The sequence below is a fragment of the Maylandia zebra genome, linkage group LG12 (genome assembly GCF_041146795.1).
Source record: "Maylandia zebra isolate NMK-2024a linkage group LG12, Mzebra_GT3a, whole genome shotgun sequence".
Taxonomy (NCBI): Eukaryota; Metazoa; Chordata; class Actinopteri; order Cichliformes; family Cichlidae; genus Maylandia; species Maylandia zebra.
This window is the reverse complement of record NC_135178.1, coordinates 20,551,683-20,833,306: the sequence shown is the minus strand read 5'-3', so window position 1 is coordinate 20,833,306 and position 281,624 is coordinate 20,551,683. Positions and strand designations below refer to the sequence as shown.

Sequence of the window (281,624 nt, the reverse complement as noted above, 5' to 3'; positions counted from 1 at the left end):
GTTTGTGAAGGCCGATGCAGGAAGGATTAAAATCAGCACGCAAAGCAGGCAGACAACCCCCCGCCCACTCACACACACAAACACACCACCACCACTGTTACTGATGTTATTACCAGCTATATCTGTTTTTATTATTATTTTTCATGCTTCCAGTTGCTCTGATGAGCAGCAGGGAGTTATATACACTGCACTGAATTTATGTTATTTTTATTCTATTAGAGTTTCAAAAAACAAACAAACAAGAAAACAAAAGTCTTGAGCTCTCATGTCAGAAGTTAACTTCCCCTCTGAAGTTAAAGGCTTCTGGTTGTGTGACTTTTTGAGGCTTTCCTGTATGAACTTCAAAGGTTTGACCACAGATTTTCAGTAAATGTTGGGTCGGTTGGGTAAACTGAACACAAGACAAAAACTTCAGTTTTTTCCTCTAGAAGAAACCGATTGTGAGTTTTTGACGTGTGCTTAGGACTATGATCCTGTTTTAAAAGCTGTCCTGTTTTCATATTCAGCTTATCATTATTATTATTTTTTTTCACATAGTGTGGCGTTTGCTTCTACATTTTTCTGGCATTAGTTGAATCAATTTTTATCCCATGCTGCTGGCTCCAAAACATGACCAACTTTCCTTGTGCTTAGCAGCTGACGCTGTGCTCTTTTCATTAAAATCTACATCCTACTCACAGCCAAAATTCAGTTTTATCTTCATCAGTTAACAGGATTTTTTCTTCTTCTTAAAATGCATAAGACTTTTTTTTTAGCCTGGATAACTCCTCCATAAAGGTCTTATTGTGCAGACGTGGCTGCACAGTTGCCTTACTTGCCACCCTGATTCCTTGGTGTTCATACCTCAACATAACCTCAAAGGTTCATGCTATTTCTTGAGCTGAGGAAACATCTACCTGAAATCGTTTGTGTTTTGTGAGCATTTTGAGCGTCTAACAAACTGCTCAGGCTGCTAGGCAACATGTTGGAAGTTTATCAAGCTTTGGAAAGTGTTTGCTTTCCAAAACTTTGCTTTTCCAAGTTATGAAAATGTGCAAAGCAAAACAAAACGAGGCCTTATAATTGCCTTTTGGAGAATCCTAAATAAGGATACCCAAACTTTTGGACGGTCGATCCATCGCAGAACATATAACCCACGCAGACCGCTTGCATGTGCAAACACTGCACCCCGTCCTGAATGAAAATCGCATTTTTTATCAGCTTATCCGCAGGGGAGCGCATCGTCGCCGCGCTGAGTGGTCACCTGTGTGGCCCGGAAAGCTTGAGCGTCGGGAGGAGTGCGGGGACTGCTGCGCCTCTGTGTGCTCTGCTGTGTCTCTTTAAGTACAGCAGGCAGTGCTGTTGGTCCGCGTGGGAGTGCAGGGCACACGGTGCGGCGGCACTGCCTCTTCGCCGCGTCACACAGCCCTCTTCTAATCGGACGGGCGACAGAAACGACAAGTCGACGCACCGCATGCGTTCGCTGTTTGACCCAAACAGATGACTGGAGCCACCGGGGCGAAGACCGGACTGTTTCAGAGGGGCTCGTCCATTGGTGAGGCCATTAACATTACTCCCTCCTTCTCCTCGGACTGAGAGCTGGAAGCGCGTAGCGGTTCATCTGCACTACAGCAGATTATTGAGCAGCACAGAGAGACTGTACGGGCTAATGGGATTGACAAACTAACATTAGCGCTACAGGGCTTTTCTGAGAGTATGGTGCTCTTCATTTTTGGCCGAGTTATCGTGGATATGAATCATGTCTGAGCCCGAGGGGTGACCATCCTGAGCTGAGTTGCGTCCTGTGAACTGCAACAACACCAAAGCTTGTGTTGAGAGCCTTATTCTGACTCATGTTCAAGGTAAGGACTACTCACACACACACACACACACACACACACACACACACACACACACACACACACACAGAGGACACATATATATGTTTTTTCCCCTTTTCACTGCAGCAGCTCGAAATATGTCCTGCAAAAGCAGCGCTTGCTTGCTTGCTTAGTGTTGGTGTTGCAGAAGTCCTGATGTTCTCGCAGTGCAGCTGCTCTGGAATAGTGATTCAGACCAAAAACCACAGCTCAGAAATGGTTTTTGCAGAATTTGACTGTCACTTGTTGAAAAGACTGGCCATATGTTTTGCTTATACTGAACCGCCGGTACTAAAAATATCCATTTGAACTAGATTTTCGAAGCTATTCTGCTCTTAACATAGTTGCAGACTAACCCAGTGCGGAAGTGAATGTTTTATATTTTTAATGCAACGTATTCTGCTGTCTCCTCAGAGCAGTGGTCGCTAAAAATGCGTCAGTCTAACCAGGTGCCCGTCTGGTGGCCACAGTCAGAACCCCTTCAGCATTTGTGTGAAGATCCTGGCGTTTCATTAAAGCCCACCTGCTATTTTTTTTTTGAAGAGCTGCAAACTGAGACTCTGAAAAGAGGCCTGTATTCATAGCCTTTTTTAAATTTGGTTTGGGAAACCATTTTAGTATTTTCAATGATGTTTGTCTCTGTACCTGAGGTTATGTGGTTCTCTTAAAGTGCTTCTCTCAAGTGTTTTGCAGTGTACTGAATATTTTTTAGGTTTACCTCGGCTTGAAAAGATTTCCACTGTCTTTTATAAAGTGTACAAGTGAGATTTTGCATCAAGAAACAATAAAATAATACAGTGTAAATGTGTAATTTATATTTAATCATTCATCCTCAGCATTACCAGAATATTATGCACATTGAGCGACCTCCAGTAACCCTTCTTGTTTCTGATGACCTTGGTGTTCACTGTATTGAGAAACTGCTCATTGTGGAGGTGGGAGAAGAAGAGCGTAGTGGCTGTTAAGATGGATCACAATGCTCAAAAATCAATTGATGAATGGGACTAATTGGTCATGCTGGTGTTTCAGCACTTGTCATGGCAATAAATAAAAAGCATAGAGCCTGATAGACCGCTTGTTATGGCACTCAGTTCATAGCTCCTGAATCTAGTCCAAGCTGAATTGATCAATAGTGTGAACATCACTGTAAAATATTACCTAACCGTTTTCGATTTCACTTTATTTGAGCGGAAACCACTGGAAATCTGCGTTTCTGCTGCATTTGAATATTGTTGTGGTTTCATTTGTGCCAGGCAGGAACCTGCTGATGCTCGTTTAAAAATAAAATCGCATAGATTTTATTGTTGCTAACATTAGCTGTGCTCTCCCACAAGCTCAGTCCTCCCTCAGGCAGAAGTGAACAGACGTCAGGGAAACATGCTGATGGCTGAAATTCATATTTGTACAGAAGTCAAATAGATTCTGCTGCCGATGCAGTGAATCATCAGGGTCAAAGTCACCGCATTTTGTATCTCCAGGATCCTCTTGGTGACCATGAAGATGAAATCCTGAAAGAAAAAATGTTTTCTTTTTAACTTGATGCTGAATGTGAATGATTTTCACACACAGGATTAACTGTGAGAAACCTGAATGTGCTTACATATGAAGTCCTTTGTGTAGTGACTGGGTGACTGGCGGCAGAGGGAGAAGGCTTTGAATTCCTCCAGCGCTTATTCCATGGATCGCATCCAGTGGACGCAAGCTTTGAAGATCGCCAGAGGAATCACAGTTTGCGTGGTTGTGAAAGCCATTACAGTGACGTGAGGGTGGTGCAGCACCACTAGACTGGATGGTGCGCTCCTTCCTGATATATTACCGTCAAGAAAGGATGTCAAGATCCTCATTACAGCGTCTACAAAAATAGCTTAGCATTAAATACTTGGCTGGTTTTCGACTGTTTATAGTGTCTGACGTTCAAACACACAGTAGTAGTTTCACAGTGAGTGGCATGGATGTGAATACCAAACACAACTAGCGCTGTCCCTTCATGTTTGTCAGTAACTGATTTTTTTCAGTTTCCTTGAAGAAAGAGTTGATTTTAGAAAGAGGATAATCTTTAAAACTGTGTTACGGCTGCACAGGCCGAAGGAGTGGGTCACCCTCGCCGTGTGCACATTTCAGCCAGATTTTCAGCTTATACCAGGATTATTCACAACGGCAGACTTCCTCTGTGAGACGTAGCCAGATAATGACAGCCTAGACAGGTGGTGAGGAAATACTGCGAGGCAGACATCAGACAAAGCTGGGAAACCCCGAAAGACTAATCTGTAAGTCAAGTGTGGGGGATTTTGTCCAAAGATATTAAATTTGCAGATGCACTTATCAGGCTCAAATAAACTGAGGAAGAAGAAGACAAGCAACCTCGATGTTAAAAAGGAAACATCTAGACGATATAGTCTACCACCTTCAAGTCGATCTGTTTTGTCTCTGTTCTGATGATCAGGTGAAAAAACCTTTCACAGTGCTCGCAGTCAGTTTGCAGTGAGTGAATATAATGTAAAAGCCAATTATATTTTTGAACTCAGAGACCTGCTGTTCAGGCTTTTCTCTCAGACAGACACAGGCACCCTACTGAGGACATGTTTAATCCAACCGAGGCTAATATGAGGCCTCTGTTTGTATCTGTCTGAGTCACAGTGCAAGGTTATGTGCTTGCATGTCGTCGATCTCCTTACATCCTGGCAGACCGAGTGTGTTTTTAAACAGAGGCAAAGACATTCAGTAGGTAATTATTGCATACTTTTTATATCTTAATCAAGTGCACGGTGCATAATTATTCGAGCACAGCTAAATATCAGTTGCTCTTTCAGTGTCATACAAACCTTTCTTTGGTTTCTGGAACACGAACCATATTTCATTTTTTTGCATGTTACTCTTAAGTTATTGTGGAAATTTAAAGTTCAAAGTTGAAATGCGACCGCCAACCTCTCGTGCAATCCAAAAGCAACACCTGCCGTCAAATTGCATTCACCCCGCGCTTAACCGTGCAATCAGGTCCTTTAGTTTTCTGAACACAGGGTGTATTTTCTCAGCAGATAATTGTAATTAAACAGATTTTTCTGTTGGCTACATAGATTGGTACTCACCCAATGTGGAAAACATGCTCTTCTCTTCTAAAGCTTTGTCCTTGAACTGGAACTATCAAAACATTTACTGTTGTGTCAGGGTCTCGAGCTCCTTGTTTGTTCTCTGTGCCATCAGGCTGCCTCGCAGTTCTCTGATTGCTAACGTCTAGTCAGACGGCGTGATGTTGTAGGTGTTTGAGAGGGAGGGTAAATAGAGTGTAAATTGGGTAAAATGGAAAAAGATAAGGAGCAGACGATAAGGAGAAAAAGGTGACTTTAAAAGACACATTTTCTGTGGTCTACAGCTGACCTTGAGACTCTGCCTGTCGGCGGGATTAGTACATCACTACTGTAATTGTTCACCTTGAGTAGCAGACCTCCTTGTTCTTTCTTCAACTCGATCCCTGCTTCACAAGAAGCCTTTTGTTGGTGTTAAACTGCTGGGCTCTGTGTTTTATACCTGCTGCCCCAACAGAAGTCCAATCTGGCAACAGGAGAGGCTTTAAATGGGGGAAAAAATGTAGTTTACTAACTCCGCTTTTAGGAACCGGAGACCAAGACTGTCTGACCGCATGCCTGCGTGCAAGTCTCTGGGTAATGTTCTTGACCTTAACCAAAAAGCTGCCTTTTATAGTCCTAAATGAGTTTTTCCACATAAAAGTTATTTATAGTCCGATTAAGGAAGCTGAGTAATGTGGGAGTTGCGATAACAAGACGTAATTTGTTTACAGTGTCGTTAAAGATATTGGCTACAAAGTATAATTTAATGACAGCAAAACACTGGGATTCTTTGATTAGTTTTATTAGGTCAATAAAGAAGATGTTCCTTCCATGTTCCAGCCCTGTGGTGCTCTCTCAGCATTGGGAACATAACTCCAAGCAGTGTTAGTCAGTCTGTAAAAACACATCCATCAACTTCCAGACTGCACCGTAAAGAATTAGACATGCTTTTGCTTTAAAGAGGATGTCAGAAGATTTTGATAAACCCTGTCCCAACAATACTGCAGCACAGCAGCAGGAGCCCCGGTGTGATAAAGAATCTGAAGGAGTGGAGCCCCCTCCAGGTCTGTCAACTTGTGCAGTCAGTGTCAGCGCTGGCTTCAGATCTCCTTTCAGCATGCTGCTCCCTAATTGGGCCGTCACACTTGCTAGAGAAATTTGTCAGGTTACTGTAAAATGAACTACTTGGGCAAATCAAAATGTGCATCATTTTGTTCCTCCCCAAACCACTCATCTGCCCGTGAAATAACAGGATACTCGGGTTTTTAAATGGATAAACTACTTTCACTCATTTCCTGTTGGGAGTGTGTCATTAAAGGGTAAATACTTGCACTTTTTTTTACCACAGTTGTTTGCTCAGTAATTGCATTTCCTGGGATTTCATCTGAAAGATGTGCATCGGTAACCAAGCTGCGCCTATTTATACACGGCACGCCTAAAGTAGGGGCTTATTATTCTTACACTCAGCCTTACATGTTGTTCCATTAATTTCCAGCAGCAAGCAGGATAAGCGGCTAAGTCTATCCCCTTATCGGCTACTTTTCTGAATCTGGCAGTGAGCAGAGCGCGCACACATGAACTCCTCCTCTGTGCTAATGTTCTCCATCTGTCAGTAATGCTGCTCAGGTTGGATGAGATGTTGGGAGCTATCACACGCAGTGACTGCACCACGCCTGGTCAAGCACGAGCCCATCGCCACGCCATGTCAACCCTCATCACCTCCCCTCTCTCGGTGATGGTGCAGATGTTTCCCAGGTTGCTCGGGGGTGGTAGGATGACTCAGCTCGAGTTTTCACTCGGTGCCTCACCGACTCCCAGTTCAGCCCCTCTCCTCAGTCAACTGGCAACTTAAACGCGATCTGGCTGCACTCAGACTCGGCTCAAAACACATTATTTTCAGTGTCAGGCTCTCGACTCTAGTGGTTCCCGGCCTCTTGAAGAAATTACTTTATGCAGTTATTCTGTGTTATTTCGTTAAGAAAACACTTGCCCTCGTGAATCCACACAAAACATCCTGGAATTGTTCAAGAAGCTCTCCTTTCATACTGTGACACTTCAGCTATTTATCCACAACTTTCAGCTGTTTATTTAGACTTCTCTGCTTGCATGCTAAGTAGTTTGCAGCATATGGGAATTCTGTTGTGTCATCTGAACAATTACTACTTAAATATGCTACAGATCAGGCTCTAATCAGTTCCTGCAGTCTCTTGTTTATTTGTTTTTGACCTAACACAGTATGAATGCATTATCACGTCTATTCTTTTAGAGATATCATCTCCACAACATTTCCCACATGCAGAGCAGTAAATGCAGAAACCATGAGAAGTAACCCAGCCTGGAAATGACTGCTCGAATGTTCAGCACTCTCCTGGATTAACTACAGGGCCTTTTAGAGGGGCTAATCGCTCTCTGTTTATTCCAGACCTTAAAGAATTCATAATCCAAAGTACTCCATGATAAATCTTCGCCTCTGTGCTTTTTGTGTTTGTTTTGTTTTTGCTGTGTTCACAGCTTAGTCCGCAGACTTCAGTGGGTTTATTTCTTCTAATGCACAGTCCCTTAGGGAGGTGGAGATAAAAACCAAAGCTCTTTGCACCACAAGAAGAAGAAGGAAGTGAGTAAATGTGTATTTGGGGCCCAGGTGAACGGAGAATTTAAATAAATGCAACTGCATGTTTGAAATGTGAGAATTTCCTTGGGAAAATTACTGAGCACCTCACTGTCGTCACACAGTTGCTTCATAGACTTCCGTTTCTGTATCTCACATACTCAGTTGTAAACACAGGCAGCTCTCTTCTCTCTTCCTTTACTTTAGAGATGTTGTTCCATGTTGCATCAGAGCAACAGTGAAGCACTACTCTATGTGCACATCATATTTTATTCATACAGGCTGCAGCACTGAGGCACGCTCCTTTCTGCGAGCCCAAAGCAAGCAGCTGTCAGAAATCCCCAGATACTGTAGCCATTTCTACGTCTACCGTAGCATAAGCCATTGGGAAAAACAAGAATCTCTAAGATATACTGGTCAGAGTGAAATTCATGAGACAGCGGGAGAAGATGGGTCTGACGAGCCCCTACCAACCTCATTTTAAATGAACCTGCTTCTGTTTCAACCCTCGAAGCAGAAGGGCTGTGTGCATGGGAGATACCAGCTTCTATCTTTTTTATTAGTCTCAAACAACACTTACATAACAATGCAATAGGAAACCACTGCCCTGAAATGCTCTGTCACTTTCAATAATACACAGTGCATCTTGTTATCAGAACAATACAACCCTGCACCACTGCGTCAGCATTTCTCAAACTTCCAAAGGTGCCATACAAGCGTCCTTTTATTTTTTCCTCTGTTTGTCCAGTATTATCATGCATAACTTGCTTACTTTGAATCTATTTATTTGAAACACATACATCTTTTATCATTATATTTTGGTTTTTTATAAACATTTTTTTCCATATTTTTGTTTGAGGGATATGTGAAGATTCATAATTACAGTATCCACAGGAAGTGGTCTTCTTTTTATTTCCCAGGCCACTCCTTTCCGGCCAAACAGTGTTTGGCATTTTGTCAGTATGCAGCAAAACCAAGATATCTGCAGATTTAAGTCAGATGGATTCTTTTTCAGCTTTACTTAGTTTGGTTTCCATTGTGTTAGTTTCTGTTTCTGTTATTTAGAAACCAGGAGACCTGATTTTGACTTGGTTTGTTTTCAATTTTGCACTTTGTACTTATTTATTTTCTTCATGGTTTTCTAAAGACAAATCCCGTTATTGCATTACATATATTCTTTGGGTTAATGCTGAAGTAAGATGTGAAAACTCAAAGTGGGACAAAGCATCAACAACGCTTTTTCTTGCCAAAAATCAGTTTTGCAAGCATGCAAAACAAATTCCTGCATAATTTATTTTTGGTTCCTTGGAGTTATTTCTCGTGGCTTATACCAGATATGCACCGTAGAAGAATCACCGTATTTTGATTATCGTGAGCAGATTATTGTGAAAGCATTGTTTTGTGACTTACATTAACATTCTTAGCTGAAGCAAAGATTTATAATTGGAAATATAAAAATATGCGTGTTGGGGAGACAGCAGACTCTTAAATCCCTGCTGCCAATTTAGCAAAACGAATAAACCTCAACTCCTGTGAACCTGACCTCAACCTAAATCTTCACATAATTACCAAGTTGTCACCTTAAAATTAAAATAATTTATGTTATGGTAATTTTGTTGCACATCACAATAGTGTGGCACAACACTGCATTACCACACACAGACACAGACATGCACACACAAAGTTTAAGCTTTCTCTTTCTCTTCCTTTTCTTCAAAGGATTTGATTTTCAAAACAAAGCAGAATTTAGAGAAGGCAGATAGTCCTTGTCCTAAATTCTGTTCGATATTCTGCCAAATTACATTAAAGAAAAAGAAACTAATGAAAAGTTCTTAAGTAAAGGAAGTGCATATCTTAACATACTCCTACACAAAACCCACTTAGTTCCCCCCAGTCTTAAAATACGTGTGAATTTGACATGCACATTATCGCTGTGGTTATTATCAGTGTTCAGTCATGGGAATATTGAACTGACGGGACCAACAGCGAGGACATCAGAACATCAGCAACTTATCAACAACACCATCATTTGAATAAAAATAGAACGTAAAAGCAGCGAGGCCTCTAACAATCTTCATATCTAATTGGAAAAGATATGTTGACAGTAGGCCTCTGGTGCTGCTCGACCTTTTGCACGGAGATTTGCGCGATGCTGATGAGGCGCGCGGTTCACTACACATTTTGCGAGGCGTGCTTACAGAGCATCCTATTATATGTACGCGCTTCATGTTCCTCCAATGAATGCATCCAGACCACTGCCCTGCGTAATTGTTCACACCGAACAGCTCATCAAAAACTGCTAAACAGCTTGTGTACAACAGCGCTCCACGACAGATGAGCAGACTGTTGTCATGCTATCCTTTCATTATCTTTTTTGTAAAGTAAAATAAAGTCAGTCGGTACGAGGCTGCTGTTATGTTCAGTGCAGATAAGTTGCTGTTTTGACACTCCACCAGTATGGGTGTCAGTTACTTGAGATTCTGCTGTGGGTTGTTTGTGTAGGTGGTAAATGCAATATAGACTTCTGCAATACTAGCGGCAGGAGAACATTTCTCCAGTGAAGTGAGAAAATAATTTTCAGTCATGATTCAAAACATATGCTTTGGCTGCATAAGCTTCTGCTCTGCTGGGGCGGCGGTCTGTGCAAACACTGTAAATTGAAAACATTGATGTTTTTTTCGTGGTTTATTTCAACATATATAACTACTCAACTGTCACTGCAATCTCATAAGGAACTTAGCTCAAGATGTTTGCTGTTTAACTTTTTAGAATTGCAAAACGGATCATTTCATCCGCTTTCTGGGAAAACGTATGCTTTTATGTAGTGGACTCCAGCTGAGTGCTTACAAAAGATTTTGAGGTACGTTTTGCATTTATTTGCTTCTCCTCCGCCATATATTTCCCAGAAAATGTCACACTTTTTACTTTACTAACTGGCACCTATTTAGGTTCAGATGTCATAGATAAAGTATATTATTAACAAATGCAATATAATGTATTTCTGCAGACACTGCAGATTAGCTTCTACATTAATCAGATGGAAGGGTGAAATGTAGCAAATAACAATGCAATAATATCACATTCATCATATATAATTTGTGTAATGATACTTGGAGAAATAGGAATGAGGGACGTTTTACATGCATTGAAATGTTAGGCAACAGACATGCTGGTGTAGTTTTTGCTCGCGCCGAAGAGAATGAGAATTTTCTTTAAATCTAAAAAGCACATAAAGTGACAGAATGAAGTGGAAAAATACCACATACCCGAGTCTTTTACAGAATCCTGTTGTTTGTTGAGCTTCATGCTGAGACAGCAGCTTGTAGTTTCAAGATTTTATATCTGCTGAAGTCATCCCAGCATGTGGTGCCATGGACAGGATCACCTTTTATAGTCCACACAGCTTGCTGAGTAACCTCTTTAATCATGTTGGGAGTGTTCCAGACATATGTAGTACTCAAACGTCAAAGTCTTAATTTATTTAAAAAAAAAAATCTAATCAATAAATTTGAAATGATTTCTTTAGGTGACAACAGTTTCAGCTGCGTAGGGTTTAGACCACTGTGATTCCTCACAGGAACCAGAAAAGACTTCAGAATACAGGAAGTGAGATTTTGTTAATACCTATGGCGTAAAAACAAAAGTGTCTTCAGAGCGTTTGAAACCCACGTTAATGATTGTTTCGTTTAACGAGTATTTCCTGTCTGCTCTATTGTTCATTGTATTTGCGTAACAATAACAACAGTGTTCCTTTCATTTTCCCCTTGCTGTGGGAGGTGAGAGTGAAGAGCTGCAGAACAACAGTGCTGGAGGATCCAGCTCTTTGCTTAAAGACACTTCAGCAGAGTGGCTGCTCGTTGACATGGGAGCTTGAATGCGTGTCATACAGTGGAGGGTCTGTCTCCCCTCCTGCTGCACCACCAAGCACTCGACTGTTTTTCTGTTCTTACTCTGCCCAGCGGTCCAGAAGGAGCTGTGTGATACACAAGGACAGTTGTGTCAACATCTTCCTCAGGGAATAAGTTAAGCCGTACTCCATGAGTACGAGAGGATGCAGTTCGGATCATTACAAACGAAAGATGCTTCCTTTTGGTGTTTTTAGCACGAAAAGCGGTCAAACCTCTGATCTGCAGTAGTGATTCTGCTAAAAAAAAAAAAATAGAATTATGCATATTTGCACTTGTAAAGGGATAATTCAGCTTTTTTTCCTCATCTGTCAAATCTCTTTCATTTTTTTGTGGTCACTCGTGGGCAATAACATGTAAAAACATCTCCTGGCCAACCCAAGCCGGCACGGAAAACACGATGGCGAGCATATGCTTAGATGCACACGAGCTTAGATAACCACAAGCTTGCGTTGGCAGTTGTTTTATTCTGTCCGCTTGGTGAATGCAAATCCAATAGTCACTGTTCTTCCAGCTCTGTTTTTGGTAGTCCATTTATATGCTATAACTAATTGCTGCCAAAAACATGTGGGACTGAGGATCCAGAGCTCTCATCTCTTCTGAAACCCCGCATTTTATACACCCTCCACTCTTTCTGACCTCCTCCCAATGACTTATGTAGAGGTCTTTTTTTGCGAGGTACAACTAAACTGCTAAGCCGATTCTAAGTAAGTCCCCTTTGTTGTTTCTACATTAAGTGGTCTTTAAATCAGAGATGAGCTCTAGCACTGCCGTTTCACTCAGCAAGAGGGAATAGCAGAAAACCGAATTGTGTTTGATCAACTGTCTTGGCAAAGACGGTGGATTATGTGCATCATGGACGAGTGCAGTGCTAACACTAACACAACATTTTATTTTGATAAATAAGTAACGAAGGCCTCTAAACCTTTTATGTTAGAACTCAGTGGACCACATAAACCCCACTTTGACCTTAAGTGGGCCGAACCAGTAAAACCCACATTTCTGTCAGTGTGTCACATGTTTAATTACATATTTAATCCCATTTAATATAAGACAAAGAAGAATAAAAAATAAAATAAAAAATGGTTATGTAGTAAATGCAGCACAAATAAATAAATTTGTAAAATTACAGAAAAAGTTCTGGCAGCTCATTGCCCAGAAAATCTCCTTTTTTCCCCTTTGTGGGCCCACTTTATTTCTATAATTTCTATGGTAGATAGTGAAAATAACAGGAACTTTCATGCTTTTTAATTGTAATTGTTTAGCAGGAAATGATGCCCTTCATCACATTTTCCAAAGGTTACCAGTGGGCCGGATTGGGGTCTTTGCCAGGCTTATTCTGGTCCCCTGGCCTTGTTTTTCACACTCCTGAGTGATGCTAGTGTTGTTGTCTGGCACTAAGCAGAGAATACAATTTAGCAGATTATTTATGCTCATTTCCCCTCAAAGTATAATTTTCCCAAACAAAAAAGAATTAAAGCTTTGAGCAGAGATGACGTGGTCCTCACTCTTTTATCCATATCGATGGCGCATTTCATGCTTTCAAGTGGAAGTCGGAATCTTGATTAAGGACATCAACAGTATAGCCATGTGTCCTGGAATCTAACTGGCTGTTGCGTAAACTTGTTACTTATCACTAGAGATGGACCGATCCGATATTACGTATCGGTATCGGTCCGATACTGACCTAAATTACTGGATCGGATATCGGAGAAAAATAAAAAATGTAATCCGATCCATTAAATATCACGAAAGCAGCTCACAAAACTTGCAACACACCGTAACTCACCTCAGAACGTTAGCACGTCGGAGCAGTATGCATCACGTGATAGAGCGGCTGTAGCATGCGGGACCTGTCGGTGGTCTGGATAGCATTTGGAGCTTCGCTAGCAACCCGGCATTTCATCTCCGACAAAGTTATCCCGAGAGAAGTAAAGCAAGTGTGTAAGTCCATCTCTGAATGTTTGTAAAGCATTCCTGCGTTAAGCTTACCAAACGATATATGGAGCGACTGCCTCTTCTGGCTGCTACTTCAATCATGAAACTGCTTAATGATCAGCTGATCGGCTTTTCTGTCGCGAGTCCGTGTCTCTAGTTTGCTTTTGGCCCACTTTGCACCAGAAAGAGGAAACCAGCGGCTGAACAACAGCAGCACGTTTAAGCTTGATCAGCTGTTGTTAGAATTTATTTATTATTACTTTCTACTCGAGGATCTTTTTCTATGTAGCTGACGGCTGGTAACTGTGCAGGGGCGGATCTAGCAAAGTTTAGCCAGGGGGGCCGATAGGGCATTAACTGGGAAAAGGGGGCACAAAGACATACTTTTCTTTCTTATTCTCATTTAAAATGTCGAGCTTTTAATAAATAATTATCTTACACCCAAAGTTTTAATTTGATGTAAAATGAATAGAAGTCAATTACTGTATATAGTGACTATTAAGTCTAATATATATACCCTAGTAAGCTATAGTACTTTTTCCTTTGGGAAGGTACCATCTGTGCAGTCTGCAATTTTGTTGAAGAAAGATGTTGAATCTATTTAATATTTCTTGAAAAATAATTGATTTCTGTGCTTTTTTTTTTTTTCACACTGCATCAAATTAAGGTTGATTACGTCGATTAAGCATCATGAGGTGGAGCGTGAGGGGTGGTTCCCTATTTTTTATTTATTTATTTTTGTTGTTGCTGGGAGTTGGAACCCTATTAGTTAGGTTGCTTAATATTTACGCTAAGTACTCTTTAAAATACCAGAATAGGGAGGATGGTGTAGGTCTAAGTTTATTAGATTGATCAGTATTGCTGAACTATGAAATTTTTTTTTTTTTGCATACAGGTATAACAGAATAGCTTTAGTGTAGTTGTTGTTTTAAACTTGAGTATGAACTTATACAAAATGCAGCAAGATATTTAAAAAAAAAACCAGTTTTGTTGATTAAAAAACACTATATCGGATTCATATCGGTATCGGCAGATATCCAAATTTATGATATCGGTATCGGTATCGGACATAAAAAAGTGGTATCGTGCCATCTCTACTTATCACTTCCTGTGCCCACTAGGCGGCATTACTGAGCATTCAGTAGTTACACTGTATGTCTTGCTGTATGTCATGTGTTGATCCCACAGTGGAAATCTAATGTGCAACAAATTTCATTCATGTAGGCCAGAGTATGTGCCGAGGGTGCTGAGATCCTTAAAATATTGAATCCTTATTTGTGATGCGCGTGCAAAACCCGTGAGTTTTCAAACATGTTTAGGCCCTCAAAAAAGTGATTTATTGTCATAAATAATAACAATAAATGGAGCAGATCCAATAAGTGGAGCAGAGCTTCAGCCATGCTAATATGTTTCCCACAAACAATGATGGTAACAGTGGGCACTAAATGAAGAGTACTCAAAAATCCAGCTCACAAATAGTAAACAGCTTCCCATAAATATTAATATGTTTGATAATGAGTGATACCAAATACAGATCAGGCAAATGCACGTTCATGAGTGCTGCAGCACTGCACTTTTCTAAAGTCTAAGCTCTTGCCTTGTTCTCTCTTAATAAATGACTACATTTTCTCTAGTGAATGAGTCTTGTGCTTTTAGATTAATTGTTGACTGTTGAAACTTTCCATTTTTCCACACGACTTTTCCCCTCCTTACCTCCAACACTCCTCCTCCTCCTCCTCTTCTTCCTCCTCACCAACTAAACATTTACTGAAAACCCTCCGCAATCCCCTCCTTAAGCGTATTGAAGCAGAGAGCGCTGAGATTCACAGCAGAGCTGAGCTTTGAGAATTCACTTTTAATTAAAGCAGAGATCCTGTGTGCTTAGAGAAGGTGCGAGAAGAGAAGTGGGGCAAAAAAAACAAAAAACCAAGCTCTTTTCCTTTTTTGAGAAAAAGCTGCAGATACCCTGTAAGGTCCTGAATGAGGAGCTTTGTTAAGGTTGGATAGTGGAAGACATCATTTGATCTCCCATTGACAGCGCCTTCCCGCTGCAGAATAATTACTTCTTTTATGAAGCCATTAAAGAGAACCAATTCAAGTGATTGTTTCTCAAATGCCCGTCTATGTGGCCAACTGGGATCTGGGTGCTGCAGCTAGCGAGGGTGAGTCAGAAAGTCACACAGCAGGCATCTGGGATGTTTATCTCTGTTAGGAGCTTGCTGACACATTAATACCAGAACTGTCATTCGGTTGGCATCAAAAACATTTCCAGCTGTTCTCTCCCGAAATAGAGTCAAACAACTTTTTCTTATTTCATTATTTTCTCCATTCTTTTAAATATACAGAAAATTTTGTGCTAATCCGGATTTTGGCTTTTTGCTCGTTCCTAATTGAACTCTGCTGCTTCGTGTCCGCAGTCACAATAGAGCTATTATTCTATCACTTCCACTTTGCTTTCACTGTATAAGTTGCTTATCACTCTGCTCTGGTGGAAATGTTCATGATCATCAGTGACTCTATTAAAGCTCTGCAGCTTAATGCTACTGTGGGCTAGTCAAAGGAGAGGATTACATTATTTTTAGACCCTTTAATTTACCTCTTCTTTTTCTGAGTAAAAGTCACCACTGAGCTTAATGGACCTGGAGTTTTATCAGGATTACAATGATGCCTTTTCCCTGCCATCCTGGGCTTAATTTTTAAGCTTTTGGGGGGGTTGTTCTTAAAATGTTTTCCTCTCATTGGTGCATTCAGCTCTCTCCAATAACAAATGTAATGCTGTTCATAATTACCACTGGCTTTTGGGGGAGGTTAACTAACCGGGCCAGGTAACAACACGAAGGAATACAGCGACTGCTTGTTTCAACATTGGCAAAGAAAAAGAAATGTCACGTACATGTTGAAATATCAAGCAGACGCTCTTTTCCTGAATTGAATAATTAACTTCTCAGTGTTGTTTTGGGGAAGATGAATAATTGTTGTCGTAGTGTCTCTCCGTAAACTTATGCTGATAAACTAATAATTAAGCAGTTAGATGATTCATAGTGATGCAGTGGTCGGGACTGAGTTTTCTCCAGGGCAGGATGTGATTTGACAAAGGTCGTATTTTACAATTATTATCTCTGATGAGAAAAAAAAGATGTGAGTGTGTGTGTGTCGTGTTTGTTAGCAGGCTTACCGTTTCCTTTCTTTTCTTCAGTGCTAAGATTAGTGCCCCAAATGTTTACGTGCTTGCAGTTGTGGGTTTAAGATGTAGTGATATATATTCTGTACATTCAGGTGGCTAACTCTGATCCAAATCCACAATTTGGTTGGATTATGAATGGAAAAATGGTCAGGAGTTTCACTTTAAAAACTGCTGAAAATGGCACATTTTCACCAATTCTTTTAATACTAGTTAATACTAATGCATCGATTTTTTGCTGGGAATGTGCAGGACAATGTGCAGAAAATGCCTTCATACTTTTATATGTGTCAGAACACCAACAATACCTGTTGAATCAATAAAATTAATTTCACTATAGGACGTAAGCTTTAATGTTTCAGCGTTAGAATAAATATATTAACTCAAAATAAACTTATTTTACGCTTTCTGCAGCATTCCTGTCCTGCCTTCCTTCAACATGGTTGCTGTTATATTTTTTGTAGTCTTCGTAGATTCTTTTTACCATTTAGTAGGCGGCACTCATTTTGTGTGGAAGATGAGTCATATGAGGTGTGAAATACCCCTTTTTAAGCGAGCACACAGAAACAGTTGATAACCACAGATGTGACACTGGTTATTGCCAACTGGATTTTTTTTTAAGCCAGCTAACCCTGAGAAAGCATGGCAGTGTTGAACTTCCGTCGTAATGTACCTCTCTGAATAAACAACATGCAGAAGCACAAGAGAAAGCACAAACCTCCCCCAAGGCAGCTCTCTGTCTGGGCAATATTTACATTTAAAGGACTTGCATTGTATTTTACATGTGTTCATTTTTTTATTTGTTCTCATTGAACTTACTTTAAGAGGTTTGTGGTGCAGTAAAAACAAGTGCACAGTGCAGGATTTTGTTAATTTGTCCTGTTCAAACCCATTTTCATGTACTTGAGATACTGAGTATAATTATTTTTTGTTTATGTGGCTATAGATATACATGTGTAGCCTTCATGTTTGGTAAAGGTTTTTGGTCACGTTTATCTTGTTTTCCAAAGATATTATACTTATTCAGGAACTTTGTACATGTATTCATATATATTATAACAAAATCACAAGAAAGTAACATGATATTTAACATCCTCATGTATGATTCCCTACATGCCTGTGTATTGTCAATACAAACAGTGGCAGTAAGAAACAAAGGCTATCTAAAAAGCTCTGCAGAGCATTATCATCAGTTTGATGTTTTAAATCCATCCATCCATCCTCTTCCGCTTTATCCGGGGCCGAGTCGTGGGCCCTGAAGTTGGAACACACCCTCCGGTCCCCCTTATTAAAAATGGGGACCACCACCCTGGTCTGCCAGTCCACGTGTACTGCTCCTGATCTCCACGCAACATTGTAGAGGCGTGTCAGCCAGGACAGCCCTACAACGTCCAGAGCCTTCAGGAACTTGGGGCGGACCTCATCCACACCAGGGGCTCTCTGGTGCCTCTGTTTAACTGCCTCAGTGACCTCGCCCCCGGAAATTTGCTGGTCATCCCTCTCATTCCCAGCCTCTGCTTCCTCCTCGGAAGACGTGTCAGTGGGATTAAGGAAGTCCTCGAAGTATTCCTTCCACTGCTCGACAGTTTTCTCAGTCGAAGTGAGCAGCGCTCCGCCAGCACTATACACAGTGCAGGTAGAGCACCGCTTTCCTCTCCTGAGACGCCTGACGGTTTGCCAGAATCTCTTCGAGGCAGTCCAAAAGTCTTTTTCCATGGCCTGTCCGAACTCCTACCACACCCGAGTTTTTGCTTCTGCCCGAGCCGCATTCCACTTGGCCTGTCAGTACCTGTCAGCTCTTTCCGAAGTCCCACAGGCTAACCAAGCCCGATAAGCCCCCCTCACCTCTGGTGTCCACCATTTGGTTCGGGGTTACCACCACAACAGGCACCAACCATCTTGCAGCCGCAGCTCAATACAGCAGCGTCACACACCATTACTACGCGTTTAGGTGCACCGGGTCTGTCCAGCATCCTCCCCCGCCACCTGATCCAACTCACAACCAGGTGGTGATCAGTTGACAGCTCAGCCCCTCTCTTTACCCGAGTGTCCAGAACATATGGTCGCACATCTGGTGATATGATTACAAAATCGATCATCGACCTGCGGCCTAGAGCGTCCTGGTGCCACGTGCACTTATGGACACTCTTATGTTCGAACAAGGTGTTTGTTATGGCCAAACTGTGATTTGCACAGAAGTCCAATAACAAAACACCGCTCAGGTTCAGATCAGGGAGGCCGTTCCTCCTAATTACGCCCCTCCAGGTCTTGCTGTCGTTACCCACGTGAGCATTGAAGTCTCCCAGCAGGACAACAGAGTCTCCAGGTGGAGCACCTTCCAGCACCCCACCCAGGGACTCTAAGAAGGCTGGGTACTCTGAACTGCCACTCGGCGCATAAGCGCAGGTGACAGTTCAGAGTACCCACCAGAGAGGTGACATTCCATGTCACAATTGCCAGTCTTGGTAGCCGGGAATCAGTCCGCCAGGGCCTCCACTCCTGGCCGCCGCCCGGCACACAATGCACCCGAACCCCTACGGCACCTCCTGCGGGTGGTGGGCCTGCGGGAGGATGGGCCCATGTCCCCTTTTCTGGCTGTGCCCGGCCGGGCCCCATGGACCAAGGCCCAAGACGCTCGCCCTCGGGCCTTGGGCCCAAGACGCTCGCCCTCGGGCCTTGGGCCTGGCTCCAGGGCGGGGCATAAGGGTCTTCTGAATCACTGTTTGTCTGGTCCCTCACCCAGGACCTATTTGCCATGGGAGACCCTACCAAGGGGCAAAAGCCCCCAGACAACATAGCCCCTGGGATCCCTGGGACACACAAACCCCTCCACCACGATAAGGTAGCGCTTCACGGAGTTTTAAATCCTATATGGTGCTATTCCATATGTTGACAATATTTGTAAATATTTGACAAATAAATCATTGAGTTGACCTTGAACTTTGGTGGATGAAAGCCAAATATTTGTGGATTATTAATCTGCTATCATCATTTATTTACACACATGCTGATTATGTCAGCCTGAAATATGCTCTCAATAATAAAAATGGTAGTGCTGGTCCTCTTGTAAACTTTGTATCCTCTTAAAACTTGGCTAACATATGCGTCGTGTCATCATTATTTCTGTCACGTAAACCTCTGCTGAACCTTACGGTCTGTGTTTACATTCATACACTGATCGGCTGCACATCATGGAACTTCTATAACTCAGAGCTTCAGAGCTTTTATCACAATGTTTAAGTTACATGTTACAGCGTGTCCGAAGGTTTGTTGCTCAAACCTAAAATGAAGTTAAACAGATAATTCTGAAAAAGTCTAAACACACGAAATCTAACAGCTTACATTATTCGCTTTTAAGCACGCCATCATCCCAAGTCAGTTTTAACACACTTTTAATCACACGTACTCAAATTCTGTCATACTTTTATCAGATAGTTCACATTTTTAAAAATATCCAGACATACAGAGGTTCTAGACAGACGAGCCAATAATAAACAGCATGCATTACAAGGCAGCGCTGATAGTGGAGCATTATATTTAGAAACTTTATCACAGGATATGTTAAGTGATACTTTGAGGTGTCAGGAGCCTGCTGGATGTGATGGTTCCTAGTTATGTTGTTGGATTTGGGAGAAAGTTTAAAATTGAACCATTCGTAATAAAATGTTTGTGAGCAGAGTGCTTTACTTCATGGGATTTGTCGCCGTGCGGTGATTCTTGCATCTTTGCTGATGAGTTTCCTTGTGAGTGGCCACCACTAATGAAGTGTATTGGGCATTAAGCCAATCACTAATGTGAACACACAGTGAGATAAACACAGTTTTAATTAAAATGGCTTACAACAAGATGGGAAGCCAAAACTGTAGCACATACCACAGCAGCTTTTGCCAAACGCTAAAGGAAGAAAACTGCTTTGGCAGTATAATCCTGTTGTTACTCGACACAGTCATGTTCACACTCCAGTTTTCAGGGGTCATGCGCTCCTAAGAGTTGCCATCTGTGCTGAGCGAGCCACTTGAATCTCTTCTGCAGATCAGCAAAACTTTGGCAGTGGTTTATTTGAGCTTTCTCAGTTTTTACATGAGATGGATCTTTTTCTAGACTGCAGATGTCTTCCATAAAGTTTTCATTGAAAAACACCTAAAACCAATGTTGAAATAAACACATTTACACACTTTATGCTAAAGAGGAGCTCTCAATAACTCCTCTGCTTTGACATTTCATTCAGACCTGCAATAAGGCAACTTTGCAGCCGGATGAATGAGGAATCTGCGTGTAAAAACAAACATGCTTAGTAATGTCACCGGGGGAGGAATGCGATCTTTAGTTTGATGTGATTTGACAGTCATAGCTAATGTGCACTGGCAGGCCAAACACACCAGGAGAGCGGAAGGACGGGCCCCAGGGTGAGGGGAGGGTCAGGGCTGCTGCCGCTATCATTGTTAACCCCCTCTGCTGCTAAAGGAAAGAAGACGTCCCACAGAACGGCTCTTTTACAGGATGGGACTCGAAGTTGTACAAACAGGGACAAAGAGGGCATTAGAAGAAACCTCAAATGATTTCCCCTCCCAGTAATGCTGGCACCAGAGTCCTGATAACCTTTTCTTCCTGCCACTGTTGATATTGCTAGTTTCCATCACAGCAGTGTGTGTTTCCCTCGTGTGCAAACGCATTGTTAATGACTGTCCTTGCTTTTTATTTCCCCCCACTGCGGACTAAACACAACCTCGCTTTACCAAACACTTGTTTTCCGGTATTTTTCCCATTTAAAAACTGTGGGAGGATATCATAGCTGATTCCGTACAGCTGATTTGCACTTCACGAACTGGTGAAAAGAACGAAAGCAAAGAAAATTGGCGACCTGGAAAGGATCTGCAGAGTCATGTAACATAACTGGATGTTTTTTCTGCCTCTGTCATGACTAAGTATAACACGTCTAAAAACCAAATCTACTAAAGATCACATCTTGTTGGGTGTGAAATAACTTTTCTCTTCCTGTCCTGAATCAGAACCGTTATGCAAAATCAAGTATTGCATAACCACTCTAATAGAGCCTTTTTCCTGCTGGTGTCATCTCTGTCGCAGCATGGTTGTTTTTACGAGTCTTTAACTGCATAAAGTATTCTAACAATGTGGAGAGGCGGTTGCTCAGCTTATGGTCAGTTTAGCATGTGGGCGGTGTTTTGTTTATAGCTGTGAATGTGCATTTATTCAGTACATTTTACAGCAATAAAGTGTTTATGGACAATATTTGAATCTTTCATTGGGAACATGAAAATTGATGCTGAGCTGAGAGGATGAAAAGACTCTCAAACCCGATCTGTGCACTTCAGGTGATCAGCATCAACATTTAACAACCTGCAAACAAAGGCAGAGTAGAGCACAGATATTTTATTGCTGATTTCTTCCCATCGCTCCTTGTTTGAAGCCACCACTTGTCCGTGCTAGTTGACAGTTGTCTGTTTCTTGACTGTAGAGGTGAAACACTCATTCCTCTCCTTGCCCAACGAGTCCCATAGGAAGAATATTTATGGATTGACTTGTGGCGGCGTTTGCCTGCACCAAAAGCAAAGCTGGCCGTCCGCCTGCTTGCCAAAGATTAACTTTGACGTTTCCGTCCTGAAATCCTCTCTGATTAAATATTTGCTGGCTCATTTAATATGAATGTGAATTAATGGTCAGTCAGTGAGTTTGTGCCCACTCCACTGGAGTAATATCGGTGATCTGGCAAAAAAAAAAGACCTCCACAGCTCCTCCTGTCTCTTTTCTGTCTGCATTTCCTTTTTCTTCGTGTGTCTGTTTTATTCAATTCTGTTCTCCTATTTTCTCCCAGAAGAAAGGATGCGATTAACCAGAGGTGTGGACTCGAGTCACATGACTTGGACTCGAGTCAGACTCGAGTCATTAATTTTATGACTTTAGACTTGACTTGAAAAAATGTTCTAAGACTTGTGACTTGACTTGGACTTTTACACCAATGACTTGGGACTTGAATTGGACTTGAACCGGTTTACTTGAAAAGACTTGATATTTTACCCCAAATATAAAATTTAGCATGCATATTATATAGAGATTGAAAATGTGACGTCATTCACGGGTAGAACCGCAAAGGATTCTGGGAACTCGTGGCAAGCGGTACTAGCGCACGCAGGCTTTCAATTAAAATCAGTTATACAGCGATAAAAAGAAACACAAAAATGTCAAGAAGCTGTTGTATTATTAACTGCAATAGCCGGTCGCATGACAGCCACGGGAAGCCGACGGGTAAAGAGATCGGTTGTTATCGGATTACGTCGTTGAAGAGAAATTGTTCATGTTTCCGAAGTAACAAAGAGGCGACTGGATTGCAGCCATTCAAAGATCAAATATAACGTCCCAGAACACTCCAGCTCACATGTTAGTCTGCTCCAAGCATTTACACGAAGGTCAGTGTTTTGTAGTAGTTAATACGTCATTTTCATAACATAATTGGTGATATAGGTTACAAGCAAGTCTGGCGCTGAACAGAAATTGTCGCGCTATGCTCCTTTATTTATTGTGCATAAATAGTGAATTGTCCTGACACAATATTGCGTTTCGCTTCTGTTATTATGGTACATTGACAAAAATATATACTTTTATTCACAGGATAAAACAGGTTTTTTGTATCACTAATTGCCCAGTACGATTACAGCATCCAATATTATTGTCACTGCTACATTTCTGTGATGGGTACCAGAAATTATTTCCACTACTAATTAATTACCGTTGAGCTCAAAGGTCCTATTAATAAACGGTTAAGGAATGTATATTTATGACGACAATTTGTGAGACTGGTAAACTTATGATACGTACGATGGTCTTTCGTTCTACACGGTGCATTTCAAGGTCCTGTACCCATCCGTCGGTAAACTGTACCTGGGCTTGTTGCAGTGACCTGAAGTTACTAAACTTCATGAGTGTGTGCACTCACTCCAAGAACCGTATGATTATAAATATGCATATAAATATGCTACAATGAGATAGCTGACTTCATCTAACTAGCAAATGTTGTCCAGGCTACGTTGGTGATACAGTTTTTTTTAATGTGTATGATATTTTTGTCATGCGATTTTAAAGCTGGTCCTACAACCACATCCAAGAATAACATGCAGCTTATCTCAGAACTGTCGGTGAAAATTATTCTTGGAGCTAGGTTTAATTGAGCTGCATTTTAAAGAGGTGCAATTTCACAATTTGTGTATATTTTCTAAGTTCACTATTTTGTCATGTGTTGAGAAAAACACAGATTTAAAAATTACATGGTCTAATATTTACATTTAGCATATAACTGCAACATTATTTTTTCGTTGTTTTTTTTTTTTAAAGACTCGAAAGGACTTGAAATTCAAAGTTTCAGACTTGTGACTTGACTCGGACTTTTACACCAGTGACTTGAGACTCGACTCTGACTTGCCTGACATTACTTGAGACTTGACTTGAGACTTGAGGATAAAGACTTGAGACTTACTTGAGACTTGCAAAACAATGACTTGGTCCCACCTCTGCGATTAACTAAGCTGCAAAGTACGGTGGGATCATACTTGGGGTCAGGGAGGTTAGCCAGTGTTATTTGGTCAGTCAGACCTTCACTTTTGTCTGAAATATCTCAGCAAATATTTATAATCTGACTCATTTTGTAAAGATTTTGCATCTAAATAGTGATCCTCTGACTTTTCCTGTGAAAAATTGAATATTTTACCATAAAAAAATCCACACAGACATATATTATATTAACATTAACTTGTGCTGGAACTGGCAGAGTTAGAGGCACAGTAAAGTGTGTACTTGCCTGTTTTTTAAACATGGGACTCATGTACCTGCAGCATGCAACCACACTTTTGTTACTGCAAATTAACCACAAGTAGAGCTCAGTTTCACTTTGGTAACTGGGGAGGGGGGACCATGAATTATTAACAGCAGTAATTATCCTTTGTGTGTGGTCCTGTCGTGTTCATGAGAGGGAGAGTGATTAGATGTCACACGTGTCCGTTTGATCTCATAAATCCATTTATTATACGATTCAGTAGAGAACGCTGATTTTAAGCTGTGGCAAATGTAACAGCCCCACTCAAAACCCCCGTGGCCTTCAAGCAGCCTGATCTCAGGAAGGACCGGTGCAAATTATTAGACTTGTGTTTTTGTCTTCGGTGAGGTAGGGGTCGTAAGCATGATGTAATACGCAGTTTGATTTTCAACCGCATAACCCTGGCTTCGACATGATTCAGCGTCTCCTGGGCAAACAGTTTTCGGTTTGAAACAAACACCAGCTTGTTTAGCAGTCGCTGAGTCGTCCAGGAATATCTTTTCTCCATCGACCGGGAGCGAAACACTGACGCAGGAATGATAAATTATTGTGGCTACAATGTGGAGTTGGAGTGCAGGAGTCACTTTTCAACAGTGTTTATACAGCTGTTGAGGAATTATCTTACTGTGTAACTGCGTTATTGTGGAAAAGAGGTTGTTTCATGGGAATGAAAGGATGACATTTCAGGCACGTTTAAAGGAAGAGTTTATTATCGTACTTGTTTTCTTAGGGGATGGAAAAATTAACAGGCAGAAGCAGGCGTTTTTGTTTGTGTACAGATCAAACAATAAAGATGTTAATTAGGTTACAGACAAAGGAAATTAATGCATTTCCCCCAAATGTCAAACAGTTACTTAAATCTCTTGTGAATTTGTTTGTTCATACTCAGCGACTTGGCGCCATCAGAGATTTACTTCTAAGATGTTATTTTTCGGACATTTTTTGAAGCTCCATTGTTTGTTTTTGTGTCCTCGTAAAGCTGACGTGAACATGGCTGCAACATCTCAGAACGTCTCGTGTTTTTATCTGTGGAAGAGAGATCTGATCCTAAAAATGAACAAAATACACAATAATCAAGATGCGGAGAGACATCGGTAATGGAAGCCATCCTTACATCCAGGCAAAGTTTTGAGAGACGTCAAACAGGATGAGGGCCGTCTTTGTGTCAGGCTGAAGCACATGAATGTAATCTTTTTCTCCTTGAGGGTCCCAGAGTCTTCATAGACTACCGAGGGGAAAAGAAGAAGGGGAAGTGGGGGGGACTGCGGTGCCATTTAGGTTTCAGGTGACAAGTCTTCTGCAGATTTGTCCTGAGGCAGACAGACAGAAAAGTCACATGGGTGAGTGTCCCCTCAAATGTTCTGGAAAATTCCCTGACCTTGAGGAGTGTTGCGTTACACCATCCGACTGTAGCCTCTGGGGCTCGTCCCAGAACAGAGACTCCTTTGAGAGAATCTGCAGAGAGTTTGGAAAGTCGGGATACAGTCATCCCGAAACACACACAACCAAAATGGAGCAATCAGTAAATCTTGAACAGAATCATGAAAGCATGTGTTTTATGGATGACCACCCTTAATCTTCCAGATTTTTAACCTCTGCATTCTTTAAAAGATGCTTTTTGCTCTTTTTCTGTCATCTACACAAATGTCTTTAATTCCCACAAACTCCCACAGACAATAGATCTTAAAGAAAATGCTGCGGGGTAGAGCTTTGTTTTATTTTTTCCTGTCCTTTCTGCTTAGCTTAATTTATTAAAGATAATAAAGCACTCTGAGGCTTGTAGAGTTAATTTTTTATGACTGTTTGGCGCAACGGTTAAAAACAGAGTCGTTTCCAAGATACTTAATTGCTTTGAATCCTGTTATTTAATTTTCTGTGCTTGTCTTTGTTCCATCTGGTATTTCTGTTTGCTGTGAGTTTGACAGAAGAATGAAGATCGCTTGCATTGCATAACAAAGTTGAACTGCATGGACCAACAGTATTGTAAAGGAAATGCTTCAGTGTTCGGCTTCTGTGTCTTTTCTCGGATTGATTTGTAGCTTTTCAAGACGTTTTAGATCTGCCTTCTTTATCCTTTTGTAACCTGCACATGTTTTTTCTTCCACTCCACATGTGATGAAACTGACTCAGGTGTATGTTTATTCTCCCTGTGTGTGTGTGTGTGTGTGTGTGTGTGTGTCTTCACTGCAGATGGTGAGGCACGCCCTTTCTCTCCTGGATCATCTCAGTGAATAGCTGGCCGCACAGAGCTGAAAGGATCTCAGCTCAGCTGATAAATAAAACCCTCTTCCCTCCGCACAGTGTGGGAGAAAGTGCCACTGCGGTGCTGGTGTGGCATCTTTGTAGGCTGATAACTGAAGTGAAAGCAGCGTTTGAGCGATCATCTTTCACCTGGAGCCACTCACCTTTCAGGACGTGGCCCCAGAGCCGGCTGTCAGGGCAGGTCTGTCAGTGGGAGCAGAAAGAGATTCTCACAACCGGCAGAGCAGCACAGATGCAAGCAGCCTTCCTTACAAGACTGGAGATTTATCCACAAGGGAAAAGACATGTTATTTTTTGGGTGACCTTCATGCAGGTCTAAGACTTTTTCATTGACTTTTATCTTTGCTTTAGCTGGTGCCCAGTGGGGCTGTGTGTGGTGTTGACTCTTCATCTTTATGATTTTTCATCACTGGGCGAGTGTGTCTGAGTGGCTGGGAGAGCCAGCATGGCCAAGCCTCTGCTGAAGATACAGCGCTACTTCCGCAGGAAACCTGTGCGATTCTTCTCCCTCATCCTCCTCTACCTGACCGCCGGGAGCCTCGTTTTTTTGCACGCTGGCTTCGTCGGGGACAACGGTCCCGGAGCCCGAGGAGGCCGAGACTCTCTTATAGCTTCGGAGATGGGCAGCTGGGCTTCATCGGACACTCGGGGACTTGGCCTCATGAGTAGGGTGTTTAAGGAAAAACGGAGAAGTGGACGGAGGTTCGGTCCCCCTTGGATGAAGAAAACTAGACAGGAGGGCCTTGGGATGGTGGGCAGGGGGCGAGACTACACCAGCAACTGGAACCGCGCGCTGAAAGGACGCAATGCCAAAGACCTGGATGATGGAAGAGGTGGGTGAAAACCGCTGTTGCAGTTGTGCACTTTTTTTTAGCTGGGGAGTTTTCCAAATAAACCATCTGAGCCACAACCTTTAGTTTCTTTTACATCTCAAAGCAAGTTAGCAAATGTCTCTTTTAAGCAGTTTTAAACAATATGGTTCAGTGGTTAGTCCTGTCCAGGGTGAACGCCGAGTCATGCATTATGTCAGCTGGGAGAGGCTCCATTTGTCATATATGGTACGCTGTTATCGCACTTTTCATTTAACTGCTTCATTTTTAACTCTTTTCAATATGTTGCATGAGAAAAATGCTAAATTGGCAACATAGCAGCAGCAGTGGTGCAAATGCTGAACTTTTTATTGCAGGCCCATTCATAATGGAAGCTCACTGGCATACTCACAAGCTGCTTTTGTCCCACTTTGTGCTAAAATGAAAGAGATCCCAAAAATTACAAACTGCTGCATCTTAATGACTCGACGCTACTAGCTGTAATTGGTCATGTGGGAGATCTCCTCAGAGTGGAGTGAGATGATAATTATAATTATGTCTTTTCTCCGGAATAAATCCTTTAAGGATCTCCCCGTCTCTGTGCTTCAGCTGTAGCTCCTTCACATGTTCTGCACATGCTCACATTTTGACTGATATGACAACAACCAGACGATTAGACGATTGTGGGATTAACCCCTTTATCTGGCTCATGTGCACAATCCCGTCTTAAAAGGTTTACATGTAAACTCAGTGCCAGCTTATTAAATCATAATGTGTTATGGAAACACTGGTGTAAGGCTGGGATGTGTCTACCTGCAGCTGACATCTCTGAGCTTGAACAGGACAAAGATCTTTTAAAATGAAACATGGACAAATTTGCTCCTGGCTCTGTTTTCTCTTCCTCCTCTCTGATTTTCGTATCGTGTCTATCACTTTCTTTGCTCTCGGATGAAGCACAAACATTTGAAAACGAAGTCAACAGTTCACATTTCTGCCATATGCATTTATTAAGTAAAAAACGACCCCTGTGTTGCTCCTATCTTCATGGCGAAACACAAGAGAAAACTATAAACTAGTTAAGTCCTTAAGAAAAAAGTAGTAACACCATTTTTTCCCCTCTTATGTTAACATGTAACATTTTACCCACAGTCGTTAGATAAGTGCAAGAAACTCAAAGAGCAACAGCGCCACGGAGGAAGAATACAAAACAGCATGAGTTCGAAACACTCGGGTGCCACTACTGAAAGCTAGAAACATTTTGCTCATCAATGGGAGTCCAGACACAGAAATATCACAATTTCACTGGTGAAATGTGAAGAGGCTTTACTCTCTCTGTGGCATGTTTTCAGCATCCGTGCCTCAATTACACTTCACAGCTCATCTCGTGTTACTACACTTTTGAACTCTTATTTAAATAAAAGGAATCTATATGGCAGTGAGAAGGTTTGTTAATGGGGAAAAAAGCACCTTTATGATGGAAATGCACGGTAGACTTGGAAATTAGAAGGTTAAGTCTCCTCAGAGTCGAGTGGAATTAAAGTTCAACTACCTGCTGTACAGGTAGGAACTTTTTTTACCTTTTATTTTGTATTTCAAAATATTATTCCTTTCGTGTTAAACCTGTAAAGCAGATTAATTGTCAGGTGACTTTTTGAGTGGTGCTTAAAAAAGAAATAATATTCCCGTATCGTTCAGCCAGCGAGAAATCCTCAGTCTGGCTGTGATAATCATCTGCTTCACGCACTGGCAGGGAGATAACTTCACTGGGAATGAGCACATGCTATCTGGCTGTTTCTATTTAATCATCTATAAAATCCTAAAATAGACACTTGAAAAAAAGCGTAAATAAACAGACAGATTTTGTTTAAACTACCTTTTAGTGATGTTGGTTCCTGTTTTTTTTTTCTCCAGAGAAGCTTTACAGCCAGGTGGGAGAGCTAAACTGCCATAAAGATGAAACATAAGTGTGAGGGACTGCTGCTCCATCTGTGCTATGTGTGCTATGACAACAGCAGAGTTCCCTCCTGATTTTTAACTCTGGGAAAGACTCCCAACATCTGTAAGCGTGAAGCGGGTCATAATCCCTGAGTCACAGCACAGTAACCTGCTGTGAATTCAAATTTAGACTATAAAACAATGCACAAGCGGTAATAACCTTTTTTTTTTTAGCTCCCTCTGCATTCAGAGGGAGCAAAGCAAACATGTTTACAATGTACACTCAGCCACCCCACGCCTCCACCCCCACGCCGCCCTTTTCTGAAACTCTAACCTCACGGGATTGCAGCCGAACGTGATGATAGAGTAATTAATAACCTCAAAGCTATCTTTTGCGCTCGTGCATCCAGCGCCACTCATTAATATGTAGTGTTTAAGAGCCTTTTGTCTTCCAAAGGTGGCTGTGTTTGGGTTAAGAGTTTTTCTCCCCTTCTCTTTTTACTCCAAATGTACTAATTCACCTTGGCTCTAAATTTAATTTGAAGGGAATATTGCGATAAGATGCAGACCACGGCGCATAAGCACATTTTTGCTGTGTGGGCCAATTGCACAGATGTATGCTGCACAAATAGACAACAGGAGTAGGCTGGAGAAAGGATATACTCGGAGCACTATGGAAAATGTGATTCACCAGCTGCAATGAGGTCATTTCGGAAGATGCTAAAATGATTGAAAACAATAATTGTATCAGTTGCATCTGCCATTTCATCCTTTACCTTCGTGTAATGCGAAGCAGAAGTGTGCTATTCAAAACAAGAGATGCTGTTTCATCAAATCTGCATTTGCCTCCATCAAAAAGCAGATTATTTTCCAGCTCAACAATAGGTAGATTACCATCCACTGCAGTGCACAACATGCTGCTCAAATGCAGGCCTGTAGACCAGCACAATTAAGATAATGCAGGGGACTCTATGCTTTTCCCCCATTTAGTTATTAACAGAGGTTTAAAGGGGTGATAGCAGAGCACAGATGGTGAGAGGTTTGCTGGTAGGGTCTGTGTAGCCCGGTTAAACACGAGAACGTTGTTCTAATGAGAGGCAAGAAGCTGTTAGAGGGTCATTGTATGCCTCTGCAGAGGTTCACTAGAGCCCAGCCCCCACACACTTCTGAAAAATGCAGAGAGATGACTGCCACTACAGTTACAGGCCACTAGAAGGGGATATCTGTCTTTATAAATAAATAAAGCTTCTGCCCCAGTTTGGACTCCCATGTGCGATGTCACCACAGCGTGACGCTGTGTGTGAGGACTCTAATGTGGATAAAATTCACCTCTGACACTTCTGACAAAGGGTTTTGATTGCTCTGTATGAGCTGTTACGTTAGAAATGTAATCTTATGTACATATAAGTTATGTTTTCTCTGCACACACGACCAACTGTGTTTTCTTTCCTTTTTCAGCAAAGTACATCGGCTGCTACATTGATGACACTCAGAAAAGAGCTCTGAGAGGAGTTTCCTTTTTTGACTACAAAAAAATGACTGTATTTCGTTGCCAGGACAACTGTGCAGAAAGGTATGACAGTAGCAAACAACAAAAAAATCATCCATTAGGCAAGTTAACCTTCTTTTTTTTGCTGTCTTTTGATTCCTACTGAGAAATTTAAAAAAAACCCTCCACTACAAAAGAGCTGAAGGGGAGATAAAAAAACCTGCAGGAGATCAAAAGGTACTTTCCCATCGTAACTGAGCTAAAAAAGCAAAAAATAAATAAATGAAAGAGAGAGAAAAGCTCACGAGGAAAGATGCACAGCAGACCAAGCAAGATGACCTCCAGGCCCATTTGTGGCTGCACACAGGCTCCCAATCGTATCACATTTTTATATCACATATAACAAATCCTTCACAGTTTTTGAGTTCCAGAGTTCATTCTTGACTCAACGTGACAGAATACATTTGCTTATGGTGTGAAAATGTTTGAAAATGCTCTTGGAATAGGCTAAAGTATGAGCCAGTGCTCCACCACAGACCACATGATATTTTAGGCATCCAAGTCCTCCCAACTTTGGATCTGCAGTTTCAAAAATACCCTTTTTCTATTTAATTGTGGTCATGGCACACAAACAACTTGCTGGAAGAACTTAACTGGGCTGCCCCTTCCTCGGCCTCCGTTCAGCTATGGCCACATTTATCTGTTACTGCGGCCCAGGGCAAAATGAGCTAACCGGACCATTAACCTCCCTGTTTGTGTACGTGAATAGTTTTCCTGTGCTTGAGTAGAACATTGAACACAACGTACAAAACGAAATGACACAAGCGACGTGATAAAGACTTTAAAACTAGATTTTGACCCGGCCTCTTCAGGCCTCTAAGATTATGCAGTGCTCAGCTTTTACTGTGTTTTAGTTCTGCATATTATAAAGAAATGTGATTGTTTTGTTGAAACACTGAACTGCGGTTTTGAGTCATGCTGGCGTTGGTTTATAATTAAAGCCCATTCATTAAAAAACAAACAAAACAAAAAGCCTCAGGCCGTTTACTAAATTACATTTGCATTTATATCATGTTTTATAAGGTAAAAAAACATCAGTCGGTTTGTTATAATGCAAGTATTCTTTCACTGATTGCCAAAAAAATTCTGTTTTGTTTTAAGGTTTTTTTGCACTGCCACAGTTTTCATGTAGTAAAAATACGCGCTCCAGTTTTCAAGCCATTCATCTCCCCCACTTCTCCTCCATTTGTTTCCCATTATCCTCTCATCCCGTCTCACTCTCCGCGATACCTCACCATCCTTCTCTCACCTCTTTTTTTTTCCCTCCTCCCTCCCTGTGGAGTACCAGGGACGGCTCTATCGAATGCACTGAATTACACCCATGACTGATTCACAGAGCAGAGAATAGGAGCAGAGAGAGATGCCTGTTTTCAGCTCCTTCTCCTATTAGTTCTTGCCTCTTGCAGCCACGTTTGCTAGAGTAGCGGGTTAATAAAAGCAGACAAACAAATGTGGGGCAACACATCGTAGGGGGGGAAAGGGGTTTGGGTTTGATTGACAGCCTGGGGATTTCTCCTGTGTGAGGTATGCATATTCGATGTCTAATTGCACCTGAAAAGCCTTCTGGGAGTCAGATCCTTCATCAGGCAACAGTACGGAGAGGAGAAGCCCTGTGTGATAAATTCTAGTATACTGCACACATTTATAATTGGCTTTGCTTAAGACGCCTGCAAAGCACATAAGTTTTCTCGTTTTCACAGTGATGCATTATTCTTGAATAATATTTTCATGCACAAACCACATCAGTGGTTTGTTTCCATTGATTACAGCTCTCCCAGCTGCTCCAGAGGATGAACTGTTTTTGCCTGTGGAGGATTAAGGAACATAATGAAGGCTCAAAACGATCACTTAAACCCCTCTGTCTCCCTACGCTAACAATGCTAATCCTTTTTTTCCTCTTCCATCCAGGGGATATATGTTTGCAGGCCTGGAGTTTGGCGCAGAGTGCTATTGTGGTCATAAGATCCAGGCGCCCAATGCTTCAGACAGCGAATGCAACATGGAGTGCAAAGGAGAGAAGAGCAACGTGTGCGGAGGGCCCAACAGACTGTCCATCTATAGGCTGGAGCTGAGTCAGGAGTCTGCGCGCCGCTGTAAGTCTGGCATCAGCATATCCAATAACACAACACGTCAAGTGTTTACTACTGCTGATATAAATACTCTATATCAACACTGACAGGTTCACAGTCTAAAATAAATGTGAAATGAATCCTTTAAATGGAACCTTCAAAAAGTTTAATTTCATTATAGATTTGCCATAAAAATTGAATTTGATATTTGAAAATAAAATATTAAACTTGGGTCCCTTTTCTAAGATGGATCTGATTAGATATGAGTGTGCTGAGAGTCTGTACTTAGGCACAAAGATGTAATTTTGATTCAGGAGTGTAACACCCGCGGCTACTTTGAGGGAAAAGATTTGTTTTATTGCCACAGTCGGGAGCAGGCTGCTCTGTTGTGTTTACCTCTTTCCCCGGGGAGCTGCTCTACCTACACAGCCCAGCCGCCTGTGGTCTTCATCCTAAACACCGACTGCCTGCCAGTGGAAAACTTCAGTCTTGGGAGAAAGAGCTGATTATCAGGAGTTGTAATGATCTTATAGTACAGAATATGCTTAATTTTTTTGATTCCCTGCTGGATCACTTACAAACTAATGAACAGTCTTTATTTCGTATGCTAGCTGAATTTTAATTGAGAGAGACAGAATATGAACCAAACATCCAGAAAAATCTTTCCTTTGTAACAAATTCAGCAGGGTGTCTAAAAATTATTTCTCCTGCTATACCTGTTATAAAACTGTGGCTTGCTTTGTTGCTTTGTTGTGGGAACTTTTTTCTTTATAATCTAAAAAAGTCCCGAACACATGGTGGGGTGACTCTACCCACCCTTTCCTTTTTGCATTCACTCTTCCTTTTTCTCTTTCTTGGCTCCTGCTTCTTGGAAATACTGTGAGATCAGAGAGAGTTACCATGCAGATATGTGGTGAATATTTTCATAGCTCAACTGCTCTCTCCAGAGGTGTGCACTACAAAGCAAGATTATTGGGTTAGGGTGGTATTTCAAGCTTAAAGTCAAGGTTCTCATTGTGACGAAGGTGGCTGTACCTTGGTACATTCAGCTTTATGCTGAACAGATAACCTGGTGCACAGCAGGTTATAATCACAACATGCTCCAAGTCCTGAAGGAAAACATTTTATAGATGCAACCTAATAAAAATGTTGGCACAGCTGAAGGAACCTGCTAAAAGACTGCAGTACAAAAATCACCATATATGGTCACAGTTCAGTAGATCATGCATAAAATGAATACTTTTATACTCGATCCTAGACCTGATTTTACTCTGCTGAAACCATGGCTGCTAAACAAAGATTAGGACTTTGACCAGTCTGTGATAAATCAGTTGAAATAATTGGACACACTCTAATGTAATTTCCACATTCCTGTTTTGGGGTATGGGCCACTGTAAAACCTGAATGCCCCCAGGCCTTCCTTTTGCTGTTTCATTGTTACAGCCCGTTCTTTTTCAATCTCTATCACCTGCTCTCCTCATAATGTCTCTGACTGAAGCAGGCGGCACTCAAATGATCAATTCTGAGCGGACGAAAAGTCTAATAATGCGTCCGAATCCTTCTTTTATGTGAGAAGCGGGAAGCCTGGATTAACAGAGACAGTTGATAGCAACCGTAGCGATATCCGTTATCTCTGACTGGGGGTTTGAGAAATTGTTGAGCCAGCTGACACAAAGAAAGTTTGGCTATGCTGAACCTGCTTCACAGTGCACCCCTCTGTTCCTCTGCTGTTTGTTTGTTATTATTCTCATTTCTGCTTTTAATCCTTCTATCTAACTGCTGCGCAAGCATTTCAGGTCGGCATTTTCACCTCTAACCCCGATCTCATGTCATGTGAGGGCTGCTCAGAACATCAAAGAGGAAATGGAGGAAATGTGATGTGTTAGCTGTTTTGCAAGCTTTGCCGAGTAAATCCCAGCTCTTAAAAGCTATAATAACTGAGCACAGATGCATCGTTGATGCACTCTTTGTTATTGAGACCTCCTTTTCTGTGATAGCTGGATGGATTTATAGCTGCAGCATGTTAAAACACAGAAAGGTAACACAAACAGGATCCGTGGAGAGAACGTGGCATTAAAAATGCAACTTTAAGTCAGAGAACAAGGTCGAAAATAAATAAAACATTTAACACACACACACACACACAGCACTAGAACTAATTTATAAAGGGGATATTCTCTTTTTTTTAATGTCTGACACCACTGATCACTAATACTTCCTGTAAAGGAAAGGAGAGAGTGCTCAATAGTCTTGTTTACTGGTAGTGACACTATAAACTTTGAGAGGAAGGAATACCAAAGAGACGAAGCACCATTTGCATATTTTACTTGGCTATGTCTGAGCAAGCAAGGTGTCTTCATCACACTGTCTGTCACAGTGAAAAGCAGCGCTTGTTTGGTTTCTCTCCTCTGTCATTAATTCTTAACAGTTTGTTGACAACAGAGACATTTTCGTAAGTACTCTATACTGGCGCTGCTGACAGGTTGACAGCCTGCAATAAATGTGAAATGGATGTTTAGATTTCCTTTAGCAGTGACTTAAATCTGGGTGTCACCCTTTAAAGTTGTGGTGCAGTGCGAGAAACATTTCCATCGTGAATAAAAACGAATTTATCTTTTCAGTTAGGTTCAGCAGGCTGGCAAAAAAAGGTCAATAACAAATTAAAATAAGGTTAAAAAAAAGACCTGCACATGAAGGAGAAGAGCAGCTTTTGTGATGTGTTGTCTTCACCAACATCAGACCACAGAGAGGATTGGAGGTTGCAAGTCATCCCAGGGACACGAGTGCTGCTGTTAGTTTAGGGTCTCTGTGTTCTTTCGTGTTGGTAAGTGACAGTCTGGCTTGTTTTGTCTGTTTCAGATGGCAGTGCCATTTTCAAAGGGTGTTTCCACCGGCCAGACAATGTCACACTGGCTCTCCCCTTCAGCGCGGTCATCCAGAACATGTCTGTGGATAAGTGCGTGGACATGTGCACAGAGAGGGTGAGTGGATGTTGGGGATTTGTACGCTGCACGAGTGTGTCTTCAGTGTATAATGGCTGTTGTGTTCCAGGAGAAATCGCTGGCTGTGCTCGCTGGAGATCGATGCTACTGCGGATTCCCAACGCCCCTCTTCTCCCTGCATGAGCTGGAGGACGAGGGCATGTGTCTCAATCGGTGCCAAGGGGAAGAGTTTGAAAGCTGTGGAAACGACAAGTACTTTGTCGTCTACCAGACACAGGTTCAAGGTAAATTTAAGTGTTTCCTGGCAGCGGCTGAAAAGCCACACATGTGTTGAAGTTGGTCACATTCTGTTGGTGGGAAGTCCAAGTCAGACTGAGGTTTAGCACATTCAATTTAAAGTATGATAACACATGTGGTATTCAAGTGCAAAGTGTCAGCATGAGCCGGAACTTTGTCTAACTTACATGTCGTGCAAAGTTTGCAAAATGATTTTGGCACTGACTGTTCAACCCTGAGCTGTAGATGATTCCACGTATGAGATGCATGAATCTGTGGTGGATTAAAGATGTGATCATGCAGTGAAGAAGATCATTTCAAAAATCACAGAATTTAAAAATCAACAGTTCTTCTCCTGCAGCTTTGCCACATCTGTTCTTAGCCCCTTCAACCAGACATGCATCTTACACTCTAATATTAAGTTAGTGCTGTTTTGGGCCTAGCATGGAATTCAACTCAACTCATATTTATGTATTTACTGGCTCCACAGTTGCTTACTTTCTATGTTGACTGCATTGCTGATTATAGCAGTCTGTGATGTGAAATAAAAAAAAGTTGTGGTTGTCTTCCTTATTAACTCACACATCTGGACTACTCACTGGCCTTCTAGCTTCTACTACTTGCATGTGCCTCTCATTTAGATAAGATGCCAACTTCTGTGTTGAGCTGCCCAGAATTCACAATGGTGATCATCACTTGTGATGAGAATGGGATCTATAGATCAGATCCAGATCTGTCAATTGGACGCAGCAGAATCCCAGCAGTGATAGGGATTAGGGAAAAACCCCTCGGAATCTAGATGCTGGTGATGGAGATGAAGATGGAGGCTTGGATGGAGCCTGACATGGGAGAGGGAAGGAAGCTGGTTGCATGAAGGCATCTGGAAAGGAAAATGAAAAATCCGCAGTGATATTTAAAGTACATGGAGTAGCGGCTGATTGACCTGAAGAAGGCAGGCAGAAGGACAATTGGACTTGTGATCTTGCAATGAGCTTGACAGTGTGGGAAAGGGGAACTGATGCAAAGCTTAGATAAGTTACCAAACATCCGAGAAGCAGACAGATGTTTGAATACAGATCTTTCTTATTAAACGTGTGTGTAAGCTTCATTTAGACAAGTTCATGTTTTTAAATTTTGTAGGCAAAGTCCTGAAACTTCACTCTTGAAGCTGCTACTCGTCTAAAATGACGTCTGATTGGTCGAAGTGCATCTTGAAAACAGAGCCCAGAGGAGGTGCAGGAGTGTAGTTCCCTCTTAGACCACTTGAATTACAACGTGCCAAAAGGTTATCGTGGATTTTTGTCAACTGACATGAAAAATATATCACCTGCGCTAGTATCAATTAGTTTAATTCCTCTGCTAAGCTAATTCTGGGCTGCAGGTACATTTTGAGTACCTCCACACTATCCAAAAGCTATCAGCCCGGTTTTTAGGAAACTTCATGGAGTAGTTGGGCTAAAGGAAGAGATAATTGACTTCAGAACCACATAAAGAGAAATGGATAAAGAGGTGGGATTCATTTGTATAGATGTCAGCTTTGCACTCTCACATTCAGGTACAGACGAGACCACCAAGACTAATTTGGAGGAGGTGGCTTTAGTTGTACTTCCAAAGGAACTCCATAGTGGTTTGTTTATGGTGGGAGCATGATCCATCTCAGAGGCTAAGAGTTGTGTGCTGACAATAAACACGCCCATTGCCAAGCACACTTTGCATTCAGGGAGAATGCAGTGTGCACAGTTTTTAGCAAACTGAAGTGAGGGAAACAGATATATAAATACAAATGTTAGGAGTAAATGTGTTGTCTGTGCTTCTTCTCCAGACACATGTGCTCAGTAAGCAGACTGATTGTTCTGGTGTGGTTTGCAGTGACGCACTTTGGTCCGCTTGGAGAGTTCCCTGTTTGACCAGAAACCAAAAATTGGGGAAAAGCTGCAATTTATGCAAACTCATTGACTAAAGAGCAGTGAACTAATGTTACGAGTCCTAGGACTAGTTGTACCAAAGTAACAAGTGGTTGGTTGGTTATAAACATGACTGTTATAAATTTCCACATGTTCCTTTGTTCTAGTGTCCAGCGTTGGCTATACTTACTTTATGTCAACAACAGACGTAACTCGTGCTCAGTTTCAAACTGTATAAACCAAATCAACACTGAGATTCATTCAGGAGGCTTCACTTTCAACCAGTTAATATTTCAGGTATCTCACAGCATAAATCACAGCCTCAGAGTTACTTTTAAATAACTATGATTGTTCTCATTTGAGCTCACAACATCAAATGAATTACAAACTAAAAAAACCTCCAGCGTCACACTTTAAACCTTAACCCAGTCACAGCGTTAACACTATCGGCACTGTGCCATATGCCAAGGGTTCAGCGCCGCAGTATTGAAAATAAATACACGCAATCACACACACAGATTATCGGTACATTATGAAGCTTAAAAAAGCGTTGTTTGTAACATAGCTCCTGCCTTTTTTTTTCTTAAGATGCCATGGCAACAGACTAAACTAAGATAAACAGCCGTGTCCCTAAAAAGACTCATTACACTAGTGCTAAAAGGGTGTGTGTGTGTGTGTGTGTGTGTGTGTGTGTGTGTGTGTGTGTGTGTGTGTGTGTGTGTGGTTTCCTGGTATACCAACCTGGAAAACACACAGGACTGAAGACATGAACCACTTATTCATATGGAGTGGGCAGGGTCCCTACCTTAGGAAACCCAGATGCAATACACCAAAGCACTTTGGCTCCAATTTAATTAGTTTCTTTCTGAATTTCTGTCATGAAGGAAAAATAATAACCTTCTGTTTGCACAACAGGTATAATTATCCCACTGTGGCTCCTTTTTTCCTAATACTGAGATATTTTGCTTGTTATGAGCTGGAAAAACTAAAAATAAATACAAAGCTTAAAACCACAACATGTGAACAATTTCGGGAATAAACAGAAATAAAAAAAAGTCTCAGCATTTTGTGTGCGCACAAACAGGATGCAAGTGTGAAAACACCCGAGTGTGTCCACGCAGTTTAAGCAGGAGCAGAGGGCACTAAGAAAAAAAATGGCTGTGATATTATTGTCTGGAGTTTGCAGACATGCACACGAACAGCAAAGGGATGGGTCACATATGAGGAAGTCACACTTCTGAGTGCTTCTGCCTGACACCCCCCCCCCCCCACACACACACACACACATGCACTAAATTCTTATTTTCGTGCCATTATGCACACTCGATGTTGCAAATCATCCAAACACTATTTATTCATTTTTATTTGTTTTTTTCCTTTTTTGTAAATTTGCAAATTTTTAAATAGTATATGCTCTAAAACGTTTACTTAAAACAATATCATCATGAATGTTCTTGGATTTGACTGTAAAATCTTGGGTTCCAGACACATGCATGCTTATCGCTGTATTTCTTGTTATTCCAAATATTGTTATGAAACTCAAAAATCCAGAATAGGTCTGTCTTCAGTCCAGGCGTTGTTGTGGGCTGTGTTTCCTTAACGCAGTGGACAGATGTGGCTTGGATCAGCAGAGTCACATTGCAGTAAACAGAAATGGAGGTTGCTGTGAACAAACAAAACAAAAATCAGCTGCTGTGGGAAATGAACTTCATGTGATCATTCTTGGCAAGCTGAACCCAGAAAAGGGAACCTGTCAGAGGTCTGAATGTGTTAGCTTTAAATCTGGTTTCAGTTGGAAAAAACGATTGTTTACCACACCACATGGTTTTGGCCCAATGCTACACCCTACTAGGGAAGACAGTAGTGCTGTGAAGCTGAGATGTTGTTGTCTGGTTTGTGACCCCTTGCAGTCAGTTGCTTTGTTCACAGAGTGTCTGAGAGAGATTGCAGTTGGTCTGGATCATGAATATTTGGAGACAGGTTGCATCCTGTTGCAAGTTTTAAGGAGATTGTTTTTACACTTGCATGACTGAGACATAACTCAATAATTCAAACCCTAATTATTACAAATCAAACACAAATGTTGTATATCTAAAAGGTGTAATAGTTTGGATGGAAACAGACAGGTCAACTTGAGTTGTTGGGAGACTGTTTGAAGTTATTAGGTGATATTTTGTGGAGAAAAATATAATAAAACAAGCCCGCCTTGACATTTCTTCTTTCTATAATAATCATCCAAAGTTGAAACGTAATAATTCTGTGTCTGTTATTACAAAACTGTGTAAATACGCAGGAAGTGACTGATTTTCAGTATTAATTTTAAACTTTGAGGTTCATTTAATCGGCTGATCTTTGTCCACTGTCAGATAATCGGTGCATGGACCGGCACTTCCTTCCCACTCGTGCTAAGCAGCTGGTGGCCCTCGCCAGTTTCCCTGGAGCTGGTAACACCTGGGCTCGCCACCTTATAGAGCTCGCCACTGGCTTCTACACCGGCAGCTATTACTTTGATGGCTCCCTGTACAATAAAGGTATGCCTCGGCATGTTTTTGACACGATTCACAGGCGCTCAGCCATGAATGCACCACCGTGGATGCTATAAAGTCACTCTGGGCTGTTTCACAGGATTTAAAGGGGAGCGCGACCACTGGCGGAGTGGGAGGACAATGTGCATCAAGACACATGAGAGCGGCAGGAAAGAAATCGAAGCCTTCGACTCCAGCATCCTCATGATACGAAACCCCTACAAAGCCTTGATGGCAGAATTTAACCGGAAATATGGTGGACATATTGGATTTGCTTCCCAGGCCCACTGGAGAGGGAAAGGTAAGCTGCTGAAATCTCTGGATCAGTGAATATTATGTTGCACGGAAGTCTCTCCGTCATCGTACTATGAAGAAAATGAAAATAAAAGACTTCATTAAACTGAGGCACTGAGGGCATATTTCATTTTTTGTGCTGATAACATTGTGGTGAACAAAGTTTGAGTAAAGCTTCACAATAAGTAGAAACTGAAACACTGCAAAATGAGAGAAAAACAAAAGAACTGAGAAACTGTGATATAGAAGGGAAAAGGATTGAGGAAATGCAATCAAACTCCAGTGTGGCTGAACGCAACATTTTGTCTTTTGAAAATCATTTACACCATTTAGCCACAGCATCAGCAGTCAGATAAATTAGAAGTGTTTATGACAAGTCTGATTCAGATCTTCATTCTAGGTTTAAAGTGGGAAATATATGTACCGGTATACATGATCTGAACACTTAGCAGCTTACTTTGTTTCCTTCTTTATGCTGTTAGCTGCAGATGTTATCAGTCAGAAAACGAATGCACAGTTTAAAAAGCTGGTGAAATGTCTTCCATCCAGGAAGTCACAGTTTAGTCATGTTTAATTCCTCTTTTGTCCACTTGATGCTTAAAATTATGGATTAAGTTCATTTTTCATTAATAACTATGTGTAAAATATAGAGATGTCTTTATATTTCAGGCAAATTTTGCTCTTCCTATTGCATTCTTCATGTCTTAGTAACCGTGGCAACCGCTTTTGTCTCGTCCCCGTATCGTCTGTCTGACTTTATGCGAGGTTTCATCGATTTTTTTCCCCAGAGGCTGGAGAGTTGCCGACCCAGCAGTTGTCTCTCTTTGTGGAAACTTCAGCACATTTGGCCTGCCATTTCCAATGAGTGTTTATTCCCTCTGTTGTTTGGAAAATGATGCGGTGACATCACTAAAGAGAAAGGCTTTCTGACAGCTGCCACTTCGAATAGACGGAGAGCGGGTCAGCGTGACATTGTGCGCAGGGCCCCACATGTACGATTTGATGCATTCACCTCCACAGAGGGAGACTGTGGGGCACAGATGATGTCACAGACACTGATGCCTTCCAGCGTGGCCCCATAATGTCAGCTCTGGGGCAAGTGCAACTTATTTTGGAGGTCATGCCATTTTAGAAAGCACAGTGAGTTATTTTCCACTGTTATCTCGTAGATTTAGAAGCTATACAGATGCCTTTTTTGGGGTAATCTGTCAAAAAGATACTGTCTGTGTCTTCACTCTGAAATGAGCAGAACAGGATTTTGGAGAAAAAGTTAAAATACTTTGATGTTTTTTATTGTAACTTCTGTATTTGCAGCTTCTTGGCATTTCTGCACTGCTGGTTGTGTTTTTGGGGGAAATTTCTGATATTCTGTCCACTCTGGCACTAAAGTTGCCTAAAGTTGATTGGTTTCTGAGACATTGCAAACTCAGCAGACTTTAAACTTTACCGACACCCTCTCCCAGCAGTAAAGATTTGTCCTTATGCAGCACAGCTCCTGCCAGCTCCCACTTTTTATGGGCCACTAGATGAAGCTGAAAGAAAAGGTTTTCTTACAGCAGCTCTGCAGTTTGAATGACAACCAAAAATGTCCGGACATTTCAGAAATTACTTAATGTGTCCTCCCTGCCTCTGGAGTTGAATGACATCAGTGCTAACACAGCTAACACAGCTCTCACTTCCTCTTAACTCTATGCCCACGCTGACACTTTGACTTTTTTGTACCGAAGTTCATTTTACCGAGAACTTAAATTTTATTCGAACAGACAAAACGTACATGCACTTAGCAATATGAGCTCTTTGACAATTATGACTTAATAACCTTTGGTAACCGCTTCTTCGTCTAAGCTGAAATCTCAAAGTGCAAATTTTCTGGTGTTAATGGAGACGGCTCAGTTCTGTTATTTCTTTTTTATTATCTTTCTTTCACTTACACTTTTGGTTTACAGTTGTTTCATCATTGTCAAGCAAAAGTCTTGAGCCACCCTTTCTGGTGTTTTTTGAAGTGCTCTTGAGCACTTTGAAGTGGCTTTCTGAAGTTCTTTCAAGGTTTTGCTTTGGAAATCGGCTGCCCCGTCACTTCTTTTTAATTGCAGTCTGCTATAGCAGTGCTTTTTTGTAAGTTGACCTATGAGTCATTCAAGCATAAAGGCAACAACTCAAAGGATGAACCAGTGTGTGTCAACACATAACAGACAAACTTAGCAAAGAACCAATTTTAAATTGTATCTTTAGGCACTTTGTACTAGCATGCTGACACAAAAATTCATACGTTATTCCCATTTCTTTATTTGAATCTATGAAAAATGCCAAACATAACACAGTTAATTAGGATAAAATAGTATTTTTGCAAGAGCAAAGAGCTATTAGCCAAAACTGGGCATATCGCAGCATGGTGTGCCGTGTGTCTTTTAAAAACAGAAAAATTAGGAAATTGAAGAAGTGGAGGTCAAAAGAAGAAGTGTCAGGCCTGAAAAAACTACAGCAGATAAACAATATCTAAAAGTCATTTTCTTAAAATACAGGAAAAAATCCAACAAAGACCTGACACAAGACGCCAGAGGTGATCCATCTGCTGTTCACAGGGTGGCTGTAGATGTTCTTCCTGCTATATTTCAGTCTGTACTGTAGAATGCCCTTTAACTTGTGCATTGGTACCCAAAACCCTCATTTATTTATGTTCTGTGGCCTCTTTGTCCTGCAGAGTGGCCCGAGTTTGTCAAGAACTATGCCCCTTGGTGGGCGTCCCACACGCTGGACTGGCTGCATTATGGGAGGAACGTCCACGTGGTCCACTTTGAGGATCTGAAGAGGGACCTGTTCACCAAGCTCAAAGGAATGGTCGAGTTTCTGGGTTTGAAGGTTTCTGAGGATCGCCTGCTCTGCGTCGAGGGCCAGAAGGACGGGAACTTCAAGCGGTCGGGGCTACGTAAGCTCGAGTACGACCCGTATACTCCTGAAATGCGTTCAAACATCAATGAACTGATCAGAACAGTAGATGCTGCTTTGAAGAAAAGAAACATGTCTGGGGTTCCAGAGGAATACATGCCAAGATGATAAATGTGAAGACCTCTGTTTTCCTTTTTATTTTGTTAGTTTTCCTTTTTATTCCTGCACATCTTGTAGAATTTCATGAGATAAATAGATTTTTTATCGTGTTAGATGTCTGTTAAGTCATGTAGATGGACACCTATTTCATTTTTTCAGTCATCTGTTTCTTTTTTAAACGAAACTAAATCAGCTTCATGCATTCATGGAGTAGACGTGACAGTTTTAGCAGGCAAGGTTTGTGTTTCTCTCATTTGCTGAATGAAAAGCACTCCTTATCCTGCTCTATGCACATGTGCTGTGTAGGCATGTGCACATGCCTTAACACAAAGAAGCTACAGTAGCTGTGACTACAGAGGGGCTCATCTGACTGTGCTGACAAAAGATACGATACAACACTGCAAAGTGTGTTCAGTGAGCTTATTTTGTGCAAAAGAAAAGTCAAAACATTAATTTTCCTGCTGCTATTACAGTTACAGAACTATTTTATATAAGAAGCTCACTGAAAGCTGTATCTCTTTGTTAGGGGGGAAAATGCAATATGCAGGGTATAACTACCTGATGGTGATGATACTGTGTGTTTCCAAGATTTTGTAAGGTGTTTAATTCACTGTATGTACGAGAAATCAGAAGGTTATTCAAGAAGCTGAGTTATCCCTTTCGAAGAGACTGACTCGAGGAGAGAAGAGGATTAATGTCTGCGGCATTTATTTATCTCCCGTGAGCAGTGCACACGTTGATTCATTTGGCTGTGAATATGTTTTCTTAACACTGGACTCGATGCAGAAATCCAAAAAGCACTTCGGTGTGCAACACCTTCCCCAAAGATCACTGCGGAATTAGGCATTACACTCATGTAATAGACTGGAGTTTACCTTATAAGTAGTGACTGTTGTAGAGGTTTATTTATGAGAGCTAATCATACTGAATGTGAAAACTGTCTTTTTTCTTTTTTTTCACTGCTTTGTTGTAAGAAAAGCTTTGAAACCGTTAAAGCTCGTAATCATTTTCCTATTCCTTGTTGAAAAAACAAAAAAACTCCAGCAAACTTTTGTGCAGCACGTCTTAAAACGGCGCTCGATCTCCTCTGCCGCTTAAACACAAACAAATACACAGATTGATAAATCCAAGGATAAAAAAACAACAACAGCACCAGTGATTGAGAGCCAGACAGCATTAACTGACTTCCATTTTCAGTATAATAAAACTATATTTTTATAGTGTATGCTGACACGTTCAAAATATTTGTATTGCAACAGGCAAACGGGAGAGGTTGTTTCTATTTTTAACACATGCTTTAAACTTTATTGGCTCTTTGCATTTATTGACAAGCCGGCACTTATTGAACAGGTGTCACATTTGAATGTATTTTCTATGGAATGAATGTAATGTAATATGGCCCAATAAATGAGTGAATCCAAGGAGTGACTCATGTCTGAATTTTTAGAAATCTGCTACGATCTGCAGTAGTCTTAAACATTTTTATTAATATATCGCATACCATATCACAATAGCGATCTGCCTGTGACTACAGGTAAGAGAAAAAGTGTTTTCCTGCTGTGACCCTTAGGCGCTCTGTAGTTTTATGGTTCAGTGTGCACAACAAGGCTTTCCTGTAAACCTCTGAGAGCGCAGCCAAGAGAAAAACAAGACTAAGCACTGACAAGCGTTCTGCTTCGTTACCTAAAGCTATAAATACTAATGTCGTGTGCTGCTAACATGCACGTGCTAATTTCTTTTAGCAGGTTAAATATCAAAACAGGTATATGAAAGACAAACATTGGAGACAGATTTGCCTTCAGAAGAGCTCAACAAGGGGCTGGAAACATTCTTTAAAGATTTCGGTCCATATTAGCATCACACTGCACATCCATGATGTGAATTTCCGGCTCCACCTTATCTCTATTGGTTTGAGAGCTGGTGACTGTGGAGGCCAGCACAGTAAACTCACTGTGATGCTAAAGAAACCTGTTCAAGATGGCTTGGGTTTTGCGGTGTGGTGTGTTATCCTGCTGGAAGTAGGATAGAAGATAAGTACACTGTGGTCATAAAGGGGACATGCTCAGTGACAACATTCAGGAAGGCTGTGGTGATCAAACAATGCTCAGTTCGTCCAAAGTGTGCCAGGAAAGTATCCCCCACACCATTACACCACCAGCAGCCTCAACTATTGATAAAGGATGGGATGCCAGTTTCTAAGGAAGAGCAGCTGGTTTGCACAATGTCGACATGCATAAATGCGCATTAATGAGCAGTTGAACAGACCTACCTAATGATGTGGCCAGTGAGGACGCAATAACATTCAAACTGTTTATAAATTAAAATAGTACAAAATGAATATAAAACAAGTGAAAACTCATTTAGCCCATTTAGAATGTGAAACCAGAAACACAGCTGAAGAAAGTTTGAACAGAGACATCTTTTTCTCTCTTTTTAGCAACACGCTGTACATGTTAGAGAACTGAGAAAACAACCTGCTGCAACATAGAAAGCAAACAGTTTCCCAATTCTTGCTTGATCCAGGAATGCACCTTGCAAACCAACCTTCTCTCTTTCTTTTTTTCTAGCAGGAAAGAGGGTTATGTAAAAATGTAGGTTATTCTTAGGAGGCTAAACACTGTCTTATTTTAAACTTTGCTGTAGTAAAAGTGTGTTGTTATGTATGTTTCTCCTGCAGAGTTGTGTCTTTTCACTCTGTGAGGATTCATTCTCCACCATGAATGTAGTTTGTAGCACTTCCAGGGCTTCATTTTTCATCCCTTTAGAGGTTGCCATCTGTGTTTACCGTGTTCACCACCTTATAATAACATGACAGCACGTCTATTTCGGCCTCCTGTGATTCTGACCCTGTAATTTGGTGATTTAGTCCTTCTTCTGTTTAATGATCAGCTCCTGGGTCTTGTTGTGTTTCCTTTCTTTTAAAGATGATAGCAACCTAACCATCTCTTTCAGTTTAATTAGTAATAAAAACCTTTGATTTAACTATTTTTCATTTCTTTTTTTTCTCGAATGGTTTTTGTTACTTTTCCAGATCCCTTGGACCTTTTAGTGAAACTTAATTAGCAGTAATTATTGAGTCTGACTAGCAAAGTTTTGGACAAAATAAAAATCAAATAAAATGAAGAGTTTGAGTATTTTTAATTGAGTTTGAGAACTAACTCAATTATCTTTAAATATTTGTACAAAAAAAAAATTAATGGCAGCTTCTAGAGGTCCAAGATGAAAATTCTTTATCTTTTGGCTGTGCCCTTTCTCCATCTCATCCGATCCCTACACTGCTCTACATCACTACATCCATGAATTTTCTCCATGGTCTTGCCCTTTTACTCCGGCCTCACAGCTCCATATTCAACATCCTTTGTCCTACGTATATATCCACTATCCCCCCTCATTTACCCAGGCTTGGGACCAGCACTAGGAGTACCCTGGCCTGTTGCCCTCAGTGGTTGGGTTGTCCAAGAGGAAAAGTGAGCGTAATGAAAAAGTCATGAGAATTTACCTGAGGCTTGTGGATATCTGTGCTGAAATTATTGGCAGTTTATTAGAAAAAGCCAAAATGTTGACCTCCTACTGGCTGGAGGAAAATTGAAGGGATTACCAAAGATATCAGGATTCATCCTCTGTGACCTCTGCCAGACGGATGTAAGCGAGATATTTCTTGTCTTGTCTTTCTCTTCCCAACCAAAAACCAAACAGCATTTATACTACAGCTGTCTAGTTTTGGGTGAAAGGCATCACGAAACGCATTATATATTTCTGAAATGCTGTAATATAATAGATTACTGTACAGTTACAACTATCAGATAGTCAACTACAGCTAGTTATCTGGATGATCTGTGATTAGAGAGAAAGAAAATCATCCATTGTGCCTTTTTCCTGCAAGCAAGTTCCAATGAGCTAATGTCAGTTGTGCTGGGAAGAAATAGACCACTCTGCATCTTTCCATGAGTGGAGATGTGAACTATACTTTTATTTGTACTGCACCAAAGAGAAATAACATGATGGTAAAGATCAAACCGTATCCAGGACAGAAACATCTATCCAGTGCTGCTGAAATGACCCTTTGAAGCATCTGCACAGACAGCATGCTAACACAAAGCTCGAAGGCAAGAACCCAGAGTGATGTTAAAGCCGAGTGTAAGCCAACCGCAGCCCGGCAGCTTGAGCCTGATCTTCATCATGTAACCAAAGCAGGGATGACATGCAGGCTTGTGATGTTGTAGCCTCTGTTGCTATTCTTGCATGTTTCACTGTGTGTTTTAGGTAGTGGCTGCTGTGGGAACTGGTGCAGTGAAGCTGCGTCCTCAGCACTGAAGCTAAATAAGAGCTGTATAAAGTGTACATTGGTTGTCCCAGGGAGATAGCTGAGGTTCCTGGACGTAACTGTACCCACCACACTCAGACCAGACACTGTCCAGTTATCCAGAAAGTTGAAAGAAGTTAGTGTGTTATGCTGGAGCTGACAGTCCCGTGGGAAGACCAGTTTGCACAATGTCAACATGCATAAATGCGCATTAATGAGCAGTTGAACAGACCTACCTAATGATGTGGCCAGTGAGGACGCAATAACATTCAAACTGTTTATAAATTAAAATAGTACAAAATGAATATAAAACAAGTGAAAACTCATTTAGCCCATTTAGAATGTGAAACCAGAAACACAGCTGAAGAAAGTTTGAACAGAGACATCTTTTTCTCTCTTTTTAGCAACACGCTGTACATGTTAGAGAACTGAGAAAACAACCAGCTGCAACATAGAAAGCAAACAGTTTCCCAATTCTTGCTTGATCCAGGAATGCACCTTGCAAACCAACCTTCTCTCTTTCTTTTTTTCTAGCAGGAAAGAGGGTTATGTAAAAATGTAGGTTATTCTTAGGAGGCTAAACACTGTCTTATTTTAAACTTTGCTGTAGTAAAAGTGTGTTGTTATGTATGTTTCTCCTGCAGAGTTGTGTCTTTTCACTCTGTGAGGATTCATTCTCCACCATGAATGTAGTTTGTAGCACTTCCAGGGCTTCATTTTTCATCCCTTTAGAGGTTGCCGTCTGTGTTTACCGTGTTCACCACCTTATAATAACATGACAGCACGTCTATTTCGGCCTCCTGTGATTCTGACCCTGTAATTTGGTGATTTAGTCCTTCTTCTGTTTAATGATCAGCTCCTGGGTCTTGTTGTGTTTCCTTTCTTTTAAAGATGATAGCAACCTAACCATCTCTTTCAGTTTAATTAGTAATAAAAACCTTTGATTTAACTATTTTTCATTTCTTTTTTTTCTCGAATGGTTTTTGTTACTTTTCCAGATCCCTTGGACCTTTTAGTGAAACTTAATTAGCAGTAATTATTGAGTCTGACTAGCAAAGTTTTGGACAAAATAAAAATCAAATAAAATGAAGAGTTTGAGTATTTTTAATTGAGTTTGAGAACTAACTCAATTATCTTTAAATATTTGTACAAAAAAAAAATTAATGGCAGCTTCTAGAGGTCCAAGATGAAAATTCTTTATCTTTTGGCTGTGCCCTTTCTCCATCTCATCCAATCCCTACACTGCTCTACATCACTACATCCATGAATTTTCTCCATGGTCTTGCCCTTTTACTCCGGCCTCACAGCTCCATATTCAACATCCTTTGTCCTACGTATATATCCACTATCCCCCCTCATTTACCCAGGCTTGGGACCAGCACTAGGAGTACCCTGGCCTGTTGCCCTCAGTGGTTGGGTTGTCCAAGAGGAAAAGTGAGCGTAATGAAAAAGTCATGAGAATTTACCTGAGGCTTGTGGATATCTGTGCTGAAATTATTGGCAGTTTATTAGAAAAAGCCAAAATGTTGACCTCCTACTGGCTGGAGGAAAATTGAAGGGATTACCAAAGATATCAGGATTCATCCTCTGTGACCTCTGCCAGACGGATGTAAGCGAGATATTTCTTGTCTTGTCTTTCTCTTCCCAACCAAAAACCAAACAGCATTTATACTACAGCTGTCTAGTTTTGGGTGAAAGGCATCACGAAACGCATTATATATTTCTGAAATGCTGTAATATAATAGATTACTGTACAGTTACAACTATCAGATAGTCAACTACAGCTAGTTATCTGGATGATCTGTGATTAGAGAGAAAGAAAATCATCCATTGTGCCTTTTTCCTGCAAGCAAGTTCCAATGAGCTAATGTCAGTTGTGCTGGGAAGAAATAGACCACTCTGCATCTTTCCATGAGTGGAGATGTGAACTATACTTTTATTTGTACTGCACCAAAGAGAAATAACATGATGGTAAAGATCAAACCGTATCCAGGACAGAAACATCTATCCAGTGCTGCTGAAATGACCCTTTGAAGCATCTGCACAGACAGCATGCTAACACAAAGCTCGAAGGCAAGAACCCAGAGTGATGTTAAAGCCGAGTGTAAGCCAACCGCAGCCCGGCAGCTTGAGCCTGATCTTCATCATGTAACCAAAGCAGGGATGACATGCAGGCTTGTGATGTTGTAGCCTCTGTTGCTATTCTTGCATGTTTCACTGTGTGTTTTAGGTAGTGGCTGCTGTGGGAACTGGTGCAGTGAAGCTGCGTCCTCAGCACTGAAGCTAAATAAGAGCTGTATAAAGTGTACATTGGTTGTCCCAGGGAGATAGCTGAGGTTCCTGGACGTTACTGTAGCCACCACACTCAGACCAGACACTGTCCAGTTATCCAGAAAGTTGAAAGAAGTTAGTGTGTTATGCTGGAGCTGACAGTCCCGTGGGAAGACCAGTTAGAGTACAGTAAGCTCAGGAAAGAAAGACGTGGACCTAGTTGCCAGCTGTCAGAGGCAGAGGTGGAAGGTGTGAGGTGAGAGGGGTGAAAGTCTTTGCAGGCCAGTCTCTACACTGAGTCATACTGCTGTTGGGGATATGGAGACTCCAAATGAGTAAAACTGTCAAATAATCTTGGAAGCAGCATAGAAGCTGGCTTTGGCTGAAGAAGGGTGATACATATCAGAGGATCCCTGGATACAAGCCGGGGCCTGGCATACCCCGGCTGGGTCATCTAGGAAAGGCTGTCTGTAACAGCCGATAGGCCAGGGTAGATCACTGAAGATATGTCTAGCATGCAGCAAAAAGTGTATGCTTGAACAACAAAAATCAAATAAATAAATAAATGATGCAGAACTCCAAAAGCATAATCATAATCAAAAAAGCGTACAAGCTAGACGCCAGAGAAGAAAGACGAATTAAACATCAATGGTAAAACTGTATAGTGGCATATATTTTCTGTAAAAGTTGACACTAAAGACAACACTGCATCTGTGCCTCATTTTTTTTCACATCACCCACAAACATTTCCTGGAGAAACCAATGATGTTCCTACACCAAGCCACAGCTTGGTGTCAAGGTACATTTACACATACACTGTCTGACAGCGCCTTAGTCACTTTTATGAAAACCACATTTGCAAAATATCTTGATGATCAAAGCTTCATGAGATTTACAGGCAAAGCAAAGGCATCATATAGTCATTTAATAGTTAATAACAGGTTAATGACAGGCAGAGTGTGTGGTGGCTATCAATGATATACCGGTATCAAAAAAGTGTGTCCCTATTATGATTGGTTTGTAGCCTGAGGTTTGTATTAACTTGTAATTATGTTACCATGCATTTCAGGCCACAGTGTAACCAAAAAGTCACGTAATCAGCAGTAATTGCACATGACAAATTGCTTAGTTTTTGAGTAATGACCCTAATACTTACTTATGGTTTTTGTCAGGTTTGCCAGCATTTCCTCCAGCATGATCTAGATCACATTTAAAGTCATAGTAGAATACTTACCAGTAACTATGTGTGTTGGTTTTAAAACAGGACTGATTGTGGTGACTGTAAACAGAAACCATCCAGTGGCTTCTGACACAGTTTGTAGAACTCCTGACTTTAAGAAAACTCTTTCACATTTATACGTGGGCAGGTTACAAACACAGTTCAGCTTTAAAGGTTAAATCTCTGACCAACATTTCATTGTTACTCATTGACACGGTTTCAGGTAATCTGTGCTTTAAGGGTTTCCCCACAGCCCTACACTGTTTCAACATTTTAAAAAAATTACTAAAACTCAATTCCTCTCATGCTTCCTGTTAAGTTGTGAATCTTCTTGCAGCGTGGGAAATAATTATTTGATCCCCTTCTGAATCTTCAGTCTCAGATATTTCATCTGAAGTAGTTTCATTTTTGCAGTGAGTCATACATAAAAGTCATAAACTGATTTGTGTGTCACTGAGTGAATGATGTATTTGGACCCCACACTGACTCATTACTTGGTGGAGAAACCCTTGTCAACAACCACAGCAGTAAAACGCTTCTTGTAGTTGTTCACTAGATTCTCACACACTCGAAGCTTTCAGCTCCCACCACAGATTTTCAAAAACATTAATGTCTGAAGACTGGCTAGACCACTCCATCACCTTAATGTGCTTCTTCTTTAGCCATTCCTTTGTGGACTTGTTGGTATGCTTTGGGTTATTGTCCTGCTGAAGGACCCATCCATGACCCCTCTTCAGTGTGTCCTGTAGCTTGACTGTGGGAACATGCCTACAGGGGGATTGCGGATGCTGGAAGATTGGGGTGTAGTGTGTTACCAAAAGTGTTCTTGGTGACTGTGGTCCCAGCTGCTTTCAGGTCATTTTAAGCTCCTCCTGTGTAGTTTTGGGCTCCATCCTGAGGGCCACTGATTGTCATTTTATGTTTCTTCCATTTCAGAATAATGGTAACTTCTTGCCGAGCTTCTTCCTGGTGGTCTCGTAGAGCATTCCAGTCTGTGTGCAGGTCAACAATCTGGTCCCCGGTCTGCTTTGACAGCTCTTTGGTCTTGTCCACGGTGGTGGACAGATTCGAATGAAAGACTGAATCTGTATACAGGTGTGCTTTACACACATAACAAGTTGAGTCAGGAGTATCTGAAATTGATCGACTGTAATGTGGCACACAGCCCATCTATAGGAGCCAGAATTCTGATTGTATTGTAGGGGATAAAATACCGATTTCACTCAGTGACATGCAAATCAGTTTATAACTTCATGTTTCGTATTGTGTTGAAATTCTGTCTCTCTTGATTAAAATACAACTACCATAGAAATTAGAGACTGTTCCTTTCTGTTAAAGTGTGTATGCAAGTGTTTTGAGCGTATATCTTTTTAAGTATAACTTTCACCCCACCGTACTCAAACATAGCCTCAAACATGCTGTGAAATAGAGGCTTCTCTGTTCTTGTGCAGTGACCGGTATGATACCATTGCACCATATACAATATATGCAAGTAAAATATTGATGAAATAACTGGCATTTCACAGTAAACCACATATATTTCACATTTAACTCACAGTATAAAAGTTTTCCTGAAGCCTCAGTGGGCAGAACTCCAGAAAAACAATTGAACTTCAGATCAGAAATAGTTGAGAGTCTCTAACTCTCTAACCAACATTTCATTGTGACTCACTGCCAGTGTTTTGAGAAATCTACTTGTGTCTTGTCACAGCCCTACACTGCTTCAGCAGAATGTCAATGAGGTATAGGAACTCATCTGGCCCACGATTTACCAAAAATTCACTGGTTATTGTAATGTGTGAAGTACAAAAGGAAGGTGATAAGGTTTTCTCACTGCTTGGCTGTACAAACTAAGACAATTAAACTCCACTGAGAAGTCAGTGAGACTCACAAACAGCCATATCAAGGACGATTTAATCTACTTCACCACCAAATAAAAATGTTTTAGTTCCAGAGTATTTTTATTATTATTAATATTATTTCATGGCCAATAATAATTAAGGTGTGGAAAACAATGAGTATACAAAAGTGCACAGACATTTCTCGGAGAAGCCTATGATAATCTGACACGACAAAAGTCACCTTGACCTTCAGCCCAGTTTGGGTGAGACCTGTTAGGTGATCATTGTATGAGTTTGACTAAATTCTCGCTAATGGTGTAGGAGGAGTGATTCTTGTGAAGTTTGAACAAGTGGACGATGGATTCCTTGGCATGCATGAGCTCATCGGTCCTTCAGCCAGATGGTGAATAAAAATCCCCAGACTCTTAAATTCCTGTTGTGATATCTCTTAGGTTAAAAATGTTAAGAGTGTTTAGACTCAAAATTAGGCTCAAACACAGTGTGCAAATATGTCATGTGGTTCTACTGGTGTGCAGAGGCGGAGGTGATACCGTTGGATCAGATACAGGTGCAAATAAAATGTTAGTGACATAACTGGAATTGTCAGTGAAATGCGGATGCACAACAGACATTAAAATTCTTTTAGTTTATTAAAGCTGTGAAAAGAAAGGATTTTGGCCTCACATGTTACTCAAACCTCGCTCCCCCATGACAACATTTTCTGACAAAATTAACACATTTTACTAACGATGGCTTCGTTCCTTTCTTGCCCTTTTTTATTCTTGATATTTCTTGCTTCACATTTTCCCAAAAAATGAAAACTGGCATTGAGAGAGAAGTCTATCTTTTCCTTGGCAAACAGCTTGATGTACAATAAACTGGAAGGCTGCTACAGATTTTTCATCACCAGAAACGCATTGCTTAGCACAGTTTTAACTGATGTTAGTGTTGTCTGTGCATTTTTTTTTTTTACAGTTTCCCAAATGCATATCTCATTGCAGATAAGAAATGAGTACATTTTCAGTAAGTGATTGTTTGTTTGAAAAGCACAGCCTCCAAATACAAATTAAGCCTCAACTTTTGAGAAATTTGAGATTGAATCAGAGAACTAACTTTAATGGATCTTGTTTAATCTCAGAAACAAAGAAAAGCAGCAACAAAAGTCAAACTTTTACAACTACAACTACATTCATAGCACTCATACATGACATAACATAAATTATTGCACAGTATCTGTGAATACAGAGTGTGTGATTGGCTGAGCTTCACCCTGTCTTACTCTGTATTGTGGTCAGTTACACTTATTGAAGTGTTGCAGCATGAAACTATAATGCGTTGTTATATTATAATTAGAGTGAGTGCTCTTGACCATCCTTTATTTAACTTTTAATTAAGATATCAAGAAAGCAAGTCAAAACTTGTGTCTGTTCCAACAACAGACACAAGTTGTTTCCTTCTTGTTTTAGAGTTTTACCAGTCAAATCAGGCTTTCTATAACCATCCAACCATGCAGGAGTGCCGCAAGAATCAGAAAGTGATCTGCAAATGCATGCACCACTTTGTGTTCCTTGATGCATGAAAGTATATCATACGATTGTTTTTAATTTATTTTATTTTAGTAAACACTTAATATACAGGTAATGCTTTGAGTCTAATGTATAATACATGGTCATTTTTACAGCTGGAATATACATATTTCATTCACAGTAAAGACATATTTTACATTGATTGCACATTTTTAAACATTATTTTTGTTGTCCAGTGAACCAACTGACTGAAACAGTTTGGGGTGATTTTTGCACATCTAGATGTGTGTAGAGGCTCGTCCATCCATGGAGCTGGACCTGGACAGGTAACGGCTGGTGGTACGACCTTCATCTCCCATTGCATTCTCCATCTTTGAAAGCAGAGAGCTCTTAAACTTACGCCTGAAGTCGTTGCCCATGAAAACGTACAACACAGGATTGAGGAAGCTGTTTGCTGCTGCCAAAGCAGTGCCTGCTTTGAGTCCGATCTTCAAAATGGTGAGGTTGTGGTGGTGGGGGTTCAGCTCAAGCAGGATGAACACGTGGTACGGAAGCCAGCAGATGAAGAACCCAACAATCAGAGCAGTCATCACCTTGAATGGTTTGGTGTTTTTGGCCATCCTGTTGGTTCGAAGCTTGAGGATGATGATAGAGTAGCAGATGGTAATGATGATGAAAGGGATAACAAAGCCAGCGATGAAACGGCTCACTGCGACAAACTTGTGACCGTGTTGGTGTGTGTAACTGTTCAAGCAAATCATCCGACCTAGGTGTTCCTTAACATCCCGAAAAATCATAGAGGGAATGCTAACTGCGATGGCGAGCAACCACGCCATGACAACAGCAACTAATGCCTTTCTAACAGTGCGCTGGTTCTGAGCCCAAACTGGAAACATGACTGAAACACAGCGGTCGACACTGATGAGGACAAGGACGAAGATGCTGCTGAACATGTTGAGGAACATAACTGACGGGATAAACTTGCACAAAAAACTGCCAAAAATCCAATCCTCAGTCACCGTGTAGGCAATGGTGAATGGGATGAGGGAGCAGAACATAAAGTCAGAGAACGCAAGGCTCAGGTACCATATGGTGTTGACTGTTTTCTTCATCTTGAAGCCAGAAATCCAGATGACCAAAGCATTCCCACAGGTGCCCAGCAGGAAAATGATCACATTAATTATGACTAAAGTCACACAGGAGCCTTCACATTTTGGCTTGTGCTGAAAAACTGGCTCTTCATGTGTAGTGATATTGGAGGAATCATTATAAGTGTAGGACGTATTTTCAGAATAGTCATAGTCCCAATTTTCTACATAATCCATTTCTTCTAAGGGTGAAAATATGTTTGGAATTTCTGTGAAAACAAACAAACAAACATTTAATTTAAACAAATGTTTCCCATTTTAATTTTAATCTGAATAAACATCTTTGTGTATAACTGCATATAATTAAACAACAACAACAACATACCTGCAGCAACAACTGTTCTCTGCTGGTGATGATCGTGTCCAGTGCACAGTACCAACTGAGCTGAGATAATGCTTGCAGAGGTATAAGAAACAGCATGCAACCAAAGTCAGCTGACAGGGTGGTTTCTTAACACTTCCATCTCCTAATTTCACTACTGCATTTTGTGGTCTTGCACTTTAATAGCTCTGAGGCATTTGATTGTTTTTTGTGGATGTTTTTCTTCTTCTTTCCTTTTCTTTTCTTTTCTTTTCTTTTCTTTTTTCAACCTAAACAATTTTTTACTTTTTTATATATCAAATTACTGATGACTGATCGTAGTCCTAGAAACCGCAGCATTAGGCTGTTATTAGCTATTACTTATTATTATTACCCATATGATCAGTGGGCAAGGTTAAATATTAATATCCTACTTCAGCAAAGGTTATTATTCTCTTCTTCTGGCACGTAAATAACAAAAGTATTGAATTTGCCACACATGTGCTGCCCAGTGTGAGTTTTGTGACTTGGCTTTGATGGTTCTGTCTCTGACAGCTGCACGCTTTTGGCCAGATGTGGAAGGGAAGCAAGCCAGAGCACATTGTTTATTTAAGCTTTGGTCAACATGATTTTAATTTGATATTGCAACGCCAACCTCTGATGCAGATGATTCAACTAATGCGCACAAAGTGCAGCAGCTGTTGTAAACACACGTCTGTTATCATTTTAATGACTGAATTAGCTCTCAATGGTTGTCCTGCTGCATGGAGCCATAATCACGGAGGCAGACGCAGCCGTTCCTTAACGTTCTGGGTTTCTCCTGACCGCGAGGAAACAGCTGCAAGAAGAAGAAACACAGATGGCAAAGTTGCTCAGTGTAGAAATGCTGTGATGAGTGAGGAGGACGGCAGTGCGCTCAGGCGTGACTCCTTTTTGCATCTCAAACTTCCACTTTTCTACAAGATAATTCACTGATTGGGTCCATCAGGCAGAGAGGTGATCCAACGAGAAATGTGAAGGTGTTTTAAACTTTCTAACAAATTGAGGAAACCAATTTGTTTGTAGCTCACATTTTTTTTAACATGAGTTCTTATTTTGCATGACCAAAGCCAGACACTGAAACAAGCTTTTAGAGGTTACATATTTGGCTCATAGTGTTATGTAAGCTGTTATATTTATTGATTACTTGTTGTGAATTTAGCACTCACATTATGAAACACACTCATGGTTTATTTACAGTACTTTTATCTAAAAACAACACACAAACACAGGCCGCCCCTCTTACTTTGCCGTCATGAGATAATATGGTAGATAGCAACAAGTAACAAACTTAGTTTCGGAAATATTATGTGCGGATTGCTTAGCTGACCTCATGATGCATTTCAGCAAAACTACTTTAACTCAGAACGACTCTGCTGGATGGATGTGTTAGTGAAGGTAAGGTTAAAAATAACCACGCACGTATAAACAGTAAAACACACAGTAACCACATTTTTCTTTGCTGCACCGTGCATGTGAGAAAACACAACTTCCTGCCTCATGAAGAAGATGTGTTACGCTTTCATAAAGGACAGGAGATCATTGTTCATACTTTCACTAAGCATGCAGATATTTAACTGTTTGGATTTTAAAGGGTCACTTTGATAAGGGTGATAGCACTTAAAGCATTAAAGGAATATCATAAAAACATATGTTAAAAATTGTCAATAAAGATAATACTGCAGGTTCTGTAGAGTTTGGTACCGTTAGTTCTGCTTTACACAGAAAGGGGAGAGAGAGAGGTTGTTGTTGTTTTTCTCGAGGGTGTCAAAGCTAAAAATGATGCAGTGCACTGGGTTCAGAACTATGGCACAGTAAAAATGAGGAGGTTGTCCTTCACCAACCTATGCTCATAAAGCATCCTTAGCTGTAGCAAGGCACTGCGATATACATGGCCTTGGTTTGCAAGGTCTCCAGTGGAAGAGTTCGCAGATTAGAAATAAGCCATACACAGCAATAATCTACAAACCGGATTCCAAAAAAGTTGGGACACCAAACAAATTGTGAATAAAAACTGAATGCAATGATGTGGAGATGGCAAATGTCAATATTTTATTCAGAATAGACCATAGATGACAGATCAAAAGTTCAATCTGAGAAAATGTATCATTTGAAAGGAAAAATATCTTGATTCAAAATTTCAGTGTCAACAAATTTGAGTAAAAACTAAATTTGAGCATAACGAAGAGCTGGAAGACCAATTAACACTAATTAGGTTAATTGGCAACATGATTGGGAATAAAAAGAGCTTCTCAGAGTGGCAGTGTCTCTCAGAAGCCAAGATGGGTAGAGGATCACCAATTCCCACAATGTTGCTCAGAAAGATAGTGGAGCAATATCAGAAAGGTGTTACCCAGCGAAAAATTGCAAAGACTTCGCAGTTATCATCATCAACTGTGCATAACATCATCCGAAGATTCGGGAGAATGGAAGACTGTTCTGTGGTCAGACGAGTCATGATTCGAAGTTCTTGTGTGGGACGCCATGTCATCTGGACCAAAGAGGACAAGGACAACCCAAGTTGTTATCAACGCTCAGTTCAGAAGCCTGCATCTCTGATGGTATGGGGTTGCATGAGTGCGTGTGGCATGGGCAGCTTGCATGTCTGGAAAGGCACCATCAATGCAGAAAAATATATTCAGGTTCTAGAACAACATATGCTCCCATCCAGACGTCATCTCTTCCAGGGAAGACCCTGCATTTTTCAACAAGATTATGCCAGACCACATTCTGCATCAATCACAACATCATGGCTGCGTAGGAGAAGGATCCGGGTACTGAAATGGCCAGTCTGCAGTCCAGATCTTTCACCTATAGAGAACATTTGGCGCATCATAAAGAGGAAGGTGTGACAAAGAAGGCCTAAGACGATTGAACAGTTAGAGGCCTGTATTAGACAAGAATGGGAGAGCATTCCTATTTCTAAACTTGAGAAACTGGTCTCCTCGGTCCCCAGACGTCTGTTGAGTGTTGTAAGAAGAAGGGGGGATGCCACACAGTGGTGAAAATGGCCTTGTCCCAACTTTTTGGGGATTTGTTGACACCATGACATTTTGAATCCCCATATTTTTCCCTTAAAATGATAACTTTTCTCAGTTTAAACTTTTGTTCTGTGATTTATGTTCTATTCTGAATAAAATATTGACATTTGCCATCTCCACATCATTGCATTTAGTTTTTATTCACAATTTGTTTAGTGTCCCAACTTTTTTGGAATGCGGTTTGTATATTACTTTCATTATTAACGTCTCAGCTGCCTAAACGTAGTCTGGTGCAGGTTATGCCTTGGTATTTGGAATCAATTTTACAGCTGTAAAACTATAAATATGGATTTTTTTGTTCAATTTCAGTGTTTTTAATTTTTTTTTTTTAATATTAAATATTACTGAACTGTGTTTTAACACTGTTTCTCTCTTGTTTTTACTTTTCGAGCATTCTTTGTGAATCAAATATTCTAAAAAACATCTACAAAATAACATCTTTAATATTAATTCATATACTGTACAACATACTGTAACATTTTACTATCTCCCCACTGAGATGCTGTTGTTTTACACTGATGAGTTAAAATGGTAAAAAAAAAAGTGCCCTCATGCAATCATACATGTGTTGTTTTTTTTGTTACATTTTCTGCGAAAGGCACAGAGATTGTACCTTAGAGCTGATATTTTAAGAATAGGTTTCTATTGTGCAATCGTTGAGTTAACCCTGTGTCATTCTGAGAGGAAATGTACATGAGCAAACTGGTCATGTGTAACTCTGGCATTGAGCCACAAGTGGAATTTTTTATCCACAAAATGCGACTACAGCAGCACCGAAAATGGAGCAGCTCTTTGCCCAGACTTCTTTTGTGTTTGGCAGACTCCCTCGTTTTGTTGTGCAGCCTGATCGTTCTACTTCAGCTCCCCCTGAAAGCTTGCTGGAGAGTTAATTCAACAATAAAATGAGAACCAGCGAGGTTCAACATGTGGGTATGTGCTCCTCTAAAAATAAAAATTCCACTGCAATTTCCTAATTCGAGTGAGTCAAGTGATGAACTTGATCACAAATTTGAGGAAATGAAAGTTACTATTTCATATCTTCTGACATCAATACTTAAAAAAAACTTCCTTCCTTATATCTTGATTGCCATGGTAATACTGATACCAATGAAAATGATTAACTGTGTAGATTTCCACAGTGTGTACTCGGGCTGATTTTAAGCTTCAAACACACTTTTTCTTCTTCCAAACCCTTCTCCCCTCATAGCCGGAGGGTCCTCTGCTGTACAGTGTCAGCTTTCACTCGTGCTTGTGGGCCATCTGAATTGTATTTTGAAGTAACTTGAGTGTTATTACTGCTTTCCTCTCTACTGCTTGAAATCCATTTTACACATTAGAGTCTAGCAGAGATTCACCCGTCACTGGCATAAATCTGCTTACCTTAGATTAAAGTGGGATGCATTGTTGAGTCACAGTACTGCAAATAGATGCTGTGGTAAACTGATCTGTAGAACAAAGCGTGCCATTAACCTCAGGATGTGATTTTATCAGTTTATCACACAGCACATCCTCAGATACCTGTTAAGTCTTTTATTAGAACAGTCTATCAGGCAGGAACTCACCATCATAATGGACACATTTAGAGACTCAGCTTCGCCAAATAGTATAGCTGCTGAGAACAGCAAGGCACTGATACAACCTACAACCTGTATGCTGAATAAACATGCGATTGGACTTAGACGGGCCATTTCGTTCATGCAAACCGCCGATTTGTGTTCAGGTTTACTGAGGTTATTTGTCCTTGTTTATCTCAGATAGACTCAGACAATTGCCTCTCAAAGTGAAAAAAGGTATCTTGATATCACTGTGACAGAGACTTGGAAAAAGACACTTGGTTGTTTTGGAGTCCTTAAACATGCCAAATGAGTCAACAGAGATAATCAGAATCACAGGAAGCTTTCTGACATGATAAACCCCTTACCCACATTCCCGGTACACCGAGCAGAGATGAGCATATGTCAAAGATTTATTTGCATACGTATGTTGGCGCTCTCAGGTCTGACTGGCTGCCCCTGTGGCTCATTAGAGGCCATCATCAACGCAGCTGCAAGTTAAGTAGTCCAGTCAATCACCTGATTAGAGCTCACTCCTGACTGCAGAAGCACTGATTGACTCTTCCTGTAAAGAGGGAGCTTTTGTCTTCCCACTGTTGGGTTTTGGTCTGCGATATTGCACAGCATCTTTTCTTTCAGTGTAAACTACCACAAGTTTCAGTTGTTGGGAAATGGAACTATATAAACAAAAGCAACCAGAATCTATATCCAGTTACAATGCACTGACTGGGGTTTTTTTTGCTTTTTGTTTTATAGGAGCTCAGCGGACAAACCCGTCTGTGGTTATCATTAAAATATCTGCCTGGACTGTTGTGAAATTCAGGTTGCTAAGGTCCCAGTAGGCCTCATGTGTTTTGTTATGTGGTCGTGCGATATTGCTCTCGCCCTCTGACTCTGTGGCCTGCATGAGTCTTGTCTTCACTAACTATTGTATCCCTCCCTCCAACACTCCATGTTAAATTGCACTCTGTTACATTAAAACAGTGCAGAAATATGCAGGGCTCGCTCTAAATGTTTTAGGCTAAGATATCAGTCATGACTTCGGGACAGAGCCAAAGCTTTGGCAGCTACTCGGAACAACAATGTGTTGCTTAGGCCAACTTCACCCGCTGCACTGCAATTCAAATGAATTATGCTCCTGGCAGCAACTTTTCTCAACTTATCAAAATAAGACACGCTTTTTTCGGTTTGAAATAATGATGCAATTTGCAGTAAAATGCCTGCTGGAAACTTTAGTAAATCACAGCTGTATGAGTCATTTAAATAATTTGTGCTCTGAAAAGGAATCTTTGACAAATATACACCCAAAAAGGAAATTCCAAAAATACAGTCTTCAACCACCTCATGTATTTCTTTTTTATTTTATATATTTTACTCAGAATACAGGAAATAGGTACAGCAATGTATTAATACTCATGCAAACATAAATGGAAATACAGCATATAAGGAAAAAAAGAGTATTTGGTGTGAAATGTATTCTTTTTTGTAATTCTTTAAGTAGTTACTTCTTCAGGCCTCTTGAAGGACATTTAAAGCTCATTTTTATGCTGGCTGCTTTTTGTGGTGTAAAGCTGATCACACACTGCTTCATGTTGTGAAGCACAAAAGAGAATAACAGGTTAGTTGATCCATGTTGAAGTCCATAACTTCAACATGGATCAACTGAAGCGCCACATCAGGTCCTGTTTCTGGTCTTTTTCTCCCATTTCTTAAGGACATGACTTTCAGACACTATTCATCTGCTGGAGATCGTTTTGTAAGTCATACACATCTACTTTTGTCCTCATCTTGTCCAGTTTTCCTTTTAGTAAACCCAACAGCAGCGTTTTAATGCAGAGCAAATGTATTGCACTGTTACAGAGCATTAGTAAATCTGGACCTAGAATAAAACCCACTGGTTACCCGTCTGAAAAAATAATAGATTAGTTCTTCTTCCTTTGGACTAATGAAAAACCCATTAAGATAAATATTATTTTTTAAATATGACACTTGTTTGATCTTTTGTTCAAATGTACTTATTTTATTGTGTGCAGTTGGCTATGATTTTCAAATTGATGATGATTTAATGTTTCTGGAAGTATTTTGATTTTCATTACACCCTTCGAACTCTTCTATGGCTTTTTCTTCATCTTCCTCCTTTTGTCATTTATTTTATAAAGAGGTCTATAAATTAAAATCATACTGCGCACAGAGAAAAGAAGAAGTCATCAAAATCAATCGAGTTCAGCCGTAAACTTCCCGTGACAGTGCATGTAAACTTGTCTTTTTATTATTTAAACTGATGTAATTAGTCCAGACAAGCTAAATCTCATCATCATACTTTATTGATTTTGGTTTATATAGCTACACCAGTCATGAAAGTGGAAATGATCCAGAGCCCTTTAAAATAAACTGAGTTGACGTCAAAAGAAGCTCCACATGCGATTGTTTTTCTTTCCTCTGTGGTTTATGAAGATAAACATCTTCATACATGGAGATCGCCCTCAGGAGGATTACAGCTGGCAGCTTACCAACTGTAGTGTGCACAGACAGACCAACAAGACCCAGAGGTAAATCTTTCCATTAAAAGCCTCTTGTTCATTCAGACCAAAAGAAGAACTCACACAGCTGTCTGTCCTTAAGACAAGCGACCATAGAACCTTCAGCACAAACAGAGAAAAAAGCTCAAAATGCATGAAAAGAAAAGCCTGCTTCCACTTTACTGACCTGTTGCTTTGACCTCTTTGTTTTAAGAGAAAAATACACCTTTCAAGCCAAGCTGATGCCACTTGGCAGGTCAGTCTCTGTGTGACCAGAAGTGGACCATCAGACCCATAAACAGCTTCAGGAAAGTGTCATTTTGTATTTCATCCCCATATATTCGGTGACAACAGAACATGCTTATGGCGATATAGATGCTGTTTTTTGTTTGTTTTAATCTCTAAATGAAGGACTTTGGGTTATTTTCACTATGGGTCACACTGGAAAACGATCATAACATCAGTATACAGTTTACTTACATCCATAATTATGTCTAATGCACAATTTAGTCCAAAAAAATCCTCAACACTGCAATGCTGGGTGCCAGTTTAGTTCAGTGGAAGAGCAGGTGGCTATATGACGTACGGCCTGAGTTTAAGTCTGATCCGTGGCCCTGTCATGCATGTCTTCCCTTCTCTCTCCCCACTTTGCTGTCCAGCTACACTGTCTCTATCCAAAAACAAGGCTAAAAGCCTCCCTTCACACAAAAAAGTGGTGCCTCCTTCATCAACTTTCCTGTTATTTTGGGGGGATTTTTGTCACCAGTTGGCATTGGTCTGATAACCTCTGGTCTGAACAAATGCATATTTGCTGGGTGTCTGCTGGCAGTCAAATTAATCACAAACAGGTAAAATAGTAGCAGGTAACTGTGGTCACCAGCAGAGGCGGAGGCAGACATTTGATACACACGGGGCTTAGCCCTAAAGGGTAGTAGATTGAGATTGAGAAAGGTTTATATAATTATTTAGCCTTGTTGTGCAAACAAGCTGCAAAACTTAATAAATATAGAATTTGAAAAATAACAAACCTAAAAAGAAACACTAGGTACGAGATACATGAGGACCTGTGATACGCTGATACTTTTGGTAAACAACCATGTGACTAACATGTGTGTCTCACCTGCTCTTGTTCATCTCTGTTCTGTCCTCGTTCTCCATCTCCCTCTCTGTTCCCCCCTCTCTCTCTCTGTGCTGACAATCATCAAATATACAGTTGAAACCAGATATTTACAGACTCTTCGGATAAAAACACTTTTTTAATTGTAACATCAAATCAGACTAAATGTTTATTTTTTTAGATAAATATAAAAAACATATTTGTTAACTTTAAGAGTAAAGAGATAAACTGTCTGTATTTCTTAATTGCAAATGGCACCAAATTGTATTCAAACTTGAGCCACACTTATGGAGCTCCACAGTTCTTTTCCTGGTGTTTTGGTTGACATCTCTTGATGTTCCCATGTCAAAGAAACAGGCTCTGTGTTTTGCCTTATATGCATCCACAGCTGTGCCACCAATTTACTCACATGGACTCTACTAACCTATCAGAAGCTTCTTCAGCTCAGAATGGAATCTTCTGCAGTTTCTTATTAATTAACAATAAACTTAGAGCTTCTATTTTTATCACTTTCATCAAATTTAGGAGCACATATACACTGTCTCTCTGTATTCTGACATTTAACTAATTCAAAAGATATTTCAATATTTATTTATCCAAAACAAAACAAGTTTACTCTAAATTGATGTTGTGCAGTAAAAAAATGTTCTTGTGTTTTCCATAAAGTGTAAATATCTGGTTTCAGCTGTGAATATACTGCTGTGTATTGAAGTTCCTCTTGTTTTGCATAGAAATATACTGAACAACATACAAAGCATAATATATAAAATAACATCTACCTGAGTTTTTTCTTTGAAAGAAGCTCCTTATGTCCATTCTTGTATATCAGTACATTACTTAAACCGATTTATTTAGCCGTGGAGGGAAACAACTGAAAATATGAAATAAACACACGTGTAAGCTAAGACTCTCTAAAGAAACAGCATTGTTGTTGTTCGGCTTTTCATTTGTTGATTCACTTGAAGAGCAAGTAACGTAACATGGGTCAAGTGATCACTTTGATATCTTTCATGATTCACCGTCATATTTACATTATTTGTACAGTACGAATGATTTGCTTTGGTACCTGGTCGAACTTCAGTTCTCCTCTGTCTGCCTGGCTGCGTTTCTCCAACAGCGCACTCGCAGGCAGCAGCTGCCCCGCCCCCTCGCTCGGTCACTTAGTGCCTGAGCTCGGATCATACCAATATTAGGGGGGATTCATGCACAGTCGTAAATTCCCACAGTGTGCACTATGTGCTTCGAATATTGTGTGTAGTTTTTGTTTTATACAGTTGTCAGCCAGGCATCTAACTATGAAAAAATTACACTCCAAAAGGCTTCTGAAAAAACAACCCGGGCTTAAGCCCCATAAGCCACCCCCCCGCTCCGCCCCTGGTCACCAGTAAGTTCTAGGTCTATGTGACTGAAGCCTTAACCAGCTTGTTAGCTTACAGGGGCAAAGGTGCATCTTTTTGGGCATCACAGCTACAACTAAATTAACCAAAACTGATACGTGGAACAAACTAAAATTACTAGATTTGCCCCTCACCACCCCACTCTGTCAGAAATCTTTTGTTTAGCAGATTACAAAGAAATCTGTATGCTGCTCAGTTAGAAACTGTTTTCTTCCCAGTAATGATGCTTGTAATCTCTGTGTCACAACATTGTTCTACTCAAATTGCAAGAGTATATAAGTCACACTATTCTAATCGATATGTGACACAATATAAATTGTTTTCACTAAAGGTCGGCTAAGTAATCACTTGCAAGTTCTAATGCTAAACTTTCTTCAGTTTGCAGCTGGGTTCAAGTCTGTTTGTGCTACGAAGTGTGCAGAAAATGAAGCTCTGGCGCTCTGATTCCAAACTGCAGGACTTTAAAATGCGAAGCTGGCGGGAAATGGATGGAAAGGAAGATGCCGCTGGCTGTTTGTTTTTGTTTAATATGATGAAATCAGCCTCCAGATGGGATCCTAGAATGATTACCATATGGGCCCACAGTGATTTATGAGACTCGTTGGCGCTGAATGCCTCGGTTGCTCAGATTCCACCTGCCGTCAACACAGACTGATCACTCTGTCATATGAAGGAGGCAGTGATGTGTACATTTCTTTGAGATGTCAAAGAGTGTGTTAAAGTGAAATAAACCTATTTTATCTACATGGCAAATGACACATTTTCACAGATTCTGATGAGTCTAATAACCATGCAAGCAGACACAAGTTAATGAATTTTTGACAAAAGAAACGATGGATAAACTTAATAACGCTTAACAATAAAAGTCATCTGGTTTTATTTTCTGGGGTTCAGAAAAGAAAACAAATTACAGCCTTCTCTGCAGTGAGCCAACTATCCATATGTTGATTTATTTACTTTATTTCGTTTTCTGCAGAGCAAACAATACACAGACAAAATATTGGGCCGCACCTCTTAACCTTTGTGGTGCAGCCAGTCATACGGTTTGCTTTTACCAACATTTATGAAAGAATGGGTGATTTTAAAGAACTTACTAAACTTGAGAGAGATGCTGTAATAGGATGCTGCTGATGCAACAGGTCAGTTTGCGAAACGTCTTGCCTTCTAGATGTTCCACAATCATCTGTAACTGGTATTAATGCAACGTGGAAGTATTTTGAAACCAGAAATAAGTGTCAGAGTGGGAGTCAAGGACTGCTGAGGTGCATAGTGTGTAAAAGTTTGTTTGCTGGTTCTGTATAACTGTATACTGGGAGCTTCATGGGATAGTTTTCTATGGCTGAGCAGCTCCTCTTTTCTCCCTACACTGTATATTACACAAATCACCTCAGGGCATTATTTACAGTTGGATCAAACTCTGACTATACATGAAACACGGTGACAGATCTGATTACTGACTTGTTGGTGATACCAGGGGGCTTTCCTTGGGTGTTACTATTAATGGATTTCAAATGATACACCCACCCTTAAAAACAAAGCCATCCCTACTTGAGCTGTGTAAAGACCTCCACCAAGTGTGTGATTTAGTTTCCCTTGTCACAAAATCATCACCCTGCATTGGAAAATCCTTATAATATCTAGAAAAGCAGCTAAAGGCAGGCGCCTTCAGGCGAGCGCACAAAATCAAAGGTTGTCATCCAGTAGGATTGTCTTATATTTAATCAGGTTATAAGGTGCTCTAATTTTATTTTGTACCCATCTGTGTATTACCAAAGTAACCAAAACAAGTCACCTGCCAGTCATTTCTTGGTGGGTGAAGGAAATAATGAGCAGCTCACGGTTCCTGAGTCATCACTGTGTGCATTTGACAGAACTAGTGGCTCGCTCACCCACGCCTCTGAACAACACGGGCCAATGTGGAAGTGCAATAATAAGTGAAATAGCAAGAACTGCCTCAGGGAGGGCCATCGTAATAGCTGTCCCTCAACGGAGACCCAATTATTTTGGTCCCCTGTCTTTCTCGCCAGATCATTCACTCACCTATTGACTCTGCTCATTTCTTCAAGCTGGTGCAGGACCTGACATGCTGGTACATGAAGCTGGTACATAATGCATGACTGTTATCCAAGGGGATATGTTACTGACGAGCAAACAAATATGACAGTGTTTAACACAATCAAAGATACCAGCAAGACCATCAGTCAGATGCAAAGACAGAAGACAAATGGTACAGCATTTACACGGCAACATAGCACATTATCTATTTTGTCCAGACATTCATGGAGGGAGCATCTTTTTGAAATTCTTTGTGATTGGAAGAAACAGGACAGGCAGACGAGAATGCAAACTGAATAAATCATGAGCGCCGCTTTAGGCAAAATGTCACGAGGAAGATGCACACACACTCTTCACTATTGTATTTACACCTCAGTTATAAAATTAATCATCTACAATTCCCTGTACGGGTACCATGCAAGTTCACTCAGTTAACTCACAGTTTGTGGGGCAGCTTATTCAGAAAGATCATATCAGCAGCAGTATGATAGCAGGAAGTGTTTATAGTATTTGCAGCACAGTCAACAACCACACAGAAGAAAAGGGCTGGGTGGAGCAATAACACCTTAAAGAGGCAACCTTACTGTAAATTGTGCAAAATGGTTTTAATGCATGGGTATTGTCATGTATGAGTGTGGCTGAACTACGAAACCCGCTTCGCTGTATTAAGAAAAAAGCATCAGGGACAGAAAAAGAAATGCAAAGCCAGAAAACACTACCAATGCATGTAAAATTTTCTCATATATTGTATTTGGAATTGTTGAACGCTGAATATAATGATGACAGTGCAGCTGATTTCTGTACATTATGCAGTTTGCATGTAAATAAGTGAACAATATAAACAGGGAGTCGTTGTTGTTATAGTTTTAAAACTGTCATTATTTGTTTCTTGTCTCCTGTGTGAAACCTCTCCACTAAAACCTCAACAGAGACAAAGGCAAAATATTCGTATGAAGTCGAGGGGTCTGTAAAGCTCATTTTCTGCATATGTTTTAGTCTGATTTTCTTCATTTCGTGGAGGTGTTCGTGGACATGTTAAGGGCAGCCAAACACAGCTCTCTGTCCTCTATCTTGTCACCTGAGGGGAAAAACACACATCCTGACCTCCCAAATCGTCTTGCAGAAGCACTTGTCATTCTGCCACCGAGAGTCGATCCTGCAGTGACATGGGTATTTCGGATGCTGACATCTAAGGGCAGTTGTTGCTCTCAGTGTGGCTCTCCTGCACACTCTCATACATATTGAGACCCCCTCATCCCTGCCTGCTGAACCATCCATACTCCAGAGATTGCAAAGAGTGCCACCATCGCTCTCCCCCTCTGACTCCCTAACGAGATCCTCTATCTCTGACACCCAGCTCTGTCACCCAGAACAAAGCCTCGCCTCAGACAGAAAAGCAAGCAGACTGACTGCTCCACAGAGGCTGGATGGAGAAGAGCGAACCGTTAGGAGAAGAGGCACAATGCTTGTGCCAGAGGGATTTATTTCCTGCCCTGACAGGTTGCTTTTTTTCCAGGTGGGCAGATGGATTTTCTACCTCTAGAAGCACAGTTCTAGCCAGCAGCAGAAAGACAGCGTGTTATTTTAATAGTGTATGACAGGTCATCTCTGGAGTGTACTTTAAGTTAACATGTCAGCTGGTGTGAAGATCATGATAACGCACGTAGCAACCTGTGAATAAACAACATTTGTTTTATTCTGCACAGAGAATAATATGAAAGCTTGTAAAAAAAAAAATGCCGCATAGACATTAAACATTAATTAAAACATTGCTATAAGAGCTAAAAGCATATGACAGGAATGCATTAAAGATTAGAGATGCCTAACTAATCCCAAAGTAGCACAAGGCTTTTAAGGCAGTTAATAACAGAATTAGCACTCATCAATGATTTTAACTGCAGACTCGTGTGGTTTTTATCTGCTCTCACAGCTGAGAGGGTTAGCTCATGTCAGCATGTGCCAGATGGGCATAAAGCAAGTCCACAATATGACCTGGAGTGCATTCATCTCATGCCATCATTTATCCTTCATCAGTTACTCATTCTGCCATATTTGGCCTGACTTTTGAGCTAAAGGAGAGTCAAGAAAACCATTTTTGTGAACATTTCAGATGGAGAAAGGGCCAATATGTCCCCATTTTGATGCCTGTCTGTGTTGTCGCCAGCTGAACTGAATTCAAGAATGGAGGGAGGTACGCTGAAGTCGCTTTAGCCTCTACACATTCTCTTAAGTCTTGATTTAAGAAAAAAAAAAGATATAGTTGATTCTACTAGTTGCCCCAGCTTTGTGGGGGATCTTTGACTTTGAAGACTGTAAATAGCATCTTACATACTTCGATTTCCAGGAAGCATCAGCATTTCCTATCACTTAAAGTGTAAAAATAATGAGTGCTACACTCCTTTAATGCAACAGCGAGCACCTTTTCGTGATCATCCTGACTGCTCATGTCTGTCAAATGCTGTCAGTTTCTAACTGAGATTTTATGTTATTCATTTTTGGTCTCCATGACAAAGTTATTGATAACATCAGCTTTGCATCACTACAGATGTTTAGTTATCATCCAGAGTCAAAGATTACACATTGTTTTCTGAGCTTTTGCAGGAATCTGTGTATAGGTAAACTGTAACAAGTTAAATCGCTGGCCTGCTTCATGTTAACTTTGATTATTCGAGCCAATTTTGCACATCAGTGTACTGTCACACGAGGTGACAATTTATTGTCACACCTTGTGTCTTACTTGTGCTGCTGTCATACCAGAGATTCACTTCCACTGGTTGAGTCAATAACTGAAGGGAACTCAGAGAAGATTAGTCGCTGCATTCATCAGTAAGGTAAAGAAGTCAATCACCCATGCACTAAAACTGAAATAAATAAATATGGTAAATGGCCTGTATTTATATAGCGCTTTATTAGTCCCTAAGGACCCCAAAGCGCTTTACACATCCAGTCACCCACCCATTCACACACACATTCACACACACATTCACACACTGGTGATGGCAAGCTATTGTAGCCACAGCCACCCTAATAACTGAGGATCTCTGAATAACAACAAAAGGCAGACACAGACAGACCAACTTGTAGATGTGACAGTAAAGCAAGTGCCAAGAGTGGCTCCAGAGATAAATGAGAACAACCAGATACAGCTCATTTCACAAACCATTCGGAAACGAAGTGTGTTATCCAGTGGAATTATTCCAGAGCTAATGTCTTATTAATTTTAATCCACCGAGAGAAGCAGAGCTCTACTGTCATCACAGAATATATATATATATGAAAGCTGCAGGAAGTCTTCAGGTCTGGAAAGGGAAGGTAATTTCTTTGAATGGCCAATAGGAGGCGACTTATTTGATAATAGAAGAAATCTCTGGGAAAATGACCCATTTGTTTTTATTTATATCCTAAATGAATGCATTAGTTATGATCTTGTGACCTCACATGCTCGTTTATTGGTTTATTTAATAAACCAGTAATTTGTTCAATTTGTAAATTATTGTCAGATTTAGAATGATAACTGAAGACAAAGCAAGGCCAGATAAGGACGTAGCTACGATGACAGTGACAAGCTGCTATTACGATGTTTACATACGCTCGTCGTGGGCATGAATGTCATGATCATTTTGGAACTGTGTTTTTTCCTGTTTATATAAGACTGTACAGCAGACATCTTTAATAAGAACTGGGAGAACAAGTTTGAATTTATTTTGGACTTTTTCTAAAGCACACAGGGTCAAAACAGAAAGGCTCAAATATATGCAAACAGTCACTCATCTTAATAAGTGGTGCTGAAGGTTTGACAATATATCTTACTCTTTAGTGATTGTGATTGACTGAAATTCGTAGTTTCTGTTTGCATAAAAAGGATTTGCTTGACAGTGCTCGTTGGATTAACCAATATACAGTGGCTTGCAAAAGTATTCGGCCCCCTTGAACTTTCCCACATTTTGTCACATTACAGCCACAAACATGAAAAAGTCCTGTTGTGCTCTCAAGAGGACATCTTGCGCCTTCTTTTTCTATTGCTGCCACATTTATGTGAGTTGGGCTAACAGAGCACAGGGACTTTCTTTTCGAAATGATGAGGATTATTTTTTGCAGATATTATGGTTCTGTAGCTAAACAAAACTTTTATTCGGTTTCCTTTGTAGTGGACAGCAGGATTTACTACCTTACAGTTTCAATCCGTGTACATACTTGAGCAAGCACAGGGCACAATGAGATAGCAGGGATTTTACTCAAAATTGTGGAAGGAGGGTCGGTGGCTGTCAGATGTGGTGGAGGAAGAACAGACATTAGAGCAGGAAGATGAAAGCACAAAGGAGGATATACCAGCTTTTTAGGTGGCATGTTATAAGATTTTTCTTTTTTTAATGCAGGGCTCTGAAGATTTTAGGCAATACAATTTCTAGAAAGGGAAGAAGGAGCCTTTTCACTTGAATTCACACACACACACAAAAACACACTTCTTTAAAATGTAATTTCTTCTTTTATTCTGTTGATTTCTATAATTAATAATATATATGTTAAAAGTGCATTATCTGCTGTCTTTATCAATTACATTTAAATGAGGTTGGGGTTTTCTTTTTTGCATGAAACATGGAATCAGGACAACACTGGCAACAAACCACAGAGACAGCTGCTCCTCTGATTACATCAAACAGGAAATAAGCAACCAGGTTTAAGAAAACATCCTTGAGCACATCAGTGTTCGCGGCATGACTCAGATAACCTATGATCCAAATTTAGTAGTTCCAGGTTATAAGTCAGGACAGATTCTTTAAGATTAGGCAGTCCATCAAAGTAACAAATGCACTTGATGTCTTTGATAAGGTTGGAACAAGCCCTTCCGGATGGTGAGTCCTCTCATAAGCACAGTGCAACATGCCACATCATTCTGCTGACACCATGGACGGATGATTTCCTTCACAGGCTGCTGAGTAATCAAAATCCCAACACTTCATTACCCTGGTTTACACTATGCTGCTTACCCATAATGTACTTAGGTGACATCATTTTCTCCCAGCTTAGGCTTCTTAAAAGCTGGAAATGTCCTCCTCCAAGCTTCCTGCTCCACTGTCTGGCCCTCTAAGTATTACTCCACTTGCACCGTGCTGAGAAAAATCCTGTCTTCCACCCTCTGTCATACATCCATTACCTAGCAACCCAGGTTTAGTTGAGTGTTAGATGTGGAGAATGGAGAGTGTTCTCTTCATCTAAATGTTTTAATGTTCATAAAAATAAAATTAAAAAATGTCCAGAAATTCACAGAAAAAAGAAAAATATCCATAACATCACTTTATTCTGTAATAAAACAGGACCTGATGTCCATTACCAGGGACAGAAGATAAAAAAAATAGATAACTATTCTATTTGTTTTTCAATTGACGCTGTAGCATGTTTCTTTAAAAGGCAATATTTAAATAATCTAACAATGAAATATAAAAACATTTTTTCTTCTGTGTTTCAGGAAGATATGAGGGTGCGGTGCCTTTTTCTCAGTGAGGCCCGCCCTTCGCTTGTAAGGTCTCATTCTTCAAAACCAAAAAGGCGATGGCCAAAACACCATCTGGGTCTCAAAAAAGGGAGTTGGCAAACCACAAGGTGTCACCAGTTACGTCGCTGTGCCGATGTCTGTTAAACCAATATGCAGTTCTGAAGTAAGTGAATAGGAAATAAGCAGCTGGTAACTGCAGCCACAGACAAAGTAGCTGAGCCCTCAGCAGCGTGGTGCTTCTGAGAAGCTCACTTTGAAGTCAGATAACTACAGAAGCTGCTTCACTTAACCCTCGCTGATTGCTGCCAAGGCTGATTGAGGCAGGCTGTGATTTTGGCTCTGGTGATGATTGTGCTTTAGTACCTTAGATTTTGGCCATGATGCACTATTTGACCATGAGTGAAAAGTGTTCGGAGGGACCTTGTGTGCTTCTCCACAGCCATACTTCACATATTATCGATGGCAGGTTCTTTTGAGCCAAATACCAAAAATACATTTGGTACAATTAAAGTTAAGTTTAAAAACAAAAAGGTGCCCCAGCAGGTGTATTTGCACCAATCACAGCTCATCACTGGGAGAATACTGATTAAATATTTTCCCAAGTTTTCTATCTTCCTTCCTCTCTTTTCTCCAGTCAGACTCTCAGAAAAGACATGGCGACATAAATACACCCTTTACCACTATACCCTCCTATTTGCATCGAGAAGTCTGCATGAATAACACAGGTAAAGAAATAATGCAAGTCAAGCAAGCGCCATTATCCTCCAAGGCGAAATTGCTGTGGGTCAGAACAACAAAGGCTCTGTGGTGGGAAATGATGTTAGTGTGCAGCTGCAGAAAAGGGTGCAGTGAATTCAAAACCTCAGATTTCAGACGGACCTTAGAATGGCTGCTAATTCATAACCTCCCCTGAGATACCTGTGGTGAGAGTGTGTTGCTGCAGAGTTACAGGCTGTGCGTGAATACCAGCTATTTAGAGCTGATAGCCCGCCATGGCCATCTGCTGAAGATATGCCTAATAGTGTTGGCATTGGCGCACAGCCAGAAATATATCCTCAGCACCTCAAGCTGTCCACAGCAGGTGGTAATCTCTATAAAAGCCATTTTACTATAAACAGAGGATGCACATTAAGCTTTAAAAGACATATATAAAGCCTAATAGAATGGCAGTGATGTGAAGGACAAAGAGATAAACAGATGAGAAGGATTACTAAAATGTCACTAGAGAAAGAAGCTGAGGATGAGGATGTTACTCTTGGTTTATACGAGCATGGGTTCCTTTTTTGTTATATTCAAAGACTTGATAGCAATGGCTTTGAATCCTGATCATAGTGATTTTGAGGCCAAGAGCGCTGCTGCAGTCTTTAGAGGATATGCTGGACAGAGACCGAGTTGTTTGCGTAAAAAGCAATGCTGCCCTCATCTGTTTGTTAGGGAGTTTACATTCTGCTGGCAGAAGAAGGGCAAATGGAGGTGAAGTGTGTCTTTTAAATATTGGTCTATTTATTTCCTAGAACCAGTTACTCCCAGTTTATGGTCACAGGTGGAGGAATTGAAAGTAGCTTCCTGTTATGACCAGAAGCAGTGCAAGAGCTGGCAGTCGGGTTTGGGATTGAAACGGGCAAATCCAGGTGCTAGACTAAAAAGAAACAGTGTAATTACCAGAGAACACTAGATTTACATCTCCTCATGGTGATTGCATTTTGCTTGATATGCCTGCTTATTACCTTAAGACCTGATGAAGTGGGTGCATTACAAATTTGGAGAGGAGAATTGTTTTATTTTGGGTTTAGAAGAGCTGCAGCTGTACAAACAGCTGTATCTAAGACGACTACTGCTGTGGGGACAAGTACACCCTTACTGGTTCCAAAGCAAAAGGGATAGGTAACAACCAGGTTCTGCTCATCAAATGCATTTGATTCATTTATCTTCAGCAAGTGTAAGCATAAATGCAGAATTTCTGGCAGTTTTATTGCTCTGGAGCATTTAGATGTGTGTTAACATGATGCTACGATCTTCCCAGGAACATCCAAGCAAATTCATCCCAAATGTCCTTTAGACAGACGAGACCAAAGAGGAGATGTTTCGCTATGTAGAGAGGTGATGATTTGGGTTTGTTTTGCAGCCACAGCACCTGGATACCTTGAAGCCAAAGTAAAATGTGAGGCCATCAGTCAAACAGCTAAAGCTTGGCTGATACTAAATCACGCAACAGGACAATGATCCCAGGCACAGCAGCAAATATACAAGAGAATGGCTGAAAAAAATAATAATCAAGATGTTGCAATGGCCCAGACTAGGTGGTTAAGAGAGCTGTGTATAAACGAATACCACAAACCTCAATGAACTGAAGCAGCACTGTGGAGAAGAATGAGACAAATTTCACCCACAACAAAGTGAGAGACTGATGAAGTCATACAGAAAGTGATTACATTGGTTGTTGCTGCTAACAGTGGTTCTACAACCCCATAGGGAGTATTTAGTGTTTCACAGGAATGCACCACGATGATGATGATGATGATGATGATGATGGTTACAGAGTGCTTTGACAACTTCCTTTTTCACAGGACTGTATGTTGTTTACCCTGACTTGTCAAATCAAAATGATCTTTTGTTGTGTTTATGTCTCAAACACTGCAAAATTGCATGAATGAATATAACCTGAAATTAAAAAAAGGTTTCATATTTGAACAGAATGAGCTATATTCAGAGTTTGACAGTGAAATACTTAAACTTACTTACTTTAAAAAAAAATTTATTTTTCTAAATGTGGAAAAATGCTGTGCCCGCCCAGATCCTGCAAACATGATCTGTGAAATTACTCTGTTTGCACCTGTAGGTAGATTTGGTCTGCATTAGGTGAGTCTTTCACTCTCATTGGCTTTTAAAATGTAAAAAATATTTACATATTAATAGATTCTGGATCTCCTGAAGAGAGGACGAGGCACCGATAAGGATGGAAGTGAGTTGTTGCTTTTTCTTTCTTCGATAACAGGTCAAAGCAAAGGAGATTGTATAAGATGAGCAAGAGGGCACTAAAATATTAAGGGAGAGATCCACAATGATGGTCGAAGTATATACCGCAGGGGGGCGTTTTAAACCCCTATTTTGCAGCAAAGAAATAAACTTTTGTGAATTTTTAAAAATCCAATTTGTGTGGAGATTCTAAACATGTAGCTTGAGATCTCACTGAACACAGAAATGAAAGCTAATTTATATAATGCTTTCAAATAACTACAAAATAAGTACCCAGTTGTGTTTCAAGATTTCTCTACAGCCTTGATCTTTGGCAATAGAGGGGCTTTAAATAGGATTTGTTTCTTCTTTTACATGTTTAAAATACCCAATAACTAAAAAATAAATTAGATTACATTAGATACCTACTGATTACATAATGTCGCTCTTGTCCCTGAAAGGTAAAACTCGGGGAAAAGGTTTCCATGACTCAGCCAATCAGGGACGGCTACGAAACGAGAGTTGTATTGCTGTATTTTCACCCAATCGGCTCTGCCCTTCAATACACTTCGGACCAATGATATTCGAGGATGTTCAAACGTTGAGCCTAAGGAAGTTGGAGATGTGTGTATTATGTGTACAGCTGTTCCGACTCTGACAAAAAGCCAGCCGCCGTTTGGTCGTTAAGTTAGCTTAAGGTTTAGAGCCTCCGTTTGTAGCTAAAGGTAGCTTGCTTCCTAACTTACGGGCGTTAAAAGTTGTCTCGTTTAGTTGATCTCTCGCGGCAGCTGCCATGCTGCTCGTTTTCCTCCTGTTCGCCACATTTCGGGTCTCCATGCTGGAGTGAAATTAGATGGGGGGCATTACACCAGAAGATGGAGGATTTAACCAGGGGTCCTCATGGCTGCTGTGAAGGTGTGGAGTTACTACAGCGCCCGTGTCCTAGGAGGATGGGGCCCGCTGCTTTGCATCGCCCTCGGCTCACTCGTGGCGCTCCTGATGCCCATGGTTGGGGTGGAGGATCAGTGCTGTGCCTCCCTGAGAGGCATCGCTCTGCTCCGCTGCCAGCTGTGGGGAAGTCCACAGCAGCATCCAGCTGTGCAGTCCACCAGCCTCACCGTCCCCTTCACTGCTCTTGATCTGCTGCCTCAGAGGCCCAAGCCGACCAAAGGTACACTCACGTTATTTACTGTGGAGGTCAGCTTAGTTCCATATGCAGAACAATATTAACCATATGTCGAGAAAGAAGGCCGGTGTGAACTCATGTAGGGCTTAATTTAACAAATTTATAGAGAAAACTGCGTTCCCTTTATCGCTTTCAAGCTCTGGTCGTATTGGTTTTTCCTGTATGTTGGGATTTCTGAATGATGACATTGTGAAGACGTCAGCTTGTAATTCTCCAAATCCTCTGCAAATTGTAGGTATTTTCACACTGTTTTCTAACTGTGAAGACCAGCGAACTGTTAAGGAAAAAGAGGAAGCACAACAACTAAATGTAAAAATAACAAATTTGCTGCTTCAGTGTTTTAAATTGAATATTAGTTCCCTGAATGATTTCTGAAGTTGTTGAAAATTCTAGTTCATCCAAGTGTAATAACGTTTTTTTTTAATTAATTAATGAATTTATTCATATTTTGTCATGACATGACCTGCTGTTTTACTGCATCTTCACTGCTCACCCTGTCAATCATGTCGTGATTGCAGAGATGGAGCTGGAGGCCAAAGCTGCACTGCAGTTGGCTCAGGAGATGAAGAAACTTGGGAAGAGGGAGAAGGCTCACAAGCTGCTGGTGCATGCACTTAGCATGAACCCAGACTTCGTGGATGCCCTGACGGAGCTGGGGACCATTTTAGAGGAGGAGAAGGATGTCGTCCAGGCAGATCACCTGTACACCAAGGCCCTGGCCATCTCACCGTGCAACGAGAGAGCTCTGGTTAGCCGAGACCGGACCCTTCCCCTGGTGGAAGAGATCGATCAGCGTTACTTCAGCATCATCGACAGTAAAGTGCGCCAGCTTATGTCCATTCCTAAAGGGAACTCTGCATTCCGCCGAGTGATGGAGGAGACCTACTACCACCACATCTACCACACCGTGGCGATCGAAGGCAGCACGCTCACGCTGTCAGAGATCCGTCATATCATTGAGACGCGTTACGCCGTCCCCGGAAAGAGCCTGCAGGAGCAGAACGAGGCGATCGGGGTGGATGCGGCCATGAAGTACATCAACACGACGCTGTTGTCCAGATCAGGAGCCATCACCGTCAACGACATCCTGGAGATCCACCGGCGGGTGCTCGGCTACGTAGACCCCGTGGAAGGAGGGAGGCTGCGCACCAATCAGGTGTTTGTGGGCCACCACATCCCTCCTCACCCTCGGGACCTGCAGAGACACATGCAGGAGCTCGTTCAGTGGCTCAACTCCGACGAGGCGCTGCAGCTTCACCCCGTGGAATATGCTGCACTCGCCCACTATAAACTGGTGTACATACACCCATTTGTTGACGGCAACGGACGTACGTCGCGGCTGCTCATGAACCTCGTGCTCATGCAAGCGAGATACCCACCAATTACTATCCGCAAGGAACAACGGGCTGAATACTACGCCGCTCTGGACACAGCCAACGAGGGTGATGTGCGGCCCTTCATCCGCTTCATAGCCAAATGTACAGAAATAACTTTGGACACGTTGTTGATTTCTACTACGGAGCACGCCGTGGGGCTGCCGGGAGCAGGCCAGGACCAGACCTGTTTCGACTGCAAGCAGACCATCCCATTCCACAACTGACCATAGGGTAGGGATACAGGAGCATGGCAACAATGGCATGCAAACATAGATGTCATTTCATTTTAGAGCTCATCATAAAATGCGAATTCCTTTGTCCACATCATACCCATCATTCCCTCGTCACAGTTTGGATTCTGTGCCTGCTGAATTCATCAGCCTGCTTCAGGAAGGTGAACTGAAATTTTCTTTTTGTCGTGTCAGGTTTGCTTTACCACACCCTAATTTTCCCACGCAAGGAAAAGTTGTGTTGTGGGAGAGTTTAGGTGTTTTAATTCTCTATCATAGGAAACAGGAAACAAAACAAGATTTCTGTCGGACTTGAATCTTCAGTTTCAACTGCAGATGTGCACGGTGAACATTTAGTTCTTTGACGTAAAGATGATGTCTCCAGACACTGTAATGCACTTTCCTGTATTTTCTTATTTATTTTAAAATAAAAGTGGTCTACAATGAGCAAAGTAGGGCATCATTTGTATGACTTTATTAAAACAAGTTTCAGACCAGAAAAGAAGGGAGGGAAAAGAAACATGACATGATTTCAAAGAATGAAAGTGAAAAAGCACAAAAATAAATACTGAGATTAAACGAACAAAAAATAGCCTTTTATTATTTACCTCTACTCCAAATGTAAAACACTGACTATAGAAATTATACAAACGGCAATGCACATAATACAACCTTTTTAGTATAGACAAAACAGAAGGTGACTTCTACAACTTCAACTTTTTTTTCTCCTTTTTTTAAATTAGGCCACTGCGGTGAGAGCAATACATACAGCTTGTATTACATGTTTTGAAAACTTAAGATTCATCACAAACTATGCTGACCTTTTTTTTTTTTTTTTTTTTTTTAAACGTGTTTACCGAGTATCATGTACACAAACAGAATTTTATTAATGTGTAAAACAAGACAAGTGGACAGCTGATCGACCCCCTGAAACATGGGATTACTGAAATGGGAACTGCATAGATTCTGACCATTCTCTTGTTTTTCCAGAGAGTGCCGTCGACTAAAGAAAACCAAACCGCACTTATAAAAACAGCTTGAGTTTATATTCACTTTTTTTTTTTTTTTACTTCTTTCAATATTAAATGTTAGAGTGCTGCAAGTGACTCTTTTTTTACTAAATAATCTGCTGTGGTAATTTTTGCTAAGAGTTAAGATCAAATAATCTGAAAGCCAATTAAAAATTTGCCAATGTAGACAAAACTAATGACTGAAAACTGTCTTGAAGGACAAAGCCTTTCTTCTTTCTGAGTGACTACAGGCTCACGAAGCCCACGTGAAGCCAGGTGTTTCCTGCCATCAAAGCACTTCAGAATCACCAGCTTCCTGCTTATGTGCACCCTCTTAAATTTCAGGCAGGTACCCTTCGTTCCTCTTTAAAGGTGACTGACGTTCTCCACCTGAACAGACGGGCCACGCATGGAAACATAAAAAATATACGCAGGGTTACTTAAAACAGATTTGTGAACACTAACTCAAGCATCAGCTGTGTGCTGCAGGACAGCAGCTTTCACACCGTCTTAAAAGGTCTTGTTTTTTTGTTGACGGTAGCTTTAGAGGTCTCTATAGCATAATAATACTGGACATTAGTACGGTAGTTGACGGAGACTCAGTGATGATGTTACATAAAAAATAATGAATCAGCTGTACTAGAAGGTCAGGAAATAAAACTATTTCGGCTCCTTAAAAACATCTGGAGAGTGTCTTTTCACCACTAGCACATCCAACATTATGTACACACACCGACTATATTACACCACGTCCAAACTTTTGCATATACCTATTTAAAACAACATTCACAAGTTTGGCTGTTTTGAATATTTAAAAAAATACTCTCCCATATGCTTCTGTTAAAATCCCTTACAGTGCACAACAACAACAACAACAAAAGAGAAAAACAAAAAAAGGAAACCTTGCAACAATTTTAGATACAGTATATTTACACACAAATATGATACACTTTTAATAAAACATCCTGGCTGCCATCTTCAAAACACACCCATCAAAAACAATCCGAAACGCTCTTTGAAAAGGGCTCGTGATGGGGATTTAAGGCAACCTCGCAGAACAAATGGTGAGAGCATGACCGGGATTAAAGGGACATCAGGTAACCGGTTACGAAAAAGAAAAAAAAATTAATCAAGGACATCCATTTGTAAGGACACAAGATGGCTTTCAGTGTGAAGGCGGTCGTCACGCTCTTGCCTGTCTTCTCACATGTTGAGGAGCATCTTGGCAAAGTCTGAATTTGACAACTGCTTCGGCTCTCCGGCTGCATTTCCTGCTGCGCTGGCTGGCTCTCCATCCGCAGCGCTCCCGTTCTCCACTTTCCCGGCGGGCACGGATTGTCGGTGGAGGGAACGAGGGAGCATGGAGAGCTGGGTGCGTCCTTTCCCTCTCCTGGGAAAAAAAGGAAAACAGTCAAATTTGTTTCCTGTCTTTATTACCAATATAGATCTGGGAATCAGGGAAGAGCAATTGCAAACATTTTGTGGGAGAAACATTTTGGGAAACTTACGCTCCGTACACCTGGCGAGGCATGGCGTCTCCCGTGGGCCTGCTCGACCCAGGCTTATCTATCGTGTTTCTGCGAGGAGGGTTGCTTATAGCAACAGAGATTTTGTTGCCCTCCACTTCTATGCCGTCCATTTTCAGCACTGCCTGAGAGGCCTGGGTTTCATCTGCGAACTCAACATATGCCAGACCCTGCAGAGCCACACAGCATAAGAGGGTTAACACACCAACAACTTCGCCCTGCGTGTGGGTCGAAGGCAGCGATCACTAGCTCCATCATCTCACCGCTGTGCTCTTTATTCCTCACCTTGGGTTTTCCTGAGCGATACGTGACCAAACGAACTTCTTTGACGGTGCCGTGATTTTTGCTGATTTCCGCCAGCTGCTCCTTAGTGCACGAGAACGGCAGTCCAGAGATGAAAATTTTGTGTTTCTCCATCATCGTGTTGTATTTAAACACCTACAAGGACATAAGCGTGAAGATATCACTTTGCACTGCATGCTCCAATCATGTTAGCCAAGCTGGATGAAAAACTAATTGAATTATGTGCTTCACAATATTTTAGCCCCTACAATAATAATCTTGGACTGGGTGAAGTGGCATTGATAGCTGTATTAAATGAATAAAAATGATGAGGCGTCTAAGTTCAACACAAATGCAGGAACTGAGCCACGCTTACCTTAAAGTCAGGATTTTTGTTTTTGTCGACACAGGGTGACACAAACACAGGCCTGCCCTCCACGTCCCGTCGGTCCAGCTTCAGGGCTTCAGGGACTGACACTGGGGATTCAAACTGTATATAACCGTAGCCTCTGAAGCTTCCTTTACCAGTAAAGATGGGGCGAATCTGCTTGATTGGACCACAGGTCTCAAACAGCGTCCTGAGTTTCGCCTCTGGCTCCTCCAGGGTGTACGCCAGATTGCTGACGAACACGCTGCTGTTGTCATTTCGAAGCTCCGGGTTGTCTTCGTTCTGCCTGTGGGCAGACGGAGCTGCTGCTGCTGCTCCTTGTGGGGCTTTTTTAGTAGCAGGCGGAGCAGGCTTATATCCAGGGGGCGTGGCCTTTCCAAAGAGTCCAGTCTCTGTCTCCATGTACTCATCTGTGGGTTGGTCAGCGTTTCCTCGGTGCCTTTTAGGACCTTGTTATGTCACAGAGAAACAAAAAGTTAGAATCACACTTAGTTTTGGTTAAAAAAAAAGAATTAGTCCATCAGCTAAGGAGTCTATTTCACCTGCGTCCTCATTCCATTCATCTTGATAATCGTCCTGTTCTGCTTTCCTCTTCTCCCCAGCTCGCGTTCCCTTCTGGACCTTCTTCTGAGCCTTCTTTTCTACCTTGGCTTTCCGCCGCTGCTCAGCTCTCTCGTCCTCTTGCCGAGCCAGGTTGGCTTCTTTCTCAGCTGCCTAACAGATGGTCAGAACATGGTAACATTAGCCAAAGGCAGCCAAACGATACACCTGGCCGGTGCAGTACTGCTCCTACCTTCGCTCGCTGTTCATTAATCCTGTTCAGCCGGGTCTCTGTCTTCTGCACGGCGAAGTCCCAGTCCTCCAGAGAACCTGTAGGTGGGAACGTGTAGTATAAAGCCATACTGTGTCAAATTCTCCCTTTTCTTAAAAATAATGATTTATAATGAATTTATAATCATTTTTAGTTTGAGGCTCACCTTCCACTCTCTCAAAGCTGAGCAGGACTTCACATACATGCTCCGGGTAGTCTGAGGTGCACTGAACTGCTCTGTGGAGAGCTTTTCGACAGTGAATCGAGTCCCCGTATGACCTGAAGATTAAAAAAAAAAGCAAAAACCATCAAGCACACCCATTTTTTTAGTTAGAAAGTTTTTCCCAGTCAGGCATGTCCCGTCTAACTCGCACACTGAAAATTCCAATTACACTGACATGTACTGCATGTGTGTACTGTGAGTGTGCAGTCAACATGTTGACTGTGAAACGATGTGCAGTCAAATACATTTGGACAAACTGCCGGTAAATAACAGATACTGTTCATCTGCTCTGCATAGTTTTTTTAAGCCCGACACTTTTTCTGTTGTCATCCACTTGACAAGTTTCATTGTTTTTTTAAGGGCACACATGTTGAGATATGCCAAGTTCTAGCTGGTTGGAAATCACCTTGTTTGTCTGTGCAAAATTCTTACCTTGTAACTTTCTAATTGTGTTATATTTGGTTCTTTTCATAGATTGAAATAACGCCTCAACAACAAAAAGACATTCTTCTGAATGTGGTCAGCTAAATAGTCTGGACTGAAAATGAGCGAGAAAGCAGCCAATGTCCAACAGTGATGGGATTTCTGGCTCTTTTTAGAGAACCGGCTCTTTCAGCTCCCAACCGGCTCTTCAGGTCGTTTTGTTGCTTTAATTAATTTATTATTAACAACAATATAAAATTACGCACAAAAGGAATTACTAGTGTAAAAAAAAAAACCTGTGGTTTTATTTAGATATATTTATATATAATTATATACGGTGGCCCCTAGAGACAAAGCACGTCCAAGCTCCAAAGCACATTTCTAGCATTACCTGAACTTCCAAAGCAGAGCTACTAGATCACTTAAATTACACAATTGAAAGCATATGTGTATTGTTTGTGTATTTATACACAGGCACTCATATATATTCAAATAATTAAAAAAATGTTCATTTACCTGTTACTACCACACACCAAATACGGTCGTTGGTACTTGCTGGCTTGTGTAGCCACAAGATAACAAAAGCTCAACACTGCGCCCAGCATCCTGGAGCACTTCTGTTGTGTTTTGTACGTGTTTTGGAGTTTGTACGTGCTTTGTCTCTAGGGGCCACCGTAAATATACTTTTATTTATTCACTCCACATAAAATGTAATAAAGTGAGAGAAGGAAAAAAACCCACGACTCCCAATAACGGCTTGCGTCGTTCACTTCAAAGACTCGGCTCTAAGAGCCGTTTCGTTCGCGACCGACACATCACTAATGTCCAAAGAGAGTCTTTGAAAGACCTTCAGGAACCCGGAGACTGCTTTACAAATGACTACAAGAAAGTCTGTCTCCTTGGTAGCAATATATAAAGAAATGAGTGGTGGGCTTGAGACCTTTGCACAACAATGTAGGGTGTGTATATATTGTATAATGCACTACTTAGAAGTAAATGAAGAAGAGACAAAGACAAAGTCACAGACCTTTCCAGGTTGTAGTACTCGAGCCACATGTTGGCATACTTGGCGTTTCCTTTTGTCATGATGCTGTCCCACAGTTCTCTGGCCTTCTGCATGTTCTTGCAGTGAAGTGCCTGACAAGGAAAAGGAAACATCTATATGACAAACACAATAACTCCTGTATCCAAGTTGTCAGTGAGAACGCCTTTACCCTCCATCTCATTACAAAGAGGCTAAAGGTGATTTTTACAAGTGATTCTACTGTGACTCAAACATGTCTGTAGGAAGCTGTGGAGCTATATTAACTCTTTAAGGCCTAATTTAAATAAAGAAGCTTACTTCTTTTGTTACGTGATTTGACCTGGCTCATTCTACTGTGCTAACTGATTTACTCGCCACAATCCAACAACACTACTACACACTGCATGCTCCTGAAAACGGTTGTCATAGTAACACCGCTTACCTCTATCCGTGCCCAGATCTGCATGATGATACAAGAAGGATCGCCACTTTCACCAAACCCTATAGTGACAAAGGAAGGTGAATAATGTGAAAACTAAACCAGGACAAGAAGACAGCAAAAATAGATGTCGGTGCCGTCTGCTTACGCTCTTCGACATCGTGTTTCATGTAGTCCAGAGATCGAGAGAAGGCTGCTCGTAACTCCTCTAACTCTTTGCTGGACTCTGCAAAAAAACAAAAAAAAAAACACAAGGTAACACATCATCAAATAAATTATTTGAGTTGTGTTTTGGTTTTTTTTTGACATACAAAATGTTCATGACACGAAACCGCTCTCACCTTTACTGAAATCCACGCGTCTCCTCAAGTAGTCGAGGTACGCCTGCCAAATTTCCACGTAATCGGTAGCCTGAATGAAGCCTGCATTTAGTGCCTTCTCAAAGACGTCTGCGTGGAAGACAAAAGAGAATAATACACATCAGACGACAACATTTCTCCATAAGGTCGTTAGTATTTTCAATAAATTCAAGGTGGTTTTAAAATGAATGAAAGACAAGCACACGTCTTTCATTATCCTTTATAATGCTAATGATTTAATATCAAGGTAAAATTCGGGTTGTGTTTGGTTTCATCTATTGCCTGTTTTATGACTCTTTATGGGCTACAGCGGTAGACATTAACCATAAAAGTCATAATAAACCAGATTAGGATAGTCAGGTTTTTTTCAGAAAACAAAGAAATAACTATACTGCAAGTTAAAATAAAATATTTCCACATCTCACATCGTAAATATGCTGTATTTTTCAGGGAGCAGGCCATATTATGGACTAATTTTGCCTTTTTGTCATCACATTTAATATAAATGTGATAAGGACTGGTCTCCCTTAGCAACTTCCAAGAAAAAATAAACACAAAAATGTGCAGGCCTACGTGATCTTATAATGATGGAGCCAAGTCCATCCAATCATTTTTTTTAAACTCTTACATACTTGGAAGTCAGGCAAGGTTAAGAAAGGTTACATTTTTCCACATTTCATTAGTCACACAGCTCAATCTTTTTAAACTCAAACATAGTTTGTTTATTCTGCTTTGTGGTTTCATTATTACTAAGTTAATATTCATCCTGTGTTAGTAATTGCTTCCACAAATACTTGTAAATTCTGTTTATAATAAATGAAATAAACAAAATCATCACTTATAATGAGAACAATTATCAGTTTGTCTCTAAAACCAATGCACATCCATTCAGAATGAACGCAAATTAAATTCCACTGAAAAATCATATCAATCTTTTTCAGTCGTATTTGTTATGAAGGAAAAAAAAAAAAGGAGTTCAAATAGTTTCAATATTGAAAGCAGCGGGCGCTCTTGTGTGAACAGCTTCGAGCTGTGCTCGTGTTCTTACCTGACACGGTCTGATGGTCGGCTCCGTGCCTCTCCAGAGCAAGCAGGTAGCTCTTCCACAGTCCCATGGTCCAGGGGCAGTTCCTGACTGCACGTTCATGAGTGGAGAGAACCAAGTCTTTGAACTTCAGCTGACGATCCTGACGATCACAGAAAGAAAAATAGTTAAAAATGGTTAAAACAGTCTGAAAAAAGAACGAGATGAACAGCAAGGTTTTATACATTAGACGGGGTGTGTGTGTGTGTGTGTGTGTGTGTGTGTGTGTGTGTGTGTGTGTGTGTGTGTGTGTGTGTGTGTGTGACCAACAACTCACGAGGTATGTGGTGTATTTGGCCCACATGTCTGGCACCAGGCAGTTCTCTGACAGAGCACGCTCAAAGGTTATCTGGATCCGTGCTGGGTCGCCCTCCTTTAGTTCAAAGTCGATGTAGGCCTGATATTCTGCTAACTTGGGAGTTTCTGCTACCATCTGCAGCAAAACAACAGCAGCGTTCACAAAAACGATCAACATCATTTAAAAACATTACAGAGAACGAATGGACATCATATTTAGCAAAGTGCATTACCAGTGCCTCCTCAAACGGTTTGCACTTCCCCATCTGCTGCACAGCTTTCTTGTACTGATGCACAACCGTCTCAGGGACGCCATGTTCGGACCACTCCTCATATTCTGCGTAGGTGCCTTCCATGTCTACAAAGCAGCAGAGCACAGTTATCACAGATTTTACATTTACATCACACCGTCGATAGTCATTTTTCAGTTTATGTTCTACTTTATCTGTTGCTTCATTTAAATTTAGAGATTCAAATGTTTCAGAAACGGCACGGCTCTCCACTCAGAGAAAAACAACACGATACCAAAACAACCGGTTACCTCTCCAGTAAACTAATGAGGAGTGCACTCGTCACTCTGACACGTTAATTTTATCCTAAAAGCCAGCGTCATCATTTTCTTTAAACTGGGTAATTTCTGACATATGGCTCTCGCAACAGGAATCTGTCTCATTTTACAGCAACCAGTCTGGCCAGAAGACACGTCATGCTTACCCATTAAGGGGATGGCCAACTGTCGGCGAAACAGTGTATGGATTCGCTCGAGCTGGGTCTTCAGCATCTCTTGTTCCTCACGGCTGGGAATCCTGCCAGGGGGAGGCTGAGAGGAAAGCCAGCAGAGAACATGGGTGTTAAAGCACAAGCCATTCGGTTAAACATGGAAAGAATTCAAGTCAGCAATCTGAACTGAAGAAGTGTTATATTTGACATCATTAACATGGAAACAAAATTATTTCCACTAGCTTTTAATTTCTAAGACAATGGTTGAAACAATATGGCATATGTACACAATCAATACAAAAACACAAATATAGCTTATGTGTGAATGATGAACTCTGTCCTAGTGACGGGCGCACAAACCTGTACTGTGGACAGGATGGCGTTCTCAAACTCTCTGTACGCCTCCCACACCATCTGTCCCTTGGTCATGTGAAGCCCCACTGCTGTCACCGCCCTCTCAAAGATGGATCTCACCCTGTCGATTCCGCCTGGTGAGCCCATACCGCCGATCGAGTACTGTGCGTACTCAAGCCAGATATCGGGGCCTGTGTGTGTAAAGTTAAATGTTAGGATCGTGTAATTACTAATCATCAGGCCGGAAGGTGGTGGCGATGGTGTTGCGCACTCACAGATATAGTCTTTAACAGCTCTCTCAAACAGCTCATATACTTTCTCTCGGTTTGGCTCCTCCTCAGTCAGACGGATTTCATCCTTGAGCCAATCCAGCCAGATCTCTGGGGGATTAAAAAAAACAAGGTTTCAGTTGTAAATAATGCAGAGCCGCTTATTCCTCCAACCCCAGAAGCATGTTAGCCGTGCACCGACCTTCAGTGAGAGGGAAAAGCTCACTCATCTTCTGCCTCGCCTTTCGCAGGCGGAAAAGTTCCCCTTCTTGCTTTAGCAGCTTGATAAGATCCACATGGCAGTTGTAGTCGAAAGCGTTGATGGACAGCTGAGGAGTTACACAAAGATGAAGAAGAAATGAGATACGTGACAATGCACTTCAGGGGTTTTGTAGGCACAAAATCATAATCGGTTGGCATGTAAAATCTACTTTAAGCTGTTCTTGCATTCACAAGAGGTCGCCACAGCAGGTAGCTCCGCATATTTGATTTGGCCGAATTTTTACCCTTCATGACGCAACCTCTCCCAGGATCGCACCAGGGATCTTTTGATTCTTAGGTGAACACATAAAATAGCTACAATTGGTTTGCATGTAGGAAAAGTGTGTTACCTTATTTAATATCTCTCTATGAATGTAAAAATATTTTTATGAAGCTTTTTGGCAGGCCAAGATCTCTTTGGTGAAAATACAAATCTGTTATATGCAAAAAAATCCCTGCACCCTGTGTATCCTAAATAAACTAAACCCAATCCTTCATGAGAGCAAATGTTTCTATTTTGTTGAGTTGTTGGTTGAAAATTCAGGTAGTTTCGTGGGTTGTAGTTTGATCTGTTAGACTTTTGGGCTACAGCAGTGAGACTGAATATTTAAAACATATCTCTGTATATAGCACACTACAGTCAGCAGTACCACACACTGATGCTCGCAGAGGGACTCGTGTACAGTCATGCAGTTGGATCTATATTTGAGTGTATTTGTAGGTTGCAGGAGAGCTACACCTACCACACAGTCAACTCAGCGCAACACCAGCGACGCTGCAGAAGCACTCTCCGTACTTAAGACTACAGCAGATTCAATGCTATGTGAAGGGGTCACTGATCACGTGACGCCCATTAAAGTTAGCACAGCGTGTACTGTTTTTGTTTGTACTGTACTTTCTTTCTAACCCACACTAAACGCTGGGATCCCGCCGTAGACTGAGACTGCAACAAAAAAGGCGCGTGTGAATACGAGGCACGCGAACTATTAGCCTCGCACATTAGCAAGGCAGCTAATCACGACAGCTATATAAATGACGTGGTTGTATATTTAGATGTTTTGGTTAACGAGAGCTACCAACGCCACGTATATTTTCTGCCTTTACTCTACCATGTCATGACGGAGGAGTTCACAGCTTTAATGCTGCCAACCCGATTGTGGCTGGCCGTGTTTACCACCCATTCATTCTCATTAGCCCCTCGGCTAACGCTGGCTAATTACCTGCTCCTCAAGTCGCTGGATCTCGGCTTCATTTTCTTTCTCGTCCTCCGACGAATCGTCCTCCTCGTCTTCGTCTGAATTTTCCACTCCCATGCCTTCCTCCTCTTCTTCGTCCGATTCCATCTCCCTCTCCTCCATCCCTGCATCTTCCTCCTCCATATCTTGCAACTGCGTTTGCTCTGCGTTGCTTGACGCTGCCATGTTGGAAAGCCTATCTGCCTGGTAACAGCCTGCTAGCAGCCAGCGGGACGACGAGAGGCGGAGCCCGTCAACACGGGTCACCGTCTAACCCCGCCCGTGGCCGCTAGTGGGCGCTCTCTGGTTGTGTAAAACCTTCTTCTCTCATTTGTTTGTCAACACAAGCCGTTCGTGCTTCCTCGTGTTCACTCGTTGATTTCCGTTCGCAGTTGGTGCTGGAAACATGGCGAACGTCTGCCTACGAAGCTCCTCGTCCTTGCTGCTGTTTTTCAGCAGGAGGATTTTCAAACCGGAGCTGAGCGCTGTCTGCTTGTACCACAAAAAGGTAAACGAGTGAAAATGCGTCACCTTACTTAGAGTTAGCTGACATTTTTTGTTGTTGTCACTGATAACACTGCCCTGTCTGTCAGCTGCCCCACCAACAGATCAGAGATATATATATTTTCTGATAAGTGTGACCTCTCCCTAAGGTTGTGGACCACTATGAAAACCCGAGAAACGTGGGCTCCCTGGACAAAAACTCCAAAAATGTGGGGACTGGATTGGTGGGTGCACCGGCATGCGGTGATGTTATGAAACTTCAGGTAAGCTGGAAGCCAGCAGCAGAAACCAATGTATTGTCATGTCTTTGAAATTCCGATGTTTGACTCTGTGCTGTTTGCAGATCCAAGTGGATGAAAATGGAAAGATCGTCGATGCAAAGTTCAAAACATTTGGCTGCGGATCGGCCATTGCTTCCAGTTCTCTAGCAACAGAGTGGGTGAAGGGGAAGTCGGTATGTTAAATTACCAAAGTACAGGCAACCAACAAATGGACCCTAAAAGTGCTGTTTTCTCCGCTTTATTGTAAAGGATCTCATGAATCTGCTTTTACCCTGCAGGTTGACGATGCTCTGAAGATCAAGAACACAGACATTGCCAAAGAACTCTGCCTTCCTCCAGTCAAGCTTCACTGCTCAAGTAAGTTCACAGTCGTTATTAACACCTCTTAAGACATGGGTGTCAGAATATATATCATATATCAAATATAAAGTCTGGGGGGCAGAATCGACCCAGCAAAAACTTCAGTCCGGTCCACTGGAAGACTTTGGAAAATGTGAATTGTATTTTCATTTCAAGTTTTGTAGCTTTTCCTAATAGAAGGATCTCCACTGTGGCCATTCATACTAAACCAAAGTATTTTAGGTCAGTTAATAAAAAAAGACAGTAATTTCTTACCATTTAAGCATAAAGGGTCATGCTGACTGATTTCTTTAATTCAATATGGCAGCATTTCCTAATTGTGTAGAAAACCTGAGAAATATGATTCAAACTGTTTTGTTTTTTTTTCTTACATTAAGCTATCTCAGGGATTAAATATGTAGTTAAACAGCTTTACAACAACAAAGGGGAGTTTCCCTGGTCCAGCCCACTTAAGATCAAAATGTGCTGTTAAGTTTCCAAAATAGCTTCAGGACCATGCACACCATTTTCCCCCCGAAACAAATTCTTTCTCTTGCTCTGTTTGAAAGCACATACATTTATGCTTTCAGATCAGGTGTTTCCTGTGCAATAAATATATCTCTCAACAGTGTGGGCTCTCTCTGGGTACTCTGGTTTCCTTCCACAGTCCAAACACACGTTACAGTTGTGGTCAGATGTTTACATTCACTCATCATTGGCATGAATCTCATGGTAATTTGGGTCTTTTAATGGTTTCTTTGAACTGTTGTATTTCCATCTTTACATACATCTTTAATGGCTTGATGAGTTCATAGCAGGCTTGAGCCTCAGCAGTTCCTGAGTTGTTTCTGAACATCTAAACCAATTTACTCTCATCTAACGGTGACAGTTTGGGTCTTCTTCCAGACTTTGACAAAAACACAGTTACCAGACCCCGTGTGTATACTTTTAACCCTGTGTGAGAATCAGAGAAAGTCCATAATAAATTCAGAAGAACAGTTCAAAGAAATCATTAAAAGTCCCCTAATACTATGTCAGTCCTCCCCACGATAAGTGTAAACTTCTGACCACATCTATAGGTTAACTGATGATGGTGTGAATAGCTCTGTTTCTATGTCTTAGCCATGCAACAGATTGGCGAGCTCTTCATGGTGTAACCCGTCTCTATGGAAGAATGAATGACTGTATTAATCACACCTACATAATGATGATATGAAATCAAATCACCCAGTTATCATGAACTGAATGCTTTTTGTTTTCCAAATTATGCTCATAGTGGCTCTAAAATCTGCTTTTTTTGTCAGTGCTTGCAGAAGATGCCATAAAAGCAGCACTGTCAGACTACCGGCTAAAGCAACAGGACAAGGAGGAACATGTTAAAGCCAGCAATTAATGTTTTTATTCACTGACTATAATAATAGATGTATCCTATTGTTGGATATTGTGCCTCTCCTAGTGCCAGAGCAGTGCAGACGGGTCGCTGTAATCACATCGCATCAGATCTTGCATCCATTGGGGAATTCTCCACAGGTGTGGGTCCCATATTGTTCAAGTGTTAATAGCGTTTATGGATTCTTTGCTTTTATCACACAATCAGAATTGTTTAATTAACAATGGGTTCATGGTGAAGCTTAACACTTTAATACACATAGCATTAAAGACATCTTTAATGAAGCAGGGATGTGGGTTTGTAGTTTTATTTTTTTGGCTTTGAGGCTCTTTCTGGCTCACTTGTGAGACAATGTAGGTCCCAGATGAAAGACTTGGTATGAGAATGTCAACAGTTAAAGTTTACATACAAAAAAAAGTTCAGAAAATTTGTATGAGGTGCTTTGCTTACTGTGAATAAACAGATTAAAAGACTTCAGTGTCTGTGTGTGTGTAAATGTCATCCTGCTGATCCTGAATCAGCAGGAGCCACCCTCTGCTGACGCACAAGCACCTTTTTCAGCACGAGCAGCACTGCCAGCATTACGAGAGCCACTAACACACACAGCACAACGAGCAGAGACACTATCGCTGCAGAGGCCTGCTGAGTGAACAGCTGTGGGACGAGAGTGGGCACGAGTGCATCTCTATGTGTGGAAAGCAAGAACTGTGTCCCCTCAGCAAGGGTTACGTTACTCTGAGGGTATCGAGCTGTAATGTTGTCTCTGCACCTCTGTTCCTCCTCAGGGAGAGAAGTAGTAGTCTTTAAATGGAAGGGGCTGACTGACTGACTGTTATTTAGGGATAAACACTCCTCATAGGTAAGAGTCTCTAAAGAGTAGTGCAAGACACGCATCTTGGAAGAGTCTTGATTACTGTTTAGAGCTTCAGAAAGCAGTCCATTAGTGGTTAGTTTTGATATTTTCTCTGCTGGCTGCGCTGTTAGCATCCTCGCCTGTGCAGAGCTGAGGTCACGTTCGTGTGTCCTGTCATTTGGCTTCAGGACACGAGGACAGATGGCCACGACAGAGAGATTCAGAAGCAGACGGTGGGCGAGATGATCAGGCTCTGTGCACACAATGTCTGTGGCCATCTTAAGCCTACCGCTCAGCAGCCAGCGGTACAGATACAGAATGTCACACTCGCACACCCACAGGTTGTTGGTGAGGTCCACAGATCTGAGACGTGGCAGGCTGTCAAAGGCGCTCTCTGGGACTGACCGCAGGCAGTTGCTGTTGATCTTCAGGACCTGCAGGTTGACCAGGGCAGACAGTGAGGGCAGGTCCAAGGCAGAGATGCAGTTTTCTGAAAGATCTAAGTGGGTCAGTGATGGTGGAAGACTCATGGGGAGACTGGTAAGCCTGTTCCCCTTCAGCATCAGGACCTGCAGCTTATGGAGACCCTGAAGTGCCCCGGGCTGGATGGCACGAATACGGTTGTCCTCTAAGTCCAGGTGAGTGAGGTTTCCCAGCTGCCTCAGGACACCTGAGGTGATGTAAGTAATGCGGTTTTCTTGCAGCTGCAGGGACTCCAGGCTGGGAGGCAGGCCACGAGGGAAGCGGGCTAGCAGATTGTGACTGAGGCTGAGCTCCTGGAGGCCAGAGAAGGGCCAGAGCTGGTGGTCCACATTACAGAGCTGGTTTCTGGCCACAGATAGAGCCGAGGTACTGAGAGGAACCAAGCGAGGGAGTGACCTCAGGCCTAGTGACTCACACAGAACCAGAAATCCTGGACAGCAGCACCCAGTAGGACAGGGAGACACTGCAAGGCAGGCTAGAGGACAGATGCAGAGAGCCAGCAGGACACCACATCTGCACCAAAGCATGACTCACTGCAAGAATAATGCAGGAAAGATGAGAAGTTAGATGAATTTAGAGGATATGGTTCTTCTAAAAGTTCTATAAAGGAAGGGGTATAATGTTATAATATGGCTTAATTAACGGTTAATAAGCAGCTGAAAGATCCCTGGTTTGATCCAGGAAGGACAGACAAATTCCACTGGGGCTGCATCAGGAAGTGCATCTGACATAGAAACTCTGCCAAAACAAACACGTGGAGCCACCTGCTGTGGTAATCCCGTGTGGATAAGGAAACAGCCAAAAGCAGCTTTATTAAAGGTTAATGAACCATTTATTAATACCAGTACTCCACCAGCACACTCTGGTACATATAATGACCTTATGGAAAAGAGCTGCAGAGTGTAAAACCCATTCATGGAATTGCCAAAACTATTTATAAAGCCACTTCTTACGTCTTAAAACCCCATGATAAGGTGTGACTTGTTATAAAGTGATGCCAAAGAGTGAAAGCTGCCTCACTTACCATTCTTCTTTCTGTGTATTATCTGCTCCTCCAAAGAGACAGGCAGGGGTGCTTTCCCATGCTCCCTACGTGATCGACTGTCCCTCTAAAGATAACCGACGTTGCTGATAATTCCAGGCAGATGCTCATCAAAGTTTAATGACAGCCTTAAGGAGCTCTATTACCTGTTCTTGATCATCTTCTCCATCCGAACTGACCAAGAAGTCCTTTTGTTTGTCAGCTGTTTTATGATGAACAAGCTGAAAATACAAAAGACATTCAGGAAAAAAAAATGGTATGAAAAAAAGGATGTCCTAAATATTCTCCTGTTGGAGCCCAGCTAAGGTGGAGGTTATTAGTGACTTTAGTGAAGATGTGCTACAAGGTTTGCATCTTTCTGGAAGGAAGAGTGAAAGTAAGGGGCTAGCATTTTCTCGAATTATTTAGCACCTCATTGATAAAAGAGCAGGGAATCTGAGCCCGGTGTAAGGCTCTGTCTGGGCTCACGTTTCAGCCACCACATGGTTACACTTGCTTTTCAGCTGGTGCGCTATCATGTCCTGTTTGATCTTTGGCAGTTTGACCTACTTAAGACCTGAAAGAAGTTTTATGTTTGAGGATTAAAAAAACATTCTTATGAATTTTCTACATTTTTAAAACAGATTTCAGATGGCATCCATGTCACACTGGAAATAAGATATATTAAAATACACAACTGAAAGAGTTGCACTGTTCATACAGCATCAATATTTCATTACTTGCTCAAAATATGGAACAAAAGGGATTCGACTTTTTATCATAATTCTAATGGGAACAAATCAGGGTCCCCAGGATTTGTATAAACAATACATGAGCTCCTGTTTTGTGCCAAAGGGTCCGTATGTATCTGGATTACTGCTATTGAAATATTAAACAATTCTGTACAGTTGCCAGCAAAGGACAAAGGGGGCTCTCGTCATCTCCAGGCTCGAGTACCTTCTTCTGCAGTCCCGCGAGGTGATGGTGCCAGCGGCTTCATCCCGGCCAATCAGAAAGCTCTGGCAGTGTTTTTTTTTTCTTTTGCAGATCAGGGGTTTGAACTGTTAAAAGAGAAGACAGCCTATATCATCACAGAGCAGATATCACAGATCTGGCATTTCGGTAATTACCTTAAAATAGTTACCAGTGATTTCTGTGTGGACGCAGGTCAAAATTACAGATTCCCAAGTGGAACATAATGTGCACGTTGAGATTGTCCTCTTGTTTTTCCGAGACCTTCCTCGCCTTTTCTAATTGTAGGTTTCCACAGGGTTGTATCTGTGCTTCATTTGGCGTAGCTTCAGCCATGTACGCTGCTACATTTACGGCACTCAGAGACATCTTTTTTGATAGCTTTATTAAATATAAGCAAAACAAAACGGTCTTTTTGTAAACAATTCAAGTGTCAAAAAAGAAAGCAACTGTGGCTGAGGTTAGGCGGAAAACAGTATGTCAGCATGACAAAAGCATCGGCACATAATTCAGGCTTAGATTAGATGCTCAAGGTCATTAACTTAACAACAGAACAGAGTAATTTAATCAAAGAAAATCAGACAAGAGAGACAAATATGCATCTGTCAAGCCTATACACGTAAGCTAAACATGCCAACTGTCTGTCCTTCTACTCACATTTCAAACGTTTACACTTAAAATAAAAAAGCATAATTTATCGTATACATAAATGCACTAACTATTTAAAAGGAAAACTTAAACATTTGTTTTCTACTGCCTACTTTTTTATACATTTTCCCATTGAGAGCAGGTCAAAGGTATTAGCCGAATAAATATGTACAGTCATCGTACAAAGAAAGTGACCCTCTTTCAGTTCAAGACAGTTCAGAACAGCATCCTGTGACATATTACAACATGTCACTGATTTAACAAAGACTAAGCTGAAACGCAGAAGCAGTGTGTGGAAACTAAGTCCACCCTTCCATTATGAAGTAAGGGGGTAACTAACAGCCAGGTACTGCTGATCAAATGCATTTGATTAACTAATCATTTGATTAACTAATCATTGATTAACTAATCATTGGCAGGTGTGAGCACCTTTATAAAATCAGAGGTTTGTAGGTCTGTGGTATTCAGGTGTGTTGACACAATGCTGAGGATGAAAGACATCAGCAACAGTCATCAGTGTGGGAAAGGTCATAAGGTCATTTCCAAACAAACTGAACTCCATCACTCTACAGTGAGAAATATAATTCACAAGTGGAAAATGTCCCAGCAAATTCACCACAAGGTCCACGCCCCTAAGATCTACAGCTCAGACTGTGCAGGCCTCAGTTAGCATGTTAAATGTTAAAGTTCATGACAAAACAATTATCAAAGAAAAGACTTAACAAATGTGGCTTATTTGGAAGGGTTGCCAGTAGAGATGCTTAGGTTTAAGTTACATCTGATTAAACCACAAGACCAAAGGAGACATGTGTGGTCACTGTGCACGGCGCCATGTTTAGGGAAAACTGAACACAGCATATCAGCACAAACACTTCATAACAGCTGTCAAGCACGTTGGTTGCAGCCACTGTGTCCACCATGAACTCCTCTGCATACCAAAGTATTGTTGAGTCTAATGTGAGACCATCTGTCTGACAGCTTACGCTTGGCCTAAATTTGGTTATACATCAGGACAATGATCCCAAACACAACATCGAATCTACAACAGAATGATTGTTGCAATGGTTCAGCCAAATTTCAGATCTCAGCTCGATTGTAATGCTGCAGGCCAAATACCCGCAAACCTCAATGAACTGAACCACTGCAGCAAAGAAGAATGGACCAAACTTCCTCCACAACGACGCGTGAGACTCGTAAAGTCATTCAGAAAACAATGACTTCAGATTATCGCCGCAAAAGGAGCGTACTTAATGTTTCACACTCTGCTTCTGCATTTTGGTCTGCAGTTTTTCAATTTAAGACCTGATCATTCTTTAATATGTCCTGATACGTGAAACCTTAGAACTGAAACACACTGTGATCTCTTTTTACCATGACATGCAGTACACATAGTAGATTTGTGGTAATTTATACAGCCTTTGTTCAGATACCTAAAAATAACACAGTTAAAAGGTTTTTAAAATAAAATATGATATCATGTGAAACTTAACAACCCGATGCAAACAAAATGAAGTAAATATAACTGTAAATATAAAGAGAAAGTTTTGCTACTTATCACGTCAAGTTTACTGACATTTCACTTTGACTTATTTACAGCACCGAACGTGTTGCTCTAAATGACAGATCCAGATGTTTTCACTCCAGCAGGACATAATGAGGAGATTCCTTTGGACAGGTATGTGGAATAATACTTTATTTTAGTTCCCTTTGAAAGTGTTATTCACAGGAAAATAATACTTATTATATAAAGTTTTACTGCCTCAGTAGCACAGTGGTGTTATGTTTTTTTCAGTAATTACAGGAAAAAGAAAAATCCTGTGCTTGCCGTGCCAAGTTAAAGTTGTTTTCGGCACATGAAAACAAAGTGGCCGTTAAAAGGGTCTCGGTATGCTGCTATCTTTCCTCGTGCCTGCTTATCAATCAAACAATTTGAGCTGTACCATTTGTAATCTTTTCAGTAACCAGTGATTTGGGTAATAATCCTCTTCACTGTATATTTAAATCTAGATCTTAGACTTTAATGATGGGTAATTTTTCTTCATGAGGCATGACTTCACTTAAATTTAGACCTATTTCCCTCTGTAAGGCTATTCTAATGAAAACACATTTTGAGGACCCATTTTGCCTTTGCCCGTTTCTGATCTTGTTTTAAAAGCGAGAAAAAGCCCACCACTGTGACCTAGTGGTGGCCTTTTTTCAGATGGCAGGTGCAGACTGGCTGACTGGAGCTAGAGCTGGAGCTGGTGCTGGGACTGGAGCTCTGCTGAACCTCCTCCCTGTGCTTCACCTTCTCTTTGTGTTTTGGTTCCTCTCTCCGCTTTTCCACTGCCTCTGTATCTCTGACCTTTCTGACCTCCTGTCGAGGTGATGACCGGACGTCTCTCCCTCTCTCTCCCACCAGCGCCTTGGAGGGCATCCGCAGGTTCTTCGGGGAGGACATGCTCTGAGTCTGGACCCTCTTGACGTGATCGACGGCGTACGGTTTCTCCTGCAGGTCACTTGAATCCCTGCGTCCTCCGGCTTTATCGGCCGTATACTTCCTGGGTGGATGAGGTAGGGGCTTATATGCCTCCAGCTTGCGCTTGTGACTCATTGCAGAGGCACAGCAGATGATGAAGACCATGACGATGAGAAGAGAGGTCACCACGATGATGATGAGCATGTTCTCCTGCAGGAAGTCCACTACTCGGGTCAGGACGTAGTCCTTCAGACGGATCATGGTGGTGGTTATGGTGTTGGTGAGAGTGGGACCCCCGGTAGCGGCGGTAACGTGAACAGGCGCGCGGGTGGAGAAAGACACCGGGAAAAGGAGCTCCAGCTCGGCTTCATCTCCGCTGCCGTCCATGGATATGTTGTAGAACAGAGGTGTGGCGTGACACACAGAGCAGCACAGCGAGAGCAGGGTCACACAGGAGACCTGAAACACCAAGTGAGACTTCATCTTCTCTTTGAGTCCTGCAGAAACAACAAGAGGATGCTTTTAATTTCAGGCAGCACATAGACTCGAAGTCACTGAAAGAATAACGTTGATTGTTAGGTGAAAAGATTTGGGACTGCCTTTCTCAACTTTAATATCTGATCAGAAGGCATGTGGTCCTGTCTTGGGTAAGATTTATGACGTGCACGTTTCTGGTTGTACTGTCTCTGTTGGCAAGTGTTGTGCACACGTGTAGTGCTCTGTTGGCTATTTTATTTTTAAAGCTTGGCTTCATTCTGATGGATGACAATGTGCCCAACAGCTCCTCTAAAACAGCTCTAAATCTTGTTGGTTTCATCCTCACACATTAGGAAGACATAAAATGTAATAGCTTTAGTTTTAATGTGGTCTGACTGTTTCCCTTAAGACCAGCAGCCTGTTGCAGTGACTCCTGGTTTTCAGGTGCTGGTAGGACAAAAGCCTCACTAACTGTTGCTACTCTTTATCTTAAGCTCCTCACTCACCCTAAATATTTACCGTATCACATCTCAAGTGTGACTGGTATCCATCTTGACCCGGGTTTTTCATTTGCTGCCTCTCTCTCTCCTGCACCAGATCTATTTTAGCAGACAGCAGAGTAGCCATTACTTACTCGGGGTGGAGACAGTGAGTTTGGAGCTGGAGGCCTTATAATTTGTAAAGCAGAGGGAGGCCACCCATCCACCACACCAAAGCCAGGAGGAAACTGTATTCTAAAGCGAGCACAGAGGCGTGGGAGACCTGCGGCTCTCGCCTCTATATTTACGCTGGGCAGCAGCTGCTGTTCACCAGCCCACAGCAGCACAGTCTCACTGAGGATATTTCTGCTTCCAGGAAAAGCTGCATTTACACCATGACTGAGTGAAACCTCCTAGCTTGCTCAGTGTTACATTTATCCATCCTTTTCTTTTTGGCTTCCTCTCACTGAGAAGATTTAACCGAAACCAGTGAGTCTGTTAGCTCTGCAAACCTGTTTAACTCTTTAACCCAGTCTGTAATTACACAGTGCTAAGCTGTAAAGACAAGCTCCCCTTCCCAGTGTGGTCAAACATACAGCATGTACTGTGCTGCACCAGATGGCGGGCTGGGTCTCCATCCTTGAATGTACAGCTCTAGGATGGCCCTGCCCCTTAAGTCCCCATAATTACAGCTAAAATTACATTTCCTGTATTTCACTAGAGGGTCGCCCTTACCTTCAGCTCAAAGCCTTCTAATTTGTGACACTTTAAAGCTTTTATAAACTTAATTACATGAAAAACTTTGAACGTGCAGAGCCATATTTTACACATATAGCTATCTCACATTCAGCCTGATGACCCAGTGTGCAGCAACTTACTAAACAAATGTTAGACCATCTCAAATATTTCTTGACATACAATTGTGGCTACCTGGTACACGGTGCAGATTCAAGGTTGGACATTTAGATCTTTTTTTAAGGAAGTATTCAGAAGAAAATAATCCATAAATAAGTCGTGCATTCAAAACTACAGAAGTATTTAAGAACTGTACCAACGATCCCTTTAACTTTTGCTGCAATATTACGACTATTACAGTTGCATGTTGAGCGGTTTTCCCTTGCAGTGAGTAAATTATAGCACAAGATTATCAGCATAGTTGAATCTGTAGTGATGCATCACATGATTTACAGTTGGATTATGGGAAAAGTTTGCAACATTTGAATCTCTGACATAAAATAGTTGAACCGAATGTACTTTTGCACAAACATTCAGACTTCATTTATTTCTTCATCACTATTTGCCACTCGTGAAACGAATGCATAAAAGTACAACGTATGAAAGGTCAAACATCCTGAAAATATTTGGCTTCTCTTTAACCTTGAACTTAATTTCACTACAAATGTAAAATGTATACTTACAGGATGTGCTAGCCTCGGCTTCTCTTCTGTGCAGCACAAAGCAGTGAGTAAGACTGCAGAAAGAGGGAGGAAAAGGGGGAGACAAGACAAGACGGACAGACGAGAAAGTAAGAGTGGAAGACCGTTTCCGAGGATTCGCCCTCCCTGCTGACTTGTGCCGACTTGTTGTTTTACTGAGCTCTTAAAAGTATCCTCACCTCAAACTCATGTCCAGCCCTCCATCTTCAGGTTCTCCTCCCTCTTTTTCTTTCTGAACTTTCTATCCTCCAACAGCCTAACTCTTGGTAAGTTCATGTAGCCGGCCATGTGGGACCAGATTTTTTTATCATACATATGTTTTTTTGAGAAACATTTGATCTGAGCATGGTGATACTTCACACTAACAGGACAAAAGATACGCGGGATGCTCTACAAATAGAAACAGTCTTTATTTGCAACGAAAGGCTAATTTGCCACAGTATGTGCTCGTCCATTCACAGTCTGACTGACAGATACAACCTTAGCCTCAGTGTTTATCTTTAAAACAAATATGTTGCAGTTGGTGCATGTTAGTCCCAAGTTCTTCGGAAAAGGGTTTTCTATTCTTGGTGGGGCGAGTTCCACAACTTTTTTTTGGCCTGCACTGAATACTCTCTAATTACGTTCCTGCTGATTACAGCCTGTCTCTGCAGGGCATACAAGACCAGTACAGGCAGAAAGCACTCTTTTCATCCTGAAACACATGTACAGAGCAAATATATGAACTAAATGGACTTTTAGGAGCACTGGATAACTGTTTAACTTGCAGGGCATTTATTTAAGGGTGCTCGTGTTTCTCGTCTTGTTACACAGTACTGCGTAAAAGTGTCAATTATAGTTTTTTTTTTCTTTCCAGGGAGCCAAACCTTTCTTATAGTGGTCTGAAAAAATACTTTCTGAAGGCCATTTTCTGGAAATCTTTCAGTTTTCTTTGGACATTGGCTGCTTTTTCATTCATTTTCAGTCCAGTTCTTGTACCCGTCCATTTTCACAGGAATGTTTTTCTTTTTTTAAGCCACTTAACCCTGACCCATGAATCATCCATGCATTAAAAAAAGGCACCAGTGTTGTGTCTGCACATAACAAACAAAGAACCAAGTTCTATATTTAGCCACTTTGGAATAAAGTAGGTGTTATAAGAGGCTGGTAGTAACTATTTGTTAAGTTGAATCTGTAGAAAATGGTAAAGATTAAAGTGTGACAGGCACAAACTAGCATGTTTGCACCAACAAGGGGATTCCCAGAGAACTGTTGGCCAAAACCTGCACACATCTATGTGATTAAGAAACAGAAGAAAAAAAAAATCTAGCAAAGACCTGACAAGACGTGAGAGAAGATTTTTCCCTTCAGTTGGTCCATCTTAAGGATGGCTCATACCAAGTATTGAGTTTCAAGCTTGTTAGAACTGTATGAACTCAGAATTGACTTTTACTTTATTCAAATGATAAAAAAAAAACCCCAAAAAAACCCCCACTGCTACTATTTTCAAGCCACACAAAGAAATGAGAAATAACTCAAGACTTTTGGGAATGCATGTTGACTCTGTGTGTGTGTGTCATACAGTAGTACCTAATAAAGTGTCCAGTGAGTGTCATATTGATCATTAATTGGTGTATTTGTTAATTAACAACTGAACAGTGAACTCATTTTAAAAATTCTTTATTAATTTTTCTTATAATCAATGGTTTGATATTTGAAGCAAGAATAATGAACAAAAATGCTGAGCAGACCTCCACACGAGGCTTTCATCCTGGTTCATTTTTCATCAGATTTTCTTTCTTGATAACCTCCGACGTAACGGAGGTTCTGCTTTTCTCATGATGGCAAGGTGCAAGGAACAAACAGGGGGAATGTTTAAAAATCCACCTCCCACACAAATACCCTCTTCAGCACATCCACAAAACAAAAGAAATGGGGAGGAAAAAAATAGATATGGTCACGTTATTTACACAGTTCTCACTCATTTTCTAGACCTCAATTACAAACATACATCTATCTTTCAACACATTTTTTTTTTTTTCCACCTACAGTGTCCCTTTGGATCTCTATAAGCTACTACTCCTCAAAACTCCGCTCTTGTGCCAACAGTGCTAACCCAGAGAGTGGCAGTCTCATATAAAAGATATGGCAGTATGACCAGTGTCAGCCAAACATGCATCACACTCTACATTTCCTGTCACTAATATTCTCAGATTATTGACGACTCAGCTAACAGATTCCTGGTTTTACATCATTTTACATTTTAAGCTTGTACCCCAGAGGAAAGTGTCACAGCGTCAGGGGCACAATGTGTTTGACAAACCCTGACAAAGTAATGCTGCCTGGTGAACTTTATTATGGACTGGCAGGACTTCATGATGTCACACAATACGTAAGAAACTGAGTCCTTTGAATTTTGTACTGAGTATAGCACCTCAAAGTGGGTTTAAACTCCAGGCACCTCGCCTCCATTTATTCCACAAAACTACTCACAGAACAGTCGACCTACAAAGAAACCAAAAATAATAAAACACTTCCAGGGTCACCTCTATGGCACTTTCAGGTCTTTACAGTGGTAACATTTATTAAAGGCAAACAACAGATTGAACCATTACCCGTCTCAGCTTCCCACAGGGAAACAATCTTTAAAAAAAAACAACAACCAAAAAAAACAACAACAACTCAGGTTGAAAAATATGATCCATTTTCAAATTTGACTGCACTAAATTGGAGCATCTGAGAAATAGCCAAGATGTGGAAGTGCTAAGAGGGATGTAGAAACAGCTGGAACAAGAAACAGGATTTAATTGAACATTGAAGCAATAACCCAACTACTTACTTCTTCTAAATTAAAAGGAAAACTCTGTAGTGGAAAGTCTACAGTGGCTGGTACCTAAAAGGCCAGAGACATGAGGACCCAGATTAGGCCTTTGAGGTCTAGCCAGCTTTAACATCACATGTTTAAAAGCAGTCAAGTAGCTGCGGGATTATTTGATGTCATTTTAGAAAACTTTCTTTTGTGCTTGTACAGAAAACGCAGACATCAGATGGCAAAGCAAACAAAAGAGCAGTGACAAAAAAAATGAGCCCACTGCACTTGACTACAGTGATGTGCTGAGCAAGCACATGGATAACCAAACAATCGGGTTGGAGTTTTTCCTCGCAGAAAGAATGAAAATGCAAAAGCTCGTCTTTCCATGAGCACCACATAAAGAATCCCAACAACTAAGCAGTGCGACCGATTCACCGCAGTGAGTGTGTTTCCCCCCCCCCTCATACCAAGAACAGCCAATAGGAATTGTGGAATGTGTCACTTTCTTGAATAAGTGCAGAGTGCATGTTGGTAAAGCAAGGTAGAAAGGAATGCATGTTTACTTGGACTATTACGTCCACAGTCGGAATGATGGAAAAGCGACAGGAATGAAAGGAAACAGCAGAGGCGAAGTGTGGATTTCTGCAGCTTCAACAGAGACAGCAAGAATTAGTCACTTAAGGTTGTGTCTGAGTGTTTGGTGTCCGCTGTGGCAACCTGCAATGTATTTTAACTACAAATTTAATCTGTCAGTCTCTCTTTCAGAACCATCCAATTAAATTATTTTAATTTCATAGTGCATCACTGATTTTGTTTCTGTACTTTAAAAAAATACTGCTAAGGAAGTGTAAACAAAAGTCCAGATTTGGCAATGTCTTAATTTTGGAGAAGGGCAAACACCAAACACTGAGGCCTACTTATAAAACATGATGCTATACAATGATAAATTGGGGGTGGGGGGCTGTTGACATGGTTTTCTTGATCATTATTCTAAAATGCAAAGAATTATGTAAGATCTTTTTATACAAGTAGACACAATTTAAAAAAAAAAAAAAAAGACTGCCACAGAATAAAAGGAAAAGTCCTTTGCCACCAAAAAGAAAGTATTTTCTACTAAATCTGCCACATGTTCTTCTTATTCCACCTGTTTTAAACTGAGGGTTGGGAGCTGGCTAAGAAAAAGTTCATCTGGAATGTTGCTAGGGATCTTTGCTAGGCAGACGAAACACTGTCATTGAGATAGGCAGTGAGTGTTCCCGCCCACCCCCACCCCCAGCCAGTGGAGCGTCCTGAATTGTAGCGGGTTGGGCAAAAGGGTCCTTAAATGGCAAGTTTGGACATCTGCTCTTCAAGTTGGACGAGTCGCTTTTCTTGACTGCTGATCATGTCCTTGAGGGACTTGATTTCTTTCAAGATCTCCTCCAGCTTGGCTTCAGATTTCTGTGAGAGATACGAGAAACAAAAGTGAGACTTAATGGGCTTTTAACCATCTTTATGAAAATACAGCTACAGTCACTTTTAAAATGAGGTAAACCTAAGGTGGGTCCCTTAGTAGTACGCCTTGAAATCCGTGGGTCAAAGAAACTTCTAGGAATTTTAAGCTGGTTTTGCACACACTGAACTTAATGACTGCACCGATGAATAGGGCAGATCATAGAAAGATGGATTCACAAGGAGTGAGAGTCTAGTTAAATCCACTCCCTAACAGATTGTGGCAGGTTTAGTTTATTTAAATTCAACTTTTACCTTAAGATCAATCAATTTACTTAAAGAGACAAGTTTCTTCATTATTAAAGTTTGATGAATCCATTATTTACTGCTCAAGTTAAAATGTTCATCTTGATCTACACTGACCAAAATTGCTGGTTATTAATTTTCTTTCTCTTTTTTTTGTCATAATCTGACAGCTTTAAGTCAAGTGTCCTTAAGACAAAAGCTTCATTTCCCCTAGCAAGAATGACCTTAAAGCAGACTACTCTCTAATCTGTGCTACATGTAAGGCCCTTTGGGACAACATCCCAAGTTTTGTTTTAAATCAAGTGTGGTAGGATCTGGCAGTCTGAGGGTTAACATCTTTCAACACCACTGGAGCCCAGTGGGCTATGATTACAGAGCAGACCTTCACAGAGACACATGGGCTGGGACCAAGGCTGTGTTGTGGGTGAGGTGCTGCTGGACGCCCAGGAGCAGGGGCCCAGAGCAGCAGAAGACCTCTCCCTCTATGCGCCAGAGTGGGACGAGTAACATTTACAAACCACCTCATCTAAGTTTGGCAGCAATCTGCCATGACTAATAAAAAAAAAAAAAAAAAATGTAACGCTAGGAGCCCCAGACAGCCACCTGCAAGGAGATGAGACAGTGGCATAGCATGACCTACATGCAGGGACCTCAACATATACAGTGTAAGACTGTGAAATAAGGCATCTCAATCTACTGTTTAATCTAATCATGCAAAATAAATAACTGTTAAAAAAAACGACCTTACTCCTCAACACTACACGTCTGAGACTGAGTGACAACGTACTGTTAAACCGGTTTTAACTGGACACACTGATGAAAGCAAACACTCACAATTGATGGAGCTGGGTGGGAGGACTTGTTGGAAGAGCTCGACTTCTCTGAGTTCTTGGTGACCTTGTTGTCCAACATGTTCTTTTTGACCACTTTGAATTCACGGTTCTTGCCCGGGACGTAGCCATTCTTCAGAGAGATGAGAATGGGGTCTCCATTCTTACCATCAAACCACTCCTCAGCCTCCAAAGCAGGATCTGGACCAGCTGTGTCTGGGTACAAGTCGTCCTGGAACAGGTCCGACTGACGGGAGAGAATAGAGCAATAAGTTGTGAGGAAAAGAGAACTTGTGAATGTGGTGCTTGTGATTTAAAGAGTAGATTAGAGGTCTAAAAGCTGCTGCAAAGTAGCATGTTAGGGCGAGTACTCACCTTTCTAGGCACAGTCATCACAATAGGCTCACACTTTCTTTCATGCAGTTTATAGAACCTGCAACATAAAAAGCCTGGTGTTACTCACAGTTCAATACATCATTACACAATAAAAACAGCAGTTTCCTGTGGATTGTTGCATAACGGTTACAGTTTGCCTCCTAGTGGTCAATCAATGAACTCCACATTAGAGATGATGGAATAAAATCAAAACGATTTCTGGTTTCAGAGATGATGATTTAGGACCAGTCTTGGGTTACCTTGCAATTTCACACTTATTGACATCGAGGCCCCTCTTTGGCATGTAGCCCATACCCCTCTGGGGCTCCTTGCTGGCAAAGGTGTTCAGAAAGTGAACATAGGGAGCCTCGTCTGTGATTTCAAAGTAACGGATGCTGCTGTCTCCCTATCAGGATATAAACAAGTGTTTTATTTCTAATGTGTGCACATTTAAATTGAGACATTAAGCTTTGTGTTAGAACAATGCTTGATTTGATTATTGGGTGCTTAGAAGGAAACGCACCTTTCCACAGAGGTAAACGACATTGGTGTCTGGGTCATAGAAGGGCAGAAGCACTCCATTACTGGTGTCCATCTCATTGACAGTCATTGGCTCCTCCAAGTTTTGCTTAAAACAAAAACAGAAGAAAGATTAATTTGAGGCAATACTGTTCAAAAACATTAAAACACAGCTTTACATACCAAGTCCATAATGAGGCAAACTGAAGTGCTACAGGTGTGGAAATAGATCTTTAATCAACTCTGAAGCCCTTATAACTCACACAAGTTTATCATTACAACAGCAATGATCAGTAACAAACCTTATAGTGATCGGGCGACCCTGAACCCTCCTTTAATCATGCGAATGGGGGATTCCCATGATGCACTGAGCATTTCTTCTTCACCCACTCACATTGTGTTCATACACCACTCTGCATTTCATCATTAGTTATTGTGAAGCAGCTTACCGTATTCCAGAGAGCCAGCTGCCTCTCACTCATGCGACTGAAGCCAGTAGTGAGGATGTTTCCATCACTAAGGAAAATGGCCCTCATGGGGCGAGCGCCCTCGTGGGCTTTCTCTTTCTCCTGTGAAATAGAGGTTAATGGTTAGCCCTGCGAGTCCGTGTTACTGCCTTATCTGCAGTTCATCATGTTTGTTTCTGCTGAGGTCAGAGGTAGGAACACTCATAAACCTGCTTACTGGTGTGATCATTTAATCAGACAACCATCAGGCAGAAGTGAAATAATACGCAGAACACAAGTCTGAATGAAGATTTTTGATGTTTTATGAAAGGAAAATTCTGGTATGGGTGATTTTAAATGTGGCATGAATGCATCAGAAATATTCAGCATTTCTGATACTGATGGGATTTTCACCACAACAGCCTCCAAAGTTTCATCAGAACAGCTTAAACAAAACTCCACTAAGCACAGTTCTGCACTGATTCGATGTGAGCAGCTGAAGATTGGGAAAAACATGGTTTGGTGTGATGTTTCTCAGCTTTAGTTCTGCCAAGGAAGGCTCAGGCTTTGGTTATAAACTCCATGAATCTACAAATCCCAGGATGAATCCTTGGCTTTTAGGGACAAGGAAAGATTTCGTATGATTCCAACAGAGCATGTTTGGAATGTACGGAACAGAAGAATCAAAGCAAAGCTGTCAGAATAACGTAATGCAATCATGTCAACACTGGAGCACAATCTCAAAGGGAGGATTTCAGCATCTTGCCCAATCCACACCACAAAGAACTGAAACTGCTGTGAGATCAAAGGGAAGCCTGACCCAGCATCAACAGGGATGTCACAATACCAGAAATCTAAGAGGCTGACGATGATACAAGCAAATACCACTTCAATTCTACAACACTATCAATCAAGTTAACGCATTTAAACATAACCTCTTATTTAACAAAAACAAACCAAAACAAAAAACAAACCACTTTCCGACACTTCTTGCATTCTGGTTTTTGGAGGTCTATGTTATATCATTAACCTGATAAACTAACTCAAATGCAATTCTGGCTGCACTTTGTCTTTTTTCCGCTCCGACATTCACAGCAAAATTTGAATGCATCTGTACTTGTTATTAAACTTTAGGTGCTGTTACTGCCCTATTTTCTCAGGTGCTTACAGCAGCCAAGGCACATTGTGTAAATTTTTACAACACCTTGGTAGCAAATTACTGTTTCCCATGACAGTCCTTGGTCTGAATCCAAACTAAAACTGGTAATTCATAATTCAGACTCACAGCTAACAACAATTTTAAGGGAACAATGTTACCATACCGGGGCTTACTAGTCTCTCTACTTCCAAATCAAAAATCCCTGCACCTGAATTCATATTTACCTTTTAAATACTTCAGATACAGTTCAATATAAAAACAGAAAATATGACAATTTATTTGCAAACTACTTACTCCAACAATCTCCTGCTTGCGGGGGTCAATAACCCGGATGGACTTGTCCTTGCAGGAAGTGCAGATAAGGCTTCCATTGCGGTTCCAGCACACATTGTAAATGACATCAGGATGCATGTCCTCCAGGTTGATCATGGCCTCGCCGGTGCCCACATTCCAGATGATTATCTGGTTATCACAACCTGGTGACAGATAAAGGTAATGGTGAGGTTTGTGTTCAATCTGATCATCAAGTTTTGAAGGCAGCATTGTTTTATAGATTTGGAAACACTGCCAGAGCTCATACCTGCACTAAGGAGGATGTTTCGTGCTGTTGGATGCCATGTGATGATGCCCACACGCTTGGAGTGGCCCTCCAATATCACCACTGGCTCAGACATGGAAGTGACTAGGCCATTCTCCGGAATCTGCCACACCTGTAAAGAGACCAGGAAGTCAGAAACTGAGAGCAGACAGTAAAAATTCTCTGAAGTATTGAAAAAATATATATATTCTAAAGGATTTCATGATGATTATGCTGAACACAGTCTAGCAATTAAAATGATTACTGGATCTAAACTGTAATTACAAAAAGGAACCAGAGGGGGGCAGCAATCACTAAGAATTCACAGCATGTTCCTTACTGACTGATACACACAGTTAGACTTAGCAAAATATACTTTTCTTCAGTATCAAGTAATCCAACTAATTACTATTTCTATTGTTACAACGCCGTTACCGTTACTAACAAGAAAATGCGGTGCAGTCGCATTACTATTGTTCAACAAACAGACGGTTGAAGCTGTCTTCAGCTTACCGCACCTTATATCAGTTGCATGGAAGTAGCTGTCTATGTAAGTAATCTGGGCGCTACAGCTTTAAGTAGCTGCGCACACTCCTGCAGGTGGCAATCACTTTCTGGCAGACGATCACTTTTTGGCACAACACCTGGAGTTATCAGGAGCAGTGGCTAGCCACTGTAGAGCATAGGGAACTAACTCCAGATGTAACCCATTGCCATGGTTTAGGGAACAATGACGAGAGAATTAAGCCAACATGTTTTTGGTGTCAGGAGAAATAACACCGACCAAAGGAAACCCACACAAACCCAGGAAGAACATGGAAACTTCACATGTTCAAAACCAGATGGGTTGAAAGCCGGGACCTTCAGCAGTGCCAAACCCAACTCAAATTTTAAGAGATGTGCAGAAAAATGCAACATTATTACCCCACCTCAAAACCAGCTATTTAAGACTTCAGGATGTCAAGTACTGATTGGTTACTATTCACTAACACTATTTATAACATGATTACGTTGATTCATCTGATCTACTTTGTCATAACACTGCTGCATGAAAAGAATTTGAGGTTAAATTTTTTCCTTACATTCTTTAGTGCTCGGTGCCTGGCACAGGCATCCTGTAAAGGTTGTCCTTTCAGAGGAATAGAATGGGTACGCCTAATGCAGCATTTTAAAAAGAAAATAAAGGCCACTCCAGCACATTTTAACATTAAATTAGCTTCGTTGATGTCCAGTGTGTACTCTGTGATAACAAAATCTATTCCTTAATCTACAATAAACGTTTTATGCCCTGCCTACGTTATAGTCCTACTTTACAGGCCTGCTGTGTACACCAGCCAACCCACTCTTACCAAATCTAAACTAAACATCACTGAGAGTCTATTTAGGTTGTGAAATTTACCGTCACATGTTCTATGATATGAAGAGAGGAACCAGCAATAGTTCCTCTCTTCATGGCTCACACTTCTGCAAAACAAACCAAATAAATACTGCCTTGATTTAGCATGGGATTAACAGGAAGTCAGGCCTTTCAGGTGAGGAAGTGGCTGCCATCTAAACAGGCTGAAAGCCTATCCCAGCCTATTATATACCAAATAAGGACATATGGAGAAAAGTAAAACAGCAGCCTGAAAAAAGTCAGTGACCTCAGCTCAATAAATAGCTAAATCATTCCCCAGCTCTGATTCCTACAACACATATTTGAGCTTAATCTAATCCAGAGGGTGAGGCCTGCAACCATTCATGAGTAACCGCAGCCTTGCCTTTCGCAATAAGAGCATGTAGACTCTTGCCTCTTATGATCTAAAGAATGTATGCTCCTGTTGACCCGAGGAGGTTTGAGTTTGGGTGTGATGGGTGAGGCGAGCCTTACCATCACGGTGCAGTCCTCTGAGCCGCTGGCAATGACCTGGTCATTGTGGGGGCACCAGTCAATGTCCAACACAGGGCCTGTGTGACCACACACTGTGGGGTAGGATTTATCAATGCGGCCCGTCTGTAAAAACACAGATAAACAACAGAGTAATAAGATTAGTCTCAGTCTAGAGAACATTATCCATGCTGGAGGAGCGAGTGTGTTTTGAAACAGGACAATTACAGGATGATCCTAAATCCTACCTGCAAAAAGCAGCTTATAGATCTAAAAAGTACTTTGGATTTATCTTGTGCGTGCGTGCGTGCGTGCGTGCGTGCGTGCGTGCGTGCATGTATTAGGGGTGCAACGATATTCGTATCGATATTGAACCGTTCGATACAGTGCTTTCGGTTCGGTACGCATATGTATCGAACAATACAACATTTGTAATTTATTTTATCAACTTTCCTTCTGACGATGCTGTCTGTGTGGAGCGCTCAGTGAATCTGCGTTTGACTACTCCGCCTAGGGTCGACAGTGCAGCCTAGGCGGAGTAGTCGAACGCAGATTCACTGAGCGCTCCACACAGACAGCATAGTCAGAAGGAAGAGCGCAGGGCACCTCCCCCACTCTCATTCAGATCTGGCGTTTGGAATTATTTTGGTTTTCATGTGACGTATGACCCTGAAGGTAAGAGAGTCATGGACTAAAGTAAAACAGTATGTTGGATGTGCCATGCAATGCTCAATTACATGGGTGGGAACTAGTGTGTTAGCGCAGTTAGCTCGTTAACGTGTTGGCCGTCTAGCCCCATGCACGGGGCGATCGGCGGTAGCTCGTTAACGGAGATTTGCCGTGTTGTGGCGTTAAGGTCATTTCAACGAGATTAACCTGAAAGCACTAGTGGGAACACAACGAATATGACTGCACATTTACGCCGACATCATCCTAGTGCAAAGACAAAAACAACAAGCATGCTACTAACTTTAGCCGAGTCATTTAGACAGCTGTTAGCACATGATTCTCCTTATGCTGCTGAGAATATAGCCCAGAAGAAGCGGATAGTATAGCTTTTATTTTGGAAAGAGACATTTCTCTGTAATAAACTCTCTTTTCCAAAGATGAGTGATTCCTCAATCAGATACAGGGCTCGCAAAATCGGGCTAGCGATTTTTTTCAGACGGGCTACCCTGCCCGTCGGGCTATTGTAGGAAGGAAAAATATATGTCAATGCTTTTGCATTCTTTCAGAAATGTAGCTGGGTAATTATGTCATTGGCATCGGTGAGCCACTGTCAATATGTGACATATTGAAATTGCGTTTGAATTTGCGCTTGTTTTTTTGCTTTCACTTTGCAATCATGCGAACTGTGTATAGAGAGCGACAGCACTGATCTGTGAGTGATGATAATTTGTGCACCAATTCCTCTGACATCTCTTATTAATCGTTAGCTTACTATGCAAACATGACAAGTGAAATCTCCCGCAGCAAGCTTAAACATGTGAGAGGTTGATCGCGCAGAGAATCGCTGAGCTTATGTGAGTCCGTGTGTAAAAGTAGCAGGATATATATTTTAGTTCTGCTGAGCCAAATAAGACAGGTCAGGGTGAAGAAGTGACAGCCAAAGAAAAGCTTACCACAAAACGGAGAAGTTATGACAAATGAGACTATAAGGCAAAAAGAAAGTGCAGCTTTATGGTTTCATGGACAAAAGAATTTCTGTGGCTGCAATATGATGAGCTAAATAACCAGGGCTGCACATAAGTGGTCCGCAGGTGCGCATTCGCTGTCAAAATAAAAAACACGCACAAGGGTTAGGGTTAAATTTAAAAACTGTACTTTTGAGTTAAAATATATATTTATAATTTTAATAAATGACAAATTAAAAAGGCATGAACATTTTTTTTGTATCGAAAAAAATATCGAACCGTGACACCAAAGTATCGAACCGAACCGTGAATTTTGTGTATCGTTGCACCCCTAGTATGTATGTATTAGGGGTCTCATTTGTCATAACTTCTCCGTTTTGTGGTAAGCTTTTCTTTGGCTGTCACTTCTTCACCCTGACCTGTCTTATTTGGCTCAGCAGAACTAAAATATATATCCTGCTACTTTTACACACGGACTCACATAAGCTCAGCGATTCTCTGCGCGATCAACCTCTCACATGTTTAAGCTTGCTGCGGGAGATTTCACTTGTCATGTTTGCATAGTAAGCTAACGATTAATAAGAGATGTCAGAGGAATTGGTGCACAAATTATCATCACTCACAGATCAGTGCTGTCGCTCTCTATACACAGTTCGCATGATTGCAAAGTGAAAGCAAAAAAACAAGCGCAAATTCAAACGCAATTTCAATATGTCACATATTGACAGTGGCTCACCGATGCCAATGACATAATTACCCAGCTACATTTCTGAAAGAATGCAAAAGCATTGACATATATTTTTCCTTCCTACAATAGCCCGACGGGCAGGGTAGCCCGTCTGAAAAAAAAATCGCTAGCCCCAGGACGTCGGGCTAGCGATTTTGCGAGCCCTGTATCTGATTGAGGAATCACTCATCTTTGGAAAAGAGAGTTTATTACAGAGAAATGTCTCTTTCCAAAATAAAAGCTATACTATCCGCTTCTTCTGGGCTATATTCTCAGCAGCATAAGGAGAATCATGTGCTAACAGCTGTCTAAATGACTCGGCTAAAGTTAGTAGCATGCTTGTTGTTTTTGTCTTTGCACTAGGATGATGTCGGCGTAAATGTGCAGTCATATTCGTTGTGTTCCCACTAGTGCTTTCAGGTTAATCTCGTTGAAATGACCTTAACGCCACAACACGGCAAATCTCCGTTAACGAGCTACCGCCGATCGCCCCGTGCATGGGGCTAGACGGCCAACACGTTAACGAGCTAACTGCGCTAACACATTAGTTCCCACCCATGTAATTGAGCATTGCATGGCACATCCAACATACTGTTTTACTTTAGTCCATGACTCGCTTACCTTCAGGGTCATACGTCACATGAAAACCAAAATAATTCCAAACGCCAGATCTGAATGAGAGTGGGGGAGGTGCCCTGCGCTCTTCCTTCTGACTATGCTGTCTGTGTGGAGCGCTCAGTGAATCTGCGTTCGACTACTCCGCCTAGGCTGCACTGTCGACCCTAGGCGGAGTAGTCGAACGCAGATTCACTGAGCGCTCCACACAGACAGCATCGTCAGAAGGAAAGTTGATAAAATAAATTACAAATGTTGTATTGTTCGATACATATGCGTACCGAACCGAAAGCACTGTATCGAACGGTTCAATATCGATACGAATATCGTTGCACCCCTAGTATGTATGTATGTATGTATGTATGTATGTATGTATGTATATAAATTAATTAGTTAATGACTAATGCTGGCTGAAATGAGTTATATGTACATTTGCAGTGAAGGCAGCCTACCAGAGCAATTATGAATTTAAACAAACAAACAAAAACTTCAGACCCAATAAAACAATTTCAATTTTTTAAATTTGCAGAGTGGGGAAACCCCCCAAAACAAATGCATTTAAAGGTAACACTTAACCATCCTTGTGTACGGTTAATTACAGTTTGGTGAGAAAATACAAAGAACAAGATTAACTGTGCGGAGTCAGAGATTTCTTTTAATGGAAGAATCAAAAAACAAACTAGTTCAGCATCACTGAAATCAAATTTAAGATATCAAGTCACATTACATGGCTCAATAAAACAATTTAAGCATGAAAAATAAAATTAAACTGCTTAAAGCCAGCCTTGATTTATAACATCTCCATAGCCAAAAAAACAAACAAAACAAAAACAAAAACACTTGGGTTTTACCGCAATCTGAGTTTGTGTCTAAAACAAACTGATTAGATTTAGCTCCTGCTGGACCACCCATAGTAATTAAGGAAAGTTTCTAGTAGTGACGTCAGTAGACAGTAGAAACATGCCAGAGATTCAGTGCAGCGATTTACTTTTAAATAGTAGCCCCAGATCAAACATTACTAAGCTCTTTATATAATCTGCTCACGCAATTCTGACTATAAGGTTACAAATGAATTTCTAATGTATGCACTTGCACATCCTTAAAGTCATACTGCAGATGGATTTCACCTCTAAACCCTATGAGTCCAGAGAGCCAGGTGATCTCTCTGCATGGTGAGGTGACCTATGCTCTAAAGCTTGGGTGACACACCCTAGTCTGTGCTGACTCCCTTGTGCCACTGCAGAGCCATAGAAATGATGTCACCCACTGTGGAAATAGTCCCTCTGCTGCAGGCCTATTTAAAGCATCATGGCTCGTATAATACAAGGAGTCCCTCACTGCCCACAGCTATTCTGAATGGCTTGACACGAGCTACTAAATCCAAGAACCGTATATTCTGTAATGAGTCAGTGAGTGCTGGCTGCAAGAGTCAGGACCACTGAGGCATTAAAGTAGACTGCAAATTGTACATGACAGACTTTATAGCCAAACAATTAATGTATTTAAAGCTTTTAAATATAAACATTTTACTTCTGATTCATAGCAAACAGATTTTGTTTTTATAAACTAATTATAACCACTATGAACCCTTAAACTCACACAGGCAATGAGATGGCACTTCAACCTTGCTGTTATTGCATACTTTTAATAACATGACTCATTTAAGAGGTCCACATTGATGCAAGTGTCTTCTGGGCCAGTCCAGACCTGCAGTGTCCCTGTGCTACGTGAAATATACCACGCTTGTACCAATGCTGTCACCTGACACAAAGCTGGGCTGTGACACACACTCCAAGTTTAGTGATCAAAGTCTGGTTTATGTGACAATGATCTCTGTGTGTGTGTACATGTAATAAGAAAAAAAAAAAAATCACAAGATCGTGCCAGAACCTTGCCCTACTGAACACACCCTCAAATCCACCCTGAAGCCTAGTGTACAATAAGCTGACTTTGACACTACTGTCAATAGGTTTCTGTGAGCTACCAGCTTATATCACGTAACACTACCATTACATTATGAAAATATACACCTTTCTTTGTTTAGTAACTTACATTCAATTGAGCCAGGATGTTTCTGGGCACATAATTTTATCACATGCGAATGTATATTAGCTCGCAGTTAAATGTATTCATGGACAAGACTTCCCAAAGGCAATAGGAACAGGATGTAAAGCAGGAAGGACATGGACTGATGACCAGGTGTTTCAACAGAAACTGCATAAACAAGTTTGGAAAAGAACAAACCGATCACACAGATAAGATAACCCAACAGTTCAGAGCCATTTGCATTTCCACTTATTCTAGTACTATAGCATTCCAAAGAGGGCATGAAGACATTGTCCATATGTCTGTAGTGTCAAGTTGGAAAACAATACACAGTAAATTAGTAATTGTAGCACACATTTCCCATCATGCTTCTCTTTAAAATGGTAATCTCATATTAAACATAGCCAAAATTAAACAACAGGATACTTGCAAGTAATCCCTGTGAGCCAACTCTAGAGCCAACGCTCTAAACTCTTTTTTAGCATAGCTCTGGTAGCAGTTTGAACAGCAATATCAAGCTACTTTATGTTCTGTTAGTGAGGGGTAGACAATGGGAAGAAAGCAGACTTAAAGGCAGGTGGCCTTACAGGAAGAACAGCCATAAGGGCTTGTTTCAGTGAAAGAATGAGCTGAGCGGCTGCATCAAGGCCCAATAAGAGATAAACAAAGATTATCTGCACAGGGAATCATGCAAGGCTACTAGAGTAGAGTCCAAAAACAAATATGTAGAGCTAAAAAATTAACAAACTGTGTCAGACCTTCTGGTTTCCTTGTCCTACGCTTCTGAAGTTAATAATAAATGTTGGTCTGATTATTCAAGACCTTGTATGTGATGAGAACGATTTTAAATTTCATTCTGGATTTAACAGGAAGCCAATGAAGAGAAGCCAGTATAGTCCCTGTCAGTATTCTTGCTGCAGCATTTTGAATCAATTGAGCAATTTTAAAGGATTTTTCTTACAACATCCTGATAATAACTTTACTACAATGTTCGTTGCATATTATGACTCCTGTGTTCTGCTAAGCAAAAAGGATCAATCCATAAACATGTCAGCCCCTTTAGTCTCCGTTGCCCTTTCGCCTCCCGCCTGTGCTAACCGTTTTACAGCCTACGAGTCTCGTCTGATCCTCGTCTTAGTGTGTTTTATGAAGAAACAGATACACACAGACCGAGCACCCCTCTGTGTTTGGGCCATACTGATTTGTTAAGTAGGGCTTAATTTGTACAACACACACTTGAGCATAATATGACCCCCTATGCTCTATGAGAGAATTTTGCCTATTTTTATTTATTTATTTTAATAAATAGCACCTACTCTGCTCAACTCCACTCTACTCAGTTTTTAGTGTTTTCCATTATATGGTAGTACCTGGTAACAGGTGCGTGTTAGTATCTACAGAACTGGGCTTTCAAGCAAGCTGAGTCGAGCTGAAAATATAATGTCAGACTGCAGGCCACTGATTGGCCAAGGAGTGATGTCACTGGATGAATCACGAGAGCGACTCCTTCACAAGAATCAAACATAAACACAAAAAGCCATAGGTGCAGATACACATCGCGTCAATGTCATCCATTGTTGTGGTGTGGAGGTTTTAACTACAGATGACATGTTACAGTAAGAAATAGTTCTCAGATGGAACCAGAAGCACGAATACCAAACTGATGTTTATATCTCATCATTTTTCTACTAACAGGATAAGTTAAATCCATACTTTATGCTCAAATCTACTGTGATATTTGTAGTCCCAATAACACTTCAACTAAACTCCCGAAAACCCAGGCATGGCAGAAGAGGCCGACAGTTCGACCAGAGAGCCAGGCGTTCTTCACATTCCACACCTCAGCCTCAAGCAGCTCTGTTATGAGTATGACTAATGAGAGCAAGTGGGCTGCTAGGGTGTCAAATGTAACACCCTTTGAGGTGTTAATGGTGTTTGTGTCTGATATACACAATTAGGAATTTCAGGGTCTGCAGAGCGAGCACAAGCGGCTTGCCTCAAGTCTGCAGAAAGTTATGATGACATGATACACAAGTTCAGGAACGCAGCTGGCATGAAGCAGGGCATCAGTAATTGTGAGCATGGGAAATTAACAAGCACCAGTGGGATTGCCTGTGTATAGCAGTACACCTATTGTGTGCATCTTAAAAGTCTCATATTGTGAAAATGTATTGTTTTGTGGTTTTTTTCCCCCACCTGGAGGCATAAAACAAAAGCTGTGAACATTTTTAATACGTTACTACTTTCATTCCTCCACTACATCTATCTACATACATCCACCTTTAAAAGCCATTTTCAACTTTCCACATTAAACTGCAGCTACTTGCAAATCTTCTGTTATTGGTTGCAAGAGTGAATAGAGATTCCTTAAGACTCAATACAACTATCCATCCACCAATCCTTTCTACTGTGTATACAATTCAGGGTCAGAATACTCTGGGGGTCACTTTGCAAGAGGCAAGGCACACTGTGGACAGGACACCAGTCTAATCACAGGGCTAACACACATTCATGCTCACATTAACACCTACAGCCAACATAGAATCAAAAACATACTATTCAACTCTTTGGATGGTGGGAGGAAGCAGAAGTAACCTCAGAGCTCACACAGTCACACGGAGAACATACCGACTCAACAAAGAAACCCCCCAGATGGTCAGCAGGTTTTTACCGGGAGCACTTCTGCCATGAAGCAAGAGCATTAACCACTTTATCATCCCATGGCCTGCTTATTGGTTATTGCAACTGATTCAAATGCTAAATCAAGTGTGAACTTTGAAAGCTTGAAGAAGAAGAAAGGAAAAAAAAAAAAATCAATAGACTGGACATTTTCTCCACCTACACCCTCTACTTCTAAAAATTATTTTTTACAGCCGATTTCCTCATTCCACTCTGCTTAGAGTCCCTGAAACTGCCTGCTTTCTATAGTTTGTGGCTAGCCTTCTGGCTCAGTACTGCATATATGAATGACAACTTTTATACTGGTTAAGCAGATCATTTATTTTACACCATTTGCCTCATGAGAGACAGCAGTGAATTAGAAATTGTGCATTTGAGGTGTTAGAGAACTCTGCACTTTATTGCCGTTTTTACAGTAGACAAGGCATGCTTTAAAAAAAAAAAAAAAAAAAAAAAATTATATCTGCTAACTAGCAGTGCTCTGGCCCTTTCCTGCTGTCATACTGCAGGAACCCAACTCATTTCACGTGGCAGTTTTAAATACTACCCAATACCATATCTCAGCAACAACATAAAGCCTCTGGTTCAGTTTGGGTTTGGGTGTAGGTCAACAGATTATTCAAATTGTACATTGCCAGTAAACCCCAGCACCTTTGATCAGTAAATGTATATCTCATGCACATATCTTTCTTTCTACATAGCACTTTAATTCTTATTGTCTGCACTGAAGCACCGCAGCAATTTCCTAATGTTGTAAACCTCAACATCTGGCAATAAACCCATTCTGATTCTGATTCTAAATAACCCAACCTTTAGGCCCTGTGTATTCAGGCAGGTATAAGACCTTAACACCTCAGCAGAGGAGTGTACAGTGATAAGGCAACTTGTCCACACCTCAGCAAAAAAAAAAAGTCAGCATTTGAGGAACAAGAAACTGCACCAGTATAAACCACGCCTACACGAGCAGCAAGCGACTGTGCTCACTGCTGAATACCTAACATGTCCATAACTACACTACAGACATTTGAATCCTTTGAGAGGAATGTCTGAGGCCTAGAAAACAACTGGTTGCATAGCAACAAGTAAGGCTGCAGAAAATAAGGGTGAATCACACCCGATGGATACAAAGCACAACACTGAAACATACACAAAAAAAAAAAAAAGAAGAAAAATGCATGAACGAGATTCCCTGAAGGCAAAAGAGGACATTCTTCTCATTCACACAAGGCCTGCACACCACACTTCCTCTCCTTGCAACTCAACATGTGATTCACACATGCACACCACTAACAGGGTCTTGCATGCATGCCGTCCAGTGCTAAGAGCTTCATGGAAATTTCCACTTTTGCAAGTCTCAGCCTATAAAGCTGAGGCGAGGAGCTAAGGTAGAGATAAACAGCTGAGGAGTAAGTAGCAACGGCGGCTCTGTTACACACGGAACATTATCCCAAGATTTACAACCTCCAAATGATAGGCCAGGAACAATGCAAAGCTGGCTGTAAACCAGAGCCGTATTTCACTGAACAGATTAAGCAAGCATACCTGTAGATAGTGTAGAGTTTATTATTAGATATTTTGCAGCCAACATCTTTGCAGCATCTTTGGTGACAGAGATTACTCAAATGAAAAATCAAAGCTTCCATTATCTTCTAGTACGTCTAAACAGATATTTTACACCCCCTGAGGGATGGACTCTCCTCACGTCTATTATGAGCAGAGGACATGCTGTGACAGAGTTCTGCACTTTTGGCTGAAAGCTGCTAAAACATACTTGGAGCATATATATGTTAAGTTGGTAATGCATTCAGATGTAGATAGATGAGAAATGGCTGCAAACTAAATAAATAGCTAAAAAAAGATTTATTTCTAAAAATTTTCTTTAAAGATTTGCTACTTCAAGAAAAAAGCCAGGAGTAATACTGATTATCACATTAAAATATTTAAATACGGCACTTGGATACAGTGAGTGACTCATTGACAGAAACAACATCTGACTCCAACCCAATTCTCTCATCTTGGCCGCTCTTCATATTTCGGCCTATCCCAGAATTCACATGTGTACTTACACTGCACGAAGCAGCCAATGGCAGGGCAGGGAGGAAATGGTCTTGGAAGCCTGTCAGGCAGGGAGCAGTGAATGACCATATATGGTAAAATCTGCAGTCAGCAGGACTGAGAGGCAGAAGCGGCAAAGGCAGAAGCAAAATGACCAAAGTGTGGGGAAAGACCCTGGATATCATGCACACCCAGTGCATTTTTGCATAAAGACACAGGAAGCAGCTACAAAGGCAGTAAAACCTAGTGAATATTAGACAGAGGAGAAATAACGTGTCACTGTAGAAATGCCCAAGGATTACTAACAGGCACAGGCTCAGCAGAGTGAATGAATGGTACCATTGATTTAAAACCCACACTCCAAATTTGATTTCTGTAAAGTGCTTAGAACATAAAGGTGTTGCTGGGTAAAAGTGTTTATTGAGCAGGATTTTTTTTTATAACACTCCCATCATAGGATGAACAAATCAGATTTCGATTTAAAGGACTATAAATTAAAATCCACAGTAACAATTCACTCATCCTTCGCTCTTCGTTCGTGTTGACCAGAGAGGAGCCACCAGGATTTTTTCTCCCAATTACGAGCTAGCTGCTGTATTCACTTCTACAACTTCCTTCATATGGAAATCAGGGAATAAATTAGCAGGCATCCAGCTAAGAATGAGAAAGGGACAGATTGAAAGCATGAGGGAAGGGAATGACATGTGCAAAGCTAGACATCTGATCCCCTCTCTATAAATCTCATTTTTCTCTCAGGAAGAGGCAACAATACTCGTGGCTGTGCTGAGTCAGGGCGGCCTGCCGCACTAACCCACAACCTAGTGAGTCACAAAAAAGAGCCACCCCCACGAGGTCAGGTCACAGATCTGAATTTTAGGTGATGCTTTTTATATACCCAAAAAAGCAATTTGAGGACAAAAGAAATATTGCTCCCCCCGTCTGGGCTTGCATGACAGTAACAAAGACAGTGCATAGTTACTTATAGCTTAATTACCGGGGGGGGGATTGCATCATCACACTTCTGCTGCGCGCACCCCCCCGATGCACCCCTGCTGCACCCCCCCATAAGTGGAGTAATGACAAAGGGCTGTACTGGGAGTAAGCATTGGGACAAAGGCCCAGAGCAGCTGGCTTCCCGTAGAGACTAGGAGCCACACAGCACAGGCAGATGGGTTGGCCGCACAGATGCACCCTCAAATTAGAAATCCAAAGGGGAGGGAGGTTGAAGACACTGAGGGGATGTGCACCCTTGCAAAAAAGTGGAATGAGACCCAAAAAACTGTAACTCAAGAGTTTTATCCACAAAGCAGAGCTGCATAAATGAGAACACAGAAAAACAGGCTCATTTACACAAAACTTAAACTTGTAATCCATTCATAACTGAGAAATAGCTTTTCCCATGTAGTCTTTTAGCAATGGCGTTAAGTGCAGAGATCAAATCTTTAATACCAATCCACTGCTCTGCAGTCTAGTCATACAATTTGCAAGAACAGACTTGTCCCACTTTTGAGACCTGCATTGCCAGCTGAGGCTATACTGAGATTTCCAGATGGACCTGCTTTGTCAGAAAAAAAAAATCATTTGAGAATAGTAAGGTCATAAAGACTTGAAATAGAAGTTAAAAGGAAAAAAAATAAAATAATTGAAGCTTAAATCTTTATGTTAGTTGTAGGTTCTAATAACTGTCTTTTCCCATTATGGTTATCTGTAAAACAGGTTTGGTGGCACAAATACATGTCAAAGTATCTTTAACATGCATACATACAAATCTTAACTAACAGAATTCCCCTTTCAGCGCCAGGCCCTCAAAGCATGGGCTGCTCTATGAAGAAAAGACTCACATTTGAAGGACTAGTTTGTCAGGGTTACAAGAAAATACGTGGGAAGATCTGAAAGTCTCAATTGAGGAAACTGCCTAGAGGTTTTCGCTGTACAGAAAGACCTCACTGAAAACTTTTTTTTTAATTCAGCAGTGAAAGTAGACTTTGTTCAGGAGACACACCATTACTGTACTGCAGCATGGCATGCAAAGGGAAGCTCAGTAGTACACAGACACAGAAAGAGGAGGACCCAGGAGGAGTGTGAACCGGTTCGAGCTCGCAGCCCACCTCCAGTACAAGCTTTGTATTGAATGAGGTGCTGAGAGGTGTTAAGCTGTGTGATGACAGGCCTAAGGATCCAGTCTCCAGTGCCAGGGCTAGCTCATATGACATGGCAGTGTAGTGGTGTACACTAATTACAGGTCCAGGGTAGATCTGTCAACAGCATTGCAGTGCTTATGTCACTCTATGTCAGGGCCTGCTACTTGGCCACTGCCTGACGCTGACAAACAAACACAAGCAAGCAGCAATTCACCACTATCAAACATAACAGCAGCCAAGAGGTTTGTGGGACATGCCAGGACATTGGACCTCTATTGCGCCTTAACTGACCTAATTATGACACAAGGTAAAAACAAACGGGAGGCATGTACCCTGCTAATTTGTTTACATCCAAAAACTCATCAACATGGAGGCAAGGATCAGGAGACCGTGTTGCTTGCATTGTACTTGCGTGGCTTGTGTGAAACAACCCACTGTTAAACATTAATCCAAAGGTTTATAGTTCAACTTTATATTCATATTACTCAAAATATAATCAGGGAGCACTGAAATCATGTAGTATGATAAAGAATACGATTTTTTAAAAGTGGATGCAACCATGCTTACACATTCAGTTCACTCCATTTGCACACCTCAGCCCAGTCCAAAGGGCGCACAACACATAATAAACTCACCTTGTGCAGAGGGAGGACGAGGAATGCTCCGCCACCGCTGGCCTCAATAATTAGGGCGACAAACTTGGGGTTCACTGCACAAAAGGCGCTGTCCCACGTGACCCTCGAGACCCGGATATCATCGTAGCACTGGTCATTCTTCACCGCCTGGCCGAAGACGTGACGGAATTTGCTCTGCCGTACAACTCGTCTCATATCTGCAGAAAACAAAAAAAAAAAGGCAGAGAGCACATTTATTTAAAGACACACTGTTGCCGTTGTGATGTTGAACCTATTCATTTCAGCAGAGGTTTGCACAAGCCGCAACTGCAATATGCACCAACACAAATGTAGAGTATGTGAACTAGTGAAAGCCTCGAGAGGGTGAGACACCCAACGAAAACGTTCAGCACATTTGTGATTACAGACTGAGAACATTAGAGATTTGATAAAAGTCTGAAGTTGTCGCTATGCACAGTCTCCTTGTATCTATTTGGTCCTCAGAAAGAGGAGTTTGTCACATGCATGTTTCAGATTGACAGATTTATCACCTTTTTTTAAATAATGTGAGGACGCTACAGTGAAATACAATGGTGTGATTTCATGGTTTCGCTAATGTCAGGTAAGCACTTCCAAAAAGGTACTGTGAAACAGAATGTGTTTCATGAGATTTTAAAGACTTCAAACTATTTCCAGTGGGTAGCTGTAACCCCTGTCGCGCCTCCTAAATCTTCCATTGTGCCAAACATTAAACATCTGACATACTAACAGCATGTATCTGTGGCACACTTTTAGAAAGAGCCACTTCTAAGAGGGAAAAATAGGACATACCCAATCCAAACAAAAACAGACTCTGTGGCTGGTTCAGCTAAAATCTTTACCAAGACAACAATCTGTTGGCAGACAAAGGCACTCTGGAAAACATGCTCATTCAAAAGCTTCAAGTTCCACAGCTCTGCCTACAATAACAAACCACTTCCAAAGATAATGGAAAGCCATCCAACTTCAGACAAACAACTGAATGAGGTCCAATCTTACCAAAACCTATAGATAGGCAAACACTCTTGGGTGGGTTTCGGACTCCTTTATTCTATTTTTTTAATATTCGACATGGGAACAGTTTCAAAGCCTGAATCACCACGACTAAAGCATGGCACAGGATGTGAGACATGTTTTGAAGGAGGTTTTCCACTGTGTGCAGAGAGAGAAAGAGAGACGGGGAGAGAGCAGGAGAGTGAACGAGCAAGGAGGAAAGAGTGACTATGAGCGAGAAACACTTGTGTGGCATGTTTCCGACAGGACAAGGATCACAACACAAGCAGGAAGTTCGTCCTGTTGAGCAGTGGGAGTGTCCGAACAGCCCTTATCTATCGTAAAACAAGTATAGAATGTCATTAACTAGTAGAATGAATAAGTTATTATAAACCTAAAGAGGCTAATTTGTTCAAAAATGGAATTACATTTTTAATCTCAAATTGTAATCTTGCTCAAAACAGGGAGGAGTCCTCCCTACATTTATCTGGTTCAGGAGTGCATTGGTGTAGGAAACTCAAACTTGATTAGTTCTGGAAAGAGCTGATCAACTACATTGAAGTCCTTCAAAGATAACCAAAGGTAATTATTCTGCAACTTCACAAAACCTTATATAATGAGCTATAATTACTTTTCATGTGTGTCAAAAATGGAGAAGGAAAAAATAAAAATAAAAAAATGGGGTGGGGGGGGGGGGGGGGGGGGGTGGGGGGGTGTTTTTCCAGGAAGGCGATCGCAATCTGGGTCAACACTTTACAGGAAAAACTTGTGATAGGCAAGCCTTGTTTGCATACCTGTACAGCTTTGTTTGTCACATAGCTGCATGTCAGTAGAAACTGAAATCAGATGCCTCCCTGGAGGAAAATGTGCTGACGACACCAAAATATGAGGCAGATTTGCACGCTTTTATTTGCCCGTAGCTCTTTTAATTACAGGTGAATAATTTGATTATTATTTTAACGTTGTCCTTTTTTATGCATCTCTTCTAACAAATACAAGGAAACCCTTGACACATGAAAACACATATCACATGAAAGCCTACATGTGCCCTTGAACTCTCAACCAAGCGGTTTCTGTCATATTTCAGCCTGCTTAAAGATCAAAATGACTGGGTGTTCATCAGAAGTTCGTGAGGGTGGTTTGTGCCTATCCGACTACCCTGGAAAAACCCGGAAATCATTCATATGGTCGTCAAACCCCATCTGTATTGATATATACTGAGATGTCAAAACTTATCGTCAAGGGTACAGGGGAGGTCATCAAATGTTCTCTTTGTGGAGTTAAAGGAAATATTCTAAAGTCAAACTGACTGTACTTTATTCTGTGCAGAGAGATCAAAAACACATGAGTGGAAATAAACTGTGTGCACCATATGAATTAGACAAATCAGACGTGATGGCGTGACTGCTTGAGGTCAGGATATGGTATGAATATTGGAATGAACAAAAAGTGCACAGCAGGTGTTTAGAGAGGGCTTAAACTCACTTTTTTTTTTTTTTGCTTTTTTGTGGTGGCGGTGATGATTGAGCATGTACATGATCACAAAAATGAATTCATACTTGGGTTTCCTGCATAGAGTTTTTTTTTTTTTTTTTGGGGGGGGGGGGGGGGGGGGGGGGGTGTCAAAAGCATCGTTTTGGTGTGGTGAGTGACATGTTGCTTGTACTGTACAATTATGCTTACATGCATAACAAAAACTTAATATCCACTGTGAGCCTGAAAAAAAATCTTGTAATGTCATTTCATTTTAAATAAATTGCCCTCCATACAACATACTGGTGGGCAGCCTGCTTCTGCACAAATCAACGCAACGAAGAAAACCTCCACTGATGGGTACACAGCATGACTGAGCTCCATTTAGTGACACAGCCAAAACTAAAGCCTCATCCACATAAACAGCAATTTATCCATCAAATCTGCTTTATTTGCACCACCTCAGATGTGAGATTAGTTTCACTTGCTATTTGGCCAACAGTTATTTCCCTGTGATCACTACAGAATTACACATGCCATGGCCCGTGTTACACTGCAGCTAGTCTGTTCTTGTAAGTACATCCTCACGACACACGCCAACAGTCCCTGCAATGTAGTCTAAAGGCCATTTTGGTATTCGCAGCTGTCAAGACGTGCAAGATTGTGATGGTTTTAACAGCCATTTCAATGACAGATCAGTACAGGGGCCCAAAGAGTCCCAGACTGTGCAGAGGGAGATGTTGCAACACAACCACACCAATCGGAAACTCCAAAACATGAGATGCAGCGGTGTCTTTGGAGTTTTACCTATGCTAACACTGTCAAGGTAAACCACTAAAGTTCAGGAATTACTTAAGCATTGCTGATACAAAGTGAAGCATTAGCTTAGGGCTGATTCTTCACCTTAAATGTAAACTGGTGGACGATTTAAGTGGAGTTTCTTTTGTTTGAAAACGCAAGCCTACCAATCAGGATAATCAGGTGCAGCTAAGTTTTGAAATACCAGAAGCCAGAGTCCTTGCCACACTGTCATCAGCAAATCAAGCAGCAGAAAAGCCCAGTATTACATTACTGATGTAATGCCCAGCTACTCAAAAGTGATGTAACTATTTTGAGAAAGAAGTGTTTACACTACAAATGCTTAATGAAACCAGACTGATCCACTGTTTTCTAGATTGGATATGCAACCTTAATCACGAGGGATGGACAGTCTACACGCTGCAGGTCCGAGCAGACTGGGTGGGGTGGCAGTTGATAATACAACACTGGGTCATGGTGAATAGGCCACGTTGTGTGGTAGTGACGTGTCCCAACAACATTTAATCAGGAAGACGGCACAGTTTCGAAAGAACTTTGAGCCTCCTATACTCACTGCAGACTAGAATTACATTTATTCCAGAAGTATTGCACTTGTATATAAAAAGCAAGACTCTCAGTAGTTTTTTACTACATTCTGACTCAAATTGAAATGCTCCAAACTCCAGACTTTCTCTAGTGATCAATTAATTAACAGTCAGTGGAAACAACTCTTCAGCTGGGAGCCATTAAACAACAGGAAAATAGGAGCAAAAGTGTAAGTCCATAATTAGAAGTGTGGCAGCCATTTGTGCTAGTTTGTTACAAGACAATGTGTGTGACAAATAAGTCGCATACTTCATGTACACGATTTATACATCAAGTCTGTTAATCACCAGTTATTTGTTATGTTTTCACTGCTATTATTCCTCTTCAGTTGTTTTGGGGGGAGGGGGTTGGCATTTCTACTCAGTTGTTTTGTGTAATGTGTAAAGAGGTACGTATTCCAGTGTCTCGGATCTCACTGAAGGGAAATGTCACCAGGGCCAAGCTCAGGTGTTGACAAGAGGAAGGACAGAAAAGCAGCAGTAGTGTCACAGCTGAACTGAAAAGAAAAAGTTATCCAGCCATGCCATTTATTAAAGCAGAAAATCTGTTATGTCAGGTCCGTTTAGAACGCCGTCATCACCAGTTTTCCTCATTTGGTAGCGCACATGGTGCTGAATGTGTTCAAACTCAAAGATTAATCATCTTATTTGCTCAAACTGCAAAAGTTAACACAAAAACAGAGAAGAACTCTCAAATAACAGCTTCTAAATAGTTAAATTGATTACAGCTTCAAACTGCAGATATTTAGTGTTAAGTGGCTCTGGCATGTAAAATCAGCGGGGCCTGTGTGTTCAGGCAGTAAAGGCTTGGCACTGGACTGACAGCTTCAGTCATACGTTAGTGATACGGAGACACTCCCAGGAGAAATGCTGTGTGTATTCAATGATAGCCTCCTGAGAGTTACAGTTCACTGATTCAGCCCCAAGTCAAGAAAAAATAAATAAATAAAAATATTTTGGGCAAATAAGATGAAAGCAGACCCATGTACCTTATTGCCTCCTGAGCCAGCAGCACTGAGCCTGATGTGCAGAGACAGGAGGAGGGCCCACACCCCGAGGAAATTACCAACAGGAGTAGCACCAGTGTGACACAGATTTTAACATCCTTGTTTGTATTCCTCAACTGCACTCACATCTGACACTGTTAAGCAATTGAACAGTATTCCAGTCATGTGTAACCAGTATCAAACAACAGACAATACTACCTTTAGGAACAGCAGAGTTTCTAAAACCAAGGTTTTCCTTTGGGCCGGTGCTAGATTGGGCCCTCAGACTGAGGGTCACTCCACACTGCCGTGCTGGGCTATTTTGCTGTGCGGAAACCGATTTATCTTCTACATATATTCTGTCACTCATCAATGACGAGAGTGGGTGACCACTGGCCAAGGAAATATAAATGGCCCCCTTTAATTTGTGTTATAAAACAGTCATCCACTGTGGCAGCACCTCAGTGACAGGAGACATCTCATGCTGCCACAGTCAGTTATGTTCACACATTTCAGTTAAAACATAGTCCACCTCAATCTGTCAACACCCATTTGTATTCCAACCGGTTTCCCATTGACACAACTAACGTACAATGATATTACCAAACATAACTGCACCGTTGTAAAGACAGAGCTGCAGTAAAGAGTCTCTGTTATGGTGCTGAAACCCAAATATAACCTCTTGTGAATCAAATCAAAGCAACTCAAATCAAGAGTAAACAATATATATCAGTTAAAAATCCACTTCCAGGCTCTATATGTTTTTAAATCACCGTTTTCAGGGTGCAAAACTGCACTTGCTGCTTTGTGTTTTAGAGTGTGCTCGCTGCTTGGTGAGTAAGATGTGACATAACATGAAAATCCCAGCCACAAATCAGGATGAGCTGATGTTGGAGAGGGAGGGGCAGCGGAATTAGAGCGGAATTACAGACAGAGCCTAAACGGTCACCAACCGTCATTATGGAAAACTGCTGTATACTATATACTCTTATTAGCTGCATATGAATTACATCAACCTACTTTCTTTTCCATCAGCATGTCAACAGTAGGGCTGGGCCATATCATACCATTCACGGTAATACCTTGATGGGGTTTTTTGCACTAATAAAGTTGGTGAGTTGTAAAGTATTTTGTCTAGTGTCAATTATATCGTCAGTTATATCGTTATCGCAAATTTTCAAATGTATATCATGATAAATATTTTTGGTCATATCGCCCTGCTCTAGTCAACAGATATAAAGAAGTTAAACTTTAACTACTTTTATTAGTTCTAAGATCATTTTAAATGAAGTTTAACACCAAACCAAGGACAGCAATATACATCAAAAATGAAAATATACTAATTTCATGTAAAGTTCTTAAATTACCAAATAGTGCCACCTTGTTAAACTCAGCCCAGGTCACTGCTAGCCATCCATGCAGGTTCACACTAATGACACACTAATATGGTGGTAATATAGAGAGGAAGGTGCATGGGATTGTATTTGTGGTTAAAGAGTATCATATTGTACCTTTAGTAACAGTCAGTATAGGACAGACATTTCTTTCTCACACTCAAATTCCCTCACACCACACACACACACCCGCCAATGTCGCCTCATTGCTCTTCACACACTGGCTGCCTTTTGCCTTTTGTCACCAAGACCGCATGAGACGCCACCTAAATCCCCTTCCTGTAACCAAGGCCACGGACCACTATTGTAATCAGAGTCCAGCTACATTCCAGCAATTTTTGAAACAATGAGATAACGTGCCTAGTTCTTTTTCTCCCCCCACCTCTCTCCGACCCCAATCTGTGCTTTCATTCGTAAGCATAGAAAACACTACACAGATAGTGTTTTAAGGAAAGCAGCTGTATTCTTTTACAGTTTGTAGACAAAATGAGAAGGACTGAGTGATAAAACTCTAAAAATAAATAAATAATTATAAAATGGCTTTCCTTGATTCTGCATATTGACTGTAACTGTTGTACATTGACTTCAATGGAAAATCTATAGAACTCATTCCACCCACATTTTGACAGACTACTAAAGCAGCTACACATTTGCTAATATTCGAGTGCAGCTGTGGACGCCAGCACATTAAGAGTGTGAGTGAGATAAAAGACCAAATGACTACAGATGATGACATTGATGAAAAGAAGGGTCAGAGGAATTATGTAGTGTTCAGATGTTTTAACCATTGTTAACCAATATTTGATCTGGCAAAACTTTACACTGGATGCTCTTCCTGACACAACCATTCCCATTTATCTAGGTTTGGGATTGGCACTAGGAATACAATGGCTTAATGCCCCTCCCAGCTGGAAGAAAGCCTGGAGAGGTGGAAGTATGCTTTGGAGAGAAGAGGAATTAAAGACCGCAAAAGCAAGACAGAACGTGTGTGAATGAGAAGGAGTAGAAGTAGTGAAGACAGATGAGTTTAATCATCAAAAGCAATGGGGAATACACAAGAGGGATGAAGAAGAGAGTGCAGGTAGGGTGTAGACAAGTGTCAGGGGTGATTTGTGACAAAAGAATAGCAACAGGAGTGAAAGGAAAGGTTCACCAGATAATAGCAAGTTCAAAAATCAAAGCTGAGATGGTTTTGACATGTGCAGAGGACGGATGGTGGATAAATTGGAAAAAATATATTGAAGAGTTGCCAGGCAGGAGAAAGGAAGACCACAAAGAAGTCATGGTTTTAATGAAGGAGGACATGCAGAGGATTGGTGTAACAGAGGAAGATGATAGGCATGGTATGAGATCAATATGATTCTTGGTGGTGACTCCCTGAAGAAAGGAGCTAAAACCAGGAGGAGGAGACCGTTTAAGTGTGACAAAGGCTACTTTCACACTGCAGGCGAAAGTGCATCAAATCCGATTTTTTTGGACCCTATGCGACCCATATCCGATCATGGTATGACAGTGTGAACGGCACAAATACGATATTTTCAAACCCGATCTGGGTCACTTTCGTATGTGGTACTGAATCCAATACATATCCGATGTTTTAGAAAGGGACTGCTGTTTGAACGGTCATGTCGCATTAAATCCATCTTTTACATCACTGACGCAAGACAGATGCCAATTATCAGCGCCGGAGAAGACATCGCGAAAGCTTCCTGGCCATCCAGTGTAGATGTCAGTGATACTATTGGGAAGACAACGTTGGAGAAACGTGAACATTTTATTTGTACTGTATAATCTGCAGATTCTGACAGAAATCTGCAACTATCCTTTGAAGCACCGCTCCTCTAAAACAGCAATAAGGATAATTATTAGGTTAACTACATTATTATGTAAATAACTTAAAGCAAAAATTGGGAAACGTAAAGTCAGAAGTCTTTATATTAAGGGCCATCAGTCAAACAATACTGTTTGCTCTGGGTCTAAACCAGAGTGTTGTGTGTGACATCTTCTTTTGCGCATGCGGGCCTCTTTGAGCGTTCACGCTAGAGCGCATTTGCTGTCGCATTTTATTTGTAGTGTGAACAAGCAGACCAAAAAAAAAAAATTTAAAAAAAATTCGGATTTGATCAAAAAAATCGGAATTGAGCATTAACACCTGCAGTGTGAACGTAGCCAAAGAAGCAGAGCAGCTTGCACTGCATACTCTACCTTTTTTCCCCACAAAGGCATGTAAATACATGTAGACGCCAGTACAGGGAGTCAAAAATGTTGGATTTAAGTAACCAACCCTCGATGCCTACTATCTACTGGTCATAAACAATTCTCTCAGACAGCACATTCCCAGCTATCTGAACAGCTGTGCCATACTTCACTACCAAACCAGACTTGTGCTCTGAGCCATATATGAGCCTCACCGCCCACTTCACTGGAGCAGTACTGTTCTTGAATCTATTAAAAACAATTGAAAAAAATGAAATGATACAGAACCTTTTTGCTTTTTAAGATATTATTTTGTGTTATTTTGCTTGTGTTATTTTGCAAAACGTTTTTGAATTACCGCGACAAGATTTTTTCCCATATTGTTCAGCCATAGAAATATATTTAGATTTACGACCCAAGAGCAGCACAGAACTAATTACTAGCTGCGATCACATACCTCAGATCCTATGTTTAATATGTTTAAGAAAAAACTGACACTGGCTGTTTTCCATCTTCCTCGTTTCATAAGAGAAAAAAAACAACAAAAAAAAAACAGACTCCTTAAAGCCAGACATAAGAAACAAATGTGTCAGAAAACGTCTGCGTGTTCAACATGAGACTGGCCATGCCTCAGAGTGCTCAAGCTTAGCCCTTCATCCAAACTCTTTATCACTTTCTGCTCTATAAGACTTTAAGGACTAAATCCCAAACTTCTTATCCTACTTAGAAGTCAAGGTTTAACAGGAACCACTTTAAAGTCTTAGAAAATTACTCACAACAGGAAAAACCCTAGTTTGTGTTGGTGTTCGTGTGTAGGATTACATTTATCTGTGTGGACATTTTCCTTTTCCCATGAGACAATCTGCATGATAAGCCAAATGAAAAGCAGACAAAAAGTCAAAACCTGCTTATTCCTCAACTCAGAAAAGAAAATCTGCTCAATATTACCGCCTCAGTGTACAAAGCATATTCCTTGCCTCTTCCTGATTAGATACTTCCCCTCCCCCACTGACTAATGCACAAACCACCACTTCATTTCAACAGATGTTGTAAGTGGTGGTGGGAAAGACCAATGGATAAAACAGTATTATTAGTGTGACTGCACCTGCTTGAACTGCTCATCTACAGTTCATTACAAACGTAAAGAAGATGACTAACAAAAAGTGGACTGCGGATTTAACTTCATTCTTCAGCACAAGAAAAAAAATAAACTTTATGCCAAACATATCAGGACACAACAGAAAGGGTATTTAGATGCCAAACTGACTACTGGCTTGTTTTCATAACATGGTCTTTGTTATGGACGCAACTTGTCTGAGCAATGGGGACTAACGCAATTAGCAGCATAGATTTAGCCAGCTGTCCCTTTTCTTATCTACTAGTCCAGTCTAAACAAGCACGACTGCACTAAGCAGGTAGTTAATTACATGTATCTGTGCTCAGATTTAAAAAAAAGAAATTTATTGATTATGTAGGAATTGAGATAACATCTTGCATAGACAGGACAGAGGCATGTAAGCGAATGGAGTCTTTGATGCAGAGGCCAAATCGATGACTCAATGTTTAGCTTCTTTCCACATGACACTGATGATGTCCAAGCATCTAACATACACATAAGGCCAAAGACTTGGACTAGTCCACCAACTAGAGGATTTGTTTTGCAAAGGGGGGGGGGGGGGGGGGGGGGGGTACTCCAATAGGACCACACAGAGGACGCTGTGTTTGGTGCAGTGTTTTCATGATAAGATAAACTGCAAAAGAGGCCTGCAGTCCATAATCTAATCTAAAAACCAATCTGAAAATTTACTACATAACACTTTGTGGCATGTGCTGGTCCTTTGCTGGTCCTTGGCCAGGGACAGCTACCAGTAAGTCATACCACGGAAAATATATGCTTCCCATTTCAGTTTCATGATTTTCTTTCTACACCTTTGTGCAGTGCATGGATGCCACAGAAGATTAGATGAAATGGAAGCAATGGCTTTTTCTGTTTTTTGTATGACTTGTTGCATTTTAGCTTGTTTATTTTGGTCTTCCTGTGCTGAAAGTAGGTTTACCTACCCTAATGCAGGCACTAAAAAGACTCCACAAGTGGGATTTTAATAACTTTAACACTTCCTACTTTCTGCCCTCTGGACAAACAAAAAAAGAAGAACCGTGTAAAGGTTTCTTCAGTCCGAAAGTGCTTATTCTGTATTTCCCTGAAAAGCCACAACTACTTGTGAAAAAAGATGGAAAAAAATCCACCAGATGGGAAGTGCTTGATTTAAAGAAGTCAACACTAATTAAATAAATGTAACGGACATGCTGGATACCATATTACTTTCATGTAATTCGCAATATTTGAAATTCACTTGAAAGTTCACCACAGCCCACACGAGAGCGCCTTGCAGCAGCTGATAGGAACAAACACTCCCTCACATCTTATGCTCAGTTTCCCTCTGCTTCCTGACCCACTTCCTCTCTCAGCCCAGCCATAGGAAGGCAGGCTATCCACTTCTCAAGACCGTGTGCTGCAGCACAACAGGCAGAGGTTGATGTGTCTGGAATGGCAAACAAGTCTTAACACAGCTGTAGAGCTGTAGTAATGCTGACCTCAGGGTCGCTCTGTCAGCCTTCACCTGCTTTTGTGACCACAGCATGATTCGCACATGGGAAGAAGGGAGGACCCTCCTTCAACTGAGAGCTAATTACACATAGAAGCTGAGTAACCTAGTTAAAGACAGGGGCCAAGTATGTAAGTCATGCTGCCCTTTTGGCACACTAACCACAGTCATTACAATTCAAACTACCCTATTGTCATAAACAAGCAAATGAGCCAGTGGTGGCGCACAGACACAGCGATACACAAAAGAGTGTTTGGGAATTCATGCAGCCACTAGTGACTCTTTACAGAGACTACTTATGACTGCCAAATGGGAATAAAGGAGACAGCACTGAGTATTTAATTATCTCCATAAAACCTTCAGATTTGGAGTCAACAATTGTAATAAATCATTTCCAATGGTGGTATTGTTTTGATTGCTTTCAATCACTTTAAAAAAAAAAAACAAAAAAAAAAAACAAAAACAAATCATCTCTAGTTCAGGCGTTTGCTTTTCTCTGTTCAGTGCACCTGTTTATTGAATATGTACTGGCCATATAATGAAGTCAAAAAGAAAGATCTTGGCTTGAGAAGCTGCATTTGTGAAACGCAGTTATGTTCCTGTCCACCCCCCACCCCACCCCCCAAAAAACACCCTCATTCATTAATGGCAACACCCATTTAATTACATCTGTGGTCCAGTTGTGGGCAGTTTAATTAAGATATTGAGGCAATAAACCGTTTTTGACTGCAAGCCAAACAACACTTGCATTTAATATACAGCTCTCCACGTATGATGAAGCAGAGGCGGTTTGGTGATGGTGGAAGAAGGGGGGACGCAGTAATCTATGCAACTGGGAGGTGCATCCACTTTCATGCTTTGACTCCTTCCCATTTCCCTTCCATAACACTGTGTTAGTGGGTCAGTTCTGAACCTAGCAGCATTTGTGTGAATACAATGGACTCGAAGAGGGTAATTTACTGTATGTGCGAATTAAAGACTTAACATTTGGATATTTTTTCGAGCCCATTGTTCAGTTTGAAAGAGACTACAATGACGCCAGCAGTGAATGCCAGGGGGCAGGGCGCGGTTGCACCTCGGCGTATGTGGGTCTACCGTTTGGGAGATAAGTTTTCCTGCCGCACTATGGCTAGCTACCCCACCCCGATCCATAACGTACAAACGGCACATTCCCTCCCTCTAAACCCAAGAGCCAAAGGAACAAAAATCATCTTTGTCTAGGGGCTAGAAAGTTTTTCAGCAATGTCAGTTAACTGCCGCTAACGGTTAGTGCTAGCTTTACCGAGAAAAAAAAAATGTTCCCATTACACAGACTGTCCCGATTCATTTTAGCTAGCGCATGCACTTTCGTGTCTGGACTGCTGTAGTTGGGTGTAGGGGAAAAAACGAAGATCGCCGCAACCAATTTAAGAGAGCGAAGCAGAAAAACGAAATATTCTTAAATAATCTACATCATCTTTAACCTACCTTCTGAGAGGAAAATGCAAGTATCTCCGAAAGCTGAATGAAAAAGCACAAAACCCAACTCGTATCCCAACTGATTTCTCCTCCCTCTGCCGGAGCCGCTGCTGCGCTGACACGAGCCGCTCTCTCTGTGTGCTCTTTCCCCTCTCCGACACAGGCCCCGCCCCTCCGCTGCTTTGGCGAGCGCTGCGTGGATTACTTTCTTTGAAGGACACAGCTCACAGCCAATCACAAGCATAGACCTCACACCTCCTTTCTTCAGGTTCCCACTTACTGAAAATGACTCCTAAACTGTGTGTTTATGGCAGCTTCATACCATTTTAATCTCTATTGCACGCCGTTATGTCCTCCTGTTATCCATTTACTACATACTGGTTATTATATACATATTTTTCTACAACCATATGTTAAGAAAAAGCACAATTTCACAACCCATTTAGATGAACTGCCAAATGCAACTCCTTCATGATCCAGGAGGATTTCATAATATGGCATGAGGCTGAGGCAAAAATAGCTGGATAGTCTGGCTTTATGCATGCACATCCAGTTGTAAGTGAGTGGGGGCAAGCTGGCTGAAACTATTAGAAGGATACACACACACACACACACACACACACACACACACACACACACACACACACACACACACACAAGGCATGTGGCTAAGTTGGCTAACAAAGTTGGATTAAATTTCTTAGGCTTTTTCCAACATCAATAAGCAAAAAGTGTGATTCAGGATGAAGCAACACCAATACCTGCTTAGTAGATACTGAAATTACATTTCACATCTCCATAAGAACACATGTAAAAGTACTGCAGAGGGTCATCAACACAGCCCAGAAGATCACTGGCTGCTCTCTGCCCAGCCTGGAGGTCACTGCAAACTCTCGGTACCTCAGCAGAGCTGGCAATATCATCAAGGACCACTCTCACCCCAGCAACCAACTGTTTGAACTATTACCGTCAGGCCGACGGTACAGGTCACATAAAACCAGGACAAACAGATTCAGGGATAGCTTCTTTCCCAGAGCTATCACCGTAGTAAATAAGCACAAAAACAATTGAACCTATTCCATACCGTCACTGTCATTATATTATGCTGCTATTCATACTGTCATTATATTAATGCTGCTATCCTGTATATATTGTACATACTATTGTTTGAGTACTTACGATTGTTTTTTTTGTACTTTTTATATTTTACATTTATATTTATTATTGAAACTTGCACCAAGGGAGTGGCACTCCAATTTCGTTGTACTCTGTACAATGACAATAAAGGCTATTCTATTCTATTCTATGTACCCCAAGTGTAAAACAGCACCACGAGATGGCGGTATTTTACAAATCCAGAGACACTAGAAAACAGCCGTGGTCTATCAGGCATCCTTTCCCAACATTTTAGGGCTCATATGCCAGAAAAACTTCAATAAACACGGACATTGATTCATTTTCCTGCTATCCTGGTACTCCCAGTTAATTTGACGCTGCAGTAAATGGAGTACTGCACAAAAGTCTTAGTCTTATTTTAGTTCTGTTTTTTTGCACAATACTCAGCTGAATCAGTTCCCAGTTCATTCTGCAACAAGAATGATGACCTCTAAAAAATTACCAGGGTAATAAGCAGTCCTGCAACAAATGATGGCTTTAAAAAAAAAAAAAAAGTGCACCCGTACACTAAAAAGAAGTGGTGCTGCTTCAAATGTAAGTACCAAATATTTCATTTCTGATTTATCCCGGATTTATCCCATATGCATGAAAAGCAATTTGCATTAATATTTAAAGATCTTTGATTTTAGGCTTAGATTTAGCCTCCTTACACTCTGCAAAGTACTATGTATGTTACAGTGTAGATTTCAAATTACTTACCTTTTCTCATTGATGGCTTCCTCTCGATGGGCTTCTCGGGGGTTTTCTGAGCAGAATCAAAAGCCGCCTTCATCTGTGCCACCTTCACGGACTGGTTCTGCTCATCCGACTTGAGTTCAGCTAGCTTTGGCCGCTCCTGGTGCTGCAGCTTTTCATGCAGCTGAACTGTCTCCTTTATGAGTTCAGAGACGGGCCTTGATCGGGGAGTGCCCAGGGACTTGTTTCTCTCTGAGATAGAGTCATCATCATAGTCTTTGCCAGGTTTTTTAGCAGTATCTTCTGGAATCTTGTTTTCTGTGTTAAGCATCATATGAGCATCCTTCCTCATGCTGACTGAGACTTGGTGGATTTCCTCTGAGGTAACCTTAACACCTGAACTCGAGACTGAGCCAGCATCTGCAGCTAGTGCAACAGTTTTCTTCAGGGACTCTTTTCTCCTGACCGACCGACTATCTGCCTTTTCAGAGTCAGATAACTGTGGGTTGCTTTTGCTCTCAGCATCACTTCTTATCTTCAAAGGAGGTCTGAGAGTACTGGTGTCTGTCTTTTGCCCATCATTCTTTGTAAGTGGAGACAGAGAGGAAGGTGCAGATTCCTCGCCACTCACTTCACTTTTTTCATGTGAAACAGCTGATTGTAAATCATCCGAGCCTACACCCTCAGAGAGGCCTATATCTGCCTTTATCTTCACATCCTGCTTGTTTGAAGCATCAGTTGAGTCTATGTCTTCAGCTCTGAAATCACATGATTTTGGGCATGAGCTCTCAAAACAAAGCAAATCTGAAGCTGCACTGTGAGTAGAGATTGCTTGTTTCACATCCAGGTCTTTACTGGTGTAATCTTTTGTTGCATACTCTGCTTTATGCTTATTGTGTATCCCATCTGCAGAGGAGGACAAAATCCCCTTTATATCACTTTCTGAAAGATCAATCCAATCACCAGGCGATGCTAATGCTGAACTGTCAAGGACCTCCTTTGCACTTACATCTACAGGAACATCTGAGGTGTCCTTGCAGTCAGTATGAACTTCTTTTATTTTAGAAAGGGATGGTGTTGCCTCCTTTTTATTCCTCTTAAGCAGCTTCTCCAAAATAGAGCTGGGTTCAGTGGAAACTGGATTCATGTCAGCTGTATCCACGTGTGAATAAGCCCTTGCCAACTCTCTTTGGTCATCGGTGGCAGCTTCATGTTTAGTTTTACTTTCTGCGCTCTCCTTTGAAGGTCTACAGTGAATGGTATCACTCACGTCTGATAAAGGCGCTCTCTGAAGGCTGTTTTTCAAAGGATGCTGGGGTTGAGGTGGGGGTTCTTTCCCCTCACTCAAGCGGCCCACTGTTCCCGCGCAAATCTTAATATCCTCATTCTCAACTTTATGCATCATAGTTTCATTCGGATCCTGAAAGTGCAGAGACTCACTTCCTGCATGAGCTCCACATCTGCTGCTCGTCTGCATCATAGATCCCCGTTCAGAGATGTGAAAAGAGCTTGCGTCCTCTGGGTTTTCACCTTGGTTCTCCTCATGTGGTAATGTTTCCTCTGCCGGATACTCCATCTTGATCTTTTTCTCACTCTTGATCTGACTGAACCGCTTACAAGCTCTTGCACTTTCCACAGTTTTCAAACTGCTCTTGCAGTCCTCGTCCGTCTCATGTGGGACCAGTGGAGCAGTCCTCCCTCCTCCTCCTCCTTCCTCCTCCTTTCCTGCAACCCCTCCCTGTCTCACCTCTCTTGCAGCAGCAGAACTCTCCCACACATTCATGTGCTCCTTACTAGAAGGTGTTGTTGGCTCCTGATCCTGAAACTCTGGCTTTACCCCGGAGTTACTGCCCTCGTCTTCACATAATGTTTCTCCCTTTATGACATCACCTGCATGACTGCCCACACATTCAGAGTCATGGCTGGGCTTCGCCTCCTCCGATCCTTCACTGAAACCTTGCTCTCCTCCTTCCACTTTGTCTAGATTCTGTCCCATGATGGTCTGTGGAGAAAGACACGATGTTAATCTCACAACAGTCGACCAAATCCTCCTTCAATCACACACTGAAAACTGAAATAAACAAAAACAGTGAAAACAGAGGAGGAAGTGAGCAGACACTGTGCAGCACATTGCAAACACTCATAGTCACACGGGCCATTTTCATGGAGGTGGTTAATTGCCCACCTTATTACTTTAACTGCAATAGTATAGTCCCTGTTGACTATTTAATGCACTTCCAATGTCTGGGCCAGCTTGACTTTAAGTCAAATTACATTTGCAACATTAAGCAGTGAGCTCTCCTGTGAATTTCCATACTTTGTTTTTCAATCGATCAGTAATCCAGTAAATGTATGAATCAGGGGTTTTTTTGTTTGTTTGTTGTTGTTTTTTTGAGCATCACAGATGATGAACTGTTACTTGCAGTCTGTCTCAAAAGAATTTAATTAGTTCACATTTCTTTAGCTGAATTTAGCAAAAGTGTTAAAGATTACATAGTTTTTCAGGCACTAAATAATATTTCTCAAAGAGCTACTAGCTGAAAACTTGGCATATCTCAGCATGGTGTGCAATGTGTGCTTAAAAACATCTGAGGAAACAGCAGATGTGCAGTATCTAAGAGTCATGTCCTCAAAAAATAGAAAAAGAGTCCAGCCCTTTAGTTGATGCATCTACAAGTCATGGTACAACAGTGAGTGTCTACAGCTATCTGTAAGACACGGGCGGAGCTCTGCCATGGATTGCAGCTGCATTTCAGTCAGTGGTGCTGGACATCTTGTCAAAATTGATGAAATTAAGAACGCAAAAGTATCTTCGGATTTTGATTTTATTGCCAACAGCTTAATTTTTCCATCTTGACAGTTTTACTCGATAGAAGAAAGAAAAAAACAAAACAAAAAACACACATTGTGGAAAACTATCAGTCATGGATTGGTCTCCCCAGAGCCCTGACATCACCATTATTAAAGCATGTGAGATTATGTTGACAGAGAACGGAAGAAAAAGCAACAGACATCGAAAGAGGAGCTTCAGAGTTCAGGCCGTACTGAAGAATAAAGGTGGTCATAGCAGATATTGACTTTCAAGCTCAATACAACTGTACAAACACCGTTTTTTGCTTTTTATACTGTGCAGCTCTGCAGATGTTTCAATAAACTGCTCCACCTATTTCCAGTTTTCCCAGAAGAATACAAAGATGTGGTGGGTGGCTAGAGACTTCAGCACAGTGCTGCATGTTAAATGTAGGGAGATGTGTATATTCATTTAACTGAGGGTCTGTGTTGTATATCAGCAGGCTTCTCCGGAGAAACATTATCCTCCACAGCTGACTGCAGCTATTGCTCTTACAAATATGATGGAGGTGTCATTGGTGCTTATGAAGATAAATGGTCAGAAAATATTACAGCCTTAGCAAGATTAGGTAAAATGAACTATTATTAAGCCAAGCATAAGGGGAGGGGGGGGGGGGGGGGGGGGATTACAATTACGCTGAAGAGAAACCTTTCCATGAGTGTGTCTAATTGTTTAATGGGTTACTACCCACCAAACTGCAGCAGTAAGCAGAGAAGATGGTTAAATACAATGAACAATGATCTGGACACGGAGTCTGTTTCCTGTCTACGGCCTCATCACCCATCTGTGTGACAACATATGACTGCTCTTGTCTTATCATCTGACAGGCCTGCATGCTGGCCAGAGACATGTTGAAAGGGGCTAATGTTATCACAAAGCAATGGTGGCATAACTCTGTGGAGAAGCTGTGATAATGAAAGAGAGTGCAGATGTGCATGATAGCACACATAAAAGGCAGAAGGAGATGTGAGGACATCAAGTGAAAACAAGTGACACGTCTGCTTTCCTTCACGTCATGCGGCCTAGTCAGGTTGAAGCCAGTGTCGTAGCTCAGTAGAATTCACATTCACAGATTATCCTCCACCTACTCTCTCACTCATTGTAGGGAACCCCTTCCCTTAAGGCATTTCATCCATGCTAACAACAATTCGTGAATTATCCGGTCTCATCCCTCCTGAATGCCCAAAGCCCATCACTTGATCCCCATGTGCTCTGTTGCTCCAGCATACTCAGACATCCAGGAATTCAAAACCAGTGAGGCACAAACCAAAGTTTCAGCATGTGGAAAATACACAACTTACTGTTTCCCTAAGCTTTGATAAGCACAAGAGAGCAACAAGCCTAGCTTGCTGCTCCCAAAATACACTGGGCGTAATATTAAATATTACGCCCAGGAATATGTTGCAGCTGACACTTACCAGTTAGACGCTGTAGCCAAGTCGATCGCTCCTCGCTCAGGACTGACAGAGTGCTCTTTGTTGGTTGTTTGGTGATGATCGGTCCTCCCTCAAATAAACCAGCAACAGGAGCCTTATATTACATCCATGTGATGTCACAGCACATTTGACTAATAAGATCAGGGGGCGCTTGGACTTGTAGATTTATTTTTTGCTGTCTTGGAGATGTAAAATTAAATATCTCTAACACTGTTTGGACACACGGTTTATGAAGAACAGAAATAGTCGATCAGAAACAGAAATCATCAATCATCACTGGGGGAGGGCAGTCAGCAGCACAGTGTAATTGCAACAATGGATATGTATATTCAATGGCCACTTCATTAGGTATGCCTGTTCAGCGAAAACATCTAACCAGCAAATCACATGACTTGCAGACATGACATGCTGAAGTTTGAACTGAGCATCAGAATCAGGAAGAAAGGTGATTTAAGCGACTTTAGAGGTGATATTGTTGTTGGTGCCAGAGTTTCAAAAACTCAGTTGTCTGGTTCAAAATGCCTTGTTGATGTCAGAGGACACGGTAAATCAATTAACCACTGGTTGCAACCAAAGTATAACTTCAACCAGTGGAAGTCCACACCAGGTGTAACTCCTGCCAACTAAGAAGAGGAGACTGAGCCCTCGATTATTTTATGAGCACAGTGGATAACGTGTCATGTCACAAAGCTCAAACTGACTTCTTAAACATGACAGTGAGTTCACTGTACTCACATGGCCTTCACAGTCACCAGATCTTAATCCAATAGAGCACTTTGGGATGTGATGCAACAGGAGAGTCAATATGCACCAAAATCTCGGAGAAATGTTTCGAGCATTTTGTAGAATTAAGACAACCTGTGGGGGGAGGGGCCACCCTGGTGCTAGCATGGTGTCACTAATAAAGTGGCCAGTTTGTGTATATTTGAAAACAACAGCTTCAGTGGAAATGACAAATACAAGTAGATGAGAACAAAGACATAAGACACAAGGCAGACAAGCCCCACTAGCAAATATAGAAAATGACTTAGTTTGTTTTTGCTTCAATATGAATCTGTGTGATCAGGGTGAAACACAGGCCTACTGTAGGACACAGGCAGGACTGTTGCTATTTTACTCACTTCAACCCACTTGGAGGGTGATTACGTTTGCTAACTGTGTTAAAGTCCAACCAATTGAGGCTGTAGATTAAACGTGTAATGCTGTTGGGTTTTTAAACAATTTCCTTTTAGATTTAATTCCAAATCCTTGCATGTATTTTTCTTTAATTGTTTACCTTTTGTCCGTGTCTTCTGTGTTTCCTCGCGTCTTCCTCTGTTTGTCGTGTCTTAATTATGGCCGCTTCCCCTTTTAATTTGGTGATTGCTTTTCCTTGTGCGCTTATTTCCTCCTGCTTTCGAATACATTTCTTGAGTTTGGTTTAGTTTAGTTTTATTCCCCTCCTTCTGCTAGATAAAAAAAAAGTTGATTCGTGTTTTTATTTGTTAACATTTTTTATAATTTAAATAAATTAAAAAAAAATGTGTGTGTGTGTGTGTGTGTGTGTGTGTGGGGGGGGGATCTGAACTTCCTCGGACTCTTACCCAAGTGTTACGAGCTTAGCATTTTTTTTACACCTCTGTCCAGCAGTTAAGAAAAGCAGGGTTGTTGTTTTTTTATGTTGTGTCTGGGATAAACCGTGAGCATTTGTATGCCCAGGGGAGTGGGATATTATCTGAAAACAGCTCTGGCCATTTCTTTTGTTTGCGCTTGGTTACTGGAGTAACGTCCCAAACAGGATGTGTCCTCAGATAATAAAACAAAACTGGAGGTGCTGCAGCCAAGAATTCACCGGCAGACGAAGGGGAAGAGGGGCCCGTCCACACCCACCGGCCGCTTACTGAAAGCTACTGTGCCGACAGACAGGCAGCCAGTGTTCTTATAAGCCGGTGTGTTTGAGTTTATAAAGGTCACTTTGAATCTAATCTCTAAAAAAAACAAAAACAATCTGTTACTAGTTTAGCGCGATGTTTAACTCGAAGCAGGCTTTTTTTTTTTTTAGCAGATTAATGCGCCTGTTTACAACTGTTTAACAGGTTACATCAGGGGACTAGTCATTCATTTCACATCCGTTGACAAACTAGTCCAAGTAGAAATGGGTTTTATTCACACACATACATACACACACACACGATATAAAACTGCAGCTTAGCCACCTCACTTCCTCATCACACGCTATTCTGTGCACAGGAGCAGCATTCATACACACGGTCACGCAGGCCTGCAGAAACAGGAGTCTGTAAGTTAACTCATGCACTGATGTCATGCAAACACTGACGGGAAGCCAGATGTTATATAACCTGGCTGTTAGAAAATATTTCCTCTGCCAAAGCGTACAGATGAGGGCACAATCATGATGTAATGTCAGGGCGCACACTCCATCACAGTGGATTCGTGTATTTCGTTATTATGTCTGAATATCTGTGCCGGACAGTTCGAACATTCATGAAGATTATTCTAGCTGTTTGTGTTCACCAAAACATTTCAAAGACTAAAACCTTTTATTTATTACAAGTTCAAAAACTTATTTTTCCATTTGCCATCCATCCACATTGTTTGTAATTTGAACATGGAAAAAAAAATAGAGATACTGACTGGGCACGACAGAGAAAAAATGAGTTGTAAAAATGCAAGGAAACGGAAATAATCGCAAAACAATAAAATACAAAAGAAAAAAAAACATTTTGGTTTTTAAATGCAAAAGATCGTGGAATAAAAACTTATTCCACAGGTACGTGTTGTTTTGAATCTGTAAATTAAGTTGGATTAAGTTACCCAGTCAGGGTTACCATAGCTGATAATCATGTATATTATGGCTCAAAATGTTATATTTTTCCTCCAAGGAACCACTTTGCTGTATTGTTTTGAAAGTGGTCTTGAGAACAACTTGGTGAAAAAATGATTTTCAATTGTATTTTTGGCAGTTTATTACTAGCAGCTTGTCACAAAAACAGCAAATTTGTTCCCACTTTAGTTGAATCTATGAAAAATGTCAGACACATAGACAAGTCTTTTCACACAAAGACGACTTGGTATGATAAGAAAGGTGTTCATACCAAGTATTAACTTTAAAGCTGGTTAGAATTATTCAAACTCCATTTTTGCTTTATAGACTGTATTTCCATGTGTGTTATTTTGTATTGTTGTTGTATGTTATTTTTCCATTTACTTTATCTTCATGAACCAGTTCTTAACTGTTGGGGGCTCAGTTTTGAGACGACTGTGATTCCTGTCGGTCCCCTCTGGCATTTGACCCCGAATTGCAACGTTTGGATCTTTTACGAAATCCTGAGTAACTCTTCAGTTTTGAAAGAATTATGCTCAGAGAGGGAAGAGCAAAAGCAATTATGTAAAAGAAATGTTTATTTCCATAATTAACACATACAGTACAGTATCTTTACCAACATAAAAAGTGCAATATGCATTCAAACTACAGCAATGTACAGTACAAAAATTACTGCATACTTAAATATAAAAAGAAAATGGTTACCAAACCATGAAGTAACCTACTGTGATCGCTGTCACGTCAGTGTGACAAAAGCTTCAGAACTCATTAATGATATGAGTGTAAAAGCTTAACAGCTATGAGCCCGGTGACTCCAACGAGTCTCTTTTGTTTCTCCCAAAAGGTGCAAAACAGATGTGACAGCATTTAAATATGTACGTGATTGACGTTATGATTCACATGTTTTATACAGCTTCAACGGCATTTCCTATTTAAGACAGCCAAAATTAAAAAACTTAAAAAAAAACAAAAACACTTTGGTCTTTCACATTGGAAAAAAAAAAAAAAAGTAAAAAAATGTTGTGAGCTAAAAATGTTGGCAACCCTTAAATAATTTTAAGGTAAAGAATGTTGTAATGTTTTCTGTTGTTTTGTCAAGAATGTTCAGCTAACTTTAGCTGTCATAAATCCCCAGTTTCTGTCACGCTTTATGATTTTCAGCCATGTAGTGTGACTCCACACTCCGCTCTCCAAGAACAGTGAACATTGTAGGGAATGATGAGGTCAATAACATTACTCCAATGTTATTTTGGAAGATAGCTTGTTGTGTACCAGTATTCACTCAATAAAAAAGCAGTGCAAAGGAACAACAAACTCAGAAATGTTTCTGTTTGTTGAGAACAGTGAGCGTGCCTCTGGCAAAAAGTTACCTCTCCTCTCTACTCTCATCCCATTCACTCACTCAGGGACTAACACATAGTAAATGCATTAAAATGGATTTAAAAACCAAACTGATTTCCTCACTTTAACTAGACATCAGCAACTGAACTGACTTGAACTCTTGGTTGGCGTTCATGTGAGCAAAAGCTCCATGAACACAACATGAGGTAACCATTAATTTTACAACCCGCTAGCATCTTAAACATAAACCGTGTGGTAAACAACTATGTTTATTCAACAGTTTGCTTTATGTGAAGCTCTTTGAGGGAATCAAGTTCATCAATGTAGGCTACCACTTTGTACCCGACAGATAAAAATAAGATAAGTGCCAGTGGACACCAAATTAAAGGTTACAGATCACCGTACCGTCTCGTTCTGCGGACGAACACACAGCTCTGTGCCTCTGGTCTCGTAGGTAAGGCACTTGTTTGTCCATAAATCAAACAACTTAGAGGTGAACTGATGGCTTTACACACTTCTCAGATACAGCAATATGACTTTCATCACTGTGAACAGCAGTTTGAGAAACAATGTGGCAAAGGAGAGCATACACTCCTTATAACAACAGTTGGCTTTCTTTTTATTTTCTCAGACTCGACCCTTTCCCGTTTCCAGAATCTGTACAACCTTCTTCAGCACCGCAGGGTGACAGAAGAGGGGATGAGTGGACCGTATACAGCCTCCACTTGATTTGTCAGCTTCTAGGTTCACCTGGTCGTGCCCTCTCTGGAGTGTGCAAGTCCTTGCGGGGCCGGGATAGCGCAGAGGTGGTCGGGGAGTCCCAGTCCAAGCTGGGGTCTGGCTCTGGCGACAGTGAAAGGAGCAGGAGTGTTCCTGCATCTGAGGAGCAGACTGAACACAGGTCCTCGGAGGACAGGTTGAGGCTGCCCAACTTGGCCAGCGAGTTGGACCGCTTCAGCCTCGAGGGCACAGTAAGGCCTGCTAGCCGCATGCGGGTCTCGATCTCCTGTGCCCTCTGGCGTACGAGGCCAGGCTTCCCCCTCACGCTCCTCAGGCTGTCACTGCTGGAGCTGCGTGTCAAGGTGGAGCCGTGAGGCGAGGAGGTGGGTGTAAGCAGCCCAGACCCCACCACCCCCAACAAGGCTTCATTGGTCAGTGGCACGACCAGTGGCTCTAACCGCACTTGGCATGGCGTTGAAGATTTAGCGAAGTCGCTGGAGAACTCCTCGTCCTCCTCAGTGTGAAAGGGACTCTTTTGGGACATTTGGCATCCGTGCAAAGGCTTCAGAGAGTTCAGGCTTTCCTGAGATAAACCCGCAAGTCTCTCTAGTCTCTCTGCACGGCGGCGGACCAACCCAGATTGTCGCAGCTGTAAAAGGGTCTCCTGTTGTTGGCCAAGGTAGCAAGCCACTGCAGGCTTGTCGTCCTCAGAATCGATTTTCATCAGCTCAGGGAGAGCCTCTGAGGCACTAGCAGACTGACTCTCATCAAGCTCAGTCTTTACTTCAGAGAACTCCCCATTATGCTCAGGCTCTACTAACTGCAGTGATTCTCCAAGCTGTTCCTCTCTTTCAAGTGGAGCCTTGGTTGGGGAGGCAGCACAGTTGGCACAGTCACACAGAGGCCCACAGGGGCACCGCAGTCCCACTGAGGATCTGAGGTCTTCAGATGAGGTATGGGACTGTAGGAATGAAGCACTTGGGACTTCGGGAGGAGTCAGGTTAAGGCAACGCTTAGAAGCCAAGTTTGGAGAATCTCGTTTCAGATAAGACTTGGTCTGATCACACCAAGGCAGTGGCGTAGAAGCATCGGCTGGAAGAAGGATGGAGGAAGCTTTTTTCTAAATAAAGACGGCGCAGAAAAACAAATGCAACAATCAACAGTTATTTATGCAAATATTTAGCATTTTCAGTCTGAAATATGGGCTAAACTTCAATTTTCAAACTTACATTGTAGTTGCATGGAGTGCTGAAATGGTTGTTATTGTTGGAATTTTCATTGAGACTTGCCAGGTCCATCCCATTACCCTCTACTTCGACATCTTGCGTTTCACCACCGCCTTCATCATCTGGCTGCATTAATACCTCCATCTCTGCCTCCTCCTTTTGCACGTCCTCCTCCTCCTCCTCCTCCACTGTGCTGAATTCCAGCCTCAGACGCAGCTCCTCAAGGGGCTCCGGACCGCGACTGCAGGTCTGGGCCGCAGTCCCCTCTGCCGTCGGCCCAAAGTGGGGGAGCGGCAAGCCCTCACGGCCATCAAAGGCCTCGTCATCCAGCAGAGCATCCCTTTCCACATCCTCAATTTCTATAAAGACCTTCTCCATGCCGAGAAGGGGAGGGCCGCGCACAGGTGTTGATGGTTCACTGTCCAGCGCAGAGTCAGAGAGACGGCGGAAGTAATAGTTGTTGTAGGCTGGGTCGTTCTCCAGGGGAACAGTCCTGCATGGGGAGGGGCACGCTGCACCTTTATCAGATAGTGCTTCCTCACAGCAGGGAGACATTCCTGGATCTGGAGTCAGGATGCCTCCCTCCTCTCCTCTGCAGCACTGAGCCATTCCCTGCTGTCCCTCGGCCATCTCACAGTCTCCGTCTGGATGCCAGAGCTTGTTGTGCCGTTGTTTACTGAAAACAGAGAGAGACCAAACACAAGTTTAAAAAAGCTTAAAGAGTTCACCTACAATTTATGCATAGATCAATCGAGGGATTATACCTGGCATCCAAGATGCCTTCGTATTCTGCCAGCTGTCTCATGAAAGCTGGGTTGGGTCGCGTGATGCTCCTCTTTTGCTTGACAAAGTTATAAGCTTTCTCTAGCGACCAGCCGTACTCCTTCATGGCATAAGCGATGACGGTGGAGGCAGACCGACTGACACCCATCTTGCAGTGAACGAGACACTTGGAGCGGTTCTTTCTGTGGGAAGGAATACATGCACATTTTTATAAAACACACATAAACATCAATTAGCAATGAAAATAACCAAATAAACTACAAACTTTCCTGTTCCACATTTGCCTTCGTCTCATCTGAAAAACTGTTGAGGTTGGATAGTAGATTAAAAACAAAAGAGGCATCTGAGGACTAATTTTCTTAATAAGTAAACCAGACTCATTCTATTACTCGATTCAGCTGTTTTGTGAAAGGGATGATCAAAGTAAACCAGAAAATGCTGAAACGGTTTTACACTTATTAAGCAATATTTTGGAACACACACGTGATAAAATAATCATGTGAGGTTTGTTTTCTCAATTGTTTACTTTGTTCTCTCCTTGCTGCTCCTTCTCTCACTCCCAAAAATCTCTCTTTTTCCACTTGTGGCCTCAGCTTATGGACTTGAGCACCTCCCCAACACTTAAACTGGTGGATCCCTTTATTTCCCCACTGTGTGAACTTTATCAAAGCAAATTTTGTGTTAATCAGCACTTCAAGAACCTGCCTGGCTGGTTCAAGTGTTGTCAGAAAATATGATCCCTAAAGCAGGAAGTTAAGCTGGAATTCTGTTTTTCTGCTACATAACAGATTGTTAACTAAACCTGTTCAACTTCTTTTTAACACAAATATCTAAACATTCAATCACATGGGAACACCTCAATGGCTTTTAGTCATTTAGACACGGTCATGACAACCTGCTGAAGTTTAAACTGAGCATCAGAATTGGGGAGAAAGGCAGTTTAAGTGAACGTGGCATGGTTGTTTGTGCCAGACAGGCTTGTGGTGGTGGTGCAATAGTATGAAGGATATTTGCTACCAGCCGAACACTAAACTCCACAGCCTACCTGAGTATTACATAAAACAGTGGGGCCATCTTATGACAGCTGCTTCCAGCAGGATAATCCTAGAGAGCACCTTTGGGCTGTGGTGGAACAGGGGATTCGCATCATCTGCTGCGTGATGCTATCATGTCAATATGGACCAAAATCTCTGAGGAATGTTTCCTTGTTGAATTTACGGCATAAAGAATTTTAGGCAGTTCTGACTGCAAAAGGGGGTCTGACCTAGTATTAGCAAGGTGTGCCTAATGAATGAGTAAGTGTATGTACTACAACCTTGAAGTTACCAAGTGGGGTCATTTATGACCTCAGCTGTATATTTATATGTACTAATGTGTTACTTCACTAAAATACTAGCTTTGTTGACAGTAAGTCTCTAGTGATGATGACATACAGATAGTTATATCATCGACATGTTTTCTGTTCCACTCAGGACTCACTTTGCTTTAACAATGAAGTTATATGTGTCGTTCCAGTGAGCAAGCAGGTCGGTGGCCTCTTCATCGTAGACGCGTATGTTGTGATAACTGAATGTGCCTGGAAAGAAGTTGTCTATTTCTCGGGTTACATTGAGTATATAGGCCACCCTGGGGAGGAAAGATAACATGAACTCATCAACAGCATTCTTTCTTGCTCAAATCATAATGAAAATATGTTTTTTTATGTGGATATCTGAGCTTCTCTATTATCTAAAATAAATCACCCTGACTCTTGCAGCTCCTCCAAATTAGATGCATTCCATTCAGAGCCCTAAAAAACAAAATGAGAGAAAATAATGTTTAGACTGGGTATATTTTCAAATCTTCGGGAGACTGTTCTTTCTCCAAAACAATGATTTTAAAGGCAAGATTACTTTAACACTAATGTTCCTTTGGGGTAGAACAGAAAAGGAATCATTTTATCTCAGCTACTCGCAGGAAACAACAGATGTAGCAAATGTTTCTGTCAATGTAAGAGACAGCATTAGTTTTCCCACCAGGTAGACATGGTCAAAGATGAGGGTGGCTTTGTCCATCTGACCCAGGATCAACAGCATCTCATTATCAATGAACTCTTTGTATTCCTTAAGGTTGCAGTTCATGTGTTGCTCCAACTCTGTACGGATCTGAACAAAAAAAACAACAAAAAACCCCCCAAAAAAACAACACAGCATGACTTATGTGTGAAGGGCAATAAACACACATTTAAGTGATCTCTTTTAACAAGTTAGTCCATTGATTTTTATTTCATCAAGTGACCTACCAAAACAAAGGACAGGGGCTATTCAAAAATCTTTTATCTTGCAAGCTAGACAGTCAAAAATTGACATTAAGAAATGGCAGTTAAAGCAATAACATGGAGGTATTGACAACATCTTAAAGACTATTAATACTTTCAGATACAACTGCCCATCTGCTGGGTGAAACCTAAGCAGAATATTGACCTTCATATAACTGCAAAGGAGCTGCAGGAAGGTTTAGCTGACACAAGTGGCACTGCACCTCTCCACTCTGCAGCACTGATGCAGAAACAGGATCTACATCTAAAAAGGAAATCCTACCTGCAACCTCATCACAGAAGACTAAAGCATTGCGCTTGGGTAAGCCCAATTCACTGTATCCGTTTCTTGATGAAGAGACTACAGTGACCAAATTTAAGTAAAAAACAAATCCAATCTAGAGCTCAACAAGCACAAAGTGTATGGAGTGGCATTCAGAGTTTCCTAAACAGAAACTCTGCAGGGAGACTTTATGCTATATGGTAAAAAGTGAATAAAATCCTAAATCAAGAATAGAAAAGATAAATGGTGTAAAGAGGGGTTAGTAACAACTAACTTGGTAGGATAGCCAAATGCTATAATTTAAGTTAATGAGAAAAAAGTAGGATGCATGTTTAGGTGTTTGCTTAGTAGTTCTTTTCACTTCCAAAGCAAGAAATTTGCACAGGCGTGCCCAAGTATTTCCATAAATAATGATAAATCTTTAAAGAATAAAATTTAAAGGAAGCCTTTCAAAACTAAACCACATGAAATGGAAAGTAAATGACTTTTTTTTTTTTTTTTTAAACCTGTTTGGAGGTGACGTTCTCAAGGTCCTGGCACGTCATGATGCTTCTGAGTTTTGCTTTAATAAGGCACTCTGTCCTCTCTCTCTCTGAAGGCCTGCAAAAGATGATGTCTCATGAAACTCTCAGCACTTGTTAAAGACAGCTGCTCCAAAAGAATCTGAACCCATTTCAACAAAATTTAAGTTGGACCGTGTTTACTGACTTGTCGACAAACATGGTGGGTGAGTCTGGTCGTGTGGTCTCCAAGTCCTTCATGGCGTTCCACTCGTTGATGCAGCTCTGGTCTGAAGCAATGCAGCTCTCATAGTAGCCCATCCAGGTGAGAGCCATTCCTCCAGGGAAATAGTTATACCTGCGTGAAACCTCGCATGCTTTGTGCAGAACCTGCAGGGCTGACCTAGATGGTTGTTGAATAGGAAAATAAAGAATTGATAGTTTGATTCTCTTTAATGATGAAAAAAATAATAATAAAATAAAATCACATGATTGTGTTGTTTACAGTTTGGCCTTGTGCACTTTTGTGCACATATGTCTTTATGCCAGTAGGTGGCATATTGAGCACTGCCTCAGCCTGCACCATTGCAGCAGAGTCTGTCTATTAGGGGATTTATTGTTGTGTGCCATGAAAGTCAACTGCAGCAGCCAGCCACTGTGACTCCGGGGGTTGATCATTACTCACCACATAGCCTGCACTGACACGGGTTTGAAGACATGAGTCCGACCTGCCGTGTTCACAGTAAAACCCCTGAGGAGCAAATAAAACAGATGGTTACTATGTGTTCATCTAAAGTGTCAGGGATGGATGCAAAAAAAAAAAAAAAAAAAAGCAGCACGATAATGCTCCAGCTGTGGCCTCTGTCCTTAAAACAAGGGTCATAAAGAAAGAATTTAAAAAAAAAAAAAAAAAAAAAAAAAAACCAAACTCACCCATCTCCATCCAAGTGGATCTTTGTATCGCTCCACAGAGGTAGCACCATGCCTATCGAGCAGCTTTTACTGGAAAAGTAGAATAAAAAAGGCAAAAAGGGGGAATGAAAGAACAATGTTTACATGGACTTTTAATTCAGTTGTTACAAGAAATTTGTATTTTGTTTAAAACTACTAGCTTCACAGGTAACTCCATACCTCCAACAGAGAAATGGTAACATTTAAATGTCAACTGTTTTAAGGTATAAAGGTTTGAGCTTGTGTGTGGCTAGAAACAAGGACATATTTTAAGCTTCAGTCAGAGTGGTGCAGGTGAGTGCTATCTACATTCACAAGTACATATTGTATAAAGTATTTCATCTGTCTTGTTCAGAATAAACACAAAGTCAATAAAAATATCAAATCTTTAATGGAGCTTAGCCTTTAAGAATATTAAACTCTACATATTTTACCAGTCTTTGTTGGTGAAGTCGATTCCCAGAAGGATGTTCTCCTCTGTGTCTTGTCGCCCACTGGTGTACACCACCACCATGTACCGCACACGATCTGACCATGCACTCTCCAGCCGTACCGCCTGCACAAGACACAAACAGTGGAATTCAAAGTGTTTCATCCAGGTTATAAAATTTCAAAACACTAATTTAAGTATTTATATAATAATTAAAATGTAAACATTGTGTTAACTGCCTTCACACAGGCAGAAAAGCTAATGCACAGGAGAAGCAAGAAAATTCTGGTAAACTGCTTTTCTGTCCAACAAAGTGTCGCACGCTTGATGCAACAGGGTAGCTGAGTGCTCAGGATGTGTGCGGGCACATAGGTGGTAAACATAAAGTGGGTAACACATACACCCCTATGCTATGGAAACACGTTGTAATGCTCTCCTGAGTATGTTCAAACCTGCCCTTGTGAGCTAATAATTACAGTGAGCAAATAAGCATCTGATTACACAATAAAATGCATTCTGGAGGGTTTGTTAGTCACTGGTCTCACTGTGTGTGTGTGTGTGTGTGTGTGTGTGTGTGTGTGTGTGTGTGTGTGTGTGTGTGTGTGTGTGTGTGTGTGTGTGTATATTTCCATCTAGATGTATGAACAGATTTAAGCTGTCTCTTACCAGTTTGATTCTGTCCTCTGATCGAAGAATGTTTATCATCACCTGCAGGTGTTGAGGTAAGTCACCTGTTGAGGTGGTGACAGTTATTATAAATTTTCATCAGCATACACACATTTGTAGTTTGAAAACAATAAGGAGAATTAAGGAGAATAAAAAGCAAGCACAGTGGCTTATTAAATGCACTGCTGCAGGATACTGAAGGTAAGTGAAATTAGGCTGCTCCCTAGTGTTGAACATCAAGGCCAAAACTAATACCTGCTCCTGGAAAAACGAACAGATCACCTGCTCAGTGATTCTTATCAGCTGACAAAACGTGAACTGACAATGAAATTGCATGCACAAATTTATCTAACCACAACAACTCAAGAACTTGTCTTGGCTCCTTTTATATCACTGAGTGATCTATCTGCCAAGACATGTCAGTGGAGCTGGATAATAAAACAGGGCGTGAACCAGCAGTTGATAGAGAGCCAGCTATTTTGAAATATGTCACAACAGGTCAGGAGAAACAAACTGACATCCTGACTGGTTTAACTTACAGATACTGGCATGAGACAAGGTAAAAGACTCTTTCTGGCAGTGTCATGTCATTTCTCTGCTCTGATTTTTGGGCCAGGCTTAAACTATATACATTATATTTAAAACCTACAAATAAAAAAAAGAGGAGGATCAACACTATATTGAAGGTATTCTAAAGCTCCTCCACCAAGTTATTGCTTTCAGTACTAAAACATTACTCTGAATTTATTTGACAGACCCTGTTTATGCTTTGGGTTCCTTCTTCATAGCTGTTAGAAATAAATCCTCAGAAAACTATTCACATGCTGTGGATCAAAGTCAAGTGAGTTCCTAACACTAACAGCTGCAAGTTACCAGTCATACTCAACACATAAATGCATTGTTTTGTTAGTCTCGTTTAAACTAGTTCAACTTAAAGTCTTCACTTAAACCACTGAGCCTGGAGAGAAGTTAACAACAACCAAACAGCTCACTCATATGTAAAGTCAAACACGTCACAGCCACATAAATATTGACTCCCAGATTGCAGAGCATTGTATTTTTAATGTCATGGTTATTTCCACAAAACTGGTTGATGAGACCAAAATATTTTATTCCCACAGAGCAGTTGTTCTTCTCATGCACGTTTTGCATGAATCCCTCTCACTGTTCTGCACTTTTCGTTTCTTAAAGGCCAGAGTTACTGGGAAATTACACAAGTATTTCCATAGTAAAATGTGTTTGAGGACAAAGTAGGACCTTCAAATATGTGGGTTACCTGACAAAGTGGCTGGCAGCATAGACCAAGCTGCCAGCCGCAGCCAGCACTTGCCAAGTGACTTGGCAGTGCTTCAACTGTTGGCTAGTGTTAAAGACCCATAATGTCATTGGACTGACTCGTAAGCCTTATGTCTTTAAAGCTATAATTGTGTCTTTCAAAAGTGATTAAAGATACATGCAAGTTCAGTTCAACTTGTAACGAAACCTCTGACTTTAATCAATAGAAAATCAATTACAGATAAATCACTAGTTTAAGTTCAAACAGGCCTCACAGGAGTGTAACCATAAATGAGAGACTTAAAACAATTTGCATAATGGTTCTATTTCTACAATATCCAAATTCCAGTATTCTATTGCAATATAATGGTATTGTGGCATTAATTTACACAAAGAACCACAAACTCGGTTTCACATAAAAAATTAAACTTGAATAATTTTGTTTATCTTGCTTGAGCTAAAATGATGAAAAACTACCAAACAAAGTCACAAAAGGGAACTCTGAGTACAACTGTTTATAGTTACTAGGTAAAGTTAACACAAGCAAAGTAGTTCAAATGATAAGGCCCTCCTTTAATCGTCAGCAGAAGTTTTGTCCACAGTGCTAACATACGCTGGATTTAAGCACTAATCTGCCTAAGCTACACGTCTGGAACATGCTTATCAACGAGGCAGCCTCCATTCTCCACACCTCAGCCGCAAACATCTGCTGCAGTGTTAGGAAGTTTACCAGCTAACCTGGATGAGAAGTCTAATGAAGAGATTCACAAGCTCATGAGTTCAGTTTGGGTGAATGACGTGGGTATTGTAGTGTCTCACCTGCATGTTTGTGATGAGGATGTGCTTTCTGGCCCTGGTGACTGCTTCCCTGCTGCAGAAAGAGAGCAGCACCCTTCACCATGAAGAAGCTCTCACTCAGGCTGCAAACAAATGAGAGGAAAGTCAGGGGTTACACATCTTTAGAAAAGACACACTGTGTGTAAACCACAACTCAGCAGAGCAACAGCTCAGGTTGCTCTTTGGAAAACTCAACCAAACAGTGGGACACGAGACAAATGAATTTATTATTATTTTTTTTTAACAGGATGCTTCTGTTCAGTTGGAAACATCCAACGAGATGACAATAAATCCTGGTTGTCTGCTGAGGGCGAATTACCTCAACAGCTGAGTGGAAAAGCCCAGCTGCCATGTTACAGGCCCAGACGTCAGGTCTGCAGCCGCCATGAATCAAGCTTTGATCCTGAATGCTTATCTGTCTTTTTTCTGCTGCACTCAGAGTTAACCTGTCAGGACTCCACTGTCTTGGTATAATGCAGCACAGGCCCAAATAACTGACCAAACTGCAGCTGTTTGCGGCGCTTAACCTCCACAAAGACCGAAAAGCAGCAATTACTACGTCACACCTGCTTGTAAAAATCCATGAGTTTTTCAGGTTAGGCTTAAGACGTGTCAACAGACGACACAAGTATGAAGGCGCAAAAATAAATAAATAAGTGAGGTGTTTCCTCCGGGCTGAATTCAATCATTCCATTTCACTGAAAAACAATGTCAACGCATTCATAAATCTACAGTACCTGGCAGCTGCGTGGAACACACGCATCACGTATTCTGTGTGTGCACTCTGGCAAACCAGGACATCTTTGAAAAAACAAAATCCTAACATGTACTAAAGAAGTGCCTGCCTGCAAATACGGTCGTCAGGAAATCACGGTTTTCAAGTTGTGTGAGCTTAGAAAGCAACACTGGCATCAGTTTATGATTATGAAAGAAAAGAAAAAATATTTTGCTTCTCAAGTTTGCAGAAGATTAATGAAAAGAATTGAGATGAAATCACACTTCCAGGGGAAACTGCCGATTACTGCAGTGGCTCCTAAGGTTGCCTCAGAGGAAAAACTCAAATATGAATTATTATCATAAATGTCCTCATCTGAATTAAATCAACTACTGCACATTTTTATATCCAGCTCTGGAATTCCTCTCCCAAACAGCCCTCTCTGATCATACTTTCACAACCCACATACACAAGAGCAAGCCTGGCTCAAAACAGATGATTTTGTGGGAACAAAGGATTTCGTTTTGTACACCTCACAATAAACTCCGGCCGCCCCCAGCAGCACAGCAAAAAAGTTTCAGTGACAAAGTATGGGGGCGGACACCTCTCAACAAGAGCTTTTTGTCTCACTTTGGAGGATTTTTGTTTCACTGTGTTCTCTGCTTGGGATTTATTACGCTGTCAGGAAGGTCTACTGTCAGGGAACGACTATATGTGCCAAAAGTGGCAATACCAAGAGCAAGAGCAGAGCAACAGCCCCATTATTGCTCAGCAATTTGCACAAAATCCATGCTGCCTTCATTTTCTAAGTTGTAATCCAACTGTAAGTTCACTGATCTTAACCTGTGATACTAGATAACTTCTAGCAAAAAAACCAAAAACCAAAAGTGCACTCTGGTGAAATTTGAGAATCTGTGAAACTTGTCCTCGTGTAAAATCAAGAGCTGTCCCGCAGCTTCACGATCACACTCAGACATCCTAATTGAACCTACTGTCTCTTACCCTGCAGCACCCTGCTATCAGCTTCTCCACAAACACTATGGCTAAAAATACATCTGGTATCAAAGCAAAACAAAAACAACAAATGACTATGAAAGAAAAGCTCGCCAGATAGCCAGAATGATTCAGCTAGAATGTGGAGTGCTGTACCCATACCTTATTTACATCATAGTGAAAAGATCACAGTGAAAAAGTCACAAGAGCACAGCTACTAACAGAATGATGGTGAATCCAAGATTTTGGAATCGCATAACTCCTTTTAACTGATGTTCATTATCTCATATCAGCAGGAAAAGTCCTAAAACCAACTTAGTCTGTTGACCTGAAAAGACACCATGGCATCTGTTAGAATAGAATCCAGCCAATCTTCAACAACTTATACTGACAGATTTTATTAAAAGTTAGAATATACCAAGTTGTTTAAAAATCTAACCACTATCATATCAGTGAAGGATTTCATTCTTAGCTGTTTAAATCCCATTTAGAAGTTAAACTTAACTTACATGCGGTTTATCTCACTCTGGGTCAACACTGCATTCTTCACAAAATAAGGTAGCATCTTCATCATGGCCTCCTCAATGGCTTCTACAACCAGATACATCCTGTTAACCCGAACCAGACACACGCGTCTCCTGCACGAGGTAACCCCTCTTGGTCAGCCTCCAGAAACAGCGAAGGAGCAAAGCAAGAGAAGAATGGTGGCTACAGCACTCTTGAGTGACAGACTGACTGACAGCCTGTACTCATCTGCGCTGCTCAGTAGAGAAGTGCCGCCTGTTCAGATGCCACTCCCTCCGTTTCACCTCCTCCTCCTCCCTCATGTGAGCGTCTCTTTGTGCAAGTCAGCCTTCTTCCTGCAGGGACATAGTGCAGCCTCCACCCGTTGCCTCAGGCTCACACAGCCAGTCTCCCTCGTCTCCCAGTCTGTCCTGTCTCTATCACACACTTTTGCAGTGTTACACTGAGCTCTGTTACGATTAAGATATTCCAGTATCACTCAAAGTGCAGATCTCCAGTATGAAATCTGTGTCAGCTGAGAATGACAAAGTTAAAGAGAGGTGGTTTCTTCCTTAGCTAATGCAGAACATTTATCTCCAGGATGTTGTGTTGCTAAAAACATGTCTGCAAAACGACGGAAAAGCAGGGGAAAAGCAAAACCACTTGAAAGACAAAAAAGCAGACTGAGGAATTTTGGCTTGAAACTCCCTAATGGGATGTCTCCATGCCACATTATAGGTCAACAGAATCCAAGGTAGTTCCTCCAGGCTGCTTGACACATGGGCCAAGCATGGCTGGATAGGACAGTAAGAACTGGCAACGTCCCAAAACTCCTAAATCTCATTATACGCAGGCTTATAAGGGAGGGATTATCTTGGCTCTTTCCTTAAAGTGGCCAGTGCTGGTTCTCACTCATTCACATGAACCACAAACAAACAACATTGTGTTATATTGTTGGAGATTACAAGAGGTGAAAACAAGCATATCTTCTATGTCTAATATGTCAGCAAGGACTATTGCTTTTAAATGCAGGTAAAGAAGGAAAATATGGAACTGAAATTAAATACAATGAGGCCATTATAGTTCACAACAATTGGTGAAACGTGCAGCCACATGGTAGCCTAGGCTATAACTTTCCTTTGCACTTTCTCTTTCTCACCAAGCATTTAACCCCCCACACATTTACAATGAAGCGGCACTACTGTGTTAATCTGAGAAGATTGGCTAACAGACACTAACAATAGCTCTGCGACACGGATAACAAGATAGCCCTCCTTTTCTCCTAAACAATGGGACATCGTCTGTAACACCCGTGGTTACTAGCAGGTGCTGTACTCTACAAACTGCTCTGTGGCAGTCCAGGTGAAACCCTAAACAGCTTGATGTGCCAGGTGCAGGAAACAGAAGCGTAGACCTGAACATAGGAACTTATTCTGCATTTAAGGTCAAGCTTTAGAAGCAACAGGTAGGAATAAAGGCATGTCATTTAATTAAGGTGTAGGCTGTTCCTGTAAAAGTGTCCAGGTGGACCTGAATGGGGCCAAGCAGGACCAGATGTCTGCTAAAGCACTGCTCTGAGTCACCAGGTGAGCTGCTATGTTAGAAAGGTACTCTGGACTAGACTGAGCACTCACAAAGAGGCTACACAGAGGCTGTAACCAGGCGGGTTTATCCACGGTCTTAAGAGTGTTTTGCACACAGCAGCACAATAAGGGGAAAAAAGCCTCCTCTCGGGGCTGTCAGTTGCATAATGCTGGCATTTTTCTCACTGACACCACTGAAAGCAGTAAAGAGAGGGAGGGGCCAGACATGGAGGAACAGACCTCAAGTATCTGTGGAGTTTTGAAGGACCTGAACAGGAAACAAATAACGTCATCGTGTTACAGAGAAAAATAGACCCGGATCTGGTGATTCTACTGTAGTTTGTTCTGCCAAAAAAAAAAAAAAAAAAAAAAAAAAAAAAAAAAAAAAAGAGTAAAAGTATTTACTTTCTGGACAATAAAAGTACAAGTATAATAGTGCCTGTGGACAACCTCATCTACCAGTCCTTCATCTCACTATCTGTGCTGTGCTTTCTTTCTCTAACGCACACATTAACACACATTTTTGTCCGATTCTGTGTCTTGCCCACCTCTGCTGTGTACAAGGTGGTAAAATGAAATCATTCCTTGGTTTAGCGCCATAGACACCTGCATGATGTTTATGTTGGCCCAAATCAACCCCTCCAATTCGTCATCATTATCGAGGTGGGCCAGGAACAGCGAGCACAAATACTCCCAGTTGGCAGATGCACAGCTGTCAATTAACAGATGCAACTACATATCTACCACAGAAGATAAGCAGTGCCTGTCAAGTAAAAGACAACTTATTACGCCTTACTATAAACATGAATTTACTGGCATTTTAACCACAGAATGTTATCTTACAGACTCCTCAAAAAATGAAAGAAATCTTGAGGCATGCCAGCACTCGCATCACACATAGATCATTCCCTCACACATGCATTGCTTGGGGACACAGCACAGAAGATTGCATAACTCCAAAAGAAACGAAGCTCTTAAAATGATGAATGTGCACACATCATCCAAAGTGAATAATAAGAAATCAGGGAATCAAGTTTATGAGAACAAAGAACTTTCAACAGGAGAAAAGAGAAATCTGTCAATATTAGTGACACACAAAGACCGGCTTTCTCTGTTTCACCGTCTTGACAAGTTTATTTTGTACATGGGACTAAGCTGTTACAAAAGTTATTGTATTGATTTGTTGTGAAATAAAAAGTCTGCCTGTGCTTTGAGATTCAGTTTGGCAGAGTTCATTTTTCAAAATACAGCGGTTACAGTCATTGCATTTAATGTTTTAAACCTTCACATCTTGCACAGTTATTGGAAGAAAACTTTTTTTAAAAATTGCTTCATGTTTTCTCTGTCAAAAATATTTACACATCTACATCAACATAAACTCAAAGAGCCTAAAACAGTGCATTTGCATTAATGTTACAAAAAGAATAAAATAACACACGATAAAGGGACAATTACTCTATTTTGAAAAAACACACCTCTTTCTCTCTCTCAAGCTGCCCCAGGGACTCAGAAGAAACTTTTGGAAGAAAACTGAGTTTATTACTGAACACAGCTGAGTCATAGAACTTGTAATGCATTAATCCCTTATCCAAAGATAACAAACCAAACATATTCAGCTTGGGAGTATTCACAAATTTGAATGCTCAAAACACAAGTTACTAGAGCCAAGTGGTTTCTTGAAATCATTGACTGTTCTAAAAATGCACTCTTGTTCTTGTTATAAGATCAGGAACACAAAGGGAAACCCACTTCAGACTGAAAAGAACAGAATACAACAATTATGGCTGCTGTACATTATAGTCATGTCAGATTTCTCATATTCCTACATAATATAAACACATAATATATATGATGCATTATTAGATACACCTGACATAGTTACTATGACCTGTAAAAGTTTAAACTGAGCATCAAAATGGAAAGAAAGCAGGCTGGTCAGAGTATTTCAGAAACTGCTGATCTACTGGGATTTTCCCACGCAGCCATCTTTAGGGTTTACCAGTGAGCGACAGCTGTCTGAGCAAAAATTCCTTGTTTATGCCAGAGTAGAATGGCGAGTCTGCTTTGATACAACAGAAAAGAAGAGCAACTAAAAAAAAGCGCTTGCTGCAACCAAAGTATGTAGAAGAACATCTCCAAATGCACAACACGTTGAACGTTGAAGCGGATAAGCAACAGCAGCAGACGACTACACCAGATGCCATTTCTGGCAGCTAAGAACAGGAAACTGAATCTACAGGCTCACCAAAATTAGACCTCAATTTTGGTAGTGCAATCTTTAAGCACTTTGGTCTCCTTAGTCCACTGAGCATTGTTTAAATGCCACAGCCTACCTGAGTATGGATGCTGACCATGTCCATCCCTTTGTGACCACACTGTTCCCATCTTCTGATGGCTGCTTACATCAGAATAACACACCATGTCATGAAGCTCAAAAAGTCTCAAACTGGTTTCTTTAAAATGACAATGAGTTCACCGTGCTCAAATGGCTTACAGTGTCACTAGATCTTAATCCAACTGAGCACCTTTGAGATGTGGTGGAACAGGAAATTCACGTCATGACTGTGCCAACAAATCATCATCAACTGTGTGATGATACCAGCGTGGACCAAAGTCTCTGAGGAATGTTTTCAGCACCTTGCTGAATCTGTGCCACGTAGAATTAAGACAGTTCTCCAACCTGGTACTGGCAACTAACAAAGTGGCTACTGAGTGTACCTGACACATCCATCCGAACAGACTAGAGAGTCAGTAAGCATTTTTTTTCTTTTATCTACACTCATTAAACACTGCTTAATAATTTGCTTGCAGTCAAATACTTTTAAAAAAATGCTGATATTGTGTGTTTTTAATAAGTAAAAAGATCAAATCCTAAATGTTAAGTTTTTGTTTTTTTTTTCCAATCTATGCCACACACACACACACACACACACACACACACACACACACACACACACGGTCTGTTAAACAGCAAAAAAGAAAAGCTGTGGGAACGCCAAGTGACTCAGATAATGGCGCGCAGTCCAAGAACACGTTGATCGGTCTAAGTGCTGATAAATAAACAGACATAATTGTCAACATATTACATGATAGACTACTAGGAACAGCATGTTTTTTTTGTTTGGGTTTTTGTTTTTTTACAGTTGGCTTTTAAGAACTGTAGACTTTAATCAGACACACACCCACACGCTTTTTATGACCCTGACAATCAGGTGTGCTCATTCACCGATAGCGCCTTGTTTGCCAATATTCCAGGTTTTACTAAATGACTCAAAGGCAGATGCAGACAGTCAGTTGATAACACCTGTGTGGTACCATATCACAGAAAGCTTAAGCTAAATTTGAAGTAAACTTACCTCAGATTTACTCGCCGTTCATCTTCACTCCCAAAATCCTGCAACAGATAACAGAAAAGATTTATACCATACTGAAATCATTTCAACTGCACTGTTACTGCTATAGCAGAACTATAGTCTTGTCTGTATTTTACTAAGCACAAACTCTGATAAATATATGCAAAAAATCAAGCAGCAATAGAGGTGCTATACATTCAGCATCTACACTTTGGAAGATGAACATACAGAGATACTAAATTTTGATATAAAGCATACTTTCTAGGGTTACCACCACTACAGCTACTCATGTGATCAAATGATCTGTAAGAAAGCTGTACAACTTCAAACACCTATTCTTAACCGTATCAACAATGGCTCACCACAGCAGGATTGTAGGGATGCTAGGGTAGAGTTTGATTGAAAACATGACTCTGAAGTAAATGCCAGGGTAGTCAAGGTACATGTTTTACCTTCATTTTAAAGGCAGCCACACCACCAAGAGAAGCTTACAAGGTAAGAGTAGATAAGACTCTAAAGTTCATCAATATTTTGAAAGATGTTGTTCCAAAGACGATTTTTCTTGTCACAGTGAAGGTGCATTAAAGGCAATGGGACTCAGTTGATGCTGAATGTAACAAACATTCAGCTAAAAGGAAAAATAAAAATGAGGAGTACCATTCGTAGGGAGGACGGAAGGAAATCATTTTGCACGGGCTTCCACAAAGTAATGCACAGCGAGCTGAGTGTCTTTATTATTGTGCATAAGCATGAAAATAACCTCACACATTAGCTGCCTCGTGCCTTCATACCAGTATCTCCTGCCTCCCTGTTTACCTCAGTTCTCCTTCCTCCCCTTCCTACAGAAGTCCTCCTCCACCCCACCCACCCCTCATGAGCAGATGACATCATAGCTGCAGCAGATTTCTGCCAGCTTTATCTGTCACACCTAAACAGCCGTCAGGCAACAATGACATACAGGGCAGGACCAAAAAAAAAAAATCCCCTTTAGAAAAAGGAGACAATCTACTTGCACTAAATAACGTGTCACCATATTTATGAGTACAAAATAAGGTAGAAATAAGAAGTATTTCAGCCTATCCTTACCTAACACAGCTCACACACTTCTGGTTGTAAATAAAGCCAGCTATAGATAGTAATTCTAGTTTCTGTTACAGGCAGAGAGCAGCACATGGTAAGCTTCTCTGCCTATAGCTGGTAGTTAGCGCCCCCATCTGGTAACGAATAACTACTTAAATAGCAAAGGGAACTTATTTTGAATGGCTTAAACCATTACTTCTTCTCAGTGAAAGTATGCAGAAAACTCAAACCGTGACTATCTACTGTTACAGTTAAGTATTAACAATTTCAGTTGTCGTCGAATGTGTCTGTTTGCCAGGAATATGGTATTTTCCCATGCTTAATCGCACGACCAACGACACAGCACGATGGAAATTAGAATAGCGATAATCTGTGTGTAACTGTTTCCAATTTGATTTCTGTAATAGGTATTTTATGGTCAAGTCCGCCGAGTCAAAACATCCACACAGCTTTAGTGTCAGTAAATTAATGCAAATATAGCAGCAGTGCATTAAGCTCCCTGACAGTGCTGTGTGCTTGATATATTTAAGAAAAACGTTAATTTTTAATGTCAGCCACTCACATCATAAACAGCTAACGTTAATGTTAGCCACAGCTCTTATCATTTATGAGGCACTTGTCAAACTAAGCTAACGTTAGCTCTTTAAAATGGACACCTGGCCAATTGAACAGGTGTGGCGTTTCTTTAATATTATTAAATAACAAAAAAAGATTTCACAGACTAATTGGAATAAGCGATAGTCAGCTACAACTCTCTGTAACGAAAACGTTTGCTAGCTACCATGAGCTAACAGCCTAGCATAACTAACTAGCTAATTCAGTCTCAATCAGCAGGCCTTCCTCTGGCAGCATCTCCCTCATCCTCACTCTGACACCACCACAACGGAGCATTGAAGCTTTGCTTCACTCGGCACCAAACTCACCTCCCCCGCGGTCGTAGTTGCTGTGCTGGCGGTGGAAGCGGCGCTCGGGGTCGGGGACCGCTGCAGAGTAACCAACGCCATGGCTGGGAGCTGAGGATGATGATGCACCGGCCGGCCGCTCTGGCCTGGTGAGCTGCAGCTAGCTGCTGGGCTAACGATACATACAGCTGACAGAGAGACTGATGATTGGAGGGAACCGAGCCGAGTTATCCTTTCAGGCAGGGCCCCCGATGAAGGAAGTTATGCCTTCAATCCATCCCGGCGACACTTCTTTTGTAATTATGTAGTCATAATATAACTGCTAAACCTATGAATAACAGTGACATCACGGCAACTGACATGTACAGCAGCCTGTTTGTATGCGACCTTTAAACGAGGCAATTCAGGTTTACATAACAGGCTATTTACAACAGGATCGAAAACACAAACAAGGCTATGTAAAAGCACACTCGTGGGTAGGAACAAAATGTAAAAATCGCGAAAGAAAGAAATATTCAAAAAGCTTTACAGATATACGAAAAATAAGCAATGTCTGAAATATGTTTTTACTATTTTGTTCAGAAGTAGGCGTGACTTGACTCATAATAATGTGCAAAATGCGACCCAAAGTACAATAACAATTTCATTATTATTATTATTGTTGTTATTGCTGTTCTGACTGCTTTTATAATAATGAATCAATATAATGGCATATCTGAATATACTTAAAGTGTTGCTTCTGCGTGTGTGTGTGTGTCCCCGTCAATCTGTGTTGAGGTGTGGCTTCATGAGACAGGAATGGCAATTTTATTTTTATTGCTGATTATTAACGTATCCTTTTTGCTTTACACCAGGTAATGTATTTCTGACTGTCGGTGGATTATTCTGATACTGATGGATATGCAGAACAGGACAGAACTTGCCACAGAATCTGCCCATTTTTTTTAAACATTTCTTCATTATTAACGAAATCTCTGATTTTAATTCAGCACATTAAAGTTTTTGAAATGAAATGACAATGATCCCAAACACACTGCCAATGCAGTAAAAAGAGACCGGGATAGAAAACACTACCAGTCATGGATTGGCCTCCCAGGAGCTCGGACCTCAACATTATTGAAGCAGTGTGAGATCATGTAAACAGAGAACACAACAAAAGGCAGCCAACATCCAAAGAAGAGCTTTGAATGTCCTTCAAAAAGCCTGGAGTACTATTCCTGAAGATTAGTTAAAGAAATGACAAGAAAACTGACCAAGACAGTTCCGACTGTGTTGAAGAATAAAAGTGGTGATAGCAAATACTGACTTTCAGATTCGTAGGAACTGTACAAACTACGTGTTTGTCTTATATGCTGTATTTCTGTGTAAGGGTCAAGAGTTTTGGACAACACTGTGACTTCCATCGTTGCAGTCCTTTTAATTATCAGGCGAGATCGACAGAACATTTTCTCAGTAGGTTGATTGCGGTTTAAACTATACACCGTGAACGCGTCTTGCGCTCTACGTGCCTGCAATCTCCGCCTTGCTTGCAAGAGAGAGGCGGACCAGTTAGAAGTAGGAGCTGAAACACTTTTGCTTTTTAACTCTGCCAAAAGCGGTGGAAAACCAGAGTGAAGGTAAGGCGAAACTTATTTGTAATCTATAAAGTGGACTATGCTGACAGCACGTGCGTCTGATCCCTCTAACCATGCTGCTTTTACTCAAGTTTCAGTAACTAAGTTGTTGCTTCTCAGATGGATTCTTTGTTTCACCAGATCTCAGTGTTACGTAATACTGTACTCTTAATAATAACCATGTGGAAGCACAAGTTCTGCACAGCTGTGCCTCACCCCTCAGTTATGCAGCAGGTTTGATCAGTGGAGACAGGTTGTTTAAGGTCTTTATTGTAATTTCTGTTATAGATACTGCATACGCACATGTAATGATTGACTTAAAATGTTGAAATATTTTACATTTTATTTAAATATTTCATTAACATATAACTTATTCTCAACGATGAGCAAATAGACAAGAAGAAGAAGAAGAAGAAAATCGTTTTAATGTTAATATTGAATCCAGTCTTAGTCAATCTGCTGGTTAATGTTTATGTTTGATTCCTTCATGGGTTAGTGAGTCTCACTGTGTCTCATGTTAGTGCAGACATGCGGGTGGCAGTGATTGGGGCAGGAGTGATTGGCCTGTCAACAGCTCAGAGCATCTATGAGCACTATCACTCTATTGTCAGTCCGCTGACCATCGAGGTGTATGCAGACAAGTTCACTCCACTGACCACTAGTGATGGAGCAGCCGGCTTCTGGCAGCCTTATCTGTATGATAAGGGCAACGTTCAGGAGACGTGAGTGTGTTTTATTTAACTTTCCTTTAGATTTTAGTTTTTATCTACAAACATTACTATTGCTACATTATTCCCATATGTGTCCTTCACATTTAGAAAATGGAATAAAGAGACATTTGACTACTTGCTCAGCTTTCTCAAGTCACCTGAGTCCATAAAAATGGGAATATTCCTTGAGTCTGGCTACAACCTTTGCAGTGAACCCGCACCAGTGAGTACTGCTTCTTTTTTTTGGAACTACACTTTTTTTTAATCTCAAAGATAAGATTTATTCTTATTAGGAAACCTTTTACAGCCAAGAACATAGGTGTGTGTATATTTGGTTAAAGTGCAACATCAAGCAACTCATTCACAAATTTATTGCATTTCGGGGCAATATCTACACTAAACAAAGTCCAGTTGCTCTGAAGTAGAGCTTTGTTCAGCCACATAAATGATTGTTGAATGCACTGGTTGGAAACTGTAAAGAGAGAGGCCCCACTAAGGGTTGTTTTTACACTCAGAATCAGGGTTAATTGGGATTCTGTGTACTAACGCCACAGACATTTCTAGCAAATAATGAGGAAAAACTTGCAGGAAAATTGCTTTGCACATGATTAAGACTGTGGAAGCTGTATAATTATTCTAGAAATACAAGAAAGCACAAATATGCAAATTCTGAACTCTTGTAACAAAGTGGATGACATCCCATAGTACGTACAAAACATTCAGGAATGCACGCGTAAACTCCTCCGGTATGTAGTAAGGACCCTGTCACACTGCAGTTCTGAAAATATGGAATATGGAAATATTCAGCTGTCTGCTCGAGTGGTCTGACAGTCACGGACGGAGATGGACTTATGTGGTCAGAAGTTTACTTACACTCATCAGATTCTTGTCATACCACAGCTTTACCAAAAGTTTAAATTGGGTAAAAAACAGTTAGTTGCAGAGATCCACATTAGCAGATGATAAAAAGAAACACAAAATACAGAAATTACAAGAAAGCTTGCATTTGGGTGTTTAATGATTTCTTTCAACTGTTCCCTTTTTAGTGCGGAATGATTGTAAAGCATCTTTAATGACTTTAAAAAACCAAAATTGGGTGCTCAAGTTTGGATTTATTTTAGATGTTCTCTGCACACAGTCAAAACTAAACATACAGACTCAAATATTTACATACATTAACTTTAACTTCACCTTGAATCAACAGCTAGGTGGTTGAATCTTGGACACATGTGGGTGTTACAACAGGACGATGATCCCAAACACAAACACACATGAAAAATGTTTTTTGGAATGAATAAAGCAGACTAACATTACAAAAACCAGCCAATTTAAACAAGCTTGTTGATGGCTACCAAAAACATCTGGTGAGGTGCCACTTACATTTAACCAAAAATCAGTGGGGGCTAATGTGTATATATATGAGACTATATGTATAGTTTTGATGCTGTGTGAATTAAAGAAAATCCTAAATGAATTCAAACTTGTGCATGTTTAAGTCATTAAACATGCTGTACAATCATTCCACTCCAGAAAACAACAGTTCAAAGACATCATTAACATTGATGTACATCCATGGCCATGATGAGTGGATGTAACCTTGAGAACACAACTGTATATTAGCCGGCACTGACATTGTTGAGTGATTTCTGCATGTTTGCAAATAAGATCATGCAGTGGGCTCTTTTTTTTTTTTTCTGTTGTGTCACATTAGTTTAGTGCCGGTTAAAAGTTCACAGGTCAAGCGATGAAACTGGAAGACTTTCAAACACTTATTTTTTCATATTCTTATTTTATCTTAACCCTTAACTTGCTATGCTAAAAGCTTAGCAAAACAGAAATAGAAAGTTGCAGAACCAATCCAAGTTGGCACAATGCAGAGTTACAATAGTGATGCAAAACTCAAGTATATGTCCAGTTTCGGGTTCAGTGCACTCTGGAAATTCTTTTGTGAATTTCATGTGTTACAATAAATCTGCTCTTAGCAGCAGAAAGCATTTCATTGAGCTTTCTCTTGCAACATGAAGTAACATACATTTCTTTTAGTTGTAGTCATGCCTACATCAAAAGCCTATTTGTCATGAATGGAAATGGCTCGTATCTCATTAGAGCAGCCAAATAATCCCAAAGTACAATCAGGCTAATTCTGTGTTATTTAGGAAACCGGGTAATTACGTCAACCACAAAACTGCCTGTACTGGTACTGATGGTGATCCTTCACTGTTACCACAGTGTCCTATATTGTTCCATATTAGGAAAACGGAAACCAATATTGTACCATAAAGTTTCACTGCAATCTATGCAAGATGTCAAATATTAATAATATACACGATAGAGCAACTCTGTTTAGTTGGCAGGGCTTATTCCCAGCGTTAATTTGGCATTTCATAAAAAAAAGTGGTTAATCTCAGTTGTAGCAAATGTGGCTGAGGAAGTTAGTAAATAACCAGGAGCTGATGAAACCCCATCTAACCCAGAAACACTTATTAACATATTAACTTCTATGAGAGTGTGTACTGAGAAATCTGACAACAAAAAAATGTTTCTTTCAACTCGATTCCTAATCTTTAGGGAGTTTGTATGCATTAAGCTATTACTAAGTAGTTCACAGGATGACTTTCATAATGTAATAGCACTGAGAGGAATGTGTGACACAGACATGCGTTTGAGTCATAACCAGAGTGAAGAGTCAGCTGACTCGATATCACCAAGACAGCCCATGCATTAGCAGCCCAGATATAACATGGTAAAGACAAGCGAGTTTTCAAGATGCACTTAAGTTACTTTCTCTGTTGAAGATCTCTTTATTGAAGATAAAAACCCAAACAAAATATCAGTGTTTGGCCACAAGAGACTCAGAGTTTCACAGTGGATACATCCTCTGTAATAATGTGATTTGGTGACTGTGACACCCATAAGATTGCCCTCTCACTGCCTGTGGCTTGTTTTTGGTTGCAGGATCCCTCGTTTAAGGACAGCGTTCTTGGCTTCAGGCAGCTCACAGACCGAGAGCTGCAGATTTTTCCTGGATACAAGTAAGCTCTTTCTGAAAAACGCCAATGAAAGACAAGACACAAATAAACAAATAGTTAGCCACATAGTCAGCTGTTTACATACAGTGTGAACAAGTTGACTTTGAATGTGTGGTAATTAATTAAAGAAACTACTTGACCCCATAAACTCTGAACCATGAAAAAATTGCCAGAAAATTTAAATTAAAAAATGCAATGTGTATTTAAATGTATGACCAATTTAGAAAAAAAAAGGAAAAATTACATTTAAGTTTGAATATATGAGTTTTAAGTTGTATTTTCTTTGCGACATCTGGCATTTGTAACCCTAACAGGGTTAGGGTTGTAAGTCACACTGAGGATGTTGACTCATGTTTCAAATAACATAAAATCATGTTTAGTTTGATAAACATGAATTTAAAAATGCTAAATGTGTGAATTTCACTGTATTACAAGCGTCCCACTAAAAGTTACCAGTATTTTTTGTGATTGAATGGACAATGTTGCACAACCAGCAGTTTTAGTGAAACATTTGCTTCTTATCATTTGTTCAGGTTTGGGTGGTTCAACACTGCTCTCATGATAGAGGGTAAAACATACTTACCTTGGCTTATGGAGTGGTGAGTGATCACCTAACTGACTTCTCATGTTGTATCAGTATTGATTTATTTAGTCCAACCTCCTGAGTTAGCTTTAAAATTCCCAAAGTATTTGACATTGTTTGAGATCCGTTGTTTTTATATTTTACCTTTAACATAAGACCATATCGTGTTTACAGTTTTATAATGTTGTCCGATATATATGCTGTACCTGGTGGACTGAAATGATCCCACAATACTGAGTAACGTATACTTGAGACTTCATCCTATTATGTATTAGTAATAAGAGTAATAAACATGTAGTCTTCATTAGGTTCTTGTGTGTTTAGCATCGATGCTCCTTAATATAAAAGGTTTTCTAGTGCACAGTGTTTTTATTTGCAGGTTGCGAAAAAGGGGAGTGAAATTTTATCACAGGAAAATAAAGTCCTTCAAGGAGGTTAGTGAAAGTTTTCAGTGTATTGTGCTTGCAAGTTCTTTATACATTCACCGGACACTTTATTAGGCACACCTTCTAATCTGACTTAATTCGTCATGGGATAGATTCAGCGAGGTGCTGGAAACATTGCTCAGAGATTTAGGTTCATGTTGACATCATTTCTTGTAGCTGTCTGGTCTCTCTCCTCTGACCACAGGCATTTTCACCCAAACAGCTGCTCACTGCATAGTTTGTCCTTTTCTGAACATTTTCTGCAGTGTGGGAAAATCCCAGTAGGTCAGCAGTTTCTGAAATACTCAGACCAGCTGGTCTCCCATTAACAACCACACCACACGTTCAAAGTCACTTAAGTTACTTTATTTACTCATCATGACGCCTGGTTTGAACTTCAGCTGGTCGTCTTTAATGGTGTTTTGCTGACTTATGCCCAGTCTGTACTATATTAACATTTATTACTGAATGTTGTAATGTTTTACAGCCTCCAGACAAGTTGAGCAAAAGTTATCTGTCACCATGTTTGTTATCTCCTATCATCCTTGACTTTTTTTAGCTGGCTGAAACCGGAGCAGATGTGATCATAAACTGCAGTGGGATGTGGTCAGGCCAACTGCAGCCAGATCCAGACCTGAAACCAGGCCGTGGCCAGATATTGAAGGTGAGAATATACAGGGCTGTGTGTATGTACTGCACAAGAGATAAAGGAATGACGGAATGAACTGGTGTTTGTTTGTATTTCAGGTCGATGCTCCCTGGCTGAAGCACTGGATTATTACCCACGATTTCACCAAAGGAACATACAATTCACCATATATCATTCCAGGGTAGTACAAGTAACATGCCACACTGATAAGCACTGAACTGCAGAACCACACAGCTGTTGACTTATAGTATTACTACATTTGCAGTTAGAGGATTTTATATATTTCACCTTAAAAAAAAGTTTTCAAATGTAGTAGCTCTAGTAGTTACTCTCTGTAGTTCAGTCGCTAACAGCTGCAGCACTTTTTCGTAATGATTTGGGGTTGGAGTACAATGAAGACAGAAAGCAAGAGCTGTTTTTATCAGTGTGCAAAACATTTGTGTCCGCAGAAGTCGTCTTGTGACGCTTGGTGGCGTTTTCCAGATGGGAAACTGGAGTGAACAGAATAGCTCTGTCGACCATAAAGAAATCTGGGAAAAAGCTTGTCAGCTTGAGCCTAGTCTCAAGGTACGATGAGTTCAGCAAGGCCATAAAAAGATATGATGATTCAAGTGTGATTAATTATTTACAGTAAGTGTTCTGTGGTGCTGAAGTTTTTAACATTTTTCATTTTATATATTTAGACCTCATTCTAAAAAGATGTAACTGAGTGTCAAATTTTCAGTTTCTGAGTTACCTTTATTATTATGTATTTGTTTATTTATTGTCAGTTCTGAAAAGCTTTCATCTCTTTGTTCTCTAATCTCAGCATGCCAGGATAGTCGACGACTGGTCTGGCCTCAGGCCAGTTCGCAGCAAAGTCCGACTGGAGAGGGAAGCCATATGGTCTGGTGAAACCCCCATAGAGGTATCCTTTCTAAGATCTAAGTAGCGGAACTGTAAATACATATTTCTGCTATTAATTGTCTAAAATACTGTGGCATTATTCAGGTGATACACAACTATGGCCACGGAGGTTTCGGACTCACCATTCACCGAGGCTGTGCCGAGGAAGCGGCGAGGCTCTTTGGTCAGATCGTGGAACAAAAAGGCAAAGGTCCAAAAGCTCGCTTGTGAATTGGTGTGCAGAAGTAACGATTGATGCTCTTTTTTTTTTTCAAATGTCAGCATCAGTGCATATATTGCTCCTAGCCTCCACTAATTTAATATTAAACATCATTTTCAAACAGTCTCATGCACCTGCAAAGTTAAGGACAAGGCCACCATTGTTAATTAAACAATGGCACATATGTAAGACAATCGTGCTGAAATCTATTTGAGATTTGGATAATTTGAGAAGCACTTTTTATGTATAAATTGTACATATTTTTGTGAATTTTTTAGTGCACTAAATGCAAGATTTGCAATGAATTTAAAATATTTAACTAATTAATAAAAACACGACAGTTACTTGTCTTTGAAAGATCATTTACTACAGTATCATACACATTTACATCCAGTGCGTTGACAAGGATCTGTGCACACAGACACGTAATGCAGCTCTTCATCTCAAACATTGGCAGGTAACAGCTCATCAGACCTATACTCGTTAAATAAATACAGAGATTATTTTTTTAAACAAAACTTCCCTCAGTCCATCTCCTCGTCACCTCTGTTACAAACAAAAGCAAAGACAACAACTAAACCAGGTATTGATACATTATTTACAGAACACAACATCCCGTTGTGGACATTCGGAAACGCAGCATCAAAGTCTGCTGAAGTAGGGCACGAGATGCATCAACGTCTATAGATTATGACACCACATACATGTGTGAATGTTTTTGTATTTTTAAATTATGTAAACCTTGCTAACTAGGCTCAGTCAGCTTTGGATGTTGAGAAACTGCTCAGATTTAAATGATCAAACACTTTAATGTTAACGTAAATACAGGATCCATGGAGCATGTTTGTGCTGTAAATATGAGAAGTTATTATCTTACTGATGTTAATATCTTCTGGTGAAGGTTTCAACAGATCCCTCAGCTTGCTATAAAGAATCTGTCCTGATAATGATCAAGAGATGAGGTGGTATTTTCAATGTTACCTGCATTTTCCATGGGTCTTTACCGTGTTAAAATGTGAACTAATACTGACACAAGAACAACACAAGAGTTCAAAAGGATGCTCGGTGTATGAAAGCTAGTGACTTCCTTTCACCTCTCACGGCTGAAACTATTAAATAACCCCACACCCTTTTCATTCAGATGCCCTGTTGTTTTGATTGTGTGGGATTTTCCTTCAATCTATCAATGCTCTGTTTTAAAAAATAAAGACAAGTGTGATTAGTGTATTTCAGCAGGCAAATTGTGCGCACAGGATAATGCTGTTCCTTACATATGTATCTACGCCCACTACGTTAGCAGAAGCAGCTTTCTCATAGGTTTAAGAGTAGGTCTCTCGACCACAAGCTAAATAGGTAGTTTTAAGGCTTTTTGAAAAGAAGATAGTTGTTTGACCTTACGCTATCCCTTTTGCTTCTCTTGGATTAGAAAAGCTTGATTAAAATACTTTGGTTGAAGTATTAGAATTCTCTCTTTACGATTTTCCTCCCCCATTCACTCTCACACTCATGTAGGTCATTTGGTCTTTCTTGATTACCCTGTGTGCAGTTATACAGTGGCAAACTTGTGAGAGCAATGGTGTTTAAAAGACTAAAAAAGTACAATGACATGTACATGTAACTACTGTGTTGCCTGGCTCCCAGCCACTGCGGTGACTAAACTGAAGATCATTGAAGGGGGGCAAAGATGAACACAGAGAGCTGGTTTTGTTGTCTTCCCTCTCCTTGCTTCTCTTCTTCACTGTGGTCTCCTCTCAGCTGCACTGCAGCTGATGCATCCTCAGCCCTGGGAGCCGGAGCTGGAGTCAGGGACTCCTCCAGCGCTGTGGGAAGAGGCCCTACCCATCATCTCCTGTCCCCACTCACGGTGGCTGGACTCCTGCAAGCCGCGGCCTGTCGTCTCAATTGGCAGCGCGCAGGAGGCGATGGCCGCGAAGAGGCAACAGCAGCAGTACACTGACAGAGCCAGGTACACAGAGGACTCCAGCATCACCTGCAGGATGAAGCCCATGGACAATCACAATGTGTGACACTAACACTCTGACATTTTTGTGCAGTGTTGTCATGGGAAAACAAAGTGTTACCTGGGCAACAAACGGAGTTATTAGGGCACCAACCCTGGCCATTCCACTGCTTGTTCCCAATCCTAAAGCTCTGGTCGCTGTTGGGTATACCTGCAGAGTTTCAGAAATACATAGGAGGCTGCCAATTTTCTAATTCTGCCCTGCAAATGTGTTTTACACAGTAGGAGCAAAACTGCTCACTGTGTAGATATCTTACCTCTGGAGTGTACACATAGGCTGCCTGAAACCCTCCTGCAATAAATGCTCTGGCGATGAATATCAACACTGTCATGGAGGCTCTGCAGGGGATAAATCAGTATCAGTAAATGGACAGCATTACTAATTCTTAAAGTATTTAAAAGCCTGATTATGGCCAGTTGTGCCTTTACCTCCCAACACAGCCATAAAGTGGAATAATACACATAGAGAAAACGAAGAAACACAGTGCCATGGTCTTCCTCCTTCCCAATCGATCGATAGCCCACAGCGTCACCAGCAGTCCTGTACAACATCAGCATACTCAGACCCCTAAAATCAAACTGCATGCTCTCACATAGTAGAAAAAAAAATGCAGGTGCAGCCAATCATATTGAGACACCAAAATGAGTGCCTGCATGAGTGTAAAAACAACAACAATAGAACAAGAATTGAAGCAAGAAGAGAGGAGGCATTTATATTAATGCATAATAACCAGCAGGTGGTCATATTTGTGCATAATTTAGAGCAGAATTTGCACAGTTTTTAATATATTGAACAACAAATTTATGAGAGCTTGGTGATGTGTACCTGGGAATTCAGATAACGTAGTCCACAGCAGGTCTTTGTAGTCGTCAGAATTCAGGTATTTACACTCTAAGCTGCATCGGAGCTCCTCCTTATTACCTTTGGACACTAGAGGGAGTTACACCAAACAGGATGCTTCAAATCCAGCACTCAGCCTACTGTCTGTGATGCTTTTTGCAAAAACATAACCACCATAAAGTGTGTGAAGCCCTCAGCATCTGACTCACTTCCACATGCGCCTCCCTCCTGAAACAGCTCTGTGGTGAGCAGCACCAGCCCATAGTAAGAGAAAGCATTCGCAAACCTGCATGAACAGACACAGATCAATTCATGCTGATTTGCTTTAGGTAAATCACTGGACAATGAAAACGCAAGGTTTTCGAGAAAGAGGAAGACATTATCAATTGCTAATTTACCAAATAAACCACAGCAGGACTGTGGTCCAGCGGAAGTGAGATGAAAATAAGTCTCGAATCTTCCCACGATCTTCCTAATAAAAAAAAATAAAAAAAAACAGCCATAAAAAAACCCCTCAGAACACAAATGGCAGTATGATAGAGGGTACTTAATGTACACAAAGCATTTAGAGTTTTTGCAGATGCACACCGCACCTGTCTGGCGGCAATCAGTTTTCCCAGTGGCATGGGTGCTCCGTTCTCAGTGGCAATCCGCTTCAGTGTGTTCAGAGCCTTTTCCTGATTCCCTGTCAGCACGTCGTATCGAGCACTCTCTGGCAGCCACTGCTCCCACCCACCAAAAAACAAAAGAAAAATTAGGTTGATAAAGCTGTAATCTATCATGCTTCAAATTGTAGAGCAGCTCAAGACTGCCAACATACTTACAAAGCACAGAATGGCAAAAATGAAGAGAGGAATGGTAGAAAGTCCGAGCAGCCAGCGCCAGCCCAGAGTGGGCATCACCAAGATCGCTAAGAGGACCTCAAATACAGTGCCCAGTGCCCAAAATATCTACGACAGCAGCAAATGCAGGTTTTAGGGCTGAGAAGGTTTAAGTGCTGAAATGATATAAGATTTGTGCACTCCATACCTCAATAAGCAAGATGCATGTGGCTCTGGACTTCATAGGCAGAAACTCAGCATACAGCGTCACCCTTACAAAAAGAGGCACTTTATTATGAACCCAATCGCCATACATTACAATTTGATTGTTTTTTTTGCTTTGTTTTTTCAAGATGAAGGGTTACTCACGACTGAGGTGCCCCTCCAATGCCGAAGCCCACCAGTGCACGGAGGACAAGGATCCAGCCGTAAATAGGTGCAAAAGCACTCATCAGGCCGTAGAACATCGTCCACAGAACACTCAGCTTCAGACCCTGCATGTGTATACAATCAAGACATAATACACTGCTAAATAAATAAATAAGCAAAATCTCACTCTGGCATAATGAAGCGGCTCACTCCTGTTGTCTAGTATGTACTAAGAAACCCTAACTCTGTAAATCATTTGGACCTCTGACTGAATGCTATTAGAACTTACTGTCTTTCTGCCGTATTTGTCAGATATGTTCCCCCAAAGAGAAGAGCTGATCATCATCCCGATGAACACTGCCTGTATCAAGAAGAAAGAAAGAAAAAAAAAAAAAAACCAGAAAAAAATCAAGTCCCAGTCAGATTGCAGCCAAAAGTTGTCCGACATAGCATGCACATCCTCTTATACACTGTTCTTAAACTGTCGGTAGTATTTGGTTTTGTTTGAGCCACAAAAATGTGAATGTTTAGTGTCTTTAGTAAGTGAACCTTAATTTCCTTGTTTGAATGATATTCTGTATTTCACTCTGACTCTAAATAAGACTTTCAGATTCATTAAGGTTGCAAAGATTCAGCACATATCTGAAGTGTGCTCAGGTCTTCTTTTCTTCGCCATTTGCTGGCTCCGTTTTAATCCAAGCACAAAATCATCCCTGGGAACTCGATCAATAACTGACAGGACGGTCATATTGCACTGCAAGAGGAGGACTTTCACAGACATAAGAGAGACATTACCGATGTAAGCAGTGCCACTTCCAGGCTGGGCAGTCTCCATTCACAGTGGAGCTGTGGAGCTAAGATGCTGAGGATCATCATCTCCATAGCATCAGCCATCTGAAAACACACAAAGATACTCAGTGAATTCATATGCAGTTGTCATAATTACTTTGTATTGTGCTTATTTAAATGAAAGAGCAGTTCTCACCCAGGATAGGCCAGTGAGGATGGAGAGTTTCCACTGAAATGTCCCAAAGCCTATGGCTTCTACGGCATCTTCCACCATGAATGTGTCTGAGAGAATGAGGGCGTGCAGCAAGATTGTACTTGAGTCTGAGCCCAGGAGGAAAATGTAAGACCTTAAAACAGCTGTCTGAGAGAAATGAAGCCATGCCATACTGTACCATCAGTCGGATTAGCAAACTCTCGAGGTACTGGAGCTCCCTCAGTGAGCGCCACAGCCTCCAGATCAGTCTGCTCTGCAGTCCTTGCATCCTGCTCTCTGCTCTCAACATCTTCCTCTGAGCGTGTGCTCTCACCTGTGCGACGGAAGCGGACAACACTACAAAAAACATAAAGAAGAGGATAGAGTATATCTTATCCTAAGCTCAGGAGAATGAACTTATCTGCAATAAGGCAGGTCACAGGAGTTTCATAAGACTGGTGTCAGAGCAATGCTGAGTGCAAATGAGAGTCAGAGGCTGTTGCCTTGGTGATATGAGCTTTTCCTGGCTTTGATTTTGTGTATGGGTGATATTATTCTCCAATGGGGAAACCATATCAGGCCAGCAGACAGGTTGGCACACTCCACTTCACTGCCAGACAAGCTTTTAAAGGCTAAGAGATACACATGTGAAGGATGGAAGGGATACTCTTCTTCTACATGCAGATAATTGATAGTTTGCTCAGCCTGAAAGACTAAAAAAGAACACGGAGAGTGGGACGTCTTAATCACTGTAATTACATAACATAGCCTGCTTGCAGTGGAAAGTAGCCTATCAGTATTACAGATGAGTTTGTGAGATTTCTGGGGAGGTCTGTGTTCCCCTGTAAAGACTATAATTTCCCCTTTCAATCTCTCTGGTAAGAAATGCACACGGGAGTAGGAAGTATGCTGCAGTGGACTGCTCTGACATGTTTACCTTCCCTTTGAAACAAAAATAAAATGTGATTTTAATTTTTTTTAGCAGGATTCTGAAAGGAGACTCCTAAATATCTCTCACTAAGGCTAAGCTAGACTGTCATGGGCCAGCCTTAACGCATGTGCAGCAGGGCTGTGATAAATTGTCTTATGGCAGTAAACATAGTAAAAAGAAAAAGAAAAAGAAAATCATGTTTAACCCCCCCAAAAAACTTATTAAGCTGAGAAATCACAGCCAATCTGCTTCCAGTAAATAAATAGTTTCTTAGGAAGATGCTACGCCTGTAAACAAAATGCCTCCAGTAGCGGAGACAGAAGACGCGGTGTTATTGTTCTTTGTTTCTCTTCTGTCTGGGAACACATGTGTGGATAATAAAACTGCACGATCGGTGCTTTTGAGCAGCTTCAGGCTATCTGTGGTCCAGGGAGCTAATCAAAGGCGACGCGAAGCCGTCAGAGGGCGATGCGTCGGACAATCACGCAAAGCCGGGAGGAGAAAACACACAGAAAAAGGCGTTGGTGTGCAGACTGCACCGTACTCACGGCAGCTGTCTCAGCTGGAACAGATCATCGTCCATTTTGGTGTTCATTGGCCGACGGTCCGTTTGGCATCATCGCCGTTTACATGGTCACGACGGGCTGCGATTTCAGCACCGAGGAGAGCGATCTGCTCCGGGTGTCCGTCGACAGCCAATGAGAGGCTGCCCTGCGCGAGTCACAGCGCGAGACTCTCGGAAAGGCATGAGCTCAGGAGGGTATAAGACCTCATGACTGCTGATTACACGAGCCAACACATGACGAGTTATCAACACTGACGCTGGAAACCAGACCGGGAAACGCACAACACAGATGAATCGGAATTTTTAAAGCTGTAACGTGAAAGTTATTGAAAGAACACCCAGAAGCGAGTGTACGAGTGGGGTTGAAACTATTAGTACAACTCGATGCAAGTTTGCTATATATTTAAATAATAATAATAATAATAATAATAATAATAATAATAGGGGTTAGGAAATAAGTTACAGCAAGTGACGTAACCAGGGTTTAAAAATTAGTAAGGTGAAGATTTTTTTTCTCTTAAGGTATCATATTCCAGGTGTAGATAGATTAAATGTGAGACGGAAACCTGGTAGAAGCTTTCCCTTTTACGCTTTTAGAGTCACATAGCTTTCGTGTCAAAACTGGCAGTCTTTAAAAAGGGCACTAGTGTTTCCAAGTACTTTTTTGTCTTCATTCTGAGCGCTATACCAGTTTTCTGTTTAAAAGAGTCCAACAAACATCCTTTTTTAAATCTACACTCTTGCTTGGTAACTGCACTCGTGTGCTTTCTTTGAGATAAATGGAAGTTTCTTTGGCATTTTGTTTTCTAAGCCAATGGATTTCACATACACTCACGGAAAAGTCACGTTACGGCAGCAAAGTGGACAGTGCAGAACAAATAGATGCGGTATAACTTATAACAGGGGTGGGCAACTCCAGGCCTCGAGGGCCGGTGTCCCTGCAGGTTTTAGATGTGTCCTTGAACCAACACAGCTGATTTAAATGGCTAAATTAGGTCCTCAACATGTCTTGAAGTTCTCCAGAGGCCTGGTAACGAACTAATCATGTGATTCAGGTGTGTTGACCCAAGGTGAGATCTAAAACCTCGGGGCCTGGAATTGCCCACCCCTGACTTATAACAATAGTGCTATACAGAAAACCTATACACTGTACAAGGTATGAGATTTTCAATTTATATATATCATACAATATGAAGCTTAGTAGCAGCAAAAAGGGACGTTTGATGCAGAGGTTGTGTGTTTATAGCAGGAAAGGTGGAATGTTGCACCTGTGCTCCAATCATCAGTAGAAAAGGCTACACTTCTGAAGAGACTAGCTCCAAGAGTTGCAATACAATCAAAACCAGAGAGTTTGAAAACTGAAGGACTTCGTTTAATACATGTCCCCTCTTTTGCAGGTGCAACTATATATATGAAAAAATAGAAGCTGAAATTTAGATTAAAAAAAAAAATTAAACAAAGAAATAAAAAAAAATAAAAAATAACAAAGCGCAGATACGTGTTTATCAGTCCACTTGAAATGAAAATAGGACAATGGAAAAGATTACTTTTCTTCTGGCTCTGGCCCTATACCAGAGGGTAAGCCAATCCTTTACTTTCCTCGTGTCATGTGTAAAACAAGTGAGGGGCAGTGTGAGGCAGGGCACAAGTTCCTGAACTTCCCGTAAAAGCCACTTAGAGAGTTTACAGGCCAGATTTAATTGTCTTTCTTCTGAAAAAACAAAACCATCTGATCTCGTAGGTGCTTACGGCCATTACAACGTTGTAAAAACATGTAAAAAGAGAAAGGAGAAAATAATTGAAATAAGACCTATGGAAATTTGGAAGGCTTGCACGGTGTTTTGATGGGTTAATTTCTTTTCCAAGTGTGAAACCTCTCGTTTTGTTCTACAAAATGTTTTGGGGAACTTGAAAAAAAACTGTTTTGAGTTTCAGCTTGAAGTGTGATTTTAAAAGATTTGTGAAATGTAAAGAATTTTGTGGTTTTATTCTGTTTTCTTAAAGAGTCTGATGAAAGCATAAAAACTAATCAAATCAAAACCAACGCATCAGTGCTTCAAGCCCTACTTTTTTTTTTCTTACGAAAGCAGGTAATGACGTTACAGGCGTGCCACTCTTCCTTGGGTCCGTCCTGAAACACACCACCAACCATTGAGAGTTCCGCAGAAGGAGCAGGATGTTGTGGTGCAGAGCAAAAAGCTCTGATAAGCTTGTTCGGGAGTTTCTTGGCACTGGACCCGTAATCAGGTAAATCCTCACCACCTGGCACAAAACAGCTTAATTGCAGGTGCACGCGGAAGGAAGAAGCGCGGTCGCGATGCCGCCGCCGTAGGCTTTGGTTGGACCCAAAATGAAACATGCGCAGACTCGCTGTCTGGTTTAATGCCACAGTTAGTAAGCCTGCTACAGGAGATATGCACTGATATTAATGAGGTATAGACTGTTTTTGAACATAGAAGCGTGGGTGCTTATTGATGGAGGATACGTAGGGGCCAGAGGGTAGCCTTACCTCGGAGCTCTCGGTAAGTTAGCTACTACAGCTAAACCTAGCCTGTATGTCCTCTTATGTGAACTGGGTCGTGTTTACTTACTGATAAAGATGTGGTAATTAGTAACGCCAGGGACTTTTAAATTTTTTTTTAACCCACATAATGTTTGTATTGAAGCCGCAAACATAAGTTCAGGCAGTTCAACTGAAGCTTTATCAGAGCAGATGTCGGTGGAGGTTTTCTTTGATGTGATCGAGTCTCGTCGTGTCCTCGTTTACTCCAGATTAGCTAATTAGATGTCGGGTTAGTAGATCAGAGTGGAATTGTTGTGCCCGTTTTGTCTGTGCTGTCTGAGAGGATAACATTTTACAAATTCTAAATATATTTATATACTCAAATGCTAGGACGACTTATACCAGTGTGGCATGTAAGAAAAAGTGGGATTGATGAATAAAAGTTTAATAAAAAACAGTTTGTAAGAATAAACTTTATGACAGAGCTGATGTTTAATTATATTTCACAGCTTTAGTCTGTAAAGTGTTTGGTGGTATATTAGAGAATTAATATTCATTTTTGGCTTGAACCTTTATCATATTTTGTTTCAAATCCGAGCTGATCGCTTTTATTGGGTGCCAAAAATTTAGTGATGCAAGATATGGTGGCCAAAAAACAACAAAACACACACACCTCCATCATCAATACAACTATCAGTCTATATATGTTTAAATGTTACTCTCATGCCTATCCTTTCTGTCCTATTTTTATGAATCCTCCCCCCATGTCTGATCCCTTGCTGTGTTTTGTTGATAGGAATATGTTGTTGTCGTTGTTGTTTTTAGAAACAAGATGATAAAGAACTGGGGCGTCATTGGTGGGATAGCTGCTGCGATTGCAGCTGGAGTATATGTTTTGTGGGGTCCAATCACAGAGCGAAAGAAAAGAAAGAGAGGTAAGAGCTGTTGTGACCGTGTGGCGCACACATTATATTTATGGCACTGTTTACATTGCAGCAAACTACAGTGACTCGTGGTTCCCTGCAGGTATGGCACCAGGTCTTTTAAACTTGGGGAACACCTGCTTTCTGAACTCGTTACTTCAGGGCTTAGCAGCATGTCCGTCATTCATCAGGTGGCTGGAGAAGTTTGCAGCTCTGCCTTCAATCCAGTCCTGCAAAGACAACCAGCTATCCACGACACTGCTCCAGCTTCTCAAAGGTACATAAAACCAGTGTGTCATATAAGCACAGTGTACTGGACATGCTGAGTTCCTCTGAAATGTTCACATGGAGGTTGTTTCTGCACTGACAGCGCTATCCAGTGAAGAGCCAGGTGAGGATGATGTTCTTGATGCTGGATGTCTCCTGGATGTCCTCAGACTGTACAGATGGCACATCAGCTCATTTGAAGAGCAGGTCAGTCGGTATTATTGCTGATATTGTTTTTATTTCAAATGAATAGTGCAGTGCACTAGTACTTTTCCTCATTGACCCAATCTCACACACATTCAGCAACTTAATCTGCCTCCAGGCTTTTTTTTTTTTTTTTTTTTTTTTAAAAACACACATTCACATACGCTGTCACTCTTGGGGGCAACTCAGCGTTCATTATCTTCTTCTAGGATATGTCTGGAGGAGCAGTGGATCGATCCACCAGCTTTAGATTTGTATACAATTTGCTCGTCCACCTCATAACCGTTGTTTGTGTTGGTTCATCCCTTCTTAGGATGCACATGAGCTGTTTCATGTCCTTACATCTTCTCTGGAAGAGGAGCGAGATCGTCAGCCCAAAGTCACAAATCTGTTTGATATGCACTCCCTTGAGGTAATTCATTTTTCTCGCCATTTCTCTTGCATGTTGCATCCATTCCAATACACTCTGTAGAGTCTTCTAGAACAATGAAGCACAATTGTAATCTGGAGTTTGTAGGCCATAATAATCCAAAGATTGCCTCCTACACTCTAAAAATCTCAGTCGGTCTCTGTGCTGTTGAAGTATCAGAAATATGTGTCTAGTTATTCTTTGTGTGTGTGCTTATTTTATACCAGAGTCTCCCAGATCAAGATGAGAAAACTATGACATGCAGAAGTCGAGGTGAGAAGGAGTAGAAATCATAGAACCTAGATGATAAAACAAAGTTGTATTTCATTTGAGTGAAATTCTCATTTGGCAGCTCCCCTTCATCCAATACCAAGTCCGTGGAAGTTTCAGCATCCGTTTCATGGCCGGTTAACAAGCAACATGTTCTGCAAGCGCTGCGAGCTACAGGTGAGTTTTTTGTTTTGTCTTTTTGAGGGGAAAAAAAAAAAAGGAAAATTACTGTTTGTCTTCTTTCAGGATGTGATTTTATACCTCTGCTTTGCATTTTTAGAGTCCAGTGCGGTACGACTCGTTTGATAGTCTTTCCCTGTCCATTCCTTTACCTCAGTGGGTAAGTGAAAATGTATCTTGTGCTGTGTACACAACAGTATATTTCATGGTTGTTCTGTTTGTTATAATATGACTTGTGCTTGTTCTCAGGGGCGGCCAATCTCTCTAGATCAGTGTCTTCAGCACTTTATCTCTTCGGAAACCATCAAAGAAGTGGAGTGTGAAAACTGCACCAAGGTACACTCACTTCCATATCAGTGCCAAGCTATACTGTGGCAATCCTCTCATTAAATGATTTACTCAGTGAAAGATTTGAAGTAGGGAGGTCGCCTGAAGAGGAACAAAAGGTCCAGTTGTTTCTTTCACAGGTGTATTTTTTGCTGATTTTATGTATAAATTTTAAGTTTTTGATCATTTTTCCTCAGCTTCAACAAGCAACCACAATAAATGGACCAGTTGTAGAAAGCCAAAGGACAACATTTGTTAAACAGCTAAAACTGGGGAAGGTAAGTAGTCTCTTTTGGTTAAGCATTAATAACCCAATTATTTATTTTCCTTTTAGGAACTCTGTACATGGCAAATGCTAGTACTTATCCAGCTTGAGGTTGAAGGGTAAATGATTGGCAGTCTTTGTTAGCTCCCCCAGTGCCTTTGCATCCATTTGCAAAGATTGACGTGGTCGAGTGAAGGAACCCCCATCAAACGACAGGAGCATGTGCAGTTTGCAGAGTATCTATCAATGGACCATTACAAACACAACACTTCCACACAGAGGAGTCAGCGGCTCAGATGCACTGCAAAATCCATAAAGGCTGAAAGCAGAGATGATTCAGTAGAAAAACCCTCTGCCAATGGCTCCGGTATGTTGGAGTTCTTGCATCTGTAGTATTATTATTATTATTATTATTATTATTCAGTTTATTAGATTCATGCATTTATTGTATTTCGTGTTTCAGATTCAGAGCATCATAACAACAACAAACCTTTTTCTAATGGAACTTGTTCATCGGTCCTCCTTCACACTTCTGGTGTGAACCCACAGCTCAGCCTCGCATATGACTACAGGTAATCAATAAGGAACTCAAATATATCAGGGTATTCAGTGGTGATCTGGTAATTGAAATCCCTTTTTCCGCATTGGCAGAATTAGCAGATATCAATGTGTCTACAGATTTTTATTTTTTTCTAGTAGAGCTAAAACCAACACATATGGACAAAAGTACTGGGCCACCTACACATTACACCCACAGGAGCTGCTCAGCTGTGGAAACTCCTACCATGAAGCTCCCGGCAAACAGTTTTTGTGCTGATGTTAATGCCAGTGGAGGTTTGGAGCTGCCACTATGGATTACATTTACACAGTATGCACTTTGCTGACTGACTCTGCTCTGTAATTTTATGTGGTCTGTCACTTTGTGGCTGTGTAGCTGTTCTTGAACACATCCACTTTGCAATAATACCACTTTTGGTAGAATATCTAGAAGAAGTTTCACAAACTGACCTGTTGCAACAGCAGCATCCTATTACAGCTCTACCCTCGAGTTCAATGAGCTCTTTAGAACAACCCGTTCTTTCCCAAATGTTTGTAAAGGCAAACTGCATTGCTAGGTGATGGATGTTTGTAAATCTATGGCAATGGGATGGCAAACAGTTCAAAGATTAAGCGTAGTGGCCCAACACTTTTGTCCCTATAGCGTGTATTAAACTTAACAAGCCTTTCTACTGAAAGCTAAACTATCACGAAGCTGAAGTTTCATTGTTTAAACGCCAAGTAGGCTACCCAAAGGAAATCTACAGCTTCGTCTTAGACCTATTTTTGCTCTCATACACCTACACTAAGTAGTATACAAGAAGAACCCAGTATCCCTTTATTATGTTTAAACAACATCGATACCATTACCAGCATTTCTATTTAATAACATTCAAAGCAATAACTTTCATTGTTTCTGACATCCATTGTCTGTCACAACCTTATTAACGAACGGTGCGTTGAAAATGAACCGAAACAAAGACTGCATCCAAAAAGCGTGCATGCAGATTGTTCCACACAGGGTCTAAGCGAGGACTGATCATAAACCACATGTAATTGTCCCGTTCCTTCCAGTTCTACAGAGTACCTTTTCCAGCTCACGGCGGTGCTGGTTCACCACGGTGACATGCACTCAGGACATTTCGTCACCTACCGCCGCAGTCCCTCCTCATCTCGCAGCTCTTCGCCCTTCAGCTGCCAGTGGCTGTGGATGTCAGACGATTCGGTACGCAAAGCCAGCCTGCACGAGGTGCTGTCTTCCAACGCTTACATGCTCTTTTACGAGAGAGTTCGAAGGCTTGGCCTCTCTCTGCAGTCAGAGCAGTAACCAAAGGCTCGCAGCCTGAATGACTTCTGCCTTTCCAGTCACACTGTCACACTCGATGTGGCAGGGGACAGCACGGTTACCAACAGGTGGCTTTGTGAACATGACACCAGAGAAGAAAGCCATCCTAGAGTTGTCCTAGGGTGTAGTGTGATGTGTTGTGGACACCTTGCCTGCTGCTCTGCTCCAGAGGAGGAGCCTTTTAATCCCAAAGATAATAAAACTGCAGGATTTTTGTGTTAGCGTTTATCGGTAAGCTACTTTTTCTTTGACATGTAATAATTTATGTAACACCTCGACTTCTACCAGATAAAGAAAGAGGAACATTAAACGCTGCATCGGCCACAACATCAAAAACCACTGACAAGCAAAATGAGTAATGGTTGTCATCACTGGTGCAGTGATCTGCTGCAAAACCTATGGGTCATGGTATATGGATGCTACTTTGGTACACTCCACCCACCTAAAGACTGTTGCATCCCAAGCAATGGCACTCTGTGGCAGTATCCTCCACCAGCAGCATATTTACCCCAAACCCCACCACCTCGTGTGAGTGTGAGTGAGAGAGAGAGACTGACTTGAATGTAAAGTGGTTTGAGTAGTCAGTAGGACTAGAAAAGCTCTAAATAAATGCAGTCCATTTACCATATTCCCAGCTTCCAAATTCCCCAAATCCTGATCTGATGGAGAGGCTTCATCCTGCAAGCAAGCAGATTAAACAAATGCCAAAATGATTTTGGTGACACCACAATATTAGACTGGTGGTTTTACTGTTGTGGCTTATTGGTGCAGTCTATGCCAAGATAATAACCCTACAAACTGCGGTTCACATTGAAAGCGTACAGTGTTTAGGCTGGCTCAAAAGTTGGCTAGAGGTGTGGTTTCTGGTGTTTAAATGTGAATACACCCTAGGCTGCTTCAAGGTGTTCCTATTATTTTGTCCATTGCCTTCAAGTGGCTCATTAGGACTTGTCAGTGATTATATTTAGGAGCTGTTGCATATTCTGTAAAGTCACAAAGGTGGAATTATCCTTGACTCCGGTTCTCTTTGTCAGATGTAGTTTGCCTAATCCTTCTCAGCAGTGTATGTAAACCCAGAGCAGTAATAATGTTTCTATTGACACGGTTTCTGTTTGATTATTTTTGCTGTTTCTAGTGAACCTAACTCTATCACGATTTATAAAACTGCACGTTTGTGGTTTAAGTGCCATATTGTCTTAAATGCCTGAGATTTTAAACACTTGGAATCATGAGTGCTACAATTAATGTGAACGGGGCCCTTCCTTGAAATGTGACACATCACAGCCAGTTGACATGCTGTGGGTGTTTTTAAACGGGTTAATAAGAGACGTGCCCTTAGTTAACATGACTGCACATTTCTGTAGTCATCCTGTTTGTTTATAATTAATGTGTAACTTTTGACCAACAAGGTCAAAATGAGCAGTGATCTGTTGCAAAACTGCTTAATTTTTGCAGTTTGCACTACTGTATATTCATGTGAGATTGTATTTGTGTGCAGTCTGTAAGGTGATCGTTTTCAGGTATTAAAAGCATTAACAATGGTCTTTAGAGTGTTTTATTAAAGCAAGAACATTTTTTGGTACGTTTAAGAGATTGTTATGTTAACTACCCCATTATTTAAGTGTCTTTGAATGAAATACAGTTAATTTGAAAACTGCTCAATTTGCAAGAGGTTTAAAAGTATACTTGTTACTGGTATACCAAAGGCAGCAAATCTTTTATCTGATCAAATGTTCACCCTAATCAAACTGCTGATCTACTTGGGCCTTTCCCACACAATCATCTCTGAGGTTTACAGAGTGTGGTCTGAAAAGGAAAATAACCAGTGAGCTGCAGTTCTAAGTGCCAGAGTCAGAGAAGACTGTCCAGACTTCCTCCAGCTGATCTGAAAGCAACCGTAACTCAACCACTTGTTACAACCAAGGCATGCAGAAGAGCATCTCTGAATGCTGGAACTGCAAAGCAGATGGGCTACAGCAGCAGGAGACCACACTGGGTGCTAGTCCTTTCAGCTAACAATAGAAAATTGAGGCTACAATTGGTATAGTCTTACCAAAATTTGCCATCTAATGATTGTGGCAGCAATCTAATAGAGCACCTTTGGGATGTGGGGGCAAACAGAAAATTTGCATCATGAATCTAAAACAACTATAGGATGCTAACATGGACCAAAATACCTGGGGACTACTCTGAAGGTAAAAGGGGTCCAACCTAATAAATTGGCGAGTGTATATAACCTTGGAATCGGACTACTCTGAAGGTAAAAGGGGTCCAACCTAATAAATTGGCAAGTGTATATAACCTTGGAATCTGACAACTCTGGAACATAAAAAAAGCTCCTGTATCAACAAATATTTCCATATCCAGGGAACAAACTGATGCTGAAGTCATGCACCCTCCTCTCATACCCATTTAAGCCCATTAAAGAGAAGTCTGATTAAAGCAGTCTACATTTGGACCAACCTGACAATCCACTAAGAAGTACATTTTCATTGTTTACATGCCTTTCCTTTAAATGCAACCCAGCGACCTTTTACTTTCCAGAGCTGCTAGAGTACAGCAGCAGCAGTCCAATCAATGAGAACTAACAAGCTCACAAGTCAACTGTTTACATTTATTGATCTGAAGTCTTTGCCTTCTTTTCGAACAGAAACATGAATATGAGTTGAGCAAAGTTAAATGCTGATTCACTGAAAAAAATTAAGACAGTCTTCCTCCAGAGTGTCAAGTTGCTTAAATTGGAGCTGTGCTGTTAGTGGCTGTGCACATGGCCATGTCCCTAACTTACACCCGGCTTTGGCTTGGTCTCACGCTTGCTGTCCAGCAGAATGCGCCTGAATGTGAGGTTAATGCGAGGCAGGAGGATCTTCTTGCGGACAGGGAGGCTGTGGTACCAGAAGGTGTTGGTCGGCGGGTTCATGAGGAGCAGGCTTCCGTGAGCGAGCTCCAGCTTCACAGGTTCAATTTGTCGGCGGCTCTGCTTTCCTCGCGAGTCTCTGTGTTTGAAGAAGAAGTCCCGCGCTGCTCCCAGAGAGACCGACGCGATGGGACAGCCGGGGTCCAGCTCCTTCTCGTCGTCACGGTGCTCGCCCATGTGATCTTGCCCATCTTTGTACCTGATGGAGAAAAGTGTGTTGATCAGTAAAACCTCCAAATCTCAAAACTGTGACATTTACAGCTTGCATCAGTCATTTCTCACCTGTTGACCAAGACAAAGTTGAATGTCTGTCCTGTCGTTTTAGTGACAGTGTCTCGAATGTATTCCAAAGTTGGAGTCCATGGGCAGGCTATACGCCTCACCCCAGAATAAGTGTACGTTAGGCCTGCGTCTCCATACGTGGCCTGCTTTCTCGGTATGTTGTACACCTTTCCATACACCTGGACCTTTGACTCTTCACCTGGAACAAGCGCAACAGTTAAAATGCACTGCAACTTCTGCTCATAACTTTAAAGAAAACAGGGTTGATGTACCTGTTGCATACACCACCTCCTCCTCCAGCTGTGTAAAAAGGCAGTCTGCCTCCTCTTTAGAGAAAAGCAGTGCATAATCACAGTCTAGTCCCTCTGCTTCTATTTTTTGCCAGGGAACAGGATTGGAGAACTCTGCAAAGGCTGCATCCTCATCATCTTCAGAGTCTTCCTCCTTTATTTTCTCGTCTCTTTCCTGTTTAATCTTTTTTCTCGGACTTCCTGCTGGAGTGTCACTGGTGCAGCGACGTTTGTTCCGATCCTGAATCACAAACTTTTCCATTGGTGGATTTTTAATACCTGAGTGATGGAAAGAGGAAACATTAGCATTCCTCAAAGATGTTGGTCCATATTAACACGACAGCATCACACAGTTGCTGCAGTCTGGTGCACATCCATGATATGAATCTCCTGTTCCAACACATTCCAAACGTGCTCTACTAGATTCAAATCTGATGACTGTAGAGACCATTTGAGTACAGTGAACTCATTGGCATGTTCAAGAAACCAGTTTGAGATTATCTTAGTTTTGTGGCATGGTGTGTTATCCTGCTTGAACCAGGCATCAGAAGATAGATTCACTGTTGGGACAGACATGGTCAGCAAAGCTGTGGGGTTTAAACAATGCTCAGTTAGTAGTAAGTGTGCCTGTGAGTGTACTAAGAAAATATCCTCCACAGCATTACACCACCTGCAGCCTGGACCTTTGATACAAAGCAGGACTGATCATTGCTTTCATGCTCTTTACTCCATATTCTGACCCTACCATCTGAATGTTGCAGCAGAAATCCAGACTTATCAGACCAGGCAGCGTTTTTCTAATGTTCTAATGATCTTTATCCAATTTTGGTGGCCACTGCATCCTCGCTTGCTGTAGCCCTTTTGCGTCAAGCTTCAGCTGTTGTGAGCAAGTGTTTATTTGACTTCCTGTAGCCTTCCTATGAGCTGGAAGTAGTCTGGTCATTGTCTTCTGACATCAACAAGGCATTCTCGTCCACTGAGCTTCTGCTCACTGGATATTTTTCTTTTCTTCAGACCATCCTCTGTAAACACTAAAGATGGGTGTGTGGTCAAATCCCAGCAAACCAGCAGTTTCTGAAATACTCAGAACAGCCTGTCTGTCACCAAAAACCATGCCACGTTCACCTTTCCCCCACTATGGTGCTCAGTTTGGACTTCAACAGGTCTTCCTCGCTATGTCTGCATTTCTAAATGCACTAAAATTCTATTATGTGACGCAACTGGCCGACCTGCATTATGGGCAGTTGACCCGGTATACCTAACAAAGTGGCCGGTGAGTGCATGTTTAGTTTACCGGAAAGAAGAACAGCAGAAAATATGCTCAGTTATTTTGCATGAAAAATGACTCAAAACTGATTTAAATATGAGGCTTTCTGGTCATCATTACGTGGACGTTTTGTTTCGTTCAACAAACACCTTAAATAACAACAACAAAAAAATCCCTAAAAACGTCAGACAGACACTTTTTTTATTCATGTAAATAGACGCTTATCCTTATGCTAGGTGCTGCACGCTTACTTTTAACAACATAAAACGCCAAACAGTAGTGTGTCTTGAACACCCCTCAGCTCATTAACATATCTCTGTGCCGTCACTGTTTAGGCGCCAAATGTGTTATTCCCACTTGGGGAGATTTGGGTTTCGGAGCAGCAGACTGTTGTTTTATTCTCATTCCGGGTATTTTTTTTTAACTCTCTTGGTTTACAGCAGGTTACCACCGCAGTGTTTTAGACAAAATGATTGGACAGAAGACTATTAACTCATTTTTTTCGCCAGTTTCGAAGAAGAGGACTTCTACGGAGTTAATTGAATCCGAGGAGGATGCAAACGAGCCGGTGAGTGTCATTTCTTTTTTAAAACAGTTTAAATTTTAAGAGTTAAATATGTACCTTATAAGTTTTATATTAGCTTGTTGGCATGTATTTAAAAAACTTACAGTGGAGTCATGAGCGTTTCAGACACTGGGAGATTTGTAGTTTCCCGCGACGCGTTCGCGTACTCCAAGCTGCGTTCAAAGCCACCGCTGTGTTGTTGGTGTTCAGCGTGACACTCGCAGCGCGACTATGATTCCACCGCTCTGTCGACACTTTCTGAAGCCGTTTAGACCCCCGGCTGTCCGCTTCTCACCAGTTCTATGTGTTTCTCAATACATTAAAATTATCCAGAAAAAGCAGAAGGGCTGTGGGGTGGAGACGGAGCAGAGCAGCCCACGCCCTGCCCCTCTGTCCCCGGAGCAGCTGGACAAGATCGCCCGCAACAAGAAAGCGGCGCTGGAGAGACTGTCTTCCGTTCAAACACCACCAGGGTTCGGGGAGAGCTGGAGGAAGGCGCTGTCGGCTGAGTTTGGAAAGCCGTACTTCAAACAAGTGAGAAGAGGAGGAGACGGGATACTGCACACTGTGTCTCTGTTGTTTTGAACAGTTATAGTGACTTCACATCTCTCCCACAGCTGACGAGTTTTGTTTGTGAAGAGAGGAAACGCCACACAGTTTACCCACCTGCTGAACATGTATTTACCTGGACACAGATGTGTGACATCCGAGATGTAAGTGTGTAAACTGACAATCGATGCCATGTACAGATTGAGCTTCAGTGACACTGGTTGTTAGACGTAGACATAGACTTTGTTTCATCCAACAGTGGGGAAATTCACTTGTTACAGTTTTTTTTTTTTGTTTTTTTTGTGCTGTTATTATATTTGTAGATGTACATAAAGCGCAGTGGGAGTGATAATGATACACATGTATTTTTAGACGGTATTTATTCTGTGTGTATACTGTACAGTGCGACTGTTGTCGGGATGAAGGAACAGTCTGCTGCTCGAGAAGCTGCTCAGGGCCTCCACAGTCTTATGCACGGGGTGTGAGGTGTTGTCCATAATCGACATTAGTTTGGCTAACGTCCTCGTCTCACCCACTTCCTCTATGGGGTTTAGGGGACTATGCAGGACCGAGCCAACCCTCTCTGCGCTGCCATCTCCCCAGCAGACAACTGCATAAAAAAAAATTTCCTGTGTGATGTATTATCTGAGGTGTCCTTTACTCTGTCACAGTCGCCTAACCCAAACGTGTGTCTACAATTCCAGGTAAAAGTGGTGATCCTTGGCCAGGATCCATATCACGGTCCTAACCAAGCTCATGGATTGTGCTTCAGTGTGAAGAGACCAGTGCCTCCTCCCCCCAGGTTTGAAGCCCTTCACTACCTCTGATGGGGAAAAACACATATAAATGGCTTTCTTCATGCAATTTCTTCTTTCTTCTTCTGTGAATGAATAACTTTCATACCTGCTTGTTCCCTGTGTTGGAAATTTGTGAGTTAATTGAAATCAGTGCTGTTGAGTCAGATCCTTTTCATTTCCAGCTTGGAGAACATGTTCAAAGAGCTGAGCTCTGACATCAAAGGCTTCCAGCACCCGGGACATGGAGATCTGACTGGATGGGCCCAACAAGGTACTTGAAAAAAAACAAAACAAAAAAACCCATTTTGTTAAATGTTTAATCATAGTTCCACAATAAGAGAGCTGCAACAAACCTGCTCTCCTCCTCCTTTTTTTTTTTGACCTTGCTCACCAGGAGTGCTGTTGCTCAACGCTGTGCTGACTGTCCGAGCGCACCAGGCCAACTCCCACAAAGACCGAGGCTGGGAGGCATTCACTGACGTTGTGGTGCAGTGGCTCAGCAAAAACCTGGAGGGCCTCATCTTCATGCTGTGGGGATCATATGCTCAGAAGAAAGGAGCTGCTATAGACAGGGTCAGTTGTTTTGATTCAGGCTCATTCAGCTTAAGCTTTATAATGTGTTTTCATACTAAGTTTTCTCTCTGTGTGTTTATAGAAACGTCACCACGTCTTGCAGGCTGTTCATCCGTCTCCCCTGTCTGCTCATCGGGGGTTTTTTGGGTGCAGACACTTCTCAAAGGCCAACGAGCTGCTACAAAAATCTGGAAAGTCTCCCATTGACTGGAAAGCACTTTGAATTCTAGTTTTCTAGCATGTGTTCAACTACAGACCAAAACACCCATAAGCTTTCCTGCAACCTGTTTTTGCATCTTCTTAGTATTGGCAGCTTTTTCTGTATAGTTTTTTTGAAAGCCTTTTGGCTAAAGCTTAATGTTGAACTGCATATCTTTGTATGCACATAACAGTTTCCATGTTGTAAATATGTTTTGTACACTATTGCTCTTTTTAGGTTAAACAATAAAGTTCCTTTTTTGTTCTTACTTTTTTACATAAATGTTGGGTTAATTAAAGTGATTCCAAAAGGCAGATATAGTGTTTTAATGCCAGGCATGTTGACTACCTCTGACGTCTGTAACACTGAGTTCTGTTAGGGTCTGCTGTTGAATAAGGGTAGTTTTTTTTCTCTCACAGTAATTTAAAGTAGTTCATAGTTTTGTAAACTATTAACTTGAAAAATAATCTGAGGGACCAACTAAAACTATTTTCTCCTAAATGGGGTGTAAGTAGAAGTATAAAGTAGCATACATCAACTATAAATCAACATTGTGCTTTCATACTTAGATGGATACATTTTTGGGTTTAACCTAGGCTAAAAAAACAAACTGCTTTTAAACTTTAACATAAAGTAGTCAGAGTCATTGTAATGTTCTTGTTACAGGTTAGCTGTGTCTAATATAACCAAAAATTATATGAGATAAATGTTTATAATATCTGTTGTACATTTATAGGTCTACTCCGATCTATAAACCTGTAAGGCACATGTGAAGGTTGTAGACTGGAAAACTGAGATATGCTGTGGAAACTGAATACTTTTTTAAGAAGAAACATTTTTTAAATTTCTTGATTCATGCTCAATCACCTTGTTGTGAGGGGCCCATGCTAACTAGTGCTGACCAAAAGAGGTCACATTGCAGATTAATTTAATAATTTTCTTTCTAATAATAATAATCATAGGAAGAAGAAAGTATATAGTTTCCCTTGCTGTGTATTTATTCACCACTCTGCATTTAATAATCAGTTATTAATAATCTCGGGGCCCAACCAGTCACGGCTAATGTCCGTCCCTCTATGAGCCTGGTTATGCTGAAGGTTTCTTTCTGTTAAAAGGTAGTTTTTCTTTCTTTCTTTTATTTTATGTTCTTCAAGTTTATGGAACATTTATGCAGCATACACCAAAAAAAATACAGACCTTAACTAATTTAATTACATGTACATTTCCCATCTAGCATACACGCAATTTAAAATATTAAATCTGGTCGAATGAAATGTACTTGATTGATATATATTTAGTTTATACCAAGGGTGATTAATTATTTACTAAATAAACATTTTATTTTACGTATTTCAACTGCATTTTACTCAAAATTATTGCTTAATGGTGGATGGTGAAATTAAGGTGAATTTTTTTTTCTTTTCTTTCTTTTTCATGCTCGTTTCCGAACTGTTTCGGATGTAGACGTCAATGCATGGCGCCACCAGTGACGCAATGACGTCGACAGGAAGAGAGGCGGTAGTGGTAGTAATATTCACACAGGTAGAAAACTGAGAATGCCCGTGCAGAGCCGCTCCGTGCGGGACTCCTCCGTACATTTCAGGTTACTCCAGCAGTACCTGGTCCTCCTGAAGAAATACCCCATCCTGACTAAATCTGTAACCAGGTCAGTACACGTCGCGTTTCTGCACTTTGACAGTGTTGCAAGTTAGAAGCTCCCATTTACTGACAGCCAAACCACTGTACTGTAGTCAGGTTTCTTGGGACGTTTATTACACTGTAACTAAGAAAAGTGTTTTTATCAGTGTTTTGTTTCCTGCTCGTCTTCAGGTTCTTTAAGACTTTGTTTGCATTGAACGCACACTCATTTTGTCACAGCACTGCTTTTAGCCAATCAGCATCTGTCCTGAAAACCTCCCCCACTAAGTCTTTTGCAAGTGGACTATTGATACTTATTGACAGTTGTGTGTGTGTCCTTTGTATTTTCAGTGGCATCCTCTCTGCTTTAGGAAACCTTCTGTCTCAGTTTGTGGAGGCGAGAAAAAAAGCCCAGAAGGGAGCTCCTGTCAGTAATATCGATGCAGCTGGAGCTGCACGCTACGCCATTTATGGGTGAGATCCAGTAAAGAAAGCAGACTGAGCACTGACTTGTTTTAAGGCTGCAGGTCTGTGATTGTGATGTTGTTCCAGTTAGACTCTGATAAAACTAATCGAACACTGTCCAATGTTATTGGTGTCTGTGATAACACAGTTATGTGATAACATTTAGATGTTCTTCTGCTATTCATATTTGCCCTTGTTGTGTGTTTCAGGTTGCTTATTACAGGACCCGTGAGCCACTTGTTTTACCAGCTGATGGAAGTATGGATTCCCACCACAGATCGGTTTTGTGTAGTCAAACGTCTGCTGCTGGACCGGCTTATTTTTGCCCCGGGCTTTCTGCTCCTTTTCTACTTTGTAATGAACATCCTGGAGGTGGGTCATCTCAGACACCATTGCTTTCAAATTAGCTCAGTATAGAGGGACACCTGCTCTCTAATGCAAAAAAAAGTCATGTCAAAACTGAGGCAGCAGAGGCCCTCACCTCATTTAATTATTTCTTAATTTATCAAAACAGCTCACACAACTTAGGAGTCCAGTTTTGCTTTTTCATTGCACTGGAATGGTGTTTAAGCGTAGTTGTTGTGGTTCAATGAACAACAATTTTTTGTTGTTCATTATACACACCATTGCCAGTATCTTAACAAGCTTTAATGCCATACATATGTCCTAACATTGGACTGGCACTATGATGTACACTCATTGGCCAATTTATTAGGGACACCTTGCTACTATTGAGCTGGATCTACTTTTGTCTTCAGAACTGTCTTGATTTTTTTTTAATGGCACAGAAGGTGCCGGAGACATTCCTCAGAGATTTTTGTCTGTAGTGACATGATGGCATCGCACAGATTCTGCAGATTTGTTGGTTGCATGTCTCCAATTCCACTGCATCCCATAGGTGCTCAATTCGATTGAGATCTGCTGATTGTGGAGGCCATTTGAGTACAGTGAACTCATTTTCATGCTCATCTGACACCAAGAACCTGGCAAAGTACCCGATTCAACCTGGACATTTACCATAGTATTAATTATCATGTCCACGATATAAAGATTTTATATATAAGCATGTAATATGACTGTAACCACTGTCCCTTAGGCTAAAGGATGGACTGATTTTGAAAAGAAGATGAGAAGAAGTTATTGGACCGCTTTGAAGATGAACTGGAAAGTTTGGACCCCTTTCCAGTTCATAAACATCAACTTTGTCCCTGTTCAGGTACACATTTCACTTCATTTCATCAGAGAATGAGTTATTTTCTGTCGCCACATGTAATTAATTTCTTCGCGCCTTCTGTTTCTGTGTACATTTCTGGTTTCAGTTCCGAGTGCTGTTTGCCAACATGATCGCCTTATTTTGGTATGCCTACCTTGCATCTGTGAGAAAATGATGCTACCAAGACGTCTCTAGAGAAAACACATCTTCAGGAAACAGTTTTGGCATATTTGTAAATGCCTTAAAACTGAGATCATACAACAGACTGTTACGTTTACTGCCATAAATCTGTGCCTAATCTGGTCACTAATTTTCACATACACAAGCGCTTGTGATTAAATTTAAAGTGGACTGAAACCATTACCACATGTTGCTGTAACATTTTAAATACTTGACTTGAAATTTATATCTTAACAGTGTAAGATCTAATAAACTATTACTTTATATGACTCATAAACATTGAGAATGACAGCCCCACCTTCCTGAGCTGACACAGGCAGAGGAAATGTGAAGAGACGTAGGCTCCTGTTGTTAACTTTATGCTTTGTAATAAGTACAGTTAACATGTATTTGTCATGACAGAATCACCAACGTGTTGATTTGTATGAGTTACTTATCTGTTGTGCCAAAAGAAAACACAGCTTTGCAAACTGGTTAATGAACCCATATTGTACGGTCTATGGGAATGTTCTTGTTTTTCCAAAATAAAAGCACTAATAAATATGATAAATGAGTTAAGTCAAGTTTATAATATTAAATAACATACATGGGTTTTCTGAACCATTTTAAAGTGTCCTCAGCCTCCTCTCAGGTGCAAAGTCATGTAGATGGTGCTGTGGTTTCTGACGTTGTAGTCCTCCAGTTTGGCACCCTGCATCTCCCGGCCTTGGTGAATGAGCCTCTGCTGGCTCGCTGGCACCCCCTCTCTTTTCTCGACTCTGTTCTTGAAGTTGCTCACAGTCTCGCCGGGTTGGATGTCGTAGGTGCTCATCTGTCCCTTTTCATTTCTGAGGAACACCTGGATGGGAGCAGGTGGAGGAGGCTCGGTGACCAGCAGGGACACCCGGGAGCAGTGCTGTAAGCCGTAGTAGCTGATGGGTTTGGAGTCGTCATTGGGATGACCGTTCAGAAAATCCAGTTTCTGCGTCTGAGGGTCGACTTCCAATTTCTCCTGGATTTTTATTTTCAGAGAGCCAACTGTGTCCTCTGGGTTCACGGTCAGAGTGTGGGACTCACCCAGCATGTTAATAGTTATATCCATGTTGGTTGTAGTCTGAAAGAATTCAAAATAGTCCATTAGAAAACACACACACTGGGGAAAAATGACTTTTCAGTTCTTTATCAGCTTCCTACCTTGTGATGACGTTTTCACTTCAAGTCTTCAAACGTGGAAACGTAAATGATGCTCGAGCAGCAGCTAAGTTGAAGGGCTCAGCCTTTATATACACTCTGCCTCAGCTGATCCACACCCTCACACTCACCTAAGGTTCGTTTTCCCTCTCTGCCATAACAACTTTCAGTTTCTATTGTCTAAGCATGACTTGGCTCTAATGCTGTAATTAAAAAGCCTTTCCTTCACAAAATCTAGACTTAAGAAAAATGCCTGCATGACCTGCAGAATCTCCTTATCATATTAGGTGTCCACAATTGTCACTTAAAGTCGAACTTTATGCTTTCTCACTTTTGAAAGTGATTACATCCTTGCATTACATACTTGAGTCTTTTGCTGATAGGTTTCTAAAAAGAAACATGCAGATTTAAAATATAACATGCAGCTTTCTATAGATGGATACATAAAAACACTTTATTTGTTACATTTATGATTAATGTATTTGAACGTAGACACAACACATTTGTGTCGGCCTTGGCTTATTAAAGTTCGTGTCTTGAACTTTGCCTGTGTGTGTTTCAGGTACTGCACTCTCAAAGACTGAATCAACCGGCATTTCAGCCATGGGTCATTGTGAGCATCACAGGGAAGGTTGAAGCCGCCCACTGCAGCTGTATGGCTGGAGTCGCGGAGAGCTGCACCCATGTCCCTGCTCTTCTGTTTAAAGTAGAAGCAACAGTGAGGATCTCTGGCACAAGGACTGTTACAGAGGAACCTGCATACTGGGTTTTGCTGGGTAATATGACCAAGATACAGCCAGAGGTTGGCCATAAGATAGACTTCTCCTCTTCAGCTGCCCAAAAAAAGGCTCTCAATCAAAACATAAACAGACCATCTGTAGTGACAGGTAAAAGAAGCCGTCCTCAAAACAGAAAAATTCCACCTGCTACTGTGGAGGAGTTGGATCAACTGATGGGAAAATATTTTTCCAAGCATAGTTCTGTTCTGAATAACCCATAATGTTTTAATTTAGGGGGGCCTGTAAATAATTTGCATTTACTGATTATGTACTTACTAATTACCACTGTTCAAAAGTTGAATAAAGAAAAAATCAGGTGTTTACCTATTTTTAATTAAAACCAGTTTATAGAACATCACATCAGTTACAATGTAGAATCAGTGTCATGTATAGTTTACAAATGACAAAATGTTCACATAAAATGATGACAGCATTTATATAATATCACCCACTGCTAGCATTCTGTAATTTACTGTCTCTTTTGAAAATGTATCACTGCATATACAGCACAAGACTTTTAGGAGTATTTAACAAGAGCATTTCCCCTGGTTTTACTAACACACTGGGGCACATGTTCACCAAAACGCAGCAAACCTTTGCCATCTTATCCAGGAGGGTCACCTTTTCACCCTCACATGGAAGAAGTAATCTGATTGGCATGGTGTTAGCATATATAGCATGGCAGCAAAGTGCAACAATATCTCTTCGTGTACGGGTCAAGAGTTCAGGGTATGCATTTAATTTCTTGCATGTCTGTAAATGACTAGTACAATGGTATGAATAATCCTTCACATTTTACCAGTATAAAAGTAAAACAATTACATCGTCTCATCGGGGCAACCTAAAAGACTCCTTTTATGGCTAGTCTTTGCACATCATAATAACACAGAAGAGAAGAAAGCAATTCATTCTCGATTGCTGTTAATTCCAGGGGATTTTCCAACCGGTTTTGGTTATTGCATGTGCACTGATAATGCTTACTGTCCTGTCATTGTAAGCCAGTCAAAATACATAAATAACACATTGTGATCATGCTGAAGACCACAGACGGCAGTCCAGGCGTCCCGCACTTAGACTGACTCGAGTCAGTCTAAGTGCGGGACATTGTCTTAAAAAGTGGGACAAGGAATAGAAATGCTGTACAAACCCACATAAAGAGGGGCATCTGGTCACCTGGGTAGGCCTATAATAGATGTATTGGAGTCAAAACCACTGAAGGATTTTAAAAATAATTCTGTGCTGAACTGGGAAACAAAGAAGTGACTTCAGTAATGGCAACAATAGTTATTCATTTGTGTTTTAAAGGTAATACTGTTGGTTATGTGTGTGGGCACACACATCACACTGTGGACTCTGTGGAGAACAAATTGCGTTAGATATCACGAAATACGTTTAAAATTCGTTGGCATGCCGAGCAAAGAGCCCTTTAAAGTGAAATGCTGTTTATTTGCCATCTGACGATATCATGTGGAGTTGCGTCCTGCCACCTGTAGGGGCGCTGTTTTGGAAACCCCCATATGCGTCATATGCTCGTCAAATGATCGTTTGGAGGTTGATCAAAACAACCCCTTGATACCTGACCAAACAGGTTTATCCACTAAGTGGGGGATGAACAGCTGGGAAACAGCTGCTGACAGGATTACCAGGAAAAAATCGGTCTAATTTTAGTTGACTGTACTTTTTTAGTTTTAGACATGATTTACAGGGAAACAAAACAGAAAGGGCAGAACAGAGATGGGTGCACTGTGATAAGGAATTGTCATGATGACCAACAATGCGGTAACGAAATGATCCTCGGTAGAAATAAGGGTCTCAAAGTGTGCTAAGAAAAAAAAAAGGGTGGGAATGGATGTTTGTATATGTGTGTGCCTGTATGTCTGTGTCTATATGTCAGGTTGGGTGTCAGACGCCACTTCTCTGGGGACATCTCAGGCCCTCCAAGGTTTGGAGGCCTATCTCCCCCTACCACCACTTCCCCTGCCAGTGGCGGACTCCCTCAGACATCGGTGCGTTGGTGGTTCTTTGTGTCCGGGGGTGGGCGTCCAGGTACACACCGGCTCACTCCTTGGCGGCCGCTTATCGGGGCCTGGAGCCTGGGGCTCGCTCGGGCCACTTCGGAGGTGGGGTGCCCCCGGCCTCTTGGCCTGGGGCTCGGTCACTCAGGCACGGCTGGCTACCGGCGGAGCTCACGGGCGCGTCACTGCAACCCCCCCTGGCTTCTGCTCCACGGCTGCTGAGTGAGCCCTCATCTGGGACTCTCCTCAGCTCTTTCTGGGACAGTGGCGCGGCTGCCCCTCTGTTGGTCTTCCTTGGTCTCTTGTGTTCTGGGGGCCTCTGGATGTCTGGAGTTTTGATCTCCTCCACACCTGCTTCACGCCCTGGAGGACGGGGCTGTGGCCCCCCCACACCCTCTAGCAGATTATTACATGAAGGAACCTTTTAAAAAAAAAAAACAAGCGCGTCCATGCTCACAGGTGTACACACGGGTGATCACACCCACAAACTACACCCTTTTTGGCTCCTACCTCAAAGCACACTGTGTTCTGTTGATCTTATGTGCTGCACAATAATGTTTAATATTTAGTATTTACTGTCATATTCCCATATATCATTGTGATGTTGTTTATTCTATTACTCTTGTTCTGTTCTGCTTGTTTTCTTTTTTCTTTCTCAGCAGGTGACCCAGGTGATTGATATATGCATTTTTTTTCTTTTTTTCTTTTTTTTTTCTGCTCATTCTGTTGGTTTTTGTTTTTTGCCCTTCTCCCCCGTCCCTCTTCTCAGCTGTTTCTCTTTCCCTCTTTCTTTCTCCCCTTCTTTCCTCCAGTCAAGTCTGTCCCGTATTCAGTAAGCGAAAATAAAATAAACAATAAAAGGTGAATCAAATGGACCATTACGGCAAGGCTGGGATGGTCAGTTTGGTAAAGTAAATCCGTTGGGCATCTTTCTTTGCCTTTAGACGACAATTCTGATGGCAAAAGAGCCAAACGGGACAGGCACAAACCCCCCCCCCCCCCCCCCCCAAAAAAAAAAAAAAAACACCTTACCATTGCATCACCACCACTCTCAACCCTTCACACTAGACGGGTTGGAGCCATGCTTTCATATTTATGCCAATCCTGACTTTACCAGCTGAATATCACAGCAGACATCGAGATTCAGACCAGTTGTCCAATAAAAACTCCAGTGTTGCTGAGCCTGTGTGAACTATGATCAGGTTCCTGTTCTCAGCTGACAGGACTGACACCTCCTGCACCTCGGCTGCATACCACCTAACAGCAACAAACGTAGATCACCTTTCTTCCCCATTCTGATGTTCGGTTTCAACTTCAGCAGGCGTTACTGGCCCTACCTACATATTTAAATGCACCTATATGCAGCTTGTGATCGGAAGTTCAGATATTTTTGTTTATAAGCAGCTGAACAGATGTACCTAGTAAATTGGATAGTCAGTCTTTATCTTCCTGTTTCTCTCTCTGTTGCCTGTCAACAATAAAAAATAAAAGACTAAAGCAACTACAAAAAAATAAATAAATAAATAAATAAAAATGCTGCTATAACATTTTAAATACTTGACTGGAATTATATATATTTTAAAATTTATCTAATAAAATACATTAGTTTATATGACTGAGAGTCTCATAAACTTTAAGAATGACAGTCCCCCTTCCTCCCTTCTTGAGCTGTCACGGACACAGGAAATGCAAAGAGAGAAAAACTTCTATTGGAAACTTTATTCTCTGTAATCAGTGCAGGTAACATGTATTTGTCATGACAGAGTCCATAAAATGCTGATTTGTATGAATTACAGTTGTTCGTTGTGCCAAATGAAAACACAGATTTGCTAACTTGTTACACAACACATAATGAGAACAGTGAATAAAAAAATAAATACAAGATTAGTCAAACTTATTAAGATTCTATAGTATACATTTTTTTTCTGGTGTATGAATCATGTTAAAGTGTCCTCAGCCTCCTCTCAGACGGAAAAACATGTAGATGGTGCTGTGGTTTCTGACGTTGTAGTCCTCCAGTTTGCCACCCTGCATCTCCCGGCCTTCATGAATGAGCCTCTGCTGGCTCGCTGGCACCCTCTCTCTCCCCTCGACTCTGTTCTTGAAGTTGCTCACAGTCTCGTCGAGCCTGATGTCATAGGTGCTGGAGTGTCCCTTTTCATTTCTGAGGAACACCTGGATGGGAGCAGGCGGAGGAGGCTCGGTGACCAGCAGGGACACCTGGGAGCCGTGCTGTAAGCCGTAGTAGCTGATGGGTTTGGAGTCATCGTTGAGAGGGGTCTTCTGGCCGTTTATGAAAACCAGTTTCTGCGTCTGAGGGTTGACTTCCAGTTTCTTGTAGATTTTTATTTTCAGAGAGCCAACTGTGTCCTCTGGGTTCACGGTCAGAGTGTGGGACTCACCCAGCATGTTAATAGTTATATCCATGTTGGTTGTAGTCTGAAAGAATTCAAAATAGTCCATTAGAAAACACACACACTGGGGAAAAATGACTTTTCAGTTCTTTATCAGCTTCCTACCTTGTGATGACGTTTTCACTTCAAGTCTTCAAACGTGGAAACGTAAATGATGCTCGAGCAGCAGCTAAGTTGAAGGGCTCAGCCTTTATATACACTCTGCCTCAGCTGATCCACACCCTCACACTCACCTAAGGTTCGTTTTCCCTCTCTGCCATAACAACTTTCAGTTTCTATTGTCTAAGCATGACTTGGCTCTAATGCTGTAATTAAAAAGCCTTTCCTTCACAAAATCTAGACTTAAGAAAAATGCCTGGCCTGTGGAGTCAGTCTAAGTGCGGGACATTGTCTCAAAAAGTGGGACAAGGAATAGAAATGCTGTACAAACCCACATAAAGAGGGGCATCTGGTCACCTGGGTAGGCCTATAATAGATGTATTGGGGGTCAAAACCACTGAAGGATTTTAAAAATAATTCTGTGCTGAACTGGGAAACAAAGAAGTGACTTCAGTAATCAAAGAAGTGACTTCAGTAATGGCAACAATAGTTATTCATTTGTGTTTTAAAGGTAATACTGTTGGTTATGTGTGTGGGCACACACATCACACTGTGGACTCTGTGGAGAACAAATTGCGTTAGATATCACGAAATACGTTTAAAATTCGTTGGCATGCCGAGCAAAGAGCCCTTTAAAGTGAAATGCTGTTTATTTGCCATCTGACGATATCATGTGGAGTTGCGTCCTGCCACCTGTAGGGGCGCTGTTTTGGAAACCCCCATATGCGTCATATGCTCGTCAAATGATCGTTTGGAGGTTGATCAAAACAACCCCTTGATACCTGACCAAACAGGTTTATCCACTAAGTGGGGGATGAACAGCTGGGAAACAGCTGCTGACAGGATTACCAGGCAGAAATCAGTCTAATTTTAGTTGACTGTACTTTTTTAGACATGATTTACAGGGAAACAAAACAGAAAGGGCAGAACAGAGATGGGTGCACTGTGATAAGGGATTGTCATGGTGACCAACAATGCGGTGACGAAATGATCCTCGGTAGAAATAAGGGTCTCAAAGTGAAAAAAACCCTTACCATTACATCACCACCACTCTCAACCCTTCACACTAGACGGGTTGGAGCCATGCTTTCATATTTATGCCAATCCTGACTTTACCGGCTGAATATCACAGCAGACATCGAGATTCAGACCAGTTGTCCAATAAAAACTCCAGTGTTGCTGAGCCTGTGTGAACTATGATCAGGTTCCTGTTCTCAGCTGACAGGACTGACACCTCCTGCACCTCGGCTGCATACCACCTAACAGCAACAAACGTAGATCACCTTTCTTCCCCATTCTGATGTTCGGTTTCAACTTCAGCAGGCGTTACTGGCCCTACCTACATATTTAAATGCACCTATATGCAGCTTGTGATCGGAAGTTCAGATATTTTTGTTTATAAGCAGCTGAACAGATGTACCTAGTAAATTGGATGGTCAGTCTTTATCTTCCTGTTTCTCTCTCTGTTGCCTGTCAACAATAAAAAATAAAAGACTAAAGCAACTACAAAAAAATGCTGCTATAACATTTTAAATATGGAATTATATATATTTCAAATCTGACGAAATCGCGTGGAGTTGCGTCCTGCCACCTGTAGGGGCGCTGTTTTGGAAACCCCCATATGCGTCATATGCTCGTCAAATGATCGTTTGGAGGTTGATCAAAACAACCCCTTGACACCTGACCAAACAGGTTTATCCACTAAGTCTGAGGGTCGACTGCCAGTTTCTCGTAGATTTTTATTTTCAGAGATTCAACTGTGTCCTGTGGGTTCACCCTCAGGTTAAGGAACTCACCCACCATAGTGATAGTTATATTCATTTTGACTGTAGTCTGAAAGAATTAAAAAATAGTTCTTTAAATTACACCCGAAAAAAAGAGTTTTCTGTTATTTCTCGCAGGCTCGCCCAGCTTCCTACCTTGGGATGGCTTATCGAGGCAAAACAAACGTCGGAAATCTTTAGGTAAACAATGATGCTCACACAACAGCTGATCAGCGCCCGCCCACTCACTTAAGATTCGTTTTTGAACTCTGATGTAATAACTTTCGGTTTCTAGTGTCCAAACATCACGCAGTGCTATGGTGCTTTTGGTATTTTGATCAGAGACTATCCTTCTTTATAAACAAAACAAAACAAAACAAAACACGTGTTTACGAGCAACCTACAAAGGGCGTGTTAGGTTAAGAAATATGGAAATCCCGATTTTTTTTTCAGATCTCTCTTTTGGTAACTCGGAATCAAATAAAGTATGATTCTGTTTAATTTTGAACACAAAGATATGCAAACTATTTATGAACATTTCCTTTTCGCTTTATTCTACTGGATGTGTTGCGGATTATTTCAATACTGGAGAAAACTTCTGACTGTATATGTGCACTGAGACACACACACACACACACACACACACTGTGAAAATAAAACTGATTTGAGTCTACTTTTGAATGTACAGACAGTTGTAACTGACCTCGGGTCAGCGGGAAGCTTGTTCCAATGACCACAGTAATGTCAGCACCCTCAGGACTCTTAATGGTGAATTCCCTTTCAGTAATGTGTATGTAAGGACTGGCTGCTGCATTCTGAACATGCTGAAGTCTTCCTACTCAGGATTTGGATAGTCTTGCCAATTCATTGGATTAAATTCTTTTATAAATGCAAATGTTAACTAGCTACTGCTAACAATACTCCAGTGTCAAACCACACTTCTGCAGCAGTGTAATATAAAGAGCCTTATATTAACAATTTATTGCTGATGTAGCTCCTTTGAATTAAGGAGATTGGCATCAGCCACAATGTTTCATTTTCACTTATTAATTTATTGTTTCACAATGTTTGCTGCCAGTGATATATGCAGGAACAGACATCACATATATGATATAGTAGAGTCTGTGGGGGACTAAATTATGTAAAATTCCTACATTGTATTGATGTCACACCAGAAATGTTCTTTTTAAGATCTGAATTACATGGAAACACAACAGAATGGTCAGAACAGAAGATTGGTACTGTGGTCATAAAGGGATGGACATGGACAGCAACAGTAATTAGTTAATCTGTGGTGACTAAATGATGCAGTAATAAGGGTCTCAAAGTGTGCTAAGAAAATATCTCCCACTAAACTAGCAGTAACAGCTTGAACTGTTCATACAAGGAAACACTGATCCATGTTGTTATGTCATTAACACCAAATTCTGACTCTGCTATCTGAATGTTGCAGCAGAAATAGAGACTCAGCCTTCCATTGTCTAATTTTAGTGAACATGTGTGAATTATAGCCTCAGTGTCCTGTTTTTCACAGACATGATTGATACCCGGTGTGGTCTTCTGCTGCTGTAGTCCTTCTGGCTCGATGAGCTGTGTGTTCATAGTTCTTCTGCATTAGATATTTGAGTTAATGAACAGCTGAACAGTAGCCCAGTGAGTGTTTGTATCTCTCTCTCACTCACTTAAATCACTTTTCTTCCACATTCTAATGCTCACTTTGAACTTCGGGAAGCCACCTTGACCAGATCTACAAGGTTTAAATGTAGATATTCAGTTCAATTCCATCTAATTGCTGCCGTGTGCTTAGCTGGTTCGTTATGAGCAATAATGCGCAGTCGAGGGGTGTACCTAATAATGTGGCCACTGAATATATTTCTCTTTCTCACACTCTGTAGCCTACCAGTGACTAAACACCAAATACTCTAAAATATTCAGCTTATGGTGATTTTTCAGAAAGTAAGAAGAGAATAGTTTTGCTCACATTTTTTGAAATCCTCCAAGATAAATCTTCAGGAAACATCTCGTATATAAATGTATCTAACTGTAATAAAAGCCAGATAACTGAGATAATACAACAGACTTATGTTTATTGTAAATCTGCTTAATCTGATCAATGATTTTCACATACAGAAACTATTGTGATTAACACTTAAACAGTGGACTGGAACCATTACATCCTGCTGTTGTAACACTTGGAATACTCGACTTGGAAATTAAATATTAGATATTTTCTCTCTCTCTCTCTCTCTCTCTCTATGGCCTACCGATTACTAAATATCAAATGTCCAAATACTCTAAAATCAAAGTCAAAGTCAAAGTCAGCTTTATTGTCAATTCTGCCACATGTACAGGACATACAGAGAATAGAAACTACGTTACTCTCAATCCCTAGATAAAATAGCAAATGAACATTTAAATATAAGAGTGATTAAAAATGCAAGTAAAATAATTAAAAAGTAAAATTTAAATAAATACAATACAATACAATTTTTACATATAACAAGAAAGCTATACAATATACAATATAATGAGTAAATGACATTGAGTGCAAACCAGGCAGAGTAGTGCAAATGGGCAAATAGTGCAAATGGAGATTTGGTAATGTACGGTAAGAGATAGTGTAACAACAAAGTCTTATGAGGTAGTGGCAGTCCAATGCTCCACAAAGTGACTGGTAACTGGTGCAGGCCAGTGAGTGAGTTAGAGAGTGTGTGTGTGTGTGTGTGTGTGTGTGTGTGTGTGTGTGTGTGTGTGTGTGTGTGTGTGTGTGTGTGTGACAGAGTTCAGTAGGACCGTGGAGGAGAGAGGGGAGAGGGGGCAGAATCGGGAGGGAGTTAAGCTTCCTGACAGCCTGATGGATGAAGCTGTCCTTCAGTCTGCTGGTCCTGGCCCGGAGACTCCGCAGTCTCCTCCCCGACGGCAGCAGCTTGAAGAAGCTTTGCATTGGGTGCGTGGGATCAGCCGCTATGCAAAGGGCTTTTTTAGTGAGACGGGTGCTGTAAATGTCCTGGAGGGAGGGGAGAGAGACACCAATGATCCTCTCTGTAGCTCTCACTATGCGTTGGAGGGTTCTATGACAGGATGCATTGCAGGTTCCAAACCACACAGTGATGCAGCTCGACAGGATGCTCTCGATGGTGCCTCTGTAGAAAGTGTACATGATGGGGGCTGGTGCTCCTGCTCTTCTTAGTTTGCGGAGAAAGAAGAGACGCTGCTGTGATTTCTTGGCCAGTGCTGTGGTGTTGTACGTCCAGGAGAGATCCTCTGTGATGTGCACACCCAAGAACTTGGTGCTGCTCACTCTCTCCACAGACGCTCCGTCAATGGTCAGAGGAGCATGTTGGGTGTGCATTCTCCTGAAGTCCACAACAATCTCCTTCGTCTTCTCCACATTCAGAGAGAGATTGTTGTCAGCACACCACGTGGCCAGGCGTCTCACCTCACTTCTGTAGTCGGTCTCATCCCTGTTGCTAATGAGACCCACCACCGTTGTGTCGTCCGCAAACTTGATGAAGAGGTTGGAGCTGTATGATGGAGTGCAGTCATGGGTCAGCAGAGTGAAGAGGAGGGGGCTCAGCACACATCCCTGCGGGGCCCCCGTGTTTAAAATGATGGTGCTGGATGTATTACTGCCGACCCGTACTGCTTGAGGTCTTCCGGTGAGGAAATCCAACAGCCAGTTGCACAGTGAGGTGTTGAGCCCCAGCTGGACCAGTTTTTGAGTGAGCTGTTGGGGGATTATGGTGTTGAATGCTGAACTGAAATCTATGAACAGCATTCGAACATATGAGTCATTTTTGTCCAGGTGTGTGAGTGCCGAGTGGAGTGCAGTGGAGATGGCATCATCGGTTGAGCGGTTGGGCCGATACGCAAACTGGAAGGGATCCAGGGAGGGGGGCAGGACAGTCTTGATGTGTTGCATGACTAGTCGTTCGAAGCACTTCATCAGGATGGGAGTAAGTAAAATATTCAGTTTACGGAAACATTTTAGTATGTAACTTCTTGTTAAATTAAATTTTAAGACAAATCTTCAGGAAACAGCTTAATCTGACTACTATTGTGATTAACACTTCAACAGTGGACTGGAAACATTACATCCTGCTGTTGTAACACTTGGAATACTCGACTTGGAAATTTATATGAGTGAGAGTCTCTTATAAACACTGAAACTGTGATTTTAGAACTACTTTTAATGGGACCCGTTTGTCTTGTGATCTTCACGGTATAGCTACAGCCCCCCCCCCGGAGCTGACACAGACACAGGAAATGTTAAGACACATAAACTTCCGTTAGAAACTTTATTGTTTGTATTTAGTGCAGTTAACATGAATTTGTCATGACAGAATCCATAACACAGTGGTTTGTGTGACTTAAACACAAACTTTAACACAGAATGGTTAATGAACATAGACGGTGCAATCTGGAGGAATGTTTTTTTTTCTTCAAAGTAAAAGCACTAATAAATTAAAAAAATATATACAAGATTGGTCGATATCATTAAAATTAAATAACATGCATGGGCTTCCTGGTGTATGAATCATGTTAAATTGTCCTCAGCCTCCTCTCAGACGTAAAGTCAACTCGATGGTGCTGTGGTTTCTGACGTTGTAGTCCTCCAGTTTGCCACCCTGCATCTCCCGGCCTTGGTGAATGAGCCTCTGCTGGCTCGCTGGCACCCCCTCTCTTTTCTCGACTCTGTTCTTGAAGTTGCTCACAGTCTCGTCGAGCCTGATGTCGTAGGTGCTCGTTTGTCCCTTTTCATTTCTGAGGAACACCTGGGTCGGAGGAGGCTCGGTGACCAGCAGGGACACCTGGGAGCCGTGCTGTAAGCCGTAGTAGCTGATGGGTTTGGAGTCGTCGTTGAGAGGGGTCTTCTGGCCGTTTATGAAAACCAGCCTCTGCCTCTGGGGGTCGACTCCCAGCATGCTCTGGATTTTTATTTTCAGAGAGCCAACCGTGTCCTGTGGGTTCACCCTCACGGTGTGGGACCCACCCACCATAGTGATAGTTATATCCATGTTGGCTAGTCTGAAAGAATACAAAAATAGTTCCTTATAATACAAACGCTCAGGAAATAAAAGACTTTTCAGTTATTTCTCACAGGCTTGCCCAGTTTCCTACCTTGCGATGGCTTATTGAGGCAAAACAAACTTCTCCGGAAACTTGAAGTCCTCAGTCGTGCTCAGGTAAACAATGATGCTCACACAACAGCTGAGCGGAAAGCTTCAGCTGAGCTCTTTATATACTCTCCCGCTCAGCTGATCAGCGTCCGCCCACTCACTTAAGATTCGTTTTCCATCTCTGCTGTTACAACTTTCGGTTTCTAGTCTCCAAACATCACGCTGCAGTGCTATGGTGCTTGGGGTGGTTTGATCAGAGACTATCCTTCCTTAAAAACAAAACAAAACACAATTCGACCAACTTACAAATTAAGCCACGTGCAGCGGTCGTGCGTCAAAGGGCGTGTTCGGTTAAGAAATATGGAAATGTCGATTTTTGAGATCTCTCAGATTGAAATAAATTATGAATTTATTTCATTTTGAACACAAAGATATGCATTTTTTAAATTAACATTTCCTTTTTGCTGTATACCACTGGATTGCTAACTATCAGCAGATTACTATATCACTGGCAGATTACTAAAAATGAAAAAAACTTCTGTCTGTATAGGTGCACCGAGGCAGCAATGTTCAAGCAACAGAACTTGACCGAGAATCAGCACATTTGTAAGATTTCTTCATTGTTACTGGAGTTTATGAGAGCTATCGCTATGTTCAATGAAACTTAGCACAGAGAACTGTTCTTAGTTAATGCGGTGCATCGAATTTTTCCATAATTAAATGTTAATGGTAATTTTATTTATATGGCAAATGTCACAGCAATAAAGTCAATGTGCTTAACATAAAAGATATCATAGACATCATAGGCATCCTATGATGCCGTGGACACACACACACACACACACACACACACACACACACACACACACACACACACACACACACACACACACACACACACACACACACACACTGTGAAAATAACACTGATCTGAGTCTGCTTTTGAATACGCACACAGTTGTAACTGACCTCAGGTCAGCGGGAAGCTTGTTCCAATGACGACAGTAATGTCAGCACCCTCAGCACTCTTCATGGTGAATTCACTTCCAGTCATTCTGTGCTGAAATGGAAGTTATAGTGATGTCAGTACTGGGTAATGTGTATGTAAGGACTGGCTGCTGCATTCTGAACATGCTGAAGTCTTCCTACTCAGGATTTGGATAGTCTTGCCAATTTAATGTATTAAATTCTTTTATAAATGCAAATGTTAATACTGCTAACAATACTCCAGTGTTAAACCACACTTCTGCAGCAGTGTAATATAAAGAGCCTTGGATATTAGTAAATATATCCTTTGAATTAAGGAGACGGGCATCAGCCACAATATTTAATTTTGAGTTATTAATTTATTGTTTCAAAAATTTTTGCTTTCAGTGATAAATGCAGGAACACACGTCAGATCACATATATGATATAGTAGAGTCTGTGAGGGACTAAAATGTGTAAAATTCCTATAGTGTATTGAATTTTGCAGCAGAAATAGCGACTCAGTCTTATATTGTCTAATTTTAGTGAACGTGTGAACTATAGCCTCAGTGTCCTGTTTTTTACTGACAGGCTTGGACCCGGTGTGGTCTTCTGCTGCTGTAGTCCTTCTGGTTCGATGAGCTGTGTGTTCATAGTTCTTCTGCATACCTTGGTTATAAAGATGGGTTGTTTGAGTCACTGTTTCCTTCTTATCAGCTCAAAGCATGTTGATCATGTTTAAATGTAGTGACCTGCTGCTATGTGACTGGCTGTTTAGATATTTGAGTTAATGAACAGCTGAATAGGAGCCCATTGAGTGTTTGTATCTCTCTTGATCTTTCAATGTGTAGTCTATCACTGACTAAATGATTTTTCAGAAAGGACAGCAAGGAAATGTGTCAATTTTAAATGTTTATATCAGAGAATATTTTTCCGTGTTTTTCCTTAAATGGTTTAAGTTCTGTTTGCTGACTCTCTTCCATTAGACCATAGGTGTCAAACTCTGGCCCGTGGGCCAAATTTAGCCCGCAGCCTAATTACATTTGGCCCGCGAAGCCATACCAAATTACTATTAGAGCTGGCCTACTGGTATTATACAGCTAATATATATATTGTTTGGTATTAAGCTTTGCTTGTTCCATATTCCGTTTTTCAGCAAAACGTAAATGAGTCCATAAGAAAAGATTCATTCTTATATCTGGAGGAATAAATATATTTCAGTAAATATTAACGTTAGCCCACGACTTTTTTTCAGTTTTGAATTTTGGCCCACTGTGTATTTGAGTTTGACACCCCTGCATTAGACCCTGACTTAGTCTTCCAAAATCTAAGCTCTAAGTTTGTGAAATTAGTATTGTTATTATAATATTTTGTATTTAACAGGATGAACACTAGTTTAATGTCCAATAAACTTGCATAGCCAGAGACTACAGAGACTGCAGCGTGTTGTGCGCTCTGCTGAGAAGGTGATTGGCTGCAGACTCCCATCTCTGCAGGACCTGTACACCTCCAGGACACTGGGGCGTGCAGGTCGGATCGCAGCTGACCCTTCTCACCCTGGACACAGTCTGTTTGACCTGCTCCCCTCAGGCAGGAGGCTCCGGTCCATTCGCACCAGAACCTCTCGCCATAAGAACAGTTTCTTCCCCTCTGCTGTTGGACTCATGAACAATAACCATATGACTGTTCCCAGCACTAACACATGACCCTACACTGTGTTCACTGCATCATTCCATGTTTGGCACTGATCACCACCTGCACTCATGTATATATCTATCTACTTAGCACTTTTAATTCTTATTTTTATGTCTATTTAAGCGTTATATGACAGTATGTTTGCACTAAGTACCGCAGCAATTTCCTAATGTTGTAAACCTGCTCAACATTTGGCAATAAAACCCTTTCTGATTCTGATTCAGAAAAGCCTATATGGCACCAACAACCATACCATGTTTAAAATCACTTTTCTTCCACATTCTGATGCTCACTTTGAACTTCAGCAGGTCACTTTGACCAGATCTACAAGTTTTAAATGTAGATATGCAGTTTAATTCAATCTAATTGCTGCCGTGTGTTTGGTTCATTAGTTACTAGCAATAATACACCGTTGAGCTGTGTACCTAATAATGTGGCTACTGAATATATTTCTCTTTCTCACACTCTGTAGCCTACCAGTGATTAAACACCAAATACTCTAACATATTCAGTTTATGGTGATTTTTCAGAAAGTAAGAAGAGAATAGTTTTGCTCACATTTTTTGAAATCCTCCAAGTTTGTAAAATTAAATATGAAGGTAAATCTTCAGGAAACATCTCGTATATCAATGTATCTAACTGTAATAAAAGCCAGATAACTGAGATAATACAAGAGACTGTTATGTTTATTGTAAATCTGCTTAATCTGATCAATGATTTTCACATACAGAAACTATTGTGATTAACACTTCAACAGTGGACTGGAAACATTACATCCTGCTGTTGTAACACTTGGAATACTCGACTTGGAAATTTATATGAGTGAGAGTCTCTTATAAACACTGAAACTGTGATTTTAGAACTACTTTTAATGGGACCCGTTTGTCTTGTGATCTTCACGGTATAGCTACAGCCCCCCCCCCGGAGCTGACACAGACACAGGAAATGTTAAGACACATAAACTTCCGTTAGAAACTTTATTGTTTGTATTTAGTGCAGTTAACATGAATTTGTCATGACAGAATCCATAACACAGTGGTTTGTGTGACTTAAACACAAACTTTAACACAGAATGGTTAATGAACATAGACGGTGCAATCTGGAGGAATGTTTTTTTTTCTTCAAAGTAAAAGCACTAATAAATTAAAAAAATATATACAAGATTGGTCGATATCATTAAAATTAAATAACATGCATGGGCTTCCTGGTGTATGAATCATGTTAAATTGTCCTCAGCCTCCTCTCAGACGTAAAGTCAACTCGATGGTGCTGTGGTTTCTGACGTTGTAGTCCTCCAGTTTGCCACCCTGCATCTCCCGGCCTTGGTGAATGAGCCTCTGCTGGCTCGCTGGCACCCCCTCTCTTTTCTCGACTCTGTTCTTGAAGTTGCTCACAGTCTCGTCGAGCCTGATGTCGTAGGTGCTCGTTTGTCCCTTTTCATTTCTGAGGAACACCTGGGTCGGAGGAGGCTCGGTGACCAGCAGGGACACCTGGGAGCCGTGCTGTAAGCCGTAGTAGCTGATGGGTTTGGAGTCGTCGTTGAGAGGGGTCTTCTGGCCGTTTATGAAAACCAGCCTCTGCCTCTGGGGGTCGACTCCCAGCATGCTCTGGATTTTTATTTTCAGAGAGCCAACCGTGTCCTGTGGGTTCACCCTCACGGTGTGGGACCCACCCACCATAGTGATAGTTATATCCATGTTGGCTAGTCTGAAAGAATACAAAAATAGTTCCTTATAATACAAACGCTCAGGAAATAAAAGACTTTTCAGTTATTTCTCACAGGCTTGCCCAGTTTCCTACCTTGCGATGGCTTATTGAGGCAAAACAAACTTCTCCGGAAACTTGAAGTCCTCAGTCGTGCTCAGGTAAACAATGATGCTCACACAACAGCTGAGCGGAAAGCTTCAGCTGAGCTCTTTATATACTCTCCCGCTCAGCTGATCAGCGTCCGCCCACTCACTTAAGATTCGTTTTCCATCTCTGCTGTTACAACTTTCGGTTTCTAGTCTCCAAACATCACGCTGCAGTGCTATGGTGCTTGGGGTGGTTTGATCAGAGACTATCCTTCCTTAAAAACAAAACAAAACACAATTCGACCAACTTACAAATTAAGCCACGTGCAGCGGTCGTGCGTCAAAGGGCGTGTTCGGTTAAGAAATATGGAAATGTCGATTTTTGAGATCTCTCAGATTGAAATAAATTATGAATTTATTTCATTTTGAACACAAAGATATGCATTTTTTAAATTAACATTTCCTTTTTGCTGTATACCACTGGATTGCTAACTATCAGCAGATTACTATATCACTGGCAGATTACTAAAAATGAAAAAAACTTCTGTCTGTATAGGTGCACCGAGGCAGCAATGTTCAAGCAACAGAACTTGACCGAGAATCAGCACATTTGTAAGATTTCTTCATTGTTACTGGAGTTTATGAGAGCTATCGCTATGTTCAATGAAACTTAGCACAGAGAACTGTTCTTAGTTAATGCGGTGCATCGAATTTTTCCATAATTAAATGTTAATGGTAATTTTATTTATATGGCAAATGTCACAGCAATAAAGTCAATGTGCTTAACATAAAAGATATCATAGACATCATAGGCATCCTATGATGCCGTGGACACACACACACACACACACACACACACACACACACACACACACACACACACACACACACACACACACACACACACACACACACACTGTGAAAATAACACTGATCTGAGTCTGCTTTTGAATACGCACACAGTTGTAACTGACCTCAGGTCAGCGGGAAGCTTGTTCCAATGACGACAGTAATGTCAGCACCCTCAGCACTCTTCATGGTGAATTCACTTCCAGTCATTCTGTGCTGAAATGGAAGTTATAGTGATGTCAGTACTGGGTAATGTGTATGTAAGGACTGGCTGCTGCATTCTGAACATGCTGAAGTCTTCCTACTCAGGATTTGGATAGTCTTGCCAATTTAATGTATTAAATTCTTTTATAAATGCAAATGTTAATACTGCTAACAATACTCCAGTGTTAAACCACACTTCTGCAGCAGTGTAATATAAAGAGCCTTGGATATTAGTAAATATATCCTTTGAATTAAGGAGACGGGCATCAGCCACAATATTTAATTTTGAGTTATTAATTTATTGTTTCAAAAATTTTTGCTTTCAGTGATAAATGCAGGAACACACGTCAGATCACATATATGATATAGTAGAGTCTGTGAGGGACTAAAATGTGTAAAATTCCTATAGTGTATTGAATTTTGCAGCAGAAATAGCGACTCAGTCTTATATTGTCTAATTTTAGTGAACGTGTGAACTATAGCCTCAGTGTCCTGTTTTTTACTGACAGGCTTGGACCCGGTGTGGTCTTCTGCTGCTGTAGTCCTTCTGGTTCGATGAGCTGTGTGTTCATAGTTCTTCTGCATACCTTGGTTATAAAGATGGGTTGTTTGAGTCACTGTTTCCTTCTTATCAGCTCAAAGCATGTTGATCATGTTTAAATGTAGTGACCTGCTGCTATGTGACTGGCTGTTTAGATATTTGAGTTAATGAACAGCTGAATAGGAGCCCATTGAGTGTTTGTATCTCTCTTGATCTTTCAATGTGTAGTCTATCACTGACTAAATGATTTTTCAGAAAGGACAGCAAGGAAATGTGTCAATTTTAAATGTTTATATCAGAGAATATTTTTCCGTGTTTTTCCTTAAATGGTTTAAGTTCTGTTTGCTGACTCTCTTCCATTAGACCATAGGTGTCAAACTCTGGCCCGTGGGCCAAATTTAGCCCGCAGCCTAATTACATTTGGCCCGCGAAGCCATACCAAATTACTATTAGAGCTGGCCTACTGGTATTATACAGCTAATATATATATTGTTTGGTATTAAGCTTTGCTTGTTCCATATTCCGTTTTTCAGCAAAACGTAAATGAGTCCATAAGAAAAGATTCATTCTTATATCTGGAGGAATAAATATATTTCAGTAAATATTAACGTTAGCCCACGACTTTTTTTCAGTTTTGAATTTTGGCCCACTGTGTATTTGAGTTTGACACCCCTGCATTAGACCCTGACTTAGTCTTCCAAAATCTAAGCTCTAAGTTTGTGAAATTAGTATTGTTATTATAATATTTTGTATTTAACAGGATGAACACTAGTTTAATGTCCAATAAACTTGCATAGCCAGAGACTACAGAGACTGCAGCGTGTTGTGCGCTCTGCTGAGAAGGTGATTGGCTGCAGACTCCCATCTCTGCAGGACCTGTACACCTCCAGGACACTGGGGCGTGCAGGTCGGATCGCAGCTGACCCTTCTCACCCTGGACACAGTCTGTTTGACCTGCTCCCCTCAGGCAGGAGGCTCTGGTCCATTCGCACCAGAACCTCTCGCCATAAGAACAGTTTCTTCCCCTCTGCTGTTGGACTCATGAACAATAAACGTACGACTGTTCCCACCACTAACACATGACCCTACACTGTGTTCACTGCATCATTCCATGTTTGGCACTGATCACCACCTGCACTCATGTATATATCTATCTACTTAGCACTTTTAATTCTTATTTTTATGTCTATTTAATGCACTAGTATGTTTGCACTAAGTACCGCAGCAATTTCCTAATGTTGTAAACCTGCTCAACATTTGGCAATAAAACCCTTTCTGATTCTGATTCAGAAAAGCCTATATGGCACCAACAAACATACCATGTTTAAAATCACTTTTCTTCCACATTCTGATGCTCACTTTGAACTTCAGCAGGTCACTTTGACCAGATCTACAAGTTTTAAATGTAGATATGCAGTTTAATTCAATCTAATTGCTGCCGTGTGTTTGGTTCATTAGTTACTAGCAATAATACACCGTTGAGCTGTGTACCTAATAATGTGGCTACTGAATATATTTCTCTTTCTCACACTCTGTAGCCTACCAGTGATTAAACACCAAATACTCTAACATATTCAGTTTATGGTGATTTTTCAGAAAGTAAGAAGAGAATAGTTTTGCTCACATTTTTTGAAATCCTCCAAGTTTGTAAAATTAAATATGAAGGTAAATCTTCAGGAAACATCTCGTATATCAATGTATCTAACTGTAATAAAAGCCAGATAACTGAGATAATACAAGAGACTGTTATGTTTATTGTAAATCTGCTTAATCTGATCAATGATTTTCACATACAGAAACTATTGTGATTAACACTTCAACAGTGGACTGGAAACATTACATCCTGCTGTTGTAACACTTGGAATACTCGACTTGGAAATTTATATGACTGAGAGTCTCTTATAAACACTGAAACTGTGATTTTAGAACTACTTTTAATGGGACCCGTTTGTCTTGTGATCTATACGACATACAGCCCCCCCCCGGAGCTGACACAGACACAGGAAATGTTAAGACACAAACTTCCGTTAGAAACTTTATTGTTTGTATTTAGTGCAGTTAACATGAATTTGTCATGACAGAATCCATAACACAGTGGTTTGTGTGACTTAAACACAAACTTTAACACAGAATGGTTAATGAACACAGACGGTGCAATCTGGAGGAATGTTTTTTTTTCTTCAAAATAAAAGCACTAATAAATTAAAAAAATATATATACAAGATTGGTCGATATCATTAAAATTAAATAACATGCATGGGCTTCCTGGTGTATGAATCATGTTAAATTGTCCTCAGCCTCCTCTCAGACGTAAAGTCAACTCGATGGTGCTGTGGTTTCTGACGTTGTAGTCCTCCAGTTTGCCACCCTGCATCTCCCGGCCTTGGTGAATGAGCCTCTGCTGGCTCGCTGGCACCCCCTCTCTTTTCTCGACTCTGTTCTTGAAGTTGCTCACAGTCTCGTCGAGCCTGATGTCGTAGGTGCTCGTCTGTCCCTTTTCATCATTTCTGAGGAACACCTGGGTCGGAGGAGGCTCGGTGACCAGCAGGGACACCTGGGAGCCGTGCTGTAAGCCGTAGTAGCTGATGGGTTTGGAGTCGTCGTTGAGAGGGGTCTTCTGGCCGTTTATGAAAACCAGCCTCTGCCTCTGGGGGTCGACTCCCAGCATGCTCTGGATTTTTATTTTCAGAGAGCCAACCGTGTCCTGTGGGTTCACCCTCACGGTGTGGGACCCACCCACCATAGTGATAGTTATATCCATGTTGGCTAGTCTGAAAGAATACAAAAATAGTTCCTTATAATACAAACGCTCAGGAAATAAAAGACTTTTCAGTTATTTCTCACAGGCTTGCTCAGTTTCCTACCTTGCGATGGCTTATTGAGGCAAAACAAACTTCTCCGGAAACTTGAAGTCCTCAGTCGTGCTCAGGTAAACAATGATGCTCACACAACAGCTGAGCGGAAAGCTTCAGCTGAGCTCTTTATATACTCTCCCGCTCAGCTGATCAGCGTCCGCCCACTCACTTAAGATTCGTTTTCCATCTCTGCTGTTACAACTTTCGGTTTCTAGTCTCCAAACATCACGCTGCAGTGCTATGGTGCTTGGGGTGGTTTGATCAGAGACTATCCTTCCTTAAAAACAAAACAAAACACAATTCGACCAACTTACAAATTAAGCCACGTGCAGCGGTCGTGCGTCAAAGGGCGTGTTCGGTTAAGAAATATGGAAATGTCGATTTTTGAGATCTCTCAGATTGAAATAAATTATGAATTTATTTCATTTTGAACACAAAGATATGCATTTTTAAATTAACATTTCCTTTTTGCTGTATACCACTGGATTGCTAACTATCAGCAGATTACTATATCACTGGCAGATTACTAAAAATGAAAAAAACTTCTGTCTGTATAGGTGCACCGAGGCAGCAATGTTCAAGCAACAGAACTTGACCGAGAATCAGCACATTTGTAAGATTTCTTCATTGTTACTGGAGTTTATGAGAGCTATCGCTATGTTCAATGAAACTTAGCACAGAGAACTGTTCTTAGTTAATGCGGTGCATCGAATTTTTCCATAATTAAATGTTAATGGTAATTTTATTTATATGGCAAATGTCACAGCAATAAAGTCAATGTGCTTAACATAAAAGATATCATAGACATCATAGGCATCCTATGATGCCGTGGACACACACACACACACACACACACACACACACACACACACACACACACACACACACACACACACACACACACACACACACACTGTGAAAATAACACTGATCTGAGTCTGCTTTTGAATACGCACACAGTTGTAACTGACCTCAGGTCAGCGGGAAGCTTGTTCCAATGACGACAGTAATGTCAGCACCCTCAGCACTCTTCATGGTGAATTCACTTCCAGTCATTCTGTGCTGAAATGGAAGTTATAGTGATGTCAGTACTGGGTAATGTGTATGTAAGGACTGGCTGCTGCATTCTGAACATGCTGAAGTCTTCCTACTCAGGATTTGGATAGTCTTGCCAATTTAATGTATTAAATTCTTTTATAAATGCAAATGTTAATACTGCTAACAATACTCCAGTGTTAAACCACACTTCTGCAGCAGTGTAATATAAAGAGCCTTGGATATTAGTAAATATATCCTTTGAATTAAGGAGACGGGCATCAGCCACAATATTTAATTTTGAGTTATTAATTTATTGTTTCAAAAATTTTTGCTTTCAGTGATAAATGCAGGAACACACGTCAGATCACATATATGATATAGTAGAGTCTGTGAGGGACTAAAATGTGTAAAATTCCTATAGTGTATTGAATTTTGCAGCAGAAATAGCGACTCAGTCTTATATTGTCTAATTTTAGTGAACGTGTGAACTATAGCCTCAGTGTCCTGTTTTTTACTGACAGGCTTGGACCCGGTGTGGTCTTCTGCTGCTGTAGTCCTTCTGGTTCGATGAGCTGTGTGTTCATAGTTCTTCTGCATACCTTGGTTATAAAGATGGGTTGTTTGAGTCACTGTTTCCTTCTTATCAGCTCAAAGCATGTTGATCATGTTTAAATGTAGTGACCTGCTGCTATGTGACTGGCTGTTTAGATATTTGAGTTAATGAACAGCTGAATAGGAGCCCATTGAGTGTTTGTATCTCTCTTGATCTTTCAATGTGTAGTCTATCACTGACTAAATGATTTTTCAGAAAGGACAGCAAGGAAATGTGTCAATTTTAAATGTTTATATCAGAGAATATTTTTCCGTGTTTTTCCTTAAATGGTTTAAGTTCTGTTTGCTGACTCTCTTCCATTAGACCATAGGTGTCAAACTCTGGCCCGTGGGCCAAATTTAGCCCGCAGCCTAATTACATTTGGCCCGCGAAGCCATACCAAATTACTATTAGAGCTGGCCTACTGGTATTATACAGCTAATATATATATTGTTTGGTATTAAGCTTTGCTTGTTCCATATTCCGTTTTTCAGCAAAACGTAAATGAGTCCATAAGAAAAGATTCATTCTTATATCTGGAGGAATAAATATATTTCAGTAAATATTAACGTTAGCCCACGACTTTTTTTCAGTTTTGAATTTTGGCCCACTGTGTATTTGAGTTTGACACCCCTGCATTAGACCCTGACTTAGTCTTCCAAAATCTAAGCTCTAAGTTTGTGAAATTAGTATTGTTATTATAATATTTTGTATTTAACAGGATGAACACTAGTTTAATGTCCAATAAACTTGCATAGCCAGAGACTACAGAGACTGCAGCGTGTTGTGCGCTCTGCTGAGAAGGTGATTGGCTGCAGACTCCCATCTCTGCAGGACCTGTACACCTCCAGGACACTGGGGCGTGCAGGTCGGATCGCAGCTGACCCTTCTCACCCTGGACACAGTCTGTTTGACCTGCTCCCCTCAGGCAGGAGGCTCCGGTCCATTCGCACCAGAACCTCTCGCCATAAGAACAGTTTCTTCCCCTCTGCTGTTGGACTCATGAACAATAACCATATGACTGTTCCCAGCACTAACACATGACCCTACACTGTGTTCACTGCATCATTCCATGTTTGGCACTGATCACCACCTGCACTCATGTATATATCTATCTACTTAGCACTTTTAATTCTTATTTTTATGTCTATTTAAGCGTTATATGACAGTATGTTTGCACTAAGTACCGCAGCAATTTCCTAATGTTGTAAACCTGCTCAACATTTGGCAATAAAACCCTTTCTGATTCTGATTCAGAAAAGCCTATATGGCACCAACAACCATACCATGTTTAAAATCACTTTTCTTCCACATTCTGATGCTCACTTTGAACTTCAGCAGGTCACTTTGACCAGATCTACAAGTTTTAAATGTAGATATGCAGTTTAATTCAATCTAATTGCTGCCGTGTGTTTGGTTCATTAGTTACTAGCAATAATACACCGTTGAGCTGTGTACCTAATAATGTGGCTACTGAATATATTTCTCTTTCTCACACTCTGTAGCCTACCAGTGATTAAACACCAAATACTCTAACATATTCAGTTTATGGTGATTTTTCAGAAAGTAAGAAGAGAATAGTTTTGCTCACATTTTTTGAAATCCTCCAAGTTTGTAAAATTAAATATGAAGGTAAATCTTCAGGAAACATCTCGTATATCAATGTATCTAACTGTAATAAAAGCCAGATAACTGAGATAATACAAGAGACTGTTATGTTTATTGTAAATCTGCTTAATCTGATCAATGATTTTCACATACAGAAACTATTGTGATTAACACTTCAACAGTGGACTGGAAACATTACATCCTGCTGTTGTAACACTTGGAATACTCGACTTGGAAATTTATATGAGTGAGAGTCTCTTATAAACACTGAAACTGTGATTTTAGAACTACTTTTAATGGGACCCGTTTGTCTTGTGATCTTCACGGTATAGCTACAGCCCCCCCGGAGCTGACACAGACACAGGAAATGTTAAGACACATAAACTTCCGTTAGAAACTTTATTGTTTGTATTTAGTGCAGTTAACATGAATTTGTCATGACAGAATCCATAACACAGTGGTTTGTGTGACTTAAACACAAACTTTAACACAGAATGGTTAATGAACACAGACGGTGCAATCTGGAGGAATGTTTTTTTTTCTTCAAAATAAAAGCACTAATAAATTAAAAATATATATATACAAGATTGGTCGATATCATTAAAATTAAATAACATGCATGGGCTTCCTGGTGTATGAATCATGTTAAATTGTCCTCAGCCTCCTCTCAGACGTAAAGTCAACTCGATGGTGCTGTGGTTTCTGACGTTGTAGTCCTCCAGTTTGCCACCCTGCATCTCCCGGCCTTGGTGAATGAGCCTCTGCTGGCTCGCTGGCACCCCCTCTCTTTTCTCGACTCTGTTCTTGAAGTTGCTCACAGTCTCGTCGAGCCTGATGTCGTAGGTGCTCGTTTGTCCCTTTTCATTTCTGAGGAACACCTGGGTCGGAGGAGGCTCGGTGACCAGCAGGGACACCTGGGAGCCGTGCTGTAAGCCGTAGTAGCTGATGGGTTTGGAGTCGTCGTTGAGAGGGGTCTTCTGGCCGTTTATGAAAACCAGCCTCTGCCTCTGGGGGTCGACTCCCAGCATGCTCTGGATTTTTATTTTCAGAGAGCCAACCGTGTCCTGTGGGTTCACCCTCACGGTGTGGGACCCACCCACCATAGTGATAGTTATATCCATGTTGGCTAGTCTGAAAGAATACAAAAATAGTTCCTTATAATACAAACGCTCAGGAAATAAAAGACTTTTCAGTTATTTCTCACAGGCTTGCTCAGTTTCCTACCTTGCGATGGCTTATTGAGGCAAAACAAACTTCTCCGGAAACTTGAAGTCTTCAGTCGTGCTCAGGTAAACAATGACGCTCACACAACAGCTGAGCGGAAAGCTTCAGCTGAGCTCTTTATATACTCTCCCGCTCAGCTGATCAGCGTCCGCCCACTCACTTAAGATTCGTTTTCCATCTAACAGGCTTTATAAACTGTTATAAGTTTCGGTTTCTATTCTCCAGTGCTGACTAATGGCTTACAGCATTACAGGTGTATTGATCAACACACCCCGTGACGCGTTTATGAACATATAACCTAACAGGTTTATCAGCCAGGTAGGGGAAACACCGCTGGAAAACATCCACTGATACAAATCACAGGGAAAAGCTGCTCTCTTTTTAGCTACCTGTACTTTTTTGGGAGTGTGGATTGTATGGAATCAAAACAGAAAGGAAAATAAGCCATTATGCACTGATTAATATTGTTACAATAGATAGAGATCATCGTGTAAATCATAAATCAGGTGTGATAGAAGAAATACTTTAAATAAAGTAAAACACCTGGAGGCAAACTCCTGTTCTAGATGAGAATCAAAGTACTTGACGCATTAAAATGTCTCATGTGACTGTTATATACACTCACTCTCCGATTTATTGGGTACCCCTTGTTAGTTCCTGGCTGTACCCCTTTTGGCTTCAGAGCTGCCTTTGTAGTTCTTTGTAGCACAGACTCAAGGTTTTGGAAACACGCCGCAGAAATTTATAGTTAATGCAGTTTTGCTGGATGATTGCCTCAATGAGTAGTTGAAAAGGCATACCTAATTAAATGGCCAGTGAGAGTATGTATATTGCTCTTTCAAAAGCAGGGGTATCAAACATGTGGCCAAAGGGTCAGGACCACCCAGCAGGTGGTTCAGTTTGGTCCACTGAATGGCTTTGCATACAGGTTATTATACATTAGGTTCACTGGTGTGGCCCAGATGAGAGGAAACTGGGCTTTATGTGGCCCATGAGCCAAATTATATTTAACACTAATGACCTAGAATAAAAATCATGACAGCTTTAATCACAGGGAGAAGAAACACACAACAGTTTCTAAACAGTTACAAAAAAGTTTGAATACATGCAAATCTTAATATGTAAAGTATTTAGAACTTCCCAGTAAATGTACTGGAATTAAGAATTAATTACACACAAAACAAAAATATTCAACTACAAGAATCTCAAACTGTACTTAAGCACAGTTCATTTTATTCACTGCAGATCAAAATAATGTACTACCTTTGACCTCAGTGTCCTCATAGAGGCTGTAAATAAACCGTCCACTCACTATTTCCATAAAACGATACTGAAACTAAACAAAACATGGGCGGCAAATGAAAGTGAGAAACACAACTTGTACAAGTTTTTTTATTTTCCTGTTGCAGAAAAAATGTGAAAACACACACATCACACCGTGTTTATGACTGTAGCTATGAAGGCAAGCTGGCCTCAACTTCATACACATCAAAACTCTGAGTTTTTCAGCATGGCAGTCCTCTCCTCCCCCTTAGGTAGAGGAATATTTCCTGTGGTAAGAAAACAAGCAATAGTTAAAGAACCCTGCAGGTACACAATGAATAACATAACATATTGGGTAATTTTATTAATTTCTCTACTCATTAATCCAGTCATACCATTTTTAAATCAACACTAATTGACAGAACCACAAGAAATTTGGGTTTTTATTACCTGGTGGTGCCACAAAATATTCTTCAACTGTGCTTTTTGAGAGCTGAAGCAGTTTTTCAGCACAGTCACCCTCCATCACAGCATCCTCCCTCAGGTACAAAACCCTGATTGTGCAGGGATAAAACCCAATCTTTAATCAGCATTGAAGCTAATACGTGCAAGTGAACACAGCCATTAATTTATTGACAGGTGCATACCTGACATCAACCCCAGCCATACCTGTCCTCCAAAACTGAATCCATCGGTTCAACCCCTGTTGTGTCAACGACATGAAGCTGGTCTGCAAACCGTATGGCTTTTTCCAAACAGGCCAGTCCCTGTTTGGTGCGAAAATCCACCAAAGCCAGTCGCTCCAGTTTGTCCACCAGGTCAGCAGGAATATGGGCAGGCTGTTAGATAAATGGTGTATTGCTTAGAAATGTATGGGTGACAGCTTACTTCAACCATCACTAAACTATGCCCAGTACTCTACATAATCATTGAATAAAGTCCTCAATCATTTATTCTCAGCCAACTTTATAATGACCAAATTTTTTTCATCAAGTTATTTTCCTCTTTGAAGAGTTTAGCTGTCTGTCACTGCTACACAGCTTTATCATATCCAAGCTAATTTTGTATGACATTGTTTTGATGTCATACAAAACCCTAAAGCCTCATGGCAACAAATAACTCACTGGAAAAAAAAAATTGTGGGATCTGCCCACTATCAACTAAACTGACATTAGGAAGGTGTTCAATGGCCAGTAATGGCCTAAAGATGAATGACTGAAATCTGTCAGCTAAATATCTAACATCTACTGTGGATTTCCAGACATTCAGTCATGACTGTACTATGCTGTGCTGTGCTGTGTTAAGGGGATTACCGGAGGAAGCTGTTCCTCTGGTACTGGTTCCCATGTTGCCACCTTTGGTATCTGTAGAAGAGACAACCTGGTAACAAGATTGAGCCACTGTTCAATAGAAGATGCTGCTATATTGGATATAGTGAGGGTAGCAAAAACTAAGTATATTTACTCAAATTCTGTAGTAAAGTAGTTTCTGAGATAACTGTACTTTATACCCCCACTTTCAGGGGTAAATGTTACATTTTTAATATTTATGTTGACATCTCTAGTTATTAGTTACTTTTAGTATGAAAAGGCAAGGCAGACCCTGTGACCCTCCTCATATGAAGACACTACATTTAGAATTTTCTGTGTGTAAATGAGAGGGAGACAGGTGTACCAGTGAAGCTGCAAGAAGCAGAGGTAGTGAAGGTAGATGTGTTTAAACACCTGGGGTCAACCAAAACAACGGACAGTGCACAAGTGGCAGGTGAAGAAGAGAGTGCAGGCCGGGTGAAGTGGGTGGAGACGAGTGTCAGGGGTAATTTGTGACAGGACAGCAGCAAGAGTGAAAGGGAAGCTGCTGTGATGTATGGTTTGTAGACGTTGGCACTGACAAAAAGTCAGGAGCTCAAGCTGGAGGTAGCAGAGTAGATGATGTTACGATTATGTTTGGACCAGGATGGGCAGGATTAGAAATGAGAACAGCTGAGGTTGAGCAGTTTGGAGACCAAGTCAGAGATGCAATTCTGAGATGGTTTGGACATGTACAGAGAAGAGATAGTGGATAAACTGGACACAGGACACAAAGGGTAAGACTACAGAGAAGGTTCACATATACACCGAAAGAGAACATACAGAGGTTTGGTGTGATAGAGGAGGATGCGAAGGATAAGGTGAGATGGAGGGAGATGAACTGCCTAAAGGGAGCAGCAGAAAGAAGAAGACAGTTCATTTTGATTAGTGGTGTTTTATACTTTGTCAAGCAATGTGGACTTTATTGTGTTATACTACAAAATATGCTCATTATCCCCATGTGAGGGGATAAAATACAAACAAACTGTAACTAACAACTTTCTGGTCCAACAGGAATTTTAGTTTATAGTTATCAGGTCCAACTAATCCCAAATAGCTAGGAGAAATTAAAATCACATCGCAAAGAAAAGATCTCTGGATCTAAAGAGCTTAAAATACTGTGCAACTTTCAAACTTTGTGACCTCTGACCTCTCATATTGACTGCGCCACCAAACAGCGGTAGCTTTCCTGCAGACTTCGCACATAAATGTTGAAATTATCAGATATATCGTCAAAAACCACGCTTAAGTTTTAATCGGCATGTCTCAATTAGAGGGGCTAACCCAGAGCCCTTCTCTAACACTTCACTTCAGCCACGTTTTAATGCTAATGCGTTGCACTTAATCAGGACTTTTACTTGTGACACATGTACTGTACCTTCTGGTTAAGTGGTTCAGAGCTGAGCAGACGCGTTGTATTTGCGCTGTGGCTCTGCGGCCAGCTGATTCTCTTGCTGTTTAGGATTGTTATTGAGTATCCATCATTGGGTAGCAGGCTAAATAACATCCGAGGGATTTTTACCGACACGCCACGGAATGTACGCGAAGCAGCGAGGCTAAACACGGACATTTTCAACACAGCTAGCTGCCAGTCAGCTATGTCTAAGATGTAGTAGAAAAATTAAGCATTTCACTTCTAGTCTACTTTCACTAGGAAGGTAAGCTCCAGGATAACCTAGCTTCACATGCTATAGCTAGCCAAGGACCTGCTGTAGCTAGCAGGAAAAACGAGAGGAAGCGAGAGTTTGAAATCTGAACGTACTTCCTTGTTGGCACCGCCACACTTATTTTCTTTAGTTTATAAAGGAATGAGGGTTTTAAGCCTGTTACACGTATAACACAGCTTAATAGATGCAAGGCTTAAATTATAACAATTTTAAAATACGAAAACGTATTAGACCTCAGTATAATTTTGAGTTAGCTTGCGACAGCCGTGTGTCTTCGCATCGAGCGCCCGGATAGCTCAGTCGGTAGAGCATCAGACTTTTAATCTGAGGGTCCAGGGTTCAAGTCCCTGTTCGGGCGTCAGTTTTTGTTTCCAGTTTTCAAAGTACTCAAAATACATAACGACCCTGCTGGCATAATAGCGGCGGTCTTTATCCTGTAAGGGGGCAAACGCGCTGAGAAGCTCGCTTTAAAAAATGAATGCAATGAAGCTGATTTCCACTAAGGTGTAATTCTTGACTTTAAAATCTGTATAGAGTCTCTTGACAAAATAAGTCACAATTTAGTCACCACCACAAATGTCACACCCTCAGGAAAAAAAGAGCTCTTTCATTTGTAAAAACTTTCATGTGAAGTGAAAGTACACTTTCTTTCATTTTTAAGGGTTTTAGTATCAGGGAGTAATGAAAACTTAATTGAATCCTTAATAAGTTCTAAAGTTATCTAAGTCACAAGATGACATATTACACACTGATTCATTATTAGCCAATCAAATGCAAATCGGAAAGTGTGAGCACCTCTGTAAAAGAAGAAGCTTTGGCAGTTTGGAGCATTTAAGTGTGTTAACATAATACCAAGCAGCAAATGTTGATCTGGGAAATCAGTTAAATCAGTCTGGGAAGGGTTATAAAGCAGTTTGAAGTCAGTCATTCTATAGTGAGAAAGTTGTTGTCTTCACCAAGAGTCATCGTCCCAGCAAATTCAATGCAACTGTGCAATGTAACAAAAGGACTGAACATCTATCACTTGTTTGGAGGAGTTGAAGAAACCTCCAGAAGTCTTCTGGGTGCATTTAGTTTTTATTTTATTAAGTCCTGATACATAAAACAATTTAAGGGGTAATTTCTTTTTCACATGACTTCCCGAATCTTGATTTTTGTTTTCTTACTAATGAACAGAGCCCTGTTGGTATTTCTGCCTAATCAGCCCCCTTCACTTTGATTATATTTAGTAAAATGCACATTACAATTATGGAAAAATAATGATTCCATTTTATTTTTTATTATTAGAACATATACCATTTAATATATTGTATATATGACCTAAGTATAGAATTTGATTGTTTTACAATACACATTTAGAACTGGCCACAAAATAAAAATATCCGATTTACAAACAAAGCAGCATCTGAAAGAAAGAAATGGATGAATGAATAAATAAATACTTTGGCATAAATGTTACAATAAATTAAAACAGGCTTTCTGACAGCATTTAGCATTCACAAAGAAACACCAAGATTAAATGCAGCTCATCCCACCACACCCTTGAAACAACACTTGAAAGTTTTAGGCTTTAAATGATGAGTATACGTCTGTCGAATCTGCCAAAAAACAAAAAAATGCACTTTTAAAAATCTGCCATACGGTAACTTTCATTCTCAGCTCTCTGCTTAAACCATCCTCACACTGAATAATCATATGATCTCCGCTTTTCAGCTAAAATTAACATTTAAAACAGGCACCGGACAATACAGGACAACACAAGGAAAAAAAAATCAAGATGAGTAATCACAATTTAAAAGTTCACACTTGGTTCACTGGATAATGAAAAAAAAAAGAAGTTAATCAATCCAAGCTTGTTTCTTTACACGAATCTCCGCTAAGACATCAATTGGTAACATAAATGTCAGATTATGATTTTACAAGATAATTTATTTCCAATAATTCAAACACGTTTTCTTCTCCCGGTACACCACAGTTAACACACATAACAAATAAAGACATACTATTTGGCAGACGAGGCAGTTCAAGAACACTGGAAACACCGTTGGCTAAACCAATAACGTGGTGTTAAAAGCTGAATTATCCTGAACACTGTGTGTGAAACGTAACTGGACTGGGTTACATTTTGGGCTCCAAGCCAGTGTCCTGAATCAGTCTGTAAAAATTACTTTTGCTTTAGGGTGTAAAGCATATTAAAAGTCTGCAGACATTCTTTCCTTCGTTAGAATAAGAGGATAACTGTATCTCTTTAATAGCTCTATCTTGTAGACGAAAAATAATCAATATAAACTATTATCACAATGTATTTTTCCCATAAATATAGTCTCTGGTTGAATTCAGTTCTGCTTTTTGGTTTGAAGTGTGCAGCTAAAACCATCTTTATCTGAAAATATTAAGTGCACTCGGACTAAAGTTGACACTTGAGGGATTTCTGAGAAAAAAAAAAAATATTTGGAAATTAAACAGCTTTACATTTGTTTTCACTTCAACGTACTGACAAATGTTAAGCGTAATATTCTCACACACCTGCTGACAACACAAACAACATCGAATAACATATAAGGATATAGTCAGTAAGGCTCATAGCAGCAAAATGATTGTAAAGGCTTCATGTATGTGTGAGAGCGTGCGTTCTTCTCTTGTGCTGCTACAGCCGGTCACACTTTGCTCGGAAGGAAAAGAAGACAAACAGCACAATCACTTGTTCTCTATCAGCATCTGCACCTTGCACACAAGATCTCTGGCCAGGGTCAAAATCTGCTTGATGTTGTGACGCTCCGCCATTTCTGAAAGGCACAAACAAACAACAGCTTGAACATTTTTACCCGTGCAAGATTGCACAGATCGTCTCTGTAACTGTCCGTATCCGTGATATTGTAACTTTTTGAAAACATGCTCAGAAAACTGTTTACACAGACTTTACACTCGCAGTCATCCATAACACACTCTGCATTTCATGCTCTAATTAAAAGTTTTTGTGGACATGACATTGTAAGTTCATGCTGGCAAGCAAATAATATCTCTGACTCATTTACATAATTGTATTCAGCTGCTCATAATTCAGTCTAAAGCGATTTGTACCTGAAAATGAGCCTCACTCCTCCTTAACCCTGGCTATATATATATTTTTTAAATTAAATTTTCACCTGAAAATATGTCAGCAACACCTACAAAACTACGAGGGCACGATGCCAGCCTTGCTCTCTGTGGATAAGACAAATCTGTGGGAGCGTTTTGAAATACAATATGAATCTTTAGTGAGCCAGAGTAGGAGTTGTAAATTATTTACTGTCAGTAAATAATGTTTTAAACCTCAAGAGGGAGCAATCCAGTCTCAAGATTCACTGTTTTAGCTGCAGAAGTTTATATTGAGCAGTGTTGCTCTGTTGTGGGACTTACTGCCCTTGCATGAATGTACATGGACAGTCTGAGGGCAGTGAAAGCCCAGCAGGCACAGAACAGAGCAGGCATCAAGGACAAAGCACTGATTAAGTCAAACATAATATGTAAAAGACAATCTCAGGTAGAGGAGGGCTGCAACAGTAACTGTAGGCAGTGTGCAACAATCTCAATAACAGTGCATATATTTGATTTGCCATTTGAATGTGTAAAAGGAGATATCAGCTGTGGCATCAGTTGATGTGTGCTGGCACTGGAATCAGCTGCTGTCACTGGGATTTTGGGCTGAGTGTAAGTTCATCGCCTGCCTGAATGTCCTGCTCCACAGAAATGGAGCAAAAACATGCTACAGCTATTTTAGTCAAAGCAGCAATCTGAGGCTCATTCACTGAATATCACGCTTGGCAACCCTCGAAAAATGATGCGTGGTTTCAAATACTGCCTGGTCCTGATACAGGGACCTGGAGGGGTGAAAAGGTTGAGTCTCACAAGAAACTCTCCTGTTAAAACATGAGCATGAGACAAACAGGTTTTTGAAAACTGGATGGGAGAGGCTGCAATATTACAACATCTAATCTATTGTATGAGTCAGACTGTTAAAATGGTGATCTCTATATTGTAGCTGCTTCTTCAGTGTCTTTAAGATACAGAGCTAAAATTAATCTGCTGTAGTATACAGGCTGAATAGTAATACAATAACAAATAGATTAACTTTAATAAGTAAAATATCAAACATAAGGGGCAGGGATAGCTCAGTAGGTAGAGTGGTAGCCCCATGATCGGAAGGTCGGGGGTTCGACTCCACTGAACGGCTACCCTGAGGTACCCCTGAGCAAGGTACCGTCCCTACACACTGCTCCCCGGGCGCTGCACTGGCGGCTGCCCACTGCTTCACTGGGTGAATGGGTTAAATGCAGAGGAACTATTTCCCTATGGGGACTAACACGCACACTTTTAAGGCTAGAGGGCCAGAATTGGCCCAGCAAAGACTTAAATTTGGTCGACTGGACAGTTCTGGAAAATGTGAAGGAAGGCATAAATTTTCTACTCCTTGATTTTCATGAAATGCAAGGTATGGCTATGGTACCAACTTGAAAATCCTACGATGCTTCGAGTTATTGAGTTCAGAGAGTTGGATGTCCAGACTGCAATGACTGCGTGCCCGACGGGCTGATGACAATAAAAACTTTATATTTCATAATTATAGGACAGGCTGGGAAATAAGCTACTGGAGGCTTTTCTGTAATTTTACACATTTATCATGTAGAAACACTAAATGTTGAAATTGGAGTTCTTTTTCATATATTAAGACATCTCAGGGATTAAATGTTTAATTTAATGTCTTTACACTGACAGAAATGGAAGTTTCACTGTCTGGAGGATAAAAAAAAAAAAATCTATCTGCAGTATTAGAACAAGGCAAAACAGAGTAATGTAATCAGAGTAGCATAATGTTAATATAAAACCTCATTAAACCAGATAGTTACTAGATTAATGTTGGTTTTGAAACTTGTTCTTGTTTTATTGTGCCAAATAGTCTTGCACAGTAATGTATATGTGAACTTCAGCTTCAAGGCTTTACCGTTGAAGAACTTAATGATGTCAGTGAAGTCCATGTTATTCTCCAGGATGATGTCCCTGTACACCTCCACCAGCGCCAGTGCAATGAAGAGGACAAAGTGACTGGAAGAGACATGCTTTGCTGCCCAGATGGTTTCCCAGACTGCAAACACGTCATCATAGACCAGCTCTGCAAGACAAAGCGCCCAAACAAAAGCTGAACTGCAGCGGCGTTCGGAGGTTTGGGTGGGAGGTGAGTTCGTGGAGCTTTCAGTGGATAGAGGAGACGATACAGATACAGCAAATACGATAATAGAAAGTACGGCTAAACTAGGGCAAACCCTCATTCTAAAGTACTGTGAATCGTAAATCCAGAACATTTAACGATCATTCATGCAAAATCTCCTCCAGCTGAATCTGCTGCTAACAAGCTGGCAGATTGTTTGGTATTTTATCCACAAGCAAGGCTTAAAGAGAGGAATCTTCTCTAATTGGTGCAAACTGTGTCAGGCTATGCTGTCACTTTACCTCGCTTGAAGTCTAGGAGAAACCAGCGGTAGCAGAAATAGAAGTGGGTGTAGTCTCCATTCTGGTGCATTAGCTCAAACAGCTCACAATCCAGGATCTATACCGAGAGACGGTCAAAGTAAATTAAATAATTATAAATAAAATTAAGACAGCAATTGTGTGAGAAAAACGGGAAGAAGAAATGGGGGTTTGTAGATGCTGTGTGACCTGGATTAGTGAGCGCATGTTTGCAAAGTGAGTGTCCATAGCTCCTCCGTGTGGAAAGTTTTGATTCATTCTCTTCATGAGTTCAGTGAAACAGCTGAAAGCCATGGCCTCTGACAGGACAGAGAGAGGAAGCAGGAGTGAAAAAATCGAGTGGGCAAACTCTTCTCTGCTGTTACATCAAATACTGTAAAAATACACCAAGTGTCAAAGAGGAGGGAAAATAAATAATGACTCAGTGTGTTGACTCACCATCATCCAGAATGACTAGAAGTGGAGCCAGCAGGTCGCACATTCCCTGCACGTAACCGATGTCAAGGTGCCTCCAGATATAGCTGTGAATATACAACCAAGAGAAGTGAACTTGACTCCACTTGGCTGCTTTTCTCTCTGAGCTGCACTAATGTCAACAGCTGTTTCCACACTCAAGTTGTAACATATAATAATCACCGTTTTTAGGACAACTACTCTGCAAAAGACTTGATCATATATTTTTCTCGGAAATTGGGGAAAAGGCGGAGATTTATTGAAATGTGGAAATACAGCATATGGAATAAAAACAGGGTTTGCACAGTTCTTACAAGCTCGCTGGACAGCATTATTCTTCAGCATAGCCTGAACTCTCTTAGGCAACCTGTGTTGTAATTTTTAAAGTAGTTTTCAGGAATAGTTCTCCAGGCTTCTTAGAAGACATTCAAGCTTTTCTTTGGATGTTTGCTGCCTTTTATTCTGTTTTCAGTATGCTCATATTCAGTATGCTTCGGATCACTGTCATGATGAAAAATGAAGCCACTGCAAATCAAATACTTTCCAGTTGGTATTTTTTTGGTGAATTACAAACTGATGGTACTTTTCTGTGATCATGATTCCATCAGTTTTTCATAATTTCATAATTCCAGCACCACTGGCCCAACTATGAAAAGCCCTTCTACCTTGTTTTACAGAAGGCTGTAGACACTCATTGTTCTACCTCTCTCCTGACCTCCTCTGCATGTATTGATTGATATTAGGTTAGTGTTAAGGATCTTAACGAGTAAAGAAAAAATAAAAAAAAAACATAGAAAAAACCCCCCAAAACACAAAAATATTTAACTGTTGCTCAAAAAAAAGTTCTGGCTTCTTTGGAGCAAAATATAAAGAAATGATGTGTGACTCAAGACTTTCGCACAGTACTGTATGTTCTTACTCCAAAACGTGTTATTCTTTGTAATTAGGGCTGCTAAAACTGTATATATATATATATATATATATTTTGTATAAGAAGGGCTTAGAAAGGTGTAGATGAGTGGCTCATCGTGAGTGAAGGCATAAAGAAAATAAAGACGTAATCTGCTGTTTAAGAAAACGTCTTTTTTGTGTGTTTTCTTATTTTCAACTAGTTACAAGAAAGAAAAAAAAAGTTAGGCATGTACAATAGAAGCAGACATAAAAACTAGAAAATGCAACTGGAGAGAGAAAGAATGTGTAGCCTGTTAGCTCAACTGGCTATAAAAACATTTCAGATCAAAGTCATTTCTGCTGCACTGTTGGATTTTCTTTCCTTGGGTTACATCTTAGTGTTGTGATCACTTGTATTCCTGGCTTCGTAGCGTTATTGTGTCGGAAAATTGACAAAGGAAGCTCTCAATTGAATCTGAGTGAGTCATTCAGCTCTTGAAAAAAAGAACTGCCCACTGCTTTGTCTTATTGGTGTTCATCTTTTCACGGTGTTTAAATATGATCACAGTTATATATATGACGTTTATAGAGCATTTATGTAGTTTATTTAAGCCTAAACAGAGACAAATCCTCCATTCTTCTTCTATATCTTTTTCACCGCAAGAGCTCTCTTCAGGAGTAAAATGCTTAACGAATGACATCACTTTTTTCAAGATTTTGTCAAATCTTAACAGCCAATAATGACGAGAAACTCACGTTTCCTTTCCATTTTCCTTTTATTACCCTTGAGTGTTGCTCTCGGTGTTTTACCTGCACATGATGTTGCGTAGTTTCTCCAGGTTGGCAGGAGTAAAGTACCAGTAGTTTCTATCACAGCGCTGGACGTCCTTTTCAATGCGGTGCAGATTCAGTGTATACAGGTCCAAAAGTTCTTGCTGAAATAGATGAAATGATACTTATGTTTAAAACATAGTTACGGTCATTTGAGTTTATTTAATGTAAATTAATTTCATATCATATTGTCATACAGAGAAAGGACTCCCAGTTGACACTTGAGAGGTCACTTGGTTCTTTGTGTTTTCAGATGCAGCCAGAGAGTCAAAGGGAGGGTAAAGGCTCTCCATCTCCGGCTCCGACAGGTTGGACTCTGTGCCCTCTGGACTGAGCTTTCTTTGTTCCTCCTTCTGCCTGAGCTCTACGTGAGGGGGCGAGTTCTCAGAGGAAGACGAGGTTTCACAATGTCCTTTCCTGCTCCAAGGCACCATGGAAACTTTGGCTTTGGGGATCTCCTCCATTTCTATGGCTGAGGGAGACTCATCTGACTCAGTCATGATGTGAGGCTCATCTTTCTGAGTGGCACTGTAGGCTTCTCTTGCTTTCACCACTCTGGTGTCTGCTGAGAGAGTGAGATTTTCCACTTCAGGAGCCCCGGGACCTTTGAATATTTTCTCTTTCCCTCCTGTCACTAAAACCTCTTTACTCGTCTTTGATTCGTCCACTTCCTCCATCTTTTCCACATTCGCTTCTTCGGGTTTCAATGCTTTTGCCGCTTCTAGTGTCTCTAAAGATTGGTTACCTTTAATGTTCCTATCGAGGCTTTTATCTTCAAGCTTTGTCCCCGCTGCTTTAACAGCTTGTGACTCCTCGATATTATCTTTCATTTCAGGCTTTAAACTCGTCTTTTTCGTGTCTATTTTATCACCTGTTTCTGCAGCATGTTTTGAAGTTTTGGTCACATCGGAGGCTTTCTCTTTCTCCACCCTTTTGTCCTTCACTTCACCTTGCACCTGGCCGTCCTTTTCCAATGACTGACCTTCGCTCTCTCCTCCTGCAGGCTTGACAGAGCTCTGTGATGCCTGAGGGACAGCTGCAGGTCTCGGGGTTGTATCTTGTGCAGCGCTGTCCTCTGTGCTGAAGGAGCCGTCCGACAGGCCAGAGGTGATGGAGAAGTTGCGAGAGGAAGGATGTCCAGAGTCAGGAGAGCTCGTCCCGTTCTGCAGAGCTCCGTTGGGCAGCTTAGGCACCTGTTTGGTTTCTCCATTCTTGGGCTCCATCTCAATCTGGTCCACCTCCTCTACAGACTCAAACACCTGAAAGAACAAGCCAAAGGGAAGCAGGCTACTCCAGGGGAAGGGTTGGGAGGATGTAAAGAACTAGCAGGAGAGAAGGTAGCAGTGAGGAGTTTTGGTTCAAAATGCTGAGATCAAACGGACAGAGCGACAGAAATGGATGATAGAAATGCAACATTATCTTCACCATCTTTAAAAGACCAAAAGACTAATTTGACATCCAAATATTGCTGAGTTTGTGATACCTGTGTGCTGCTGCTGGAATCACTCTGCAGGCGAGCCAAACTCTGCCTGTCTGAGCTCTGGGAGGACTGTGATCGGAGAATAAAAGGCATGTGTGGGAAAAAGAGTATAAAAAAAGCACAATTCAAGCTCCAAAGTGTAAAATTGGCATTAATGTTTAATTCTCCATCTTCTCTGTCATTGTACCTGGATGAATTACTAGTTTTGGTCACAACATACACTGGTCTACACCGAAGGTTACTGTGTTTTTCCTTTGAGTCTGCATGTGTACGCGTTGCTGTTTTACCTCATTGCTCACAGTTGAATCGTGATGCTTAATCTTCTGACTGTAACTGTCCATGCTTGCACCTGAGGAGCACTTCGCCAAAGCCGCAGCGTGCTGCTCCTTCTCTCGCTGGCGGACAATCTCCTCACAGCTGAGCCACTCCCCCATGGTCTGCTGGTAGCACACTCTGACCTGATCATCCACCTGCATGAAAAAGTAAAGGATGAAGGATCAGTGTTTAGGTGGAAAAGGCTTCTGGTTCAAAACCATAAGCATAGAAACTACAAACCTCCTTTCTCTCAGCCTCTGACATACCAAACTGGTAATGACCCAGCAGGAAAGGCCACACCTCTTTCCTCAGTGATGGCTCCACACCACCAAAGTACACCAGGCGCAGCAGCTCCTGCTCCTTGTAGGCCTAAAGAAACAAGACAGGCAGTTGATTAACTGCATATGTAAATAGTTCATCACTGCTTCAAAACAACACAGGTCACAGGCTGCTGGTGCTGAAATAGTTACTTCAGTGTCAACTGGTTTATTAAGAACAATCCAGTTTGCAGTGCTTGGCTAATAAACTATTCTTTTATTTTTAATTCAGACTCTCTTTGACTCCAGCAAATATAACAATGTTAAAAATAAGTTTGAGATTTATAGAGCCATTAGTCGCCTGTCATGCACACTGTCGAGAGACTAATAGTGTGAACCACTTTTTAGGAGAGGATTGATATTAATATGAAGACTGACTGAGTGATGGGGGATGCTGCTTGTGTGTGTGAACAGAAAAAAGGTAATATTAAGTTTGTGTTGCAGTAAGGGGATGTCAGAGGTGCTTACTGTGCAGTCTTTGAGGAAAGTCTGCCACACGTCTGCGGTGAGGCCTCCGGAGGCGGCACAGGGCACGTCGGGCGCCACAATGGTGTGATTTACGAGAGCTGAGAGGTGCGTACGCACCGTAGAAAGGTGACGGCAGTATGCCAGCCCTGGTTGACAATGCAGTTTGTTATTGAAGAAGCTAAAGCAGGCCATAAAATATGTTTTCAAATTGAATGTGAAGGGATTTTTCAGGGTATACACTACGGCTCAGTCACAGTAGAGTAAAAATAGGACGGCAACCTCGCTGTGATGAGGAACAATCAGTGGTTGACTGGTGAACGCATTTCGTTTCTTTGCTGTTAGTGACCGGCTGCAAAGACTTGCGGCGATGCCCAGAGGTTGAGCTTGCAGCTTTTAATTGCAAAGTGATTGCACAGGTCACCGCGTAGGAGGCAAGCTGTGTCCTAACAATCGTAGACTGATTCAGTGAGTAGTTTTCTCATATGAATTTGTGATTTCTGCTGATTTATGAGTGAAGGTCATTACGCACCGAGTGCGATGCAAAAAAGCGACATGAAATTCAGAATTGTAAGATCCAAACCTGTTGTGTAATGTATAGACATACCGAACACAAAATTCGCCCACAAAAGATGTGAAAAAATTGAAGTCAACATCGTCATGCAACCATCTTTTTCCCTAGTGTGACTGCAGCATTAAGCATTTACATACAGCCATAAAATGCCCTGGAGATGATCTGATACTTCATGTTGTCACATAGCAGCTTCAGAGGAGTCCTGCAGAAAGACAACCCACATTAGTATGCAGAGAAAACACAGACAGCTATACACTATCATTAGACCAATTATTAAGTGCAGGTAATTCATATTCTCTCGAATATATGATAATCCTCTATCTAATGTAGAGTTCATTACTGTGTCGGGGCTGACCTTTTATAAAATGATAAACTGTTATGCTGCCATATAGAACAAATTAGCCAGCAGCCTGTCTTCTTTCCACAGCTCTCTACCATTTTATCTGCACAGCTTATCACCAATTCTCCCAACACGTTCTCATTTCACTGAGGTAAATGTCACACAATTGTCTTCTGGGTAATTGCTGGGTTCTTGTATCTTGCTTCCATCCCCGGTTTCCTCTGTATTGCAGAGGTTGTCAGGTGCGTCAGGTGAATCGCAGCAGCCTTCAGGAGCTTCACAGTTCCCCGGTCGTAACACAGCTCTGTCTATCTTGGGGCGTGTTTTATCTCTCACCTCTCATGGTTGCACCCCTTGGGTGTCGCCGCTTCAGAGAAGCTCCCCTGAGAGCAGGAGGAACACGAGGACTTCCTGAGAGTGGGATGCCACATCTTAGCTCCCGGATCCATCAGATCTGGAGGAGTCACTGCAGCATGCACACAAACACGTGCCATCATAATCCCTTTAGAGCAGCATACTGCTGAGGCTTTCGAGAACAGTTATATTTGCACTTTGCAATATTTTTGCTGAAACACAATTATGCTGATCACTAGTGACCTGCTTATGCTCGATTCCTGTAAGAGCAAAGAAAAGGCGCACAAACAGAAGCATTTACGATACTATGATAATCGTGAGGAATGAAGCCATCGTGTTTGATTACATTAATATAGGGAGGAAGTTCAATTAAGCAAGCGCCTTTCTCAATTCGGTTGCCATGTTTGATTAGTTGTCCACTGTTCGCCTGATTAAAGGCTATTGTGTCGTGGTGCAGTAAAAGAGGTGTGAAGCATTGTGGCTTTATTGACACGGCACACCAATAAACATTTCCTGAGGCACAGGACAGGGCAGGAGGATATTAGACGCAAGGAATTAAAGCAAGGCAAAGCTGACAGATGGACAGACGAGCCAAAGTGTGACAGTGTTACAGCTGCTTCCTGTGAGTGAGGGGGATTCTTCAGGACAGCTGCAGGACTGCCTGGGTACGACCAGGGGCCATGCTTTGGTAGGGCACTTTCCAATCGGTTGGAAGGACAGGGATGAAGTCAGACGGGGAGGATGAGTTACAGTCACTGTAACAAACAATCGGCAACATTTTTATCAAAATGCAAAGGCAGGGAGAAGCCCCTGGGCCCTGCTTATGTCTGATGACTCACCAAACTCTGACTGACTGTTTGGAAAGAGGATTCGGAAGACATAGTCCGTGGCCTCGTCCTCCTCCTTATCGGAGACCGAGTCTGAGGATCCAGATCCCTGAGGAACCCTCTTTCGTAGCTTAGGAAACACCTTTCCCTGCAACAAGAAAAATAACTAATGGCAATGACAAATATGCTGAACCGCTAAAGCCCAGAAAAGCCACCCCTGTGAAGATGAACCTGTTTAGTGTCTGTATGATTAAGCCTATTAATAGTGGCTGAACATGCGTGGGTGGTTCTCTTTCTTCAGTTCAGTTAAAGAAACATTAACAAAGCCATTCAAGGTCTAAGCAGACACTAATCCACACTCCTTCACCAGTATCTCTCCACACAATGCTTTAAAGAGGCTGTGCATCCATTTCTTTCACATCCAGATGTCTTTTCTTTATTGATTTATTGATCAGAGGAGACTGAAGCACACCCTAGCTCTTTTGTGTGGAAGAACACTAGAATAAATGATGCGTGCTGTGGGAGAGCCCTCCGTGCTGACCTTTCCCCTCTGCAACCAGAGTGGAGGATCAAGCTGGCCGTGGGGAAGGAGGCCATTCTCAAGGCAGGAGAGGAACTGGAGCAAATGACCTCCTTTAGGGAAGCGAAGTGGAGGTCTTTGGATCCCGTCTTGACTGACCAGCACTGCCGTCCCCCCACTGTCCACTACAAGGTAAACAGCAGATGTAACAGATCAACAGTAATAACCTGCAAACCCAGAGTTACAGTAGTGATACAATTTCACCCACCTTGCTGATGACAATGCAAATAAACTATCTCCTCTAGAGGGATTGTCATGGCATAGTCCCAGTAAACGCTGAAAAATATGGAGACAAAATGCTGTGACCCAGACTAGTCTAACCACAATACTAGATAACAGCGACACACAAACCCATTGTAAATATTTATGTAAATCCATTATTTTACAGCTGCCAGAAAAAAGTAGTTGGAACAATCAATTCATTTGGAGAGAGAAAACACCTCACAGGTATGACATGATTTACGAGTTCGACAGGTGTCTTTTACAGTGTCTCAGTCAATAAACCATCTGCTGGATGCCGGTGTGTGAATATCAGCCTCATCAGATCAGCACCATTTATTCAGTGAGCCCTTGAGCAGCGCACAAACACACTGCATTATTCAGTAACAGCCAAGTGTTAGACAAACAACGCAGCGGAGAAGAAATAATGTGCTGCTTACACGTCTGTGTGGAGGCAATTTACATGCTAAGATCAATCAATCAAATCTTTTTTTTAAATATATAAGTAACAAGTTTTAATACACATGAAGAACAAATAAACATGAAGTCATTGAAAGTTATCCTCTTCACACGAGAAAAGAAACCAAACCAAATGTTGAACATTTCCTGTTTGAAAAAGGAGTATTAATTCCTACCCAGCTCATCTTATATATCTGTTCACAATCTAATACAGATATATGCTATAAATAAATATGCCTGTCTAATACACAGATTCATGTTATTTTAATATATATGTTTTTATAAACAGATCTATAATTATTTAACTACACCTATACAAAATTATTGCTTTTTTATAATAGTTACTATAGTTAAAATAATTATAATGACATATTAAAGCATGTGTTACTATAGAAGTTGGTATTATAAAAGTATTTCCAACATTTTACATAATGATTTTTACAGATAGGTAAATTTGCACCTGCGTTCATACTCCAAGTCTCCCACAGAGCCGTTCATGAGCTGATTGGGCGTCCACTTTAGTGTCATGAGTTCAGCAGTCTGGTGCAGAGACAGGTAACCTGGAATAGCCTCCATATCGTCCCTCTGAAAGCGCCACAGGGATTCAACTGAGGTTATGTTTGTAGGTAATAATAAATAAATGTAATAAATAATGCAAATTTTATCCACAGTTTACCCTGATAACACATAAAAGCAAAGCATTTATTAGTTTTGTGTGAAAAAGACAAAAAAAAAGAAGGAAGGGAAGATGTGTGCATTCACATTATATCACAGTGATGTGAGAAAAAAATCTGCTAGAGCGCTTTGATGACAACATAATATGTAGAGCAGCTTTTATCCAGGACGTCAATGTAACAGGATATACGTCAGGTTTTAAAGACTTTATCTCACAGCTATATAAATGCTGAAGTGAACAGAGACGGTTACCGGTTGTACGAGCACGTTGTTCTTGCCAAACAGTAGTGTCGCCCTGTTGTTCTGATGCAGCGACTCCACATATTCACGAGCTGATGGTGAGGGGGAGGGGCGCTCATCCATGCTGCTGCTGGAGTGCCGCTTCTGGATCTAGACACACACACACACACACACACACACACACACACACACACACACACACACACACACAAAATATATAAAATCAGATCAAAAACTCATGACTTACATTTATTCATTCATGTGCACCAATGCAGTTTCAGTCGTTCCCGATGTCAAAAACCAGTCTGATTTTGCTTGGAGCACACAGGACAGGCCAAGTTGACCTGGTTCGCTCTTAACTTGGCAACTAAATAAATGTGATTGTCTGCAATACACTCTGTTCTTTCTCCTGGGACACACTGAGCTCCACTCATTGCAGCAATCTTAGCGAGGCCTCCAGACAGATAAACAGCATCTCAGAAGGGGACGGAACTGATAGTCTGCCGAAGCTAATATCAGCTCATATCTCAGCATAAATGGACACTATACATGTGCAGAGAAAAAACAAAAGAAGCCTGAAACTAACTCTGCTTTCACATCTGCTGAAAAATACAGCTTTTATTGTTTTGGATATGTTTACTTTAGAAATTTGCAGCAGAAAATGTAGTTTGACAGGAACAAATGATCATGAAATCTAAGTAAAACTTACATTTATGTTCTTTGGGAGCTGTAAAAGAAATACACAAGTGCAGACGCTTATAGATGGAGTGGAAATGGAAAGAGTTCATGAAAATACGTTCCTTGGATTGACAATAGAGGATAAAAACACCTGGAAATCTCATACATGACATATACATAACAAAGGCTCAAGAAGCATTTCAGTACTGAGTGAACTGGACCACAAACCACTCCATGTTCTCTACTCTCCACTGGTTTTAGCATGTTTGAAATTACTGTGCAGAGGTCTGGAGCTATACTTATCAATACTGCAAAAAAAAGGCCATACAGATAATCCATAATACTGATTATAGAGATCATTTAAACCCACTATTCCCAAAATCAAATAAATTTATGAATTTCACTGATCTGAGTCATCGCAATAAACAGCCTAACTCCCTGACAATATTTTGTCTGGTTTCTTTAGGGGGCACCACAGCAGCTCACCTGCCTCCATCTCCCCCTATCCCTAACATCCTCCTCTGTCAGATGATCCCTCTATATGTCCTCCTTCACTCCATCCATAAATCTTCTGTTTTCCTCCTGCCTGGAAGCTTGATATTCAACTTCTGTTTGTCCACCATTCCTCCTCTGCACATGTAAACACCATCTCAGCCTTGCTCTCAACTTTGTCTTTAAGCTGCTCAATCTGCTCACCCCTCTGATGTTCTCATGACCAGAATGGATCTCAACATCTTCAGCTCTACCACCTACAGCTCAGCCCCCTGACTTTGTCAGTGCTATCGTCTGAAAACCATACTTTTGTCACAAATCACTCCTGATACTCGTCTCCATCCACTCCACCTCTGTCCACTGTCTTCTTCACCTGTCTGGTCCATTGTCAGTTGCTTTGGATGGTTGTCCCTGGATATTTAAACTCATCCACCTTCACTGTCTCACTCACACACGCCTCTACTGACATTCATTGTTCTTCTCTCCAGAGCATACCTCCACCTTTCCAAGCTCTCTTCCACCTGAACCCTACTCTCACCATGGATCACAATGTCATCTGTAAACATCATAGTCCACAGAGACTCAACAAATGACAAACAACAAATAACACTTACACACAGCGCGGGCCTCTTAGTAGGAGAATCCTGCCTGCAGAGGCCACCGTGGATACGATGTCGTTGTACTAACTCGTCAGCAGACGGGTCTGTCCAGAAGTGGTCAGCTGTCTTCATCTTTGTGTATTCCAATGCACAAGGTCCAACTGTTGAACAGTTTTGTTAAGCAACAATCTCTATGAAAATCAATCATTAAACACATTGTGTAATAAATAAAAGACAGAAGAGTGACTTCATGCATGTCCAATCATCCAGGTAAGGAAATCCCAGAAAGCTGATCCTGTTGATACAATTAACAGACTCAAGTTGCTGGGAAAGACTGAACTGAATTTATTAATCTATTTATTAATCTATCACTGGAAAGTATGAAGGTCCTTGCAATCCCTCAATACAAGCCTTCTTGTCTAGAGTGTGTATATTGTCTTGGACCTGTCAAGCAAAAATCAACTGAAAAAAAGTAATAAAACAAAAATAAAATGGCAGAAACGTTTTTTTTTTTGCTGCTGTCCTGTCTTGTTATTCAGTTCAAGGCCCCTTGGATTGATACTTGGACTCTCTTGGTTGGGGATAAGGGGACAAGCATGCAAGCATATTGATAGAGACAGGGAGCACTTCTGCCTCCAGTGAAAACAATTTTCACTGTTCACTGGTGGGAAACAACTGCGGGACTATGCCTGTGTTGCTGCACAGCAGATGTCAACAGGTTAACGTCTCAGCAGTTTAGCATTTGGTCACGAGGACAAGTTGACAGAATATAAAGAGCAAAGAACAGTTTCCTTGCTTGGACAATGAGTAAATATAAGAAATGGTCTTGTAAAAAAGGGCAGGATAACATAACGTCCTTGTTCTGCCTACTTTTCCCTAGGTCATAATCTTAAATCTTCATGTAAATGATATTAAACCACCACTGTTGGTATAATTACCCAACAGAGATGCGAGGATGGGTCCATCTACAGGGTCCATGAGAACAGCCTCTTTTTCGTAGTATTTACTGAAAGACAAATATGAAAGGGGAATTATGCGGGAAGACAGAAATCTTGTAACTCGTTTGGACAAGATGCTGTTTCCCATCTCAAATTACCTGCTGTTCTCCACCAGGTAGAGGACAATCTTGTCTAGCACCTTCTCAAAAAGAGCCGTCCGTATCCACAGGTTCTTGACTACAGGCGGGCTGAGGCTGGGCAGTCGGGGCATCTTGCGAATGCTGTCTTGACTTTGCAAGCTTTGACTTCGTCTGCAGAAGGGAAAGAGTTATAATTTTAGGAAGTAGACGTGTTTTTAAAACTCCTGAAGCAAAACCCCATCTGCATAAAACAAATACAGTGGCATAAGTAACTCATGAATAAAAATGCCTATAAACATGAATTATTTAGAAGCTTTTCATCATAAAAATAAACCCCAGCCCTTCAGAGAGACAGTCATTTGTTTTCAGTGCTTTCGCTGGAACAACAAACAGGCTTTGGTGCAAGCTTTGAAGTCTGCTGTGATGTGTGATATGAGCTGTGATGTGTGCGTCTCGCACTTTGTCTCAATGATCTGCTCGAGCTCCTGGGCCTTCCTGCACAGCTCCTCAGCTGGGGGAAAGCTTTTCCCCACCTTGGTGAAGAGTGCCGCGATCTTGTTGCTACGTAGAAAGCCTGCCGCTCGCCGCTTCAGCCCATGAAGGACACACGCCTCCACTGCAGCTGTGTGTACAAAAGCACGATGCCATTATTAGGGCACACTGATTAATAAGGTATGTCAGAAAAGCATAACAACACAGGACACGTGAATCCATCATAACAACAAAATCATCAAACCCCACAGAGAGACGGGCAAAATGTAAAGCAGAAAATGCTTCTGTGGCACAAAATTTTAAGTTTAATGTTATTTTTTTTATTATGTTAGCAAAACTCATTTGACTTTAAATAGCAGAAAATATTATTTTAGCATTTTTAAATCAGCCGGGACAGTAAAAATATAAAAAGAAAGCTCACATGTTAAGTTGTTTTACATACTTTGCTATTTACACGTCACATGGACGCACAGGCAGATTATGATGGATGGGCAGCATACTCTGCACCTAAAGCTTTCACATAAGAGTAACTTTACCTACAGCTGCATTAAATATTACCACAACTTTGATTGGCAATGACTAATGCAATTTTGACATCACCCAGAAATGTGTTTGGTAACACAAAATATTATCTTATGGGTAGCTTTTATCATTCATTCTCATTCAGCCTAGCAGTTAGCTGACAAATAATGTGGCTTGTTGCGCAGTTAATTGCACTAACAGTACCTTCAACACCTTAAATTTGGGATCCAAATTTGGTGTGAAATTGTTCTTTTGCATGTTACTTGGCAAACAATTAGCAGGCATCTGAGGATCCCCCTTGTTAATTAAGTTTGTGTTAGCTGAAATATCGTCACTGGCCATTTATTTTTATACCTGGCTAGTTGATTGGACATTTATGATGTGAATCTCCCGATTCGCCACATCTCAAATGTGCACTATGCTACTGAGATGTGGGGACTGTGGAGGCCATTTGAGTCCAACTCATTGTCTTATTTAAGCAACCATTTTCAGGTGATTCGAGCTTTGTCTTCTTGCTGGGAGCAGCCATTAAATGATGGGCACACTTTGGTCATAAAGGGATGGACATGGTCAGAAACAATCCTCTGTGGTGATTAAACAACGCTTGGCTGATACTAAGGAAGCCAAAAGTGTGCCGAGAAAATATATCCCCCACACCTTCACAGCACCACTAGCCTGAACCATTGATACAAGGCAGGATGGATCCATGTCTCCACGTTGTTCATACCACTTTCTGCCCCTACCATCCGGATGCCACAGCAGGAATAGCGACTCATGAGACCATCAACCTTATTAATCTTCTTTCAATCACCTTTCTTGTGATGGTCAATCTGAATTTCAGCAGGTCATCTCGACTATGATGACTACATGGCTAAATGCACTGAGCTACTGCCATGTGATTGGTTCTCTGTTCTGTTTTAGTTTTACATATCGAAAGAGAAAACCAAGATGACCGTTCTAAAGCTCAAGTTTCTAAGCTGTACTCCACAACATAGAAGTTACTTTAATAAGTTAATACTGTGTATTTGTATAGTCTACATGTATGTACGTTCAGTGCATTTACACTGTAGAGATCTAGCATCTGTCATGTGACCTGTTTGTTTTCTTATTTGATGAATGACCATTTGCTAAACTGTTTTCCTGGTTACAATACACTATTAAATATGCCAAACCATCAGATAATCTTCCAGTTTACCCAGTAAGCGGCCCACAAGTTAAAGGCATGTGGACACACTTGCACAGTCACTTGACCGTGGCAAAGAATAAGACACCCCCCCGTTCCCTTTCAGGTCTACGTGGCAGCGCCTGGAGCTGTGTTGACATTTGAGTCCTCTTTCAGGACTAATCCCGTAGCTCTGTTCACATGGGTTCAGGGGGAAGGCTGGGGTTGCCATGGCAACTCACGAGAGAGCGAGATGAGCAGAGGGAGGGAGGGCCAGCGCCGAATCATCGGCATCATGATCGTTGTCTTTCTACCATCTTCACCCCACTAAACACTGTCACTCTTTCCTTCACCCCACCCCTTTTTTATGGACTTTCTCTGTCACTGTTAAAATCTGGTTTACAAGATTTTACTCCAGCACAGCCATTAAAAGGCTCCGTTTTCCCCACCCTGAACATTTTTTGCTAATTATCCCTCACATCTTTCTAAGGGCAACATGCTGAATGTCATGACTATATTAAAAGGCCTCCAAATATACTTCATGCCCTTTACCCTTTCACCATTTCAGCTAAGTCGTCTCCGATGCCAAAGCTGAAAGCAATAAAGCTTTAAACCTCTACACTTTTGTGGAAGCTTATGTCACAATCTCTGCAGCATCACTTAAATTAAATCCTCTGCAATTACAACCAACATCTGTTGCAGAAGTACTCATAGTTTTAGAAAAAGGGAAACCTGTTACTCACTTTTTTCAATACTGGAATTTCAACTTCTTTAGTGAAGTGAATAGTTTTATCTGAACTATTTAATGCAATTACAATCACAAAAATCATGTAGTGTGAAGAAAATGAGCATCACATGCATGGATTCAGTCCCTAATGGTGAAAACAGCTAATACAGAAAATTGCCTCTAATCATCCTGTATCTGTGGCAACTGAGTGCATTAGGAGACTCTTGGCAGTGACACAGCTGAACAACACTTCGTCCAAGGCATTTGTGTTGTGGATCTCAGCAAATGAACGGGAGAGAGAGTCTGTGGGAATGAGTCAGCACGAGGTTCTAAAAAGTTATTAGCAGCCCAATTTCAGTAAGATTTGAGTTTTAAAACAGAGTTGCTAGTGAAATATTTAGAATGTGTTTGTTTTCCCCTTTATTTCTGTCACATAAATAATATCACACCACGAATGCTCGTATTAAACATCTCCAATAATGACGTAACCCCTGTTAACTTCAGCCTCCTCCTCTCTGCTCACTTTTAGGCATTTTCTTTCTACTGTGCGTGTATCCCTGATGTGGAAATCGTAGACACCTAACTCTGGCTGTAAGCTGAAAAAGAATACCCACCTGCTGATCTAACCTTCTTTTTCAGAATAGGAGTCAGTCAGAGAACAACTTTTTGGACAGTGAATGAACCGAGAAGGGTGCATTAACGGTAAACATAAGACATATGAGCATTATTTTGAACTGTCAATCATGCAAAGCTAGTCTTAGGGTCCAAGGATAATCTTTTATGTGATACTGCTGGCCTGACTGCTTATTACACTGTGCTTCTTTAAAACTGTATGGCAACAAAACAGTGTATGTGCGCTCAAATACTTCCACTACCAACAGCAAAAGTGGAGGACACTTGTTGACAATCTTACTTTAGCTTCAGGAAGTATTTAACATGCTAACTGGTGCCTGTAGAGTCTGAGATGTAGCTCTTGGGTTTCTCTGATTACACAGCCTGACTTTGGGGGAATACCTGCTGAGAGGCCACTCCTGGGAAGATGTCTGTTTTGAATATTTTCCACTTGTGAATAATATTTCTTACTGTAGTATGATAGACTTCAAATTGTTTGGAAATAGATGAGAACCAACAGTTGTTCCTCATAAAACTGCCAAGCCCTTTGATTTTATAGAGGTGCTCACATTTGCTGATGATCATTTATTTTAATGGTACAGTGTTCAAAAGCATTTTATCTTTATTATGACTTTTTTTTTTAAAAAATTCAAGTGAACAGCTTTTGCATTCCCTCTGCACTAACAGCATTTTAGCCTCTGCCTGGGCAGCTCATCACACTAGCTTGGGCTTTGGAACTTAATTGCTCCCCAGAGTTTTTTCTCCCATCTTCCACGCACTCTCACTCTCTGTATAGACCACATCTGAAAGACATGTAGTAGCAGGAGCCCCTACCCTCCAAAAAAACAACAACCCAGAGATGAGAGGGTCATCCTGCTGCTGAATTGCCACTGGTACTGGTATGACAGCAGTAGATGAAAGATGTACCTCAGACAGAACAGCAGCTATTAAATCAGGCTATTAGATGATCCAACAGATAATGTCCACAGTGCAGGCTGAGACCGTTGAAATGAAACATGAAAGCACCACCGGATACACATAAAAGGCACAACCCTGCCCCCCACAACACAACACAACACAACACAACACAACACAACACAACACAACACAACACTGAGAGGTATTAAAGAAGTCTTTTAGCTGCACTGTAACAAAAATCTGAGCTCTGTGACAAATTATTTTCATAACCCTCCTGCAGAAAAATAAAACTACAAAAAAGAGATTTGGGGTAAGCTGATTACTGGATGGGAAGGATGTCCAACATTATTCACTTATGGTTGTTAAATAGGTTCAAGCTGTGCTGCAAATTCTTTTCCTACTATGATAATAACCCAAACAGGCTCTACACGGACATTATGAGGGAGTGAGCTTACATAAGAACCCAAAAAGGAAACAACATTGATTTCTAAATCAGCTTATTTTTGATTTCACATACCTCTAAATGAATTTCTTCAAACAATGACACTAAGAGGTAAGTCACTGTTTCTGCAGCGTCTAATTTACTTTTCCTTCTTTGATATTAGTCTGATCCAATTAGTCTGAGTAATGCAAGTGCGCAATTACAAGCCTATAGACAACACCAGTTTCTCTTTATTATCACTGGTACACCTCCTTGCACATTTTTTATACAGTAGTAGAATGATATCATTTACGCCACAGGCCTTTTTTTAATGGGATATTTTGCTTATTTAATATTTTTCCCTACTTAATTCTCTTCCCTAGTCTGAGTATTTACAGCCTCTGGGCATGTAAAATGAAGCCAGTGTGGGTGTGCCGCGTGCAGTTCCTCTAGTGGCCACACGAGGCACGCGCTAAAGTGGAAAAAAGTCAAGTCAAAGAAGTCAAAGTCAAGAATCCAATGTGAAAAAGCTTATCTTTAAATCAACAAAAGGATGTTTTTGTCTCTATAGATAGTTTTCTCCTTCACCTCTGTTAACTAGAGTCACTGAACTGGACTTCTCTGCTACATTTGTGCTGTTGGTGCTTTTGAAGCATTTTCAGTTAAATTATCTGACAAGTAATATGGCACAGACTTTTTGCTCCAGTTTTGGTGATTCAAATTTTAGTCTTTTGTTAGTCTCATCACTAATTAATTTCTCTATGTCGCAGTCGTACAGTTCATGGATGCAGCTTGCTACCCAGATTTGCTGATGACACCACCTTCTTTTCCAAATATGGCCACTGCTGGTTTATAAAACAAAAACAAACCATAACCATGGCCAAAATGCCAATGCTTGAGTCCAATGGGTGATGTCACGCTGGTGATGTCCATCTTTTAAATACAGTCTATGGTATTAACAGCTCTGTCTATCCCTTTGTTAGTTGTTATTCTGTCACATGCCTTATTTTCTGCCAGTGTTCAGCTTTATTCATGGTTTGATTCCCGGAGCTTCAGAGTAACTTTTTAATTTTTAATTTTTTTTACTTAACCTGTGTGTTTTGTGACATTAAAAAAAAACCCATAAATACGCATAACTTGCTTTGTCCTGGCCTAACCAATCATCCCAAGAGTCAGAGTTTAGGTTCTAATCTGAACACCATTAGAAATTATTTATTTCCCATTAATAATGATGGTCTGTGTTACGCCATGCCTTTTCCCCCCCAACAGTCTTTGTCTTTGCACACAGCTAGTAAAAATATCACCTTTTCTGCAAGCTGAGAGTCATTTTATTCACACTTAAATCCACAAATATATCTTGTTATTGATTACAGCTCTGGTCTGAGCCAGACATCCGATGAGCGTGACCACCTGCATGTGGGCAGTGTGTTTCTCGCACTAATCATACTGCAATCCAGAAGTGTGATTTGGAGGCAAGAACAAAAACACTTGGTAAAGGACTGAACTTTAAATATCTCTTATTTGTACTGAACAATAAATATACTCTTGTGCTAAAAGTGTGTCACTGCCTGCTGTTAATGCAGTAGGCATTGACACACTCATCCACCATCCACCATCTCTCCTTGTGGAAAAACTAATTCTATAACACAGACCAATGGATAATTTCTTTGTAACAACCAAATTTTCTTTGAATGTACTGAACATCTCACTGTTATCAATAACTCTACATGAGAATATTGATTAATCTAATATTAATTAAAGAAATTAAATTCAGTTAGTGGCGTTGGAATGAGTGTAAATAGAATAGAATAATCCTTTAATTGTCCCACAAGGGGAAATTGGGTTGTAACAGCAGCAAAAAGACACATATACAAACAGAACAGAACACAGGGCATAGAACAGAAGCACTCAAAATCTTTACATATTTACATCATGGACAATAGTTACCAAAACAATACTGTACAGTTATTAAAATTAAAGTACAGATAAGTGGCAAACCCAGGTTGTTGTGTGCAAACAGAGCAGGATACTGAAAGATGTTTGAATAGTAAGAATATTTAGAATAACTTGAAAAGTACAGGTTGTGTATTGTACCTGTGCATTAAAAGTAGACATGTAACTTCCAATAAATTAGTATATATAAATTGAGAAACGTAATGTGCAAGTTATAACAGTAGCAGTTGTTTGGTTGAAAAAAGCAGAAAAAAGCAAAAAAAAGCAAAAAGCAAAAAAGCAGAAAAAAGTGCAATGAAGTGGCTTAATGGTTAAGAGAAGTATCACTGCGATTGCTTTGTTTTTAATTTTGTCCTGTAATCAATAAATGACTTGTGAGATATAAGCAAGTATGATTTGTGTGAAGTAATTTTGAGCAAGGCATCATGTATAATTGATAATATTTTAATGGTTGAAATTAATCATGAGTTTTAGGCCACTTTTAAGAGAAACGTAAGATCAGGTTGTATAGTTCGACATTCAGAGCGAAAGATAAACAAGAGAAAGAGTTCTGAGTAACTTGACTGAAATAAGCTGACATTAAGCCGTTCCAGCATTACAGAATTACTTGGAGAGCAAAAGCTTCACAATTTGTTTGATTACTCACCACAAAAGGACACAATATGGCTGCTGTCTTCGTGGACAAATTTCCTGGTGACAGCTTCTTCCATAATCTGCTTCACCTGTCAATGACATGGCAGATGTTGGGTGACTCATTCAATAATATACCACAACAGGCAAAATTTGGTGGCACAGGAAGATAAATAGATATTTCAAATCTAATGTAATTTTGTGCATAAAAATGAGCTCAGTGATGAACTGGGGTTTGAAATTAAGGTGGGAGGGACACTGAAGAAGGAAGAATGCATGTTAAGTTGGTGGATGAGTCACCAGCTCTCATCTCAAACTACTGGGAAATGAAGGAGATATATTTGGGTGTGGCAGGAGAAAAGGGAAGGGATGGGAGTTCATCACAGACCCTTGTTTCTTACTTTTCACATCCAAATAAATCAAAGCCCAACTTGTTTTTTAAATAAGGATAGAGAGGGTCAGACATCAGAAATGGCTATTATTCAGGTTTTGTCATCTCTGGGATCTGTCCCTCTCTCTGATCACATGCCAACAGCTACAGTTAGAGCCATAAGATTTTGGACAATGACACATTTTTATAGTTGTGAACCACCACAGTGGAACTAAAAAACCAAACAAATCAATCAACAGACTGATGTGCAGACTTTCAGCTTTTAATCGAGGAGTTTAACAAAAGCATTGCATTAACTGCTTAAGAATAGCAACATGTTCTACACATACATGTTATCAAGGGAAATATGGATGAAAAGTGATTGGACATTTGTCTGACACCTGGTTTCATGACCAAGTGAGGCCTGTTGCCTCGTTATTCCACAATGCATTTAGTAGACAGATGACCCCGGGTTGACTAAACTTGCAATTGGTAGCTGTTCACTGGAACTCTCAATATGAGGTCCAAATGAGGGAGGCCATCATCAGGCTGTAACTACTGGTTACACTCAGGAAGAAGTAGGCAAAGATTAGACTTTGTCAGAAAACATCTAAATCAGCCTGCACAGTTCAGAACAAATATTTGGTCAGATGAAATCAGGATGAATCAACTCATGATCTGACACCACATTATCTGTCAAACATGGTGGAGGCTTCGGCACGCACTGTATGTTTTCCAGTCGAAGCAGGTCACTACTGTTTATTGAACATGTGACTGCTGATAGAAGCAGTCTAAAAAGATGAATTCAGAAGTGTACAGGGCTATACCCTCTGCTCAGATCAGACAAATGCTGCAGAAATGAACAGACAACACTGCGCAGTGCAAATAAAGAGCAGCCAAAAGCAGACTGCAAAAGCAACCCAAGGTTTTCTCAAGGGAAATAAAATATTCTTTAATGGCCAAATCAGTCACCTGTTTCAGTCAAACAGAACATGATTGCCAAAGGCCAGAAAAACCCACAAACAAGCAACAACTGCAGTAGGTGGTTGCAGAAAAGGTATAACATAACAGTTAAAGGGAGGAAACAGAATTTGGTGATGTCCCTGTCTTTCTAGACTTCAGGTAGTCTTTGACTGCAAAGGATTTTCATCCGATTATTAAAATAATCCTCGTATTTAAAATGATGTTAGCTTGTTTAATTACTTTTGATCTTCTGAAAGTGGGGAACTGTGGGTAAAAATAGTTGTAATTCCAAACCATTTACTGCTAAGATTTTTGTTAAAGCTAAAAATCTGCATATCGATCACATAAAGATTGTATCCACTGTGGAGGTGCACAGAGGCAAAACTACAAAAAAAGGTAAGTAGTCGGATAATATAAGGCACTAACTGTATAGCCAATAGTTAAGATGATTGGGTGTATCAGCTGCTCTGGTGGCTATGGAGACATCCTACTGTGTGGGCACTGGTCTGCAATATGCATGGAAAGTATCAAGCCCTGGACACGGCCACACAGATAGCTGTAATTTCCTGTTGAAATGAGTCTGTCCACAATGACCATATTGCACTGCCAGGTTCACCCACTACACACAAAGACATTGACTTACGGACACACACACACACACACACACACACACACACACACACACACACACACACACACACACACACACACACACACACACACACACACACACACACACACACACACACCTTCTCCAGCACATTAACTCTATATTTCGGTGGCATGGGCAAATATTTTCTCTGTGTGGCACTTCTGCAACTGTAAGGCAATGAAATTTACAGCGGGATCATAATATTTTCCACCAGATAAAGTTCTATCTTCAGATTGGATTTTCCACTATGGCACAATTAAATTGATTAATAATTTCATTACTAGTTTACTCACTATACATAAATGGATTATGCCACCTGTATTTTGATCTCACATTTACTGTAAGAAAACAGAGATAATTAAATCACTTCAGGTCATCCATTTGGCATTCAGATCTTTATTTAAGCAAACATGAGCTGTTAAAATATGAAGGCACACAGTACTTAAAGGCTGGCTATTATCTAACTATTACTACTGGCTATGAGGAATTTAAGTACTGCTGTTAATCAAGATGACAGTAATTTTAGCTACCTTACTGTTGATATTTATTCTAAGCATAGCATCTGACGTTTATGTTTATTGTTCATTTATAAAATGCTAATCTAGTTCTCAAACAAATGAGGTGAAAAGTGTTAACCTCTCACTTAAATTTGATTTTAAGTGAGAGGTTAACTATAATAACTGAAAAGTACTTTTTATACTTGAATAAAGTTACTCAGACATTTGGCAGTACTGGTAAGTTTATATAGTGATGTTTAATACTGTGCAAAAATCTTGAGTCACCCACCACGTCCTTATATTTTGCTTGGAAAAGGCTTTCCACAAGATTCAGGAGTATGTTTATGGGAATTTTTGACTATTCTTCTAGAAGCTGCAGGCAAGAACTATCCCAAGTATTTCATTTGTAATGACCATGAAGAATACAATATGGATGTTGTGGCAAATAGTCTCAATGAATTCTTTGTAACTGCTGGACCAAATTTAGCAAGAACAATCACTCATCCTGGGAAAGCACAGGAAAAACCCGATACACTGATTGACAGAAATCCATATTCTATGTTTCTCACAGCCGTTGATGAAAATGAAGTTCTTGAAATTGTCAAAAAAAATGTAAAAATCACAAATCTTTGGATTGTAATGATATTGATATGATAGTGGTTAAAAGAGTCATTGAGGCTATTATAAAACCATTTACATACATCTGTAATTTATCATTTCAAACTGGTCGATTTCCAGACAGAATGAAAAGAGCAAAAGTTATACCTCTATACAAATCTGGAAACAAACACCATTTCACAAACTACAGGCCTGTCTCTTTACTACCTCAATTCTCAAAAGTTCTTGAAAAACTGTTTAAAAACAGACTGGAAAAATTTATAGATAAACATAAACTACTCACTGAGAGTCAGTGCGGATTCAGATCAAGCAGATCACCATCATCGGCACTATTAGATTCAATAGAATACATCACAAATTCCATAGACAAAAAGCAATATGTGGCTGGGTTATTCATAGACTTGACAAAGGCATTTGACACTATAGATCATGATATATTAATAAGAAAACTGGAACGTTATGGTGTCAGAGGGGTAGTTTTAGATTGGGTCCGGAGTTATTTAAGTGACAGAAAGCAGTTTGTGAAAATAAATGGTGGTTGCTCCTTATGTATGGACATTGCTTGTGGTGTACCCCAAGGGTCAGTTTTGGGTCCAAAATTCTTCAACTTGTACATTAACGACATCTGTAAAGTGTCCAAAGTATTAAAAATGGTTCTCTTTGCTGACGATACAAACATTTTTTGCTCTGGTGATGATCTGCAGAATTTATTGGAGGATATGACTAATGAAATAAGTAAAGTGAAGTTCTGGCTTGATAAAAACAAATTATCATTAAATTTGAATAAATCTAAACTGATGTTATTTGGAAATAGTAGTTTAAATACAAATGCAAAGATTCAAATAAATGGTGTTGATATTGAAAGAGTCAGTGAAAATAAATTTCTGGGGGTAATAATAGATGAAAAACTTAACTGGAGAGCTCACGTAAGATATATTCATTCCAAAGTATCACGAAGCATTGCAGTACTAAACAAGGCAAAACAGGTATTCGACAGAACATCACTTCATATTCTCTACTGTTCACTGGTTTCACCATACTTAAGCTATTGTGCAGAGGTCTGGGGCAATAACTATAAAACCAAATTACATTCACTTTTTACTCTTCAAAAGAAAGCAATTCGAATCATCCACAATGCAGGTTATAGGGAACATACAAACTCACTATTTTTGCAGTCTGAAATATTGAAAATTGACGATATAGTGAAATTCCAAACAGCACAAATTCTATTCAAAGCAAAAAATAAAGAACTGCCAGGTAATATTCAGAGTATGTTTTTTTTGAAAGAAGGAAGTTATAATTTAAGGGGTTTTTGTAACTTGGAAAAGGCTTTTGTGTTTCTGTTCATGGAGTGAAACTATGGAACAAACTGAATATGGAATTAAAGCAATGTCCAAACATAAAACTGTTCAAAAAGAGTTATAAAAATATTATCTTCTCGATCTATAAAGAAAAGGAAAATATTTAAATTAAGTGAATGTCTCTATTTAAAAACAAACAAACAAACAAAAAATTCATGATGTGATATTATAGTATATAGTATATCAGAAATCTGTTCACTATTTTTATTACAAATTATATCAGTAAGGAAGCTGACTAAATATTCACTGATAATTTATGGCAAAGGGGTGGGATTAAATAAGTGTATACTTCTTCCCACTCCCTTTCAACATGTAAATTAATCAGAATGGTTTTTTGTATGTAATTTGTATAGTATTTTTTTTCTCTCTTATTTCTTTTCTAAATGTACTTGTATATTGTTCACATGTTGAAATAAATTACCAATCAATCAATCAATCAATCAAGCACAATGACCAAGCACAATGCAATTATTCAGATCATGTGGTGAACTCAAACACTGATGTTGGACAAGAAGGCCTAACTCGTAATCTCTGCTTTAATTCATCCCAGAGGTGTTCTTTTGGGTTGGACTCTGTGCAGGCCAGTCAAGTTCTTCCACACCAAGCTCCCTTATACATGTCTTTGTGGACCTTGCTTTGTGCACATGTGCAGTCGTGTTGGAACATCCCCAAAACCGTTCCCACAAAGTTCCACAAACATGAAATTGTCCAAAAATGTCTTGGTATGCTGAAACATTACGAGTTCCTTTAACTAGAACTAAAGGACTGAGCCAAACTCCTGAAAAACAACCCATAATCCCACTCTGCATTGTGCTTGGTGATGCAAGGCTCAGATGCAGCTGCTTGGTCATGCAAACCCATTCCATGAAGCTCTCTACACACTTCTCTTGAGCTAATTGGAAGGCCACATGAAGTTTGGAGGTCTGTAGCGATTGACTCTGCAGAAAGCTGGCAACCCCTGGGCACTATGCACCTCAGCATCCACTGACCCCGCTCTGTGATGTTACGTGGCCTTCTACTTCATGGCTGAGTTGCTGTCATTCCCAGTCACTGTCACTTTGTTATAATACCACTAACAGTTGACTGTGGAATATTTAGTAGCGAGGACTGGACTTGTTGCAGAGGTGGCATCCTATCACAATACCATGTTGGAATTCACTGACCTCCTGAGAGCGTCCCATTCTTTCACAAATGTTTGTAGAAGCAGTCTGCATGCCTAGGTGTTTGATTCTATACACCTGTGGCCATGGAAGTGATTTGAACAGCTGAATTCAATGATTTGGATGGGTGAGTGAATACTTTTGGCAATATAGAGTACAACACTGCATTTCCTACCCCTATTTTTAAGACGGAGACTACAGGCACGAAAATGTAACAGATGCACAAACACTGCTAAGAAAATCTGCCAACTGAGCTCTCACTGTTTATGCAAGATGACAAATTAAATCCACAAATCTTTTTTTTTTCTAAATACTTGGACGACAAATGAACCCAGAAGCCTGGAATAAAAAAAAAGCAAAACAACTCACTAATTAGACAGCAGTCATTACTCAAACTTTGACTGTTCGCATCAGTAGCATTGTTTTCTTTAGCATCAACAGAAATGATTCACACTGCCGACACGCCAGAGAAAGTGGCAGTCACTGTGATGCACACCAGCTCCGTTAATGATTATATAAAAGCCTGCGTTCACGCAAACACACACACAAACGCTTAAAACACAGAGGGCTTTTATATGCACCAATTTTTTTTCTCAGTGCATCTGACACACAGAAAACTGACTGATAACTTGAGGAAGCACCCTCCTCATCTCTCTCGTCTGGGCTACAGATCAGGCCTCTGAGGAATTTATATGGTAAAACGTCTAAGCACAGACAACCTACAGGTTTCTATGGAGACGTCACGAGTCTCACAGTGGATCACTTCCGCCAAAAGGACGCGCAAACATTCATTCATCTCTGAAATAAGAGGCTGAATGCGGCTCTCCGACAGCCACTATTAATATCTAGATGCGCCGTGCTGTCGTCATCTTGTTACTCTGGCATCAATAAAGCAGAAATACCACCCAGACTTTACTTTTTAAAGCAACCATATGTGCTACAATATCACCCAAGAAACAATATATTCTCACTGAGATTTAAGAAAAAACTGAAAATTTAGAGAAAAAAATGATTCATTTCATCAGCAAAGCACGATGAGTCTGCTTGAAGGCAACAGCATGAGTGATAAAGGATCTTTTGAGTATTCCAATTAACTCCTCCAAGAGCAGAGAAAGGAAATAAGAGGGAGAGAGAAAGCTCCTTGCATTAAAATCTCCATCCTACATTATTCATAATCACTAAGTCTAATGCTGAATGAAGGGAGCGCACAATGAAAAAAATAATTACTGTTATTCATGTTAATCTACGGCACATGGAGCTGCAGTTCTCTTATAAAGAGGTCCAGCTGAATCACGATTCCATTATGTGAATTACAGCTTAATACCGAATGAAAAGAGTGATCAGCTGTAAAAATGGCAGAGAATGTGATGCCACCATAAAGGTCAATATAACCAAAAGACAGCCCAAAACAGTTCCAAGGTACTCTAACCACAGGGTGGCTTTTCTAAAACGTCTTTCTGATGACGGCACCTTTACGAGGACGCTGTGGGATTTTGAAGCGCTGATTGTACAGTGTCAATATTCAGCCTTGACATGAAATAATTTTACACGACGTATCATTCGAGGTCGAGACAGGACAGCTTTAGAGGAAGCAGGGCCCTCCATTCACATAACATGGTCCAGTTTGTGCAGATTTGCCTCAACTGCCATACTAAACAGCATGAAGTACTGTAGTTCAGTTTGATTATAAGCAGTGTAGCAGCAGTGCACCTCAGCAAAGCCAGGTAATCCTATCCTATCGATTTAAAAGTGTCACTAGGGCTACTTTCAAAAAAAGAAAGGAAGATTTGGGATGTTGTGCAAAATGTAAATAAAAACAGAATGCACATTTCCAAATGTCATGAACTGACATTTTTTTCACAGAAGAACATGGAAAACATCAAATCTTTAAACTGAGACATTTTACTATTTCATATGTAATATTTGCTCATTTTGAATTGTTGTCTCTCTCCGGGTACTCCGGCCTCCTCCCACAATCCAAACACAGGCAGTTAATGGGGTTAGGTGAACTGGTGATTCAAAATTGCCCATAGGTGTGAATGTGAGTTGACTGGTTTTTTGTTTCTCTGTGTTAGCCCTGCGACAGACTGACAACCTGTCCAGGATGTAAACCACCTCTCGCCCTATGGCCGCTGGGACAGCCGCCAGCCTCCCCGTGACTCTGAATTGGCTAAACAGAAGAAAATGGATGGATGGATGTTGTCCCATTCTTGAATGACATAGCATTCTAACTGCTCAGCTGTCCTGGGCCTTCTTTGTTATATTTTTCCTTTCATGATGCATCAAATGTCTTCAAGTGGTTAAAGGTCAGGATTGTATGGAGTGCAGGAAGCAATGCTGCTGTAACAGCTGCTATGTGTGGTTTAGCATTGTCTCGGTGAAATGTGGATGGCCTTGCCTGGAAAAAAAAAGTCATCTGGATGGAGGCATATATTCCTTTAATAAGTCACTTTTATACACCTTTCAGCATTGATGGTGCATTTTCCAGATATGCAAACTGCCAATTTCAGAAGCGCTAATGCACCCACATACCATCAGAGACGCAGGCTTTTGAACTGAGAGCTGAAAATAAATCGGATGGTCCATAAAGATTTTTACATTTTGACTTCTCTGACCACAGACGAGTTTTCCAGTTTGCCTTAGTCTGTTTTTTATGAGCTTTGTCCCAGAGAAGATGGCAGCATTATTATGGATTATGCTTATATACGACTTCTTCTTTGCGTCACAGAGCTGTAACCTGCATTTGTGGATGGCACGGTGAACTGTGCTCACAGACAGTGATTTCTGTAAGTGTTCCTGAGCCCCTGCAGTGACTTCCACAACAGAAATGTTCTGTTGTGGTGGTTAATGTGGTGCTGCCAGACAGCCAGAAAATCACGTGCATCCAATATTGCTTTTCATCATTGTCCCTTGCACACAGAGAGTTCTCCAGATTTTCCGATCTGTTGATGATTTTATGTATCGTATACGATGGGATATAAAGAGTCTTCACAATGTTACATTGAGGAAAATTATTCTGAAAGTTTTCCACAATTTCTTTTTGAAGATTCATGAGCGTTACCGCTCTAAAATGCTCTTTTTATATCCAATCATCTTCCTGACCTACTGTCAGTCAAACTAATTAGTTGCAATTACCACTTACGTTTCCAGCTTTTCGTTGCCCCTGTAAAATTTTTATTTTATATTTTTTCATGAGAAAGTTTTTTTTTTTTTTTGTAAATATAACATAGATATCTTTTCTATGTTCTACTGAAAATAATCAGATTTGCAGGTCATTACATTTTACACAGCATCCTAACTTTTTTTGGAATTGAGATGCTAGTTTTTAATGAAACAATCTCAGAAATATTAGTTTCTAATACAATAATAATATCTGATGTTTTCCCTGCATTTGTCCCTGCAAAATGAATGCATCAGCCCTGGATTAGTGCTGTAGCCACTCCATAATCTGCTTTGTATCTAGTAGCTGCTCACTACTGAGTCAGAGTCTCCGTCTTGCAACGTCTGTGAAGAACTGGTTCTTGTACAAATCCCTGAGACCAGGAGTATACGCACAAGCAATCAACACAACATGATGAAATTCACAGACCTCCACTGTGTTTGCTGCACAAACAGTTAAAGTGAAAAATCTCTATAAACAGTCAATCTCTCAGTCTATTCAGTTTGACTACCTGCAAAAGTTCTCACTTTGATTCATTTGCTTTTTTTGTCCTCAAAATGTAATTAAGCCAAGGCCAAAGCTCTATTTAGCAATTTCAAAGAAAGTACTCCGGATGTGCATAAATATTTACTAGATTCTTCCCTTGACCGCGCTCTACCTCTCCACCTAGTTTTATGAAATTCCGCTTGGTAGTTTTTGTGCAATCTCGTTTATAGACAGGAGGAACTCAAGACCCAACAGTAAAAAATTAAACAGGAAACTAAATGACACAGCTCTTCAGTTTCTCTCCCTCTCTCTATTGCCCCTTCTCTCCTTTAGCAAACACAGGTGTGTATTTCTGTTTGTGTGCATGTGCACGTGCACACGTGATTTTCAAGAAGGCGGAGGGAGCAGCACGATCAGAGCGAAATGCAGCCAGACAGAGTGGGGCTCTGTATCAAAGCTGAGGCAAATAAGATTTCTTATTTAAAACAATTTTGCACCAGAAGGCAATTCAGCTGTCACAGACATCCTGCGCTCTCTGGATAATGGCCCACATCCAGGTATATTTGAGCAGACTGATGGCACAAAACCAGCTGGGCAAGGAGAGTGTGAGAACACACAGCATAGAGTCACCATATGGCACGGCCCACACTGAGTAATAAAAACCATAAACTGATGTGAAAATGGCACAGACAACAACAACAACGTCTATCTTTCCTTTCAGGGACTGAAGAAGTAGATACAGCTTTTTCAAAAATGTTATCAACAGATTTAATAGATGTAGCAAAAAAAGAAAAACCCTAAAAACCTCTGAATAAGTTTCCACTATCTCTGATTTTGGCCACTCTTCAGCTGAAAAATGTTGAAGGATGTCTCAATTTAGCTTTTATTAGACTCCTCTAAAGCCATCAGTTTCTCCTGATTGAGACATTCCTTAGTGGATTTCTATTGGGACCAGAATCTTTATCCTGCTGAAAGCTCCATTTCTGGCTCAGGTTCAGTTTTTGGATAGACTGACCCAGAACTCTGTGATATGACGCTGAATTCATAGTTGACTAAATGACTGTAGGCTGCATGAAACAAACCCAAACTATAACATTTCCATTTCCAATCAAAGTTGGAATGAGGACCTTCTCCTAAAAGATGTTTTTGTTGTGAACCAAACATATCTGCTGGGTACTTGGGCTTCCTCCCTCCATCCAGAAACAAGCATGTTGGGTTAACTGGTGATTCTAAATGGCTTTTGGCTGTGATCTAGATAAAGTGCTTTAAGTGGTTTGAATGGTGGGTGAAACTAGAAAAGCGCTACATAAGTACAACACATTACATTATTGATATTGTGGCCAATAAAACGTATGTGTATATATTTCCGTTCCTAATGATCTGGTCTTTGGTTGCTTTGTAAAACAGTAGCTTAGCTTTGATGCTATTTTTGGACAGCAAAGGCTTTTCCTGACAAAATTCCACACAGGCTACATTTCTGATTGCTCTGATTGTAGATATATGGAGTTTGACACCAGGCTCTGTAAGACTGTCAGCACGTCATGCAAAGACATTTTGGGTTTCTGAGGCTTCTTTTTGCATCTAATGTCCTGCCTGTGGGCTAAATTTGCTGGAGGGCAAAGTGAAATGTTTAACATCTAATAGTTTTCCTTGCAAATAATTCAGATATCTTTTTAAATCACTTGCCACACTCTTAGACATTCATCGGCACAGAGAACCTCAGATGTCAAAGATTTTAAAAGGACCTCCTTTACAAGCTTCCGATCACTGCCAGGATCAGTGATGCTTTTTTAATTATGAAAATGTTTTAAAGAATGTAAATTGTATGTGTCATTTGTTTGCCCATCAGCTCAGTGTGTATCCTGATCGAATATGGTAAAAAAAAGAAAGTAACACTTTCCACTCTTCTTTTTTCTTTTCAGATTCTTACATCATTAAAAATGCTGATCTTCATTAAAAAGCTGTCTGAGAATAAAGTCGCTGCTACGCTAACAAAGAGCCCCAGTGAAAGAATCTTTGAGAGGCCTTATGCACACAGAGAGCATATTTAATCATGGGAAGGGTCTGCTCTCCACAGATAAACACTGGAGAAGCAGAGGAAAACAAATCAGGCCACCGCCTCTACACTCTTCCTTTCACAACATTCAGGATGTGATGATTTAAAGGAATAAAGCCCAGTAGAGCATGAGGTAATTAGAGAGGAAAGTTAAAAAAAACATAAACACTTTTATCAAATGAAGGTTGAAAATGTCTCCATGCAACAATCAAACAGCTGTTACTGTCCCTCTTCATCTGAATATTCTTTTAGAGACCAAAACCAACAAGACTCGGAGGGTTTGGGTTATATTAGAAAGGCGTGGATGACACTGAGAAAACCTACCCTGTACAAACAAAGGGCAACAAAAACGCTTGACTGTAAAGTATACACCACTACAGGACAATGGAAACACAATAAGGTAACACACAGCAGTCTGCTAACAGACATGCACCTGTCATCTATCTCCAATACACTGGATGTGCTTTCGTTTTAGATTTCAGCTGTCAGAATGTTATCGCTCTACTGTGAATATTTCAACGTGTCTCTGTTATGATAAATCAACTTCCTGTTGGGGAGTTTTAGTTTCCTGCCAGTCCCATGTTTGGGTGGACGCAATTACGACCCCAGAAGCTTGCTGCTGATTTAAATAAGGTTGCTATGTGTGAAAGAAAGGGTGTTATTACTTTAAGGAAGCTGCTGAGATTTAATACATGTTTTAAAAAAAGGAGCAAAGTGGGGGAAAAAATGGTGCCACTCTTGTTTACCTTCAGCATCTATATGAAAGGAGGCTCTTCACAAAGGCACGGCCCATCAGTTTGGACATCTCACAACATGTTCACTTCCATCATGCTTCCACCATCAAGGCAAAGGTTTAGCCAACATGCCAATAGATACTATCTATTTTCAACCATTCCCCTCCATGACTGGTGACATGTAGGACATTTGGCTCTCGGACTTTAGAATTTCACCTGCAGTTTACTTTAATACTTACTGAGCTGAATGTAGTGTGCCTGCTTATCTTAAAGACTGTATAGGGGAGTGTTGGCGGCACAATCACCTCGACCGTTCATCATAATCTAATGAAACTCTATAACCTTACTAAGGCATTCATTTTGTGGAACAAAGGGCTTAACACTATGAACCATAAAAACATTAGCTAATCTAATAACACCTTCCTCCAAACAGATGCTCCTGCAGGTCGAGCTTTGCATCCCCGCACCAGCCTCATTAACACAGGCTTTATGTAACAGTCTAAACAGTCATTATCATGTCAGTGACATGTATGGAAGCTTTCATATACACAAAACTCATTACACACACACACACACACACACACACACACAGTTTGAGTCTAGAATCACCAAATGGTTTGGCAGAAGGCTGATGGTTTGCTGTGCCATAAACACAACAAACACTGGCTAAAGACAATCTGCTTCCTTCGTGCTGCTTCTCCACCCAAATAATTAGTGAGGTGCAGCACTACATCATTCATGCTGAGAACAGACCTTAACAAATTAACCAACCATAAACTGTTACTGGACTTTAATAACTATTATTAGTATTCTACTTTTTCTCCCTTACTATCAGCTTGTTTCCTGGTGTTTTTCTGGCTGAGGTACAGATGAGCACCACAGGCACACATCTGTAATCATCACCAGGAAACAGCTGACACGGTGCCAGCCAGTGTTTGTTAGGGATCACCTGGCAAGCCTCTTCGAGCACAGGCTGAACTGCAGAGCTTCATACGAACCAACATGTTTGTTTTTCCGACTCGATAACTGCTGAGCTGAAAACACCCACCTCCTTTTTGACGGTGCGCAGCAGCCGCTGACGGGTCTCTGCCTCTGAAACACAAATAAAATAAACCAAACAGCGCATCTTTACTTTCTGACACGACTCAACTTTCTCCGCGTTCCCAAACAGAGCCAAATGTTACTTAAATAAATTAAAATTAAAATGTTCTTTTGCTCCCACCTGCCATGATTGTTGCCATGGATCCTGTCTCCTGTCTGAACGCAGCACCCTCCCATCAGCTGCTTGTACAATGTGGATCACGACTCCACCTCCTCCGAGCACACGCCTCTTAAAGACACGCTGCGCTCCCTCCGGGAACGGGTCAGAACCAGGGGAGAGAAATAAATGTTCACCGAAAGACAGCTTTCTAGCCTTAAAATCGGAGTGGACTATATTATTTACGGATACAACCCGTATGGATACAACGTATTACAAACGCTCTTTAGTTACAAGAAATCTTAGCGACAATCTGACTCAAGGATAGTAAAAATAATTTGGTTTAACTGAGATTTTGGATGAAATCTATTACTGAAATTAAAACATGACTAAAACACATCAGAGCTTCGTTTTTGCGTAAATTTATCAGATGGGGAAATCTTTTGTCCTTACGCCATCTTGTGGTCAAAATGTAGAAGAACGGTTAAATTAAGATGCCAAACAAAACAAAACTAAAATTAAATTAAATTCTGGGTAAAATTATTATATAAAAATCAGTTATTAACATAATAAACAAATAAAAAAAATAAAATTCATTGATTAACCGTAACTACTAAAATAATAAGTAAATAACTAACTAAATTAATGAATAAAATAAAAACAAAAGGCGCAAAAGAGAATAAAAAGAAATAAAATAAAATATATATGAAGATCCATTCTTCCCCTCATCTGTTCTACTGTAACACTCTACTGCATGTCAAACCAGATATGACTCTTCATTATTTTTCTGTAAAATTAAAAATAAAAAAAGCTTGAAAAACCGCGTCATTCTGCAACAGAAAATCCCCACAAAGAGTTATAACTCACACTGTCCAGAAGATGGCGACTGTGTAATATATATTTATACCCAGTGATTAGAAGAAAAATAACCAGCAGGTCCACGTGGATCACCATTTTTCACCTTTTATTTAAATTTTGCACTTACTTTATTTTTTTCTCATAGCATCCAACTCAGAACACATTAGAGAAACCTGCAATGTGAGTTGGAGAACCACAGTAGACTTGAGTGAACTATAGAGTGGGAGATCTTAAGGCCATGAGTCCAGCCACGCCTGGAGGACTGAGCTGTCAGGTGAATCAGGTGGTGAAAGGATGGAGTGATAACACAAGATGACAGACTGAGGGGACTGAGGGATGCAGGGTTGGGCCCCTTTCTCCCCCCACGTTGTTTTTCCTCACAAGCATCCTCTTTAACCCAGGATTCCCCGGCTGGGGTGACTCACACCTTTAGTTAATGTGAGGTAATAGGATGTCGTGTTAAGTGTCATAACAGGACTTCTGCCTGAGTAAACGGCACAGCACACCAAACTCCTCACCAGCTATCCTCTGCCTAATTAGCAATGTTTGTCTTTAGACCACAGCTCAACGCACACAAACATCAACACTCCACATTTATTTGCAGCCTTTTAGCGTAATGCTGTTCTGTATAGGAAGAAAAATGTATTTAAAAAAATGGACAGGTTCCTATGAATCACAACAAGGTGCAAGTGGACAGATCAAATAACAAATAACAGGGGTTGCAGTAAAACTTGATTTAAATACATTTTGATATAAATATACAAAACAGATGAAAAAGGTTAAATTTAGGGACTTTGTTATTTTCTAAATGACAACAACTCAAAGGATTTTTAAACCACACCAACACCAGCTTTAGAAATAACAATGCTGTGTCATACAGGCCTCTTTGCCTGTCAGCAGAGCCTCTGGCAGAAGCCAACATGCACATGTCGATGCGTGATTAGAGTCGACGTGCTCTAACAGACACTAGGGCATGTGAGGGAGGCTCCTGTCAGTCTGATGCTCTTCTGCACATGTATGCCAATGCAGATTGACAGGTTTGTATGTCTGAGAAGGCCAGTAATGTATGGTTTGTTGCTATGTTATTGGCCCTCAGGGGCCCCTACACCTCGGCTGGATAACCACAGCCTTTCCCTCCCAGCTTTTCTCCATCCTAGCTCTGACAATAATATTATCACTTGTATTATAACTTTCTCTGCCTCTCCCTCTCTGTCTATTACCCGGAGAGGTGCTAACTTGAAGGGGAAATAATCTATATTCTTCTTTGCTTCTCCTTTGATGTCCATTTAGCAGGAAAGGGCCAAAACAACAGTTATTAAACAATCCTTCTGCACAGCACGTTGCCCCAGCTTCAGGTGGGGAAGCTGGGCAGTAAACCATGTGACACCAGGCCAGACAGTGCGGCTGCAACTTGGTTCTTAAGTGACAATTTTATGATATTACTGGATGTCTCCTGTCCTATCCTGTGTCATATCCATTTCCCAAAGTAACTTCATTTGATGCACTCTCTCCGCTCACAGACCTACATGACCATGGCTCTCTGACTATCCAGTTAGTAGCCTTTTCAAACTACTCAGTGCTAAAAGCGGTAGATTTGATTACAAATTCATTTTATTAGGTTTCCCTAATCAGTGCAGTTAAGCTACTGTGATTCTATTTTGCTGTCTTCACCAAACTATATGATGCCACAGGACCAGCAAACCAAGATGGTCCAAGGTGCCGTTTATGGCTTTCTGTATTAAATCTGTGGAAGTTCAAACTGACCGATTGCACACTAGTTAAAATTACTGTTACACTGTGTCAGAAGCCTGTTGTTTGATTTAATCTTTCACTCATGTTTCAGGACAGTCCTGAAACATGAGTGAAAGATTAAATCAAACAACATCTTATACCTGGTATAAGATGTTGAAATCAATTTTCCTTGGCCTTTTTTTGCAAAAATAAAGACACTGATATCCCCAGAAAATGAGGATCATAATGTACCAATTCATCCAAATTCAGTCTTTATATTCTAAAGTTTGAGTTTCAGGCGGCAACAAATTCTAATTCATATTGATAAAAAGAGAAAATATGAGGTTGCAGAGTTTTGAATTTCGATGGTGTGACGTGCAAGAGATGACTTACACAGCGAAACTTCAACATTCACTTTACTGCACATCATGATGCGTTCAGGGGAAAGGAGTTTAAAAAAAATGTGAGTAAAGCTGCAATCCCATCAGTCTTTGCTGCTGGTGAAATTCAACCGTGTTCAAAAACAGGCCTCTCGCCTTTAAAGTGAGTTATCGCATTGATCAACTCTAGCATCGTCGCTTTAGAGTCTGTAAATCATCCTGGACGTTTTAGTTGAAAGACGGTTAAAAAGTGAGGGTATGATTTCTACTGACAGGTATCCCCAAGTGTAGCACCAACAACTCCTCCCACTCGACCCTGTCATCATCACAGGAGAAGCATCCTCCTCTCTGAGGAGCTGTTCCTCTGCCTGACTTTTCACAGTCCGGTGCCCCGACAGGACTCAGCGGTCATGGCCGGCAGTCTGACCCACCACAGCTCCCCGAACCCCGGCTATAGCACCAACAACGCGGTCCCGGTGCCGGTCATCACGCAGACGGAGTCCCGAGACAAATGGAGCAAAAAGATGGATTTTCTCCTGTCTGTGATTGGCTTTGCTGTGGACCTTGGGAATGTTTGGAGGTTTCCGTACATATGTTATCAAAACGGTGGCGGTAAGTAGGCTAAAGGTTTAAAAGCAGGTCGATCTATAAGTTAGGATGTGCGGACTTTGTTTGTAAAACTTGTTCTGTCCTCAAATGATTTTGATCTCACAGTTTCTGCTCGAAAAAGATGACAGCAGAAACTGTCCATGGTGCTGAAGAGAGCATCCATCCGTTAGAAACTCAATTAAAAAGTCTTTGAAATGCATTTGGTCTTTGTTTATAATTTCAAAAAATAAAAGAGCTTAACAAGTTCATATTAAGATAAGATTTTTAGGTCAGGGGACAAAAACTAGGAAAAGAATCACAGGACTATGTGGGCAATTCTTTCTTTGCCTGCTCTAACAAGTGGGTCAGTTTCACTTAAATCATGCAGATTCACTCTTTAAGCTGGGATGGGAACCAAAATCAGGTTTAAGTTAGTGTTTTTGTCATTTACAAATGTCCTCAGATGTCATCTCTCCATGCAGGTGCTTTCCTTATTCCCTACATTTTGATGGCCATCTTTGGTGGTGTTCCGCTCTTCTACATGGAGCTGGCACTGGGACAGTTTCACAGAACTGGAGCCATATCAATATGGAAACACATCTGTCCCATTTTCAAAGGTGAGGCCTGAGCTGCTCGACAGATCATGTGCGGACAAAACACATTTTTTATTTGCAGCTACAAAGCTCTTTTCATTTCCTGGTGTGTTTCAGGTATAGGATACGCCATCTGCATCATCGCTCTGTATGTGTCCTTCTACTACAACACCATCATCGCCTGGGCCCTCTTCTACTTCTATTCCTCGTTCTCCAGCATCCTGCCTTGGACTAACTGCGACAATGTGTGGAACACCCCCGACTGCACCAACTATTTTGGCATGGACAACATCACCTGGACAAATGCCTCCAGGTCTCCGGCAGAGGAATTTTACACGTAAGTGCATGTAAGTGTGAGTAGCAAAAACCACATAGGTACACGGCTGTGCGGGAATCCTTGACACAGTCAAGCTGGTGGTTTTGTTTGGGAAATATGATCTTGTTGCTGAAAACGTGATGTTCCATGTTTTGTTTCAACAGGAGGAATGTTCTTGAGATCCACAAGTCATCTGGGCTGAGAGATGTTGGTGGGGTTCGCTGGCAGCTGATGCTTTGCCTTTTTCTCATTTTCACCATAGTGTACTTCAGCCTGTGGAAGGGCGTGAAGACTTCAGGGAAGGTAGTTTTTTGCTGTCGCTTTACTGCCACAACAATGGATGTTCTTTGCTTGAATCACAGATTTTATCTTAGATTTCTGGTTCTCTTACACCTTTGTTTCCAACTCTGATATATCGCCTTCCTCTGCACCAGGTAGTGTGGGTGACCGCCACATTGCCCTATATTGTGCTTTTTATCCTGCTCATTCGAGGCGCCACTCTGCCAGGAGCCTGGAGAGGTGTGGTGTTTTATCTCAAACCACAGTGGGGAAAGCTGCTGGAGACCAGTGTGAGTTGAAGCTGGGGGACCAGCTGGTTTGTTATAAATTATATAATTATTTAAAGTTAAAAACAAACAAACAAATGCTGTTAATTTAAACGATCCATAAAACCCTTGTTCTACGAGAATACGTTTTCAGTTACCTGTAGTCTCATTTGACATGTGTAAAAATTAAGTAAATAAAAGAATAATTTATTTTCACCGATGTGAGAAGAATCAATGCAGCCACTTTTTAGAGCAGCATTTTATCTATAGCAGGGTCATTTTTTTGCTAATATGAAAAAAGTGCTTATAACCTCTTAGAACTTTCACACTTAGCAGGTCCTGGTGAAATGACTCAAATAAGTTGATATTCTTGATAATTTTAACCAACACTGAGGAGAAATCCCGATGCATATTTAACTTGTTAAAATGATGACACTCAGACATGCAGCACAGCTGGATCTTCCAAATATTCATTTAATTCTACCCACTAGTCCCCTGAGAATCAGCCTGTATTTCTTTTCTATCTATCGCGCCTTCTCATCTTCCTTCTTAGCTCGCTGCTGTTGTTTGCAAAACATGTGTGAGTGCTTTGGTTAGAAGAGAATATGGATGAGATGAAATGAGATGCATAAATAAGCCACAGAGCAGGATAATAAGATGCATAATTGGTTTAGATTTTCTGCCATTAACAAAAGCCTCCCTTTCTGTCTCCCTCCCCGATATCCAACGCTGTCCTCTTCTTTTTAATGCCGAATGCGAGCTGCTCTTCAGATCTCCCTGCATACAGCTGTGTACCCACTGTACCACTGACACAACCAATCTCTGCTTGGCAAAATAAAATAAAATAAAAAAAAAACAAGAAAAATTAGATGGTGTTTAATCAGTGACAATTTATTTTAATACTCTTAAATACCATAATAATCTACAGCATCCCAGAGCATTTTTGCCTCTGTGTTTTGTAGGTGTGGGTGGACGCTGCTGCTCAGATATTCTTTTCTCTGGGCCCAGGGTTCGGGGTCCTCTTGGCTCTTTCAAGCTACAACTCTTTCACAAACAACTGCTATCGGTAAGACCCCTCAGTGCCTGCTGACATATGAGACACTGAGTTATTGTCTGAAACTGTGGTTGTGGCTTAAATAGTAAAGACTGATGCTCTGGGTGAAATGCTGAAACCATTGCACGAGTGAAAACACATCTCCTTTTGAGCGTTGTGTTTGATTTTAACGACAAGCTTTGGAAACATTATCCCCGTAACGCCTAGTGTGTCACATTTGATACACTATTTGATACTATTTGAGTTTTTGAGACTTCTGCGCTGACGGTGTGATTTTCTTTTACCTCATAAAAAAATGTGATAAATTGCACGATACAATTTTAAGCAATAAATTTCCAAAATAAAAAAATAAACCAATTTTTTAAAAAGCTGAACATAGTGTGATACAAATTAAAACTCAAATATGTTTTTTGTATTTTAATTTCTCTTTTGTTTAACAAGAAAAAGTTAAAATGATTGGGAAAGAAATGTTTGAGAAAATATGTCATGTAAGATGCATACAATACAATGTATATACGTTTCCATGATCTCTTGATAAACAAATAAAAAAATAAAATAAAAAAAACTCAAATATGCAAATTCTAGTTTTAATTTCTCCATGTGTAATTAATGTATTCTTTATTATCTGTTAATTGTAAGTTATTTATTCTATACTTTATAAGCAAACAGTATCTTGTCGGCTTGTTGGGTGTGTGTGAGCTAAGTGTCTCAGAAAAAGTTTTAAGAAATTTGTAAAGAAAACCAGGCGAAATGCTGAAAATGTCATTTCTGCCTCCGTCTGCAAACAGACCTGTTGTTTAAGAAAGTATTTTTCTATAAGTAAGTTCAATGACTGCGCTGCTTCCTCCTCGGCAGCGACGCCATCGTGACCAGCTTGGTAAACTGTCTGACCAGCTTTGTGTCGGGCTTCGTCATCTTTACGGTGCTGGGCTACATGGCAGAGATGAGGCAAGTGGAGGTTGAGGATGTAGCCAGAGACAAAGGTCAGCAGGCAAAACAGTAAAACATTGTTTTTAAATAAAATGTATTGTAACTATTATAATTACAGATACTCACTCCCATCTGTTCATGTTCATTTCTGTGCTTTTAAGGACCGAGCCTACTCTTCATCACCTACCCAGAGGCCATTGCAAACATGATGGGCTCGACCTTTTTCGCGATCATCTTTTTTGTGATGATGATCACACTGGGACTGGACAGCACGGTACGAGATGAGAAACCTGGAAGTATTCAGTGCATGATGATTACTACCACAGATTCAAATTCATAAATTCAGTCCAATATTTCTTATTTCATGAACTTCAAACATCCTTACACTTCTCTACATGTTTCTAATGATAACAGCTGTCTCTGTGTGCTTCAGTTTGGAGGGCTGGAGGCGATCATCACTGCTGTGTTGGATGAATATCCAGATCAGTTCTATCACAGACGGGAACTTTTTGTTCTGTGCTTGGTGGTTGTCTGTTTTTTAGGCTCTCTGAGCACCCTTACCAATGTAAGTTACTCGTGTTTTATATCCTCATCAAACCCGAGAGAGCAAAAAGCATCGCCTCAATATTTTAAAACAATTACCTTCAATTATAATTAATGCTCTGGATACATTGTAGCAAATTGGAGTAGTGCTATCTACTGTCTGCTGCTCAAATGAGGGGAAATGAGTGCTGACTGATGATCAATGATTGTAAAATCTTACTGGCAGGGTGGTGCCTACGTGGTGAAGCTGCTGGAGGAGTTTGGAGTTGGAAGCTCAATTATTGCAGTGGGTTTCCTTGAGGCTATTGCAGTTTCCTGGTTCTATGGTAAAAAAAAAAAAAAAAAGGAAAAAAAAGAAGAAATCTATTGACTAGTTTTCTGTTTCTTTTATCACCAGTATAAATTGGTGACCTATAAGGGATTGTATTATTTTTGCTGATTTCAGGAATCCATCGATTTAGCAATGACGTTCAGGCTATGCTTGGGAAAGCCCCGGGACTGTTCTGGAAAGTGTGCTGGGTTGCTATCAGTCCTGCGTTTCTGGCGGTGAGAGATACTCTGAACACCCAAAGGTTCAGTCGTAACGTCAGCGGTTATGCTGTATAAAAACGACAAGATCTTTTAGTTATCTTCACTCATTGTAAATACTTTAACACATAGTTCTTTGGGTCAAATGAGCATCATCCAGTTAAGCCACTCAGAGATCAGTGAGCTGTAGCAGACAAGGACATGAGAGAAAGCTCATTGCAGGATCAAAAGACAGCTTCAGCAGTGGCCTTTAAAGTTGAAGAGAGCAGACAGTTCAGTGCCCCCTCTGTAGATTAAATTCTTCTCTTTGTGAAGTAGCTTCCTTAAATATTTTCTAGCATGCACACAGACATATGCTGTTTGATACCCTAATCTCTTATTTGCATCCACCTATAAGGTTGTTGTCCTGATGACATTTTAGAATTAGAAATCTACACCAATAAGACTTCTTTTACATATTTTTAAATAATGGACTCAGTACAGGTCATATATTAACATATATGGAAATGCTGCGTATCCCATATCTTCTCAGTATATCATTGTGAGCTCCCTGCTGAAAGCACCACCCCTCGCACTGTTTGATTACAAGTACCCGGACTGGAGCATCATAGTCGGGTACATCGTTGGCTTATCATCCTTCATTTGGGTCCCAATCTACATGGTCTACAAGCTGGTGTGGACCCCTGGTTCCCTCAAACAGGTCGGTGGATGCGTGCAAAGTCCTGAAACTGTTTCTGATGCATTTTCTTCTAATCTAACCTCTGCTTCGTTTGCACGCGTCCCTTGTTTTCCACAGAGATTGGCCGTGTGTCTGAGGCCCGAGAGGACAATACCAGACATCCACGCTGAGAACCTCAACATGGCCACTGTACCATAGAGAGATAAACATCTCTGTGTGCTTTTAGATTGCCATTAAAACCACAGTTGTAGGTTTGTTTATGGCTGAACCTAAACATGATCTAACATTATGACTGATTACCAGTTAATGGTGTTGAACTCTCACTGCGTATGTACACTCTGTATAAAGGTAAATGCTGCTAAATTTTTAATTTTGAGAGGATTTGAGATACTCATATCTCTGCCCTATGTGTGTGTGTGTGTTTGTGTGAGAGAGAGAAACAGAAACGATAGAGAGAGAGCGATTCAGACCTGCGTCACCAGGATAGTTTAGAGTTTTCTCGTTTTGCTTTCTTGTGGTTGTACAAGTTAAGTGGTAAAATCTGTGGTCTCTTTTCATCTTATAAAGATAGATGATGCCAAGGAACATGGGAATATTTGCATGGGAACATTTCTATATTTTATGTACGTTGTTGCTTTGCATGCTCAGCTTTACTAACAGTGGGATCATCAGTGTTGCAGTTGTAGCAGCAGTGAGGCTATCATAGTTAATCTCGGTTGAGTGAGTCATTTCGTGTTATTTACAACCAAAACCTGAGGTAAATAACAAAAGAGTGTATTACAGTGTATTTGATGTATTTTGTATTTAGACAGTAGGTCTGTAATACAGTGCTTGCATAGGATTTTAAAGGCAGCAGCTTGAAGAAGTAAAAGTTGAAAAAGTTGTTTTTTTCCCTACTAGTGTTTGCAGTGGAGGTAAGTGAGACTCTCAGACAAAGACCGTGTTAAAAGTGTAATCTTCTTATCATAACTGTGAGTGTATGTTTCACAGTTAAAGTAGACACTAATACAATATGTAAAAGAATCTCATGATTATTTTAAATGAGACTGTTGAATATTTTCTGGTCTTTGTCTGATAGCTTCATTTAACTCCAGATAGCCTGTCTTGCCTTAATATGAATACATGCTATACTGTATTTGCAAAACTTGGAAAGGTTGTATTGATATCTATGGATTCTGTGCCTCTCCAGACAATATTTCCACTTTCTAATTTGAGACTGTTCAAATGTTTGTTTGCTTGTTTGTTTGTGTTTTGCATATAAATAGTAGCTCTGTTTTAGTGTTACCTTATCTGAAATGCTTTATCCTTTATTTACAATTAGGGAACGATGTGATGCCCGAGGTTGATGATTGTTCTGTGCTTTCTGTTCTCTTCGGTGTGGTTTCTGTAGACATGTGTGTGTAAATGAATTATAGCATAAATGGCGTATTTTATCGTTTGTACTCCTTTTCAATAGAACAGATTAAATGTGACAAAAGGAAGAAAAACACTGCATAAGATTTTTAAATTCCACTATTTATATCAAACACCCTGTGCTTTTCCTGAACTGTAATTTCCACATGATGATCTTCGTGTCTTTGTAATGGCTGTTGGCTGTCATTGTTCACCTCTATTAGATATTCTAATTAACAAGCTAATTTGCAACATCCACAATCCATCCACATACGGGCGAATAGAGCAGCTTAAACCTTCTGATCTCCTCAGGCCCTCACACTGACACAGACACACACACATGTACAATTTCCGCTAACGCTACCCTTCAGAGTTTTATCTGAGCACGGCTCCATCACGTCAAGGCTGACAGGTATGAAAATATACGAGAGTGGGAAGTGGTTTTGAAACATTTGATTCCCCAATGAGCTGCTGGGTGATGGACGTGCAGATCAAAGCCCTTTTGTGTCAGTGACTGCTATTGAAGTAGAGAACAGGCAAGCACAGGAGACACATAAAAGAGGCAACGCTAAATAGGTGGTTCTCTCCTGCTTGATATGGACAGCTTTAGAAACAGTATACATGGAAAGAATTACTGCATGAACACACTGTTAAACCCTCCAGTTAATGCTAATAATTCTAACAAGGGGTGAATAATAGAAATAAAGGAATAACATTCATTCATCACATGTGCAGGCAGTTAGACTTGACTGTACTCTTCTCTGACTTGTTGGTGTCCATTGTACATGGCTGTAGTTTCTAGTTGCTGATTTAACCAGTGGTGACACAAAATACATCTGACAGTTGTAAGAGATTCAACAACAAAGGGACTGATACTGGGTATTATGCTTTTCTACCACCGATTAGCATAAGCATTTTAAGCTAGCTTCTTTAGCCTACAGGTAGGCTAAAGAAGCTAAGGACTAAACCACCAACCTCCTGACTAGTAGGCAACACGTGTTATCTCCTGAGCCATCTATTTGTTGGGTTTTTGTTTAAAGACAAGAAGCAAAATCAACACAGGAGACAAAAGATAACAAACCTTAAAATTAAACAGGAAGTAAACAAAGGAGGCTGAAAAATACATGAATATTCACAAATACGAAGGCAGGAAACAGTTAACATGGACACATGAGGACTGAACATAAAGTCAGAGACGAGGGAACACTGCAGGACAAAGACATAAACACAGAGAAACAGATAGGGAAACCACGATGATCAAAACTACTATTATACATGAAACAAATACATGAAAGAAAACACAGGATGAAAAACTGAAAGTTATCACTGGGGAGTTATAAGAAAAAAATGGACTCAAACACTCATAGATGCCACAAGAAATAAAGCTTGTAATCTACTAGAATAAGGAATGCAAAACTTCAAACACTTGTATTAACAATAAAAGGAATTAAAACTCCCAAAATAACCAAATTCCTCAGGCGGCGACCTCCCCAGCTCATTTACTTCTGATTCCATCCCCTTCCAGAGGGTCCTTTCACTTGCCTAGCCCTGATATTCACAGATGGCTGAGGTGATCCTAACTGCAGCAGATGGTCTGATGACACTTGGAGGTCTAACTGTTAAGCAACTCAACTGACTGATCATCTAATTTACTGCTGAATTAAAAAATACTTTCCACTGATTAAACTAAAATTTAATTTAATTCGGTTTCTATATTGCTAAGTCATGTCAGCCGTTATCTGAAGACACTTTGCATCGTACTGAAAAAGCTTTAAAAAACACACAATAATGATTTGATAATGATGAGTCCTTTTATATTTTTGTGTTAAGCTTAAGGTCATAACTTTATAATTTTAAATGCCTTCCATTACAATACAATTTCTGGCTTCATGCTATTATGAAATGCTGTCTTGTTGTGATAAATGTATCCAGGAAGCCTTCGATTTTACATTCAGGTCACCGTGACTGACATTTCTTAACACTCATTATGCCTTTCTAGCATGTAATCAACAGCTGTACGAGTTTGCAATGGTGTGCACTTGTCTATAAACGATGAGATTACACCCCAGTCACGCAGAGTAATTATATTAAAATATAACTTCAAGGAGCTCAACCTTTCTAACGAGCCTTCTTTGCTCTTTGACATTTCAGAAACTGAGAGTGTGAGAGACACCACACGACTGTTTTATGTTGCGGAGAAGAGAAAAGAGTTTGTACACTTTGTATTTCCACCATCCTGAAGCTTTCAGTGTCAGAGCTGCTGAGAGAGTCTACAGTTAGCTCAGCTTACTAGGCTGAGATGAATAATCTCTCAGTCTCATAGTTGAGCTGTAACCAGTCAAAGGGCTATTCCACGAAGCGTGTTCATCAAACTCAAAATTTTAAAAACAAGCTCAGAGTTGTTAATTTAATCCACTTTCGGGAATAGGGCCTAGGGGAGACTGGGACAATATGTTCACACACAAGGCAACAAAGGGCGAGGGAGTTGGTGGGGACACAGCTGTAGACACCTACGTTACGTGTGAAAGATAAAAAGACTGAAGGAACAGAATAGGAAAGACTGTGGGGAGGATCTTCATCAATATGAAAAGCTCTCAAACGTATTAAAAACAATTCAAAGTACAAAATGCATGCGCTCCTTCGTCTTTTCCAAGACGTCCAGCTGAATTCTTTGCCGGGCCCATTCTGGACCCCGGGCCTTTTGTTTGACACCCTTGTTCTGGACAGTTTCACGATACAATAATCCAACGGCGTTAGGACCCAGATCCTATAGCGGAAGAAGAAACCCCTCGCTGTCATCCTCATCCTCCATCTCCATCCTCCACTGCTAAGATGCTGCATCTTCTCACACAAGCTGCAGTAATGTGCTTTAATGCGCTGGTTATCGCTCAGCCCGACGACTACAGGGTGGCCGAGAGAGCTTATGTGGTCCTGCAGAAGCAGAATTTAGGTGAGAACAAATGTGAGGCCTGTGGAGGGGCCGTTCAATGATCCCGACATCCAGGTGTAAGGTTCAAGGTGTTTATTTCTCTTTAGTCTCCAGCGACCACAACTATATACTGCAACAGAAACCTTTAAACCAGTGTAACCAGTTAACCCGTCGCGCTTGTCTGCCCGTTAGTCTGTTTTTATTGGCTGTGCTTGTGTTTTTGTCCTTACAGTCACACTGGGGAGTGTCCTGGCGGTGGTGCTGGTGCTGATGATCATTATGGCTGTCTGCGTCTACAAACCGCTGTCTCGTC

The 281,624-nt window shown here is 40.9% G+C and overlaps 23 protein-coding genes, 1 long non-coding RNA gene and 1 other non-coding gene across 43 annotated transcripts; 9 read left to right on the top strand and 16 right to left on the bottom strand.

Annotated features, from left to right (window-relative positions):
* Positions 1-1,333: 1,333 nt before the first annotated feature.
* wscd2 (WSC domain containing 2) lies at positions 1,334-45,412 on the top strand. 3 transcript variants are annotated; one of them, XM_076890850.1, is made up of 9 exons: positions 1,334-1,841; positions 26,572-27,476; positions 30,846-30,960; positions 32,845-33,029; positions 35,865-35,986; positions 36,057-36,231; positions 40,494-40,658; positions 40,753-40,953; positions 43,648-45,412. In XM_076890850.1, the coding sequence occupies exons 2-9, from the start codon at positions 27,089-27,091 to the stop codon at positions 43,998-44,000; spliced, it is 1,704 nt and encodes a 567-aa protein (XP_076746965.1). In that variant the 5' UTR covers positions 1,334-1,841; positions 26,572-27,088; the 3' UTR covers positions 44,001-45,412. The 3 variants fall into 3 exon arrangements, with proteins under 3 accessions (XP_076746965.1, XP_076746966.1, XP_076746967.1); XM_076890851.1 differs by lacking the exon at positions 1,334-1,841 and adding an exon at positions 4,492-4,584; XM_076890852.1 differs by lacking the exon at positions 1,334-1,841 and adding an exon at positions 15,332-15,537.
* Positions 45,413-54,734: 9,322 nt separating this feature from the next.
* cmklr1 (chemokine-like receptor 1) lies at positions 54,735-56,673 on the bottom strand. Its single transcript, XM_076890848.1, has 2 exons — positions 56,625-56,673; positions 54,735-56,508 (listed from the first exon to the last, which is right to left on the bottom strand). The coding sequence occupies exon 2, from the start codon at positions 56,474-56,476 to the stop codon at positions 55,430-55,432; it is 1,047 nt and encodes a 348-aa protein (XP_076746963.1). The 5' UTR covers positions 56,477-56,508; positions 56,625-56,673; the 3' UTR covers positions 54,735-55,429.
* A 561-nt stretch (positions 56,674-57,234) lies between these two features.
* LOC143421396 (uncharacterized) lies at positions 57,235-61,681 on the bottom strand. The gene is made up of 3 exons (XR_013101029.1): positions 61,602-61,681; positions 61,061-61,125; positions 57,235-57,438 (listed from the first exon to the last, which is right to left on the bottom strand). It is a non-coding gene; the product is annotated as an uncharacterized LOC143421396 (long non-coding RNA).
* Positions 61,682-77,340: 15,659 nt separating this feature from the next.
* Positions 77,341-80,014, top strand: ficd (FIC domain protein adenylyltransferase). The gene is made up of 2 exons (XM_004544579.5): positions 77,341-77,941; positions 78,475-80,014. Exons 1-2 carry the CDS (start codon positions 77,671-77,673, stop codon positions 79,554-79,556), a joined length of 1,353 nt encoding a protein of 450 aa, XP_004544636.1. The 5' UTR covers positions 77,341-77,670; the 3' UTR covers positions 79,557-80,014.
* A 367-nt stretch (positions 80,015-80,381) lies between these two features.
* On the bottom strand, positions 80,382-90,580 carry sart3 (spliceosome associated factor 3, U4/U6 recycling protein). Its single transcript, XM_004544577.6, has 19 exons — positions 90,253-90,580; positions 88,974-89,100; positions 88,778-88,882; positions 88,509-88,693; positions 88,143-88,248; positions 87,662-87,786; positions 87,409-87,564; positions 87,096-87,234; positions 86,030-86,137; positions 85,837-85,914; positions 85,692-85,750; positions 85,253-85,362; positions 83,746-83,858; positions 83,562-83,638; positions 83,311-83,482; positions 82,757-83,217; positions 82,384-82,536; positions 82,081-82,268; positions 80,382-81,962 (listed from the first exon to the last, which is right to left on the bottom strand). Exons 1-19 carry the CDS (start codon positions 90,451-90,453, stop codon positions 81,776-81,778), a joined length of 2,850 nt encoding a protein of 949 aa, XP_004544634.2. The 5' UTR covers positions 90,454-90,580; the 3' UTR covers positions 80,382-81,775.
* iscua (iron-sulfur cluster assembly enzyme a) lies at positions 90,581-93,254 on the top strand. Its single transcript, XM_004544578.5, has 5 exons — positions 90,581-90,775; positions 90,921-91,034; positions 91,115-91,225; positions 91,331-91,409; positions 92,696-93,254. The coding sequence occupies exons 1-5, from the start codon at positions 90,674-90,676 to the stop codon at positions 92,782-92,784; spliced, it is 495 nt and encodes a 164-aa protein (XP_004544635.1). The 5' UTR covers positions 90,581-90,673; the 3' UTR covers positions 92,785-93,254.
* tmem119a (transmembrane protein 119a) lies at positions 93,073-101,761 on the bottom strand. Of its 2 annotated transcripts, XM_076890847.1 has the most exons (4): positions 101,591-101,761; positions 96,096-99,713; positions 95,142-95,380; positions 93,073-94,650 (listed from the first exon to the last, which is right to left on the bottom strand). In XM_076890847.1, the coding sequence occupies exon 4, from the start codon at positions 94,642-94,644 to the stop codon at positions 93,280-93,282; it is 1,365 nt and encodes a 454-aa protein (XP_076746962.1). In that variant the 5' UTR covers positions 94,645-94,650; positions 95,142-95,380; positions 96,096-99,713; positions 101,591-101,761; the 3' UTR covers positions 93,073-93,279. The 2 variants fall into 2 exon arrangements, with proteins under 2 accessions (XP_076746962.1, XP_004544633.2); XM_004544576.5 differs by lacking the exons at positions 93,073-94,650; positions 95,142-95,380 and having other exon boundaries at positions 96,479-99,713.
* A 1,490-nt stretch (positions 101,762-103,251) lies between these two features.
* LOC101487995 (coronin-1C-A) lies at positions 103,252-144,469 on the bottom strand. Of its 2 annotated transcripts, XM_004544575.3 has the most exons (13): positions 144,383-144,469; positions 143,089-143,176; positions 138,844-140,821; positions 124,442-124,638; positions 111,913-112,035; positions 110,046-110,175; positions 109,760-109,941; positions 108,310-108,429; positions 107,865-107,969; positions 107,602-107,747; positions 107,342-107,399; positions 106,971-107,213; positions 103,252-105,839 (listed from the first exon to the last, which is right to left on the bottom strand). In XM_004544575.3, the coding sequence occupies exons 3-13, from the start codon at positions 140,813-140,815 to the stop codon at positions 105,720-105,722; spliced, it is 3,396 nt and encodes a 1,131-aa protein (XP_004544632.3). In that variant the 5' UTR covers positions 140,816-140,821; positions 143,089-143,176; positions 144,383-144,469; the 3' UTR covers positions 103,252-105,719. The 2 variants fall into 2 exon arrangements, with proteins under 2 accessions (XP_004544632.3, XP_012772722.1); XM_012917268.4 differs by lacking the exons at positions 138,844-140,821; positions 143,089-143,176; positions 144,383-144,469 and adding an exon at positions 136,978-137,118.
* Positions 144,470-146,490: 2,021 nt separating this feature from the next.
* ssh1a (slingshot protein phosphatase 1a) lies at positions 146,491-166,522 on the bottom strand. Of its 2 annotated transcripts, XM_004544573.6 has the most exons (15): positions 166,390-166,522; positions 164,390-164,427; positions 157,221-157,321; positions 155,127-155,191; positions 154,465-154,586; positions 154,013-154,081; positions 153,765-153,830; positions 153,288-153,482; positions 153,086-153,179; positions 152,016-152,144; positions 151,743-151,789; positions 151,480-151,626; positions 149,982-150,182; positions 149,221-149,893; positions 146,491-149,111 (listed from the first exon to the last, which is right to left on the bottom strand). In XM_004544573.6, the coding sequence occupies exons 1-15, from the start codon at positions 166,468-166,470 to the stop codon at positions 148,005-148,007; spliced, it is 3,135 nt and encodes a 1,044-aa protein (XP_004544630.2). In that variant the 5' UTR covers positions 166,471-166,522; the 3' UTR covers positions 146,491-148,004. The 2 variants fall into 2 exon arrangements, with proteins under 2 accessions (XP_004544630.2, XP_004544631.2); XM_004544574.4 differs by lacking the exons at positions 164,390-164,427; positions 166,390-166,522 and adding an exon at positions 159,456-159,716.
* On the top strand, positions 165,624-174,826 carry LOC101486371 (D-amino-acid oxidase). 4 transcript variants are annotated; one of them, XM_076890845.1, is made up of 12 exons: positions 165,624-165,716; positions 167,223-167,984; positions 168,503-168,703; positions 168,800-168,914; positions 171,647-171,723; positions 172,254-172,319; positions 172,683-172,737; positions 173,288-173,392; positions 173,476-173,558; positions 173,827-173,944; positions 174,186-174,284; positions 174,368-174,826. In XM_076890845.1, exons 3-12 carry the CDS (start codon positions 168,510-168,512, stop codon positions 174,491-174,493), a joined length of 1,038 nt encoding a protein of 345 aa, XP_076746960.1. In that variant the 5' UTR covers positions 165,624-165,716; positions 167,223-167,984; positions 168,503-168,509; the 3' UTR covers positions 174,494-174,826. The 4 variants fall into 4 exon arrangements, 3 of the variants coding, with proteins under 3 accessions (XP_076746960.1, XP_004544626.1, XP_004544628.1); XM_004544569.6 differs by lacking the exon at positions 165,624-165,716 and adding an exon at positions 166,431-166,517; XM_004544571.6 differs by lacking the exon at positions 165,624-165,716 and having other exon boundaries at positions 166,749-167,984; positions 168,508-168,703.
* Positions 174,827-175,755: 929 nt separating this feature from the next.
* On the bottom strand, positions 175,756-181,234 carry svopa (SV2 related protein a). The gene is made up of 16 exons (XM_004544572.5): positions 180,995-181,234; positions 179,715-179,872; positions 179,519-179,604; positions 179,329-179,427; positions 178,823-178,894; positions 178,534-178,658; positions 178,373-178,436; positions 178,168-178,293; positions 177,937-178,065; positions 177,742-177,815; positions 177,553-177,629; positions 177,329-177,433; positions 176,932-177,043; positions 176,760-176,841; positions 176,564-176,653; positions 175,756-176,472 (listed from the first exon to the last, which is right to left on the bottom strand). The coding sequence occupies exons 1-16, from the start codon at positions 181,039-181,041 to the stop codon at positions 176,260-176,262; spliced, it is 1,659 nt and encodes a 552-aa protein (XP_004544629.3). The 5' UTR covers positions 181,042-181,234; the 3' UTR covers positions 175,756-176,259.
* Positions 181,235-182,047: 813 nt separating this feature from the next.
* usp30 (ubiquitin specific peptidase 30) lies at positions 182,048-189,782 on the top strand. Of its 4 annotated transcripts, none has more exons than XM_076890844.1 (14): positions 182,048-182,066; positions 183,102-183,258; positions 184,340-184,449; positions 184,541-184,714; positions 184,808-184,911; positions 185,222-185,320; positions 185,545-185,590; positions 185,670-185,764; positions 185,868-185,927; positions 186,017-186,103; positions 186,292-186,372; positions 186,504-186,726; positions 186,823-186,931; positions 187,971-189,782. In XM_076890844.1, exons 2-14 carry the CDS (start codon positions 183,188-183,190, stop codon positions 188,221-188,223), a joined length of 1,512 nt encoding a protein of 503 aa, XP_076746959.1. In that variant the 5' UTR covers positions 182,048-182,066; positions 183,102-183,187; the 3' UTR covers positions 188,224-189,782. The 4 variants fall into 4 exon arrangements, with proteins under 4 accessions (XP_076746959.1, XP_004544623.1, XP_023011160.1 ...); XM_004544566.5 differs by having other exon boundaries at positions 182,057-182,167; positions 183,099-183,258; XM_023155392.3 differs by lacking the exon at positions 182,048-182,066 and adding an exon at positions 182,076-182,167.
* Positions 189,783-190,834: 1,052 nt separating this feature from the next.
* alkbh2 (alkB homolog 2, alpha-ketoglutarate dependent dioxygenase) lies at positions 190,835-193,799 on the bottom strand. 2 transcript variants are annotated; one of them, XM_004544563.3, is made up of 4 exons: positions 193,667-193,799; positions 191,713-192,009; positions 191,441-191,639; positions 190,835-191,357 (listed from the first exon to the last, which is right to left on the bottom strand). In XM_004544563.3, exons 2-4 carry the CDS (start codon positions 191,990-191,992, stop codon positions 191,021-191,023), a joined length of 816 nt encoding a protein of 271 aa, XP_004544620.3. In that variant the 5' UTR covers positions 191,993-192,009; positions 193,667-193,799; the 3' UTR covers positions 190,835-191,020. The 2 variants fall into 2 exon arrangements, with proteins under 2 accessions (XP_004544620.3, XP_076746961.1); XM_076890846.1 differs by lacking the exon at positions 193,667-193,799 and adding an exon at positions 192,476-192,864.
* unga (uracil DNA glycosylase a) lies at positions 193,318-195,948 on the top strand. Of its 2 annotated transcripts, XM_004544565.5 has the most exons (7): positions 193,318-193,565; positions 193,896-194,096; positions 194,180-194,275; positions 194,816-194,913; positions 195,091-195,179; positions 195,303-195,481; positions 195,564-195,948. In XM_004544565.5, the coding sequence occupies exons 1-7, from the start codon at positions 193,467-193,469 to the stop codon at positions 195,702-195,704; spliced, it is 903 nt and encodes a 300-aa protein (XP_004544622.1). In that variant the 5' UTR covers positions 193,318-193,466; the 3' UTR covers positions 195,705-195,948. The 2 variants fall into 2 exon arrangements, with proteins under 2 accessions (XP_004544622.1, XP_004544621.1); XM_004544564.6 differs by lacking the exon at positions 193,318-193,565 and having other exon boundaries at positions 193,794-194,096.
* Positions 195,949-197,172: 1,224 nt separating this feature from the next.
* pxmp2 (peroxisomal membrane protein 2) lies at positions 197,173-199,726 on the top strand. Its single transcript, XM_004544562.2, has 5 exons — positions 197,173-197,346; positions 197,670-197,792; positions 197,993-198,155; positions 198,880-198,999; positions 199,103-199,726. Exons 1-5 carry the CDS (start codon positions 197,237-197,239, stop codon positions 199,169-199,171), a joined length of 585 nt encoding a protein of 194 aa, XP_004544619.2. The 5' UTR covers positions 197,173-197,236; the 3' UTR covers positions 199,172-199,726.
* Positions 199,727-199,788: 62 nt separating this feature from the next.
* Positions 199,789-200,631, bottom strand: LOC101484566 (polyubiquitin-like). The gene is made up of 2 exons (XM_004544561.5): positions 200,350-200,631; positions 199,789-200,269 (listed from the first exon to the last, which is right to left on the bottom strand). The coding sequence occupies exon 2, from the start codon at positions 200,255-200,257 to the stop codon at positions 199,793-199,795; it is 465 nt and encodes a 154-aa protein (XP_004544618.1). The 5' UTR covers positions 200,258-200,269; positions 200,350-200,631; the 3' UTR covers positions 199,789-199,792.
* A 4,226-nt stretch (positions 200,632-204,857) lies between these two features.
* Positions 204,858-207,646, bottom strand: LOC101465468 (polyubiquitin-like). Of its 2 annotated transcripts, none has more exons than XM_076890467.1 (2): positions 207,074-207,646; positions 204,858-205,579 (listed from the first exon to the last, which is right to left on the bottom strand). In XM_076890467.1, the coding sequence occupies exon 2, from the start codon at positions 205,565-205,567 to the stop codon at positions 205,094-205,096; it is 474 nt and encodes a 157-aa protein (XP_076746582.1). In that variant the 5' UTR covers positions 205,568-205,579; positions 207,074-207,646; the 3' UTR covers positions 204,858-205,093. The 2 variants fall into 2 exon arrangements, with proteins under 2 accessions (XP_076746582.1, XP_024660339.2); XM_024804571.2 differs by lacking the exon at positions 207,074-207,646 and adding an exon at positions 205,660-207,059.
* A 4,054-nt stretch (positions 207,647-211,700) lies between these two features.
* Positions 211,701-212,691, bottom strand: LOC106676750 (polyubiquitin-like). The gene is made up of 2 exons (XM_076890843.1): positions 212,538-212,691; positions 211,701-212,444 (listed from the first exon to the last, which is right to left on the bottom strand). Exon 2 carries the CDS (start codon positions 212,432-212,434, stop codon positions 211,970-211,972), a length of 465 nt encoding a protein of 154 aa, XP_076746958.1. The 5' UTR covers positions 212,435-212,444; positions 212,538-212,691; the 3' UTR covers positions 211,701-211,969.
* A 3,470-nt stretch (positions 212,692-216,161) lies between these two features.
* On the bottom strand, positions 216,162-217,152 carry LOC112429751 (polyubiquitin). The gene is made up of 2 exons (XM_024804526.2): positions 216,999-217,152; positions 216,162-216,905 (listed from the first exon to the last, which is right to left on the bottom strand). Exon 2 carries the CDS (start codon positions 216,893-216,895, stop codon positions 216,431-216,433), a length of 465 nt encoding a protein of 154 aa, XP_024660294.2. The 5' UTR covers positions 216,896-216,905; positions 216,999-217,152; the 3' UTR covers positions 216,162-216,430.
* A 3,455-nt stretch (positions 217,153-220,607) lies between these two features.
* Positions 220,608-221,603, bottom strand: LOC143421486 (polyubiquitin-like). Its single transcript, XM_076890842.1, has 2 exons — positions 221,450-221,603; positions 220,608-221,356 (listed from the first exon to the last, which is right to left on the bottom strand). The coding sequence occupies exon 2, from the start codon at positions 221,344-221,346 to the stop codon at positions 220,879-220,881; it is 468 nt and encodes a 155-aa protein (XP_076746957.1). The 5' UTR covers positions 221,347-221,356; positions 221,450-221,603; the 3' UTR covers positions 220,608-220,878.
* A 3,460-nt stretch (positions 221,604-225,063) lies between these two features.
* On the bottom strand, positions 225,064-226,056 carry LOC106676749 (polyubiquitin). The gene is made up of 2 exons (XM_014413982.3): positions 225,903-226,056; positions 225,064-225,809 (listed from the first exon to the last, which is right to left on the bottom strand). Exon 2 carries the CDS (start codon positions 225,797-225,799, stop codon positions 225,335-225,337), a length of 465 nt encoding a protein of 154 aa, XP_014269468.3. The 5' UTR covers positions 225,800-225,809; positions 225,903-226,056; the 3' UTR covers positions 225,064-225,334.
* Positions 226,057-227,278: 1,222 nt separating this feature from the next.
* gatc (glutamyl-tRNA amidotransferase subunit C) lies at positions 227,279-230,391 on the bottom strand. Of its 2 annotated transcripts, XM_004544559.6 has the most exons (5): positions 229,893-230,369; positions 228,479-228,529; positions 227,835-228,004; positions 227,616-227,719; positions 227,279-227,452 (listed from the first exon to the last, which is right to left on the bottom strand). In XM_004544559.6, exons 1-5 carry the CDS (start codon positions 230,082-230,084, stop codon positions 227,391-227,393), a joined length of 579 nt encoding a protein of 192 aa, XP_004544616.1. In that variant the 5' UTR covers positions 230,085-230,369; the 3' UTR covers positions 227,279-227,390. The 2 variants fall into 2 exon arrangements, with proteins under 2 accessions (XP_004544616.1, XP_004544617.1); XM_004544560.6 differs by lacking the exon at positions 228,479-228,529 and having other exon boundaries at positions 229,893-230,391.
* A 75-nt stretch (positions 230,392-230,466) lies between these two features.
* On the top strand, positions 230,467-230,539 carry trnak-uuu (transfer RNA lysine (anticodon UUU)). Its single transcript has one exon. It is a non-coding gene; the product is annotated as a tRNA-Lys (tRNA).
* Positions 230,540-231,250: 711 nt separating this feature from the next.
* sgsm1a (small G protein signaling modulator 1a) lies at positions 231,251-268,359 on the bottom strand. 4 transcript variants are annotated; one of them, XM_004544555.5, is made up of 26 exons: positions 268,270-268,359; positions 268,096-268,139; positions 255,007-255,082; positions 248,013-248,175; positions 247,572-247,724; positions 247,414-247,481; positions 246,491-246,636; positions 244,719-244,856; positions 244,252-244,376; positions 243,322-243,389; positions 243,075-243,238; positions 242,546-242,681; positions 242,318-242,461; positions 241,689-241,818; positions 241,150-241,214; positions 240,442-240,587; positions 239,897-240,025; positions 239,629-239,811; positions 239,345-239,410; positions 238,059-239,183; positions 237,841-237,965; positions 236,125-236,207; positions 235,876-235,985; positions 235,669-235,765; positions 235,163-235,330; positions 231,251-232,967 (listed from the first exon to the last, which is right to left on the bottom strand). In XM_004544555.5, the coding sequence occupies exons 1-26, from the start codon at positions 268,286-268,288 to the stop codon at positions 232,879-232,881; spliced, it is 3,960 nt and encodes a 1,319-aa protein (XP_004544612.3). In that variant the 5' UTR covers positions 268,289-268,359; the 3' UTR covers positions 231,251-232,878. The 4 variants fall into 4 exon arrangements, with proteins under 4 accessions (XP_004544612.3, XP_004544613.3, XP_004544614.3 ...); XM_004544556.5 differs by having other exon boundaries at positions 238,059-239,120; XM_004544557.5 differs by lacking the exon at positions 242,318-242,461 and having other exon boundaries at positions 268,270-268,352.
* A 3,255-nt stretch (positions 268,360-271,614) lies between these two features.
* slc6a4b (solute carrier family 6 member 4b) lies at positions 271,615-278,424 on the top strand. Its single transcript, XM_004544554.3, has 13 exons — positions 271,615-271,826; positions 272,285-272,419; positions 272,513-272,732; positions 272,876-273,014; positions 273,146-273,280; positions 274,219-274,322; positions 275,166-275,293; positions 275,402-275,514; positions 275,674-275,805; positions 276,010-276,109; positions 276,229-276,329; positions 276,844-277,011; positions 277,108-278,424. The coding sequence occupies exons 1-13, from the start codon at positions 271,625-271,627 to the stop codon at positions 277,186-277,188; spliced, it is 1,758 nt and encodes a 585-aa protein (XP_004544611.1). The 5' UTR covers positions 271,615-271,624; the 3' UTR covers positions 277,189-278,424.
* Positions 278,425-281,624: the final 3,200 nt, after the last annotated feature.

Excerpts from the sequence above, each read along its gene's own strand:
- wscd2 (XM_076890850.1), top strand. The coding sequence starts at position 27,089 with ATGGCCAAGCCTCTGCTGAAGATACAGCGCTACTTCCGCAGGAAACCT. Across the intron at positions 27,477-30,845 it reads AGACCTGGATGATGGAAGAG|CAAAGTACATCGGCTGCTAC; the intron begins GTGGGTGAAAAC and ends TTCCTTTTTCAG. Across the intron at positions 40,954-43,647 it reads GGCCCACTGGAGAGGGAAAG|AGTGGCCCGAGTTTGTCAAG; the intron begins GTAAGCTGCTGA and ends TTTGTCCTGCAG.
- cmklr1 (XM_076890848.1), bottom strand. The coding sequence starts at position 56,476 with ATGGATTATGTAGAAAATTGGGACTATGACTATTCTGAAAATACGTCC.
- ficd (XM_004544579.5), top strand. The coding sequence starts at position 77,671 with ATGGCTGCTGTGAAGGTGTGGAGTTACTACAGCGCCCGTGTCCTAGGA. Across the intron at positions 77,942-78,474 it reads GAGGCCCAAGCCGACCAAAG|AGATGGAGCTGGAGGCCAAA; the intron begins GTACACTCACGT and ends TCGTGATTGCAG.
- sart3 (XM_004544577.6), bottom strand. The coding sequence starts at position 90,453 with ATGGCAGCGTCAAGCAACGCAGAGCAAACGCAGTTGCAAGATATGGAG. Across the intron at positions 89,101-90,252 it reads TCCAGCGACTTGAGGAGCAG|CTGTCCATCAACGCTTTCGA; the intron begins GTAATTAGCCAG and ends GTAACTCCTCAG. Across the intron at positions 82,537-82,756 it reads ACAAAAATCCTGACTTTAAG|GTGTTTAAATACAACACGAT; the intron begins GTAAGCGTGGCT and ends ATGTCCTTGTAG.
- iscua (XM_004544578.5), top strand. The coding sequence starts at position 90,674 with ATGGCGAACGTCTGCCTACGAAGCTCCTCGTCCTTGCTGCTGTTTTTC. Across the intron at positions 90,776-90,920 it reads TCTGCTTGTACCACAAAAAG|GTTGTGGACCACTATGAAAA; the intron begins GTAAACGAGTGA and ends CCTCTCCCTAAG. Across the intron at positions 91,226-91,330 it reads AGTGGGTGAAGGGGAAGTCG|GTTGACGATGCTCTGAAGAT; the intron begins GTATGTTAAATT and ends TTTACCCTGCAG.
- tmem119a (XM_076890847.1), bottom strand. The coding sequence starts at position 94,644 with ATGCTTTGGTGCAGATGTGGTGTCCTGCTGGCTCTCTGCATCTGTCCT.
- LOC101487995 (XM_004544575.3), bottom strand. The coding sequence starts at position 140,815 with ATGGGACAGAATCTAGACAAAGTGGAAGGAGGAGAGCAAGGTTTCAGT. Across the intron at positions 112,036-124,441 it reads TCGTCCTCCCTCTGCACAAG|ACGGGCCGCATTGATAAATC; the intron begins GTGAGTTTATTA and ends GTGTTTTTACAG. Across the intron at positions 107,748-107,864 it reads TCGTTTACCTCTGTGGAAAG|GGAGACAGCAGCATCCGTTA; the intron begins GTGCGTTTCCTT and ends ATATCCTGATAG.
- ssh1a (XM_004544573.6), bottom strand. The coding sequence starts at position 166,470 with ATGGCGTTGGTTACTCTGCAGCGGTCCCCGACCCCGAGCGCCGCTTCC. Across the intron at positions 152,145-153,085 it reads AGAACGTCACCTCCAAACAG|ATCCGTACAGAGTTGGAGCA; the intron begins GTTTAAAAAAAA and ends TTTTTTGTTCAG. Across the intron at positions 150,183-151,479 it reads AACTTCATTGTTAAAGCAAA|AAAGAACCGCTCCAAGTGTC; the intron begins GTGAGTCCTGAG and ends TCCTTCCCACAG.
- LOC101486371 (XM_076890845.1), top strand. The coding sequence starts at position 168,510 with ATGCGGGTGGCAGTGATTGGGGCAGGAGTGATTGGCCTGTCAACAGCT. Across the intron at positions 171,724-172,253 it reads CAGATTTTTCCTGGATACAA|GTTTGGGTGGTTCAACACTG; the intron begins GTAAGCTCTTTC and ends TCATTTGTTCAG. Across the intron at positions 172,320-172,682 it reads TTACCTTGGCTTATGGAGTG|GTTGCGAAAAAGGGGAGTGA; the intron begins GTGAGTGATCAC and ends TTTTATTTGCAG.
- svopa (XM_004544572.5), bottom strand. The coding sequence starts at position 181,041 with ATGAACACCAAAATGGACGATGATCTGTTCCAGCTGAGACAGCTGCC. Across the intron at positions 178,895-179,328 it reads AAGTGGCACTGCTTACATCG|GCAGTGTTCATCGGGATGAT; the intron begins GTAATGTCTCTC and ends TTCTTGATACAG. Across the intron at positions 176,654-176,759 it reads CCTATGTGTACACTCCAGAG|GTATACCCAACAGCGACCAG; the intron begins GTAAGATATCTA and ends GAAACTCTGCAG.
- usp30 (XM_076890844.1), top strand. The coding sequence starts at position 183,188 with ATGTTGTGGTGCAGAGCAAAAAGCTCTGATAAGCTTGTTCGGGAGTTT. Across the intron at positions 185,591-185,669 it reads TATGACATGCAGAAGTCGAG|CTCCCCTTCATCCAATACCA; the intron begins GTGAGAAGGAGT and ends CTCATTTGGCAG. Across the intron at positions 185,765-185,867 it reads GCAAGCGCTGCGAGCTACAG|AGTCCAGTGCGGTACGACTC; the intron begins GTGAGTTTTTTG and ends TTGCATTTTTAG.
- alkbh2 (XM_004544563.3), bottom strand. The coding sequence starts at position 191,992 with ATGGAAAAGTTTGTGATTCAGGATCGGAACAAACGTCGCTGCACCAGT. Across the intron at positions 191,640-191,712 it reads GGAGGTGGTGTATGCAACAG|GTGAAGAGTCAAAGGTCCAG; the intron begins GTACATCAACCC and ends CGCTTGTTCCAG. Across the intron at positions 191,358-191,440 it reads AACTTTGTCTTGGTCAACAG|GTACAAAGATGGGCAAGATC; the intron begins GTGAGAAATGAC and ends TTTCTCCATCAG.
- unga (XM_004544564.6), top strand. The coding sequence starts at position 193,794 with ATGATTCCACCGCTCTGTCGACACTTTCTGAAGCCGTTTAGACCCCCG. Across the intron at positions 195,180-195,302 it reads GACTGGATGGGCCCAACAAG|GAGTGCTGTTGCTCAACGCT; the intron begins GTACTTGAAAAA and ends CTTGCTCACCAG. Across the intron at positions 195,482-195,563 it reads AAGGAGCTGCTATAGACAGG|AAACGTCACCACGTCTTGCA; the intron begins GTCAGTTGTTTT and ends GTGTGTTTATAG.
- pxmp2 (XM_004544562.2), top strand. The coding sequence starts at position 197,237 with ATGCCCGTGCAGAGCCGCTCCGTGCGGGACTCCTCCGTACATTTCAGG. Across the intron at positions 197,347-197,669 it reads CTGACTAAATCTGTAACCAG|TGGCATCCTCTCTGCTTTAG; the intron begins GTCAGTACACGT and ends TTGTATTTTCAG. Across the intron at positions 197,793-197,992 it reads GCACGCTACGCCATTTATGG|GTTGCTTATTACAGGACCCG; the intron begins GTGAGATCCAGT and ends TGTGTGTTTCAG.
- LOC101484566 (XM_004544561.5), bottom strand. The coding sequence starts at position 200,257 with ATGGATATAACTATTAACATGCTGGGTGAGTCCCACACTCTGACCGTG.
- LOC101465468 (XM_076890467.1), bottom strand. The coding sequence starts at position 205,567 with ATGGATATAACTATTAACATGCTGGGTGAGTCCCACACTCTGACCGTG.
- LOC106676750 (XM_076890843.1), bottom strand. The coding sequence starts at position 212,434 with ATGGATATAACTATCACTATGGTGGGTGGGTCCCACACCGTGAGGGTG.
- LOC112429751 (XM_024804526.2), bottom strand. The coding sequence starts at position 216,895 with ATGGATATAACTATCACTATGGTGGGTGGGTCCCACACCGTGAGGGTG.
- LOC143421486 (XM_076890842.1), bottom strand. The coding sequence starts at position 221,346 with ATGGATATAACTATCACTATGGTGGGTGGGTCCCACACCGTGAGGGTG.
- LOC106676749 (XM_014413982.3), bottom strand. The coding sequence starts at position 225,799 with ATGGATATAACTATCACTATGGTGGGTGGGTCCCACACCGTGAGGGTG.
- gatc (XM_004544559.6), bottom strand. The coding sequence starts at position 230,084 with ATGTCCGTGTTTAGCCTCGCTGCTTCGCGTACATTCCGTGGCGTGTCG. Across the intron at positions 228,530-229,892 it reads CTGAACCACTTAACCAGAAG|ATACCAAAGGTGGCAACATG; the intron begins GTACAGTACATG and ends TCTCTTCTACAG. Across the intron at positions 228,005-228,478 it reads CAGAGGAACAGCTTCCTCCG|CCTGCCCATATTCCTGCTGA; the intron begins GTAATCCCCTTA and ends TTTATCTAACAG.
- sgsm1a (XM_004544555.5), bottom strand. Across the intron at positions 247,482-247,571 it reads TACCTGGTGGAGAACAGCAG|TAAATACTACGAAAAAGAGG; the intron begins GTAATTTGAGAT and ends TTTGTCTTTCAG. Across the intron at positions 246,637-247,413 it reads CATCCTCGCATCTCTGTTGG|TTGGACCTTGTGCATTGGAA; the intron begins GTAATTATACCA and ends ACTGTTCAACAG.
- slc6a4b (XM_004544554.3), top strand. The coding sequence starts at position 271,625 with ATGGCCGGCAGTCTGACCCACCACAGCTCCCCGAACCCCGGCTATAGC. Across the intron at positions 273,015-273,145 it reads GCGTGAAGACTTCAGGGAAG|GTAGTGTGGGTGACCGCCAC; the intron begins GTAGTTTTTTGC and ends CCTCTGCACCAG. Across the intron at positions 275,294-275,401 it reads GGATGTAGCCAGAGACAAAG|GACCGAGCCTACTCTTCATC; the intron begins GTCAGCAGGCAA and ends TGTGCTTTTAAG.